The sequence below is a fragment of the Molothrus aeneus genome, chromosome 8 (genome assembly GCF_037042795.1).
Source record: "Molothrus aeneus isolate 106 chromosome 8, BPBGC_Maene_1.0, whole genome shotgun sequence".
NCBI classification, from domain to species: Eukaryota; Metazoa; Chordata; class Aves; order Passeriformes; family Icteridae; genus Molothrus; species Molothrus aeneus.
In genome coordinates this window covers 2,688,091-2,961,985 of record NC_089653.1, presented here as the reverse complement: position 1 = coordinate 2,961,985, position 273,895 = coordinate 2,688,091, and the positions used below count along the sequence as shown (strand labels likewise).

The window sequence follows — 273,895 nt, the reverse complement described above, 5'->3', positions numbered from 1 at the left end:
ATCTACACCTAAGTAGTAATGCCTGTCTGGAGAAGTACAAAGCATATTGATCCCATGAATTTTAGATTAAATGACCTTGAAGTCTAAGCTCAGAGTGCTGCTCTCCTACAGCCTCATGCTCCTGACTGCTTTCTTACATGTTTTGCCTCAGGACAAGGAGGAAGAAACCAGAACTAAACAAGAATATAAACATTTGAAGTGGGTCCTTCCTTGATGTTTCCTAATAGACACAATCTGCCTTTGTCTCCTGAGCTATAAATCCTGATGTAAACAGCACTGTTTTGTCTTCCATAGTCCAAAATGCTTTTATTCTCAAAACCTAACCAAAACATACTGTGCTGCCGTGTTATGGCTTTTAGATACAAAGGAGGCTGTGTTTAGAGTAAGTAACTTTGACAAAGTACAGACAAATACTGCCAAGTTACTGGAGTGAGAATCTCTGCTATACCTCCATTTTTCTTTGGCCACATCTCTTGAAAAACCCAAAGTTCAGTCTGTTCTATTCAGATTATAACCAGGCTTGCCTCTCTCCGTGGAACAAGTAGAGAAGATCTGTTAGCTTGTGCCGCTGACTCTGTTGTTGCTGTCTCTCCGCAGAGGTGACGGTGGTGTACCAGAACGGGCTGCCTGTGATTTCTGTCAGTCTCCCATCGCGGCGCGAGCGCTGCCAGTTCACCCTGAAGCCCATCTCAGACTCTGTCGGGGTGTTCTTGCAACAGCTGCGAGCAGAGGACAGAGGGATTGATCGGGTTGCAATCTACTCAGCAGGTACTCTTGTTTACAAACTGATTGATTTGCTTGCCTGCCAGCTGTCTGCATTCAGCCTTTTGCTTTTGGAGTACAAGTTCACTCTGGTGTGAACCTTCCTGACCTTCCTGAAAGAGCAGAAGGTACAAATGCTATTCCTAGAGTTAGAATATTGTGTAGTCAGGTGCTGCCAAGGAAATCAGTCCTAATGGAGACGTTTTCTGGTGAGTTCCCTACTATTTAGTAGGAAAGATGCAAGCTGTGCAACCTACAGAGAGTTTCAAATCGATTTATAAGGAGTTGGGTATGGAAGGTGGTACGTGGGAAACAGTATCCTCCTTTAGCAATGGGAACTCAGTCATGTTTCACCTTTCATTGTCCTGGCAAAAAGTATCATCCTTTACAAAGAATATTTACATTATTATTTGAAATAGCTAAGAATTTAAAGTTATTTTGTAAACTCAAATTCCATTTTGGCTTTAAGGGACTCTGCTCTTTGATTTTGGTCATATGGCAAAGCACATCAAGAGATCAAGTTCATCTGAAGACTTCACTATTTTTATTAAAGATTTTTATGTTTTTCTGTATTTTTGTACACTACTTTTATACTTTGGATGTACTATTTTTTCATAGTCCAATACTGTAAATTAAGAGATCCACCCTCTGGTTTTCTGTAAATAATATTTACATGATTATATTTACAAAGAATAGAAACCAAACAGCTGGACTTGGGATGGTGTTACATCATAGCCACAGCTGTTTGAGTTCTTTGTTCCTCCTGCTTAATGCATCATCTGTGTTTTTCTAACAGATGGCACACGTGTGGCCTCCTCCACAGGCATAGACCTGCTTCTGCTGGATGACTTCAAACTGATCATCAATGATGTCTCCTACCACGTCAGACCACCAAAGAGAGGTAGAGCAGCCTGCTTCTGCTCAGCACTGCGAGTACATCTCAGTATTCAGCTCCCTGCTTCACTGCAACATGCTTTATTAACTTGTTCAGGAGCATGGAGTGTTGTTTCTAAAGGGAAACCTCCTGGTTTCTAATCCTGCCCTTGGAGCCAAATTTAGAGATATCCAAGTAATCAGAATAATCACTAATGAAAAGCAGATATTTCATTCTGTTCAAAGCTAGTGCCCCCAGCCCTCAAGAGGAATAAACAAAGAAATAGAATTCCTTTTAATTTCTAAGTTTTTTCAAATTTTTTTAATAATTACTGGAAAGTAATTTAATTTAACTCATTCTGAAGGAATGCAGTACAAGATAGGAATTAGATTAAAACTTAGATTGTCTGGTTTGGAAGAATAAATTGTTGCTTCCCCTGGCAGCTAACATTGTTTCCATTTAAGTGTAGTACTTTGCAGATAATATTGCAGAATAAATATTGCAGATAAACCTCAAAACCTGTTAGTTACCAAACAGTGAAATAAAGGAGACCGTGCCCTTAGAAGAATCAGGTAGGAGGGGAAGGGAAAGCAACCTATTTTGAGTCAGTAAGAAAATCCATTTCAATAATATTATTTGAACATGTGTGATTTTCAAGATGTGAAAACATGCAAAGAAGCTTTTGAGACATTTCAGCATTACTGGGGGAGGCAGGAACTTAGTGTTTTTATCTGCCCTTTTTCTTCTGGGCAGCTTCACAGCCTTCATAAAACACCAGGTTCTTGCATGCCTGTAGTTACCTCTGAGGATTTAAATAAGAGGGACAGCTTGGGAAATGCTGTTTCTGTTTGGCTCTTGGCTCACAGATGTGGGGGGTTTTATTGTTCTGTTATTCTGGAATTGGGAGTGCAGGGTACTGGGTGAGATGGTCTTTCTCCCCTAAATGGGGGCTAGACTCACCTCTACTAGAGATGATTTTTTTCCCCATCTCATCAGAAGCACCTTGGCAGAAAGCTCTCTGCTAAGACTGGATATCTAAACCACTGGTACCACACACACAAAGAAGTTACTCTGTGTGCTGATAGGTGAGCTCTGGGATCACCAAGGCTACAGGAAAGTGTCTCCTAGTGTGCACTTGGCAAGGAGATTTCTATAGTTGGTGCTCAAATGAATGTGTCTGCAAATAGGCACTGAAATTAGTTCTGTCAAACTTTTCAGCTCTTGCTTTTGCATTTTTACAAGATCACCTTGTGTATTTGAGAATGGAAATGCCAGAATACTGTAATTTTAAATAAGTACTTCTTGATGTTCACCTCAGTAGGAACACATGAATTTTTCTTTGTAAGAGAACAGGAGCCTTTAACTAGAATGAAATTATGTATTTTGTGTGTGTTGGAACAGGCAACTGAGTCACTTTTTTCCCTTGAGCTGCTGGTGTTAAAACTTAAGCCGTCCGTAGCTTTTTGAGTTGGTAAAATCATATTTTGATAACTTTAGGTACAAGTCCAAGGATGCTACAAATATTAATTTTTTTATTTGGTTAACATCAAAATATTTTGCTTTAATTTCAAACTTCTTTTTTTTCCATGTGGACTGTAAAACAACACAATAGTCACAACTCCTTTAAGAACTGGTATCCTCCAGGAATCCTTTTTGATTTGCACTGCAAGGATAAAGGTGGTTTTGAGTCATGGCCCTGCTCTTGTTTCTAGATACTGTGTGGGAGAGCTTCACTCCTTTGCAGGCAGCACAGCAAGGGGTGTTACCCACAGAGCACTGGGAAACAATTCCTGGCACTGGCAGTGCTGCTGCTGAGGCTGTTGTGGGGTCCCTAGCCCACAATGTTCAGTTGCCATCACCAATAGCTCTGGTTGCTGGTGGTCTGTATTCTGAATTCTGCCTGTGCCTTGACAGCTGGTGTGATGGATCATAGCTAGTTTAGTTTGTTTGTCTTGTATATAAATATGAATCAGAAGCAGCTGTTGGATAATCTGGCTAGCTTTATAGGGCACCTCTCTTTTCCTTCTTCTTATCAAATTTTAGGAATTTCCAGTAGTAAAGCCCTTCTTTCAAGGGAATCACATTGTCTTAGAGTGCTGGAGCTGTTCCAAAGGCCTCTTTGTTGTGAAGATAGTTTTGTTCATTTCCAGTGCAGACTAATAGTGATTCCCCAAGGGCCCATGGGCAGCCCTGTGGGCACAGTGTGGTAAAGCAGCCTCTGTTTTTCCCTAGAGCTCTTAAGCCATGAAAATGCCACGACGCTGAATGATGTGAAGACGTTGGTTCAGCAGCTGTACACAGCCTTGAGCATCGAGGAGCACCAGCTGAACAAGGAGAAGGAGCTGATAGGGAGACTAGAGCAACTGAAGGAGCAGCTAGCACCTCTAGAAAAAGTAAGGAATTTCTCAGTGTCTTGTATTTATCTTCCAAATGCAGCCTGGATTTATTTCCAGGTTTTAATTGGGTCCCTGCCATGCTTCAAATAGTTTTAAGATCACTGAACCAAGTATTTACCAAACCATGTCTGCTTCTGGTTTCTGTGGAAATATTTTGTTTCCTTGCTTGAAGTAGTTGGAAATGAGCTTGTTAGTAAATAAAGGCTGGGGCTAATGCAACAGAACATCTCTGAACATAGAGAAATAAATACTTTCCTGAGGCATTCAGAGCATGCTCAGAGTAAATACAGGTGACAGCAAGATAGTGATGGAAAAGAAGCTGAGGTTTGTTTGTATAAGCATCATGCATAATCAAATCATGTTTCAAACAACTTAATGTTGCTATTAATATAAGGGACTGATTTTATACTATTATCTCTTAACAATATTAACATAATTACTTCTGAGACTGCAAGATGTATGTTTCTGCCTTCTGCAGGTGAGGATGGAGCTCAGCAGGAAAGCAGAGAAGAGGACAACCTTGGTGTTGTGGGGAGGCCTGGCCTACATGGCCACTCAGTTTGGGATTCTGGCCCGCCTCACCTGGTGGGAATACTCTTGGGACATTATGGAGCCAGTCACCTATTTCATCACCTATGGTAGTGCCATGGCAATGTATGCTTATTTCGTAATGACCCGCCAGGTAGGACTTGATGTGCTGATATTGCCACTTCAGTAGAAGACTTTCTCTGGGCTCTACTCCCTAGAAAAATAGCAAACTTGTGCCTGGTAGAAGCTGCTTTGCCCCTTCCTTATCCTGTTGGAACCCAGATGCCACTTGTTTAATTTGTGCTGGCCAGGGAGGTGGTGTGTGGCCATGGGGTGTTCTCATGGTGGTTCTGGCTGCTTGTCTTACCAGAAATGCTTTTCTAAAAGTGTTAGGTGACTGACTGACTGCTGTAGCCAAACAGATTCATCTGCTGGCAGATATGGTCAGTACAGACAGGTATGGCTGCCTGAGATACCTTCTGAGTGTCAAGGAAGCCCACCCCTGTCATGTGCCATGCTGGCCTTTTTAAGGAGCCCAAGGATCAGGCATCTTGTTGGAAATACCTTTTACAGATCTGGCCTCCCATCCAGATTAAGAATCCGTCTCTGGATCCTTGTAATTGTGACAGATTCTCTATGGATTTTCTAGTGCATGGTTTTTTGTCTCATCAGTTACTAATTCTCCCTAAATAATGAGGGAGTGCTCAAAGTGTCTCTGCTGTCAAGGGCCATCAGAACAGATGCTGCAGGTGTTCCAGCATGGTGTCCCAAGGGTCTGTCAGCTACATCATTTCAGGGACAGTATTTATAGCAGTTTTTCTCCCTCCTTTATTCCCCACAAACTTGTCAGTACAAAATGTTATTTGTTCTTGTCTCTGCATGGAAGGTTTCCCACACTAGGGACAGGAGGAAGGTGCTAGTAACTCATTGCTGCCGTGTAACAAATGAGTAGAGAAGCAAATGTCTGACTTTGCTGGGTCTGGCTGGGATGGAGTTAATGTTCTTCAGAGCAGCTGGTGTGGTGCAGTGTTTGGCACTTGTGACCAAGACAGCCTTGGTAACACAGCAGTGCTTTGGCTGTTGCTGAGCAGTGCTGGTACAGCATCAAGGCCTTCTGTGGTTTTTGTTCTTCCCTGCTCTGCCTCTTCCCATCCCTGGGAATAAAGGGTGGGTGAGGTGTTGTGAGGGAGCACATCTGGGACAGCTGCCCTGAACTGACCAAACTGATACTCCATGCCACATGATGTCACACTTTGCAATAAACTGGGAGGGAGTTTCTCCAAAGCAGCTGTTGCTCAGAGTCTGGCTGGGCATTGGTCTGCTGGCAGGAGGTGGTGAGTGATTGCTTTTGCATCACTCTTATGTTGTTGTGGGTTTTTTCCCTCAGTTATTAAACTGTCTTTAACTTTACACTTAAATATTTCTTGTTTTTTTCCTACTTTTGGATGCTCTTCTCTGTCCCAGCTGTGCAGCAGTGAGTGCTGGGTGGCAGGGGTCACCCACCACTGTGTGAGCTTGGACCAGGCTTGTGCCTCCTGTCAGGAACTGCTCATTCTCCCAAAAACACTGAGACATCCTGTGCTATGGCATCCTGCGCTGCCTCCCTGCTGTAGCTTTATTCCCATTTTCTCTCCTTTTTTTCTCTTTAGGAATATGTTTATCCAGATGCCAGAGACAGACAGTACTTACTATTTTTCCATAAAGGAGCCAAAAAGACAAGATTTGATCTAGAGAAATACAATCAACTCAAGGATGCAATTGCTCAGGTAACAACAATATTTCCAGAAACACAATAAAGAAATTACTGCTTGCCAGGTTTTCATTACTATTAATAGACACACCTCAAGCAAGAAGGAATGTATTTTAAGTTTTCAGCCCATTTTCCTGTCACAGCCCCACTGCAATCACTGAATTGGCTTTGATATTACCAGGAATAGAAGTGGAAGTGTAAATCAACATGAAACCCATATCAATCTTTAAGGGCCTTTCAGAAACTGCTGGTAAATCTTGAGTTGCTTCAGACTCTTTATGCCTCAGAGGAGCCTAATTCAAGATTTCTTTTCTTCTCAGCTCCTACACACCAGATGGATTTAGTGAGGAATGAAGTCTTGCATCCATTCAGTTCAGGTCTTCCTGACATAGCACTTCAGTGCAGTCCTGGAAAATAATGTTCAGGAAATGTAGCTGTATTGTTTAAATCAGTGGGGGCAGATTCCTCAGACTCTGGAGACAGACACTCTTGACAGATTATCCACATTGTGGGATCTGTTCAGCAAAGGATAGAGATGTTTCCTTGTGTTTCTCAGAGCCTTATTGCAGAAGGATGGTGTGAGCAGAAAAAGCAGAGTTACCACATTATTTTTCACTGCTCTCTATCATCCTTTATTCCCAGGCTCTGGAAAAGACAGCGTAAGATATCCAGGGCAAGACAAATTCTACCTCTGGAGAACAAACTGCATAAGGAAGGACCCAAAGGTCTTTCTGGGGTTTCTTATGCCATGTTGAATACAGATGCCATTGCATGGCCATATTTTCCTGAAGCTTTTCTTCTAGAATCAACCATCCCTAATAATCTAGTTGGGATGTTGGTTTTGTTGGGTTTTTGTTGGCTTGTTTTAAAAAATATTCCGGTGAATTTATGGGGATCCAAATCTCCCCTGCCTTATTCCTTTAAGTGGCTGTGTGCAGACAAGTTCAGAGAATGGTTTTTGTAAATATGAGCTTTCAACTTTTGGGCAAATTCCTGCTGGACAGGGAAAAAACAAGGAAATGTGGGAAAGCTTTTCTTTCCCTAAAGGGAAATGGTACTGGGGGAAGCTGGTTTGGGAGCTTGTGCTTTATAACATGTCTTTTACTTTTAGGCAGAATTGGACCTTAAGAGACTTCGAGACCCACTGCAAGTTCATCTGCCCATCCAGCAAATTTCTGAAAAGGACTGATCAGCAAAGAACCTCTGAACCCCGGCAAAAAACCTGTTCATAGCTCTTGCCTTTTTTAATTAAAGCATTGCAGGTGGAAGCTGGGACGTGGTGTGGGGGGTGGAGGGTTTTTACCTTTAATCAAGACAAAGGACTGTAAAGGGGGAAAATCTCTTAAATCTGAAGATGGGACTTTGTGGAATGTTAGTTCTGAAAAGGGCTTGGCAAATAGTCACATTTTAAAAACTGTCAGAGTGGCGATTGTGTACAAATACAGGATTGGGGGGGTTCATGAAGAGAATGTAATGCTGGGGTGTAGGGGTGTCTTCTTCCAGCTTTGCAGGGTCTGCCTCTTGATAAGACACCAGCAGCCTGCTTAGCTTTTTAAAGTTTCCTTTACCTGATTCCAATCTCTCTTTCTCTCTTGAAAAAAAACAAAAGGAGAAAAAAATAAATGAACAAAGAATCCAAGCCACCTGGAGCTCTGGCTGGTGATCAGAACTTGCACTCCACCACCATTAACACGCACACTTCTGGTCAGACCTGGTCTCTTTTATAAAGTTACTACAAGACTGCTTTCTACTGGAAAACCGTGAGCTTCCCCTTCCCAGCCCACCCCCTGTGCTCCACTGACTTCCTCCTTTGCTTATTTGTAGCACAGATTGGTTGTAGCCCAGTGAGAGAAGGAATGAGTTTTCTTCTGGTTATTTGATAATCGATGTTTTGGATTATTCCAGAATAACTCTTGAAATTTGCATCCCAATGCCCTTGAGCTCCTCCTAGAAACCCATGGCAGCATTGCATGAGCGGTTTTTTATATTCTGTCTTAAGGCAGGGAGGTTCCCCTCTTCCTACCCCCAATCTGAGAGCCACCTGGACTATGGAATTAGGGAGGCCTTAAAGGATTACAGAACTGTTGCCAGAATCATGACTCCTGCTTTAAAATGAACAGTTTTGGAACATGGAATAATGAAACTTGATACTTGACTGCTTGTGTAATGGGATAGAAGATTTCACATATTGTCAAAGCCTTTCCCTTGCCCAGAGGCTTTTTGAGAGCCTGGGGATCTTACAGTGCAAGAGCAGAACTGCTTTGGTTCTGTAGCACTTTCCCCTGATTGAGTAGCTTTAAGTGAACTTTGTGTCCACAGGTCAGAATTTCTTAGGAGTGGCTAATGACATCTCTTGTTCTTAGCTAAAAAGAAATGAAGGAAGGAAGGTCAACCCATTGCCCTCTCTCTCAGCCAAGGCTGGCTGCTTTCTAAGCAGATAAAACATCTCTTCACTCAAAGCAGGTCAGTCTGGTGTAGCACCCTGCTGATAAACGCTGTGGAGACAGGATGAAGGTGGGAAAAGGACACTAAGCTTTATATACAGAAAGACTGGCTGCTCCTTTTTGATGTTTCACTACTACTCCTCACTGTGTCATGGAAAGAGGCTTCTGGGGTTTTTTTGGAGAACCATGTTTTAAAAATATAGGAAAGAAATAATTCAGTATTAACTAGATGCCAGGTGCCTTGCAGATGTGGAAACACAGCTGGGATTGCTGCCTCTTCTCACTCAGTGGCATGTTGGACCGAATGGGTGCATGTTTCTAGTTTTGTTTTTTTTTCTTTCCTCCCCCTTCTCCTCTGTCTTTCCATTTAATTACATTGTGTGATTATTTTTTATCTGTTTTATCATGTTTGTGTGATGAGTTTTAAAAGGAAAAAAAGTGAACACAATCCTGTAGCTGAATCCTTGGTGTGTGTTTGGGATGAGGGAGGGAGCATGGAGAAAAGTCCTTCTTTAAAAAAAAAAAGAACAAAAAAAAACCTGAACATGTGTAAAATCCTGTATCATTTATGAAATATGTATAAAAGAGCAATGTACTTCTGGAACAATAAATAACTATTCAATTTTTGAATCAATGCTCTTGAATAATGTTATTTTCCCCAGCTGAGAAGAGAATATTCCCTGTGTGGCAGCTCTCTCCTGAGTTTCCTCCATTTCTTTTTGTTTAGGTTGTGTCTTCCTGACTGACCTTACCTCCCTGAGGCCGTGGTGGTGCAGATAATAACTTTCCTGAAGAAGCCTGGATGGAGATGTGGCTGCCAGGCCTGGCTGCCTAACACAGGGATCTCAGGAGCAGTTGAGGTGGTGAGGTAGAGATAGAGATATTTGGTCTAGAAAGATCTTCCTTTGTTTGGCCAGCATAGTAGCAGGATAAGAATATATATGGGCAGTAATGCCCAGCAACCCAGAAGAGGTACCTGTGGTGTCAGTGTATTTCTATATGCACTCAGGTGCTGTTTTGGAGAAAAACTGGAGTGTCAGACTTCAGTTCCTTTCTGTCTGGGCCCTTGAGGGGTTTATTTTGTCATGGTGACACGTGATTTGTTCATTAGCTTTGGGAATCAGCAGAGTGTGCTTTGTCCTGACTTTATGGATTATTAGGATGAGATGTTTGGTGCAGGTTTCCACTGTGCCCGTGGACTGCTTAAAACAATTAGCATCCATGATTAGCTAGTTTTTGAAAAAGCCAACTCTTGTGTTTTTCAAAGCTGGAGGGGAAGGGCTGGAAGCTGTTTGTTGTCACTTACCTTTAATCACTGCTGACAGGCCTCCTTCCTCCAAGCAGCCCTAGTCTGCTGCTGCTGCCACCCTTAGGTAAATTGTTTGGCTCAGTTGCATAAGAATTCTTCCCTTTTGGCATCCAGGAGAGCAGCAGACTTTGTGACATCTTAGCACCACCATTTCTATTTTGAAAACAAGAAGATACTGTCACAAAATTGTTCCTGCACACGAGTTAATCTTGTTCTAGAGATGGTGTGGGTTACAAAAGTAAGGAGAGTGGCTACACTTGTGCCCTGGAATCCACAAGCCTGCTCCAGTCTCAGTGCCTTGGAATGCTAACACTGAAGGGAAGGGCAGGGTTTGTTTGCTCTCCTGATCCCTATCTCAGCATCAGCACACACTCTTGCAGCAGCATTTCCCCTTTGGGAGCCAGGCAGGTGACAGGGTCCTGTCCCCCTGGCAGCACTTGCAGAGCAGGCAGTGCTGCCTGAATTTCAATGTGCCACTGCATTCCTCAGCCCTGGTGAGGGAGGAACAGCAGGGAGCATTGCAGTGCTCAGGTGCTGCTTTTTCCACTGATTTTGTCATTCTTTTGATTAACCTCTTCTGTGATAAATATATGGAAGTTGGGTTTCAAATAAATATATGGAAGTTTCATTTCAAATGAATGTGTGGAAGTTGAGTTTTTTATGGCTTTAGGTTAGATGTAGTGTTCTCTTGAGGGTCTGTGTTTTTAAGTATAGCAAGCCCAAAATTCTTAGTATCTAGGGTTTTAACACATGACCAGTTCAAAGTTTCCTGGAGAACAGCATTAAGTTCCCTTTGCCACACTCCTGAGGCTCTGCCTTGCAGGCCCCTCCAGGGAAGCTGTTCATGGCTCCTCTTTCCTGAAGAGCAAAGAAGAAACCCTTTTTCTTTGCCCCTGTATCCCTTCCTGCCTGGCAGGCAGCAGTGATGATCACCTTGCTGCAAGTTCTTGTGCTTCCATGTTGGCTTTAAGAGGGTTTGCATGAGGCTCTGAAGCTGCTCTTGGCTGCCAGACCATGGCACTTAGCCAGCCATGTGAAGCTGGCCAAGCTGCCCTGTCTTTGAGCCAGTGGACCAATTTCTTTGATATCCCCTGGGGTTTTTGTGTCTGTGGAGTTAGAAAAGCAAGCTTCTTTCCTCTGTGCCCCATTGTATGGCTTCATTTTCACAGAGGAAGGAGATTTTTATATCTTAAGTATTCTTCTACCTATCCCAAAAGATGCTAATTATTCTTTTTAAAAAACCCGTCAGGCTTAGTTTCTTTACTGGCATTTAAAAGGATGAAAAGTAAAATATCCAGTCATGAAAATTAGACTTGCAGTGTATCTAAGCCCTGAAGCAGGGAAGAACTGCCCTTAGGCTGTGCTGCTGTGGCTCTGAGGGCTCTTAAAAATCACTTCTACTTCTCTTTCTGCCCCTGACTAGTTTTGCAGTTTTTGTGTGCTGTCTATGCCATCTGAAAATGGAGGAGCATGGAAAATAGGACTTGGGTTTGTAGGACCTGTGGAAAAACACTCTCTCTCAAACACCAAGTTGTGCATCACAGTGCTCCACTAAGGGAAAGGAAACAACTGCTACTCTTAACTAGGAGTGATGTTACTGCTCTCTCAGTGTTGTGCTTGTGAGAAGTTTGCTCACATTTCACTCAGCTTGTGCTCCCTCCCTGATCTCCACAGCCCTTCCCACTGGCTCTGAGTGCTGGAACAAGTTGTTTACAGCAACCAGGCCTATCTCCAAGTCCTTGACTTCACTGCAATCCATCTCAGCTGCCTGTCAGGGCTTATTGTGAACGTGCATCGTCCAGTCAATCCCACACAAGGGAGCCTGTCCTGTGTGCCAGGCTCTCCTCCCTCCCTGCAGCAGGAAGTGCTGATTAGCTCTTCCTCCTGCTCCTTCTAGGCAGGCTGCAGGTTCCTGCACCCAGGGCTGTGCTTCACACACCTCCCAGGCATTGCTGTGTCCTGAGAGGTGGCTCTGACAAAACCCAGACCAGCATTTTTGTTCATGAGTCCACTGCAAACTGTACGAGGCTTTCCAGCCCAGCCAATGCTTTGAGGAATTTGAGTTCCTTGTGTGAGGATGGTAAAGCCCTGCAGAGATCTCTCTTCCACAAGAAGGGTGGTTGCCACCTGCAAAATGAGCATTTTTCCTGTGTTAAGAACAGATATGCACAGGCTTTGTAGCAGGTTTAGAAAATCCCTCTTGGGTACCAAAATAAAATCCTTGCCCTTTATTTTAATTTTGCCTTCCTTTTTCGTATCTTTTAAACAGTATTGGTGGCTTCTTTTAAAAGATTCTAACTTGAAGCTGATTCTTTTTGGGGTATTGGGTGCATCAGTCTTTGGGGTGCAAAAGTGGAGGTCAGGAACAACATATTTGCTGTAGAGTGCAGCTCCTACAAGAATGCCCTATTGGAATTGTGTCTCTCCCAGAGCATCTCCTTGCACAGAGGTTTTTTTCTTTGGGTTTTTTCCCTCCATTTATCCTCTCAGGACTGTTACAGCTCCTTGAGGGATAGATTGTTTGTGGGGGAATTGGAACTATGAGTATCACCCAAATTTACTTTCAAAGAGAAGCTGCTGATAGAAGAGTTGCCTCTGGTGTTTCTTCCCAAAAATGTTTAGAGGTAGTCTGGCTGTCTTCTCCAGCTTGAGACCACTTCCTTCAATTAGATGTTATGGTGATTTAGGATAGTGTCTTCTCTGGGAATGCTGGGGCATCTCCTGCTTTAATCCATTTTTGAGAACTTGATAGGGCCTATAGGTGACACCTTTGAGGCTCCAATTTGCCATGCTGCAGTTCATTTCTCTGTGTTAATTGTCAGCTGTCAGTCACTTCCATGTGCCTGTCCAAACCTTGTTGTAGCAGCTACAAAACAAAAGCAGCTGGTGAGGGATGGTTCAGGGAGCTGTACACACCTGTGACACAAACAGAGCATTCCATTCAGGCTTGTCAGTTTTATTTACCTGGCATCATGAGTACGAACCAGCCTCTCAATGAAAGGGGCAAAATAGAAAGTCCAGTGGCTTGCTGTATTATTCTCTGTTCAATTTTAGTTTCTCTTCTGGGAATTCACATAGTCACCTCTTGAGGGTTATCTGCCTTGATAGCTTTGTGTAGTGAATCTGTTCTCTTTTCCTGTTGTTGGAAAAACCTTTCTGGTACTGCACAGCTGTCAGCACAATAGAGCCACAAGAATTTCTACTTTTTTTTTTCCTTATGGGAGCAGTAACAGTAATTTATTCAGAGGTTTTTGTTGTTCCCTAGAGTCATTCACCACTGGAAGAAGACTCCTATGCTGGGGTGGAGTAGAGCAGCACATGGCACTTCACTCCCAGGAGCACACCCCAACAGAGAGGCCATTGAGAATTCTCTGTAATGTACAGTCCCTGCAAGACAGACAAGCACCCAACTCCCTGTCTTGTGCAAATTCATCATGTAAATAATGGAGAACTTTTTTCCTGCTGGGATTTGAAGCTTGGTGTCCTTTCTTAGGGCCAGCCTGCTGCAGAAATGCAGGATGCCAAGGGAATGGGGAATTCCCACACTTGCCTGATTGTGTGATTACTGCAGGCTCAGCTGTACTCATTGCTGATGGAGAGCTCTTGGGGTGGGGTGAGAGGGAAGACCTCTTTCTGGGCTTGCTGTAGTTAAGAACACATTTCAGTGTGCTGCATCTAGAGCTTGTGGCTGTCACCTGTGACTCAACCCAGTTTGGTTTGAGCTAGTCAGGAGAGGTTCTTAGCTACTCTGTTTTGCATCAAAACTAACTCCATAACGTTGGGATTGATTTATTTTTTCAAGACAAGAGATTTGTAAGAGCACTGCAGAAAAGTGTCTTTACTTGCCTTGCTTGATAATCTCACTGCAGTGGTCAGGTTGTGTGACCAGGAATGGCAAAGGCCTCTGTGTAGCCTAGGAACAGCTCATTTCCCTGGGGGACACCAGTCTTTCAGTTTGACTGATGTTCCCATTGTAGCTCTGCTCCAGGCACTCCTCTGCAATCTGTGCTAGGAAGGATCAGTGCTGCTCCTTTGGCCACTATTTCCTGCAGTTAAGGCTCCTCAGCTGGTGTTTTCTGCCTGGAGGCAGCCATGGAGTGGGACTTGTGGAAGGAGCACAGATAACAAGCACCCATCTGTGCTTCTTTTCCATCCCTTCGGGATGTCCGGGTGTCCCTGGTTAGAATTCTTCTCTGGATAAGATAGAGGAGGTGTCACTGCCACTGGGGCAGTCAGGGCAGAAAACAATAGCAGGTCAAGTCCAAAAAACAAGATTGATCAGTGAGTACATCCCTGCTGTCAGTCAGGGGCAGAGCTGCTCTGGGGAGGTCAAGGCTGGAGCTGTAGCCCACGTCCCTTCAGCTTCTTCCTCTGATAAACTTCCAGGAGAGTTGGAATCACACTTGCTCTGCTGGAAGCCTGGAGTCAGAAGCTCCACTGAGAGGAAGGCTGCAAGAGCCACAGCCTGTGCAAGGACTTTGAAGCCTCTGTCCCTTGAGTGGTGGCTCTTCCTTGGCTCAGTGGGATGTTCCAGTCCTTGTTTTTCTGTATTTACTTTGTGGTTCAGCTCCAGCCAGTGTCTTCAATGGGTGAGTAAAGAGGCATTGCCTTGTTTCTGTTTGCCATCTCTAAGGTTCATGGTGAGCCTTGGTATTAGGTGAAATTGGAAGGTGGGAGAAATATCCCTTTTGTTTGAAGGTGATGTGAAATTCCTTCCAGTTGGAAAGATCCTTCTGTTTCAGAGTGTGAAGGCTCCCATGCTGGGAGAACCTCTATTGCCAGGACACTGTGGGATTTTCCTCTCCCTTTGGAGGACAGACTCTATGAGTAGGCATTTTGCTACCTTTTCACCTGTTTCCTTGTCACAAATCTGAACTGAACTTAGTGCCATAATGTACTGCTGCTCCCTTTATTGCTTAGTTGTGCTGGAGCAGAGACCCCCAGTTACACAATGCACCCAGGATTAATCTCTGCAGCATGGGGCACTCACCAGTGCTTGCTGGAGCCTGATTTGTCACCTGATTTGTCACCCAGTCTAGCTGCTACCATGTCAGAGAACTAATGATAGCATCAAGCTTACAAATGGAAAAGCTTTTCTTTGTAGCTAGTGCTTGTCAGCCTCAATTGCTCTGGCCACACAAGAAGCATTGAGGAGGAAAAGAATTGAGACAAGAAAAATGAAAAGTAGTGAGCTGGAGACAGTTATTAATCTTGTGCAAACCCCCAAGCTTGTTGTTTGGGGAAGAAGAGGGGAGAGGCTGATCGGTCCCTTCTGTATTTTTGTGGAATTTTTTTTCTTAAAACTCAATTTAATTAATTCAAATGAAAAAACAGTGCTGCCAAAGACTGCTTGGTGTCTACAGGGAGGCTGGTGTGGGGCAGCACTGGCAGTCCAAAGGTGGCTGTGAGGATGTGCAGTGTTCCAAAGAGCACTGTCTGCTTTTTCTGCTTGTTTGCTTCCCCCTCACTCCTGCCAGAAGCTCTCAGGGGAATGAAAGATGTGAGGGAGTGCTACCTCAATTCTCCTGATGTGCCTTCTTCCAGCTCCCTCTGAGCTGCTGCATGTTCATCTCACTAAATGTTGCCTTTAAATTCTCTCCTGGATGTTTAGGAGACAATGTAATCTCCCTAGCTGAGCGTTCCCAGAGTCTGTCTCCAAAGGATATTTCATAATTACATGAAAGCTAATGAGAGTGTTGGTATTTTTAGTGCTGCCCAGCTGGGAAGCTGACAGGGCATTCCTGCTTCACCTCATTTGGCTTTTAACAGCATGAAAACCTTCTCATCTCAGTCAGTGACTCACCCTAAGGCCACACCAAATCCTCTTGTGGAAACTGAGGGAAGCCCAGAGGAAGCTCTGTTCCACCTTTTCCTTTTGGGAGAAGTCAAACCAGCTTTTGGAGGATGGGATTTACAGGGCAGGCAAGCAGAGGTGAAAAGGAGAGCTCAGGAGGGAATGCCTGGTGAATCCCATTAGACATTCCTGCTGCATTCCCCTCTCTGCTGCCCAGGAGAAGCAGGCTGGTTGTGGTGGCAGTGAATCAGCTCCTCTGCATGTCTTTGAATCGTGGCACTGGAGATTGCTCCATAACCCAGATCCACGCTCCTGTGCCAGCTCTGCAGCACTCCTGACTCTGGCAGCTGCTCCTGCCTTTTATGCTGGATTTGAGACCAAGCAAAATGTATCTGTGGCTGGGGAAGGCATGAGAGATGTTAGAATTGTGAGGTATTTTTACAAAGTAGCACATCTGTGGGACAGATATTTACAGAGGACACAGCTAAATAAGAGTGACTTGAAGTCTATTCTCTGAAGCACTTGTAGCTCCCACTTTAAAGTCAGTGAAATAAATCAAAATAATGAACCAGGATCATTTGTGTTTCTAATAGAAAGAGCACAGTATTCCTCCCTCACCCAAACTCCATCACACTATTGTCAAAACAGCACGGCTTTAGAACTTCAAAAGAAATGTGCTGTGGAAGGTTGAGGCTGTTGCAGTCCAAGATGCATTTTGTGAGAGTGATTGGCTTTATTAGCCTAATTTTAGGAAATAGTAATCAATTTTCCTTACTCGGGGCAGTATTAGCATTCCTTTGCTTAATGGGGAATTGCTTGTCATGGATAAGTTGTGCTTAATCAGGTATTAAATGTAAGGCAAAATGGAACCTCTGGACTTCCAGTGAGGAAGCTGCCAAATGAGGGTTAATTAGGAGGAGATTGAAAATTTAATGAACACTTAAATTCTTCATTTATGTTCTCCCTGTGGTACTCTCATATTTTAATTATTTGCAGAAGGTTCAGAAAGGCCTCTGGAAAGGGACACACTCCTTGAGCACTGCCAGGAAGTCCATGTGTTGATGTCTTGCCCCCACAAACACTCACTTCACTCACAAGCAGCTGATCTCCTGTGCAGAACAGGAGGGTTTGTGGGCTTGCAAGGAGCAGCTGTGTAGAGGGTTTAATGTGTTGCTCCCCAGAAGGTCCCAACTCAGACCTTCACACCCTCTAGATTGTAAGATAATGATTAAAAAGGTTTGGCAGCTCAGCTGTGAGGGCTGACACTGGCTGTGGGTGGGTTTTAAAAGAGGCTGCATAACTTGTTTGAGATGTAGGCATCTGGAAGAGTTACCAGTGACTTCAGGAGGGGTTTGCAAGTGCTCAGTTAGTCTTGACCAGAGGATTTTTGTCCTAGGCTAGATCCCAGGGGATATTTCCTCTGGCAAAATCATTACCTGGACCTCAGATTTGCTTGTATCTTGTTTTTTCCCTGTCAGCTAAACAGCAAGTCAGACTGTTGCAGAATGTTTTAAGAGCTCTGGTAATTCACTTGTTCCTCCAAGACCTTTAAGGCAAGCTGTCAGGATTTTCCACAAGGCAATGAGTTTGCTGGTATCACCTTTTCTCCCCAGGGCTGAGAACAGATCACAATGGTTCTGTTAAGTCAGGGACAGAGGAAGAAAAGCATTTTTGTAATTATCCATTGTTGTAGTGTGTTTTCATACCTTGTAATTCTTTGTAATAGTTTGTTTTTGTATCCCAGTATTTTTCCCAAATGGTTTATCCCAGACTGTACCCCTCCCTTTACCTGTGTAATCCCTTTCCTTTGCTGAGGTCATCCCCAACTCCCCACCCTGGCTCTCTGTCAATCTCTCAGCATCCCATCCCCTCCATCCAGAAGTTTCAGTCCAGGATGTTGAGTGATTGTCCAGAGGCCAGGGGTCAGCCCCCCAAGCCTTGCCCCATATGCTGTCCTAAATGTCCATTCCCCAGTACCCATCCCTTAGGGTCACTTACTGGTCAGTGAAATGTTCTCTACTTTAGGTTTCCACCTCCCTTCAAATGTAACCTTGGCACCTCTCCCGGGGCTCTCAGCAGGAGCCCCCTGAGGTGTAGGGGCTCCCTGGAGCTCTTGAAATGCACCTTGGATTAACCCCTGCTAAGAGTCAACCCTTTCATCTTCTGCTCTTGTTCCAGCATCTCCTCTGCTGCAGGTGATCAGCAGGGCTGTCCTTCTGTACCCCCAGGGATCAACCTGGCTGCCTTTGTACCCCCAGGGATCAGCCTGGCTGCCTTTGTATCCCAGGGATCAGCCTGGCTGCCCTCTGTACCCCAGGGATCAGCCTGGCTGCCCTCTGTACCCTCAGGGATCAGCCTGACTGCCCTCTGTACCCTCAGGGATCAGCCTGGCTGCCTTTGTACCCTCAGGGATCAGCCTGGCTGCCTTTGTACCCCAGGGATCAGCCTGGCTGCCCTCTGTACCCCAGGGATCAGCCTGGCTGCCCTCTGTCCTTCTGTACCCTCAGGGATCAGCCTGACTGCCCTCTGTACCCCCAGGAATCAGCCTGGCTGCCCTCTGTACCCTCAGGAATCAGCCTGGCTGCCTTTGTACCCCAGGGATCAGCCTGGCTGCCCTCTGTACCCCCAGGGATCAGCCTGGCTGCCCTCTGTACCCCCAGGGATCAGCCTGGCTGCCCTCTGTACCCCAGGGATCAGCCTGGCTGCCCTCTGTACCCTCAGGGATCAGCCTGGCTGCCTTTGTACCCCAGGGATCAGCCTGGCTGCCCTCTGTACCCCCAGGAATCAGCCTGGCTGCCTTTGTACCCCAGGGATCAGCCTGGCTGCCCTCTGTACCCCAGGGATCAGCCTGGCTGCCCTCTGTACCCTCAGGGATCAGCCTGACTGCCTTTGTACCCCAGGGATCAGCCTGGCTGCCTTTGTACCCTCAGGGATCAGCCTGGCTGCCTTTGTACCCTCAGGGATCAGCCTGGCTGCCTTTGTACCCCAGGGATCAGCCTGGCTGCCCTCTGTCCTTCTGTACCCTCAGGGATCAGCCTGGCTGCCCTCTGTACCCCCAGGGCACGGGAGAGTGTCCCCCTCCCCTGTTCACTGTCTCAGGGCTGGCTGGGGTTCCCTCAGTGGCACTCAGAGAGACCAGAACAATCCATCAACACCTCAGTTTGATTTCTACCAGCCTTGTTGATATCTATCTGTGTGTGTGTCCCAGCCCTGGACCCCTGCTCGGCCTACATCAGCCTGAACGAGCCCTGGAGGAACACGGAGCACCGCATCAACGCCTCTCACGGGCAGCCCACGTGCGACAGCGGCATCGACGGCGAGTGGTACCGCTTCACGGGCATGGCTGGTGACGCCATGCCCACCTTCTGCATCCCCGAGAACCACTGCGGCACGCACGCCCCCCTCTGGATGAACGGCAGCCACCCGCGCCCGGCCGACGGCATCGTGCGGCGCCAGGCCTGCGCCAGCTTCAGCGGCAACTGCTGCCTCTGGAACGCCAGCATCGAGGTCAAGGCCTGCCCGGGGGGGTACTTCGTGTACCACCTCAGCAAGCCCAGCGTCTGCTTCCACGCCTACTGCGGCCGTAAGTCACCGCTCTGAGCCCCCCTTGGTCCCTCCTTGGCTTCTCCAGGTGGTGGCCTGTCATATTGGAATTTGATACCAATATAGCCAGATGGAACGTGCCTGGGCTCGTCTGGCCCTTGCTGCTTGACCAAGGGCAGCAGCTGTGGTGGTTTCACCTCAGAGACACCTTTGGCTAAGCTGGATATTGCAGCTGGGCGCTCGGGACACGTCCAGGCATGCAGGAGCTCAGGTTTACCTCTGGTGGAGAAGCTTCGAGGCAAGGTGAAGGACAGGAGTCAGTTCTGATGGAGGGTTTGGATCCAGAGCTTTATTCCTGGCCCACAGGCCTCTGAATGCAGCCACAGCTTCAACAGAACAAAGGAACCCCATGGTTGCCATGTCTTTTAACCCCGGGGAGAGGGGGAGGAAAGGGGTAGGGATCCCACCAACCAGGTAAGGGGGTGAAGTCTCAGGGGACAAGTGACACCTGGATGGCCCAATGTCCCCAGGGCTGAGGGACATCTTTTGAACTTCGCCAATCACAGATGCCCTTGCTGGAATGCCGAGATTGACAGACAGCACTCAGCAGGGGGAAAGGGAGGGGAAGGGAGAGGGGATTGGCACACCTGGGGAAAGAACCGGGATAGCTGAGACAGGCTATGGCATCACTGCAACGCTGTCACATTCCAGCCGTTTTACTTGCTTTGTTCCTCTAGCAGGATTTTTCCACAGCTGACCTGGCCTCAGTGGTTTAATGCTCCCTGTGGGCCCTGTGGCTTGTCTTGGCACGCTACCAAAGTCAGAATTTGCATCTCTGCCTCGCAGTAATTAAACTTGATTGTTTCTCAGCAGCTTCAGCAGGTCAGCTTTCCCAGTGTGGGCCAGGTCTGGAACTGAGGGGCTGCACACAGGGTGGGAAGCTGAAGGGACAAATCCTGTGCTTTCCTTACATGCTCAGGGCTTTGTGCTGACCTTGTTCTTGTCGTGCCCTAGATTTTTATGACATCTGTGATGTGGTGGATTGCCAGGACTCCTGCCTGGACACTGGTGACTGCACGTGTTCCCCAGGTACAACACTTGGACCTGATGGCCAGACATGCCTTGGTAAGGGTGGAAATAAGCTGTGCCACTTGCTGATGCTTTTCTTCCCTTTGTTTCATTGCTCACATCTCAGTCCCTTGCCTTACAAAGCACTATAAAAAATGACATATCCGAGAGGACTTTTCCCCTTTGCTGCCTGCAACCAGCACTATGAGTCTCTGAATGGTTCCAAGATATGACATCCCATGACTGCATCCATTCTGGTGCCCCTGGAGCTCCATGTTTCTGAGGCTGGATTTGCTTTCTGCATGGTTCAGTAGCAGAATCTCTTTGCAAGATCATGGTGCAGGATTCTGTGGTGTCACTGTGGTACTCAGGAAGTGCTGTGCAGTCTGGCATTAGAGATTTCCTCTCACACGCTCTGTTGAATATCTCTCCTCCAAAAAATGTTTTGCTGGCTGCTGTAGGGCTGCACAACAAACTCCATCATACTTTCTGCCCTTATGGGGCATTGTCCAGGGCTTGAGGAGACCCAAAGAACTGTAAGTCCCACCACAGCGACAATGGCTTTAGACAGCATGACAAGAGGGTATTCAGGGAGCTGGCACTTGGTGGCAGAGACCAGCATGGCCAGGGGGGAGGTGAGAGCAGAGTGAGGAATGTGGGCTTTGGAGATTTGTGGGGGAATCCCCATGAAGCTCTGAGGAGAGAGAGTGGCTGTGATTGTGTGTGTGGTGCTGGGGCAGAGCACCTGGACTGAGAGGTCAGGAAAATGAGGGGACAAATCAAGGGGCTGGGAAGGGGTGGCTGTTGGGGAGCTGCAGAGCCACACTGATGGATAGGGAGAGGAGGGAGAAAAGGGTGTTGGGTGAGGAGGAATCTCATCTGTCCCTTGATTTGGTGGTGAAGCTGAAAGCAGAGTTGGTCCAGGAGGCTGTGTGGCAGGTCAGTCTGCTCCATAGGGGCTACACCAGACAAAGCAGGCATGGGTGGTTTCTTTCTTCACACACCTCATGTCTGTGAGCATCAGGGCAGGCCCCACAGCCATTCCAGTGTGTGGAAGGAGCAGCCTGGTCCTGCTGCAGAGTTACACTTGCTCCCAGTGATTCTGGGAAGGCTTTTGCTTAAGCAGCTCCACTTGTCTGCAGCCAAGTGGCTGACTGAGCTCTCTCAGATAATTAAAAGCATTTATTGGCTGCTTCTGTGCAAGCCTTCCATCACAGAAGTGCCCTTGACAAGCACTAGCACTCAGTGAATGTGTGGCAGGCTCAGAGGAGAGGATTTCCTGCAGCAGGGAGGCACACAGGAGTCCTGAGCCTGTCTGTGTGTGCTGCAGCTGCCTTCCTTCCTCCACGAGCAGGATTTCTGCCCTGCTGCTTCTCCTGGAGATCCCCAGGTGGCACAGCACCTCAGCTGGAATGCTCCCACTGCTTCACCTGCCTGCAGCCTCTCTTGTGTGGCGCCATGATCTTTCCAATAACTTTCTGTGGTGCTGAGTAATTGTGCAATCACATCTCTGAGAGCAACTGTGCCCTGCTTGTGGAGAAACCAAATAAATCCCTGTTTGTCTTTCCTAAACAGACAATGTGCTTCCTTTCCCAGCTGCCCCAAAGAGGGGGACTGAAGCTGCTGCAGTGATGCAGCAGAGCAGCTGTGGCTGTCCCATCCCTGGAAGTGTCCAAGGCCAGGCTGGACAGGGCTGAGAGCAACCTGGGATAGTGGCAGGGGATGGAACAAGATGAGCTTTAAGGTCCTTTCCAACCCAGACCATTCTGTGAAGGCTGAGCAGCTCTGTGCTTCTCCTCAGTACATTAGATGCTTTAAATCCCAGAGCAAGCAGCTGATCCTCAGTTACATTTTCATTTAGGGGTTAAATAAGGTCTTAGACTTCCTGTCACACACCCACCAACTCAGTGCATTGCCTTTGACTTCTTCAAGGCCTGGATCCATGTTCTACTAAGCCATGGTTAAAATCAGCTCAGCACTGTCCCAACCCAGTCTCAAGACAACCAGAAGTGTCCCAGAAGTGCTGCTTGTCACCAGTGGGGAAGAGCAGGGACAGAGATTTGTGTGTGCTGTAGAACTTGGAAGGACCAGTCAGGGAATTTCTGGGCCCAGCTCTTGACCAAGACAACCTCTAGGCCCTTCTAACGACATCTCCATGCCTTTGCCAGTAGCCCTTTCCCTCTTCACCTTCTGTTTTTAAGCAGCTTTAGATTTATTTTTAGAAGGGAAAGTGTGGAGCCTGTCACATGTGTGAAAAGCAGTCTGTGGGAGTCTCCTGGACATGTTTCCTGCCTCCCAAAGCAAGGCACCAGCCAAGCCTTTGGCTAAAAATACCCAATTCACATTGCTTGTGGAAGGAGACACCACCAGCAGCTGCCAGCTGTGGGTTCTGTGCATGTGTGGGACCACAGATACCTGAGAGAGCTCATCTCTGACCTGCCTGTTAAAATGGTACTTTGCTTTTTTCTTGGTTTTAAGCTTCTGACACCTAATAAATGCCAGCTTCTAAGCTGTTTTGATGAAACCCCATGTGAACCTTAATTGATAACCTCAGCATCCTGGCCTGCCTAAGAGAAATCATTCATTTTGTGGCTCAGCAAGAGCAATATCTGTTCCTTTCTCTCTGTTTGATTTACTTTTTGCACACAGAGATTAAATCAGTTTGAGGGATTAGAATCTCAGAGAACAAAGAAAAAAATAAAAGAAGGGCAGACAGACACAGAAGCCACTTTAGCTTTTAAAAGAATTAGGAGGAGTTTCCAGAGCTTTACCAAGAGATTCAAAAGCTACTGTCAGTGTTACTACTTGTAGTGGGATTATTCATTCCATTCCAGAGCTGGTTTTTTTTTCCAGATGAAAATGAGTGTGAGCAGAACAACGGGGGCTGCAGCGAGTTCTGCATTAACCTGAAGAATTCCTTCCGCTGCGAGTGCGGGGTCGGGCGCACGCTGGGCAGTGATGGGAAAACCTGTGAAGGTGAGGCTTCAGCTCCCACAGGCTGCTGGAAACTCTGCAAATCATTCCCTTGCAGCACTGGCTGTCTCTTGGCTCCTTGCACCTGGGATTAAATGTCACTGCTATCACCTCTGTGCTTGCCAGAGAGGTTGATACTAAAATATCCTTCTAAGCAAGCAGAGAGAAATCTCCTTGTTGTCCTTGCTGCCTCGTCCATTTCTGTTAGGATTTGCTTGTGTTTATCTCCATGGGGGAAAGGCAGCAGTGGATCTGGAAGATTGGTGTTCCAGGCAGAACTTGTTGGGATTTGATATCTGGAGATTTTGTGGGGGCAGATTTAGCAGCACTGGGTTTTGGCAGCTCACATTAGGTATGGGGTAATACCATGACATTAGACTAGAGCACGAGGATCACTTTAGCCTCCCAGGATAGAGATTGAGGAGAGGGGGTGCCAATCTGCAGACAGAAGTTAAATTTGGGATTAGGGCAACATTTTGATCTTTGGTGTCTGTGGGTTCTGCTGCTCCGTGCTCTCTGCCACTGTTCCTTCACAGTGGTGGCACAGCCAGGTTGAAAACCCTTGATAAATTTAGACTGGTGACTTAAAGACCAAATTGTGGGCCTGATGTGTTGTCACTAACAATGTACAAACATCCCTGAGCAGAAATAGGCAAACCCAGCAGAAATTGATGAGTGCCTGATGGTTTCTGTGGTGAGCTGTGGAAAAGCACTGTGCCCCCTCACAGCAAAGCTGCTGCGTGCTGTTCACAGACACTGTGGGGCCTCAGACAAGAAAAACAACTACACAGGTGCCTCACTTTTCAGCTACCCAAAAGAGCTAAATCTGCTCTCTGAGCTCTGCTGGTACATCCCTCATCCAGGCAGTGACACTTTCCTGGGAAATGCTGCTGTGCAGAGTGCCCTTAAGTTACTTGTCAAGGTGTGTGGGGGCAAAAATGCTCTGTGGGCTCTGTCCCTGCCACATCCAGCTCTGAGCTGCTGGGGCATCACATAAATGAGCTGTGCAATTTTTATTCCCAAGTGCTGCACTCTTCTGACAGGGCTGGAATAGTCTGTTTGGAAACTCATTTGTTTCTGCCATTCCCCAAGTTGCCTTTTAGGGCCTTTGATATATCATTTAATTTCCCTTCTGTACGAAGGATGGTGCCTTTCTTGAGTTTAACACTGCTGCTGGGGATTTTTACAATCTTGTTAGTGAGTTTTATTTCTGAAGATGTATCCTCAGCTTTGTGAGCTGGTAGAGAATGGGATGTGAGGTGTGAGCCACCTCACAGCTTGTTTCTAAAAAGAACCAATTCAGGAGATTCAGCTTGATTACAGGAGCTGCTGAGGCTGAGTAGGGTCTAATTTATCTCAAAATTTACATGATGCTTTACCCATTGCTTTGGCTGATATGGAGTTTGGGCTGTTATTTTCCATGCATTGTATAGAATTGAGTGTGGGATTTCCATTCTTTACATTTCAGTGAAAACCATACAGTGATTTCTAATGGCAGGCTCAGGGAGAAATATTTTATATTTATGATTTGCTTATCTCATGTTCTGTTATTTTACTGAGAACAGTAGTACTCATCTAGCATATTCATCCCAAAGGGTTAAAACAATCAAGCAGTTAAGGTTATTTGAAAGAAAAAAAATCATGATGCTAAAGTACAATTTAAAAAAGGGGTTTACACCTCATTTTCTGGGAGACAAACTGTTGCCTTTAATTGTAAAAGTACAATTAAAAAAGGAGTCTCCACCTCATTTTCTGGAAACAAGCTGTTGCCTTTGAGCTGTATTGTTCAGACTGTTGGCTGCTCAGGGGTCTGTTGGGGGCTGCAGGATGTGCTGATTTTCCTTTCTTTCTCAGAAATTGAAGGCTGTCACAATAACAATGGAGGCTGCAGCCATACCTGCATTGAAGTGGAAGGCACCTACCAGTGTGAATGCCCCAGGGGACTTGTTCTGGCAGAAGACAACCACACTTGCCAGGGTAGGTCAACAAAATCTCCCTGGCAGCCTCTGTCCCCCAAGAGAATGTCTGAAGGAACTTTTCTTTTTGTTTTTGCTGTCTTCTCTTAGTCTGTCCTTCCCAGCTGGGTTAATGGAGCTCTGTTACTAATGACAGACCTTCCAAAGGTGAGAGCCTGAAGATGTTGCTCTTCTCCCCAGGCAGAACAGCCACAGGGCCCAGCCTGAGTGCACCTTGCATCACATTAATTGTAGAACAGTGTTCCCTTATGACTAATACTGCTTGACATTGTGTTGGGAGTTTGTTTTTGTGAGCAGGACAGGACTGCTGGGGTACAATCCTTGAGCTTTTATTGCAGCATCAGCCTCATTACATGGTTGAGACAATAGAAAGATGGCAAAAGCTCATGTACAGCCAGAAGCAGCCAAAGATTTCTTTGTTACAGAACATTTTTAAACTTTCCAGCCAATAGCTAATAATAGCTAAAGCTCACAGACAATTGTTCTAGCCAATTACTAAAAGCACATGTACACCTGCTTCACACAGTGCTTACTTTTCTTCTTTCTATTAACAAGACACAATCATTCATTATTAAGCTTAAAACCTTCTACTACCTTGCTAAGCATATTTTCCTGCATTCTTAAGGTCTCTCTTAGCCAAACTAAAACTCAAGCTGTAGTTTAATGTCCTTGCTTGGTATATCAGGATAACTTTCTCTACTTTCAGCCTTTGCAGCTGCAGCTAGTTCTCTGTTCTTTCTGTTTCTTAGGCCTGCTTTTACAGCTTTCTGGAAATCTTCTTACCTCTGCTATTTCCCACAAACATCTCCTATTATACTGCTCTGTGCACACCCCTGACAAATTTATGCTGTTAGAGCTGACATTTTCCATGCTTCAAACTTCAGACTCTCAGCTAAAGCTGTCCAGTCCTTTCCAAGAACAGGGTTAAAGAGAGAGGCATGTTTTTTTCCAAGTGTGCCATTCCAGTGAGCATTCCTGTGCCTTGAAGCAGGGCACTAGCTTTGATATTAGGTACTCCTGCTGCCCCTTGGAAAAGTGCCCAGGATAGCATCCAAAATTTGACTGTTGCTTCTGCTGTGTAGAGGCCAGGGCAGCATTATCCTTGAAGAACTTTCCATCTGAACTTTCCCCAGGGAGGCCTTCATGCTGAGTCACTTGTGCCTATGGCATGCCCATGGAATAAACAAGCTCCCTGGTTTTTTTGCAAAGATTTCTTTTGCAAATACATCCAGGCTACCAGCAGTCTGGTATTGCCTGGTGTGCTCAGAGAACCTCCTGCAGTCTGATGTGCCACAGAGTGCCCAGACATCAGTGGGAGGGACAGATCAGGGCTTCATGGTGGCCAAAGGGGCAGGTATGCCTTAGAGAGGAAGTTGGAATGGTTCTGCTTGATGGATTGTCTGCTTTATAAGCTTTTCAGAAATGCAGGGCTCCCAAGGGTGAGCATTGCCCACTTGGGATCGAGCAGTGGGGGTTTCCAAGAGCTGTGATCACACTCACTGACTGAAGGTCTGATTGATATCAGACCTTGGGATGCTTTTCAGTCCTGGGCCCCTGAGGCAGCCCCAGCAGGGCTGGAAGTCCTGGATTTCCCAGCCAGGGTTTCTGCTGCTGCTGAGGCTTCTCCTGAGAGCAGCAGCACTGCTGGGAGCCAGGCTGGGATCAGGATACAGCATCTCATAAAGTGAAATTGCCTCTTCTTTTTGCATTCATCAGTTTATGTCCCCATACTGTGGCGTGCAATTCTGAGCAGAAATGGAGCTGTACCACACAATTTTTTGTGACATCTAATCAGGTTTATATTGGTACAATTAACAGTGCAGGGTAGGCACAGTAGCCTGAAGCAATTGGATCTGCAGCCTCTCCACCCTCCTCTGCACTGTCTCCATGTTCAGAACAAACATTAATAATCTTCCACAGAAATCACAGTCTACAGCTTGCAATTTTTCCATAAAGATACCAGCCAGCAAAATACTTGGAATTTTGCAGATCATCCTAGAATTTTGCAGCCCATCCTATTCCTAAAGAGTAGGGATGAAATGCTCTTCTCCCCCATCCCCTGCCCAAATTTTTGTGCAGGGCTGCAGGGTTTGTGTTTGTAGCAGTGGGTCAGGGCTCTCCAGTACCAGAGAGCCTGTTCTGCTGAGCAGCCTGTGCAGGGAGATAACCTCTGCTCCAAGCAGCAGCACTTTGAAAGGCCAAGGAAGGAGCCAGAGGCTGGAATATGGTGCCAATAACACCAGCAGGCAGGGAAATGAGCACTGGACTCACCACAGAAGCTTCCTCCCAGGGGCAGGTGCTCAGAGGCATTGGTGCAAAACAGAGCTTTAAGTGGAAATGAGGAGGCTTTCCCAGTTCTCACAGGTGCTCTGGGAAGTATGAGGTGAAGAACTAAAATGTTTCACTGGCACACACTGGGTGTTTTCTCAAATAGCCATGAGTTGGCTTGAGTCAAGAGGTTTCCTTCCCTTCTTTCTGTGTCCAGTGGTGGAAGGCACACAGCTCCTGCAGCTCTGAAGCACAGGGAAAATGGAATCTTTTCTTTCTCCCACTTTGTGCCAGTCAAAGACGTAGAAACAGAGAGATCCTGAACTAAATCAGTCCTGAACTTCAGAGAATTGCAGTTGGGATCCAAATCTCTTGCCCTGAATGTCACCTTTATAAAAGCAGCACATTTTCTTATTTATCAAGGTAGTGCTAGAACAGCGAGTCCTTAAATCCAGATGGAGCCAATCAGTTCTCCAAAGGATGTTCCTCTCTGCACTGTGCTGTGTTCTCCAAGTCCCTTTGTCTGCTCCTGAGCTGTGCCATTTGACATGCTCACTTATTCCCACTTGCCTTCTGCTGCCAGTGGAGGGAAGGTTAAGGTAATTTTTAGTTCTTTAAGCTTCTGTTCTAACCCAGCAGTGACATTATGGGAACATATTGCTTTGGGCACTCTGCATACATTTTAGCATATCACTTTGAAATTATCTTCTTCTAATCAAAAATCCTCCCTGCAGGTACTCAGAGGCTGTTGCAAATACCTGAGCTGGGACAGGGAAATTTTTAAAGGGGGTTGAAATGCCTGTTTTAGCAGTGTGCCTTATTTCAAATATCCAGAATCTTAAATTATATAATTAATGATTGAAATTAAGGGAAGGCAGGTCACAGGAATGTCAAGGATGGGACTGCAATTAATTTTGGCAAGAATCTCTGGACTGGTATATTTGCAAAAAGGTTTTGTCATGGGGTTTTAAAACATAATAAATGTAAATCCTGCAAAAGGTGTGTTTTTTCTGGCTGAAACCAGAATATATGCCACCAGTATGTTTGTCCTGTCTCCAACTGAACTGAATAATCCTAAGGAATGTATGTACAGCAACTACTTCTTTATTGAAGATTATTCTCTCTTCTTTCCTTTTTTATTTTGTCCAAGGTCTGTTTTCTCCTGCTTCTTATGTAATGAAATTTTCATTTAAAAAATTCACACGGAGGCCTGTATTAAAATTTAAAGGTTGGAAGGAAGTGGAATGAGTGAGCTAATTGGGTTTGTTTGTCAGAGCTGGGTTTATTGCTTATAAAAATATTATTATGGCATTTTGAGGTGCTTCCATTTTAGCTCAATATCTATATGGAATTACTCTGCCTTGTTTCAGCATGTTCTGGGTTTCATGTAAAATCTGATTAAGGGTCTTAAAAAATGGCTTTGCCTGGGCTGTTGTGAATTTGATACCCATATCTGGCAAAGGCTTTTCCCAGGACATCACAGTGCAAGAGATAGCAACCAAATCTGTGCTGAGTGTTAAGTGAAGCTGGAAAGCACAGCTGAGTTTTTGCTGCAAGTGCAGTGATTGTCTTCATTGTTTTCTGTTTTCTGCATTGCTGTGGCTGGGGAATTTGGGCCAGTGGCTGCTCTGGTTTGGTTGTGTAAGTGGGAATGCAAGTGGGTAGTTAGGTTACTGTGGTAGGATCATAATCATAAATGCTGTCTAGGATTCCCCTTTTATTCCCCCAATTATAACTGGTATAGCCCTTCCCAGCTCACTGGTAGGTTTGTAGCACAGACTCTTATTCTGGGCACTTCTCTTGCAGTTCCAGTGCTGTGCAAGTCCAGCTCTATTGAGGTGAACATCCCAAAGGACCTGGTTGGAGGCCTGGACCTTTCCCTCATCAACACTTCGTGCAAAGGCGTGTCCAATGGCACTCATGTCAACATCCATTTCTCCCTGAAGTCCTGTGGAACTGTTGTGGATGTATGTATACCTGCTGCCCAGTCTCTGGCATTTGGGGATTTGGCTGTGGCTCTCTTGGGGAACAAAGTAAGTGATGGTGCAGCTGATTTAGCTGCACCCTCAGAGCTGCCATGCAGCTGCCCTCAGAGTGGATCTGGGCTGGCAACCACAGTTAGAGAGCTTGTTCCATCCCCCTCCAGCATGGGTGCTGCTTTCTGCTCTCCTCCTGCTTCACAGGGTAGAAGGAACAAGTGTCCTGTCTGCTAAGACAGATTCTGGTCTCCTGATGATGTTTGAAGGGTTAAACTGGCAGCTGGTCAATGGCTGACCTTAGCAGAGGGGTAGCAGAAGTGTGGTGCATTGCAGCTGCCAGCAGCCCGAGGTCCTCAGTTGGTCTGTGAGGATGAGCAGCATCACTCTGGTTGTGGGCTGTAAATTCACAAGCTGGCCCTTCAGTGGCTCCTCTGAGTGTCAGCCCAGAGAGGGTCTTTCTCAGTGATCTCCCTTTTCTTTGCTGCAGGTAATCAATGACAAAATCATTGCCACCAACCTGGTGACCGGCTTGCCCAAGCAGACCCCGGGGAGCAACGGGGACATCATTGTGCGCACCAGCAAGCTGCTGATCCCGGTGACCTGCGAGTTCCCGCGCCGCTACACCATCTCCGAGGGCTACGTGCCCAACCTCAAGAACTCTCCCTTGGAAATCATGAGCCGCAGCCAGGGCATCTTCCCCTTCACCCTGGAGATCTTCAAGGACAAGGACTTTGATGAGCCCTACAGGGGTGACCTTCCCACCCTCAAGCTAAGGGACTCCCTGTACTTTGGGATTGAGCCCCTGGTGCACGTCAGTGGGCTGGAGACGCTGGTGGAGAGCTGCTTTGCCACTCCCACCTCCAAAATTGATGAGATCCTGAAGTACTACCTGATTCAAGATGGGTGAGTTCACTGTTCCTTCTCTTGCTGGCAATTTAGAGGGAATTGGCAGTGGGGCTGAGTTGTCTGTGTGATGCAGGAAACACTGTCCCCCTCTCCACAGCAGCCTGTCTGTCCTGCTCATAGCAATCACCAGCAGCCATCAAGCTGAAACCACTTCTCCCTCTCTCTCTCATTGGGAGAAACAGTGGGAGGCAGTGAAAGAGGTTCCTCTGAGTGCAGCCTTTACAGGATGTATTTCCCTGTCACTAGCCTTGTGGATAATTGAGTTGGCTCCTGTAGAAAAGATTCTCATTCCTGATGCCCTTTCTCTGCCAGCCACAGAGTGCCAAGCCAATGTGCAGAACCCCCATGTGCTGCTGCCAGGCAGCTGCTGCAGCAACTGGAGAAAGTTTCTTAATTTTCTCATAATGGCCTTATTACAGCATGAGCCAGAAGAGCCCATTCTAGTCCTGGTAGGAGCTGCAGGAGAATCCCTTGCTTTGCTCTCCCTGATGCCTGCCAGTGCAATAAACTTAGGGTCTTTCAGTTTTGCTGTCATTTTTTAGATGTTTGGGGTTAGTGATCGTTCCAGGATATGCTAAAAATACTTTTATGCAGATCTGTGGGTTCACTGTTGTAGTGGTTTTTGCACCAGAGGTTTGGGGAGCCTTGCTGTGGGCTCAGCTGTGCCTCCTGAGATGATCTCTTTTCAGACACTCCTTTGGGTGCTGAAATGACTGTGCCATGCTACAGCATTGCTGTGGAGTGTTTGCATCCAGCTGCTTAACCAGAGAGCTCTGAGGAAATATCATAGTTGTGAGGCAGTCTGCTGTCCTCTAGGGAGGGAAATCCAGCCAAAGGAATAGCTAAGACATACCCAAGAGTTGTAGCCTGAGAGTCAAGGGACTGTGCTTGTGTAAATCCTGAATGTTGCCTGCCAGAGCATTTAATGATGACAACAATCATGTCCTCAGCTGCCAGACTAAATCATCCACTGTTACAGCTGCTGCTGGCCAGTCCTGTGTGCTTGTCTTGTAGCAAAAGGGTCCTGCAATGTAAAGTACCCACAAATACTGTTTTCATTTCCTTCTGACAGAGGATTCAACATTAGCCTGCTCTCCCTCTCTCCTAGGCTGCAGTCCTTCTGTGCCCAACATTTCTGGGCTTTATGAGTAGATCTGTAATGGAAAAATTGATTTTATCAGCTCCCTGGCTTGGCTGTTCCCATGGACCCTTCACAGAGTCAAGGCCTCAAACATTCATTCCTTTCTCCCCATGAGTGAAAATGATGGGATTCAAAACAGCAGCCAAAACCTGAGCTGGATAGAGAAGGGAGAAGGCAGGAAATGTCATCTCTTGAATTCACACCAGCACTGGTTGGAGGATTTATGGCACCAGCAGTCCCTTGGTACCTGCAGAGGGCATTAAAACTTCACTGAAGGGAAAAGTGCTCCACTCTGCAGCCATCACTGCAGGCCCCAGTGATTCTAAATTAAATTAGCTGAATGCACTGCTAAGTTGTCCCTGCTCCACACACTTCTGTAATAACTCAGTTTCCTCCTAGAAATCCAGTTCAAAAGCCCATGGCAATAAAGATGGAATTTTTGGATCAGTTTATGTAGGATCAGGCCTGCAAGAGTTAACTGCATAATCCAAAGGGAAACACTGTTTATATTGGAGGGGATATACCTTGGATTGAGGAATGGGAAAATTCCCTCTGCTGCTCTCTTCCCTGTTAATTCCCTGCCTCTGAGAGCAAAGTGGAAGCAAGGCAGTGACCGATGGCACAGCTGATAAACACTGGAGCTCCCTGGGGCATCTGGAGCCAGGTCATGTCACTGCTGAGGTCAGGAGCTGTGCTCAGCAGAGCACAGGCTGGTTAAGGTAGTTCCATTGCAAAGCCCATCTTCTTATGCCTCAGGCTGCCCTGTTTGTTGGTCTATGAGGTGGATATTTCATTGTGCAAGCCTTCCTTTCAGCCTTGCAACCCTGAATAAGAGGCTCAGAGCACAGCTCCCACAGCACTGCCACTCTGCTCCCCAAACCTAAGCACATTATGCACAGGGATAGGGTGGTTTTCCCCATATCCTGACCAGGCCCACCCCTTTTCCATCCATACCTGTCTCTTCTCACCTCTCCAAAGTGGGCAGCAGGGTCTCTGGGGGTTTCCTAGCAGAGTGGGATATGGTCTGGCCCCACAAATGCAGAAGGAGTTGCCCTTGTGACTCATGAGGTTTCTGTGCTGGTTTTGTCTACGTATCTCTGACTCCTTTGTGGTGGACTTTCCCTCTCCCTAGCCCCAAACCAGTAGGTTTCCTTCCACCAGTGTGGAGAAGCTTTGGAGAGCCTGGGATTTAGGAGTCAGTTTGAGGCAGTGTCCAATAATCATCACAGTTTATATGCTCACAAATGAGAACGTAATTGTGACTTGACTTCATGGCCCTAGAGCTTGGCCACTCACCTATGAAAAGTCTTTAACTGTCATTCCTTACAAGCAGGTGCCTTGTTAAAAAGGAATTTTGACAACACAGAGATTGCCAAAGAGCAGTTCTGCCTTCCCTTCAGTGAAAGCAGAACTGCTCTTTTACAGCTGATCATGTCAAACATCAGCATTGCTGACAATGCCATGCACATTTCTCGTGTAAGGATGGGAGCTGAAGCTTGCTGCAAGAGCAAGGCTTTGAGCTACACCAGTACCTCTTGTCTCTTCCACCACTGCTTTATTGGTTTTTTTTTAATATCTTTCAAAGTCCACATTTTTGGAATGAACTTGCTAGAAAGGATGAGCTGCATTGCAATGCAATTCCACAGCAGCATCAGGGCCTCTCAAGATGCCCAAGGCTTTGCAATAATTATCAGTAATTATTGAGCCACCAGAACTTTTTGTCTGTCAAACTCTAAGTAGGCTGTAATGGTTTATAAATGCATTGCACCTGGAATGTAGCTTGTTATAAAAGCAGCTTATTTTCTTGCAGTTCTGTGACCTCTTTTACAATCATACATTGCTAGTGATGGAAAAACTGAAATTATAAATTTTTGGTGTAGTGAATTTGAGCTGTTTGACCAAATCCAGCAGGAAGAAAAAATGTAAATTATACTAAGCAAAGTAAATCTGGACTTTTGTTTTCATCATCTGTCATATTTTAGTAATGTGGGTGTAGGCTGCTTCATTTTAAGCATAATTTATGTGCATATCTATGTGTATAGAGTGAGAGCATGGCACATTCTGTAGTGTATAAGAGTGCAGGCTGTTGCACAGGGAGGTGAAATGAGGACAGACTTGCCTGCAGCTCACTGGCAGTCCCTCTCTGAGGGGACTGGGCCACGTCCTGCCAGCCCTCTGCTGCTGAGCTGTTCCCTGTCTGGAGATGCTATTAGCAATGCTGCTCTTTTCCCCCAGCACTCCCAACTTCTCTCCTGTGGCCAAAGAGGAAGTAGCAGAAATGGTAGCTGAGCCTGAGAGAACCAATCCCTCCTTTTCTTTCTCTGGTTAAGTAGGCTGGAATGTCTTTTCTCTTTCTTTTTTCCATTTCTGGGAAAGCCATTAAAGCCTATCCCTCTGCTCTCCTCAGCTGTGTTTCTGATGATTCTGTGAAGCAGTACACGTCAAAGGACCATCTTGCCAAGCACTTCCAGGTTCCTGTGTTCAAGTTTGTGGGCAAAGACAACAAGGTAAGCTCAAAACTCAACTCTTAGATATTTCATCAGCTCTGATATGACTGAGGAGCCTCAGCACCAAGTTGGAAAAGGGTGAATGGAATGGCTGGCCCAAGGCAGGTGCTGCTGTGCCTGTTCCAGCAGTTGCACCTGACAAAGGTACTTCAGGAGAGGTTGTTAAAAACAACTGAAATTAAAATATGAAGGACAGTTTTGAAACATCAAGCCACCACAGGCTAAAATCGTTGTTGCTTCCAGGGTGGTCTTGGTGGCCCCTTGTTTGCTGGGTGAGACAAATGTTCTCAGCCACCAGGCACATTTCACAGTGCCCTGTCTTTAAAACAACACAGGTTTTAGTTTGGGATCTCTTCAGCCTTGTGTCTTCTCTAGCTCTTGTGGGTACAGATGCCAGCACTCCAGACTGAAGGCCACCATGCTGCTTAATTCAATGTGAAACCAGGCTGTCTGTCTGAGGCAGCAGCTCTGTAGTGGGAAGACAGTGGAAGGATAATGCCATTTTCCTAATGCAAATAGCTTTCCTTTCTGTGTTGGAGGAAATTGGATCCTCCAGTCATTGTTATGCTCAGCCAACACTGCCTGCTCCAAAAGGTATAAAGCTGCTGTTCCAACTACTGGAGAGCCCCAGTAGGGTTAAAACAGATGAGATCTTCTAAAATTCAGAAATTTTCCTTGGCTTTCTGATTACCCCTGCTGCCTGCAGCCTGCATCCTCCCATCCTGCACAATGGATTCTGCTTCAAACCTCTGCAAGTCTTTGTGGCTGCTGCTTGCAGGGATCTTGCTTGCTCTCCTGGTCATTTACAGGGCAGGGAGCAGCAATCCTGTCACTGCCCGTGCTGTGCAAGGAGAAAAGGCAGCTGTCTCCTTGCTCTTTGCATTCTCCCTCTCCCCTCAACTTAGCCCCTCAGCACCCTGCATCTTCCTCCTTTTCCCCTTGGTTTCCTGGCTTTGTTTTTCCAGCTCACTTGAAATTCTCTTGCCCGTCTCCATCAATCCTTGCGAGGCTTCACGCATTCTTGACACGCAGCTCCTACCAGTCCATGTGAGCTCTTCCAAGCTGATTCCTGCCATTTTCATCCCTCCATCTGGAGGATCATTTCCCACCTTCTATTCCCTGTCTCCCCACTGTTGCCTCTGAGACCTCAGCCAGGCTCTCTGGAGAAGGCACACGAGGAAACAGACGGAGCGGCCGTTCTGGCTGCGGGCGGCGAGGCTGGACACGGGCCGTGTGCCAGGGGCACGCTGTGGCACACAGGCAGCAGTGCCAGTGGTCCCCAGGGCTGTGGCCTGACCCTGTGCTGTGTCCCCACCTCAGGAGGTGTTCCTGCACTGCCGCATCCTGGTGTGCGGGGCGCTGGACGAGACCTCGCGCTGTGCCCAGGGCTGCCGGAGACGCGTGCGCAGGTCGGCCGGGCAGCGGGAGGAGCAGCAGGACAAGGAACCTGTTCACGTGGCAAACCACCTCCTGACAGGGGGCCCCATCAGGATCGACTTTGAGGACTGACACCCACCCTCTGGAACAGCATCCCTGGCCTTCCTTAGCACTGCCTTCTCTTGTGGTTGTTTGAGAAACCAGAGGTATCTGTTAAAGCCCCGCTTTAACTCTGTGGTGATTATTTGTCAAGTGGTTTGGGCCCGTGAGGCAGCCCTTGGAGTGTGACCCAGACTGCAGAGCAGTTTGGTTTTATCTGCATTTCTCCCCAACAATCCTTTAGCTGAAGGGACCCTGTTTCTTTGCAGGCCGGAAGTGTTACCCAACTTTGCCTTTCCCTACATCCACCTACAGGCCCCAGGACTGTTTGTCCTTGACTAAACAAATGTTATCCAAGCCCTTCTTGCATCAGACAGTACAAATAGTATCATAGCTGAGTGTTTTTGCTGTGCAGCTCTGTGAGTGATGCTGAAGATTTCAGGTGACTGTTAATAAAAACATGTATAAAATATATCTCATCATGTGTAAGTTCCTTGGAGCAATGCAATTGTCATTACAGGCAGCTAAAGCTCAGATCTGTCACAGGCACATTTAAATGGGATTTTAAATAGCAAAAGGTATTTAATGAGATTTGATTTTTTTAGTGGCTTTTCATAATTGCATGAAGTTTGATAGTGTTTCCTCCTGTATTTAGTGTATCATTATTCTTCCCCCTCTTCTCCCACCACCAAAAATGCCTTTCCTAAGTGCTGTAGCACCTTGATTGTAAGAGAACCACCATTAAACATCTATAAACATCCCCCTCCCACGCGTGCTGCTGCCCAGTGTTTGTCTGGAAGTTGTGATGCATTGCCCTGGTTAGTGAGGCCATGGTTCCAACAGAGGATTAGAGGAATGCACATTAATTATTCATAGCCATCATTGGTGCTGTGGGCAGTTCTCAGGACAGGGCTGTCCCCAGTCAGCCTGGTGACAGGAGACACGGCAGCATTGTCTGAGTGGCCTTGGCAGGGGACACAATTACTGGTGATGGTGGTGGCATCGTGGCTGTCAGCAATCTTTTTGGGCTGTCAGGCTCCTTCTGAAGAAAATACAATGGATGTGATCAACTCAGGCTCCTCTGGGCTTCACTGGGCTGTGTGGTAAAGGATTAGGGTGTGGGGTGGAAGGGAGGAAGCACAGCCAGCAGTGAAGGACACCGTGGGACAGGCTGGAGGATGAGGGGAAGGATCCATCTGCACTGGTGGCAATGACTCTGCACTGCATCCCCAAGGTTTCCTACAAGAAGCTCCAGTGTGCAGCTCTGTCCTGCATGCTTGGAGGTCTGCTGGAAGCCCCCCAAGCTTCTTCACCTGTGTTCTGCTTTGCTTGGAGCAGCCAAATTGCTGCAAAAGCCAAAATTTGCTGCTGCTCTCAAATGGAAGGGGAATCCATTTGAAGGGACCATTTAGAAAGGAGTCACAAATCACCTCAAACATTTCAACCTATTTCACAGATTTATTTGTTCTGGCAAGTGAGATTCCGGTGAGGAATGAACTTTTAATGGCTGAGAGTTTAATAATTTTTTTAATAGCTTCATGGCTGCTTTTCCAATCTTGGAAATACATGTGTGTGTGTGTATTAAAATAAACAAAAATCTTTCTATGATGATAAGTAGGTATAAATGGAAAGATACTCTGTGTGTTATCCAACCATATGTGAAAGAAAAAGAAAGGAAAAAGGCTTCTCCTAGGATTGCTGTTCTGCTGATTCACATCTGCATTAGGACCACAGGGGCAGTTTCCCACTGTCACTTCTTTGTTCAGGCAGCCTCCACTAAATATATTTGTTTTGATAAAACAAGAGCTGGGAAATGAAATTAATTATCTGGTGCCTTCTGGAGAATCAACTGGTCTTGTTTGTTTATATAGAAGAGATGTAGGGGGAGTGATGGTGGGAGAAGTTCCTTGCCTGGCTTATTTCAGTTATTGTGCACATTATTTGATTCTTCCTGATGAATTCCTGTGAAGCAGCTTTTCCACTCTGCAGCTGAAAACAGTCCTGCCAATGCACAAAGTCAAGAGGAAGCCACAGGATGAACGAAGCAGACTCTTTGTGTCCAGAGCAGGGTGGAATTGAGGATGACCCAAGGTTCATGCAGCAACCTGGAGATTGCTGTGGTCAGCTGCTTCCATGGCTGCACATCAGTGGATAGCAGGAGTGGCACGGAGGGGAAGCAGTTTTTAGTTTGGTTGCAGGTTTCCTGGGTTCATGCTCTGGTTTGCTCCTGCACAGGATTATCTGCTGCTTTGCCAGAGTCACTGACACCACTTGAAGGTTCAAATATTTCCTCGTAGAGCTGCTGGTGTGGGGTTTTTCAGATTAGCACAGTGAAAAATGAACTGATTCAGTGGCTGGACTGCTTGCAGCAGACTCTAGGGTTTGGGATCAATGGTGGTCTGAAAGCAGGGAGAAGTGATGATTTATGTTAGTGACATCTCCAGCACATCAGAGTCTGGGTTCAGAGATTTTGTTCAGAACCCTTTGATTTCTCCAGTGTATGTCATCACCTACCAGCAGTTGCCTGGCTTTAACCTGATATCACTTGAACTGTAAGATAATTGAAGATATTTGCCATGCAGTTGGCTATGGAACCTAGACAATATGGATATTTTAACTTCTTTTTTGTCATTTAATCATTGGAGTAGGTTCACATTTAAACTGGCCACAGGCACTATTTCACCAGCAAAATACAAAGTTTGGGCAGTGTCTGGGATGAGGAATGTTTCCTTCCCATCCCTAGCCAAAAGCAGGTGTTTCTTAGCTGGATAATCAAGGTTGTCTGTCCAGCCTCATGCTCTGACAGAGCACTGAACCTTAGCAATGCAGAATTCCCTGTCCAGTGGCATCAGCCCAGCTAGGAAAAGCTCTCATTACATCTGAGCAGTGTTGAAGTCCTCTGTGATGGAAAACATCCCAGTACACCCCATGCAGTCACTTCCATTTTCCTGGTCTGGTACCAGGGGGCTCTTGTTGTTCCAGCCCACTTGGGGCCAGCTGAACATCTCATTGCTGTTCACTGTGAGGCAAAGATGACTGGCAGGAGCAGGAACAGGGCTTAAATAATTTATAGCTCCATGCATACATTTTAAACCCATTTAAACTGGAAGAAAAGCAACCAAGACAGACTCTTTCCATTCTTGTTAAATCACCCTTTTGCAGCCTTAACTTCTCTGTGGCAGATGGAAGAACACAACCATAAATATGTTTGCAGGAGCCGCTGAAATATTTACGTGGCGTGGCACGCACACACCCAGCAGCAACTTCCTTCCAACAAGAAACCCAGCTGAAAGCTCTCTGCCAATGTTCTGTGGAGGCAAAATGCCATGCACCACTTGAAATTCTGGTTTTGCATGCAACAAAAGCTCCCCATAACAGATGGGAGTATTAACCACATTTTAGAAGGAAGGATGTCTGAGGCTGCTGATAGCAGCCCCACAGAGGTAGCACATAAGTCCTGTCACCTGACAGATAAGGCTCCAGAATTTGGAATATCTCATCCAAGTCCACTGTGAGCCTCCTGTTTTGCTTGTGCTAGAGATGGAAATGGATATCCAGCCATTTTGTGTGAAAAGGGATCCTAAGGGCAAAGCTTTGTTAAATGCTATAGGAGAAAAGTAATTAAATAGATGTGGATGACACTGGCAGAAGAAAAGTGGCTTCCTCTCCTGAGACTGGGGTAGAGTGCTGTGATTTCACATCTGATAAATGCTGGGCTTTGGTCCTGAATATCAATTGGTACCACAAACACCTCAAGCCCTTCTCCTTAACTCATGCTTAAGAAATCTCCAGATGTCCTAAATCAGTTTAGGGTCCACCAAGTATTTAAATATGCAGGGTTGTCAGGGTATGTAATGACAGGATGGGAAGTGTCAGGGATGGGTGTGAGCAATGCACTGAAAGCAAATTTCCCCTCTTCAGTCTGTCACCAGGGGTACAAAAATGTACATTGCATATCCATGCACTGGGAATCTCACAGGGCTTGCAGAAACCTCCTGCCTTGCACTGCAAATTAGAGAGTTACAGGGTGGGGGGAGGTAATAGCATGTATTTAGGGTAAGTCCTGTGTTTATAAGCAGCACTGCATCCTGCTTGCCTTGGAGAGAACTGGCATGGGATCCTGTGGGCTTGGGAAGGAGCAGTGGGGCTGCCCTCTGTCCATGGGCTGGCTCTGCCCTGCCCCGAGGCTGCTCTGGATGCCTTGGCCTGGGTGCCCCTCCCGAGGGCTGACAGGAGCTGACAGGAGTCTCTGTGCTGCAGAGGGGCTCTGGCAGCAGCTCAGGTGCCCATCCCTAGGCTGACAGGAGTCTCTGTGCTGCAGAGGGGCTCTGGCAGCAGCTCAGGTGCCTGTCCCAAGGCTGACAGGAGTCTCTGTGCTGCAGAGGGGCTCTGGCAGCAGCTCAGGTGCCCATCCCTAGGCTGACAGGAGTCTCTGTGCTGCAGAGGGGCTCTGGCAGCAGCTCAGGTGCCCATTCTGAGGGCCGACAGGAGTCTCTGTGCTGCAGAGGGGCTCTGGCAGCAGCTCAGGTGCCCATCCCTAGGCTGACAGGAGTCTCTGTGCTGCAGAGGGGCTCTGGCAGCAGCTCAGGTGCCCATTCTGAGGGCTGACAGGAGTCTCTGTGCTGCAGAGAGGCTCTGGCAGCAGCTCAGGTGCCTGTCCCAAGGCTGACAGGAGTCTCTGTGCTGCAGAGGGGCTCTGGCAGCAGCTCAGGTGCCCATTCTGAGGGCCGACAGGAGTCTCTGTGCTGCAGAGAGGCTCTGGCAGCAGCTCAGGTGCCTGTCCCAAGGCTGACAGGAGTCTCTGTGCTGCAGAGGGGCTCTGGCAGCAGCTCAGGTGCCCATTCTGAGGGCTGACAGGAGTCTCTGTGCTGCAGAGGGGCTCTGGCAGCAGCTCAGGTGCCCGTTCTGAGGGCTGACAGGAGTCTCTGTGCTGCAGAGGGGCTCTGGCAGTGGCTCAGGTGCCCGTTCTGAGGGCTGACAGGAGTCTCTGTGCTGCAGAGGGGCTCTGGCAGCAGCTCAGGTGCCCGTTCTGAGGGCTGACAGGAGTCTCTGTGCTGCAGAGGGGCTCTGGCAGCAGCTCAGGTGTCCATCCCTAGGCTGACAGGAGTCTCTGTGCTGCAGAGGGGCTCTGGCAGTGGCTCAGGTGCCCGTTCTGAGGGCTGACAGGAGTCTCTGTGCTGCAGAGGGGCTCTGGCAGCAGCTCAGGTGCCCGTTCTGAGGGCTGACAGGAGTCTCTGTGCTGCAGAGGGGCTCTGGCAGCAGCTCAGGTGCCTGTCCCAAGGCTGACAGGAGTCTCTGTGCTGCAGAGGGGCTCTGGCAGCAGCTCAGGTGTCCATCCCTAGGCTGACAGGAGTCTCTGTGCTGCAGAGGGGCTCTGGCAGCAGCTCAGGTGCCTGTCCCAAGGCTGACAGGAGCTGACAGGAGTCTGTGCTGCAGAGGGCCTCACAGACACTGGCAGGCTGCTCTTGCTCACAGCTCATCGCGCTCCTCCTCGCTGCAAATGCAGGCGCTCCTCTGGCTGTTCATGAAGGGCCGGCAGCCCAGGGTCCAGACAGCGTTGAACACCGTGTCTGCCATGGATTCACAGGCTGTGGAGAAGGACAGGGTGGCCAGGTAAGGACAGGCAACTCCCAGCACCCCAGCCCCAGCCCTGCTCTGAGCTCTGTGGGGTTTGCCCTTGGAAGTGTGGGCTGTTGTCTTTTCTCTCTGGGAACTGGGTTTTTATAAATCCTGAGGTTCCTTTCTCTCTTCCTATCGATGCAGGGTGACTCCAGTGTAGGGAATAATGTGTTCTAACTCCATTTAGAAAGCTGAATAATTGCCTTATTAAGCTATACTATATTACACTAATACTATACTAAAACTGTATTAAAGAAATTCTATACTACAGAGATACTAAAGAAAAACCAGTGACAGTTTCCAGACAGTCATGACACACGTAGATCCAACTGGTCAAAGAATCAAAACAACCTTCAGCAGTGTCTAATTAACAAATCACTTCAGGTAAACAATCTCCATAACACATTCCACACATGCAAAACAACAAGAGCAGTGAATAGAGATAAGAATTTTTTTGTCTTCTCTCTGTGCTTCTCACTGCCTTCCCCAGGAAAAATCCTTGGGAAAAATTGTGCCTGCTGCTCTATGTGAAGAGAGCTGTGGCCACATCTTCTCCCCAGGGTGGCACTAATTTCTCTCCCCCCTAAACCCCTCCTTTATTACCTACTAGTTGATGGATCATCTGGGGCTCTGCAAACAGCACTGTTTACCAAACAGATTTCCCAGGAGCCCTCCACATTACTCCTTCTCCTCTGAATTTTGCCTACAGCCACTATTGACCAACCTTTCTGGGCTTTTTTGGGAGTTATGATGCCAGCTGCCAGCCAGCATGAAAAATCCTACAGCAGCTGGAGCAGCTGACTGCCTGACTACCAGCCCCTCCTCACCCAAAAAACAACCCTGAAAGTGCTTGTCAGTAAATAAATAGGTTAATAGTAAATCTTTAGGGTTTGTTTACTGGCACCAGCACTGATAGCTGTATGCATGGTGAAGCTGGGAAAGCCTTGCCTTTGGGACTGTTTTCTCTTATCTCAGCCTCTCCAAGCACCTCAGAGCTCCTGTTCCCTAGGAGGCTGCTGAGCTGGCAGGCACTGGAGAGGCTGTGGTGAGTCAGTGGGAAAAGCAAGGCTTTGGATGCCAGATAAGAGCTGGGATGGCTGTGAAGGAGGAGGAGGGCTGTGACAGGAGCTGCTCAGAGCAGCCCTGGGGACAGGATCTGCAGAGCCCAAGGCGAGGGGAGGATGGCTCAGAGGTTCACTGGTGTTACCTGTGCCTCCTACAGCAGCCAGGACAGAGGGAGGGAGGAATCCACTCCTGCCTGGCTCAGCCCAGGAGGGTGGGCTCTGCTCCACCTTAACCCCCTAGGATCTAGGCTTGCTTTGCTGCTGCAAGCAGAGAGCAAGAAGGAACATATGAAAAAGTGGAAAATCTGAAGAGATGGGAAGAAGTTGGCTGTGTGAGGAGCTGTTGATAAGGGTGACCATGAAAGATTGGCTGTGCTCAGCCTGTAGCACTTTTGTCTCAGTCCATGTCTTTGATTTCTCTTGCTGGCCTGGGCACTCTTTCCATGCATTTATATGTGACCAGGTAGGAAGCCATCTGCAGACATCTACTGGTGTCATGCAGGCTTCCTGTGTGTCCTATTCAGGCTGCACCTTTGGACAACAAATGCATATTTAAGGATACCCTAGAGCAGGGCATCAGCAGAGGTTACCAAACAAGCTCTTCTCAGACCTGCAGGCTGAGGCTTTTTAAATTAGGCAAAACCCGGGTGGCACTTGAGCTGCTGCCACATCCCTAGAGCTTCTTAGCACTTCTGAGCCATCCAGAGCTGCCTGCACTGGCTCAGCCACCCCCCAGCCTGGTGTGTCCCTGGTGCCATCACCATCTCTTATCTGTGACCAGATCCCTGTCCTTGGCTCTCTCTGTTTTGCTGGCCCCTGGCCATATACAGGTTTCAGTGTGTGTCTCACTGGCCCTGGAAGGCTTCTTGGTATCCCATGAAGGTGTTTGAATTGTTTGGGAGTGCATCCAACTAATTGGATAAATTAGTGGAAGAAGTGGAAGTGGAAACCCCACACTCCTAACTATCCTAGCTATCCTCTCAGCAGGCCTGGGAGGATGAATAGGACTCAACCAAACACAAATCCAAAAATCCTGCCCTTTTCTTCCATCTCCCACCTGGGCTGAATAGCAATCATTATCATCTACAACCCTAAACTCACCCTCCTCAACTTCTACCTAGACACTGTAATAACTGCAACCGTTTTCCTCACCCTAAACACAATCAAAGTCCTAAAGCTATCCACCCTAATAACTGCATGGACCAAAATCCCATCACTGAACACAATACTACTCCTAACCCTACTCTCTCTCATAGGACTCCCTCCCCTGACAGGATTCCTGCCCATGTTTGAATTGTTTGGGAGTGCATCCAATTACTTCCAGGGCTGTTTGTGGGGTTTTTCACACATTGTAATGTTTTCCAAATGCAAATAACCGTAGGTCTCCAGCCTTGGGCCAGAGGTGTGTGGCAGAGGGGGCAGATCTCTGTGCTCTCACCCACCTGTGACAAGTGCAGCACAGAGCTGCTGCTCCCCACTGCAGAGTTGTGGCAAGGAAAGGCTCCCTGCCCAGGGGATGTGAGGCAGGATCCTACCTTGCACCTTGGAGACGAAGCCCAGGCTGCGTTTGAGGTCGGAGCAGATGGAGTGCAGGCACCAGCGGAACTTAGCGTCGCAGCGGTACTTGTTGGCCCCACAGGTGTCATAGCAAACATCCAGCTGGTTACAGCACTTGGTCATGGCAGGGATCCCCAGGTCTAGCTGGGAAAGAGAAAAGAGGTGTCCCTTGGTTGGCTCCTGGCCTCGGGCTCACACAGCTGTGATGGGGTGAGCTGCTGCAGAGCCCAGCTGGCTCCTTCTCCAGAAGCTGTTCCTGAGAGCCAGGGCAGCAGGAGGAATGTGTGCTGCTCCTTCACCATCTAAACAAGGGTGAGGGAGCAGCCCAGTGGTGTCAGTGGTGCAGGCTCAGTGCAGGCTACATCACATTCTCTTCTCTCTGTGTCCCAGGGAATCAACATGTGGCAGAGAGGTGGGAAACAGCCCCTCCATGACCATTTTCTAGTTTGCATTTGTCAGACAGCTCCATGTCCTTGCCAACAGTGGCAAAGGCCCCTTTTTTCTTTTCCTCTTTTTCCCACAACCTGACAAGGTCCTGCTTTTTGCCTAATAAAAGTGCCATAAATATTTTAATGCCTTATTTCTCAGAGATGCACTTGAGGCCAAAGACAAACGCAGCATGGTCAGGGGAGTTCTGCTCCCTGTAAGCCTAGCTAATGACCCTGAGGGTGATAGGGCAGAAGACCTGTCTCCTGGAGAGACTGCATTTGTTAGCTTGTTATGAATTATTCCTCTTTTTGCCCTTCCTCATGTAAAATTTAGGAGATGAATTGTTCCTTTATTGCACTCGTGATTGCCTGGGTACAGAGAAGGCACCACAGAAATGCCCACAAGGTTTGCAGTGAAATAGAATTTCAGGAATTAAACCTAACATGAAAAATGAGCTGCAAAGAGAGGGGTTGTCAGAGCAGGAATCTGCCTAATTGCTGCAGATTCCTTGGGCAGCAATAATGCATGAGCTAAATAGGAATCCCTGCTCTGAGAGCCTCCTGGGAAGGCTTTTCCTGGTGATTCCAATGTGTTCATTAATTGCCTTTAAGATAACGAGCAGGAGCAGTATTAAAGCCTCTGGGTTTCATTCAGTGCTTGGCAGAGGCAAAAAGTGTGGGAAGAGGTGGGGGGCAGGTGTGGAGGATGCACTCAGGTGTTGCTGTGTGCACATAGGCTATTGTCAGCCACTGCACAGCCCAGCCCTGCCTTCTCCTTGCCCAGAATGATGAGCTGGTGATGTGCTGGAGAGCTGCATCCTGTGGGCTCGGTGGCTGGGACAGTACATACACTTTCAGGTACCTTGAGCCCCAGAAAATGGGAGCTACAGCCATTGGGTTCCTGCGGTTTGTAGTGAGGCCGTGGCATGGGAGCCTTCCCTGGGGAAGAAAAGACAGGACAAGGGTTAGGAAAGTTGATCTTCCCAAGACTGGACTCAAAAAGCAAGGAGTGACAGGCACTCCCCTTTGGTCTGCATCCCCAAACACTGCTAGCTCAGCAAGGGGGTTTCTTTCTATCCTCAGCTCATTCTTGGACTCTTGGTGTGCTGTGGATGTCCCCAAACTGTGCCAGACCTTGCATGTCTGATCTTGCTCTGAGCAGGTCTTGGTCCATTTTCTGCCCATGGTGATGCCCTGCCACGTTTTGCAAATCATTTCTGTTCCTTTAATCTTTGCACCTTCCTCAGTCTCCTTCTTAACATGCATAAAGGATCAAGAACTCCCTCTGTGAATAATTATTTACTCAATGCAGGAAGAATCCAGCTCACAGCCAGCTCTAGCAGTACCTTCCAGCAGCATTTAATCTGATTTTTGTAGGGGAGCCTGTTCAGTGCCCAACCACCCTCTGGGGAAGAACCTTTTCCTGATATCCAACCTCACTCTGCTCCAACACAGCTCCAGCCATTCCCTGGCTGCTGTCCCTGCTCTGGGAAAACATAAACTGAGGGAATGCTCCAAAAAAACTTGTGTGAGCTGAGCCTTCTGGAGCCAGTCACATCAAGGGTTAACTTTCTGCTTCCCTGAGCAGGGCTAGAGAATTTATACAGACATAAAATGGATCTAATTCAGCCCTTCAAGGCAGGGTTGGGTTCTTTTAAACTCCATTTCCACTTCTTGCTTCTTGTCAGCACCAGGAATTATTTAAGACACTTTCCCCGTTTTTCTGTTCAGGTACCTGAAATGCCAGTGGTTAATTCAGCCATAAATCTGCTGTGCCCTTGGGGAGGCCTTGCAGCCAAAAGCCTCAGAGAGACCCATGTAGGAGTGCTCCCAGCACGTCTCAATTAAACTTTGCCAGAGCTGTTTTGCTTAAATATATATACATATATATATATATATATATAGCAAATAACAGATTTGCTACCAAATAAATAACAAACTGAAATGCTGTCCAGCTGGGAGATGCCAACAGGCAATTTTCCCCTTCCAAAAGAACCTTGATGGTTTTTTGGAAGGGAGTGAGAACTGGGATTCAGAATTCAAATGTTCCTGAACTGATGCAGGAGGCAGAGGAAAGTTCAAAATCCGCTGTGGGTTTTGCAGGATGGAGTCAAATTTGAGTGTCTTGCTTGAAATATTGGTTGTAAAAATAGTGTAAAAAATGTAAAAGAATGTGAAAATAATATAAAAAAATAATTGATTGTAAAAACCAGGAACAGTTAATGGGTTAAAATGGCAAGTCTGAGTAGGAGTGAGACTTTTTGGGATGTGGAGATCACAGAATGGCTTGGGTTGGGTGGGACCTTTAAGATCATCCAGTTATCCAGTTCTACCTCCATTATCCAGTTCCCAGCCAAAAATAGCTGTGTTTCCAGATCTTCAATTCAGCTGAAGTCACAGCTATTATAAGAGAAATAGTATAATAGATTCTAGAAAGCTGTCCTGAGGAAAAAAACCCTTCATATAAATAAGGATTGTGCAGATCCACAAAACATCAAACTGCCTTCAGGATAATCCCTTGTAGGAAACCTGTCCCCTCCCCTCTGCAAAACAGAGCTTTAAAACTTATAAAGTGCCCCTTTGTACTCTTTCTCAGCTAGGTCAAGTCCAAGACACCACAATTAACCTCTCTCCCACATCTTGTTTTGTAGGTAACAGGAAACCAAAGCAAAACAGGAACATCAGGCATTCCTGTCTCTCTACAACCATTGACTCAGTGCTCCTGTTATCATTTATTGCTTGCCCATCCTTACAGACAAGAAGATATAGATTTCAGGCCACTGCCTTGTTGCCACAGCCCTAGAACTGAAGCTGAGTTTCCCTGATGCATTTTAATGCCCCCAGGCAGCTGTAGCTGTTCCAAGAGGCTGGAAAGCAGCCAGCTGGCTGGAGCAGCTGCTGGCAATGCAGGAGGTTCAGGCACTGCAGTGCTGGGACACTGGCAGGGGGAGCTGAGTGTATTTTTGGGTGAATGGGTGGTCCCAGGGCTCCTTGCACTTTTGGGTGGTCCATTGTTGTTTGTGTGCCCCCAGGCAGGGGCAGGCTTTGAGCAGAGGTGCCTGCACACATCCATCCCTGTTGGAGACAGGCTTTGGAGGCTCTTTTCCCACAGCCTGGAGGTTCCCCATCCTCTGAAGCCCTTCAGGACCAAGTGCTGAGCAGGGCAATGAAGTCTTGCCTGGCCAGGAGGAAGCTACAAGGGCTTCACTCCCAGCTCAGGCTCTTTGTTTCCCCTGAGATGCCCAGTGAGACTTTGTAAGCAGGAGGATATTTGCCAGTAAATGCTAGTGTAACCCTAATGTCCTGATTTAAGGGAGCCATCCATCAAGTTGGTTGTTTTCAGACCTCAGTAGCTGCTGAAAAATCAGGAGAGGCTTGCAGCTGGAACAGCCACGTGCTCAGCTGGAGATGGATGTGGCAATCACAGGTGAGTCCTGACCTTTACTGAGCCAAAATAAGCTATTTTTGGTATCTCTTGGCTGGAATGAAAGTAAGTAGAAGGAATCATTTTTGTTTCATGCCTAGGGAGGAAAAGCAATCAGGCCCTGATTCAGCACAAAGATGGCTTGTGTTCATCCTTCTGAGCAAGGACTGGATCTCACTGGTTTGGGAGCATCCCAGCATCCTCTCCTCGCCAGTTTGCAATGTCTGTGCCAGAGATTAGCAAGGACAAATGGTCCTGGAAGGGTCCAGCAAACCCCTTGGAGCCACGTGGGCAGCATTTCAGAAGTGTTCTCCTTCAGGCAGTGATTAATGAGCTGCTCAGCAGAGGGTGAGAACTGGGCTAACAATGGGCTTGTTTTCCTTTCTAGGTAAAACACTGCTCCTGTAAGGGTGTGAGCAGGGATCTGTGCTGCTCTCTGGAGATGCTTTCCACAAGGACAGGCAGGGAGAGCCCCCTGGATGTGTCCAAAAGCAGTAACTCCTGCATGGTGTGCTGAGCCTTGAGGCTTCCTGAAACCAGCTCTGAGTAGCAGCCTTGCCTCAGGCACACTGCAGTCCCAGCCCCATGCCAGGGCTTTCAGTCTCTGCATTAAGGAGGGCAAGGTCCTTTCTGCTCCGAGTTTGGAGCATGGTGGGGACCTTTAGGAGGCTGTCACACACATGGCCTGGGGCTGCCACACCGTCAGTGTGGGACAGGCTGCCTGATGGGAGGTCTGGGGGCCACCTGCTCCAGGCACTGGGGACACACATGGCCCTCCTGAGCTGCTGCAGAGAGAACTGAGGGACCAAGGCCACAGTGATGGGCTGGGGTACCTGGCTCCCTCAATCCCATGGGGCTGAGCTTCCTGCCTTGCTGCTCCCTGTTTGTTCTCAGTGTGGGGCCTGGGGAGCAGAGCTGGCAGGAGGGGGAGGACACATATATAGACATTAGATGGATGTTGGGGAGAGGTTTTTCACCCAGAGGGTGGTTGAACACTGGAAGCACTTCCAGGCTCATCAGAGAAGTGGTCCCATGGCTACCAGAGCTCCAGGAGTGTTTGGACAATGTTTTCAGGCCCAGGGTGTGACTCTTGGGGTATCCTGCACAGGGCTAGGAGTTGAACTCAATGATCCTGATGGGTCCCTTCCAACTCAGCCTGTTCTATGGTTCTGTGACATTATTTATGAAACAAAACAAAAACCAGCAACTTTGAGAGTGATTTTAACCTCCTCCCCTGGCAGGGAGCTGAGGTCCCAGCCCTGCAGCATCTCTTTGTCCCAGTGCCCTGGCTGCTGGCCTGGGAGGAGCAGGAGGCCCATGGGATCCAGACAGACTCAGTCAGTGGGGTCTCCCCAAAGCATTGAGTCTGTCTGTGAAAAACAATGCCCTGGGGAGGAGAGGGGTTGAAATCCCTCTGTGCTCACAAGCATCTTTCCCAGGTGGTCACTAGGGGTGTGGGGTGAAGCTGTGGGGCAAGGGGCTGACAGGCAGCTGGGCTGGGCAGGCTGAGGTGACAGGACAAGGTGTTGCTGTGGGACAGTTGTAGGAGGCTGAGGAGAGGTTACAATCTGTGGGAAACTCCTGGCTGGTTCCTAAGCAGGTCATTCCTGGTTCCAACAGGTACCCTGGTGATGGCCAGTGCTGCCTGTGGCCCTGTCACCCACACCCTGCAGCTCTGTGCACCCCAGCTCTGTCCCCTGCCCTGCCCTGCCCTCTCCGAGACGGGAGGTCCTGGGGCCTTCATCCTGCCCCCAGACAAACCAAACTAATCCTGTTTGGTAAACCACCACAAAGTGCAGTCCAAAGCTAGCAGGAGCTGCCTCCTTCTGCCTCGAGCACTAAAGGCTCCTCCCGGTGACGTCTGGTTTGTCCCGCTGTTATCTCCTCCTCCTGCAGCCCGCGGCAGTGGCCAGCTCACAGCTGCTGGATAAGGACGCTCCGAAGGTTGCTGAGATTAGGGCACAGCCTCCCCTCCCTGTGCTGTGCCAGGCTCCGGGCAGCGGGACAGCCCGGGTGTGTGTGTGCCCGGGTACCTGTGTGTGCCCGGGTACCTGTGTGTGCTCTGGTACCTGTGTGTGCCCTGGTACCTGTGTGCCCTGTGTGCCCTGGTACCGGTGTGCCCGGGTACCTGTGTACCCTTGTGTGCCCTGGTACCGGTGTGCCCGGGTGCCGGTATGCCCTGCCAGCCCGGGTACCCGTGTGTGCCCTGTGTGCCCTGGTACCGGTGTGCCCTGGCAGGAGCAGCCGCATCCTCCCTCCCCTGTGTCCTGCGCGCTCATTGCGGTGCCTTGCAGAGCTGGCTGCACTTGGGGAAGGAGCTTCGGTGTCCCTGTGCTGGCCCTGGCACAGAAGCTGTGACCCCGGGCACTGCCGGGGGCAGCTCCTCGGTAGGAGGAGCTGCTCGTGGCCGCAGGGAAGGAGAGGGAAGGAGAGAGGAGGCAGCAGCAGTGAGGTTCACTCACCATATCGGCAGCGGTACTGGCAGACACCGTTTTTCCCCCCGAGCAGTTCCAAGAAGGAGTCGAAGTAGCTGTTGACCGCTTCAAAGCCATCCCGGATGGTGTCGATGCCCCAGTCGGAATAGGATGGCGCTGCCTGCGAGTCCTGGTGCCCGGGGCTGTCGGGCGCTGCCTCCTCGGAGCCGTGGCCCGGGCGCAGGCTGAGGCACAGGAGCGCTGCCCCCAGCAGCAGCCGCATGCTCAGGGCCGGGGCAGAGGGGCAGCAGCGGCGGGGATGAGCTGCTCCGGGCAGGAGGCAGCGGCACCGCTCTGCCTGGACTTTAAACGCTGCCCGGGGAGCCGGCCTGAGGTCACGGCAGCCGGGGTGCAAAGTGCAGCGCCGAGATACGGAGCGGGTTCAGCTCCCTGAGCTGGGAGTTTGCACAATCCCGCCGGGACACGCTCGGTCCCCATGGCTGCAGCTCCCCCGGGGGACCCTCCCTCACCCCTGAGCGGGGTCTGTCCCCCCAGGGCCCTGCACTCCCTCCCCGGCCTGCTGGGGCATGAGGAGTACCTCTCTGTCCAAAATTTCTGCTGCTCAGGCAAGCTGAGGAGCACACCTTGCCTTTTCCCCAGGCCTCCTGGGCACATGGAGGGGAGGGATGAGAGCTTCACCCAGCCTGGCTGCTGGGTGTGCTGCTCCTAGCAAATCCCAAGGGCCCACAGAGCTTCTGAGGGGTTGATCCAGCAGCTTGGAGAAGTTTGGGACAAACACTACATTCAGGGCATGCCTTGGCATCACCTCCAGTTCCAGGATCAGTGTGGCAGGTGAGTATTGCCTTTGGTGTGGCTGATGCTATAGGGCTGGTTGTTACAGCTCCTGTGTAAGGTAAATTAAACCTGTAAAGGTTGTGACCAGGAGGAAAGGGTGGCACTGAGACCTGAGCCAGGGAAGGGGTTGTGGGCCAGCTGCAGCTCCTGGATCTGGAGTGGGACAGGCCTGCCTGGACCCAGGGGCCTGCTCAGCTGGTGGAGGGTTCAAAGCTGCTCATTATAAAGAAAGCAACCAAGTGAAAACCAACAGCAAAAGACAAATCAAACCACTCACGAAGAATTGAGAAGGGAAATGGTGTGGAAAGGTTGTGGCTGCTCTTAGGAAGCTTTTTAGATGTGCCCCAGCACAGCACTGCCTCTCAGGAGAGCTGGGCTGCAGGCATTTCAAACACAAATGCAAATTCTGGCATTTTATTGCTTTGCAGGAGATTGCAGTTTCTGAAGGGCCAGAGCTCCACAGTACTGCCTGTGTTTCTGCACATGGCCCTGGGTGAAGAGCTCCAGACATGAGATAAGGAGGAGGAACCTCAGCCAAGTCTTGGTTTCTTAGGTAAGTCAGAGAAGAGGGGAAGGGAGCACACAAGCTGGTTAGTGCCTCTGCTGTGCAATGGTGTGGAGCCAGAGGCAGCTGCTGCCTGCTTGTTCCATCTGTTCTGAGGCCCAGTCTGCCAGGGCTGACTTTTGGGTGAGGGGACATTTAGGAGTGCAGGAGCTCCCAGGGAACTTCAGACCAGCTTTGCCTTTGGGGAGATAAACCCAGATGCAGAGAACACTGGGAAAGGGCAGCTGGGAATCAGCAGATCCCTGCCTCGAGTAAGCCTTTTGTGACATCTGTGTCACCCCTGGCACGTGGCAGAGGGGGTGCTGGGGAAGTGAGGCCTTCCCTGCAGGGGCACTGGAGAGCGTGGGCTTCTCCTGCTGTTCAGACCATGCTGGGGACTGCTCTGTCAGTCGTGGGTGGAAATGGCCCCTGGAATTTGTTGTCACAGCCCCAGGGCAGGGCAAACTGGATCCAAGAGTCCCACGCTGTGTCCTGCAGTGAGTGGAGCCTTTGGTGTCTCTGCTGGTTCAGTCCCTGCCCTGCCTGACGCTCCAGTTCACAGTCCCAGTGCTCCCAGCCTTTGCCAACAGCCTGGCAGAAATTAATGTAAAAAAGAGCAAACCAGCTATTGGGGACTAGCTTGGAAATGTGTAAGAGCCTCTGGGTGTCTGTGCCTGGTGTCCTGTTTTATGCAGAGCCTTTTAGGGTTGTTCTGGAGGCAGTTCCAGAACACAGCTTTCTTTGTCATCCCCTGGTCCCTGCTGACTGATCCAAGGCGAAGAGAGAGGGAAAAAATGCTGGCAGGACTGCAGAGGAGGCAAAGCACAGGGAATGTGGCATGAGCAGGGCATGCAGCCTGGAGCTGGTGGCTCTGGAGCACTCAGGCTGTTTGCAAAATCAATTGGAATTGGGAAAGCCGAGCAGGGCGGGGAGGGAGCAACTGGCAGAGAGCAGAGCTTGAGTAAAGAGGAGTCAGAAACTTTCCTGTTAGTTTGTCACTGGTCTCGAAGTAAAGGTTGGTGAGTAAAAAGCAGTTTAACTGCTTTTCCAAAACGTGGCAGCCCCTTTGCCCTGCCCCGGGGATGAGCCGCTCTCCTTCCTTCCTTCTGCTTCCTTCCTTCCCTCCCCGAGCCAATCTCCTGAGAGCTTTTCAGTCCAGCTGCAAATATCTCGGTTGCACCCAGACTGCAAGATCTGAAGAGCAGGAAAAATGTAGGATTGGGTAAAAGTGACCTCCAGTTTTCCTTCGGGGCGTGGCTCAGCAGCTGCAGCAGCGAGGAGCTGTGGATGTGCACAGGGGGACCCCGCAGGTTCTCTGCCCTGCCTTTGACCCACTGCAGTCACAAAAACCCCTTCCCTGCGCCAGCTTTTCTCTCTCTGAAGATTTAAGGGGTGCAGATGCTTTTGGCCACGGTGGTGAACTCTGACAGCTGCTTCCTGAGCCTGGTGCTGACCTCGGGACAGGCGGCTCCTGCCTGCGTGCATTCATTCCTGCCTCCGTAATGCTTAAATATAGCGCGGCCGGGCCGCGGTGAGTCAGCGCTCCCGGGACACTGCGGGCTCCTGGCAGCGCCCCTGGGCTCCGAGGGAGAGGGGACTGCACCCGCCCTGTCCCTGTGTCCCTGTGGCAATGAGCCCCATCCCAGATGGAGCTGGAAAAGCCCTCTTGGCTCCGCATCAGGAGCCGGGCTGCAGCTCCTGTGCTGCATTCCTGTGCTGCAGCTCCTGTGCTGCATTCCTCCTTCCCTGCACCTCTGGCTGTGCCCGAGTCCTGCCCGTGCCGCTCTGCTGGGGGCGACATGGGATACAGGGACCGAGCTCCTTTTCCACCGGCTTTGGCTGGCTCGGGGAGCTGCTGGTGGGTGTTTATCGGGGGAAGAGGCAGCTGGTGGCTCGGGTTAGTGGGTGATCCGTGGCTGCTCCAAAGCCCAGATGAGTCACTGATGATGGGGAGGAGAGCTGCGGGCCGATGGTGAAATCCCCGAGTGCTCGGAGCCAGGTCAGAGTCCGGCAGCCGGGAGAGGGTGGGTGGGGTGGTTCAAGACCCCCTCCCTCAGGTGTGTGGGCAGGTCCAGCCCCTCTGGGAGGCCCTGGGCAGGTCTCTGGTGCTGCCTTCCCCCAGCTGTAGGAGAGGGTTCTGCCCCTGTGCTCAGGTGAGACCCCACCTGCAGAGCTGCCCCAGCACAGGAGGGACCTGGAGCTGCTGCAGAGAGTCCAGGGGAGGCACCAGGATGGGCAGAGGGATGGAGCAGCTCTGCTTGGAGAGCTGGGATTGTTCAGCCTAGAAAAGAGAAAACTGCAGAGACCTCAGAGCCCCTTCCAGTGTCTAAAGGGGCTCCAAGAGAGCTGGAGTGACAGGACAAGGGAGAAGGGCATCAAACTGACAGAGGGCAGAGATAGATGGGGATATTGGGAAGAAATTCTGCATTGTGAGGGTGGTGAGGCCCTGAGGAGGCTGCCCAGAAGAGCTGTGGCTGCCCCTGGATCCCTGGAAGTGTCCCAGGCTAGGCTGGACAAGGTCTGGGATAGTGGAAGGCATCCCTCCCCGTGGCAGGGAGTGGAACTGGATGACTGTTAAGTACCTTCCAACCCAAACCATTCTGGGACTCTATGATGCTGTCAGACCCTTTCCTTTCTCTTCATCTTCTCCTGCCCTGTGACATTGACAGGCCTTTTTCCCTATCTCTGACCTTACCCTGCCTGTTCAGCTGCAGCTGCTGGGGTCCTCAGCCTTGCTGGGCTCCTCCCATGCTGGTGACCCCCATGGTCACCCTTCAGCTGCAGCTGTGCCACCAGAGCCCCAGGGACCCAGCTGGGACGGTGGGAGGTCACTGGCTGGGGGGGGGACAGGGCTGATCCAGAGCCCTTCATTGCTCCCAGGCCTGTCTTAGCAGGGGCAGGGCAGCAGCTCAGCAGCACAGGGTGTCTGGGCATGGAACTCCAGCACCCTTCCAAAATCAAACAGTGCTGCTGCTCTTCAGGCTTATTGCAAATGTGGGCTCCCATCAGCTGTGCTGGGGCAGTGCCCTCCCTACCTGTGAGCCAAGAGCTCCATGGGCAGCACACAGGCTCCATTCCTCAGGAAAAGGATCCAGCCCCCTCAGCAGCCCCTGCTGTGCTTTCTGCAGGTTCCTGATGATGGGAATTAAGCACGAGCTCCACTGCTCTGCAGGGTGAAGCCCAGGGATGGCTGTGGTGCACAGACCCCAGAGGTTTAGGTCATGGAAGAGGCCAGCCTGACCTTCCCACCTGTGAGTTTATTGTGCTGTTGGGGTCTCTGGTGCTTTCTTCCCCTCCCTAGAACCATTCCAGGGTAAGTGGTTGTTTGATCTTCACAAAATAGATTTGCCACCCCTGAAAAGGGACCCTCAGCAGGTGACCCTGCTTTCAGCCCAGCTTTATGTGCCCTCCCCTCTTGCAGCCCTTTAGTGCTGTGTGCTCCCAGTGGAGACACAAAGTTTAGGGTTGAACAGAAATTTAGGGTAGGAGCAGCTCCTGCACCTGCCCAGTGAGATGGTGAAGGGAAACAGAGGAGCTTGGTTTCCACAAATGGTGATAAAATTCTGGTGATAAACCTCTGTGTGATCAGATTTATAGCAGCCACATAGGAGGACAGTTGGATGTGGAGGATTTCTCACTGCTAATGGCAGTGGCTTTTATTTTAAGCCTGTTCACTTTTTTTTTTTTTACATTAAAAATTTTATTACAAAAAAATGTAACAGTAAGGCAGTTGTCAGTCACTGTGAGCCCAGACAGTTTTCAATCATGTTTAATACAAAACTAGATTCACACAGGAGCCACACTGGGGATCCAAAAGCCCTCTGAGAAATGATGGGATAAGGCAGAAGCAGCAGCACCAGTGTAATCCCTTACACAGTCAATGTTGGAGGCATGGACACCACTGCAGTGGAGGGAGAGGAAACAGAGATTGTCTGCAGTTTAAAAATCTAAGCCAACCCTGTTGTCATAATCTGGAACATTCCTGATGTGTCCCAGCAGACTGGAGATTTAATTTTGAGAGATCTTTTTTTTCCTTTAACCAAGTAAAATTTTTCTACTGTCGAAAGTAGAAAATTCTTTCCTGAAGAATTATCTGTGAATGGTTCACTGCTTTAAAAAGTCGTGCAGCAGAACATTTGTACTCCCCAAGCAGTGCCTGGGACTGATGCTGTTTAACACTGGAGTACTCACTGGTATTGAGGTGAGGAACTGCTGAACAAAATTCTCCAACTCTGGTTTTTCTCATGCTTTGGTGACTGTTGAACAAAGATGGGACAGCAAGAGCAAATCAGGTGCTTTCCACACCAGTTCCTGATGGCAATACAAGGGATTTTGTTTTGTGCTCCTTTACTAGGTAGGACTGGCTTTCCTACAAGCATTTCTGGATGCCCCAAAGGCAGAATTCCCAACAGTTCCCACTGTTCATTGTCCCCTTTCACCTGCAGGGATGTGGTGGGAGGTACCTGCAGCCATGGTTACCTTTTTGGAGCTTAATAAACTAAGAGATGGGAAAGAGAAAAGAGAGAACCATGGATAGGAAGAGAGACAGATAAAACAGTGAGAAAACTCAGGTAGGCACAAATCTTATGGGTTTGGGGTTTTTTAAATTATTACAATTTAGTGCTCAAAGATCAGCTCTGCTAATGCAGTTCTGGGTGAATTTCAGATCAGCTCCTGCTCTTGGTGAATGAGCAGTGCAGATGTGAGGTGGGACTGTGCAGACTTTGTGTTCTCACTTTATGGGTGGACCTTGTTTCCAGCTGCCAAAGCCAGGCAAAGTTCAGGAAGGTGCAGGGCTAAGGAGGGGCAGATCTGTGGGTCCCACTGCTACCAGGCTCAGTAGAAATTGAACAATTATTTTCCAGCAAAGACCTTCTGAAAGTATGCAGTTCCTCCAACTATAGTACCTTAAACTGCATTCCCAGTAATCCAGAGGTATTTCTAGCACATTTAACAATAGGTTTTGTACATTTTGGCTCAACTGTCAAGATTTTATTGAGGCAGAAAATTCAATTAACCAAAATTGGAATTTTACCCTTGGTAAAGACTTCAGGCTGACCCCTAAATCAGTAAAATCATCATCATCCAGAAAATTGGACTGTTCAGGTAGAGGCAGGTGCAGCTTCCTTTGATTTTTGTCCTCATGCTAGTGAGATATTTGGATATTTTGCTAAAAATCCTCCTGTGGAAGGGAAAGGGTTGAGGAAAGTGAGCCTGCATCTAAAAAAGGTTCAGGACTATAAATAGGTTGAGGGTTTCTCCTGAAACCTCGAGAGCTGGGAGGAGGATGAGGGCAGGGAGCATTCTGTGAGGACTCTGTGTTACCTCAGCACCTGAAGTCTCAGAACCAGTTTGAAATTCCAGTGTCCTAAGGCACGACAATTTTGATTAATGAAGGTGGGAACATCCCCATCCCCACTGCCCGAGGAGCAGAGGGAAGAGCTGGCTGCCAGGACAGAACAAAAGCAGCATTTGTTCTTGAGGACAAACATTGCAGAAGAGGAGGGGAGATGGGCTGTGGGTGTTCCCAGGCTGCTCTGACACTGGGGAAGCATCCTGACTCTGCCTGTGGAACTGCTGTCATGTGGTCAAGATTCAGAGCCAAATTCTCCACACAGGCTGAGAAGGAAGACAAGTTTAAAAAGTGGGGCTTTTGTGGAAGTGGAAAACCAGGCTAAAACATGCTAATAGCCTGTTTTCCAGCAAAGAAAGCCTGCAGTGGTCAGGCACTCTAGGAAAGCAAAGAGTCAAGTGTGTGGGAATTGAGGAATAGGAAAGGGTTTCATTCAGCATTCCTTGGAGGGAGCCCCCCAGGCAATGATCCTGCCCTAAGCCTGGCAGGTGTGAGGAGGACTCCAGCCAACCCCTGGCTGCCCACACTGCTCAGAGGGATGATGGTGACAGGAACACCACACACAACACCACTGTAAGTTGTGGCCCTCATCTGTATTTATCTGTATTTTGTCCTTTTTTTTGTTTGTTTCAGTAACACTTGTCAGCCTCGGTATTTTCTGTCGATAAACCTTGGGGGGGATTTGGAGGGAACCAAAAGCACGTTTGTCCTGTCCACAGCTGAGCTGGGTGAACCTGTAGTGGAGTGTTTGTTAGTCAGTTGTAAACTGGCAGGAGGGTGCAGCTGCACACCCTGAGTGCTCGGGAGCCCGGGCTGCCTCATTCCAGCTCCGATAACGTGCACGGCCGGCGGAACTCCTGCCCCCGCTCGTGGAGCCACTTATTGGAGACTGCAAAGACACAAAGGGACTGCATCACTGCACAGCTCAGCTCCTCTGCTGCTCGACTAAACGTGCTCTAGGCCAGCTTCTGCTTAAGCACAGCGTTATTTTAATTCTCTAAAGGGTTTTCATCACACAATCGTTTGAGTTGAAAGGGGCTTTAAAAGACTTTCTCATTCCAACCCCACTGCCATGCATGAATCTGTGAAGTTAGTCTAACTAAAAAAACCAGCCAACCAAAAACCCTTCCAGTATAGCTGCAAAGCTACAAAAACTCTTAAAGTAGACATGGCTACAAAAACTCTTAAAGTAGAGATAGTATTCATTTCCTTTCTACACATAATGAAATATGCTACTATATAAAATATATTTAACACGTAGAGAGATATGAGGTAGAAAAAGTAAATTAAATATATTTCTTTACAAAGAATGTAATTTCTGAAGTCCAAAGGAAAAATAAAGCCAAGCCACCCCCCAGCAGAGCCCAGACTGAGGTCAGAGGCAGGTACTCACCCCATTTATTCCCCACTAGCACCGGGCAGGCCGCGTGCCGCGTGCTGTAATCGCCTTCTCCGCTCGGGAAGAGATTGTACCAGAACACAGCTGTACCCTGGGAATGGCAGGGGGGACACTCAGTGTGTGTGATACAGAGCACAGGGCTGTCAGAGACTGTACCAGAGCACAGCTGTACCCTGGGAATGGCAGGGACACTCAGCCCTGTGCTCTGTACCATACACACTAAGGCAAAGGTAGGTGCATTTCTGTTTCAGAGCCTCCTTTTAAACTGAAGGCTCTTTTCCATATTCTTATTCTTAGAAAAAAGTCTCCTTTAACTTATTGTATGTCTGTATAATTGGCCCTTAATTTTTTTTTTAAATCCTAAGCCATTTTCATTCAACTCCTGACCAGTTTAAGAAAGCCAAGATTATTTACTAAAGCTGAGCAGCAGGCCAGCAAAGGCAAACCTTGCATGAGGGGAAAAACTGACACGAGAATTTCCTACAGATGCCTCAAGACTAAGTCAACTCACAGATTTGAGTATTTTCAAGATGTGTTTTGAAGTATTTAAGTGTTTTGCGTTTGCATCCTCACATGGAATAGCAGGGCCCTTGGAATCACCAGCACAGCTCCAGTTTCTGCACTTATGGAAAATCACAGCACTGTTCTGACAGCACAGAGGTGCTTGCAGTTATTTTATAGGTTCATTTTCACACTCTGTTGTGTGTGGGTAGTGGGGAGGAGTGCATTTATCTGCTGGATGAAACCTGCTCACCTTTCTCGGCCAAACGCTGGCTCCCACTTCAGGGAAGACCGTGGCTCCCCCTGCTGACACATCACTCATCTGAACAGGTGGGGAAGGACAGGTGAGTTCAGGCTGAGAAAATCTCACTTTTTAGTGAAAGTGAAGTTCAATTTTGACATAAATCCCTTAAGAAGGCCAAACCCTCTCTGTTCCCAGTGCAGTCCCAGCCTTGTCCCTCCCACTCGAGTGTTAAGGCAGTGAACATGCTGTAAACACTGATGCAGATACAAAAATAAACAGGCAGGCAAAAAATTTAAGCTAATGCTCAAATTTGGGGGGAAAATCCTCCTTAAGACACATGGAAGAACCACAAAGTCTGGGTAAGAAGACCCCCCCATATGTATTACCCCAAAGTTAGTGACTGCTTCACTTGCAAGTCCCTTCAGTAAAAAAGAATGAAAGAAAAGCAGAATGAAATCATTCCATGGTATAGAATATGCAGTGACAGATGGCAGAAATGTATCACTTACATAAAACAACCAAGTAGCAATTCTGTTGCCTGTTCCCAATTCTTTAAAGGCATCTGGCTCATCTTTCTGTGAACAAAAGCAGGCAGATTCCATCAGCATTTCTTTTTGGTTGCTGAGAGCAGCCAATGACACACAGCTGCTGAGCCAGCAGCACAGAACAGACTCATGCAGAAGAATTAATCCAACCCCTCGATTTGGAAGGAGGGGAGGAATGCAATAGGAGTGAATCTATCAATTTAAATAAACCAGGCACTTTGAAATTCTGTAGGACAAGGAGGGAGGGCATTAAGCCCAGATTTCTAATGGGTAACAACAACTGTGCTGTCTGAGGCTGAGGCTATAAATCCTCCTCACAGCAAACTGAATTATTTAATTACACTCATCCCCCTTGTCCTTGGCAGCAGGCAGGGCAGCTCTCAGTGCCAGGGTCAGCTGGGACACCTCCTTGCCACACTCCACTCTGGATTCCAGCTGGGAAGCAGGGAGGAAGCCTCAGTGACAAGCCAGGCAACTAAGAAGTGTCCAGCACTCCACTTACAAGAATGAACCCCATTTTGATGAGTTTTGATACCAACTTCTCTCACACCTCTGTTTCTAAACCCACCCCCTATGATCACAGTTTGTGTGCACTGAAATTCCAGCAATTGTTACTCCTGGAAACAACCCCAGTGTTTCCAAACAAAACCTGTTAATCACTTGCAATGCCTTGGAGCAGGTGCTTACAGAGCAGAGATCCTGATTCAGAATTGGTGGCTGGGACTGGCAGGGTTAAGGTTAATCTGAAGGGGTTAAACCACACAGAATTATGCCCAGTAAATAACCAACTGAATTTCAGCAGTCTGCAATTTAAGCTGGAATAAAACAGGTGGGGAATTTAAATCCAATTTAAAAATTAAGGACAGTGAGATAAGACTTCTTCCAGTTGTCAGGAGTCTGCTGGCACTCAGCTTACAGGCAGCAACCTCCACAGCTTCAGCTGGTGGTTTAGAGGGCTTTCTCCATGGACATGGATTAGCAAAGTGGAAGAGCCACAAAATTTAATAGACATGGAAGAACAGAGAGTGTGCCCAGCCCAGAGGCCCAGGCTTCACCAGGTCTAGCTCTCCTCCAGCTCTTTACTTGCCCGTGCAAAGTCAAAGTGGGGCTCATACTGTCCTCCCACTCCATAATTTGCCACCTGAAAAAGAGAAACACAGGGCTTGTGAAGAAGAAAGAGTGAAGACAAAGCAGGACTTACCCTTCCAAAATCAAAATGAGGCTCATACTGGCCTCCTACGCCGTAGTTGGCTACCTACAGTGGGAGGAGAAGCACAGGATCTAGTAAATCAGTCTTTAGCCAGGCAAGAGTTTGGCTGTCAGCTACAGCCTTTGCAGAGATAAAGTTTAAACACCAAGCCCCAGGAAATGTCAAGCCTCTGTCAGCAGCAGGAGCACATCCAAGAGTGGCACTGCAGGATGCTCCAGGTAAGAATCTGCTGCTTCCCAGGGCAGAAAAGCATTTTTCTTCTACAGAAAACTTTTCAGCCTGTCTCTAAAACGGTGTCACAGTGCTTTTACATCATCACATTGAAGCCACTTTTTGACCTGAATTTGACTGTGTCAATAAAGAGGGTTCCCTGTCCTTCTTGCCAATTGGTTATAAAAAAAATAACATCAATTTTCCCCCAGATCCTTGGCCATTTTATCACCAGGAACCTTGACAGAGTGGCAAGGAGCAGGTTTCAGAAGTGCTTTGTGGGTGTCCTGCTTTCTAAGTCCTCGTGCTCTGCTCACAGTCAGGGAGGCAGCTGCTCATTTAAAGGCCCCAAGCCAACAAACAAAAGCATTTCTAAATTGCACTTTTACTCAAGTTACACATACAGCCAGGGTTTCCCACATCCCAGGGACACTGGACACTCTGGTGGCCTTCCCTGAATTAAACTTTTAACTGCCTCCAACAGCAGCAAAGTTTGACCCTGTGGCCATGAAACTCAGTTTATTTGACTAAATAAAAGGAAGTAGTTTCTAAAAGGAACTACACATCCAGAGTTTCAGTTATCACTGTTTCCTTCCAGCCCCAAAAGCCATTTCACACCGAACAGCTGCTCTGCAAAGACAACTTCTTCTCCCCCTCTGTAAATAAATGAGTTTTTTTGTGGCCACCTCACGTGAGCAAGCACAAGAGGTGCTGAAATGGTGACTGGCACCCAGCAGCAAGGCCAAGCTGGCACTTACCTGCAGCTCCTCTGCAGTGGAAACATCGAGCCCTGTGAGGTCCTGGATCCTGGTGTTGATGCGGGACACGACCGGGCTCTCGTAGCCCGAGAGCCACGCGCTGGGGGGGGACAGTTAGTGACAGCACAACACTTGCAGGCACTTGGAATGGGACATTGCTTTTGAGGACTTCTCAAGGGTTTGGTGGCATGACCAGAAGTATTTTCAGGGTGTTACAAAGCTCTGAATTTAATGAATGCATTTCCTTGAAAGACCAGTTCCAGCAGGGGTGTAAGGGAGCTCTGTAGCCAAGGGCCTGAATTCCCCCACTGGGCTGAAGGAAGTGTCACAAACAGTGCTTCAAGCTGATTTTTAAACCAGGCACACACAGTTTTGCTCTTACCCCGCTCCCAACAGCTCATTCAGCCCCTGGGGTGATCATTTTGAAGGAAGGTTTGGGACAGGAGCAGGTGAGTTACTGTTTCTGTCTGTGTAGCTGGAACTCAGCTCCCCACATGTCCCACACCTCCAGGCCAGGTCTCTGGGAGCTGCCCTTCCTCATCACTTCCCCCTGCAGTGCTACTAAAAATCATTCTGAAACAACCAAATCATGCATTAAGTGGAACAATTGCTGTCAGCACAGCCTATTATAACTCTGGTATTTAGCACATACTTCAGGTACACAATGATTTTTAAGGAGGGGGAACCCAAACTAACCCCCCCACACCTTTTTTCTTTAATGTGGAAGGTCAACCTCAGTTCCAAAAGCATCTTTCAGAATGTTTGTCTCCTACTGTGCATTAGAGTTTTTCCACAGCTGCTCATCTGATTCATCCCATGCCAGTCACTGCACACTGCACCTTCATTTTACCTGGCAGCCCCCTGCACTAATATGGGTGATAATATTGATGATTTGGGGCTTGTTGTCCTCCTTTTTTTTTTTTTTTGCAGGAAAATGGAGATAGGTATTTCTACCTTTTTTTCTAGCAGCTAACTCAGCTTTTGGGCTCAGCAATGCTTCCTGCTGGACACAAACCCCTGTGCCCAGAGCCCAGCTGGAAACTATCAGCAGCAGCATCCATGTATTTTTACTCAAATCAACCTTCACATCTATCCTAAATTAAGTTTTAAGATTTGCATTTCAAAAAAACCATAAATCCCCAAATACTTTGTCTGGGAGGAACAGTAGCATGAGACATGACACAAGGCACTGACACAGGTTACAGAATCTCTACGAGCGTTTCTTTTAAATGACAAATGAACTATGAGATAAAAGAAATCTGATTTCTCAGGACAGACATGCACAAACACATCCCCAGGCCCATCCACTGCTGAACACTTGTTAGTACAGGAGGTGTTACAACACAATTTCCTTTGGTTTCAGGTGGCAGAAGGATGCTAAGACATGGATATGAAGCATTCAGCAAACAAAAATCCCCAGAAGCAGCCATGCCACACAGCCATGGTGACCAGGTAATGCTCACAAGCAGCCCTAACCTCACATTTAAGGCACAAGAAGAGCCCCAACACACCCAGCAGCTTCACTGTAGGCCCTCTCTGCCTCTGTCCAGTCTGTTAATAAAGGAAAAAAACCCAAGAAACCCAAAGAAAGCAAAACCCAAGCATTCTTGCTCTGTTGGTTATTTAGATGGCAATGAATACTGCAGCCTTTCAGGAAGGAGAGTACTGTATGTATTTTAAAAATCAAATTAACTGCCTCCACATACAAAGAAAGCCTATGAAAGGTGGAGGAACAGGGAATTGAAACCATATTCCAAGTGCCAGCCTGTCTGCTGGGTGCTGAGCAAAACCACAGGGAGGCCTGCAGTGCTGCAGAGGTACAGGGGGATTTAACCCTGGAGGTGCCATGCAAGCTGCAGCCATGGCTTTGCCTGGCCTCAGAATATTCCAGCTGTCTCACATTCCCTCCTCTCTGCTCTCCCAGCTTGCTCCCTTGCTGATAAAGGTCTCTGCCTCATTCAAAACAATTTCTTCACCCAAAGTTGGCTTTTTTTTCCTGCCCTTGTCTATCAAAAAAAGAGAAAGACTCCCCTGGCCAGTGGTGCAGGAGATGCAACATTAACAGCCTTCAACATGCTCAGCAGTTTGTTTTCTTTTAATATTTACATACTTCCAGGTTCACTGCATTCTGTCCTATTTTTTGACCAGCTGTCACCTCTGAGTCCATGATGGACCCCAGCAAAAAAGGGACAATTCCTGGGAAGCCACAGGCAGGGCAGGCCAAGATATCCCTGATTTAGTTACAGAAGGATTTGGTATTTCCTTAAAAAGCACCACACAACCCCCCAGTTCCCTGACCACACAAGTTTGGTGTTTTGCTGACCCACTTGAACTGTTATAAAAAATTTAATGCTTCCATTAGTGTGCTGAATTCACACTGGGGGGGCTTTTAACAACTTTGATATGGATCACAAACAGTCAGGAATAATCATAGTGACTCATGGAATCGAGACATGGCTTGGCTGGGAGGGACCTTAAAGCTCATCCCATTGCACCCCTGCCATGACAGGGACCTTCCCCTGTCCCAGGCTGCTCCAAGCCCTGTCCAGCCTGGCCTTGGGCACTGCCAGGGATGGGGACAGCCACAACATGTCCCATGTTCCTCCTTCTTCTAATTCTGCACGAGGCACCTCAGAGATTTTGAATGGCAGAAGCTTCTACACAGAAATAATTTAAAGTCTAAGCAGTACATTAAGGAAAAACCAGAGAATTCTCTGGAGCTACTGAACACACAAGAGCACATCCCCCCCAGATCTCATCTCCTCAGCTGCACTGGTCAGTCTAGGAGAAGACATTACATCCCAACACTACTTCTGTGTAGGTCACTGGCCACAAAATACTGGGATTTGTGTTTAAAAGCCTTCTAAGCCACACTTGGTGTGCAGAAAAATACCAGCAGAGACACAACAGGGAGTGAGTAAAAGCTCAGCCTGGTATTTCTGAAGTGGAAACTTTTAGCATGACATGCTGCAAGCTCAGGCTGCCTGCTGGGAGGAGAGGGAAGGGGGAAAAGGGAGTTTTTCTCTGTAAAAGCAGTGTGTGAGTGGGTGGGTTTATCCTGGTGCTGCACACACTGGCAAGGTGCCTCCCTCCACAGAGCTGCCACGTCCCACCAAGGGAACAGTAGCTCTCTCAGAGGCAGGAATGCTGTAATTTAGGAGGGCATGTGCTGGGAAGGAATGTTTGGAGGAGGAAAGCAGTCATCTATTAAAAAAACGAAGCGAGCATTTTTTGGTTTTCAGGAGCAATGATTCATCTGGAATCTGAAGCAGCTCGAGCAGCTCCAAGGGAAAGAGGTTTCTGGCAGTGCAGGAGGGCAGCAGGAACAGCACAGGGCCTCCAAATCAGGCTGCTGGGGTGGCTTCTGCCTCCCACTGCAGATTTAGGTGTCAGGTTCCCTTGGGAATCCATACCCATCCTGCAAATCTGCACAGGGAGGAAAGCAAAGGCAGGGAGAAGCAGGAGCTGCACACCCCAAGGCTAAATCCTACCCTCAAAAAATGGCCTTCCCCAACTTCTTGGATGTGTCCCTACAATTTTAATTCCAGTTTCCAGTGAGATATTGAATTTAAAAATTTAGAGCTCAGTAAAATGTGATTTAATTCTGAGAGTTCCTTGGGTGCACTGGAAGGAAGTCCCACATTTTTGAGCACCAAACCTCATTAAGAATTTAAGGGTTCCATTCCCCAGGCCCTATCCTGTTTTTTTTTAATTGGCCTTTAATGTTGGGTGGTGCTTTGTACTATTTTTTCTGACCGTGGCATCTGCACTACCTCAGGGAATAACATTTCCTACTAATGAAAAATCACAACTCAAAATAAAAAGTTCTTTCACTAAGCCTCATCTATTTAAGTAGGGACCAATTATGCATCCCAATTTCCATCAGCAATCTGGTCACCTTCTCCAATTCCCATCATTAGCATAGCAAGTTTGACATGAGGGGATGTTCAAAAGGATGAAGGAGTTTCCTCAGTAAATACTCCAGACCTGTCTGGCACAGAGGACAAACCCCACAAGTGAATAAATTAAACCTGCCAAATATGCAGTGACAAATAACCAAGATAGAAGACATGGACAGACTTGAACATTAAACCAGAAATAAAAATTAAATGCAACACATGTCCAACAGGAAGATGAATGTTCCTAAAGCCCTTCCATGGGGTCAGTTTTAAGGAGCAAACATGTAAGAGCTTCCCAGACAATTTCCAGAGGATTCCCATTACCTGCACGTGCCAATGAGCACACAGACCCATGTGCTGCTAAGGTGTGAGGTATAAAAAAAAAGTTTTCAACTTGCCACTAGAGTGGCCTTAGGTGGCCTTAAGGCTCCAGTGGTTTTCCAGTTCTCCTGAGACTTATCATCATTCCTGAATCAGTCACCTTCCTGTGAGCCCACATTTGGAAGCACTTTTACCTTTCTGAAGCAATTCACAGCTAAATCAAAGCCCTTCAGCTCCAGGCCATTCCAAGTTCAGGGGTCTGTCAAAGCAGCTGGAAGAACCCTGAGTTTCTATTCTACCTTCCACCATTCCACCATGGAAATCCCTTAAAATCATCCCCTAGCTTTACTGGGCAGTGCTGCCAGGAACCCCAGCAGCTCCCAGCTCTGAGCAAGTGTGGGCACTGAGGAGCAGGGGTGAGCCAGGCAGGTGCCCCATTGCACTGGGTGCCAGCAGAGCCCCACACCCGTGTTTAGTGTGTTAGTCACAGCACACAAGCCATGCTCAGCCAGAGAGGGCACTTCCACCTTGGAATGCCACCACTGACAACTAATCCCTACTTCAGCAGCCCCCGTGCTTTGTTAGGTGACAGCTCAACTTGCTTGGGCCCCTCTCTTGGAAAGAAAGGCTGAAGAATAAGGAGAGTGACACAGAATCCTTGTGCTGAAGCAGCACAGCCCCAGGACACACTTCCTCAGACAAGGAATGCCTTCCCCTTACCTCTTAGAGACTCTGTAATGTGCTGTGGTCAGTTTCCCAGTCTCAGGGTCATGAACAGTAGCACGGCTCAGCTACAAAAAGAGAAAGGACAAGGCTTACCCACCTTGCAGGCTGCTTTTGGCCAAGCCCCAGGTGTTTGAAAGGTTCCGATTGGTCCGGATGCGATGCTCGCATATTGGCAATGGTTGGAAGGGCAACACAAGCTGCAGCTGCCATGTCCAAATCACAACAAATTGGTTGGAATAATTTGGTTAGATTGTCCTTTCACTTTTTTCCTCCCTTTATTATTTTTCTCCTTTTTTTTTAAATTTTTTTGTTTGTTTGTTTAAAATCAAGACTTTCTACAAGTAATTTATGATGCTGAGTTTCTCAAACAATTCCTCCTCACCCAGAAGCTTTAACTCCTCCCAGAATTTTGGCTCAGTGCTGATGGCCTGTGCAGCCAATCTTTAATTACCATGGCTAAAACCAAGGGAGGGCAAGCAGGGGCAGGTGGTTTCTTTCAGATCCAGCCAATTTTGGAAAGCACTGGCTAAATTCAGCTCTTGTAGTACTTAATGGACAAGCTGAAAAGAACCAGGAGCCCGGTGGAAGCGAGCCTGTGTTCTGCCAGGTTTGTGTCAGGCAGGAGGTAAAGGAGCTCAGCTGGGAGTGTGGGATTATCCTGGACAAGGAGATGTGTGTCTGTGTGCACAGCAAGGACCTGAAGCATTTCTTACACCCATTGAGGCATTTTGAGATCTGCTTCATTTTCCAAAGAAAGGGAAGACAATTCCTGGTTGTGAGAAGGAGCAAGGGGAAAGGAATGTATAGATTAAAAACAAAACCCAGATTTTACTGAAGGTTTTGTGGCATCTTGTATTTTTCACACTGACTGCAGAGACTCGCTTGAAAAAACAGACTTGAGAAGGCGACCAAAAGGGAAAGAACAAATCAAAACACACCCCCAGAACTTCCAGCTGAAGGAAAAGACTGAGAAACTCAGCAGCACCAGCCTGTTACAGATCTGCAGGGAATCACAAGGTGGACTGCAAGCTGTCTCTCCAGCCCAGCTGGTTTCCTGAGCATGAGCAGGACGTACACACTGAGGTTGGCAGGCCCACACCTGGGGCAGAGCTCTCTTACCTTTTGCTAATTCTGTAATGTGCCGTCTCCAAGGCTCCCGTTATGGGGTTTGAAATGGTGGCTCGCCTCAGCTGTGAAGCGAACCATCAGAAGTTGCATTACAAGCACAATCTGCAGCCCAGCACTCCGAGCACTCAGAAGCCTGGCCAGGGGACAATGCCACCACCCTGGCACCTGCCCTGCCCAGCAGGGCCACAGGGAACCAGGGCAGGCTCCAGCTTTACTAAATGAAAGGTTTCTTGTCTGGTTTTTTAAGGTTTTTTCCACAAGTGCTGTTTCCATGTCTGTAGTAAGAATGGTTGTCTGAATAAAGCAAACTACAGCAGCTTGGATTTCTTTTGTAGTGAAATGCTCTGGGAGCAGCACAGCAGTGTGGCATGGGGACAAGTGGTGCTTTGTTACACTGTCCTGTCCCTGCATGAGGGGTTTCACAGGTAGATTCAATCCAGGCAGCACCATAAGCCACAGGTGAATAAACCATTCCTTTTCAATCCTTCCTGTACCAAAAGCAGCACTGAGCTCCCACAAACTTCTGCTTCACCCATGGTCACATTTACACAAAGTGGGAACTCCTGCCTCAAGGCTTTCCTTTCCCTCTGCTGTGCTCCATTTACTTCATGCCTTCCCATCTGTGTTAATATTCCAACTCAGAACCTCACATGTGCCCTTTAGCTTGGTTCATGTATTGCCAGGCACTCTCCATCACTCATAACTGCAAAGGCTGGGATGCAGAGCCCAAATTTTGCAAAAGGCACAATGTCATGCCAACTCCCAAACAATCAGAAGCATTTCTCCACTGTTGAAATAAACCAACCAAGCCAAGGCCTCTCCATACCTACAAGAAAAGATACTGGGAGCTCCCAGCACACTGCTTCTGCTCTCCTCCCATGCAGACACATGAAAAAACAAGGCACAAACTACAATTCCAGTGAGACTGCAGAGCTGAATAAGGAGGCTTCATCCTGCCAGCAGGGCAGAAGGCTGGGCACACATCAGCACTCTCCTCCCACAGGATGGCAGCAGCAGGAAGGAGGAGATGACCTTTAGGTCTCCAAGAACAAAATCCTTTTGCTGCTGAGCTGTGCAAGGCCTCAGCCACAGGGAATAAGGGAGCAGTAACTGCATACAGATGCTCCTGCCATAAAGGTCTCCAAGTCTTTGCCATGAGCTGAGTGTTTGACAGGAAAACAGCGACCTCAGCAAGCTCAGAGCTTACAGTCACACACTGACAGTTTTCTACTCTGTCAAGTAGTGGTCTGGTCACATTCCACAGTGTGGATGCATCACTCTGCAGCAAAGGAGCTCCAACAGCTCCAGACCAGCAATGGAGGCTCTGATTTTCAGCCCTGCAGCAAAGCTGCCTGCCAGGGCAGCAGGAGGAGATGCCTCACGGGTATGTGGGGGGAAAAGCTTGCACTTCCTGCTTGCAGTTCAGAACATTACCTCAGAGACCTCAGAACAGAATCACTGAGGCTGGAGAAACCTTCATGATAATCAACTCCAGCCTCTGATCCGTGCCCACCTTGCCACATCCAGCCATTCCTTGGGCACCTGCAGGGATGGTGACCCTGCCACCTCCCTGGACAGCCCCTACCAGAGCCTGACAAACTCTTCAGTGAAGAGATTCTTCCCAGTGTCCAACACCTCAGCCTTCAGGGAGCTTTAAGATCCCTTTAGGCTCCCTGGGAGGCCAAGGACAGCCTCAGGCCCAGCTGCTCATTGTACAACCACAGCTCTTGGCCAAGCCAACAGCTTCTCCTGCACTGAATGCCCTTATTCCCCTGGTCTCCATCTGCTCAGCTCAGCTCAAAAGCTATTTAAGCCAAAAGCAAAGGAAAAAAGCAGGAAAATTACATTTCTATGAGTTAAAGTCTTTAGAATTGATGGAAATATAAATTAATTTAACTAACTACATCTTCAGTGTACATTTGAAGATGCAGAGTTGCACCAATTGGATACAGAACACAACTCCATCAGTTTGCTGTTTGTCCTGGACACTCCTGTTCTCTCAGACACTCGAGCTGCCCTGGATTATTCCTCTCTGAGAAACAACAACCTTTGCATCCAGTATCTCAGACAGGGTTCATGAGCCACCATCATCAATGAGAAGCCAAAACCCACCAACTATGTCCAGCTCTCTTAAAGCTCTTTTATCTGCAGGCAGCTTCCAAGCCTGGAGACGGTGATGGCCTCAAGTTTTAGCTTTTATATTCTTCAGATTCTGTGCTGCTTTAGTGTGTAGTTCTGAGCTTCATATGAGGGGATGGTGAGCTCTCTTCACAGAGTAGGGAGACAAAACAATTCCTTCTCTAGCTGGGGACCAAGGACAAGTGATCCAAATCTCAGGCCCAAGAGCATTATCAACAGTGGAATGAAGAGAGAAAAACAAGCAGGATGGGGCTTCATAACCTAAAGCTGTAATTAGACAATTAACTCCAATATGCAAATGGAGCAGAACTTATAAAAGTGTGAGACCCCGTGACCAGTCATCCATTTCTGTGACCATTTTGGTTCATCTTGGGTTCATTTTGTGACCATTTTGGTTCATCTTGGGTGCAGCCCTGGCTGGGCTCTTGTGCTGCCCAAGGTGGATCCATTGAGGATTTCCTTTTAATAAATCCCTGCTTTATTTTTTAACTCTCTGGCCTCTGTTCTAGCTCAGCCTTCTCAAGGCATCAACAGCAGCCAGTCTTACACCAAACTGGAGAATATAACCATTCTTTCTTGTCTATACAATAAGGTGGCATTCCAGGACCAGAGGAATGGCTGCCTTTCCCTTCCAGACTTAAAAAGAAGCAAAAGCAGAAAACCAAACACAGGTCAGGAATACTCCAGTCCACTCTTGCTGGAGGACATTCTCCACCTCATCCAAACCAGCAGAAACTGTGTCAGCTGGAAGAGCCTGACAATCCTGCACTGCTGGGACCTGGCTCCAGTCACCACAGAGAATTGCCAGCCTCCTTCAAGGGCTGCAAGGTGTGAGCTCACTGCACACCCCTGCCCTCCAGAGCAGCCAGCCACTCACACTCACACTCACAGCCAGCACACGAGTTATTGCAGGTTCCAGAGGCAGGGAAGGGGGAGCATTTACCCTGGGCTTGGCCAGCTCCTTCACGGTCTCGATCTCCTCGTCGGAGATGATGTCCAGGAAGCGAACGATGCGGGGCTTGTCCCACTCGTCCTCCTGCTTGACGGGGCCCAGGATGTACCTGGGGTTCCTGTTCCCGTCGTAGTAGCGGCAGAAGAGCCTCTTCTGTCTGCGGGGAGTCTGCAGGGAGCACAGCAAGGGCTCTCAGACAACTGCTGCTGCCACATTGCACAGAGAAAAGCAAGGCACAGTTCTTCCCAAGGATTTCTGAGATTCACATTCTCTGAACCTCAGAGAAAGAAAACACAATTCTTCTCACTTGCTGTGCCCATGCTGTGCCAAAGTAGAATGCAATGTGGAGATTGTTTACCCAAAGTGAGGATGTTTTGTTTCCTTGGCCTATCAGGGCCAGCTGTGTGTGTTTGTGTGGGGACTGTTGGGTGACAGTCATGGATTCAGAAGAGTGTGTGCAGGTGTGAGCAGAGTGAGTGCTTGGCAGATTCAGTTTAGATGAAATGTATATAGTGTAGTATAATTAAGTAATTAATTAGCCTTCTGAGATCAGTGGAGTCAGATGCATCATTCTCTCCTCTTTGATTTACAATAAACTGCCACAGGACATTGGTATCTCCAAGGGCAGAACACATCCTGGACACACAAACAATTCACTCTCCCCACCTCCTTATGTGACAGGTTAAGAAGATGATTTCAGTTTGAGGGGTCAGTGCTGTCTGCACTTTCATGTTGCTGTACAATACTTCAGCAAGAATTACTTTACACAACCCTACTAAGATAATTTCATCACTAAAAAAAACACCCCAGCTGATCCAGCTTCTCTGCCCATCTAGAATGAAAATATTCATTATAGTCTCACAGAGGTCTGGTGCTGTGCTAAAGAACTGACTGCAAACTACTCACACCACCCTATTTAATTCTGTCTGTAACTCTGGACTTCCAGCATCCTTATTCAATTAATTACACGGATGGAGCACTTCCAAGACAGCCAGCAGTGCCTGAGGCAGTGTTACTTTCTGTCTACTGAACAGGCCAAAGGGGGCAGAAATCCAACACAAGATCCTCAGCTCTGCACACTCATCCAGCTGCTCTAACAACTTCCTTGCTTGCACACCACACACAAATTCCTGACATTGTTTGGTTTCAAACATTTGAGAACAGTCTACTCCACTTTACCATTTTGAGCCCCTCCCCACGGCACAGCATTTCGTACTTCCTTCTCTCAGGCAGGTAATCCTTTTTCTTAACCTCAGTTTCCTTCTCCTGCTCTTCTGAATCCGTGCTGGACTTGTTTGCCTCTTTTTCTTTAGCCATGATGTACTCAAAGTATTTCATGTTCCCGTTTGCTCTTTGATGTTCAGGATCTATGGACAGAGAAACAGACGGGGATCACTGGCAGGGTTCCAGCCCCTGAGGAATCATCCAGAAGTGCTTATTCACAGAAAGCAAAAGGAAACAGATGCACACCACTGCTTCTCCAACCTCACTGCACATGGGGGTCCCACACTGAGCAAAAGGGTTTGGCCACTCCAGCCCACCCCACTTCAGAGGGAGAGACAAGGGAATGGGACAGGGAGAGAGCTGGCACAGCATGACTGACTGAAAACCTGAAAACAGCCTGGTGGGATTTAAGATTTCTGGTGACAAAGCTCTTTAACTTACAGAATTAGCTTCAGTTCTTTAATAAGTGGCTCTTGCTATGTTAGGGTTAGTTCTGAGCTTCCCAGAGCATCCATTACACAGTCAGTCAGTGGAGTATTCACAGGAGAATAAATGCTTTCATTTTTCATGAAGTGGACTCTTATCTCACTGTCCTGTATTCTGTATTTCTTGTTTTTAAAAGTGTTTCATCTTCACCATGCTGAATTTGTATTTAAACCATCTGCAGAGATGTCAGCATCACCAGTTTAGTTTCAATGTCATTAATTTTGGTTTTGCCTCTACCTAAGGGGAAGCAATCTCAACCCAGGAAAGCAAAATGTAGGGAGAGAAGCAGATTTCAGACAGGTAAAGGGACAGAAGTCAGGAAAACCCTTCAGTCCAAAGGATCAAATCCCCATCCAAAATGTAAAACCACACTTTACAAATGCATATAGGAGTCAGATCCCAGGCAAGGCTGCAGTGCCAGGACAAAGCCAGGCTGAGCTGTGTCCCTGTGCCCCTCACCCAGCTCCAGGAGGCGCCTGGTGAGTGCCATGGCCTTGGCCAGGTCCCCCTGCTGGTACACAGCATAGCTCAGGTAGTCCAGGATGTAGACTTTGTCTGCAGAGGACACTTCTCCCTCATCCAGCTGCTTCAGGGCTTGCTCCATCCACAGCTCTGTGTGGTAGTAGTCAGCCTCTGTGTAGGCAATCTTGCCCAGCTCAAAGCAATCTTCAGCTGTTAGGAAGGATTTGTGCTTCACACCTGGGTATTTTAGAGCAAAACAAAAGAGTTTACACAGGGTTCCAGACCTGTGCTCTGAGAAACATTTGAGTTATTTCTCATTCCTCACAGCAGGGTTTTATTTCTGTTCTCCCACAGCTCCCTTCTGCAGTAGCTGTTTGCTGGAAGTCTCTAAAGCCTGTAAATCCCTGGCACACAAGCACTCAGATGCAGCTTTCCACTGCCAGAATACCAGGGAACAGCTAAATGTCTCTACCACTAGTGAAAAATCAAATTAAACAAACCTTCCTTCCTCAAAACCCCAACCACTTCCAGCAAGAGCAAAAAAAAAAAAAAAAAAAAAGGCAAAAAAAAAAGAAGCCAAATTTGAAGTTTCAGAACTCTGTTTTCAAGGACATCACATTATCACTTTCAAAATGTTACTGAACCACGACTTGTTAGTGACAGCTTGGTGGGGGAGGAGAAGGAAAACATCAGGGAGTAAATTCCCAGCTGCTTGGGATTTTTTTTCAAGTCAGTCATTTTTAGAAACATTTTAAGTGACCTCTGAAAGATTAAAGCACTAGTAGGCAAATTACAGATTCCTATTTTTGCCTCTAGAAATACAGGCCCTATGAAAAACCAAGTTTTATCTTGTAAAAGGGAAACAGGACCTGCCAGTGTTTTCTAACAGCTAGAATTACATCCCTGATTACATCTTAACCCATTCTGAGTTTCTCACAGCAGCTCTGCAGTGCTCAGAGGGGGCAGCTGTCCTGCTGCCCATTCCTGTGATGGACAGCAACTGCAGCTTCCTGAGCCTGAACCTGCAAACCCTCCAAGGACACAATCATTTGGCAGTAGCTGAGATTCTGGACCAAAAGAAATTCCCTGGGAATGAAGAAAGGGAGCACAAACAAGTGACCACATAGGAAGTTCTCCTCTGGAGCTCTCCAGAGTCCAAGCTATTCTTTTTTATCCTCCAGAATTTCCAGGTTCTGCCAGTACAGTTGATTGCACACAGTCTGGACAGCTCACTGCTTCAAAAGCAGCAAAACCTCCCCTTGTATTTCTGTGCTGGTTGAAGAAAACAGCAATGAGCTGCTCACTGCATCAGGAGGAATCTGTAGCTCCTTGAGCAGGTCTTGAACCAAAGCCAAAAAGCAAGGTTATACATCATAACACATAAAGCCAATTACTCTTAATTTTATTAGGCATCTGACCACAATGAGCACTTGCAAAAACAAGATGGATTGTACAGAGCTGATTTTTTTGCCAGCTGGCACAGGACTATTTTTCAACAGAGGAAAACAAGGAAGACTCAGCAGAGAAAGTTTTCTGACAAAAAAGAGAAATTGTGTCTTCTCCTGCACAGAGCAGCCTATTAAAGATCAGCTCAGGCAATGCCACAGAGGCTCAAGTCTGTGCATGCAGCATCTTCTGCTCTTCAGTTTACACAATCCCTGAAGTTTAAGCTCAAAAATACTTGTTAAAATGCATTATGTTGTATAATAAAACCAGGCATCTGCCAGTGCAACACAAGGAAAAAAACCCCACCCAGGCAAGATTTTATTGCTATTGATTTTTATTAGAAACTATTAACACTAGATTATCTTACCATAACTAGAAGAAAGATGCAGATTTCAACCAAAAAAACCATTTTTTTTCATTAATTTTAGGCAGCTCAACCCCTTCCTAATGTTCCCTTCAGGCTGAGCAGTTAAACAAGGTGGAACAGAGCAAACAATTTGCAATCAGGACATTTAGGAAATGCAAATGGCTCTCACCTGGCAGGTTCCCCCTGGAGAGGGTGTCTGTGTCCAGGTTGTAGGTGTCCTGCAGCCTCAGGAGGGCCTTGGCTGCCCCAGTCTGATCCTCATCGTTGGGGAAGAACTGCCTCTGGATGGTCATGTTGGAGATAAAGCCTGGGAAAGGCAGGGAAACACTGCTCACCTCTGTCCTGGAACTGGGTGAGCTCCCTGCCCCAGGGAAAGCCAAAATCCACCTTCACACAGGCCTGACCTGAACTCACAGCACAGGCTGCACAGTTTGCATTTGGTTTGGGTTTTTGTAAGAAAGCAAAGGAGAAATCAAAAATAAACACTTTTTATTTACCCCACCCCTTCAGAAGGGCTTAAGACACACTGGTGCAGATTTCTGGCTGGCAGGTGCAGAGCCTTTTCTGTTGCCATATTCAGCCCCTCTCACAGCAACAGGGAAGCTGAGTGTGCTGAATCCTTATCAGAGACTAAGCCTTTTCTTTTTGAAAGCTCTGCTTTCTTATAATTCCTTCCTACAAACCTCCATCTGGTATTAATTAGCTGTTGAGACAGTCTCCCAGGTCCATTATAACCAGCCTGGCTTCCTTTTGCTAAGTGTCTTTCACAGTCAACTATTTCATGTCCTGCTCCTTGCTAAAGAGCTCCCACTCTTGCTGAAGAAAAGAGGCAGCAATTAAGTGTTTACTACACTAATTCAGATGAGTTCCACAAATGCTCAGTCTCAAAAGCAGATTTGCAAATCTAATCCAAGCCCTGACATGTGAAAGGCAACAGGCAAGCACCTGCAGTGAGCCAGTGATGCTGGATTGTGCTGCAGGCACACACACTCACCATCTGACATGTCCTTGAGCACCAGGCTCTCCAGCTCACCCCACTCTGTGTTGAGCCTTTTCATCAACTTGAATGCATTCACAGGATGGCCCAAAAACCCCTCTGGGTCTTTTGTGGCAGTAGCTGTCAGCTGATCCAACTTCTCTGCCCATCTAGAATGAAAATATTCATTAAAGTCTCACAGAGGTCTGGTGCTGTGCTAGAGAACTGATTGCAAACTACTCAAATGTCTTCACCAATAAAAAAGCCAACCAAAATTGCAAGCTTTGCATTATCTATACTTAGAGTTCTTCTAAAAGGAACAAGAAGGGCTACTTCCTTTTCCTTTATTAAATCTTCTTCCTCAGCTGCAGCCCAAGTCTTGTGTTGCTCTTGCAGCCCCGTTGGAACCCTGCTGGAGGAACTCCTTCCTACAAGCCCCAAAAGCACAGTGCCAGCACTTCCATTATGAGCTGCCATGCAGGACTAATCAAAAACAAAGCTTTACCCGCATTTGCAATCTTGCAATCATTCCCTTTTTCTCCCTAAGGCTTACAGAAAGGCAGTTCAATATTGGCTCTAATTGTTTATGTTTAGACACACATTACATCTGTGAGACACCCCTTGCCTCTCACCACAAAGCTCCTTTCCATGCTGAAAGCTTGGATGAAGCAACATCAGGAGATCTCACAGCCCCAAATGAGGAACCCAGACCCAGTTTCTGGTGCTGCAGCTCCAACTCAAACTTCTCTAAGTACCACAAGTCATTCACAACCCCAAGGTGCCCCAAAACAAGCACAGATGGAAAGGGGGAAAAGGAGAGGGGGAAAAGGAGAGGTAAGCAGCTGTACACCATGAAGAGGTGCAGGAGCACCCTGCAATGAGGCTAAGTTGATGTTGAGGGGCCCCACCCCACAGGGAATCCCAAAGTGCAGCAAGAAGGCAAACCCAGAGTGTGCAGCCTGGAGGGGGCTGTGCCCATCAGCTGGAGCTCCTGTTCCAGGACCTGCTTTGCCTGGCTGGGAGCTGCAGGCTGTACCTGGCAGGGAGGGGCTCACAGCTGTCACAGGTGCCTCTGCTGCCTCTCCCCACTGCCCCTGCCTGTTCTCCTGCACTCTGCCAGCCCCCGGGGGATTTCCAGCAGCCACAGCAGTGAGGGGCTCCCTCCAAACCACAGGAGCTGCTGGGGACCAGCTCCAGCTCAGAGCAAGGCCAAGACTGAAGGAACCAACTTCACCCTGTGCCTTCACATGGCTCAGGGTCAAACCCTGCCTGCATTTCCCACTGCAGGAGCAGCTGCCAGTATCCTCCAGGTGCCAACACACAACGCTGGCATTTTTTCCCAGTTTCTTTTTAAATGTCCATGACAGTTACTTAAACCCTCCTGACCTCCCAGGGAGCACCTCTGATAAAATGAAAACAGAGCTGCAACAATAAGCTGTGCTTACACACTCTGGGATGCCCTGGCACAATTCCTTGTTAATTTGTAGCTGTAAAGAATCTCCTTGTAACATTCCAAACCTGGCAGCAATTCCAGGCCTGTGTTTCAAGTGACAAAGAGGATCTTTCTTCCTGGGTGGTGGAACACCAGAAAGTAACACACAAAGGCCAAGATAAAATCCACTCCTCCATCTAGGACTGTTTCAACACCCTCAAGACAGATTTATGCATATTTGTGAAAGCAAGGAAAGCATCCTGTTCAGTGATAAAATATGTTTATTTCTAGCTGTGATAAAATCTGACACATTGGGCTCTGCTCCTCACATGGTCAGGTCTTTTCTTATTTATGCACCAAGCAGTGCTGAAAGGGAACAACTGACAACAAACACCCAGCAAAACCTGCTACTTTAAGCTTTGCCCCAGAGAAAAAATTCCACACATTTAATCAGCCTTAAGGAAGCACTTTTTGCATAAGGATGGACTCAAATGATTGACCATTAGCATTGTGACACCAGCTGCTTACTTTTTGATCTGCTCCAGCTTGCTTTCCTCTGCTTTAATGTAATCTTTGAGTGACACAACCAGATCTTTTTCTGTATTAATTAAGTCTGTCATATGACCTAGAAAAAAATGAGTGTGATGAGTCAAGGAGAACCACAAAATCCTGAGAATTAAAGGCATTTTCCTCTTTTCTACTTCCCCAAAAGTCCTTCTGCATTTGCTTAAACAACCCTGAAGGAGTATCTGAGCAAGGCCTTTTTTTTTTTTTGTTTTGAAGGAGAAAATCTCCTGCTGGACCAAGCTTGTTGCCATGGAAATTAATATAATACTGCATATTTATTATTAGAACTAATTTAGGATTCATTTGGAAAAGGAAATAGTTTGCCACAGAGTAATCTTTCATCCAAGCATACATAATGTAGAGCAAATAAAGAGAAAGCTACAGATATACACAAAGCCTTTGTGTTTGATACACACCACTAATCCAGGGCTTTATTTTTAAGGTTATATCCATGACTTCAAGGGCTCCCTGGCATTAATTAATAATTGCTTCACCTCCTGCAAGCAGGCAGCTGAAGTGGTTCAGCACAAAGGGGTGCAGTGCCCAGACATACTGCACCATGATGTGCCCTTGGCAGCTCACCACCCCCTTCCACACATGTGCAGCACCAAAATTCTGCTGCAATTCCAACACCCTTAGGAATAAATAGTGACTACAAAGCCTAGCCTGGCTCATTAGACCACCCTGAGCTTAAAGCTCATTTCTCCCCAAAGAAAAGCCAATAACATGGTAAGAACTAGGAAATGGGTTTAGTTCTGTACCAATTAGGGCCTTGGATGATTAACACATCCTTGCAGAATGAGCTTTGAGGGCTCTCAAGAAACTCTTTTGGCTACACCAAAGCAGTTCTCACCAATGGAAGTGAAGAAGTCCGTGTGGGCACAAGAGAAAGGCAGCAGAAATCCCAGGGCTAGGGCACACCAAACCTTCTTGAATGCCATTGCTCAACAGCTCTCACCTCACCACACACCTGTGAGAGAAACACAAAGAGGTGAAAAGCCCTGCTCACCAGAGAGTGAGTGCACCTTCAGAAGGGGCAGCAGAACCCTGGCAGCCTGAGCAGCTCCCACAGACTGAGTCCCTCCTGCTGACTTTTGTACCTGAGGAAAAACAATAGCCCAGGGACAAGGTGTTCACCAGCACTCTTCTTTTTGGCATCTAAGGCACGCTGCAGGTAGAGCTGCTTTGCAAAAAGCACTGAAAGAAACCATCAAGCACTGAAAAAAGCCCACAACACCAATTTAAAATAGTCATTATCGAGTTCATCCACTCAATGGGAAAAACAAGTTTCCTTTTTTCAGTCAGAAAGATGCCAGTGGAGCAGGTCTGAATGAAAACCCACATGAGCAGTCCAGAGAGGGAGTTCTGTGCACGCTCCTGCTGCCTCTGTGGAGCCAAGCTCCACACCTGACACAAAAGGCAGCTCTGTCTGTCCCTGGATGCTGGCTGAGCACTCACAGGCAGTGCTTTCTGCAGGGCCAGCTGCCAAGCTCAAGCCTTTCAGGATCCTGATCCCTTCAGCAGCCCAGCACTGCCTGGCTCCTGCATACTTTAGGAGTAATTATGCTGTCGTGGAATTCACAAAGTTTGCTTTTTTCCCCCCAAACAAAAGCTTAAACTCTCACGTATTGTAGCTGGTCAGAAAAAAAAATGAGCTCCAGTGCGTGGAGAAAATTGATTTACAGCTCTTCCAACAGCTCAACTAATGAAGAAAAAAAAAAAAAAAAAAACAAAGGAAAAAAGCAACAAGCTCAGCTCCAGGGTAGTTTGGCCTGTTTAGGGAAGAAAGCAGCATAACCTTAATCAAGCAAACAACAGGTGTGGTATTCACACCAAAAAATGTGCAAACATAACCAGGGAAGTTCAAAAGCTACACCCAAATAAAAACCATCCCAAGCACAGGTGCTGGTACCAACAGGAACACATCCCTGGCTCTGGAGTGCAGAATCTCTCCCACTGCACCTGAGGTCAGGAGGCAGCTCCCTCCTCTCCTGCCAGCCCCAGCACTGCAGCAGGGAGGCTCTGGGCTTTGGGTTTCCTCTGGGGCCTGCCTGCCTGCCTGGGGAGGGGGCAGGAGCAGCACAGCTCCACTGGCACCAAGAGCAACAGCAGGAAACACACACGAGCCCAGAAAAGCAGCACAGCCTCCAGCTCTTGTAAAGCACCCAAAATCTGCCAGACCACAGCTGAAGGGCTGATGCATTCTGGCACATTACAACTCGCCTTCTGCCTGGGAAAGTGAGAATTTGGACAGAGAAGGCTCCTGGAGTGCCTCTCTCCCCCTCACCAATGCTCCAAAGCAGCCCTGCTGTCCACAGCAGCCTTCCTCACCTCCTCCTCCCCACAGGCAGCCAGCAGGCTGTTTCAAACATACCTCACAAAAACCCACTGATGTCCACCTCCATTCTTACTGAAAACACCACTTGGCTCCTGTTTCACCCTGCAGAAAGCCAAGTGCCTCCTGCTCATTGAGCACTCGAGCCAACACATCTGTGAATCGGTGACAAAGCACAAACAGCTTTACTACATCGTAAATATTTGCCAATTTTATCAGCACTGGGAATGCACTGAGCTATTTGTTTACTGCACTCAGTGAAACACAAGAGAAGCTTCAGAAAGTTTCCTTTTTTGCTGTATTAATCAAGATGAAACTTTTTCAAACCACAAAGGAAAACCAATAAACCGAATCACCAAAAAGGTGAAGAAAACAATGTTTCCTCTCCACTACTCTCTTAGTGACAGTGTTCCATCCTGGTTTTCCTCTTCTCCAGCTGCCTTTGCAGCCTGCTCCAGCACCAGGCTTCTGCAAACACTGTTGCAACCTTTATTCCCACCTCCTTATCTCCACAGGCACACAGCAGGAGTGACTGCCACAGCCACAAAATGCAATGAGGGCAACTCCAAGGAGGTACAAACACAAAGTTTCTCACACTTAGGCACTAGAAGAGGCTGCCCAGAGGAATTGGATCTCCCACTCTTGGAGGAATTTCAGAAGGAGCAGAGCTTTCCAACCACTGCAGCGGGACCAGCCACAGGTTCCCAAATCAAAGAAAACACAGCTCAGTTCGTATAGACACTGGAAATCTCCCAGACTCACAGGCTGCCAAGTAAGTAGGCTTTAATTTCTTCCCATTGGTGACATGAAGTAAAACAAGATGAAAATCCTCTCTCCATTACTCCTGTCAGTCTCACCCTCCTCCTCAGCCATGTCCCACAAAAATGGCAATTGAGCATCTCGGGGAGGAGGGGATCTCTGCCCACACAGGGAAGTGGGAGTGCAGCTGACAGCTCCAACACAGGAGCTGCCTGCCTCCCCTGGGAACGAGCACTGACACAGCAAAACACCAGCAGGGGAAGGGGGGAACAGCACAGATACAAACACATGGATTGAAGGGAAACAAAGCAGCAAGCAGAGCAATGGCACTGCCAAGAGCAGCACATTCTCTGAGCACACAACAAATTTCAACACCACCATTTCAACTGATGTAACTTCGAGGGGTTTCTCTGGGGACTTCCCAGAGTTCAGCTCTGCTTTACAAGTAGAAAGGTGCAAGCAGGCAAGCGAAGAGAGCTGCAGAGTGACACATGACACAACCTCATCACAGTCAGGTCCCATGCTCAGGGACCAAAGGCTGAAGATGCTCATTAGCCAAATCTCCTTACTGCCAGCTCCAAGCTCCCAGGTGCTCACCAGGACTGAGAAAACAGGATAAAAAATGGAAACTGAGGGGCTACTTCAACATGGAATGGTTCTAACTCAATTCCAAACCAGCTTCTTTATTGAGGTGAGGAGTAACTGACCTGCTCAGGATGAAGGCCACTGCAGGGCCAGGAGACAAAACTCTATCACCAAGACCCCCAACTTTTGATTAGAAGATGGGTCCATTCTCACAATCCTTACTGGACCCCACTGTATGTAAAGATAATAATAAAACCCCTCGACCAGTTAAGCTGAGCTTAGGAGAAGATGGAGCCAGAAGTGATAGCTGCTCACTGCCCTAAACCTCTCCTGTCTCAAGGACAACCCAAGCTACAGCCTCATGACACAATGTGACCAAAAATACCGCTGAAAAGGAAAGAACTCTCCCAAAATAAGTACTAAGAACATTTAGCTGCCATCATTGCTTAAAGGTCTCACAGGACAGAGGCACCAGAATCCAGTTCCCAACTCCTCTAGCATGTTCAAAGGCTGTTTTAAAATGAAGATCCAAGCAGTGAGAGAAGAAAGATTTTCTACAATTGCTGCTACCAAAAGAACAGGGTGCACTTTAGGCATCCTTTAATGCCAAAGTTACAGTATTTTATATAAATGAAAAACATTTATATAGAAACATAATAAGTGATGAGAATCAATTTCAAAGTCAAGGACAGTGTTCTACCTATCCTTTACTCCCAAGCTGAAGACAACATTCATGGCTGAATACAGAGCAGTTGTATTTGTACAGAGTTGTGTTTGTACAGAGATTTATACACAGGGAACTGAAGTGAGTTTTGCCTTGGTTTCCTCCAGACTAAGGTGGAATGGACACAGCCCTCAGAGCCCACCTGTTTGAACTTCCCAGGCCAAGACAAGGAACACTGGGGATGGAATAGAGCAATTATTTTATTAGACACACCAGGCAGGAGGCTCTCCTTCTGCTCAAGGATTAGCTGAGCAAATACAGAGATATCTAGGAACATTTTCAGATATTAAAGTGATTGAGGGAGCTGGGGGTGCTCAGCCTGGAGAAAAGGAGACTCAGAAGTGACCTTGTCACTCTCTACAGCTCCCTGAAAGGTGTCTGTGCTCAGGGGGGGCTGGGCTCTTTCTCCAGCACTGACAGAACCAGAGGACACAGGCTTAACCTGCACCAAGGTTGGATATTAGGAATAAGTTTTTTACACAAAGGGTGATAAAGTTCTGGAATGGCTGCCCAGGGAGGTGGTGGAGTCACCACCCCTGGATGTGTTTAAAAACAGACTGGATGTGGCTCTGGGTGCCAGGGTTTAGTTGAGGTGTTGGGGCTGGGTTGGACTCAATGATCTTGGAGGTCTCTTGCAACCCAACCCAGAGATTCTGGGATTCTGTGAGTTCTAAAGAAAGCAGGACAATACCAATGACCACTTGGGTTCTTCCACTGAGTTTACTCTTTTAAAGAAAAAAGGATTGCCTTATCTGTATCAACCTCAGCATGAAGGCATGGCTTTCCTGCTATAAACCTCTGCTTATCCTCACTCCTCCCAAAGTGGAACTCACCACCTGTCATTTCAGTTTGCCAAACTGCACTGGGCACTTTGCAATCTATGTGCAAGCCCCAAAAATTACAGCTTTTAAGGCTAGATTTTAAAGCCTTTCATAATGGAACAGCATTTAAATCTGCACAGGTCAGAGAGCTGGCTCAGGGAGGAAAACAAAGAGAAAGAAAGTTAATGAGTACTGGTTGTGTCAGCACATACTTCAGAAGCAGTGCAGAATACTCCAGGTCAAATCAGTTGGCTCCAAGGCATTAAAAGGAATCCAGCAAAGGTCCGAGGAGCAGGGCAGTGGGACAGGGAACATCCCTGTCCCCAGAGGCCAGTCTGGTTCCCAGACAAGCCGGGAACTCATTACCTTGACTCTCCGCCCCTGGCAGAGCACCGTCTGCAGCCCGAACCAACAGCCCCTGGCGCTGTGGGGAGCTGCATGGATTCACTCGTGTAACCAAGTAAATAAATGCCTTTCATTCACTAAAACCTCGAGCGCTGAACTTTTACTGGTAAGTAAGTGAACACTTCAGCACTCTGCATTCGCCTCTTACTGAAGCCAGAAAAGAAGTGAAACTGAGCGCTGGGCGATCCCGAAGGATCTTCCCTATGGGAGCAGGCAGCTTTTCAGGCAAACTGGAAGATTTAGTTTAAATACACGTGACATTTTTGTTATATATAATTTAGTATTCGTATACTTATATATTTTCTTCTACTATTTATTATATTTTTATTATATTCTTCAGCATGCTGAAGGCTCCAGAGTTTCTCCTGCCAGTCAGGCTGGATCCTATCAAAACGGAACGGTATCACTTACTACAAAGGCAGATGCAAAATTCCACGTAGAGCAGCTGGCTGAGCCCAACCCAAAGCAGCGGCGAGGGAAACCAAGGCAAGCCGCGTTCCCCAGGGCGCAATCCCCGCGCACAGCTCACGCCGAGTAACTTTCCATCGCTCCCAGCCCCGAGCCGTGCGCTCGCAGCTCCCGCGGCCGCACGGGCAAGGCGCTCCAGCCGCGGGGCCACCGAGCGGGGCCGGAGCCCACCTGCGGCACCGGAGCCGACCCGGCCAAGGGGAGGACAACTCCCAGCTCCTAGAGGAGGAGGAGGAGGAGGAGAGGGAGGCGGCGGCTGTGTTTAGTCTGCCAGCCGCGGGGAAGCCGGCGCGCCGGCGCCCTCCCGCCCCCCTCCGGAGGCTGCCGGCTCCCGTTACGTAAGGGCCGGGAACCCCGGCCGGCAGCTCCGAGACACCGGCCCCTGGCCGCGGGGAAGGCGGGGGGCGGCGGAGAGCTGCCACGTATCGCCCCCTCCCACCACCGACCGCGCGGCAGCCGCCCAGCCCCACGGCTCCCTCCACCCGACCCACCCGTCCGGGCACCCTCACGGCCGGCGGGACGGGGCAGCCGGGCCTCACCTGAGCACGGGGGGCGGCTGGGCGGGGGCGGCACCGGAGCTCCGCGCTCTGCCTGGGGGCTTCACCCACTGAGCGCGCACGGCCCCGCCGCGCCTCTTATAGCCGCGCCTGGCCACGCCCCCTCAGGCCACGCCCCCCGGGCGGCGCGGCCCGCGCGCTACGTGAGCCCGGTCACAGCGGCGGGCACCACACCGCGCATGCGCCACCAGTACCGCCGCATCTCCACGTGGGTCCGCCCGGGCCGGGGACACCGCGCACGTGGGACCGCCCCGCCGGTACCGCCACCGGCCCGGGGACACCGCGCACGTGGGACCGCCCCGCCGGTACCGCCACCGGCCCGGGGACACCGCGCACGTGGGACCGCCCCGCCGGTACCGCCACCGGCCCGGGTGCTGCGAGCTGGGAACAAGCCCCCCGGAGAGGGAGCTCGGAAGCACGGAGCCGGAGCGGTGTTTTTGGAGTAAAACTTGCCACAAAAGGCCCAGAACACGGCCCCGCACCTTGCTGCCAGGGCAGCTGGGCTCAGCATCACGGAATCAATCAGGCTGGAAAAGAGTCCGGGATCATCGAGCCCAGCCTGGGCGGGCTGTGCTGCAGCGCTCCGAACCTTCTCAGGCACTTTAAAAAGCTGCTTGGGTGAGTTTTGCTCGGAGAGATCGATGGTGCCGGGCTCTTTGCTTTCTAGGGTTTCATAAATAAACTGGTTGTTTGTTCATTCCTGCAATTCAGTTGGAATCAGAGACATTCCCAAGCATTTTTCCCTCTTTATATGAGGGTTTCAAGGCAAGGATCACCTCCTCATTAGCATAGCCAGCCTTCCATCTTTGCCCTTTCAATTGGTGGTCACTCCCAGCTGGAAATCTTTCACAACAACAACAGAGAGCTAGCAAAGCCATAACAGGGCCAAAACCCCCCTCTAATACACATTTTTATCAGGGTGACTGCCCTAAAACCACCTCGTCCAGAAGAGGGACCTGGAGGCTGCAGCTGAGATTTCTCCCTGTACCAAGACTGTCACCTCAGCTCCCAGCCAAAGGGACTAAACCTCGGGTGTTCTGTTCCACAGATGTGTCCACACAGCTGACAGCAGAGCAGGAAGAAGGCCAGTTTTTAGTGGAACTATCCATCAAAAAATAAGCCTTCCCTTCCTCTCATTCTGGTCGCCTTCCAACAGAAATACAACTCCTACAACTAGCAGGAAACTCTGGAATGTTATCCAAGCTGAGGCATCCAGTTAAAGCCCCATTATCCAAAGAGTCCATAACATCTAGCCAGAGATTTAACAGCAGCTTCTAGAGATTTGGCAAAACCTCACACGCTGCAGAGGCACAGGCAGATTTCTTCAAGCGAGGTCTGCTGCTTTCTCATCCTCTTTTGCACTCTGCAGATATTTTTAGGAAGTGAGGCAGGCAGTGGGGGACACCAACAAGTCCATCAGCACGGGGCTGAAGGCTCCAGCTCGTTAGATTTGATTAATGAGGTTGCTGAGTCACATTTATATCAATCCACATTAGCTCAAAAGGCCCAGCTGATTAAAAGGTCCATCATATACACAATAGACACGATTCTAACTTCAGAGAAAAGCCAGATTTGGGTGGTTTGAATCTAAAATTTAATGTTAGAGGGGAAGGCTACTCATTAGCTTTCTCTTTAAAGAAGTGGTTTGTCTTTCCCTAAGCTTGTCCTAAAAAAGGATTTTTTTTTTCTTTCCAAAAAGTTCCTTGTGGCTTGACCACAAGTTTTTGATGTGAATTTGCTGGTTTCATGTATTTAAGGCAATTAACAGTTGTTTTACAAGGGCCAGCTGTTAGCAATTCTAATGCTTATTTCTGCTTATGGGGGGCAACTGGAGATGCACAAAACAGAAAGAAAAAGCAAGATTAGTAGTATAACCATTATTAGCCTGGAATTACATTTTCCAGCTGCTTTTATGGCTTGGAAAAACCTTTTACCAACTCTATACCCCAATATGAGTATTTTACAATAGAAAATTAAAGAAAAATAATATAGATTTTAGATATAACAGATTTAAGATTAGATATAATAAATTTAAGAAAAAGAATAATTTTAGCAACACAGGACCAAAGATTTACCTTGACTTTGTCCATGTAAGAGAGGATGTTCCTACTGCCTGTGTCCTTTTTGCCTGCTCCTTTGGTTTGCTCTTACTGCATCAGGAGAGTTTCTGGGATTCATTTCCTCAGGGGCCCTGCCAAAGCTGAAATTGGTAAGCTACACAAAGCTGTCAGAGACTCATTTTTGTGTCCAGGCCCTCACTCCCAGGATTGCTCCCAGCACGGGGGTACAATGTCTGCAAGGGACTGATATAAACAGTTTAGAGATGCAACTCACTCAGCTTGGAGCCCCAAAAATGCTTACAAAGAAACAACTCAAGTGCCAAACCAACAGCTGGCATTTGTGCTCCTTGAATTAAGTGAATAAATGACAAGCAAGCCTCTGTTTTGAAATCATCCCCCTTGCTGACATGCTGCAGAAATATCCAACAGGCCACCTGAGGTGTGAACCCTGGGGGAGGAGGCACAAGGGATCTCTCACAGGTTGCTTGGCTTGCCCCAGGTCAGGCCAACAGAAAGGCAGACTCTTATCTCATTTCTTATCTCCCTGAGGCACAGGGCTAGGTAGGCATGGTTGGGCTAATCCAGCCCGTGGGGGTTTGAGCTCACCTAACAAGGAGAGGCCAGAGCACTGCCCTGCCGTGGTGCCCTGGCTTGTAGTCCTTCCTGTGACAGGGAGCACTCACCAACACCTGGCTGCTCTGGGCTCAACCACCTGGAGAGGCTGGCCCCAGGTTTGATGGCCCAAGCATCTCCCCCAGCTGCTTCCCTCTAAAGCCAGCTCTTCTTGCAAGATCCATATCTGGGGGCACTTAGGGTCAATAAATCTGTTAGTTTGTTTTAACAGCAGGGTGGATACTTCCCTTAGAGATTATATTTCAATCCTTTATCTTATTAAGGGAAGATGTGTTTTGTCCATTAATCCAATTAAGCTCACTGGATTAATAAAGACTGGGCTTGCTCTGTTTCAGGAAGCATAAAAATAGCAGTCAAGCATAATTAAAGCTAAACTTGTAAGTAACTCTGGTAACAAGAGCACTATTTCCCTGGATATTCTGTTTATTATTTTTACAAGCTATGCTCTCAGATTACATGACGTGAATTCACGATTAGAACAGCTCAATTCATGACCAAAAAGCAACAGGCTGCCCTGAAAACATTTACTTTTTGTATGTTTATAAAATTCTCTTTGTGCTAAATATAGTCAGGTAGGCTCCAACCCAGAATAATGTTTTTAAGATTCGAGAGGAATATGTTGGATTGCAAAGCAATGAAAGTGATTTGTCATTATTCTGACTTGCCCTGGCACAGGCTGCTCTCTGATCAGAGCTGTTAAATCCAGCTGTGGGTATTTGGATGCTGGAGCACTGAACAGCTCCAGCCTTTGGATATATCCAGCTGTTGGAATCTGAAATGCAAGGAACAGGCTCTTTGAGCCTGTAAACCAAAGCTTAAAATTAAACACAGGATTTGATCTGAGACCTTGGAAAAACTTCCAAACTTAAGTGCTAAAAGCAAAAATGTAGATTTATAGTTTAAAACAAAAACACGTTAAGCTAAGTAAAAAAAAAAGTTTAGAGTTGTAAAGTTTAAGATATAAAAAAATAATTACAAAAATAAACAAAAAAAATTTAAATACAATATTATAAGTTTATATGCCATAACATAATTAACTAAAAAAGCTTACAATAAAACACAAATGCATAAAACAAAATATTTAAAGGTTAAGTAAAAAACATCAATATCCTAATTAACAATATTTTATCCTTATTAATGATATTTTATCCTTAAAAAGTCTTATAACTAAAAATCTTGTAACCTTCTAAACCATACCATAACAACATAAACGAAACTCACCCTTCCTACCTATATAAAAAATTTAATAAAATGAACTACATCATCAAAAATAACTCCAAAAGTCCCATCTCAAATTCCTTCCAAAATTCCCCAAAAATAAATGATCACAAATGGTGCCCCGTGTGATTTTTGGCATCTTTTCCTATCCGAGGACGTGTGGTCCTTTACTTTAAACAACGCTCCCGTGCTGGGGATACAAAACCCAGTAGAAGCTTGGGGCGAAGAAAAAAGGAAAAGGAGAAAAGAGAGAGAAAGTAAGGAACAGGAACACGCTCCAGCCCGGCCAGAACTACAATTCCCAGCGCTCCCGGTGCGGGAAGAGCGGCTGGAGCGCAGCGGAGGGGTCAACCGGGCTCTGCCGCTCACCGGGGCCAGCCGGGCTCTGCAGCTCACCGGGGCCAGCCGGGCTCCGCCGCTCACCGGGGTCAACCGGGCTCTGCTGCTCACCGGGGCCAACCGGGCTCTGCTGCTCACCGGGGCCAACCGGGCTCTGCTGCTCACCGGGGCCGGCCGGGCTCTGAGCTCACCGGGGCCAGCCGGGCTCCGCCGCTCACCGGGGCCGGCGCTGCTTCCGCGCCCGGCGCAGTAAGTGGGGAACGCGCGGGGAAGGGCGGCCCGACCCCGCTCCTGCCTCCTGGGGTTCGCCAAAACTCGGGAATCTCTGGGAGTTTTCATGGTCCCAGCCAAAGCCTGGCGCGGTGGTTGCTAGGGAGGAAGGGGTTAAACGCCTGTCGCGCTCAGGTCGGGGCACAAGCGCTTCCCTTCGTCCCAGCCGGGGACATCAGTGCCGCTCGTTCCGGTGCAAAGGCGGCGCTCCGGGTTCAGCGCCGGGAAGCTGGCACGGCGGGCTGTGCGAGACGCGGGGGTGGAGAGCGACACACACAGGGCTGTCACCCCACCCAAGCCTCTGTGACACGGGCTGGGTGGCACTCACCGTCCTCACGGGTGTCGGCACCAGCGTGCCCAGCTCCCACTGCTCCCAGTGGCTTCCCCAAGGCATTGTCCCGGTCAGCTGAGACGGTGGGAAAGGGGGATATGGCAAAGTCTCCACGTGCAAATAGGAACCTGTGCTGAGGCACCTCTCGGGCTGCCATCACTGCCCTGTGCTGAAGGAAGAGGTCTCAGTCTCTTCCTGGCACCTCTCGGACTGCCATCACTGCCCTGTGCTGAAGGAAGAGCTCAGACTCCTCCTGGAACCTCTCGGGCTGCCATCACTGCCCTGTGCTGAAGGAAGAGCTCTCAGACTCCTCCTGGCACCTCTCGGGCTGCCATCACTGCCCTGTGCTGAAGGAAGAGCTCTGAGACTCCTCCTGGCACCTCTCGGGCTGCCATCACTGCCCTGTGCTGAAGGAAGAGCTCTCAGACTCCTCCTGGCGCCTCTCGGGCTGTCATCACTGCCCTGTGCTGAAGGAAGAGCTCTCAGACTCCTCCTAGCACTGTCCGTGTGTCTGTAACAAAGCAAAGGGGACTTGCTCCATAAAGGGTTTTGTGTTCTATGGCTGCAGAGTGCAATGTTCTCAGTGACCACCAGGGATTGTGCACCACAGTTCACTTTTGTCTCGGGTCTCTGGCTATTTCCTGACATCCTGAAGCCGAGGTCAGGCTTTCAGCCTGGGCTGAAAACGTGCTGGGATTCTTTGGCACAAAAAGCGTTCGTAGGTGGAGAGGATCCCACTCAGCTGCAACTGCTGTCCCCTGTCTAGCTCAGGGAATTCTCTTCCACAGCTGATATTTTGTCTTTCACTCTCTCCTGGCATCAGTGCCTTTCCCACAGATCCACTGTGGGCTGCAATAGGATGTGTGGTTGGATCGAGGCCATTGCAACTGTGTAGGAAACCAGCAAAAGAGCAGCCACCTTGTCTGCCTTTTCCCCAGGGACACAGGGATTTGGGAGAGGAAGGTCTAATCTAGTCTTAGAAGCAAGTTCTGTAAGAGCTGTGTACACTCAGAGGTGGAAACAAACTGAGGTATCTTTAAGTAGTCTTAAAACTGGCCTGAAATGGAGTTTGAAGTGTGACTGAAATGATCATTTTAGAAAGCAGATTCTGCAGATGCTGTGAGAGGGAGATTTACCTGGTTATTGCACCTTTTAAATCAAACTTAACCTTGCAAGGCTGCTGCATTACATTTTATGCTCTTTTTTTAGGCAGAGACACCAGCTGTAAGTGTTGGTTATGGCTGCAGTGTATCAAGCACTGCACAGGAGAGTTTCCTCCCTTGCCTGCAGGTTGCACTCCACCTATGTGAGAAAAATGAGGTAAGTTCTCATCTGATTCCTGAGTACTGGGAGGCCAGAGCTTGGCACAAGCAGCCCTACCTCACCCTGACCCGGGGGTTAATCCTTTACCAGTTCAGCCATCACACAGAAATAAATGCTTTGTGAGCTCTGTGAAGTGTAACAGCCAAGGCCTCTGGGCTCCCTTCACCACTGGTAAGAACTGCTTCTCTCAGGCTGAAGCTCTGTTAATGATTGCCTGTCCTGCCTAGAGGGCTCCTACAATACCAGGAAGACTTGAAGTGGTGCTGCTCACCTCTTTTTAAATACTGCTCCAAACAGCCTGGAAGGAGAATATGCTGACACCCTTTTTCCAATGATTTTTTTTCCCTAACCCAGCTCCAGCCAGCTGTGCCCTAAAACATGGTTTTTACCCCTCACATCAGTGTGACAGGTACAACATAACACATGTAGCCTGATGGGAACCAGATTCAACAGCAGAAGTGCTCAGCAAAACAGCATTTGGAGCCATCCAAATGCACAGAATATTCCAAGCTGGGAGGGATTGGGGTGTGTAAAGGGAAGATCAAGGTTTCCTGCAGCCTTCACAGCAGACCTTTTGGATTGAGAGACTGGGTTACTGATCTTCTTGCATCTCCAAACTTGAGGGTACTCATGTGGTAGGGAAGAACTGCAGTATTTTCTGCCACACAAACTTCACTAGAGGCTGCAGTCCACCAAAGAGTAACTCAGCTGTCAAAACTCTCCAAGCACGTGGAATACCTGAAATCTGATCTGCCCATTCAGCCCCCCTGCTCTGTGCAAAATAAAGGCCTCCAAGTAAGAAATCATCTCAACACGATCTTCAATTCATCTTCCCAATCATTTTCTCACTGCAGATACTTAAATCAGTTAAAGGAAGATGACAGCCTTTGTAGACAAGCTCAGACCTCAGGAACTTTCTACCTCTTTCACAATCTCTCCCCCTTCCTGCAGAAAGTTGGGAAGAAATATTTGGTACCACAGCTCAGTGCAGCAGGTAAGAAAGAAATCAGTGCATCCAGAAAGAAACACCAGGTAGAACACACAGCTGAAATGAAACAGACACACACACATGGTATCAACCTGATCTGTTCTGAGGTGATCAATCAGGTTTAAACATTTGGGACTGTGCCTTTTGAAGAGAGAGCTGGCAGGAAAACAAACAAGGCTTTACTGACAAATGTCTTTTTGGTGTAATGTAGGAAAAGTTTTCTTTGAGAGAAAGCTATTGGCTGGTGCAGGACAAAACCAATGGACAGCAGCTTCCCAGGCATTGCAACATTGGGACCTTTAGCCTGACATGGTCTAAACTTCCTAGAGCTTAGGAGCAAAGCCAGATTTTAGTTTTCTACCTGTGTGGGATCACTTGTCTGGTCTCCTTTCACACATGGGCATTCTGCCTTGAGCCAAGATTGCCTGTGCCTTGAAGATCCAGAGAGCAAATCCGGAGATGTTTTTGCTTTCATCACAGCTTTCTCTCCCCCTTTCCCTGCTGTTCAGAGATGAGACAGGTTCTGGAGAAGCTGCAGGAGGCCGAGCAGTGGATGGAGAAGTCGGTGCTGATCGGATGTTCGGACGAGCACAGGCCGCACTTCGCGCTGGATTTAGGTTGGGATGACTCCTCTTCCTCTCCCACCCCTGCCAGCACCAGTCTGATGCACTGGGATGGAGGAGATCCCTAATCCTTGGGAGGACCTGTCCTGCCACTCACATTTGGGAATGCTTCCCCTGATGTGGTTCACTTCCACGGGAACTCCCAGAAACTGTATATTGGAACAGCACAGAGCATAGAATTGGAATAATAGCAATAATAGCTGAAATTTATGAGATCAAATTTTCTTTTTTTTCTTTTTTTTCCCCTTGAACAGGAGCCTTGGATAAATCAGTCATTGAGGCAGAACTGCAGGGATCATTTACTGACCTACGAAAGGCTCTCTTTGTCGTGGACAGGAAGGATTCTCCTTTGCTGGCTTCGGTATTGGACAGGGCTTTTTACTTTAGGGAGCTGTGATCTCTAACATCAACCATTCTCCTCATCTCCCACACTGTTTTATGATCTAATATTGTAGAAGTACCTACTGTACACTTTCAGGAACTCAGATACAGACACACTATAAATTACAACAGTTCTCCCAAATTTGTAGTCCCAAAAGGAAGATGCAAGGGAAAGAGAAACAGAAAAGTGACTTAAAAACGACTGCACTAATTTCTGCCATTTAGCTGAAATGTGCTAAATCACAGCAATCCCAGTTTGTCCTCAGCTCAACAACTATCAGGCAAACTGGGAATCACAAGCAAACTTACACATCTTCTCTGAGAGCTGCTCTTTTAAACCCTCTCCCTTACAAGCTGCTGCTCTGCAGATGCCCTGTGTTTGGAAGGCCTAAGAAAAGGCCTGTGTGTGAAAATCAGCTGTCCTGACCCATGAGGAGAAATAGCTCATGTTTCCTTTCCTGCTCTATAATGTTTGTGATGCCTGGGCTATTTTTCAAGATATTCAGGGCTGGAGACTCTTTAGAATAGTCCAGCTCCCAGTATAACTCCCATTATGTCCCAATAAACAACAGCCCTTGCCCACCTCCCCCAAACACTCAAATTTAGAAGCAGCAAACATGGATTACAGAATCCACTTTTCAAAGCACTGCCCATACTTCATTCACCTTTCTGAGGCTTCCAAAGATAATCAGAGTTTATCCCCATGACTGCACACAAAGCATTATTCAGGGGGACTGCTCTGAATTATTTCTTCCCCCTAGGTGTGTATATATATATATATATATAAATGAGGTTTGTGCTCCTCTGTGTTGGCAGGCCCAGTCTCTCCTGCAGTGGCACGAGTCCCACCAGTACTGCAGCAAAACTGGGCAGCCCACTGAGAAGAACCCAGCTGGCAGCAAACGTGTCTGCCACGCCAGTGGAGTCACTTATTACCCTCAGGTGAGCCCTGGCAGCACAGGACAGGGACACAGGGACACAGGGACACAGGGACAGGAGGGCAGCGCTGCTGGCTCACCCCTGGGGGGAGCAGGAAAAGGGATCTGTGCCTAGCTGGGTACTTTGTCTTTAGTGGTCAGCCAGCGACCCTCAACCAGCCAGGAAAAGCAAAAATTTGCACTTACTTGTTTTGTCTGAAGCCCTTGTTTTGCTTTGGGTGCATGTGGCAGGTGTCTCCAGTGGTCATCACCCTGGTGTCTGACGGGAGCCGCTGCCTCCTGGCCCGACAGCCCTCGTTTCCCCCGGGCATGTTCACAGCTCTGTCAGGCTTCTGTGACATGGGTGAGTGCTTCTGATCCAGCACAGTGGCCCTGGGCATGCAGGGTGTGGGGACATCTGCTGGGATAAATCACATGGGATTCCATTCTCTTCATGGAGGAAAAAGCCCCTTTTTTAGTCACACAACTTGTTTTTATACAATTTTACAGACCTCGTGTGTGACTCCAATTGGTAGTAGCTTTCTTGCTAATTACTTTATTGGTAATTTAAAAGTTGTTACCCTCACTCAAACCACCGGTGTGTATGTGCAGGAAAAGTTGTTTGTGAGAGATAGTTTTCATTTTTCTGTCCAAAGGTGTAAAAACAGTTCATACAAGTGTAAGTTGTCTTTCACCCAGGAATAGATTGTTATGCTAAGGAACTGCTCACACCAGAATTCCTTTCACATGGAAACTTGCAAAATGCTGGCTTTGACAAGGCCAGCCAGTGACCCCAGGAGAGCAGGCTTGATTCTATGAAGCCTTTCTTTATGATTTTTCTACCTTCCTGCAAGAGACATCAGCCATAATCTCTGTTCACAGAGGAGGATGGACACACAGTGAGCTGTGTCCCCATCCCCAGATGTGTTCAAGGCCAAGCTGGCTAAGCCTTTGAGCAGGTTGCTCTAGCAGGTGTCCATGCTGATATCAGGAGGTTGAAACTAAATGATCCTTAAAGTCCCTTTGTACCCAAACCAGTGTGTGATTCTGTGATAGCTGGGAAAAAAAAAAAACAAAACAAACCAACATTATATCTAAATAGATCAGTGTTTGCATGCAGACAGAATTCAAAATAGCTGTTATGTACCTGAAGGGAATGGAATTATAGGTGTCTAGCAGTTGTTCTAGTCCCTGATAGCAAGCATAGGCTTTAAACTTGCTGGGTTATAACCCCTGATCCTTTTAAAATCCATTTTGTGGCTCATGTGGTCTGGCTTAGATGGAAAACTACAGACCTCTCATTACAGGAGGGAAAATGGATTAAAATTGAATTTTCCACCATCTGTATGTAGATGGGGCCAAAAATGTCTGTGGTGTCTATCAGAGGTTGATGAATTTAATGGAGCATCCCGCCAGCAAGTGTTTCCAGGACAGCACAGCTGCAGCTCCTGCGGGTGGGAATGAGCGTGTCCTGCGTTTCCCTCTCCACGGTTCGCGGCCCTGGGGCCGGGCCGTCCTTGCCTAACTCCGGTCGGTTCTAGGTGAGAACGTGGAGGACGCAGTGCGGCGAGAAGTGGCCGAAGAGGTGGGGCTGGAGGTGGAGTCGCTCCGCTACTCGGCTTCGCAGCACTGGCCCTTCCCCAGCAGCTCCTTGATGATTGCCTGCCACGCCCTGGTGGGAGCGCAGCGGGCCGAGGTGAGCGCCTCGGGCTCCCCGAGCTATTCCACGGACCGCCTCAGGCAGCAAAGCCTCCTTCAGCCCACAGAATTTAGTTAGGAGAGCATCAAACCCTCCCTAAATGCAATTTTCCATTGGCTTTTTCGGCAAGTGCAGAAGAAACTTTGAAACAATCCCATCATCTCCTGTTGCAAGGTGCCAGATTTCACTCAGGTCACTGTATACACAAGCCCAGAGCCCAACACCCCTGGATTTTTCCCTCTGAACTTTGCAGAGGAGGTTCCTTCACATATTTGCCATAGAACACTCACATTCCACCACGTTAATTACTGTGCTCAGCCACTTTGCTTTGCCAAGACAGAGCAGGGTTGGTTTGTGGCTTCCCTAAGGAAGCCAGCACAACAAAGGACTGGTGGATAGAAATATCCTTCCCTGGGCTGGCATCAGTGCCTAATTCAGGCATGGATGTAGCACTCTGGGCATTCCAGAATGGGGTCTCTGTGGAGGCAAGGTACCACTGCCCACATCCAAAGCTGATTTGAGAAACTGGTGCCCTCTGAATTCTTTCCAGATCAGTCTGGACACCCTGGAGCTGGAGGAAGCCCGTTGGTTTGGCCTGGAGGAAATTGTGGAGGGTCTCAAGAGGGAGCCCAGCTCTTCCAAGCAAGATGATGGTAATTTTTTACCCTGGTTCCCTCCCAAACAGGCCATTGCTCACCAGCTGATCCGTGAGTGGCTTCAGCAGCAGACTGCCCAGAGAGCTTAGACATGGCTTCATCCACTCTGTGATTCCACCAGAACTGTCACAGCTCCACAGAAAAGCTTCCAAAGCTCCTGGAGGCAAGGGCTCTGTCACAGTGAGGACAGCACCACACTGATGGCACTCAGACACACTGACCTACAAAGGTCTCTGAGCTGATCTGACAGGCCCATGTACAGTGGATCACCTCTGAGATCCCGTGGTTTGAAGTAAATACAATAAAATTCTTAGTTCCAAAGCATCCAACTTGTTGTGACCAGCTGTCACTGACCCCATGGCACCAATGTCCCACTTTCATCCATTTCTTCTGTCTTGGGTGGACATTGAATGCACCCTTCTTCCCAGAACAAAAATAAAGGGAGAGTGGCACTTTCCAGTGTCTCTGTTTATATGGATCTGGGAGAGCTGTCAGAAACCAGAAGAAAAGCCACTGCCTGTTTGCTCTCCTTCTCTCTCTTCCCGTTCAATCTTCTGTTTTCATATAAAATACCCAATTTTTTTTTTTTTTTTTTTTGTAAATGTTAAATGGGCTTCTACATTTTCCCCATTGGTAAAACAGTTTCTTCTGTCCCAAGAAAGAGAGAACAGAGCTATCTGGTGGTGGAGAGGGGAAGAGCAAGACTGCACATAAGCATTTCAGAAGACCACAGTTAATGCAAAGGTGACAGGAACTGCTACAACAAGAACTGCACTCAGAACAGAGAAAAATCTTGAAAGGATCAGGGCCTCTTACCCTGAGGCCAAAGCCTGAGCCTTGCCTGGAGAGCTGGTCTGATTTCACTGATGAAATGGTGCCTCCTCTCTGGAGGGAGAACAACAAGGGAACCATCTGGACAAGGAAAGCTTAGTGAAAGAGACACTTGAGGGAAAGGATGTTTGATCTGCTGCTGACTCGGGCTGACAGTCCTTTCTGCCTGCTTGCTCAGAGCTCAGATGCCAAGACTGCAAAGCCAGGTGCTTGAAGGGGACAGGGAAGTGTCCCTGACTGCCACCACTGGGATTCACTGCAGGTGAGCAGTGGTAAAAATCTGCAGTCCTGACACCTGAGCAGCAAGTAAAAACATAAGTCTTTCACACCTTTGAGATACACTGTGCTTGCTTGGGTTACTTTTACTTCAGGAGGTTGGGAGGGGATTCCTTCAGACCATGGTGGCACGTACAAACACCCTTCCTGGTATTTTAGTTACCAGTGAGAGAAAAAGTCTTTTCAATCTACTCAAATAGGGAATTTTTTGGTAGAGCTAGAACAGCTACAAGATAATAATCACATCACATCTTTGGAAAAGCATTATATTTTAAACTGTTTTATCAAATCCTCAATGCAGACCCTTTTGACTTAGTTATGAAACAACATTGGTGGCCTCCATTCCTGATGTTAAACTAGCAGGAGTGATGATAGGTAGTACCCAGCCCTGAGCAGGACAGAAAAACAAGGTGAGGGACATTGTCCTCACTTGCATTTGCCTCAGAAATCTGTCTGAAGCCTGAAGAACACTCGCTGCAATCAAGACAGGACATGCTCCATAAAGGCAAGTGACCTAGAAAAAGGAACAGGCAATTCCTGACAGAGGCTTCCTCACCAAAACACAGCAGGGCTTTGCCATGGAAAAGGTACCAGGCAGGCAGAAGGGCACAGAGCAACAACATATTTCTCTCAAGAATGCATCCCTTAATTGAATCCTCTTTGGAAACACTTGGCTTGTATAAATCACTGAGAGCCCTCTGCTTTTAGGGATTTACAGCAAGAGCCAGCACTGAAAAGCTGCCAGCTGGGGCATTACAGCCCAAGTGCTCATAGGTATTACCAGTCAGCAGGATACACAATGATAGCACTCATCTGATGAATCAGATGTAACTCTTTGGCTAGCAGGTTGAGCATGGCACGTCACCCACCTCCCAAAAATAGCAGGGCATAAAACTCATGTTGCTACCTCCCAAAAATAGCAGGGCATAAAAACTCATGTTGATCTGTAACAGGTGCCAGCAAAGGATTGAAGTAAGCAAACCTCATGACACAACTTGTTTGATCTCTGACTGCCCATGATGCCTTGAGAAGGCTAAGCTAGAACAGAGGCCAGACAGAGTTAAAGAATAAAGCAGGGATTTATTAAAAGGATCTCCTCAATGGATGCACCTTGGGCAGCATGAGAGCCCAGCCAGGGCTGCACCCAGGATGAACCAAAATGGGCACAAAATGAACCAAAATGGTCACAAAATGGACACGGGGTCTCTCGCTTTGATCAGTTCTGCTCCATTTGCATATTGGAGTTCATTGTGCAGTCCCATCCTCCTTGTTTTTCTCTTTTCAATTCATCTTTGTTTATGCTCTTGGGCCTGAAATTTGGATCATTTGTCCTTGGTCCCAAGCTAGAGAAGGAATTGTTTTGTGAAGCTCAGAACTACACACCAAAGCAGTACAGAATCTGAAAAATATAAAAGCTAAAACTTATGGCATGACTCAGAAAAATCTTATCTGGAAACAGTGTGGGTAGAAAATTCACTCACCACATGCTCTCCCATCACCTGGGCTGCTCTGCTGCTGTGTGGAAAGGCCACGCTTTGCTATCCATCATTGTGGATGGCACAAGATCTGACTTGTATTACAGTTCTTACATGAAAAAATTGTTTTAACTTTAAACAAGCTCCGAGACACTGTGGACACACACTGAGCCTGATGTTTGGCCTGAGAGGACATAAGCACTCCATGGAACACCCTGACAACCTCACCTTGTAGAAGTCATTTGTCAGCAAACCTTTTTGAGGGGTCCACGAGCAGCTCACCTCTGGCAGCTGCAGCAGACAAGTTGTCAGAACAACCTGTAAACGCACAGGTACAATCCCTGTGTTCAGTCTCAGGCACTGCTTGAACAAACTCATCTGCCCCAGCCTTCAGCTCCCATCTAAATCTTGCTCACTTTTCAACCTAGCAGTAGATGGAAAGCTGATATAAGATCCACTGGTCCTTGTGCTCAGCTGTAGGTAGAATCCTTTAGGTTGTGCTCTTCAGTGTTTGCACCCATGGAAATACTGCAGAGGGACGCAGAAGATTTACTAGCATGTTAAAAAGAAGCTGAAAACCCACGAAGGATGACATTTGGGATAGGGACACAAGCAAATTCACACATCATATGACATGTGATGACATGACAGTTAAATATGGCTGCTGTGAGTATGCAGCATGGAGGACAGCTAGATTAAACTAGAATAGATTCCAAAACTATTTGGCCTTATAGCTGCAGCTAAGGTTAATAACCCTCACCAATTTATAAAAAGGGAAATCTGCTCTGAACTAATTTGGATCACTATCCCTGCAGCCATTGGGTATCGTGACTCCTTTTCCCAACAAACTACAAAGTTTGGCTTTCCTGGAAATCTCTCATGTTCTGCTTCCTACCTGTAACAGTGCTCAAGTGACCCGTGTGATCTCTCTGAATGAAGTGAGCTTTACCTTCACAACAGCTCTGCTCTTCACTTCCCAGCCTCGTGCCCTTGGGAATTTCCATCTGGGAGCATTGGCCTGCTGAGGGAGAGGCTCTGTTCCAAACATCCCCACTTTGCAGCAGTACCCCATGATGGGGTTCTCCTGCCTGGACCAATCCCTTTGCTCCTCAGCTCCAGCTGGAGCCCAGAAACCTGGCAGTTGTTAAGGAGCCCTTGCCATGGCACGGCCCCACCCAGCTGATTCCCAGCCTGGCAGCACAGTGGGCACCCATTCCCAGCCCTGGCCGTTGTTTCCATCCTGCTGTAAGGAGCCCAGTTGTTCCCAAGTGTTCCTGCAGCAATCCAGGCCCAGGTGTCTCTGGGGTTTGCAGGGGCTCTCTTGGGGGTACCTGGGGGTATCTGTGGGATTGGGGAGGGGGCCTGAGCTGTGGGGGGGGTCTCTGGGACTCCTGCTCTTTGTCCCTCGTATTCCCCATCCTTTTTCCTCTCACGTTTTGCACCCTTTTCTCACCTTTCTAGAGCTTTCCTGCTTCCTAAATGCCACCTTTTCACCATTATGCCATCTCCATTTTTCACTCTTCCTCCCTTTTTCTGCTGCCCTTTTTTTTCCCCAATTTCTGGGTCCCATTTTTTTCCTGCTTTTGTCTGCCCTTTCCCCCCCTTTTTTCTGCCTTTTTGCCCAATTTTTTGGCCCCTTTTTTTCTCCTGCCCTTTTTTGCTACCTTCATTTCCCACTCTTTTTCCCCCGCCTTTTCCCCCACTCCTTTTTGCTGCCATTTCCCCACACACACTTTATTTCTGCCATTTCTGTCACCCTCTATTTTCCACCTTTTTTTTTTGCTGTTCTTTTTGTTGCCTTTTTTTCGCCCTTTTTTTGCCCCTTAATATAAATCCATCAAATGATGGAATCAGTGGGGGTTTCTACCAATGTAAACTGTAAAAACTAAGGGACAATAAAGATTCCCTGTCATTTTAAACTTAAAGATGGTGAAAATTGAAGGTTTGCTCTCATTTCAAACTGATAAAATCCCATCACAAAGGGTGTTCCCTGATCTATTTCAGCAAGAAAATGGGGATTCCCCATGCATTGATAGCCCTTAAACAATGGCCAAGGCAGGGTTTCTTTCCACTGATACCCTCAACATTGCAGGTGAATGGGGATTCCCCCAGTTGAAACACAGACAATAAGGGAAAATTAACCAGTTAAACAACTCCAGAACACACTTTGACAGAAATCCATTGAAAGGGAACCCCACACCACTTGTGTGGTTCCCTAATTATTCCGTCAGGCTTCCTTCACTAAAAACACTCTCAGAATTAAAAGTGGAGATGCCTGGTGTGTTACCTCAAAGCATGGAAGAGGCAGCATGGAAATGCTTCTTCTTCCATGGCAAACTCTCCTGGGAGCACTCCCAGAGCCTTGCAGGGCTCCACTGTGAAGCTGCTGAACAAATGGAAATGGTTGGGATGAGCACAGCCCCAGAGAAATCCCAGCCCCACTGATGGAAAAGTCAGATTATCCAGCAGCAGCATCAGCTGGAGTGTTTGCAAAAGAGCAGCTTTGTTCTGAACCCCAGCTTAGGAGCTCTCCTCATGCACTAAGGGAGTCCTTCCATCTAATTTGACCTTTTCTATAACATAGGACACACAGCAGTTAAATGCAATCATTCATGTTCTTCAACTCAATCATTCTTTTTAAGTATCTAAACTTGATCTAGCTACTCATCAGTGGAGAATTTTATGTATTTCCAGTGTAAATTCCTTCCCTGGTCAAACACCAACCCCTCCCAAGGTTCAAGTACCTCTGTTTTCCACCACTAACTGCTCATTATCCTTGTCTCAATTAAAAAACCTCTGTTAACCCCATTTTTCCACCACACATTTGTCTGAGTCTCTCACCTCTCAGCAGTCCAAATTCCTTGAAATTCAGCAGAACCTTCTTCACACTTGCCAGCTCTTGCTGTCCATCTCTAATCCCTGTCCAACCTGCCAGTGCTCTCCCTGAACTGCTGCCAAAGTAAATCACACAACATCAGTGGAGGACAACTCATTAATTGCTGAATGAAAAGGAAATAAAGAGAAATTAAGAAGCTGATTTGGACCCAGCAGGACTGAACTGCTGGCGTCTGTGCATCAGGAATTTCTATGTATTTTATTTCAAATTTATCTTGTTGAAACTAAAGTTGTCATATTTAAAATAGATTTTTCATTCCACACAAAAGCAACATGCTGCATGCCTTCCAACCACATTTTCACTGAAAAAGAAAAAAACAAAACTGTTCAGCCTGGGCTCACATAAAGCTACTGCTGGCATGATACCAACACTCAGCAATAATGGAATTCATTCAGAAAATGACCAATGAACTTTCACTCCAAGAACTGATACTGCACTGAGAAAATTATGCATACCCTCAAAAAAATTCAGTAATCAAGTTGTATTTCTGTTTTTATTGAAGTAAATTTGAAAAATACTTCTGGCCAATATTTACACATTTGCTTCAATTACTCTTCAAATCCTTGTGCTTAATAAGGAACAGGCTCTTACAGAATTGTCACAAGTTCTTACAATGCAGCATCATGCTCTGGGCAAGGATTAAATGTCTGCCCAACATTTCACCAGCGTTCCCAAATCCCTGAGACTCTTCCTGCAATGTGGTATTTCCCCACCTCCCCCAAAGGCAGCAGCATTTTCAGAACAAGAACTGCTCCCCAGATTTTGAACCCACTCAGCAAGGTGGGTAAAAGGACATTTTAGAAATGTGGCAATTTGGATGACTGAATGGAAAAATGGAAGACAGGTGTTGTAATAAAAGAAAACCTCATTTGAGTCATGCATTCAACATCATTTTTCATTTTTCTGAAATTGTGTTAGCACTGGGAAAATCTCATTTCCATCCAAGACAGTGTGCAAACAGAAGCTTTTGCAGGTAAATTCCCTCTGCTGAAGTGACACATAATGAAGAGAATGCTCTAAATTGAAACCTTTGGCCTCTTCTTCCACATCCTGCTGTGTGTCTGTGCTTCACCTCCCCAGCAGCCACGTCCTGTCCAAAGCCTCTCCTGCCTTCTCAGCTGCCAGTGAGCTCTGTGCTCTCAGGTAAATTCAGCCCCAGGCTCTGTAAAATGTTCGAGGTGGGTCCTGCCAGGCCAGCCTGGGCACTGTAGGACTCGAGCAGGTTTGCCACCAGGTTCATGTCCACATCCAGGGCTGCCAGCTCAGCAGCCTCAGCTCCAGAACCAGGGCCAGCACTCTCACATGGGGCTGCTCCAACAGAACTTGCCTGCAGAGAGTACCAAGAGAAAGCTTTATCAAATTGCAGGAGCAGATTTCAGGGGAAAAAAAGGGTAAACCACAGGAGAAAAGAAACAACAATTGTGCAGCCAACAAAGTCCAGTACACTCCTGAGTCCTGACAGGCAGGAATTCAGACACCAAATGCTCATGCCAGCTGAAAATCACCACTGTCCATTACCCAGACTAGGTTCCAAGAGAAGGACACAAAGTGTTGCTGAGTCCTGGCTCAGCATCCTGTGGGAGAAAACTACTACAGGAGCTCAAAGTGAAGCTGCAGCTGCTTGCCCTACTACTAAAACCAGGGAAATGGAACTAAGCCTTGGAAAAGATGGGCAAATTCCAAGCTTAGGTAAGCTTTAGTTCATAAAAAACGTATCATGGTGCAGGTCCAGCACACTTGGCTTGCACGTGGGAAGGTTCCAATCCCATTGCTCAGAATGGCCACTTGCAGCACATTCCCTGCTTGCACATTTCTGCTGCAGATCAGAGCTCAAGGCACACTCACCCCTCTCTTGTGGCTGCTGAAGCTTTTCCCAACGTTGGTCTGTGCCAGCTCACGGTCCATGTCCCTCATGTACGCCTTGAGACTGCCCACGAGCTCCTCAGGAGACACCTTCTGCTCCTGCCTTTCATTCCCAGCATCCAGCTCTTGGCTGATCCTTCCATTTCTCCCTATGGAATGCAAGTCACAGGCATGAACCCAAACAATTCTCCCTCCCCTTCCTCTTCACAGCCAGGCTTCCTCAGGATGACTGTTGGTCACACAGAAATGCTGAGAGAACCAAAACAACTAAAACCTCTTGGCCATGCACACTTGGAACTCAATACGGCAAAGGGCCATTCCTGTATTTGAAATATATTAAAGGATATTAACCTAAGAATCTCAATAGTGTTGTCCAATTTTATTACCTTCAAGTAAGTATTCAATTTATGTCCCATTTATTAACTTCAAAGAAGTAGTCAAAGCCATCTTTTAAAAAAACCCCACAGAACCTCACCAGAACCTCCAGAAGTGACAAAAACACCACACACTTAAAAATTACACTTGCACAGGCCCAGATAGGTCATTGGTGTTATGTATGGATCTTGAAGAATATTGAATTCTAGAGGGGTGGAAATGAAATGCAAACCTGTGAAATCAGTTACACCTCACACAATCACATATGGTGGTTTTCCTCACTCAAGTGTATTTCTCCCCTTGCTTTAGATGAATCAATCAATCCCCACATCTCGCTTTTTCCTTTTCAATTTCCAAAATAAATTACTTTCAAAGGGGAACAAACTGCACATGTCCCCTTTAAAGACATTCATTCATTTCACACAGAGATAAGGATTCAAGCTCTGGCCCCTCCTTACTGCAACTCCTCACACAAGTTCAAGGGTTAAAATGTATTTTCCCAGGAATGTTTAAAGGCCACAGACACTGAAATAATCACAGACCTTGAAATAATCCTTCTCCTTCAAGCTCCTGAGGAATCTCTCCCACAGAGGACCGCTTAACACGTTTCTCTTGGCATCAGGAGCCACTTTACTGCTCTTGGAGCACAACATTTCAAAGCCATGAGCCTGCAGATAAAAGATGCAACAACAAGAGGTTCTCAAGGTGTGACAGACTTTGCTCACATTTTCCTGCACAAGCAGGCAACGTCCAGACAAGGACCCATTCCCTGGACATGCACGAAGCAAGTCCAAAATGCAGCAGAAATCATTAGCAGCTTCATGCCCAGCTCGTAGGCTCTGTACTGAGGATGAGATGGGGCGGGCAGGGTGTACCCACTGCGTCTGTCGGGAACAAACTGCTGCTGCACCAGCTGTGCATACAAACACCGAGTGAAAGTCACCTGAAACAGGCAGAGCAGAAACAAACACTCCCTGCAGCAGCGGGACTCTGCTGGGGACAGCCATCCAACTCCCTCCAGGCTCGCCAGAGTGGCTTTGAAGGCACCCCTAGTACAGGCAGTACCTGAGACTGCATTCAAAATATATCCTAGACAGATTTTTCTGAGAAATTGCTTTGCAGCCTTTACCAAGTTTGTTCCAATTTGAAATCCCCAACCAAATATAAACTTTAGTCATTCTAAATACATTAGGAAAAATCCTTGATATTCTGTAAAATCCCCATTGGAACTGCAACAAGTTTTGTCAGATACACCTTGTTTCCTTAACAACAATAATTGTTACACGTTTCTCTTCAACTAGAGAAGTGCTTCAGGAGAACCGGGATAGCCTGACTGCTTCAGAGCACCCACCACAGGCACTAAAAAGCAGCATTTCAGCTGCCACATGCGACCTCTGCTGGTTCCTGATCCTAAGAAAAGCCCTGAATGCAACGTTCTCAACTCACTCACTCTGTCCCCTCAAACAAAAGGAAAGTATGAGCCTGACACTCCAGGTACACACTTGCAATCCATTTGGGTGTTGTGTTCCAGCCCTTTTAAGAATCTTGGAGTAGGGGGAAAATAATTGAACAATTTTTTTGCTAATGACCAAATTAATGACCTCCATTTTAATCCACTGCCATTAGCAACCATCCATATCCAGGTGCAGGTGTCTGCTCATTATTTCACCTGGACCAGACAAAGCCTGTGTCCTTACAGAGACAGCAACACTCCAGCCCTGAGCATTCCCTACTCTGAGGGCAGCAAATCCTCTGCCCTAAACACTCCACAACATGGCAGAAATAAAAAAATCCAAGTAGTTCTGGCAGAGCTGGAAAGTTCAGGTGGATTCAGGAGTGCTCCTGAAGGGAGCAACAGTCAGGGACAGACAGCACTCTGGATTTTCAGAGGCAGCCACACCACTTGGCTAGAAGTACAAGAGAAAACTCCAGCTGCTACATGAAAGACCACTGGGTCCCCCTTGCCAACTGTACACAAGCTTTACTCACCCTGTTTTCACTGTTTTCAGGATTCAGCCACTTGGGCAGAAAATCAGCTGCTTCTATCAAGAGAAACTCTCCTCGTTTTCATCAATACTGGCCAAGGAGAAATTAGAAATTGAGCAGGAAAAGCCTTGCAGAGCACAACAACACACTTCTGAATCCACGTCTGCTGGGATTTTTTTAATTATTCATAAACCCATAGAAAGGCTTAGGTTAGAAGGGACCTTAAAGACCAGTACCTGGTTCCAACACCCTGGCCACAGCCAGGCACACTTTCCACTAGCCCGGGCTGCTCCAAGCCCCATCCCACCTGCCCTTGGACACTTCCAAGGTGTATGGGATGGGGAAACACCTCCAAGGATGGGCAATGGTAAGACAGGACCTTCAGAGCACAGGCACTGCCCCTTTTGGCAGCCCTCGCACAAAAGCAGCTCAGCAGCACCCGCCTTACCTGGCTGCCAGCCCCGGGAACTCCCTGGTGATCTCCCGGAGCAGGTACACAATGAACCACTCATCCTCCACGTTATCCCCGAACACCGTGGTGCCGCCCAAGTGCGCCGGGATCTCGCCTGCACGGGGCAGAGAGAGCAGAGGCGGCTCAGCAACGCCATGCCAGGAACAGATTGTCCACACAGGCTGCGGAGTCTCCCTCACTGCGGATATCCCAGACCCTGCTGACAGAATCTTGTGTCCTGTGCTCGGCCATGGCCCTGCTGCAGCAGGGAGGGGGCACCAGATGCCTCACTGGGGTAACCCGTGCTGTAAAACCGAGAGGCTGGGAAGCCGCCGGGTCCCCCTCACACACTCCCGGCTCCCCCTCACACGCTCTCGGTTCGAGCCCGCCGGGTCCCCCTCACACACTCCCGGTTCGAGCCCGCCGGGTCCCCCTCACACGCCGTCGGTTCCCGGCCGCCGGATCCCACTCACACGCCACAGTTCCCCCTCAGATGCTCCTGGTTTCAGGCCGCCGGGTGCCCCTCACACCCCCGCCCCCGGGTCCTCCTCACACGGCCCAGCTTCCCCTCACAGGCTGCCGGTTCTCGGCCGCCGGTTCCCCCTCACACTCTCCCGGTCCCCACTCACACTCGGCCGCCGGATCCCCCTCAAACGATCCCGGTTCCCCCGCAGACGCTCCTGGTTTCCGGCCGCCGGGTTCCCCTCACACCACCCCCCCAATTCCCCCTCAGACGCCCTCAATTCCCGGCCACCGGGGCATCCTCACACGGCCCAGCTCCCCTTCACACGCTGCCAGTTCCCTGCCGCCGGATTACCCTCAAAAGATCCCGGTTCCCGGCCGCCAGGTGTCCCTCACACTCTCCCGGTCCCCCCTCACAAGCTCCCGGTTCCCGGCCGCCGGATCCCCTTCAAACGATCCCCCCCACTTCCCTCTCAGACGCTCCTCGAGTCCGGCCGCAGGGTCCTCCTCACACTCTCCCGGTTCCCCCTCAAACGCTCCTGGTTCCCCCTCACACGCTCTCGGTTTCCCCTCACACCCCTCGGTCCCCCCTCACACGCCCTCGGGTCCCGGCCGCCGGGTCCCCCTCACACGCTCTCGGTTCCCGGCCGCCGTGTCCCCCTCCCAGTCCCCCCGCTCCGGGCGCTCCTCCCGCCGTGCCTCCCGGCCCGCTCCCGGCTCACCGCGGCCCGGCACGTAGCGCAGGCGGAACGGCTGCCGCTGCCACACGTAGGAGGCCAGGAGCGGGGCGAAGCGCACCAGGGCCAGCTCAGCGCCGGCCCCCGCAGCGCCTCCATCGCGCCGGGGCCCAAAGCGCTCCGCCCCCGTCCGAAACTCAGCAACCCTCAACCCTGACAGAATCCACCTCGACATAAATGAGTCTTAACAAAATTCAATAGAGTAATAAAACATAACATTATTCAGATCTGACTTTGCTTAATTCTTCCAACACTAAAATAATATTGAAATAAAACAACCGAACTAACAATCAATATCCTTAAAAGTTCTGGGTACTACAAAATGTACCTTCTTCTGCTCCTATTAATACCAAAAGGCACTGAAAATGTGAACAAAGTGTGGTTGAAATAACGGCATGATTGTTTTACTGGAGGGATTAGAAAAGTGTGACAATTGTTGACCCTCTGTAATTTAACATTGAGAAAAACTCATGGCAGCCACAAATTTTATGTAACCATAAATTTACTCAGACCTTTTAAAATGCAATTGTACCGAAAGAAACAACAATGTAGAATTTGGCAAACTGTCCAATAAACCGGGAGCTTCTCAAGATTGCATTTATTGTAATAGCACATGGTAAATGTTATCAGCATTTCTGTTAAAGGAATTCGATTGTGTTACGCTGCACGTAACAATAAGGCACTGGATTTACCGCTTTGAATCACTCCAATAACAATTCTCAGAGAAATCAGAGTTCACTAAAAATACAAGGTTAACTTTAAAGAAGCATTCCAACACATGTTTAGACATTCTAGGACACGGTGCGTGAGGCTTCAGTAACCAGGGGCAGTCAGAGCCCTTGCGGCAAATGCCGGGGGTTCGCCCCGCCGCAGGGTTGGGGAGCCACGGGGGCGAGGAGTGAGTTCTGCCGGGGCCAACGGAGGCGCCGTGACGCGACAGGCAAAGCGGAGCCCCGGAAGCGAGGAAAGCCCCGGCTGAGCCACGGGCAGCCGACGCGCCTGACTCTGTTCCGACACCCCCAGTGGTTTCCATTGCGTTCAGCAGAGAGAAAAAGATATGGGTTCAGATCCCTCCCTCCGGGCTCCCCGAGGCGGCAGAACGGTGAAGGAGCCGATCCCGGCGAAGGCAGCGGGGAGCGCCGGGGAGAGGGGACCACGGCGGGAGCGGGGAGCAAAACGACCGCCCCGGAGATGCGTTCCCGCCCGCTGATTGATCGATTCGGCCGGAAGCCATTACGCACGCCAAAAACGGGAATTTACGGCGGCAGCGGCGGCTCCACGTGTGTCAGCCTGGGACCGCAGCGGCGGCGGCACCCGGAGCCCGGCGAGGCGGCGGCGGAGCTCGGAGGCGGCTCCAGCCCAGGTGGGACCCAAGGTCGGTGCTGCCCCAGCTCGGGGCTCGCTGCGGGCGTAGGGGCCGCGGTGAGGGCCGGGGGGTTCTGGCGAGTTCCTGGTGGCGGCTTCCCACGTTCACAGGCAGGGAGCCGCAGCGGCCGTGCCGGCGCTCGGTGTGCCCGGGCTCCAAGGCGCCGGGGCAGGGAATGCGGGGCACAATGGTGAGCAGCCCGGGGCTGCTGCTTCTTGCCCCTCGGCAGGGGCGGGCTCCGAGCCGCAGCTGCCCCGGGCCAGCAGCAGGCGGCAGCTCGCAGGCGCTGTCAGCGCCTGGCCCGGCACGGAGCTGGGCTGCAGCGGCTGCAGAGCCACAGGGGCCGGGGCTGCGGGCACCGAGAGCTCCCGGAGGCTGCGCTTGTCTCCGCAGCTGCTGCCGCACCTCTGGGCAGCGGGGACAGCGCAGCCACAGCTGGCACCGCCCTCCTGAGCCCCCAGGGCCGGCACCAGCAGTGACCTCTCACCGTGTCCCTTTCAGGGTGCCAGCAGCGCGGCTGTGAAGCTGTTCCCGAGGCCGAGCTCCCAAAGGATCTGCCAGCAGCACTCCTGAAGTCCCCGGAGCAAGGTGCTGTTTGTTCCAGGCAGAGAGATGCCGGCTGTGAGCAGAAGGAGAGTGAAGTCTGCTCCATTCGTGGAGTTGCGAATGAGCTCCAGCATCCCCAGCAGGGACCAGCAGCCGCGGTTCCACACCTGCCTGGGGCCCAAGAAGACTCTTGGCATAAGCAGGAGGTTGTCACTTGTGAGTGTGCAGTGAGTGCAGATGTGGAGAATGGATTCTGCACCAGTGATGGGAGTGTGAGGGAGAGCCTGGCTCCCCAGGGCACATCAGCAACCAAGAATGAACACAAAAGGAACCTCAGAAGATTCCTGGGTGAGTGCAGGGCCACCCCTGTGGCCTCCAGGGTGGGGCCAGTGTCCCCTCCCAAGGGCAGGGCTGGCAGGTGTGTGGCTGTTTCCCGATGTCTGGAAGAGGCCTGGTGCTCTGCTGGGCCCCATCAGTGGCTGGAAGCAAGAGCCCCAGCTGCCCCCAAGGCTGTGCAGTTCTCCTGCTGCAGCCTGTGCCCACTGCTGTGTCCCTGGCTGTGGGCACAGCTGTGTCCCTGGCTGTGGCCAGGCTCTTGGCTCTCTGGCTGCCAGCTGAGTGAGGCCCACACTGGCTCAGGGCTCCCTGCTCTGCTCCCTGGCCATGGGCTGAGCAGATTGCAGGCCCGGCTCTGCTTCTGGCAGCCAGCAGCTCTTTCCTGCTGCAGGTGAATGGATCAGGGGCCATCCCGTGGGCACGGCGGTGCTGATTCTGCTGCTCCTGGTGCTGGTGCTGGCTTTGGGGGTGGCCTTGGCTGTGCTGGCAGGTAAGGGAGGGGCAGCAGCCTGGGCCCAGCCCCTCGGGGCAGAGCGGGCTCCCTGCTCCCTGCACAGGGCAATCCTCAGACCTTCTCCTCTTCCCCCTGCAGCACCACAGGTTCCAGTCACACCTGCCACCTCACAGTGTGTTCTGTGCTGTCCCTTTGACTGGGTTGGGTACAATGGGGTCTGCTACTACTTCTCAAGGGATTACAGCACCTGGGAGCAGGGTCAGGAGCGGTGCTCCGAGCTCGGGGCCTCCCTGGCCATTGCCAAGGATGAGGAGGCCATGGTGAGTGAGGGGCTGCGGGCGGTGTGGGGTGGCTGAGGGCAGCCTGGGGGTGCTCCTGGGCCGGGCTCGGTGCTCGTAGGGCCGGGGCTGCAGCCCTGGGCCGGGGCCTTGCAGGGAAGGAGCCCCGGCGTGCGGGGGGAGCCCCGGGCCCGTGTCCCCCCGAGGGGCCGGGGCAGCTCCCACTCCTCTCTCCTGGGCAGGATTTGCTCTTCCGCCTCTGCGGGAACGTCGATTTCTGGCTCGGGCTGCCCAGACAGGGCGAGCGCCTGCACTGGGGGGACGGCAGCAGCTACAGCTCCCGGTGAGTGCCGGGGAGCCGGGCAGGGCCTGGGGGCACAGGGGCACAAGGGCTGCCCCTGGCAGCCAGCGCTGCCTCTGCTCCTCCCTGCAGGGTTCCTGTCCTCGGCAATTCCCAGTGCGTGTACCTGGCTGAGAAGAGACTGAGGAGTGACAACTGCTCCAATGAGCGGCCGTATCTCTGCAGCAAGGCCCCAGCTCCCCTGTAACAGGGGCTGCAGAAAGGACCTTCTCCACACTGGGCAGTGCCAGCTTCACCTCTGAGCCCAGCACAGCGCTGTCCTTCCTCAGCTGCACCCTGTGCCTTGCCCTTCCTCTCAGGGTCACCTCAGTGCCTCTTCATGCCCAGTGCCAACGCTGGGCTGGGGCTGCAAAGGAAAAGTCTCTGCAATCCATCCTGCCACCAATGCTGCCTGCAGTGAGTGCATTGCCCTCATGACACAACAAGCTCCAGTGGGAAATCCAAATCGCCCTGGGCTCTTGGAAATCATCACAAACTGGCCTGAATGTGGCACTTGTGAACTGTCCTTGGAAGAGGAGGAAGAGCAGCTGACACATGCTGAGGAGGAATCTCACTTTCTGCATCAGGCACCTGACTGCAAAGAATGGTCTGTCTGTCTGTTGCAAAGGATCTAACTGTCCTCCTGTGGGAGGAATCCCAGGCTGAAACAAGACAAGGATTTCTCGCCAGGAGGGAGAAGCAGAGACATGACATGACTGTAACCCCCATCCCTCTGTGCCACTGTATGGTGTGGAGGTGATGGAATCGGGGTAAAAATGAAGCCCAGGAAGGTAAAGTGAACTGTCCTCCTGTGGGAGGAATCCCAGGCTAGAGCAAGACAAGGATTTCTCTCCCTGAGGGAGAAGCAGAGACATGACCTGACTGTAACCCCCGTCCCTCTGTGCCACCATGTGGTGTGGAGGGATGGAATCACGGTAAAGTGAAGCCCAGGAAGGACAGAACAGTGTGGGGAAGGTGCATTTTTAGGATTTGGTGTACATCTCATTCCCTTGCTCTGATTTGTTTGATAATAAATTCAATTAAATTTAATTTCCCCAGTCTGGGCGTGTTCTGCCCATGATGGGTGAGAGATCTCTGGCTGCCTTTCTTGAGAGCCCCGAGCCTTTCCTGCTGTGTTCTGTTGCCTGCCCAGGGGCAGGAGCAGAGGCACAGAGCGCTTTTGCTGGCCCTGGACACCTGGCCTGGCCCAGCCCAGCCCAAGAATCCCTGCCACCCTTCCCTGCACCATTACCCGGCCCCACGGCGGCTCCGGCTCCGCGGGCAGGCGGCTCCAGGAGTTCAGAGAGGGCAAAATGGGAGCGAGGGACAGGAGGCAGCTGGTGCCAGTGGGTGAAATGGCTTTGCTGGAGCTGGCAGGGAGAGGAGGAGGAGGGAGAAAGTGGTGCCAAGTAAAGGGGAGAGAAAGAGGGACAAGGTGCTGGGGATGGCCATGGGGTAGGTGGGCATTTCGCTTTCCAGCTCTGTGCGAGGAAAGGAAAATCTGTTAAATCCAACCAAGAAAAGAGGGAGAAATAGCAGGTGGTGGAAATCTCTGACAATTGGGATTCATTTGATCTGCCTGAAGTGCAAAAGCCAACAGTCTCCAAGCACCACCAGCGCTGTGATGGGCCTGGCCCTGCCCCTCCCCTGGCTGCAGCAGCCGCCTGTTGGGACAGGCCCTGTTCTCTAAAAGAGCTGCACTCAGGGACCATTGGGGCAGTGCTGGGTAAAAAGTGAGGAATGGGAAAGGGTGGGAAGTGTGAAGGGAATGAAACAGAATGGTATAAAAACAAATGGTAACAGAACTGCACCAGGAATGGCCACGGATCACTGTCACTAAGAGCTGCACTGAGGGACGGCCACCTCAGCTTAGGAGCTCTCCTCATGCACTAAGGGAGTCCTTCCATCTAATTTGACCTTTTCTATAGCACAGGCCACTCAGCAGTTAAATGCAATCATTCATGTTCTTCAACTCAATCATTCTTTTTAAGTATCTAAACTTGATCTAGCTACTCATCAGTGGAGAATTTTATGTATTTTCAGTGTAAATTCCTTCCCTGGTCAAACACCAACCCCTCCCAAGGTTCAAGTACCTCTGTTTTCCACCACTAACTGCTCATTATCCTTGTCTCAATTAAAAAACCTCTGTTAACCCCATTTTCCATCACACATTTGTCTGAGTCTCTCACCTCTCAGCAGTCCAAATTCCTTGAAATTCAGCAGAACCTTCTTCACACTTGCCAGCTCTTGCTGTCCATCTCTAATCCCTGTCCAACCTGCCAGTGCTCTCCCTGAACTGCTGCCAAAGTAAATCACACAACATCAGTGGAGGAAAACTCATTAATTGCTGAATGAAAAGGAAATAAAGAGAAATTAAGAAGCTGATTTGGACCCAGCAGGATTGCATTGCTGGCGTCTGTGCATCAAGAATTTCTATGTATTTTATTTCAAATTTATCTTGTTGAAACTAAAGTTGTCATATTTAAAATAGATTTTTCATTCCACACAAAAGCAACATGCTGCATGCCTTCCAACCACATTTTCACTGAAAAAAACAACCCCAAAACTGTTCAGCCTGGGCTCACATAAAGCTACTGCTGGCATGATACCAACACTCAGCAATAATGGAATTCATTCAGAAAATGACCAATGAACTTTCACTCCAAGAACTGATACTGCACTGAGAAAATTATGCATACCCTCAAAAAATTCAGTAATCAAGTTGTATTTCTGTTTTTATTGAAGTAAATTTGAAAAATACTTCTGGCCAATATTTACACATTTGCTTCAATTACTCTTCAAATCCTTGTGCTTAGTAAGGAACAGGCTCTTACAGAATTGTCACAAGTTCTTACAATGCAGCATCATGCTCTGGGCAAGGATTAAATGTCTGCCCAACATTTCACCAGCGTTCCCAAATCCCTGAGACTCTTCCTGCAATGTGGTATTTCCCCACCTCCCCCAAAGGCAGCAGCATTTTCAGAACAAGAACTGCTCCCCAGATTTTGAACCCACTCAGCAATGGGTAAAAGGACATTTTAGAAATGTGGCAATTTGGATGACTGAATGGAAAAATGGAAGACAGGTGTTGTAATAAAAGAAAACCTCATTTGAGTCATGCATTCAACATCATTTTTCATTTTTCTGAAATTGTGTTAGCACTGGGAAAATCTCATTTCCATCCAAGACAGTGTGCAAACAGAAGCTTTTGCAGGTAAATTCCCTCTGCTGAAGTGACACATAATGAACAGAATGCTCTAAATTGAAACCTTTGGCCTCTTCTTCCACATCCTGCTGTGTGTCTGTGCTTCACCTCCCCAGCAGCCACCTCCTGTCCAAAGCCTCTCCTGCCTTCTCAGCTGCCAGTGAGCTCTGTGCTCTCAGGTAAATTCAGCCCCAGGCTCTGTAAAATGTTCGAGGTGGGTCCTGCCAGGCCAGCCTGGGCACTGTAGGACTCGAGCAGGTTTGCCACCAGGTTCATGTCCACATCCAGGGCTGCCAGCTCAGCAGCCTCAGCTCCAGAACCAGGGCCAGCACTCTCACATGGGGCTGCTCCAACAGAACTTGCCTGCAGAGAGTACCAAGAGAAAGCTTTATCAAATTGCAGGAGCAGATTTCAGGGGAAAAAAAAGGGTAAATCACAGGAGAAAAGAAACAACAATTGTGCAGCCAACAAAGTCCAGTACACTCCTGAGTCCTGACAGGCAGGAATTCAGACACCAAATGCTCATGCCAGCTGAAAATCACCACTGTCCATTACCCAGACTAGGTTCCAAGAGAAGGACACAAAGTGTTGCTGAGTCCTGGCTCAGCATCCTGTGGGAGAAAACTACTACAGGAGCTCAAAGTGAAGCTGCAGCTGCTTGCCCTACTACTAAAACCAGGGAAATGGAACTAAGCCTTGGAAAAGATGGGCAAATTCCAAGCTTAGGTAAGCTTTAGTTCATAAAAAACGTATCATGGTGCAGGTCCAGCACACTTGGCTTGCACGTGGGAAGGTTCCAATCCCATTGCTCAGAATGGCCACTTGCAGCACATTCCCTGCTTGCACATTTCTGCTGCAGATCAGAGCTCAAGGCACACTCACCCCTCTCTTGTGGCTGCTGAAGCTTTTCCCAACGTTGGTCTGTGCCAGCTCACGGTCCATGTCCCTCATGTACGCCTTGAGACTGCCCACGAGCTCCTCAGGAGACACCTTCTGCTCCTGCCTTTCATTCCCAGCATCCAGCTCTTGGCTGATCCTTCCATTTCTCCCTATGGAATGCAAGTCACAGGCATGAACCCAAACAATTCTCCCTCTCCTTCCTCTTCACAGCCAGGCTTCCTCAGGATGACTGTTGGTCACACAGAAATGCTGAGAGAACCAAAACAACTAAAACCTCTTGGCCATGCACACTTGGAACTCAATACGGCAAAGGGCCATTCCTGTATTTCAAGTATATTAAAGGATATTAACCTAAGAATCTCAATAGTATTGTCCAATTTTATTACCTTCAAGTGAGTACTCAATTTATGTCCCATTTATTAACTTCAGAGAAGTAGTCAAAGCCATCTTTTAAAAAAACCCCACAGAACCTCACCAGAACCTCCAGAAGTGACAAAAACACCACACACTTAAAAATTACACTTGCACAGGCCCAGATAGGTCATTGGTGTTATGTATGGATCTTGAAGAATATTGAATTCTAGAGGGGTGGAAATGAAATGCAAACCTGTGAAATCAGTTACACCTCACACAATCACATATGGTGGTTTTCCTCACTCAAGTGTATTTCTCCCCTTGCTTTAGATGAATCAATCAATCCCCACATCTTGCTTTTTCCTTTTCAATTTCCAAAATAAATTACTTTCAAAGGAGAACAAACTGCACATGTCCCCTTTAAAGACATTCATTCATTTCACACAGAGATAAGGATTCAAGCTCTGGCCCCACTGCAACTCCTCACACAAGTTCAAGGGTTAAAATGTATTTTCCCAGGAATGTTTAAAGGCCACAGACACTGAAATAATCACAGACCTTGAAATAATCCTTCTCCTTCAAGCTCCTGAGGAATCTCTCCCACAGAGGACCGCTTAACACGTTTCTCTTGGCATCAGGAGCCACTTTACTGCTCTTGGAGCACAACATTTCAAAGCCATGAGCCTGCAGATAAAAGATGCAACAACAAGAGGTTCTCAAGGTGTGACAGACTTTGCTCACATTTTCCTGCACAAGCAGGCAACGTCCAGACAAGGACCCATTCCCTGGACATGCACGAAGCAAGTCCAAAATGCAGCAGAAATCATTAGCAGCTTCATGCCCAGCTCGTAGGCTCTGTACTGAGGATGAGATGGGGCGGGCAGGGTGTACCCACTGCGTCTGTCGGGAACAAACTGCTGCTGCACCAGCTGTGCATACAAACACCGAGTGAAAGTCACCTGAAACAGGCAGAGCAGAAACAAACACTCCCTGCAGCAGCGGGACTCTGCTGGGGACAGCCATCCAACTCCCTCCAGGCTCACCAGAGTGGCTTTGAAGGCACCCCTAGTACAGGCAGTACCTGAGACTACATGCAAAATATATCCTAGACAGATTTTTCTGAGAAATTGCTTTGCAGCCTTTACCAAGTTTGTTCCAATTTGAAATCCCCAAGCAAATATAAACTTTAGTCATTCTAAATACATTAGGAAAAATCCTTGATATTCTGTAAAATCCCCATTGGAACTGCAACAAGTTTTGTCAGATACACCTTGTTTCCTTAACAACAATAATTGTTACACGTTTCTCTTCAACTAGAGAAGTGCTTCAGGAGAACCGGGATAGCCTGACTGCTTCAGAGCACCCACCACAGGCACTAAAAAGCAGCATTTCAGCTGCCACATGCGACCTCTGCTGGTTCCTGATCCTAAGAAAAGCCCTGAATGCAACGTTCTCAACTCCCTCACTCTGTCCCCTCAAACAAAAGGAAAGTATGAGCCTGACACTCCAGGTACACACTTGCAATCCATTTGGGTGTTGTGTTCCAGCCCTTTTAAGAATCTTGGAGTAGGGGGAAAATAATTGAACAATTTTTTTGCTAATGACCAAATTAATGACCTCCATTTTAATCCACTGCCATCAGCAACCATCCATATCCAGGTGAAGGTGTCTGCTCATTATTTCACCTGGACCAGACAAAGCCTGTGTCCTTACAGAGACAGCAACACTCCAGCCCTGAGCATTCCCTACTCTGAGGGCAGCAAATCTGTTGTGAACGGCGGAAGAATTGCAGCACACAATATGCGTGAATCTTAAAGTTTATTGATAGCTCACACATTTTTATATTGGTGTTATGAAGCTTATACATATTGCAAAAGCTGAGCTCATTATTGGTTAAAGCACACTTAGATCAACCACACTTACTTCTATGCTCTAATGATTATTTTGTTTCTATGTTAACATTCTTATAGCTACTCTACCTAGGTTATCTTCATTTTCTGGCAAACGATTTTCTCTCCTATCTTCTTGTTGCAGCAAAGGTCACTATGACTTCTGTCAGTGATTGGACACTTATTACTTAATCTCTAGCTTGTTTCTTCTATCTTTATCTAACGGTATCACATCAAAGTGGCTTTTCTCAGCTAGCTAATTATCTAAAAAGCTCTCCACACAAATCCTCTGCCCTAAACACTCCACAACATGGTAGAAATAAAAAAATCCAAGTAGTTCTGGCAGAGCTGGAAAGTTCAGGTGGATACAGGAGTGCTCCTGAAGGGAGCAACAGTTAGGGACAGACAGCACTCTGGATTTTCAGAGGCAGCCACACCACTTGGCTAGAAGTACAAGAGAAAACTCCAGCTGCTACATGAAAGACCACTGGGTCCCCCTTGCCAACTGTACACAAGCTTTACTCACCCTGTTTTCACTGTTCTCAGGATTCAGCCACTTGGGCAGAAAATCAGCTGCTTCTATCAAGAGAAACTCTCCTCGTTTTCATCAATACTGGCCAAGGAGAAATTAGAAATTGAGCAGGAAAAGCCTTGCAGAGCACAACAACACACTTCTGAATCCACGTCTGCTGGGATTTTTTTTTAATTATTCATAAACCCATAGAAAGGCTTAGGTTAGAAGGGACCTTAAAGACCAGTACCTGGTTCCAACACCCTGGCCACAGCCAGGCACACTTTCCACTAGCCCGGGCTGCTCCAAGCCCCATCCCACCTGCCCTTGGACACTTCCAAGGTGTATGGGATGGGGAAACACCTCCAAGGCTGGGCAATGGTAAGACAGGACCTTCAGAGCACAGGCACTGCCCCTTTTGGCAGCCCTCGCACAAAAGCAGCTCAGCAGCACCCGCCTTACCTGGCTGCCAGCCCCGGGAACTCCCTGGTGATCTCCCGGAGCAGGTACACAATGAACCACTCATCCTCCACGTTATCCCCGAACACCGTGGTGCCGCCCAAGTGCGCCGGGATCTCGCCTGCACGGGGCAGAGAGAGCAGAGGCGGCTCAGCAACGCCATGCCAGGAACAGATTGTCCACACAGGCTGCGGAGTCTCCCTCACTGCGGATATCCCAGACCCTGCTGACAGAATCTTGTGTCCTGTGCTCGGCCATGGCCCTGCTGCAGCAGGGAGGGGGCACCAGATGCCTCACTGGGTTACCCCGTGCTGTGACACCGAGAGGCTGGGAAGCCGCCGGGTCCCCCTCACACACTCCCGGCTCCCCTTCACACACTCTCGGTTCGAGCCCGCCGGGTCCCCCTCACACGCCATCGGTTCCCGGCCGCCGGATCCCACTCACATGCCACAGTTCCCCCGCAGACCCTCCTGGTTTCAGGCCGCCGAATTCTCCTCACACCCCCGCCCCCGGGTCCTCCTCACACGGCCCAGCTCCCCCTCACACGCTGCCGGTTCCCGGCCGCCGGATTACCCTCAAAAGATCCCGGTTCCCGGCCGCCAGGTGTCCCTCACACTCTCCCGGTCCCCCCTCACACGATCCCGGCTCCCGCCCGCCGGATCCCCTTCAAACGATCCCCCCCCCACTTCCCTCTCAGACGCTCCTCGAGTACGGCCGCAGGGTCCTCCTCACACTCCCCCGGTTCCCCCTCAAACGCTCTCGGTTTCCCCTCACACCCTCCCGGTTCCCCCTCACACCCTCCTGGTTCCCGGCCGCCGTGTCCCCCTCCCAGTCCCCCCGCTCCGGGCGCTCCTCCCGCCGTGCCTCCCGGCCCGCTCCCGGCTCACCGCGGCCCGGCACGTAGCGCAGGCGGAACGGCTGCCGCTGCCACACGTAGGAGGCCAGGAGCGGGGCGAAGCGCACCAGGGCCAGCTCAGCGCAGCGCCGCAGCAGCGCCTCGCCGCCCGGGCCCGCCGCCGCGAACAGGCGGTAGCGCACCGCGTCCTCGGGCAGCGCCGGCCGCCGCAGCGCCTCCATCGCGCCGGGGCCCAAAGCGCTCCGCCCCTGGGGGGGAGCGGCGCGATGGAGGCGGCGGCGCTGCGCTCTCTGCCCGGAGCCGCTGCGCGTTCACGGGCAGGGACCAGAGCGGCTGGGCCGGCTGCGTTAAAATTTAGTGCCAGCCTTTCCTTGCTGGGCCAGGTGGCACTCCACTCAGGCACTGGAGTGCCACAAGCCTGCAGCCAGATTGCTTCTCCTTCAGCTTTAATTCAATGTTCTTTTAGCTTTGTTTAAGTGTTCTTAGAAATGCTCCAAGTGAAAGAAGAGAACAGAAATAGGTTGGAGCACCAACCTATCAATTACTAGCACAGTAATTGATATTTTACTCTTCCTCTTTTCCTTTTCAAAATATATGGAGATGAGAAAAACTTTTTAAGTCACTGGTTTGGGAAAAACACTCTCTTTTCCCTTTCTTTGGAAGAGATATGCAAGTCCTGAGACCCTGGGCCAATGCTCCCTGCATTTTATTGAGGTTTTTATAATTAAACAAGGGGCTGATAAGATTGACAAGGAAGATAAGACTCAGGAGCTCGCTGGGCAGCAGCCTCCAAACTCTTTGCAAGAGCAGTAGGGTGTGAAGGCTGCTTTCCAGTGTGAGATTAATCCATAATAACATGCTCAGTGAGATCAAATGTACGGCTTAGAAGCCACTTGTTATTTCCCGAAGTGCAGGAGCTGGAGGGTTTGACAAAGCCTGGGGAGAATGATGAAGAATATTCCTGTCAGATTTCTGCTTCTCTCCTTGTGCCAGCAAGGGAAACCCATCCTCGTTAAGGGTTTGTTCCTGTGTGACTCCTGTGGAGTTTTCCCAGCCGGGTTTTCTCTCCTGACAGCTCAAGTCTGGCCCCTTCAAGAGCAGAGCTCGCTGTGCCCCCAGGGCTTTGCTGCTGGGAGCACTGGGAGAGATCCTGGGACCACTGGGAGGGAACTGGGAGCACAGGGAATGCCAGAGGGAACTGGGAGGGAGAGTGGGAGCAGCGGGAGTGAGCGGGAAGGAGCCCTGGGAGGGATATCAGGAGCCCTGGGCAGGAACAGTGCTCCCAGTTCCTGCCCAGTGCTCTCCCCATCCCTGCTGGGGCTTGCCAGGAAGAGGGATACTGGCAGGGAACTGGGAGGGAGCTCCTCAGCACTCTGCAAGGGCAGCAGCCCCGGGGGGGACCAGTGAGGAGGGGGAAGTGCCCCCAGTCCCTCCCCAGAGCCCCCAGAATGGGGCATTACAAGGAGAAAAGGGATTGAAATGGAGGGGGAAAGCTTTTCTGTGATTGTGTTTGACCTGGGGGGATCCCCATTCACCTGTGATTTGAAGGGTCTCAACTGAAGGAAAACTCACCTTTTTCATCTTTTTGGCTGCCTCCCTTGGTGGCGCCTCCATTTCCCATGATTTTCATGTTTAAATGGAAGGAAGAACCCTTTATGGTGCTGTTTGAGTTGACAGAAAGAGCCCCATTTCCATCATCTTCAGGTTCAAACTGAGCAAACACGGCTGCCCCTGGTCTGAAAGGGCTTCCCTGGAGAGGAACCTCTTGGTGTGCCACTGTAAGAGTTCCATCGAGGGGCACCTCCATTTGAAGGGGCCTTCACAGGTGAAAAAGATGTCCAAAAGCCCCCAGAATGGTCTTTGTTGAGGGAAATTGAAGAGGGAAACTGCATTTCCCCTCATTTTAGGAGCCTAAATTGAGGAAAACCCCCCTTGATTCAGGATTAAACTGAGGGGAGACCCTCCTTTTGCATCATGTTATAGATACATATTATAGTATTAGCTTTTTGCAAATATTAAAATGGATTCTATATGTGCAGTGTTAAAATAACTTTGCTATAGAAATATAATTTTTATTTCTGTTGTTAACTAAAACCTAGAAGTAGCTGATACAAATAGGCTTGTGTTAAAATGCCTGCTTGGTTGGGATAATATCCAAAGAACATATGATGAAGACCTGCTACTAATAGACCAACTATCAGCACTCATCTTCTGTAAAAAGCCCAATAACTAAAAAAGAAAGATAAGAATAGACTAAAACTGTCGCAGACATCTTTCATCAAAAATCCTTTCTTAGGATTTTTCCTTGTGAGAAGCTGCAGTTTCAGCAACCAAAAGTAAACAATGGTTATCTGCTGCTGTGGAATGCAACAGGCAGACCTGTGATTGGTCTCCTGTGGATGTTTGGATTTCCTGACCACTCATGGCAGAGCTGGCTCTTGCTCTCTGTCTGAGACACAGATCTTTGTTATTCATTCTTTTCTATTCTTAGCTTAGCTAGCTTCTGAAGAAACCTTTTCCTTTCTATTTCTTTTTAGTATGGTCTTAATGGAGCATATATCATAAAATAATAAATCAAGCCTTCTGATCATGGAGTCAACATTCTCTTCTCTTCTTCATCCTGAAAACTCTTGTGACCACGGTCACATAAAACCACAACCAACAAATACACATGCTCCAAACCAGCAAACCTGAACAAGAGCCAAGCTAAACAGTTTTAAAAGCATGTAAATTAATTTTTTAAGTCTAAATCTAGAACAGATGATGGAAAGAAACAGTATTTTAAAAGTATTTCCAAAAACAGCATGTGCTCTTGGCCTAGTGCCAAGATGCACCTGACTGTAATTTTTCCTTTACTATATTTGTCTCCTATTGTCCTTTATTAAACTTTTAAATTTTACCAAGAAAATAAACCGTATTTTCCACAATCATTTAGGCATCTAAATCGAGAGGGAACCTCCGTTCTCCCCTTGATTCAGGGCTTTGAACTGGCGACAAGAGGGAGTTTGCCCTTGGTGTAATCCATGAAGCAATTGAAACAGAAGGGTGAGGATGAGCCGGCGCTGCCGGCTGGGCTCAGTTTCTCCCTGGGGAAGGCAAACGCCGCCAGGCACCGAGCGATGCCCCCGGCACCGCCTGCGCCGCGCCCGCCGGATCCGGCAGCGCTGGAAGCTCCATGGAGCAGCTCCGCGCCTGCTCCGCGCTCGGCGCTCCGAGCCCGGCACGGAGCGGGGGCTCCGGACACATCCCCGTGCTGGGGCAGAGCCGCTGCTCGGGCCGGGCATCCTTCATCCCCCTGGTGCCGCTGCCAGGGGCCGAGGGCACAATGCTGGTTCCGAGGCTGGAACCCCGCTGCTTTACCTCTCGTTCTCTTGCCATGATTTGTGTCATAATAAATTCAAAGAATTCTCCCCAATCGCGTCCCTTTATACCAGTGACCGGTGAGTGATCTCTCCCTGGCCTTTGCCGATCCTCGAGCCTTTCCTGCTGTGTTCTGTTGCCTGCCCAGGGGCAGGAGCAGAGGCACAGAGCGCTTTTGCTGGCCGCGGGCACACGGCCAGGCCCAGCCCCGAATCCCTGCGAGAATTCACTGTAACAACCCCCAGAAGCTCTCCCCACCCCCCACCCCGCCGCCCTCCAGCGGAGTTACGATTCCTTCTAACCAAGGGTTTTAAGGGAAACGAAAAAGAAAGGACCTGACCGGACGTGACCTCTCTCCTCCCCGCCTCCTCCCCGCCCCGCGTTGTTTCCCACACGCTGTTTGATCAAAACGGCAAAAACAACCCACACCCACATCGGTTTCACTGAGGCAGTGGAGGCTGCACCCGCTGAGTCTGGCCGGGCCCGGAGCGGCGGCAACGGGCGGCGCGTTCGGGACATTGCGGAGCGGAGGCACCCGGAGCCCGGCGAGGCGGCGGAGGAGCTCGGAGGCGGCTCCAGCCCAGGTGGGAGCCGCGGTCGGTGCTGCCCCAGCTCGGGGCTCGCTGCGGGCGGAGGGGCCGCGCTGAGGGCCGGGGGGTTCTGGCGAGTTCCTGGTGGCGGCTTCCCCCGTGTCCCCCCTGCGCTGGGATCGCCGAGGGAGCGGCTGCCCGCGCTCTCCTCCTTGCCCGGATGGCCGGGATGGAGCTGGTGCCGCGGCCGCGGCCCAGAGCTGAGCCACGGTGTTCCGCAGGGCCGACACCAGCAGTGACCTCGCATCATGTACACTTCGCTGTTTCATCACCGCTGGTGTAAAGCTGCTCCCGAGGCCGAGCTCCCAAAGGCTTTTTCAGCACTCCCGATGTCTCCAAAGCAAGGTACTGTTTGTTGCAGGCAGAGAGATGCTGCCTGTGAGCTGGACGAGAGTGAACTCTGCTCCATTCGTGCAGTTGCGAATGAGCCCCAGCATGGCCAGCAGGGACCAGCAGCCGCGGTTCCACACCTGCCTGGGGCCCAAGAAGCAACCTGGCATAATCAGGGGGATGCCACTCATGAGTGTGCAGTGAGTGCAGATGTGGAGAATGGATTCTGCACCAGTAATGGGAGTGTGAGGGAGCCCCTGGCTCCCCAGGGCATATCAGCAACCAAGAATGAACACAAAAGGAACCTCAGAAGATTTTTGTGTGAGTGCAGGGCCACCCCTGTGGTCTCTAGGGTGGGGACAGTGTCCCCTCCCAAGGGCAGGGCTGGCAGGTGTGTGGCTGTTTCCCAATGTCTGGAAGAGGCCTGGTGCTCTGCTGGGCCCCATAAGTGGCTGGAAGCAAGAGCCCCAGCTGCCCCCAAGGCTGTGCAGTTCTCCTGCTGCAGCCTGTGCCCACTGCTGTGTCCCTGCCTGTGGCCACAGCTGTGTCCCTGGCTGTGGCCAGGCTCTTGGCTCTCTGGCTGCCAGCTGAGTGAGGCCCACACTGGCTCAGGGCTCCCTGCTCTGCTCCCTGGCCATGGGCTGAGCAGATTGCAGGCCCGGCTCTGCTTCTGGCAGCCAGCAGCTCTTTCCTGCTCCAGGTGAATGGATCAGGGGCCATCCCGTGGGCACGGCGGTGCTGATTCTGCTGCTCCTGGTGCTGGTGCTGGCTTTGGGGGTGGCCTTGGCTGTGCTGGCAGGTAAGGGAGGGGCAGCAGGCTGGGCCCAGCCCCTCGGGGCAGAGCGGGCTCCCTGCTCCCTGCACAGGGCAATCCTCAGACCTTCTCCTCTTCCCCCTGCAGCACCACAGGTTCCAGTCACACCTGCGACTCCGCTTTCAGTTCTGGGCTGTCCCCGTGGCTGGGTTGGGTACATGGGGGTCTGCTACTACTTCTCAAGGGATTACAGCACCTGGGAGCAGGGTCAGGAACGGTGCTCCGAGCTCGGGGCCTCGCTGGCCATTGCCAAGGATGAGGAGGCCATGGTGAGTGAGGGGCTGCGGGCGGTGTGGGGTGGCTGAGGGCAGCCTGGGGGTGCTCCTGGGCCGGGCTCGGTGCTCGTAGGGCCGGGGCTGCAGCCCTGGGCCGGGGCCTTGCAGGGAAGGAGCCCCGGCGTGTGGGGAGAGCCCCGGGCCCGTGTCCCCCCGAGGGGCCGGGGCAGCTCCCACTCCTCTCTCCTGGGCAGGATTTGCTCTCCCGCGTCTGTGGGAACGTCGATTACTGGCTCGGGCAGCGCAGACGGGGCGAGCGCCTGCACTGGGGGGACGGCAGCAGCTACAGCTCCCGGTGAGTGCCGGGGAGCCGGGCAGGGCCTGGGGGCACAGGGGCACAAGGGCTGCCCCTGGCAGCCAGCGCTGCCTCTGCTCCTCCCTGCAGGGTTCCTGTCCTCGGCAATTCCCAGTGCGTGTACCTGGCTGACAAGAGATTGAGGAGTGACAACTGCTCCAATGAGCGGCCGTATCTCTGCAGCAAGGCCCCTGCTCCTAGGTAAAACTCTGGCCAGAACTGCACCAAATGTGCAATTGCCTGCGGATGAGACAAGGTTGGGACTCAGTTTGTGGTTGTTTCTTGTTCATGTCATAACTGTTTTTGTTTTGCTTTATTGTACATACTAGTCAATCCTACTTATTATATATATATATCTATAAAATAAGTTACTTATACATATATAATAACTATATATATATATTGTAGTATATACATTGTGTATAGACTAGATATACAATATATGCTAGTATATCTAGTAACTGTATTATTATATGTATTATAACATTTATACATATTACTTATTATAATATATAATTATTATACATATTACTTATATGTATATATAAGTTTATATATATATATGTTGTCATCGTATTGTGAAAGTTCTGTACCTTCTTGGTGATTTCTCATGGGCACCTCCTTGCAGCAATGACTCCTTTTTCCTCACAGCACAACCAACAAACTCCAGCTTTCTTCTCAACCAGCGAACCCTTTTGTAGCACTCATCTTCTTATTGGACACAGCTGTGGCCTATGAAGGGCAGGCCTGTTCCTAATCTTTGTTGTTTAGTACAGCTGCAACTCCTCGGGTATGAGACTGCCTTCTGCACTATTTTCTTACATTCTATCCCCCACAATTCCCCCTTTTAATTACTGAGTTGCAACATCTCTGGAAAGATATGTTTGACTAAGTTGATATTATAACATATTCCTATCTCACTTAGGACTAACCGCATACAAATGTTCAGGCAATGTCTCACAGTAGGAACATACATTTCTAAGTTCTGATTTAGTGTTGCTTTTCACAGTCTAGAACATCAACCTAAGGCTTTTCATAAACTAATGTGTTTGCTCTCTTTTGCAGGGCCCTTTGCAAAAGACAGTAAACCCAGTACAATCATCTTTTGTGTAATTTCCATTTAACTTTGGAGTGCGTCTGTGTGCTGACCTTGATTCATTACTCAAACTTACATTACGTATCATCAGAAACCCTTATACTTACACTTCTAGAATATTGACAATATCAATAGCTGGACAATTTTATAAGGCAACTTACAAGAATAAGTTAAAGGCTAATATATAGCCTAGTAACAAATCAACAGTTACATAATTTTATCAATAGCTATACAACTTGAAGAACATTGATCCAGTGTTTGTCGAGTGTACTTTATGTTTATGAATATAAACTTTTAGACTTATGCCTAATCAGAGATTAATAGCTGCAATTCAATTCACACAAACAAAATGAACTTTTCATCAGTAAATGAATACACCATACTGAATGATAGAGCTACTCTGTCCCCAGCTCCAACTGCTGTTTTAATAATTCTCTTCTTCCTTTTACAGTTCTTTGTTGTATTAGTTGGCCACTGCAAGCCTCTCTTGCCCTGCTCTGTTTTCCATGTAGATGAAACAATCTATTTTTCTCTCGATATGTTATTTCCCATTGTGTCCCCAGTGGCTCACCTGTGCTCCAGGCGTCGAAATCTGTCAGGTCCAGAGCAGGCAGCCTCCCCTGCTGCTCTCAGTGCTACCCTGGGCTCTATCTGCAGCTGCACCTCGCCCTACAGCCCAGCCCCAATCACATTGGGTTACTGTGGAGATGGCCACTATACAATTTTAGAGGGCTTCTCTTAATGCTGTCTTTGCAGCTCTGCCTCTGCCTCTCAGAGCTCCATGTTGCTTTTGTTCCAGTGCTCGTGTAGCAGCGACTTAGCAAACCTCCCCCTGTACTCCTCGGGGACCCTGCTATTGCAGAGGCACTGGCTGCTGCTGTGGCCATGCCATTTGCACTTCCATCACACCACTCCTGTGTCCTGCTGCACACACTGCCAGGCAGGGGGAACCCGGCACCGTCCTGGGTGCCCTCTGGACTGCAGCCATACCTTGGCAGGGGGCACAGGGCTTGCTCCAATGCACCAAAAAAGCAAAGTGTGTAGTATCCACTCCTCCTATCCAGCACCCTTCTTCTTGGGGGTGGTCTCTCATATGTTGTCCAGACTTCTAGGCTCTCAGGTCTGCCTGGCTATAATTCATCTGGATTTTTAGGCTCTCAGGCTCTTGGTCTCCCTGCTCAGCTCCTAGGCTCCAGGTCCACCTGGCTCCACCATCTTACTGCTCTTAGCTCTGTGGTCATCTTCCTGAATCACCTTGGGATCATGTCACTTAATATTTAAGTCCTTTTTCCCAAACCACCACAGGATCATGTCAAAATCACATCAGGGTCACCAACTGTTGTCATTGTATTGCAAAAGTTCCATATCTTCTCAGTGATTTCTCATGGGCATCTCCTTGCAGCAATGACCCCTTCCTCCTCACAGCACAACCAAAAAACTCCAGCTCTCTTCACAGCACAACCAACAAACTCCAGCTTTCTTCTCAACCAGCTAACACTTTTGTAGCACTCATCTTCTCATTGGACACAGCAATGGCTGTTTAAGGGCAGGCTTGTTCCTAAGCTTTGGTGATTAGTACAGCTGCAACTCCTCAGGTGTGAGACTGCCTTCTGCACTATTTTCTTACATTCTATCCCTTCACATATATATATATGTATATATATATATATATAAAAAACTAGTTATACATACTTGTTATTCCTATTCTCATATCTTTGCCCGAGAGCCCCTTAATTTCAGAATTATAATAATTTAGAGGGAGGGGGATTGCATTTCCCATTGCCAGGGAGGCTCCTGCCTTCCCTAGCAGACACCTGTCTTTCAAACCAAAACACCCCCATCGCTCTGTGCCACTGTGTGGGGAGAAGGGAGGGAGGGAATCAGGGATAAAGTGGAACCCAGGAAGGAGAAAGCACTGTGGGGAAGGTGCATTAATAAGATTTGTCATACTTCTCATTCCATTGTTCTGAGGTGTTTTTTTGGAAATTCTATTAATTTCCCCACTCCTGTTACACCCATGATGAGTAAGAGATCTCTGGCTGCCTTTCTTGAGGCCCCCAAGCCTTTCCTGCTGTGTTCTGTTGCCTGCCCAGGGGCAGGAGCAGAGGCACAGAGCGCTTTTGCTGGCCCCGGGCACCTGGCCTGGCCCAGCCCAAGAATGCCTGCGGGAATTCCCTGCACCATTACCCGGCCCCACGGCAGCTCCAGGAGTTCAGAGAGGGCAAAATGGAAGCAAGGTGCCAGTGGGTGAAATGGCTTTGCTGGATCTGCAGGGAGAGGAGGAGGGAGAAAGTGGTGCAAAGTGTTCTGGTTTAGGGCGATTTTGGGAGAAAAACCTCTAAAGGCAGTTCCTCTAGAAAGCAAATTCAAGCTGCCCCGCCTCCAGCTGGTTCAGGAAAAAGCTTTCCTTGGATAAAAGCAGAAAAAAACTGTTCATTTGACAGGCAAAGCATTCACCACAAAAAGTGATCAATATCAAACAATGGAACCTCTCACTGTGCGAAGAGATGACAAACTCAGAAAGTCCCCTCTGTGGGATGTAGCCCAGTCCCTTATCAGTCTCTTATCAGTCCCTCTGGTGCCAGGCCCCACACCTATTAGCCTGGTGGGTTATAGGTGTGAGTTCCCTGCGCTCTTCTGGTGTTCAGTCCAGGGCAGGTTTAAACAGGAACAGAGAAAAAGGAAAACCCACAGTACAGGGAACTTCTCTGCCTCAATGAGCTAAAAAATAATGAAAAGTAAAGAGAGCTCTGCCTCGCCACCTGTTCTGCAGACAGCTCCAGGAGCAGCAATGTGCAGGAGTGAGTGCAGTTTTTGGTAACAACCTGTGCCTTCTCCTCTGCCCCTTGGTTCTCAGAACCTGCCTGAAAGATGCAGAACTTATTTCTGGGCTAAACAACAAATGGGGATATGAGTGTCATAAAGTCACCCCAGGATGCTCCTGTAACCCCCAAAAATAAAACTATTAATCTTAACAAATTCCCACAGAAATTACCAAAAATATTAACTCATTTATAAAAATAAAACCTAGGAAAACATTTCCTCAAAATATAAAAATAGCCCATATAACAAGCAACTCACTATAATAACACCTAATATTAAAAGAAAATCTAAATAACCATAAAAAACCATCATTATAAAAAACTCCTATATCAGTTTTAACCCCTGAAACCCTACAAAACAAGTTACATGAAATTTGTTTTTATCTCAACTCACCTCAACTATAACATTAAATCAATTAAACCGGAGTATTAATTAAATTTTAAAAATCAATACTACTTCCATTATTATTAATAATATAACAACAAATATTAGTAATATCAAACATACCATCTTACAAAACAAAACCACCGTCAATTTTCTCTTACTAGTACATAAACATAATTATAAAAAATTTAAAAGATTGTATTACATAAACTTATCTAACCACTCAGTCTACCCACAAACATCTTCAAAAACGAAAAATTTAACTAATTAAATTAAAACAAACAATAAATCCTAGTTAAACAATTTATTAAAGAAAAAAACCCAACCTTTTACCTTAACTAAAAAAAAAGTTACAAAATAAATTTTCAAATATTAATTATTATAATAACAGTGTAAGTAATAGTATCCTATATACTTCACTGCATACAACAAATAAATAAGACCATCAAAGAAGTTTTTACAGGCCAAACAAGAAAGACGTGAGAAATTGATTTGTAGAGAATTCTCAAGACCTGACAAAGATCAGACAGCCTTGAACATCCGTTTGCAAACACTGAGATAAGGCTGCTGACTTAGGAAGGTCACAAAACAGAGATGACATTGTTGAGAGAGATTGTTTCAACAAGTTTCAAAATATGGCCTTGCAAAAAGACCAGGCACTTTAGAGAATTAGAACTGTGAAAAATGCACTGGAACAGGGCCACGTGAGGTAAAAATACAGGTGATGGGTGTTAGAAGTAATAGTAGTTGTGGAAAAAAGATTCACTTGTGTTAAAATTTTAGAAGTTTAGTAGTAATGAAATAGTAATAAAAATTAGGACAGTAAGAATTTGTACAATCAAAGTTAGGACAATAAAAAACCAAAGAATTAGGGACGTCCAGGTGCTTTTGCATTCTGCCACAAAAGCACACCTGGCTAACAAAGGATTAACCCTTAAATGCAACAGCCTATTGCATTTCATATATCTCATACATGAATCAAACATTCCTCTCAAACTAAGGGGGTTTCTGCTTAATTTCAACTCTCCCCCTCATCTTGTAAATTAATCATTTTGGTCCCTCAAAATCTGAGCTTTCCCAATTAGGAGGCAAGAGTTCTTCTCTTGGGATCTTGTAGCCAATCTTGCTGTTATCTCTATGCGAAGAATTTCTTGGTTATCTTATCCATTCCTTGAGCTAGTTACAAAAAGTATCTTACATCACATAGTTTCTATTTTAATATTATGCTATAGCCTAAAAACTATTTACCACACTACTTAAAAGAGATCAATACAGCACTACTTAAAAGAGACTAATACATCGTAACTTTCCAACATACAACATATAGTGTGAAAAATGCGTATTTTATGATTGGCTTTTCACAAATATAAAATTAATATTATATGTGTTATGTTAGAAAATAATGCTGTATTAATTGTCTTAAGTAGTGTGTTAAATATAGTTTTAGGTTATAACATAATGTTAAAACAGAAACTATGCTATGTAAGATACTTTTCTTCTAAAGAAAGGACTCCCACCAAAACAGCAGCCACAGGACACCCAAATCTTTCAGAGAAAGAGAATTTATTGCTCCATTATCGAGTTCTTCCTGCCTCACTCAGCCCTGAAGACTCAGTCAGGATTCAGAGGAAGAAGCTGACACTGCCCAGGCAGAATCCTGGGTTTGAATGGAATTTATACACCATGGATGAGGTGTATGAATATGAGGTGTATGAATATGCAACAGGCTGTGGCTTTTAAGGGTTCATCTTCTGTTAACGTGGGTCCTTTTTCGGGCTTATTTTGCCCAGAAAGAGGTACCCGGACTATTCATAACTCTTTGTTTCTATTGTCTCATATTGTCCTAATCCAAACTGTCCAAATTATTGTTACTCTAATTATATTCCTATTTTTGTAACCATTTTATTATCATTAAAGTTTTAAAAATTTTAAAAACAAGTGGTTGGCGTTTTTCACGTATGGAATTTATTTTAATATTTGCAAAGAGCCAATCAAATAATAGGCGATTTTCACAGTAGTATTGTGTGGCAAAAGTTTTCAGCTAATTGGCTGAAAAACATTTATAAGGTATTGTAAACAGGAAACAAGTTACCTTTTACTAGAATAACTTTGACTCTTCCATCTCTTAGCTCTCACTCTTCATCGAGACTGACGATAAAATCCAATCTTTTAAAACACCTCTGCGTTACCCGGTCAATACAAAAATAAAACCCCCGAGGTGCAGCCCCTGCCCCGCGTGCCGAGCCATCGCTGTGGCCCCGCTCGCTGCTCCCAGAGCCCCGCAGGGCCCCGGGCCCGGCTGCCGCGGCCTTGGCAGCGAGGCCGCTCCTCCATGCCCGGCCCGGGCCGAGCGCCACCGCCGCGCGGGCACCGAGCCCGCGCCACAGCGCCCCCTGCAGCCGCGGGGGAGGCACCGCACCCGCCCCTGCCGGCCGCGCCCGCAGCTGCAGCGAGGGGAAAGCGCGCGCGGCCGGGAGGGCGGGGCTGGGGCTGGGCCTGCTCGGGGCAGCGCCGCGCTGGGCCCGTGTGCGCTGGGGACACAGCGGGAAAGAGCTGCGGCTCTGTTCTCGTGTCTGGGCCCGAGAGACCCTCAGCTTCTGAATTATAATAATGCAGAGACAGGGGGATTGCATTTCCCATTGCCAGGGAGGCTCCTGCCTTCCTCAGCAGACACCTGTCCTTCAAACCAAAACACCCCCATCGCTCTGTGCCACTGTGTGGGGAGGAGGGAGGGAACCGGGGATAAAGTGAAGCCCAGGAAAGAGGAAGCACTGAGGGGAAGGTGCAATTTTAGGATTTGGTGTACTTCTCATTCCCTTGCTCTGATTTCTTTGATAATAAATTCAAGTAAAATTAATGTCCCCACTCTGGCCTTCTTATGCCTATGAAGGGTGAGAGATCTGTTGGTAAATGATGGAGAGCAGCTTCCCAAGCTCATCTCTCAGCTCCCTCGTCCCCCTGGAGTGGATCCCCTCTGAGCCCACAGATTTATGAGCATCCAAGCAGCTCAGCAGTTCTCTGACTGCCTCCTCCTGGATAACAGGGGGCCATTCTGCTCCCTGACACCATCCACCAGCCCAGGAGTTCACTTGTCCTGAGGACAAGCTGTGTTTCCACTAAGGCCTGAGGCAAAGAAGGCATTGAGCACCTCTGCCTTCTCCTCATCTGCAGTTACTAAGTTCCCTCCTGCATCCAAAACAGAACAAAAGCTGGTCCTTCCCTTCCTGTTACTATTAATATATTTGTAATCCTTTACAAAAGTTGCCAAATTAAGTTCAAACTGAGCTTTGGCCTCCCTAATTTTTTTCCTACGTTGCCCTAGCAGCCCCCTTAAATAGTTCCTGAGAAACCTGACCCTCCTTCCAAAGATGATACATCCTCCTTTTATTCCTAAGTTCCTTCAAAACCTCATTGCCCATCCAGGCTGGATGTTTTCCTCGTCATCTCCTCTTTGGGCACACAGGGACAGTCTGTTCCTGTGCCCTCAAGATCTCTGTTTTGAAGCATGTCAACTCTTCCTGAACTCCTCTGTGGCTGCTTCCCAAGGGACTCTGAATAAGTCTCCTCAATAGGCCCAAGTGTTCCCTCTGGAAGTCCAGTGTAAAAGTCTTATTGATGTTCCTCCTGATATCACCAGATATTGAGAATACTGCCATTACATGATCACCGTGCCCCAGGAGGCCTCCAAGCAGCACATCTCCATTTACAAACAATACCTAACAAAGATCCATCCCTGGAAGGGTCACTCACAAGCTGTGATTGTTGCGCCCTGATGGTGCTCACTCCATGAGTGCTTTGGACGCCGGCCTTGTCTGTTTCCTTCTTGTCTGCTCGGGCTCTCGCACAACATCTCTTTGTATTTATCACGACCCAGTCTGCGTTCCAGCTGCTCGGGCTCCCTGCCAAACGCGTTGTCGTGGCTGCGATCCCAAAATCCAGGCTCCCTCGCTGCTCCTCCGGGCGCTGTTTGGCCAGAAGGGCAAAATCCCTCCCACACCGGGATGGGCTTGGCCCTGCGGCGGCAGCGGCCGGGACCGGCGGCTCTGACCGGGAGCGCAGCGGCGGCGGCGGCCCCCGGAGCCCGGAGGCGGCTCCAGCCCAGGTGGGACCCGCGGTCGGGTGGGACCCGCTCGGTGCTGAGGGCGGGCTCGGGGCCGCTGCTCGGGCGGGAGGGGTCCGTGCCCGGCTCGGGGCTGGCACGGGATGAACTTGAACGTGCGTTGGAATTTAGTCCCAGCCTTTTCTTGCCTCCTCCGTTCTCCTCCCTTCTTTTCTCTTTTCCAATCTGAAGAGGCCTCAGCTGCCTCCCGTTTTCCTTCCTCTCTCACCTTCCAGGTCCTGTTTCCCAGACCTTGTTCTTTCCATATAAAACCCCTGATAACCCGTTTCCCACTTAAGGCTTTGTTGGATCCTTGTCTTTCTGCCTTCTGTGGGTGAAGGTCTGGCTTTGAGGAGCACACCCGGCTCCCTCTGCTCCAGAAAGCAGCCTTGCACTTATCCCAATCTCCTGCTGCTGAGGGCTTCCTCAGGCTCCTGCTGAAATGAGAAATATCCAGGAACCTTTCCCTTTCCTGAGATTAGAATGGTTTCTGCAATTCCTTCAGATATGAGCACGATGGTTAAAACTCCACTGTGCAAATGAAGGTTTTCCCCTTCTTTCCCCACTCCATGCTCCGTCCTCTCCCTTATTTTGTCATCTCAGCAACTGCTAAGGAAACCTTTCTCATCTTGTCAATTGGCAATGCAACTGCTCTCTAATTCAGTTTTAAATAGGATTTAAGTCAGGCTCTGTCCATGCTGTTGATTTGCATTTTGGATGAAGTTGTTGGTGCTCAGCAAGCTCTGTGCTGCTTTAAAGCCTTTCTCCAAGGCTCAAAGAATGACCCTGGCAGGGAGTGCAGGAGCGTTGTGCGCTCCTGGTTTAGAAATGGAGTGCATCAAAGCAGGTTCCTTGAAAAGCCATCTCGAGTCAGTGAAACCAAGGCACTGGAACTCCTTTGGGAAATGGTCCATTTAGGACAGAGCCACAGTGCCAGAAGCTGTTTGTCTGATGGTCAGGTCATGCTCTGGTCAGTGCAGGGCCAGCCCCTCAAGAAATGCATGAGCCAAACGCAGCAAGGAGAGGGAAAGACCCGAGCCGAGCTGAGAGAGCCGGAGAGGTGAAATGCCACAGATGTGCCTGGAGCATGGCCCTCCCCAGCAGCTTTTCTTACAGTTCAGTGTTCAAAAGGCTGAAAGCTGATGCTCAGGACTTTGGGATCTGGCTTGGAACTGCAGAGGGGATGAGCTCCCTTACAGGAACTCAGGCAGGGCAGTGCCACAAGCCTGCAGCCAGATTGCTTCTCCTTCAGCTTTAATTCTATGGGTGCTTTTCGTTTGTTTCTATTTTTGTCTGTTTGTTTGTTTTGTTCCGGGTTTTTTTAATTAGAGATGCTACAAGAAGAGAAACAAGAGAGCAGAAATAGGCTGGAGCACCACTGCCACAGTAATTGATATTTTACTCTTCCTCTTTTCCTTTTCGAAATATATGTAGTTACCATGAACTTTTAAACTCTGTGGTTTGGGAGAAGCACTATTTTTTCCCTTTCTTTGGAAGAGATATGCAAGTCCTCTTCCACGACCCTGGGCCAATGCTCCCTGCATTTTATTTATGTTTTTACAATTAAACAAGGGGCTGATAAGATTGACAAGGAAGATACAACTCAGGGGCTTGCCGGGCAGCAGCCTACAAACTGTTTGGGTGATGCAGAGAGCAGTAGGGTGTGAAGGCTGCTTTCCAGTGTGAGATTAATCCGTAATAACATGCTCAGTGAGATCAAATGTACGGCTTAGAAGCCACTTGTTATTTCCCGGAGCTGGAGGGTTTGACAGAGCCTGTGCCGCGCCCGCCGGATCCGGCAGCGCTGGAAGCTCCATGGAGCAGCTCCGCGCCTGCTCCGCGCTCGGCGCTCCGAGCCCGGCACGGAGCGGGGGCTCCGGACACATCCCCGTGCTGGGGCAGAGCCGCTGCTCGGGCCGGGCATCCTTCATCCCCCTGGTGCCGCTGCCAGGGGCCGAGGGCACAGTGCTGGTTCCGAGGCTGGAACCCCGCTGCTTTACCTCTCGTTCTCCTGCCATGATTTGTGTCATAATAAATTCAAAGAATTCCCCCAGTCGCGTCCCTTTATACCAGTGACCGGTGAGTGATCTCTCCCTGGCCTTTCCTGCTGTGTTCTGTTGCCTGCCCAGGGGCAGGAGCAGAGGCACAGAGCGCTTTTGCTGGCACCGGGCACCCGGCCTGGCCCAGCCCAGCCCCGAATCCCTGCCATGATTCCCTGTTGAGAGCCCCAGGAGCGGCTGCCCTGGGGCTGCGCTTCTTCTCCAGCTGCAACGGCGTGGGGCCCTTTTCCGTACAACGTTCCTTTTTTTCGGAAAAAGGAGCGATCTGACTTCTCCCCTCCTCCCCTCTCTTCCTCGCCCCCCGCTGCCCTCCCCGCACGCTGATTGCTCAAAACAGACAAAATCCCTCCCGCTCCAGACATTTTCTCTATCCTGTTGCGCCGTGCCCGCTGTCTCTGACCGGGAGCGGAGCGATAGCGGCACTCGGAGCCCAGCGAGGCGGCGGCGGAGCTCGGAAGCGGCTCCAGCCCAGGTGGGAGCCGCGGTCGGTGCTGCCCCAGCTCGGGGCTCGCTGCGGGCGGAGGGGCCGCGCTGAGGGCCGGGGGGTTCTGGCGAGTTCCCGGTGGCGGCTTCCCCCGTGTCCCCCCTGCGCTGGGATCGCCGAGGGAGCGGCTGTAAGAGTTCCATCGAGGGGGAGCCTCCATTTGAAGGGACCTTCACAGATGAAAAAGATGTCCAAAAGCCCCCAGAATGGTCTTCATTGAGGGAAATTGAGAACGAAACTGCATTTCCACTCAGTTTAGGAGGCTAAATTGAGGAAAAGTCCCTCTTGATTTGTCACTATACAAACAGCCGTGACCCGTTTCTTCATCCAGAAAGGCTCATCTTTATTGCACAGCTCATATTTTAGAGGATTATCAGCTGGCACCGTGCTAGATCTAATTGGCTCTCAATACTATGGAAGTTCATTGGTCAGGAAATGGCATTTTGCATTTCCACTAAACCTCTGTATTTTTGGTTAGTTTACATATGTATTCTTCACTGATTCTCATGGGACAGATTTTTTGGTTTTGAGAGTGTGAAGCTGTTTCTCTTTACAACAATAGATTGTTCTGCAGACTGATTCTCATTCCTCTGATTCTCTCTCATGGGAATTAACAGACTAGCTGTGAGCTGCACCCAGCCCAATCAGCAGGCCTAAACCATGATATTATAAGGTATTTCTTCTACAGCATTTCCAGCCATATGCAGGAATTCCCCTTTCTTTTTGTTTTTTTAAAAAAAGCTTATGTATTCTGATGTTTAAAACAGTTTGCTCCTGTGAGATTACTCTCTTTTTAAGGTTATTCCTACTTATATATTAGGTACAGGGTAAGAGACATGAAAGACAGGTTACAGTCAACAAAGTACTCCAATTTTGTATTCTCAAGTCCAATCATGTCACTGACAAAGGATCTTGCAGCATGGGAGAACAAAAAGATAATGTCCAATGTCTCTTAGGGAATGGAAATAAATGACCATGGTTCTAAAGTCCCTATAGCTGGAACTTAGGGGCTGTGCTGCCCAGGCAGGAGGAAGTCCAGCAGCTGGGAATGTTGATCTTGGCATCACTGAATGTCTTTCAGCTTCATCCCTGGAAGCCTGGAGCAGGGAATCGCTGAAGAGGGTTGGCAGAGCACAATATCAGGGTGGTAAACACTGTAGGACAGAAGGCCTCTGTTGCCAAGGGGCCTCTCCAAGTCTCCAGGCACAGCCACGTGCTGGCAGTCCTGCCTCTGTCCCTGTCCTGGCCACCAAGGCTGAGTGGGGACAAGGTCACCTCTCTTTTCCCTGGGCCTCGCTTTCCCAGAGGCCATCGATGCCTGAGCAGGTGACCCCTTTGAACCTGCTGATGATAAAACACATGCACACCTTCTCCCTCAGTCCAAAATCAGCCAGGCCTTGCCATTGCACACTCACCTGGAGATCCTCATGTGTGGGACTTGGCCCAGCTGTGACTCAGACTCAGCTGGATTTTACCCCAAAAGAGCCAGGCATTGGCTTCCAGCCCTGGGGATCATTTGTTTAATTCAGGGCCAGCCTGAGAGTTCCCCCATCAGCCTTTGGTGTTTTTATGTCAAGTTGCCCAAGTTCTGCTCCCCTCGTGCTTCCTTGTTTCCCCCATAGGGTTACAGTTCTAGAATGTTCCACCCTGAGTGTATCCATTGTTGCTTCCCCTTTGTTTGGGGTCTTTGGATCCTGCCCCTCTTATTGTGCACGGCTGCTCCAGGTTTGTTGTTTCTCACCCTTTATGAAAGTTCTTTCTGGGCAGCTCCATGGAACCTGCTCCTTTTCATTTCCACCACCCTCGCCTGAAGTCAGGGAACCAGAGAGGTTTGTCACAGCCACCCTCACTGTGACACTTACAGAAAAGCCTTTAAAATACTTTTTGTATAAATTTTGCATTACTCAGACATTCTTTATGAGTCAATTGCCCTTTCTTTTTGCTTTTAAAATAACATGCATGTCTCTTGCTATGGACATGAAGGGAACATCAAAACAAAACAAAACATGCAGTGAAACAAGAAACTGACAGTAATCAAGAATAAGTCAGATAATACACATAATTAATAACACTTGTGAAATTGGATGATTATTAATGTCTAAAACACTGCACCATCACCCAGAGCCTGCAGCAGCTGCCAAACCTCATTTCAGTGAGGACCTGGAGAGCCATTCCCAGGAAAGGTGTCCAAGCTCACTTTAAAAACAGATCCAGCTGTCCTATTGTTAGAGGGTCACATTGCCAAGGCCAAGAGCCTTGAGTACAGTTTTGAGGCGGAGAAAACATCTGGGCTTGTTGGCAATTTTCCAACCAGGCAGAGCCAGGGCCTGGCCAGAGCCCAGACCCTCACTGGGAGGGTCTCCCTCACATACCTTAAAAAGAAATCTCTCAATAATAGCAGCTATGAGATGCCCCAAACACAGCAAACTGCTGGAGTGCTCCTGTGAGAATAACTGGGGCTGTGTGTGATTGGCACAGAGCAGGAGCAGCCTTGCCCTCAGCAGGTCACAGCCCTGGCCCACAAGGATGGGTCACAAAAGGGTCGGGAAAGGCCACAGGACCTCAGCTCAGATGAGGCTTTTGACAGAGCCCAGAGATCTCATCCTGGAACTCTGAAAACACAGGAAAATCAGGAGACAGCCCTGGCTGAAGGCACAGCAACCCTGCTGGAACAAGAGAAGGGACTAAAGGCTGAGCAGGCAGCGCAGGGAACGGCTGCAGACAGCCTGTTCAAAGAGATGCATCTGCAGCTGGAGAGCAAACCAGAGAGATCCCATAGTGACACCATGTCTTGTGGATAGTCACACAAAGATAGCTCAAAGTTCATGAAAAGCCAGTCATGAGTAAGGTAATGGTGTCTTATGAGTAATGCCTGTTATCAAAATGAGTGAATTGACATGATGGAACCGATCCCTCAGCAGTGACTGTCTCAGGAATTGGAGACAATATTCCTCCAGCATTGCTGTACCCACAACAATGGAAGACTGAACAGCTTCCAGTGGATAACAGCCATAATGTAGAACAACCACCCTCTCTCCTGTGCTATCTGTGGAAGATAGAACAGAAGAGATCACAGTGAATGATCCTGTCAGGCAGTGCAGCACTGACACCTGTGCAAGCTGTGAGAGGATCAAGGGCCCAACAAGCTGTAGCTTCTCCTGTCCAAAAGCAGGTGCTTATCAGTGTTTCATCACAGCTGTTTCAGTGGGATCTGTCTTATCTCTAGAAGAAAAGAACTACATCTTGCAATGCAAACCGACATATTTAAACGAAATTACCTTAGGGCCTAAAATTAATTGCAGTGGAATTCAGTGTCACCTCAGTGGCATTAGAGGTACACTTAAAGGAACTTAAAGTTACATCTTTAATACTGAATAAAAAACTGATCTTAATAAAACTGGAATAGAACATGAAAAGGCTTAAAGTGGAGACTTAACCTTGACCTTGTCCAAACTCAGCAACACTCAAACCTGACAGAAATCCACCTCAACATAAATGACTGTCAACAAAATTAACTCAATAGAGTTATAAAACATAGTTTAACATTACTCAGACATAGCTTTGCTTAATCTTACCAACACTAAAATCACATTCAAATAAACCAGAACTGAACTAACAATCAATATCCTTAAAAGTTCTGGGTACTACAAAATGTACCTTATCCTGCTGCTAATAATACCAAAAGGCACTGAAAATGTGAACAAAGCGTGGTTGAAATAATGGCATGATGGATTTACTGGAGGCATTAGAAAAGTGTGACAAATATGGTGACCCTACGTAATTTAACACTGAGGAAAACTCATGGCAGCCACAAATTTTAAGGAACCATAAATTTACTAAGACTTTTTAAAGTGCAATTGTACCGAAAGACACAATAATGTAGAATTTGGCAAAGTGTCCAACAAACCGGGAGCTTCTCGAGTTTATATTTAGTGTAATAGCATATGGTAAATATTATCAGCATTTCTGTTAAAGAAATTCGATTGTGTTGTGCTGCACATGATAATAAGAACGAAGCACTGCATTTACCTCTTTGAGTCTCTCCGGTAACAATTCTCAGAGAAATCAGAGTTAGTGAAAAACACAAGGTTAACTTTAAAAAGGCATTTCAGCCCATGTTTAGGCATTCTAGGACACGGTGCGTGAGGCTTCAGTAACCAGGGGCAGTCAGAGCCCTTGCGGCAAATGCCGGGGGTTCGTCCCGCCGCAGGGTTGGGGAGCCACGGGCGGGGAGTGAGTTCTGCCGGGGCCATCCGGAGCTGCCGGGCAAAGCCGAGCCCCGGGAGCGGGGAAAGTCCCGGCGGCAGCGAGGGAAAAGCCGAGCTGGGCCCCGCACGGGGCTCGGGATGAGGCGGGGCGGCCCCGCGATTTTCCAATGTGCTCAGCCGAGCCAAAGGGTTCAGGTTCCCAAATCCGGGCCGGCAGCGCCAGAAAGGTGAAGGACCCGATCCCGGAGAAGGCAGAGGGGAGCGCTGGGGAGAGGGGCCGGGGCGGGGTTGGGGAGCAAAACGGGCGCGCCACGCTTGGTTGCGTTCCCGCATTTGATTGATGGAATCGCCTCAGATCTGCGGCGGCACCGGCCGTGCCCGCTGTCTCTGACCGGGAGCGGAGCGATAGCGGCACCCGGAGCCCGGCGAGGCGATGGCGGAGCTCGGAGGCGGCTCCAGCCCAGGTGGGAGCCGCGGTCGGTGCTGCCCCAGCTCGGGGCTCGCTGCGGGCGGAGGGGCCGCGCTGAGGGCCGGGGGGTTCTGGCGAGTTCCTGGTGGCGGCTTCCCCCGTGTCCCCCCTGCGCTGGGATCGCCGAGGGAGCGGCTGCCCGCGCTCTCCTCCTTGCCCGGATGGCCGGCATGGAGCCGGTGCCGCGGCAGCGCTGGCTCATCCCGGCTGCTCTCGCTGGCACGGAGGCGGCTGCTCCGTGCCCGGCACCGTTCCCGCCCGTGCGGCACCGGGCTCGGGGCCGCTGCTCGGGGGGGAGGTGTCCGTGCCCGGCTCGGGGCTGGCACGGGATGAACTTGAACGGGCCTCAGAGCCCAAAGCGCTGCAGGCGCCGAGTGCGGGCACAAAGCGCCGCATCCTGCCTGCTCCGGGGCCGAGGCTGCTCGGCGCTGCCCTCGGTACCGGGACCCGCTCCGTGTCCACAGGCAGGGAGCCGCAGCGGCCGTGCCGGCGCTCGGTGTGCCCGGGCTCCAAGGCGCCGGGGCAGGGAATGCGGGGCACAATGGTGAGCAGCCCGGGGCTGCTGCTTCTTGCCCCTCGGCAGGGGCGGGCTCCGAGCCGCAGCTGCCCCGGGCCAGCAGCAGGCGGCAGCTCGCAGGCGCTGTCAGCGCCCGGCCCGGCTCGGAGCTGGGCTGCAGCGGCTGCAGAGCCACAGGGGCCGGGGCTGCGGGCACCGAGAGCTCCCGGAGGCTGCGCTTGTCTCCGCAGCTGCTGCCGCACCTCTGGGCAGCGGGGACAGCGCAGCCACAGCTGGCACCGCCCTCCTGAGCCCCCAGGGCCGGCACCAGCAGTGACCTCTCCCCGTGTCCCTCTCAGGGTGCCATCAGCGCAGATGTAAAGCTGTTCCCGAGGCCGAGCTCCCAAAGGATCTGCCAGCACTCCTGATGTCTGGAGAGCAAGATGCTGTTAGTTCCAGGCAGAGAGATGCCGGCTGTGAGCAGGAGGAGAATGAACTCTGCTCCATCCCTGGAGCAGTGAAGGAGCCCCTAAAGAACAGATCAGCAACAGAGAATACACTCAGAAAATTCCTGGGTGAGTGCAGGGCCACCCCTGTGGCCTCTAGGCAGGGGACAGTGTCCCCTCCCAAGGGCAGGGCTGGCAGGTGTGTGGCTGTTTCCCGATGTCTGGCAGAGGCCTGGTGCTCTGCTGGGCCCCATCAGTGGCTGGAAGCAAGAGCCCCAGCTGCCCCCAAGGCTGTGCAGTTCTCCTGCTGCAGCCTGTGCCCACTGCTGTGTCCCTGGCTGTGGCCAGGCTCTTGGCTCTCTGGCTGCCAGCTGAGTGAGGCCCACACTGGCTCAGGGCTCCCTGCTCTGCTCCCTGGCCATGGGCTGAGCAGATTGCAGGCCCGGCTCTGCTTCTGGCAGCCAGCAGCTCTTTCCTGCTCCAGGTGAATGGATCAAGGGCCATCCCGTGGGCACGGCGGTGCTGATTCTGCTGCTCCTGGTGCTGGTGCTGGCTTTGGGGGTGGCCTTGGCTGTGCTGGCAGGTAAGGGAGGGGCAGCAGCCTGGGCCCAGCCCCTCGGGGCAGAGCGGGCTCCCTGCTCCCTGCACAGGGCAATCCTCAGACCTTCTCCTCTTCCCCCTGCAGCACCACAGGTTCCAGTCACACCTGCGACTCCGCTGTCGGTTCTGTGCTGTCCCTTTGACTGGGTTGGGTACAATGGGGTCTGCTACTACTTCTCAAGGGATTACAGCACCTGGGAGCAGGGTCAGGAACGGTGCTCCGAGCTCGGGGCCTCCCTGGCCATTGCCAAGGATGAGGAGGCCATGGTGAGTGAGGGGCTGTGGGCGGTGTGGGGTGGCTGAGGGCAGCCTGGGGGTGCTCCTGGGCCGGGCTCGGTGCTCGTAGGGCCGGGGCTGCAGCCCTGGGCCGGGGCCTTGCAGGGAAGGAGCCCCGGCGTGCGGGGGGAGCCCCGGGCCCGTGTCCCCCCGAGGGGCCGGGGCAGCTCCCACTCCTCTCTCCTGGGCAGGATTTGCTCTTCCGCCTCCGCGGGAACGTCGATTACTGGCTCGGGCTGCGCAGACGGGGCGAGCGCCTGCACTGGGGGGACGGCAGCAGCTACAGCTCCCGGTGAGTGCCGGGGAGCCGGGCAGGGCCTGGGGGCACAGGGGCTGCCCCTGGTATCTTGGTTTGGCAAGACAGATGTCTTTTAAGAATGGCAGGAGCCTTCACTGAAATGGAAAATGCAAACCCCCCTCCCTCTGAATTATTTTAATTTTGAAATTAAAATTAAAATATTAAAATATTCCTTAATATTAAAATATTAAATATTAAAATATTCCTACTCCCATATCTCCAGCAAAGATATGGGAGTAGGAATAAGACTTCTTGACTAGGAGGACTAAAAATAAACATGTAATCATAGGAACAAAAAAACCCCTACTGGCCAGGTCAAAATATTACCTGGCACCCTGTGTGTCAGCGTGTTGGCACCAGTCCCATTCAATAGTGCTTGCAGCCCTCCTGCAGGGACAGGTGTGCTTGTGTTGGATCAGTGATCATGTAGAAGGCTGGAGTTTTCCTCAGAAGGTCCAGTCATGTTGTAGATGGGCCTGGTCTTCCTAGGGGAATCCAGTGAAGACAGCTGCTCCTCTGGGAATGCAGTGGGCAAAGGCTGCTGTGGTGTTCCAAACCTCCGATTCTGTCCAGGTAGGAATGCTTGGCTCCTCCTCCTGGGCGGAGCATCTCCCCATGGAATGGGGTGATGGAATTTTATCAGCCATGCAGCGACATTCACTTGCCCATTAAGACAATATATGTCCTGGAGGGAGGATTGATTGTGGAGGAGATAAAGAAAACTGCCCAGTTAACAGAAGATAACTGCTCTTCCTCTAACAGATGGGAATAAAATACCCCTATTTCCAACCTAAGGCACCAGGCAGCCAGCACTGCCTCTGCTCCTCCCTGCAGGGTTCCCGTCTTTGACAATTTTGAGTGTGCGTACCTGGCTGAGAAGAGATTCAGGAGTGACAACTGCTCCAATGAGCGGCCGTATCTCTGCAGCAAGGCCCCAGCTCCCCCGTAACAGGGGCTGCAGAAAGGACCTTCTCCACACTGGGCAGTGCCAGCTTCACCTCTGAGCCCAGCACAGCGCTGTCCTTCCTCAGCTGCACCCTGTGCCTTGCACTTCCTCTCAGGGTCACCTCAGCGCCTCTTCATGCCCAGTGCCAACGCTGGGCTGGGGCTGCAAAGGAAAAGTCTCTGCAATCCATCCTGCCACCAATGCTGCCTGCAGTGAGTGCATTGCCCTCATTATATGTGAGAAACATGGGTCACTACTTACACTTTTTATAATAGTTTATTATGGGTTAATATTCCACCCTGGCATGCTTGTCTGCTTGCACAGGGTTAAATTAAATGATGTTTTCTATATACTGTTACATATTAGAGCTACATGCATATTTATACGAGTTTTTAAGAATCCAAACACAACTTTGAATCTACGTGCTCTTTTGCTTTTTTTAACTTGTGTCTTGTCTTCAGGCGACTTTGTACCTTAAACTAGTATATTCCATGTTTTTTTGGATTCTATCTTTTTTTATTTTCACTCCCTGAAAATGAGGGTCAATAAAGTCTTTTTTTTCCCATGCTTGTTTCTGTTATCTTGTCTTTCTGATAAGCAAGTCCTTGAATGTGGGAAATCAGTTAATTATTTGACACCATTTTCTGAGTTAGTTACGTGAAACAATCATTCCAACATTACGCAGTCTCTATTTTGCTATGGTCTAAGATAGTGTCTATTACACCACTATTTATAAAAGCTATAGGGTGCATAGATAAACTGACAGGTTATACTGTATCAGAAGCAGTAATTACAAATTGCACTATATCAGGATTTTTGTGATCCATAATCACTTGCAAAACAAAAGTTAATACATAAATGCAGAAGCCAATACCTATATTTGTTATTTATAATATTATACAGCAAGCTCAAATGGGAAATCCAATTCACCCTGGGCTCCTGGAAATCATCACAAACTGGCCTGAAGGTGACACTTCTGGACTGTCCTTGGAAGATGTAAGAAACCACCCTCACTTTTAAAATCTTAACGGTTTATTTAACCTTAGAAAAAATACAACAGACTGAATAAGGAAAAATTACAGCTCTGGGGGATCTCTGTGAGTGTCAGCCACTTGTTCATTTACAAAATGGATGCTCTGCCTTTTATACCCTCAGCCCCTCCCAAAGTTTTGCCAGTCAGCTCCTTCTCTGCCCTCCCCAGGTGGAGATCACTTCCTTACACCTTGATTGGAGCTCAGGTGTTGTCCTGTGGCCCCTCCTGGTAATGAGCCGGCCCTCCCCAAATGCCCCGAGGCTGCTGGGGCTGCTGCAAGGGGGAGGGAAAGGGGACTGTGGGGGGAGATATTACAGTGACAGCACTCTACAGCTACAGAACTTCTCCTGACATACACATAATATCTGTCTCTTAATTGTTTGTGAGCCAACCATCACAATATTAATGTATAAAAACCCCCCTACTTTTCCTATGAGTCATTTGGCTTGAAGAGTTAGCTGCCATTTTCAATTCTGATAATCTCTCAAAAAAATCTTAATGAGTGATACTAGAATCTGTTGATGAGGGTGAGGACAGTGGGAAGAGAAGGAAAAAATCTCAGGTTTTCCTTAGACAGACTTATTTGGGATGGACAAAATGGGATCACTGAGCTCTGGTGTGGCTTTTGGACCCCATCTACTGTGCCCATGGGGTTGCTACTCATAGCAGGTGTATCTTAGTGCTGAGTGCAGAGGCCAACTCAGTCTTGCCTTCTAGTCCCTGTTGTATTACAAGACAGCTGAGCAATGGCAGAGCTCTGGGGTGCCTTTCTTGCCCCCACCTTACCATGCCTATGGGATTGCTGCCCACAGCAGGGCTATGGAATCTTCTCAGTGGTGAACACAGGGGCCAACCTGGTCTTGCCCTCTATTTCTTGTTTCACTCTACTTGTTGGTCCTTGAGGAAACTGCCCATAAGGAAACCTGTTATGGTTTCCTCAACAGATGCTTGTAATTCTCATCTATTAAAACAGACAATTACATTAATAAACAATACAGTTCAGACTCCCTGCCCAAAGTGTTGGTTAATCTTCAGGCTGGCTGGAAGCTTGACTCCACTTTTCAGATGTCTTCAATCTTCCTTGGCTCTCTCCCACCTGGTCTGCATGTTACAGTCTGTTCTTTGGGTTCTCTCACCAGCCTTTAATTCTGTTGCCTTGAGTCCCTCTCGCTCTGTGGTTGGCACAGCCCATTCAGCTCTTAGGTAGAAGGATCCTTCCAAGCCAAAAGGATTTCTGAAGCAGTCCTTACCTGCAGCCCCTGGGTGCCTTCAGGCCATCCATCAAAATCCAAGAAGGAGTCACAGGCATCTGAGGTAAAATTAGGGTTCCACAAAAGTAAAATTTCTCTTTGTTTTTAACAGAGGCAGATTTTAATCTCTTAAGCCCAAATCTTCTCTGACATACAAAGGGACATAAAATACAGAAACCCTTTAGTTCCAACTTGAAACATTTGTTTTTTGGCAATTCTATTTGTTCATGAAGTGTTGCTGTATGAACACTACCGAAGCACACAAATACTGAGACTACTACTGCAAACTGCAGAAATTACCGAAATTCTCTTCTACTGGCAGCAAGAGTAAACATGTCTAAAGGTTTCTTTGTATGGAGAGTAGCTACAAGGAATGGTTTCAACATCAAAATCAACTGGAAAAAAATGATTTCAGGTGAAGTGTTAAAAATGAACACTGTGTTATAGATATATACTATAGTATTGGCTTTTTGCAACTATTAAAGTGGATTCTGTATGTGTGGTGTTAAAGTGACTTTGCTATAAAGATATAGTTTATATTTCTGTTGCTAACTAAAACTTAGAAATAGCTGATATAGATATGCATGTGATTAAATGCCTGCTTGGTTGAGATAATATCCAAGGAATATATGATGCCAGCTATCAGCATTCATCTTCTGAAGACAATGTGGACCCAGGCCCAAGAACTGAAGGTGATGATAAAATGGACTGAAACCACAACCAAGAAATGTGCATGCTCTAAAAAGCAGGACCTGAGCAGGTGTTCTGCAAAGCAGTTCTTGGGGCATGTAAACTAGTTTGGGGAAAAGTTTACATATGCACCAGGCTGATGCAATAGAAATGCTGTATAAAGCCTATTTCCAAACTAGCAGGTGTTGGGGAAAAGTTTACATATGCACCAGGCAGATACAGTAGAAATGCTGTACAAAGGGTGTTCCAAACCAGCAGGTGTGCTCTTGGCTGAGGGCCAAGACACATCCAGCTGTAACCTCTGCTTTGTTATCTTTGTCTCCTATTAAACTCCTTTATTAAACTCCTACATTTTACCAGAAGAGGCAACAGTGGGTTTTTTTCAGGTTATTTCAGGTATTTTCTGAGCCATATTTTCAAGATGATTCACAGAAACCAAACTGAGGGCAAGAGAGCATTCCAGTGAGTCATAGTTTGACATGGGAAGAATGTCAAACTTTAGAGAAGTGATAAAAATTGTTTCTGCTTAACTCAGAGTCTGTTGAACCACTAAGAACTGAACAGGCCTCTGTGAAAGACCCCGATAAAGACCAAAGGAACCGCGATCTTCCCCTTCCCCGTCGGGCCGGCAGTGAGGCGGCGCAGCCGGGCGGGCGCTGACACGGCCCGGGCTGGGCCCCTTCGCCCCAGCCCCGCAGCCGGGCAGGGAGAGGGCGAGGGCGGTGCTGCTGCGGGCAGGACGGAGCCGGCCTTGCTCTCATCTCGCTGCTTGCTGCACCCCCAGCCCGGCCCAGCCGAGCCCCGGGAGCAGCCCCAGGCCAGCATCGGGACTGTAGCCCAGAGAAGCGGCCCGCAGCCAGCGGGCAGGGGAAGGAGAAGCCGCCCCTGTCCCAGCCAGCGCAGCCCCGAGCGCTGCTGCTGCTGCTGCTGCTGCTGGGCTCTGCCGGGCGGAGCAGATCGGAGCCGCTCCCCAGCCGCAGCTCCGCGTCTCTAACGGGGTCAGGGCAAACACCCGCAGGCTCCAAGCATCATACAAACCCTGTCCGTGCTTCTGTCCTCCCTCGAGTGAGAGAAAAGAGCAAGGTACAAACGGGTAAAAGAACAACATGGAAACATCACGGTCGGTGAGGAGGAAGTTAAGTCCCAGATGGGAGGGATGAGGAGATGCCTTGATTTTAAAGCTGAAATCCCCTTATAAGCTATGGAGAAAAGACACTTTTTCTCTATAATGCATAAAACTATGGGGAGATGAAGGGTTCAAATTGATATCCAACAAAGGCCTCCACACTAAAGTAAGCAGATGTTAAAGGAGCTGTAATCCCATGAGAAGTTTGCACAGAGAAAGAGAGAAGAGTAATCCCATACTCCCAGGAGAAAATCTCTGTTCCCAGGGATAAAGATGATTTTAGAAATAAATAATAAGAACTTTTTCCTTTCATTAGCTCATCTTTAAAACAATACCCCATTAGTCAAAATGACCAATAAACAAGCTGTAGGAAGGATGTAGAAAATGAGAGAAGCTTCACGATAAATTTTCCCCAGGCAGCTGCAATTTGTGACCAAATTAGGAACCAGAAGAAAACTCTTTCCTTTTGTGGAGAAGTCTCCAGAACATTAACAAGAGGGACTTCCCTCCCTAAATAAACTGAAGAAAAATTTTTTAGAGGTAGTAAACTAACTGGAAAGTTTTGGTTTTGTTTCTTTACTTTGTCAGTAGAAAAGAAAAAGTTGTGGGAAGAGGAGAAGTTTTAGAAGTTCTCTAAAGGGTTTGCTTTAATTCTTGCTATTTTTTTTCTTTTAATTACTATTAATAAAATTTTCTTCATACCCTTTTAAAGTTTTAAGCCTGCTTTCACTTTCTCCTAATCCTATCTCACAGCAGGAAATGAGTGCACTAGTGATTGACCAGCACCAAAACCACAACACAGGGTACTGTAAGACTCGGCTTTTTCAGGGAGAGGAGGGAGGAGCAAAGCTTAGCAAAGCTTTGCCAACTTTGGGTCCTCTCACAGAGAATAAAACAAAAGTGACTACACTGTTATGAATGAGGTCCCTGTATGTCTAATTTAATAAACCACAAAATTAGAATTTAGCACCAATTTTAATTGAGCAGCAATTTTATATAAAATTATACAATTAGAAATAATCAAGCAGATGCAAAAAAAAAAAAATTGGCAGTGGTTTGGATAAAGTATAAGCAAAACAAATCAATTCGGGTATGGGGAGGGTTTTTTTCACCCTGCCTCATGTACAAAGGCAAAAGGACCCAAACACAACTTATACACTGTATGCTAATACATATTCATCAATATTTTCCTGTAAATCCCCTCCCATTTTTGATTCCTGCAATCTCTGTCACTGCACTGCACAGTCCATGCTCCGCCTGTTGCTAAGGGGTCTTTTGGCCTTTTGAGGGTCTCTTCAGAGGAAGGCTCACTGTCTTCCTCGCTGCCCTCTGAATATCCTGGCAGGTTGGGCATGTGCATTACCCTTTGTGTTATATAAGTAAGCATTATGTTCCAACTAAGTCTTATTATTTCATAGATAGGACTACTATTGCAGATTGCATATTTGGAATCATCCCAGCTTTGCTCATCCCAAGGCCAATTCTGTTTTAGGATATTGCTTATCTCAATACTCCATCCTGTATCCTATTTTCCCATGAACACCTGAAAACATCTGTTTCATGACACTATTTACATATCCTTTTCTTCTATTACTTTTCAAGAAATATTTTCTAAAATATCAGTACAGTTGCAATTAGTGCAGTTAGCACGAATCACATTCATTTATCACAATTTTCCCCATTTTCTCTTTTGATCATATTGGTTCATGCTTTTTATTAAAAGACTGAATTTCAGTATCTTCTACATCCCCAAAAATCCAGGTTTTCACATTCCCTCATTTCTCTTTTTGATCAAATTCGATATGTGCTATTTTCACTTACATAACGCAGGAGATAAAAAATGGTCTAGGCAACAATTCCAATGATGAGTCCAGCTAGCATAAACCACCAGACTTCCCCAAAGTGGATCCAACTTTTAACAGGTATAATTTGCTTTTGATCAATACTTTCCATTGTTATTTATTTTTAGACAGCATTTTGATGTGTTATATTTTTCACAAACTCCTCCTTTTTCAGCCATTAGGTAGTCCAAGGCCAATCTGCTCTGCTAGACTGTTACTAGCAGGTGCATGCTTTGTTGGGCAGCTGTTTTGTTCCAACTGACCTCAATCACCTTTTCCAGTCTTATCAACCAATTTAACATATAGTTTGATTCCCAGGATCTGTTTTGAGCCCAAATAGCCAGATCATAAAAGTTTATGATCCTTTCTGTGTGCCATTCATTTTCACTCCGTTTATAGCTGTCCCTAATCAAAAGGTTCAGGTTTGTCTTGATATTGCCCATGGCTTTATCAAGGGGGGTTTCTCTAGTGGATTTCCCTTGGACCACGGCAGGGTGCAGGAGGAGGGTGGGATAACTCCTAACCTACAGGTCCCTTTCCATCTCTGGGGTAACTGACTCCACAAATCCAATACAGCCCCTCAGGGGCCTTCCATGTTCACTTATATTGTCTGGTTGATTCCAACAGGGATCTATATTTTCTATGGAATGGTAAGGGCTAGCTCCAGAACTATTGTACCAGCACAGATTAATTTGACTGTCCCACTTGCAATCCTTTCTCTTTGTTGTTCTCCAATACCCATTGGTTTTGTTTGGCCACCAGGTCACAGTTCTATTACCTGAATTTACAATTAAGGTAGATTTACAGGGGTTATGTCCCACCTCTTTGGTATAGTTCTTGGTATAGTTCTTTCCTTCTCAAGTTATACAAACTGCTCCAATTACCTGGTGACTTAAAGTCCACCTTCCAGGCTGTTTTATTTACTCAGAAATTTGGGTGTAATTCCCTTTTTAAAAGTGTTCTGGAGCTAGACCTTCACCCCTCCATGGCCATCTTTGAGCCATCTGAGTGATTATAGCACAGGATGCTGTTCTGTGTGCACCCTCAGATACAGTGATTATACCAAAGGATGCCATTTCTGTGTGCACCCCTCAATACAGTGATTATAGCACAGGATGCCATTTCTGTGTGCACCCCTCAATACAGTGATTATAGCACAGGATGCTGTTCTGTGTGCCACCCTCAGATACAGTGATTATAGCACAGGATGCTTTTTCTGTGTAGCCCACCTGGGTGCAAGGATGATGGCACAGGATCCTTACAGTCTGGAGGCACAGCCCTATCGCTTTCCCTGGGTTTATTGACAGTTCTTTTTTTATTAAATAAAAGGAGCTTCGGAGATGTGCCAACCACAGGTAATCTTTTAACACTCTTTTCTATAAAACAATACTAAAACGATTTAGTTAAGCCATAAAAAAATTAAAATTGCTATAAGATCTAACTTACTGGTTGCTTTTTACTCTGACGTTGGAGATAAATCATCTTTTCCACCTGTAAACACACCTGCAATGCCCACCTACCTGTAGTGGAAACAAATCTATGGTGACTCATAAATTTCCTCCCCCCAAGAGCTGTCAGTGATAACACAACCATCTGTCACAGAATGGCACACTTGCTCTCTTGCCTGTTCATAGGCTATTACAGCTAAAACTCGTTGGTCTCTGTTTTCTATTAATTGAACAGCTGCATGAAAGGTTCTATCTCTAATACTTAAAGGTGTTCCTATAAAATCACTGATAAGGAATGCTATTGTAAGCTGGTCACGTAAGCGATTTAAGCAGGTTAAACAAAGCAGTTGATTTTCCCCTTGTTCTATTTTGGTTACTTTCCACCACGAGTTAAACTGTACAGACAATACAAGCCCATGGGGCACAGCCTGGGCCATGCCCAGCACACATCCAGTGGTGTGTTTCTTTCTGGGCCTCTGTTGATGGCATTAGTCCCTGATCCCAGTGTCTCAGGAGATGCTGAATTTGTTCCATATGGTGTTGTTTGCTCTCCAAACACAGCGGGGTTACTCGCCCCAGTGACTCCAGAATTGATGGCAACCTGGTGTTTGAGCAGCTTGCCTCAATTAGAGGTTAAAATTTAATGAAATTACCAAGTTTTCCATCTGTAGTCAAGCTGTTTGTATGTTCCAGCTGAGCTCACTACTGTGTCAGTGTGTTTACACTCTGGACACAACCCTGATGGTGGATAACCCCTGTGACAATGTTAATACCACCTCTCCTTACAATAGGTACATTCGATGCCTACAATTAGCAGCTTGTATAAATATTTCTAGTGGACATAAACTATACTTTTTAGCCAGCCTTTGGTACACATTGCACACTATCTCTTTGCTATAACACATAATTACCTTGACAAACAAAACAAATCACACATATCAAACACTCACCCACTTAGTTTGGCCAAACTACATAAAACACACATTCATTACTATAAAAAAATGAAATTATTTGCTTTTATCACTTCAAAATGTAATCCAAATCTTGGAATAATATGCTTCAACAAAATTTTGGCTACTGTTTGAGCTGTAGCCCGAGCTGCAGGGACTGCTTCTACCCACTGAGTCAATTGATAACTAATAGATATTTCCACCTGCCCACTCTGGGTAATTGGTAAAGTCAATCTGGATCCTTTTAAATGGCCTGTGTACTATATGGCAGCCCCCAGAGGGATGAGTCCTCCACACCTTTTTGTTCACTTTTTAACATGTGAGACGTCCCTGAGTAATTTGTTTTCTGATTTCTAATATTCCTATATACCCATAAAATTTTAGAAAATGATGACAAAGTGCTCTTGTTCCTCAGTGAATCTGTTGATGTCTGTCTGGCTAAGGGTTTTAGTCCTACCATCAGGGAGAATCTATTGCCCCCCTTCCAGTTTTTCCCCTAACTTCTTTATGGCTGCTAACTCTGCTAAGGAAAAAATATGGTGTTTTGTTCTGTGCTTCTGCTTTCCAAAAAGCCATAACGACACTGCTGTTTTCCCTCAAGGCAGAGATTTGCTTCATTGTCAGCCAGTTAGGGGAGGTTATCAAGACAGCCCCATATTTTACTATTGTTTTAACTATTTGTCCTCTATTCTTTTCCTGTGATCTTTTTTTATATCAATTTTTGTTTCCTTTTGTTTTTCTTCTATTTTCTTCTTTAATGCTACACTTCTTATATTTATATTTGGGTCGTTTCCATTTTCATCTTTCTCAAAACAAAGAAATTTTTTCTATTGAGGACAAATTTGATTGCTATAAGAATAAGGAGCTCGTCTACTGAATCCTTAATTTTTCTCTACCCAGCACATTTTCTATTTTTAACACACACACCTGTGAAGCTGCTGTGATTGTGACAGGCAGCACTAACACATGAATGTGCCACTAACACAGGGTCCATCTTGTCCCTGACCTACATCAAGTGATTGTCACAGGGCTCTGAGTTATTTGGAATTTGAGTCATTTTCTCATTGTTTCCTCTTGCATTTCTTGTTTTATCATCACTTGTTTCTGCATTGCTTGTTCCTTTCCTATTTCTTAATTTTGTTCCATGCAGTTTTATGGTTTTTGCCAGTTGCCAGGGGTATCATAATAAGCACAGTGAGAATAACCAATCCCTGGTGTATTAATCCTTCTCCTTGAATGTTCATAAGTCCCCTTTCTTTGCAAATCTTTCTAGAAGTGTGTACTACTCCAAAAGCATATTTCAAGTCCGTGTAAATGATCCCTTCCCAATCCTTTAACAGCAACACACAGAATAATGCAAGCCCAGGACAGGCTAAGGGGACCAGATTCCTTTCCTTCTAGTTTTTCTCCAATAATTATAGCATTCACAGATTTTCTTTTCCCATCTATCACTCAGGATGATCCTTCTACAAGTAATTTTTTTCCTCTTTGTAACTCCTGTTCTCTTAGATCTGGACACATTTTTTGTTTGTAGCTCTGTGACCTCTGTGCAGTCATGCATTAGTTCTTCCCCTGGGACCCCGTGGAGAAACTGATCTGGGCTTTTTATATTTGTCATTCTCAGCTCTAATTCAGGGGAGGTTGTGCTGTATTTCAGCACTAATGGACAGAATATTTAACTCTCCTATTTCACCAGAATACCATACAGTGTCACTAATCTGCAGATCTCCAGATTACAAATTTTCTTTCATGGACTGGCGGGGGGTTATCCTAATTCCTAGGACTATTATTAAATCCCTTTCTAACAAATTATTTCCAGCCTATGGTAATAACAATACGTCATTTACCCCAAATTTTTCATCTGATTCAATTTGTACTTTTTTAATCACGGGGACTGGGAACGGTTCTCTCCCAACTCCAATTACTGAGATGCATTCCTGACTTAATTTGCATCCTTGGGGTAACTTTCTTATGGTGGTCCTGGAGGCTCCTGTATCTACTAAAAATATTTCCTTATTGTGAGGACCAAGTCTTAATTTTATCAAGGGCTCTTTTGGTGCTTCAGTCCTCATTAAATACAGCCCCTGACACCCCTACTCCTCCTGAAACCTCTTTTCATCCTGCTTCCTTTTCCTGCAAAATTTTTGCAGGTGTCCCTTCTCATGGCAACAGAAACAGGTGGGTCCCGAGTCATTAGGGGTAGAATTTAGACTACCCTGATGTCTCGATGCTTTTGTGGATCCTTTGGTGTTAGTAGCCTTCTGTGTTTTTCTTGTTGTTTTAAAAACTTCTCTCTCCTCCTTTCCCTTCCTCTATGCTTGACCCTCATACACATACAATCTTTACACATGAACAGTTTCTGCACTTTTTCTACAAATTTTTGTAGCTCTTGCTCTAAATTTTCCAAGTCATCTAATATGTCCATCATGTCTCCTCAAGATCTAATATTGGGTTCATTTCTAAAAGCTAATGCAAACCTCTTAAAAATGTTGCAACAGTTAAAAGTTCACTACCATGCCCAGGGGACTGTCCTGGAGAATTGCTCCCCACCCTGTTCAGGAATCCCCTTGTTTCTGACTAACCCTGCGAGCCTACTTCCTGAGCACTCGCTCCTAGGTACAAGATGCCACCTCTCTTGCCCTAGTTTCTGGCAGGTAAATGTAATGAGTTAATGTCTTAGTTTGTTCATCAAGTTGCTAAAAGACTATAAGAAGGGGAAAAGCCAATAATAGAAAAAACTGCAAGATAGATGTAACCAACTAATATGTTGCAAGATGAAAATAACGGGCTAATATATTGCAAAATAAATGTCATAAGGCTTAAACCGCTAAATGTCAGAAGCTAGTATGTTGAAAGGCTAAATAAGCAATGTGTAACTATATGTAACTATGTGCCTATATATGGTAAAGGCTATTGTAAGACCTTGAGGAAGAGGACGGGAGCCTTCATCCAGACGACCACCAGAAGGCAGAATAAGACCCCCTAGCAACTCTCGGCGCAGACACAGAGAACACCGGAAGGTCACCCAACAACAACAGATGAAAAGGAGGACTGAACTGCGGAGTGGTGTGGGCCGAAAGCGGAGCGGTGACTCCCCAGCTACACCCAGCGCTCCCGGGTGGGTGCAAGCCTTTTGTTGGCTTCACTCAGTGTTGTAATTTGCCTATTATCGCTTGCTTTATCAATTAATAAATCACATTTTATTTGGACTCACTTGTCGGTGGTTGGTTACTCACCGCAACTTATAACAGTAAATAACCAGGAGTTCCAGGTACCTGGGAAATCCTCACTCACTCTTCTCACTCATGGTTTAATCCCCTCTAATACTTGCTCATCTCTTGTCAGCCACTTGCTCCTGCCTGATTCCACTCACCCTGATAAGCTCCTGCCTCTCACTGTTTCTGGCTTCAGCCTCCACAGTCCTCCTTTCTCACTTACTAAGCCCTTTTTTTATTACCTTTGCTAAAATTAAACCACACTCACTCACCCTTTAGGCATGCATGGCACAGCTGGGTCAGCTCATCCACTCACCCACCCCCTCACAGGAATTACAGAGCCTGGTCAAAACCCTTAACAGAACAAAACAGTCGCTTCCTTCCTTAGCCAGGAGGGCAGAACCGCCACCCTCGGCGGCCCCCACACGCTCTGTGACTAGGTCACATCTCAAACACTCACACAAACACAGAAATGCAGGTCAACGCTTGCTCTGTGACCAGGTCAGTCTCAAACACTCACACAAACACACAAACAGAGCTCCTCACTCTCTCTATGACGAGGTCACATCTCAAACACTCACACAAACACACACACAGAGGTGCCCACTCTCTCTGTGACCAGGTCACATCTCAAACACTCACACAAACACACACACAGAGGTGCCCACTCTCTCTGTGACCAGGTCACATCTCAAACACTCACACAAACACACAAACAAAGGTGCCCACTCTCTCTGTGACCAGGTCACATCTCAAACACTCACACAAACACACACACAGAGGTGCCCACTCTCTCTGTGACCAGGTCACATCTCAAACACTCACACAAACACACAAACAAAGGTGCCCACTCTCTCTGTGACCAGGTCACATCTCAAACACTCACACAAACACACACACAGAGGTGCCCACTCTCTCTGTGACCAGGTCACATCTCAAACACTCACACAAACACACAAACACCTCTCCTTAGCCGGCTGAGCCCCTTGCAGGACTGCGACTACCATGGCCCTTGGAGTGTGAGGTCACATCAAAAGCACCCTACACATACACACAAACACAAATGCAAGCACACACCTGCCTTCACCCCACCTCAGGATACTCACAGACTCCTTTTCTCATGAGGATTTTTGTGCACACCGAAGTTTTATGGGTGCTCTCACCTTTAGCTGGCACTCTTAAGGCAGCCCCTTTGCATGCTTCCTACCACGAGCTTCTTTTGCTTATGCTTTATCAAAATTGGAATTCCTTCTCCAAGTGACTCTGGTCTGACCTCGGGACCACCTAAAAACTGGTGTGGAGCCCCTTCCCAAGGCTAACCGTCCTTCCCAGGGCTGGAGTTCCTGAGTTTTGGCACCAAATTGTTATGAATGAGGTCCCTATATGTCTAATTTAATAAACCACAAAATTAGAATTTAGCACCAATTTTAATTGAGCAGCAATTTTATATAAAATTATACAATTAAAAATAATCAAGCAGATGCAAAAAAAAAAAAATTGGCAGTGGTTTGGATAAAGCATAAGCAAAATCAGTCGGGGTACAGGGAGGGTTTTTCTCATCCTGCCTCACGTACAAAGGACAAAAGGATCCAAACACAACTTATACACTGTATGCTAATACATATTCATCAATATTTTCCTGTAAATCCCCTCCCATTTTTGATTCCTGCAATCTCTGTCACTGCACTGCACAGTCCATGCTCTGCCTGTTGCTAAGGGGTCTTTTGGCCTTTTGGGGGTCTCTTCAGAGGAAGGCTCACTGTCTTCCTCACTGCCCTCTGAATATCCTGGCAGGTTGGGCATGTGCATTACCCTTTATGTTATGTAAGTAAGCATTATGTTCCAACTAAGCCTTATTATTTCATAGATAGGACTACTATTGCAGATTGCATATTTGGAATTGTCCCAGCTTTGCTCATTCCAAGACCGATTCTGTTTTAGGATATTGTTTATCTCAATACTCCATTGTGTATCCTACGTTCTCATGAACACCTGAAAACATCTGTTTCCTGACCCTAATTGCACATCCTTTTCCTCTACTGCTTTTTAACAAACATTTTCTAAAATATCGATACAGTTGCAGCTGAAAAGAGGGGAGAAATAGCAGGTGGTGGAAATCGCTGACAGTTGGGATTCATTTGATCTGCCTGAACTGCAAAGGCCAACAGATCCCGAGCACCACCAGAGTTGTCATGTGTCTTGCCCTGCCCTTGCCCTGGCTGCAGCTGCCTGGGCCCGTCGGGATCCCCAGGAGCAGCTTCCCGGGGGCTGCGGTTCTTCAGCGGCTTCACCGGTGTGGGGCTTTTTTCTTCCCCTGTCGGCCGCCCCTCCTCAGGCCCGCCGCGGTTGTCACCTCTCGGCGGCGATGGCATCTTGGGGCCGGCCCGGCAGATGCTCCGGGCCGATCTCATCTCCCAGAGGCCGGCCCGCCCGCCAGATATTCACAGGCGACTTTCTCCCCTCGCTCTCGACTTCCCAGACATTCCATGCGATCTCCTCTCCTGGCGGCCGGCCAGGGAGCCCCTCGCCGCTTTCCCCGCGCGCTGAATGGGCCAAAGCGGCGTCTCCCATTGCCCCGCTGTGCATAAATGCGGTGACAGCAGCAGCCCGCGCTGTGTCCGCCCGGGAGAGCAGCGGCGGCGGCACCGGAGCTTGGAGGCGGCTCCAGCCCAGGCGGGACCCGCGGTCGGTGCTGCCCCAGCTCGGGGCTCGCTGCGGGCGGAGGGGCCGCGCTGAGGGCCGGGGGGCTCTGGCGAGAAAGGACCTTCTCCACACTGGGCAGTGCCAGCTTCACCTCTGAGCCCAGCACAGCGCTGTCCTTCCTCAGCTGCAGCCTGTGCCTTGCCCTTCCTCTCAGGGTCACCTCAGTGCCTCTTCATGCCCAGTGCCAACGCTGGGCTGGGGCTGCAAAGGAAAAGTCTCTGCAATCCATCCTGCCACCAATGCTGCCTGCAGTGAGTGCATTGCCCTCATGACACAACAAGCTCCAGTGGGAAATCCAAATGGCTCTGGGCTCTTGGAAATCATCTCAAAGTAGCCTGAATGTGACACTTTTGGGCTGTCTTTGGAAGAGGAAGAGCAGCTGACACGTGCTGAGGAGGAATCCCACTTTTGGCATGAGGCACCTGACTGTGAAGAAGGGTCTGTCAGCTCCTGGCTCTTTGTCTGTGTCACCTTTAGAGGAGGACAGTCAGAGCTGCTGCCTTGGGGAAGGGAATTCGCTGTCAATGCCAGAACCCAGGCCAGAGCTGCTTCTCCTGCTGTGGGGTTGTGGGGTGAGCCTGTGCTTGTGAGAGCAGCCCCTGCAGGGGCACCTCACTGTCACCCCTCGATCCGGAGGGCCCTGTCCCCCCTGCTCGGGTGCCCGGGACCCTGAGCTCGCCTCTCCCTGCCCTGCTCAGACCCGGCTGCCGCTGCCCCCGCTGCCCCTCGGGTGCTGCTCCGAGCTTTCGCTGCTCCGGAGCTGCGAGGGATGGATTTGGAAAGAATTTTTAACTTTGATACAAAGTTCACACAGACCTGTACATCTGTATGCAAATATTGAGATCAAGTGGTTGACTTAGGAAAGCTATGGAATAGAGATGATATTGTTGAGAGAGAGATTGAGTTAGAAATATGTTTTAGTAAGTTTTAAAATATGGCTTTATAAAGAGTAGATATTTTAGAGAATTAGAACTATGAAAGATGCATTCTAATAGGACTATGTGAGGTACAAATAGAGGTGATTAGTGTTAGAAGTAATACTATTGTGTGGTAAAAGCTAATAGCTTGACAAATATTTGTAAGGTGTAGGAATTAGGAAACAAATTAGCTTTTAATAGAATAACGTTGAGTTTTATGTTTTATGCTTAATTCTTTATTGAGACTGATAGTTAAGCAAAATCTTTTAAAACACTTCTCAGTTACCCCATCTTTATAGAAACTAAAAAAACAACAAAACAGTAGTTTCATTATAAAAGACCCAATAATGCAACTATCTTTCAAGCAGTTAAAAATCCTCAAAATAATTTCTGTTTAGTGCTACTACAAAGAAACTAGACCCTAAAGAAATAATTCTTCTACAAAAAGAAAAAAAAAGACCAAACCCAAACAGTCAAGACTTCTACCTACATCATGAGCTCAACTCGAACAGAAGCCAATATTGTCTCCTATTACACAACATCAAGCAAGCTTTAAAAAACATAATCCAGCACAAAATATCCAAGCAATCCAAAGGCATTTATAAAAGCCTTAAAGATCTAATTCTTATAATATTTCAAAACAAAACCTAAAAATTTGCGTTCAAAAGTTCAATCTTAATTCCAAAAGCAGTTTCCAGCTATAAATAACACTTCTGTGTTCACCCTTCCTCCGAGCCCCAGTTAAACTGTACAATACTTTTACAATAAACCAAAACCATACAACTACTCATGCATTCCTTCCATACAAATGAGCTAATAATTAAGTTATTTAAACAAATTGCAAAGCTTTCCAGTTGCCCATTCCCGTGTGCAAAGCCCGCCGCGTCCCCAGCCGTGTCTCCGAGCCCTCCCTCCCTCCGGCCGCGCCCAGGGGCCCCGCAAGCCCGAGCGGAGCCGCGCTGCCCCCGGCGCTGCCCCGCGGCCCCGCCGCTCTCCCGGCCGCAGCCCCCGCTGCCATCCCCAGCCCGCCCGGGATCCTCCAGCCCTGCCCGGCCGGGAGCGAGGGCAGCTCTGCCGAGCAAAAGGAGCGAGGCTGCTCTGCCAGCGCTGCAAAACCCGAGCTCTGACTGCCGCCAAAGAGAGGAACGAGAGAAAAACCCGGGATTTGCCAACTCCTCCACAGGGAAATGAAGCAGGGCACGGACCCTGGTTCAGAGGAAGAGTTTAACCCGTTCCATCCCAGCCCCGTGAACACACAACGGGAACTGACTAATTGGGCTGACATTAGACCTAAACTCATGCAAGATAAAGATTTTAATTCAACACATAGAAAACTCCTTGCTGTGCCAGTTCGATATAAGGAAAATAATGCTAATCCTCGGTGGGAGCCTATAGCATATTATGATATTCAGAAATGAAGAAAAGCTTTTAAAGACAACAGCTTAAACTCCCAGTATTCAATAACGTGGTGAGAAGTGGATATGATTCTTATCACCTCACACCTTCAGCCTCCTGTAACATTTCATCTGTAATTTTAACAAACTCACAGTATATTCTGTGGGACTTGGAACAGCAAAAGCATCTTCACAGATCGATGGAGAGCTCTGCTTGAAGCCCTAAAGCCCAGCTAACAATCAGTCAATTAGCTAGAGATCCTCCAAACCATAAAGCTGAAGACCAAGCCGAATCCCTTTCTAGAGCAGGAATAAGAGATATTAAAAATGCAGCCAGAAGGACTCTTTTAACTGTACAACTGCAAGAACCCATGAAAACGCCGATTCTCTGATTCAACAAGCCACAACCAAACCTCATCTTGCCTTTTTAGATCACTTGGCACAAGCAGTTCAGAAGCAGTGTCCTAAGGAAACAGCACATCCTCACTGAATTAAAGCCTTGCCTTTTCTAATGCAAACAATAAATGTCAAAGGGTTCTGTTACCAGAGCAGCCACCAACAGTGCCACCAATGCTCTCAGCTTGTGGTAACTCCGCACTCCACAGCACATCGTGACCATACGAGCTCCCGCACTGGGTAACAACTTACAAAGTCCCAAGATTCGCGGGGAAATAAATTCCAAAGAGTTATTGAGGCTCAAACCAAAACTATTGAAGAAACCCTCACTGCTTTCCAGGTAGAGCCCATTAAAGAGCCATTTTTAACTGTAAAAAATAGTAATTTTTAAAAAGACTGTTCTGAAGCAGAGAAAAATACAAAAACACCTGATACTTACCTCAGTACAAAAAAAAAAGAGGCATTATACCGATCGCTGTGGCTCCAAATTTAACAGAACAGAGAAGCCTCTGTCGGGAACTTCAACAAGAGCTCACAGCGCCACCGTGACACAAAGCAAAGAACGGCGGCTCCATCGCAAACGAACAGAGCAGATGCGATTTGTAAAATCACCAGAAATCTCCCGAGCAACCCCGAATTATTACGCCCCGGGGCACGATGACAACTAACAGCTTCTACATTACCATACCTCTAAACAAACTTTTGTCATCAGTTTCTGCCCACAGGGGTCACTAGTACTTCACAACAGAGACAGGACATTTTCATTCTAAGCAGAGACAAAAACATCATTGTTAGATTTTCAGTTTTCCCAACTATTAGTTCAGTACATTGTAACCAAGAGCTGACAGCTTCAGCTCTTGCTTACAGCACTCCAGCAGCAATTCAACCCAAACCACTAAGAGCCATTACTGCTGCATTGCCAGTGACTGTAGCTAAGCAAGACATCCACGGAGAGCCTGTGCTTTTAACGAAGCAAACCGTGCACCAAGGCATAGCACTGAGAGCTTTAGCCCACACCTGGTGGCCTCTGGGTGGGAGGTGTCCCCAGCGAAGAGCCAGAGCCCCCTTGCAGTGTGAGCAGGGCAGTGGAGCAGGGAATGTCCCAGCCGTGCTGGCCACGGGCACGGAGGGCGCTGCGATTCCTCCTGTGCTGCAGCCCGGCCATTGAAATCTGAGAATCGGGGATAAAGTGGAGCCCAGGAAGGACAGAACAGTGTCAAGAAGGGGCATTTTTAGGATTTGGCAGCCTACTGATTCCCGTACTCTGATTTGTTTGATAATAAATTCAATTAAATTTGATTTCTCCAGTCTGGGCCTGTTCTGCCCATGATGGGTGAGAGATCTCTGGCTGCCTTTCCTGAGAGCCCCGAGCCTTTCCTGCTGTGTTCTGTTGCCTGCCCAGGGGCAGGAGCAGAGGCACAGAGAGCTTTTGCTGGGCCCGGGCACCTGGCCTGGCCCAGCCCAGCCCGAGAATCCCTGCGGGAATTCCCTGTTGAGAGCCCCAGGAGCGGCTTCCCCGGGGCTGCGCTTCTTCCCCAGCTTCTCCTGCCTGGGCGCTTTTTCTCACCGCGGGGGTTCCGGGACAGGAGCGGCGCCTCCGCCGCCTCGCTATCCTGCTCCCCGCTGGCTCCGCCGCTCTCCTCGCTGAGAGCAGCCGCTTTCCCACTCGTATGAAGGGCAAAACGGCCCAAAGCCCTTCCACACCGACGGCTTCTAAAGTGTGTGCAGCAGCGGCCGTGCCCGCTGTGTCTGCCCGAGAGCGGAGCGGTGGCGTCCGGCTCCCCGTTCGTGTCATTCCAGGGCGGACACGGCACCGGAGCTCGGAGGCGGCTCCAGCCCAGGCGGGACCCGCGGTCGGTGCTGCCCCAGCTCGGGGCTCGCTGCGGGCGGAGGGGCCGCGCTGAGGGCCGGGGCGTTCTGGCGAGAAAGGACCTTCTCCACACTGGGCAGTGCCAGCTTCACCTCTGAGCCCAGCACAGCGCTGTCCTTCCTCAGCTGCAGCCTGTGCCTTGCCCTTCCTCTCAGGGTCACCTCAGTGCCTCTTCATGCCCAGTGCCAACGCTGGGCTGGGGCTGCAAAGGAAAAGTCTCTGCAATCCATCCTGCCACCAATGCTGCCTGCAGTGAGTGCATTGCCCTCATGACACAACAAGCCCCAATGGGAAATCCAAATGGCTCTGGGCTCTTGGAAATCATCTCAAAGTAGCCTGAATGTGACACTTTTGGGCTGTCTTTGGAAGAGGAAGAACAGCTGACGTGCTGAGGAGGAATCCCACTTTTGGCATCAGGCACCTGACTGTGAAGAAGGGTCTGTCAGCTGCTGGCTCTTTGTCTGTGTCACCTTCAGAGGAGGACAGTCAGAGCTGCTGCCTTGGGGAAGGGAATTCGCTGCCAGCGCCATAACCCAGCCCAGAGCAGCTTCTCCTGCTGTGGGGTTGTGGGGTGAGCCTGTGCCTGTGAGAGCAGCCCCTGCAGGGGCACCTCACTGTCACCCCTCGGTCCGGAGGGCCCTGTCCCCCCTGCTCGGGTGCCCGGGACCCTGAGCTCGCCTCTCCCTGCCCTGCTCAGACCCGGCTGCCGCTGCCGCCAGCGCCCCTGCCGGCCGCGCCCGGAACTGCAGCGAGGGGAAAGCGCGCGCGGCCGGGAGAGGCGGGGCTGGGGCTGGGCCTGCTCGGGGCAGCGCCGCGCTGGGGCTTGTACGTTGTTATACTCTGGTTTTGCTTTGTTTTACTTTGAAACGGCCCTAATTTCTATTTTCATATGTTTGCCTGAGAGCCCCTTCATTTCAGAATTATAATAATTCGGAGGGAGGGGGATTGCATTTTCCATTGCCAGGGAGGCTCCTGCCTTCCTCAGCAGACACCTGTCCTTCAAACCAAAGCACCCCCATCGCTCTGTGCCACTGTGTGGGGAGGAGGGAGGGAACCGGGGATAAAGTGAAGCCCAGGAAAGAGGAAGCACTGAGGGGAAGGTGCAATTTTAGGATTTGGCGTACTTCTCATTCCCTTGCTCTGATTTGTTTGATAATAAATTCAATTAAAATTAATGTCCCCACTCCGGCCTTCTTATGCCTATGAAGGATGAAGGGTGAGAGATCTGTTGGTAAATGATGGAGAGCAGCTTCCCAAGCTCATCTCTCAGCTCCCTGATCCCCCTGGGGAGGATCCCCTCTGGGCCCACAGATTTATGAGCATCCAAGCAGCTCAGCAGTTCTCTGACTGCCTCCTCCTGGATCACAGGGGGCCCATTCTGCTCCCTGACACCATCCACCAGCCCAGGAGTTCATGTGTAATGAGGACAAGCTGTGTTTCCACTAAGGGCTGAGGCAAAGAAGGCATTGAGCACCTCTGCCTTCTCTTCATCTGCAGTTACTAAGTTCCCTCCTGCATCCAAAAGAGAACAAAAGCTGGTCCTTCCCTTCCTTTTACCATTATTATATCTGTAATCCTTTACAAAAGTTGCCAAATTAAGTTTAAGCTGAGCTTTTGCCTTTCATTATTTTTTCCTATGTACCCTAGCAGCCCCCTGAAATACTTCCTGAGAAACCTGACCCTCCTTCCAAAGCTGACACATCCTCCTTTTATTCCTGAGTTCCTTCAAAACCTCATTGCCCATCCAGGCTGGATGTTTTCCTCGTCAACTCCTCTTTGGGCACACAGGGACAGTCTGTTCCTGTGCCCTCAAGATCTCTGTCTTGATGCATGCCCACCTTTCCTGAACTCCTTTGTTTTTAAGAGCTGCTTCCCCAGGGACTTTTTGAATAAGTCTCCTCAATAGCCCAAAGTCTGCCCTTCAAAAATCTAATATAAAAACGTATTGATGTTCCTCCTGATATCACCAAATATAGAGAACATTGTAATTTCATGGTCACCGTGCCCCAGGAGGCCTCCAACCAGCACAGCTCCCACCACCCCGTCTCTATCCACAATTCTAACGATGTCCCTCCCCTGGAAGGCTCACTCACCAGCTGCGACTCCTGAGCTCTGGAAACATGCCCAGAATGCTGTGGATTTCGACAGGGCTAATTTCTGTTTTCTCAGGCTCCTTGCCAACTGCTCCTGTGCGCAATTGCCTTCAGCCTGGCTCTTTTTTCTGTTCTCGGGCTCCCTGAAAACTGGTCCTGTTTGCATCCACTCTTGACTCGCTCCCTCCCACAAAGCGCCATCGGCTGTTTGTCCGTGCTCTGGTTGTTCAAAACAGCCAAAAGCCACTCGGACCCCACAGCGGCTCCACCTTGCGGTGCCAGCGGCCGAGCCCGGAGTCTCTGACCGGGACCGGAGCGGCAGCGGCGCGTTCGGGACATTGCGGAGCGGAGGCGGCACCCGGAGCCCGGCGAGGCGGCGGCGGAGCTCGGAGGCGGCTCCAGCCCAGGTGGGAGCCGCGGTCGGTGCTGCCCCAGCTCGGGGCTCGCTGCGGGCGGAGGGGCCGCGCTGAGGGCCGGGGGGTTCTGGCGAGTTCCTGGTGGCGGCTTCCCCCGTGTCCCCCCTGCGCTGGGATCGCCGAGGGAGCGGCTGCCCGCGGTCACACAATCCCAGAATCACCGGGCTGGGTTGCAAGAGACCTCCAAGACCATCGAGTCCAGCCCAGCCCCAACACCTCAACTAAACCCTGGCACCCAGTGCCACATCCAGTCTGTTTTTAAACACATCCTGGGATGGTGACTCCACCACCTCCCCAGGCAGCCATTCCAGAACTTTATCACCTTTTGTGTAAAAAACTTATTCCTAATATCCAACCTATATTTCCCTTGGTGCAGGTTAAGACTGTCCCTCTGGTTCTGTCAGTGCTGGAGAAAGAGCCCAGCCCCAGCTGAGCACAGGCACCTTTCAGGAGCTGTAGAGAGTGACAAGGTCACCCCTGAGTCTCCTTTTCTCCAGGCTGAGCACCCCCAGCTCCCTCAGTGGTTGCTCACAGGGTTTGTGTTCCCAGCCCCTCTCCAGCCTCGTTGCACCCTCTGGACGGGCTCCAGCGTCCCAAGGTCCTTCCCAAGCTGAGGGGCCAGAGCTGGACACAGCACTCCAGGTGTGCCCTCAGCAGGGCCAGGTACAGGGGCAGAATGACCTCCCTGCTCCTGCTGGCCACACCATTCCTGATCCAGGCCAGGATCCCTTGGCCTTCTTGGCCACCAGGACACACTGCTGGCTCACGTTCAGCCGGCTGTCACCAGCACCCCCAGATCCCTTTCTGCCTGGGCACTGTCCAGCCACACCATCCCCAGCCCAGAGCATTGCAGGTGTTATTGTGGCCAAAATGCAGCACTGGGCACTTGGACTTATTAAGCTTCATCTTCCTGGACTCTGCCCATCTATCCAACCATTCCAGGTCTCCCTGCAGAGCCCTCCTACCTTCCCACAGATGGACACAGCTCCCAGCTCAGAGTCCTCTGCAGATTTACGAATGAAAGCCTCAATCCCCTCATCCATGGGGTCAGTGCAAACACTGAACAGAGCTGGCCCCAGCACAGAGCCCTGAGGGACACCCTTGGTGCCTGGCCCCAGCTGGATGCAGCACCCTCAGCACCACTCTCTGGCCCCTCCAGCCAGGTCTGAGCCCAGCACAGAGCGCTCCTGTCCCAGTCCAGGGCTGCAGCTTTTCCAGGAGGGAGCTGTGGGAGACAGTGCCAAAGGCCTTGCTGAAGCCCAAACAGACACATCCACAGCTTTTCCTGCACCCACCAGCAGGGTCACCTGGTCATGGAAGGAGACCAAGTTGGTCAAACATGACCTACCACTCCTAAACCCCTGCTGGCTGGCTCTGACACCCTGGCCATCCTGGAAGTGCTGCCTGATGAAATCAATATAAGCTGCTCCATGACCTTACTGGGCACTGAGGTCAGGCTAACCGGCCTGTAATTATCAAGATCCTCCTTCCCACCCTTGTTGTGGATGGGTGTCACGTTGGCCAGCTTCCAGCCATCTGGAACCTCCCCAGTGAGCCAGGGCTGTTGGTAAATGATGGAGAGCAGCTTCCCAAGCTCATCTCTCAGCTCCCTCGTCCCCCTGGGGAGGATCCCCTCTGGGCCCACAGATTTATGAGCATCCAAGCAGCTCAGCAGTTCTCTGACTGCCTCCTCCTGGATCACAGGGGGCCCATTCTGCTCCCTGACACCATCCACCAGCCCAGGAGTTCATGTGTAATGAGGACAAGCTGTGTTTCCACTAAGGGCTGAGGCAAAGAAGGCATTGAGCACCTCTGCCTTCTCCTCATCTGCAGTTACTAAGTTCCCTCCTGCATACAAAACAGAACAAAAGCTTCCTTTCCTTTTACCATTAATACATTTGTAAAAACAGTTTTTATTATCCTTTACAAAAGTTACCAAATTAAGTTCAAACTGAGCTTTGGCTTCCCTACATTTTTTTCTTTCCCTAATTTTTTTCCTACGTTGCCCTAGCAGCCCCGTTAAATACTTCCTGAGAAACCTGACCCTCCTTCCAAAGATGATACATCCTCCTTTTATTCCTAAGTTCTTTCAAAACCTCGTTCCCATCCAGGCTGGATGTTTTCCTCATTGACTTGTTTTTTGGAACACAGGGACAGTCTGTTCCTGTGCCCTCAAGCTCTGTTTTGAAGCATGCCCACATTTCCTGGACTCCTTTGTTTTTAAAGGGCTGCTTCCCAAGGGACTTTCTGAATAAGACTCCAAAATATGCCAAAGTCTGGTCTCCAGAAGTCTACTGTAAAAATTTTATTGATGATCCTCCCGATATCATCAAATATTGAGAACACTGTTATTTCATGGTCACCGTGCCCCAGGAGGCCTCCAAGCAGCACATCTCCCACCAGCCCATCCCTATTCATAAACAACAAATGTAGCAAAGTCCCTCTCCGCGAAAGCTCACTCACCAGCTGTGACTCGTGAGCCCTGGGAAAACATCCTGCATGTCTAGGATGTCCACCAGGATCACTCCCGCCTTATCTTCGCTCCCTGCCAACGCCTTCGCTGTGCAGGGAGTGTCCCCAAACCAGGCTCCCTCCCTCGCCCATCGCCGCACTCACATTGGCAGCTTCCCTGCGCGCTGTTTGGTCAGACCGGCCAAAATCCCTGCCACACCCACGTCGGCTCCAACCTACGGCGGCACCGGCCGTGCCCGATGGGTTTGGCCGGGAGCGGAGCGGCGGCGGCACCCGGAGCTCGGAGGCGACTCCAGCCCAGGTGGGACCTGCGGTCGGTGCTGCCCCAGCCCGGGGCTGCTGCTTCTTGCCCCTCGGCAGGGGCGGGCTCCGAGCCGCAGCTGCCCCGGGCCAGCAGCAGGCGGCAGCTCGCAGGCGCTGTCAGGGCCGGGCTCGGCACGGAGCTGGGCTGCAGCGGCTGCAGAGCCACAGGGGCCGGGGCTGCGGGCACCGAGAGCTCCCGGAGGCTGCGCTTGTCTCCGCAGCTGCTGCCGCACCTCTGGGCAGCGGGGACAGCGGAGCCACAGCTGCCACCGCCCTCCTGAGCCCCCAGGGCCGGCACCAGCAGTGACCTCTCCCCGTGTCTCTTTCAGGGTGCCATCAGCGTGGATGTAAAGCTGTTCCCGAGGCCGAGCTCCCAAAGGATCTGCCAGCACTCCTGATGTCTGGAGAGCAAGGTGCTGTTTGTTCCAGGCAGAGAGATGCCGGCTGTGAGCAGGAGGAGAATGAACTCTGCTCCATTCCTGGAGCTGTGAAGGAGCCCATGAAAAACAGATCAGCAACAGGGAATACACTCAGAAGATTCCTGGGTGAGTGCAGGACCACCCCTGTGGTCTCTAGGGGTGACACAGCTGTGTCCCTGCCTGTGACCAGGCTCTTGGCTCTCTGGCTGCCAGCTGAGTGAGGCCCACACTGGCTCAGGGCTCCCTGCTCTGCTCCCTGGCCATGGGCTGAGCAGATTGCAGGCCCGGCTCTGCTTCTGGCAGCCAGCAGCTCTTTCCTGCTCCAGGTGAATGGATCAGGGGCCATCCCGTGGGCACGGCGGTGCTGATTCTGCTGCTCCTGGTGCTGGTGCTGGCTTTGGGGGTGGCCTTGGCTGTGCTGGCAGGTAAGGGAGGGGCAGCAGCCTGGGCCCAGCCCCTCGGGGCAGAGCGGGCTCCCTGCTCCCTGCACAGGGCAATCCTCAGACCTTCTCCTCTTCCCCCTGCAGCACCACAGGTTCCAGTCACACCTGCACCTCCGCTGTCAGTTCTGGGCTGTCCCCATGGCTGGGTTGGGTACAAGGGGGTCTGCTACTACTTCTCCAGGGATTACAGCACCTGGGAGCAGGGTCAGGAACGGTGCTCCGAGCTCGGGGCCTCCCTGGCCATTGCCAAGGATGAGGAGGCCATGGTGAGTGAGGGGCTGCGGACGGTGTGGGGTGGCTGAGGGCAGCCTGGGGGTGCTCCTGGGCCGGGCTCGGTGCTCGTAGGGCCGGGGCTGCAGCCCTGGGCCGGGGCCTTGCAGGGAAGGAGCCCCGGCGTGCGGGGGGAGCCCCGGGCCCGTGTCCCCCCGAGGGGCCGGGGCAGCTCCCACTCCTCTCTCCTGGGCAGGATTTGCTCTTCTGCCTCCGCGGGAACGTCGATTACTGGCTCAGGCTGCGCAGACGGGGCGAGCGCCTGCACTGGGGGGACGGCAGCAGCTACAGCTCCCGGTGAGTGCCGGGGAGCCGGGCAGGGCCTGGGGGCACAGGGGCACAAGGGCTGCCCCTGGCAGCCAGCGCTGCCTCTGCTCCTCCCTGCAGGGTTCCCGTCTTTGACAATTCCCAGTGCGTGTACCTGGCTGACAAGAGATTGAGGAGTGACAACTGCTCCAATGAGCGGCCGTATCTCTGCAGCAAGGCCCAAGCTCCCCCATAACAGGGGCTGCAGAAAGGACCTTCTCCACACTGGGCAGTGCCAGCTTCACCTCTGAGCCCAGCACAGCGCTGTCCTTCCTCCGCTGCACCCTGTGCCTTGCAATTCCTCTCAGGGTCACCTCAGTGCCTCTTCATGCCCAGTGCCAACGCTGGGCTGGGGCTGCAAAGGAAAAGTCTCTGCAATCCATCCTGCCACCAATGCTGCCTGCAGTGACTGCATTGCCCTCATGACACAACAAGCTCCAATGGGAAATCCAAATTGCCCTGGGCTCTTGGAAATCATCTCCAAGTGGCCAGAATGGGACACTTTTGGACTGTCTTTGGAAGAGGAAGAACAGCTGACACATTCTGAGGTTGAATCCCATTTTCGGCATTAGGCACCTGGCTGTGAAGAAGGGTCTGCTGTCTGTCTGTCTGTCTGTCTGTCTGTGAAGGATCTGACTGTCCTCCTGTGGGAGGAGTCCCAGGCTGGAGCAGGACCAGGGTTTTTCTCCCTGAGGGAGAAGCAGTGACATGACCCATCCCTCTGTGCCACTGTGTGGGGAGGAGGGAGGGAGGGAACTGGGGACAAAGTGAAGCCCAGGAAGCAGAGAACAGTGTCAGGAACACTTTTTAGGGTTTGGTGTACATATTATTCTCTTGCTCTGATTTGTATGATAATAAATTCAATTAAATGTAATTTCCCCAGTCCGGGCCTGTTCTACCCATGATGGGTGAGAGATCTCTGGCTGCCTTTCTTGAGAGCCCTGAGCCTTTCCTGCTGTGTTCTGTTGTCTGCCCAGGGGCAGGAGCAGAGGCACAGAGCGCTTTTTCTCGCTCTGGGCACCTGGGGGGTGTGGAGAGCTTTGTGTACAGTTGGCTAGCTGAGAAAAGTCACGTCGACATAATACCGTTGGTTAAGCTCAAAGGAGACAAGTCTAGGATTCAGCAGTCAGTGTCTAACCACTGACAAGGACATTGTGCCCTTGGTGCAACAACAGGATAGAGGAGAGGATGTTTCTCCAAAAATATGAGGATAGTTTCAGCAGAATAACCACAAGAATGTAGAAGTAGTAACAAAATAACCATAAGAATATAGAAGTAGGCATGGTTGAGCGATAAGTAATTAACCAACAATGAGCTCAGCTTTGCAATATGTATGAGCTTCATGAACACCAATATAAATATGTGTGACAATCAATAAAGTTGGAGACTTGCTGATTACTCATATCGAGTGCTGCATTTCTTCCGCCGATTTTCCACCAATGGTGACCCCAACGTGATTCCTGTAATGGCAACCACGGCGGATTGGTGTAGGAGTTCGGGTCCTGTCGCAGCAAGGACGGCGAACAAGCACCGCTGAAAAAGGGAAGGTGCCGCACCCTGGGTGACCTCAACGGAGAGCCCGGCCGATACGTGCTGCCGAGACCTTGTGGGGCTGCAACAGCGCTGACGTTCTTACAATGGATAGAGAAAGGCAAGCAGCATATGATTTATTTACTTGCTTTTTACAAAAGCATCAGGTTAAGGGCATAGATTTGCAGAAAGAGCTTCCTGGGTTGTTAGCTTACAGGTATGAACAGAGAGTTTTTCAAAATCCTCATACAGTACATGAGTTAACGGAGTGGCGCAAATTTGGGGACAAGCTGTGGGAGGCAGCTATAGATGATGATAAAACTGCAAAAAATTGGGAAAGCTGTGGTGAGTCATGCATGATGAGTTATTACAGTATCAGGCAGAAAAGAAGGCTGCTCAGCAAGCTAGCGTGGCGCATGAAAAGGATAAGGGTTATGGGGACTGGTTTAATTGTCCATTACCCCCTGCCACATCTACAGTCATTTTGCCACCAACATCAGCTCCTGCTTCAAGCAGCAGCTCACCCCCAACAACATCAGCTCCTGCTTCAAGCAGCAGCTCACCCCCTGCATGTGCTACAACAGCACCGTCCACATGGCCTGTGTCAAACCCTCCATCTCCTCCTCCTGGTAATGAGCTGATCCCTGGGTCAGAGAGTGACCTAGCGGGGGCCATTGCACAGGAGCAAAGGGAGGCATGGGCAGCGGTAGCAAAAGATATCATGGATACGGGGGATGAGGAGGCTATAAAAGCAGCTATGGATGTTGCTTGTCCGGTGATATATTCACCCGTGGCAGGGGGCGGGTTTCAAGCAACAATAACTGCTCTAGACTGGAAGCTGTTGTCACAATTTACAGTCCACAGTCAGTCAATTTGCGGTAACCAGTGAGCCCACAAAACAAATGCTTGACTGTATCTGGGGGACTCAGGTTTTGCTGCCAGCTGATTGCAGAGGAATAGCGAAGCTTGTCTTCACTCAGCATCAGCAGCTCTTGTTTAATGCACACTGGCAGGCACTCTGTCGGGAATGTGTAGCAGTAGCACGGCAGCCAGGTGCCCCGTTACACGGGATAACCCCAGAGGAGTTAATGGGTCAAGGGTCCTTTCTTCGGACAGAAGCACAAGCGTTACTCGGTCCTGATAAGTGTCGGGAGGCAATGCGCCTGGTGCGGTTGGCTATAGACAGGATAAAAGAGCCAGGGGGGATTCCCTCTTATATGGGAATAAAGCAAGGAAGAGATGAGTCATTCGGATCTTTTATAGATAAGGCAGCCAATGCTATTGAGCGGGCAGGAGTCCCTAATTTCATGTAGGGTACTTTGTTAAAACAATGCGCACTCCAGAACAGTAATCAGGCTACAAAGAACGTATTAAATACCCTAGGAGCTCATTGGTCTATAGAAGAAGCTTTAGAACGATTGGCAAATGTGCCCGTAGGAAATCAAGCAGTGTTAGTAGATGCTATTAAGGAGTTATTAGTAGGATTACAAAAACAGGCAGCAGCCTCACAGAGTCAGGTGTTAGCTGCTCTTGCCCCCTACAAGCAGCAGCAACAAATGCTCCACGGGCTCCAGCTGCTGGCCGATTCAAATGTTACCGGTGTGAAGGCACAGGACACATGCGATGGGCCTGTCAAGCAGCCAGCGTCTGTCGCAGACATCTTTCATGAAAAATCCTTTCTTAGGATTTTTCCTTGTGACAAGCTGCAGTTCAGCAACCAAAGTAAACAATGGTTATCTGCTGCTGTGGAATGCAACAGGTGATTGGTCTCCTGTGGGTGTTTGGATTTCTTGACCACTCATGGCAGAGCTGGCTCTTGCTCTGTCTGAGACACAGATCCTTGTTATTCATTCTTTTCTATTCTTAGCTTAGCTAGCTGCTGAAGAAACTTTTCCTATCTATTGCTTTTTAGTATAGTCTTAATGTAACATATATCATAAAATAATAAATCAAGCCTTCTGATCATGGAGTCAACATTCTCGTCTCTTCTTCATCCTGAAAACCCTTGTGACCACAGTCACAATTGGTGACCCCCGACTGAGGAGGACAATCATCACTTGGTGAGACCACCAGAGGAGCATTGCTGCACTGGGTAAACCCTGAATGTGTGGCACTGATGGTTGCTTCACAAGTGACCACAGAAGTGGATTCTAGCCAGGAGCTGAAGAACTGAAGATCCGAATTTGGACAGAGTTCACAGCAAGGCTGACCATAAAGAGAACCTTCTGAAAAGCCTCCAGGAAGATGTTCGGAAAGCTCAGCAGAACCATGCAGATAGCCAGAGAGTCCTGGACACTGTCACAAGGTACTGTTGGTTTTTCCCCTCCTAAAGATGAGGCCATTCGCAGTTTGTGGCTGCTCATCTGGAGGACTCCTCCCCTAGAGGATGAGGTTCCATTCTCCCCTTCAGAGGAGAAACTTATTGCCCTCTGGCAAAAATGGGGTGAAGAGGACAGAATTCTCCTGTTGGAGGCAGATCTCTATGAGTTTTTTCGATGGGCAAAGCTCTTTGGTTTTTTTACGAATGTGCTATATGCCCTCGATATGTTTGTCTGGGAGTGTATGGGCTCCATTTTCCAATTCTTTTTATACCGGGGGTTCGGATGCCCCTCGATTTATCCAACCTTTTTGAAGCTCTTTCTAGTCTTGAAACGGAGAGCAGCTGTTTTTCCCTGGATTGCTAACTGCAAGGGCAAAGCCCCGTTCCCCCCAATTCCGGGGGAAGACCCTTTGGAGGGGGACGCTCTGCTGCTTTCCAGCCCCCCTGAACCACAGTGGGGGGGCGAAGTTTCGCCCGCAGCCAAAGTTTTTTTTACCGCGTCTTCGGAGCATGCTCAGACGGAGCCGTTTGTTCCCCCCTCCCGTTGCTCTCAGGGGGGATGGGAGTGGGCGGCGCCGCCCCGGCCAGCGCCGCAAGCACCACCCCGGCCAGCGCCACGGGCACCGCCCCAACCCGCCCCGCGGGTGCGGGCCGTTCCCCCCGCGGCCCGTCCCACGGCCGCCCCTCCGGCAGAGCCTGTGGGCGCTCCAGCCGCGGTTCCACCGGCTTCCCTGCCTGCATCTATCTCAGAGACACTGCTTCCCGCGGCTGCGCCGATGTTGCTGGGCAACAGCGATCCACCGCTCCCCCCGGCCGTCCCGCCGCCTTCTGCGACTGCGGTTCCGCGGCCGATGTCAGAGCCCAGCGCAGAAGAAGCTGCCGACCCCGTGCCGCCCCCGCCGCCCCCGCCGCCTCCCCAGGCGGCCCCGCTGCCTGCCCCTGCGGGGACTCTGTTCTCCATGTCCGCGTCAGAGGCTGCCTTGGAGCCGGCGGCAGCAGCAGAGGCGCCTCCTGCATCCAGCGTGACTTCCTCCCCGAGTTTTTCGGATTGTCCCGGGGCTGCCCCTACGGGGGGAGCTGGGACAGGGGAAGAGGGCGTCAGCCTGTCCTTCCGTGGAGGAGGCATGGCCCGACAGCTGGCTGTGGGCGCAGCGCGGCTGCCTGTTTTCAAGATCAGCATTCTTGGCGGGTTGGGGGGTGTTTGGTCCGGGTTTTCCCCTGGGGGATGCGAATCTCTCTGCCGCCCCTCGCGCGCCCCAGCGGCGAGGGGGAGGTGGGTCCCGAAAGTTCTGTCCCTGGTCCCCAGCCCAGAGTGGGTGGCGGTGGTGCCGTGAGGCAGATGGGAGGAACACCTGGTGCATTTGCATTGCAGAGGCAGAGGGCACAGCAGGAAGCGAGCATCGCTTGTCTGCTGTGGGGAAAGGACATCCCCAGACCCGAGACGAAGTTTCTCGGGACAGCTTCTGTCTTCCCATTGCCGGCATGCCTCGGTGATTTTGGGGAAAGGAAGCGTTTGGTCACCCCTTCTGCCATTGTACTGGCAAAAGGGTGCGGGTCTGTGCCAATGCAGAGCCTGCCTCGGGGGCTGGGCCTGGGCTGTCTGCCTTGGTTGCTTGGGCCAGGGCCACCTCCCGGCCTCCTGTTGGGTTTGGGGGCTTTGCTTCCCCCTTCTGGTCCTGGGCCACCTTTCAGTGGGCCAGGTCTGGGGTTCCTGATCCTTCCACATGGGCCAGGGCCCCCAAGGGCCTCTCTCTGGCTCCTCTGCTGCTGCTGCTGCTCTTTCCGACAAGACAAACAAAAAACAAAAACAAAAACAAAAACAAAAAAAAAATTTAAATTGAATAAAAAAGGGTGAAAGAGCTGGCAGCAGCTCAGAGGCATTGAGGAGCCAGGGATTGGCTTCAGCCCAAGTTGTTCAATGAAGGGCTGTGGCAAGACATTTCAGAAATTTTCTAATTTTCTCAAAATTGTTTGAAGACTGTCAATGGACTTTTGATAAATATTGATGGACCTTTTTCTGTAGCAAGCCTGTTTCAGGACCAAAAGAAACTTTCAGATATGGCAAAGAGGAACATCTTCAAGCCATGGACTTTTCCTGAAACTCAGCTGCTTGGACTTGAATTTTCTTTGCATTGTTTTTGCATTTTCTTATATTATAGAATTGTTTTAGTAATATGATAGAATTTTATGTTCTACAGGTGAAGAAATTCCCAGTGCATTCCACAGGAGCACTTGAGTGGAGTTTGATTGGCAACAGATAACCTGTCAAGTGTTTGTCTTTTTCTTCGGCATGAGTACAGCAGAGAAAATTACAAACACTTTTTCCTTTTAATTTAACTAAATAAAAAAAGGTGACATGTCGCAGACATCTTTCATGAAAAATCCTTTCTTAGGATTTTTCCTTGTGACAAGCTGCAGTTCAGCAACCAAAGTAAACAATGGTTATCTGCTGCTGTGGAATGCAACAGGTGATTGGTCTCCTGTGGGTGTTTGGATTTCTTGACCACTCATGGCAGAGCTGGCTCTTGCTCTGTCTGAGACACAGATCCTTGTTATTCATTCTTTTCTATTCTTAGCTTAGCTAGCTGCTGAAGAAACTTTTCCTATCTATTGCTTTTTAGTATAGTCTTAATGTAACATATATCATAAAATAATAAATCAAGCCTTCTGATCATGGAGTCAACATTCTCGTCTCTTCTTCATCCTGAAAACCCTTGTGACCACAGTCACAAGCGTCTGGTGTCACAATTGTCACTTGGATACCCACAACACCGGAGCCTGCTGACGCCGTTTGGGAAACGGGAAAGCCAGCGCGCCCACCAGCCGCCGTGCCCAGACACAAGTAGCTGCTGTCAACACCTCAGCCCAGCTTCCCTTCAACAGCCACCGCCGGGAGCCTCGGGCTGGACGTGGCAGCCGCAGCAGCAGTGACCTTGATGACCACCCAACCAGAAAAGGTTCCAACTGGAATAAAGGGACCAATCATCATTGATGGACAACCTATGGGGAGCTTTGCTCCTGGGACAATCATTGGCCACCATGATGGGATTATTTGTTTTAGCCGGGGTAATAGACGCTGATTATACGGGGGAAATTTGAGTTATGGTGCATACTCTTTTTCCACCTATACAAATCAAGAAAGGACAGAGGATAGCTCAATTGGTTCCTTTGGAACAAATGGCTAAAACTTTACACCCTCGTCAATCACAGTCGAGAGGGGAGCGAGGCTTTGGTTCCACTGGAGGACTCACTCTATTAACAATGAGCCTGAATGATCGACCAAAGCGCACTGTAATAATGGAGTATCGGGGTGGGAGGCAAACCTTGGAAGGATTATTGGATACTGGCGCGGACTCCAGCATTGTTAGTCCGGATTTCTGGCCCCACAACTGCTGGCCATTACAGCCAACCACAGTGACAGTTACCGGGGTTGGAGGCCAAACACTTGCAAGAAAATCACCCACGTTATCTGTAACTATTGATGGAAAAACTTTGTGGAGTGTTTTATCAAGTGTACCTTTGCCCCCTACTGTGCAGTGCCTCATTGGTCAGGACATTTTGGCTCAAATGGGAGTGGTGCTGACAAATGAGCACCCTTTGGGCTAATGGCCATTGCATGGACTTTCCCAATCCCATTATCTTGGACCACGGACGTTCCAGTGTGGGTTTAGCAGTGGCCATTAAAAAGGGAAAGTCTGGAACAAGTTCATACACTAGTACACGAACAGTATAACAAGGTCATTCACAGTTGTCAACAAGTCCATGGAATACCCCTATCTTTGTTATTAAAAAGCAGTGCCTGGGAACATCAGGGTGACGTGGCGAACTCATGCTGCTGTTTTCCTAATCTTCACCCTCTTAATAGACAGTACAGACGTTGCTGGAGGAGTGGAAGCCCATCAAGTATGGGCCCCACCTCAGCCCAAGGCTAACATCTGGGTCACCCTGGCAAACGTAACTAATCAGGAAGCTATTTGCCTGTCATTATCTTCTCCCAGTAATCCATTTACAACCTGTTTGGTTGGGTTACCAGCAGATCCCTGGCCATGCCCCTCACATGTACCCACCTGTAGGACCAACAATGCTAGGGCAAGTGTAGATAATTGGGACCAATGGGTTTCCTATTTTCCCATAGCACTGCAGGAACCCCAAGAATTGGAGCTGTTAGGTTCAGTGATGGCAGATGCATGTCTTAATTTCAACCACAGAAGCCAGCTGCCAGCCAAGAACCATTCCAATATTGTAACTTCCAGCATGGCTGTCTACCGTAATGCAACAGCCTGGTGCAATTATACCACAAAGAAAGAGTCAATTACATAAAATGAGCCCATTCAATTGCCAGCAGGATATTTCCTAATATGTGGGGACCGTGCTTGACCCGGTATCCCATCAATGCTGCACGGGGGAGCATTTCCTGCTGTGTTCTGTTGCCTGCCCAGGGGCAGGAGCAGAGGCACAGAGCGCTTGTGCATGCCCGGGCACCTGGCCTGGCCCAGCCCAGCCCAAGAATCCCTGCGAGAATTCCCTGTTGAGAGCCCCAGCAGCGGTTTCCCCGGGGCTGGGCTTCTTCTCCGGCCTCAGTGGCCTGGGGACTTTTGTCCTAGCACGGCTTTTGTGGGCACCGGAGCCTCGGTGCCCCCGCGGCGCGCCGCACGCTTTGCCGCCCCGCTCGCTCGCTGCTTTCGCTGCTGGTGGCGCTCGGGATCGCTGCCGTCAGCAACTGAGCAGAAACCCCGCCGGCACCGAGCCTGCCTCTGACGGGGAGCGGTGGCACCAGCGCCCGCGGAGCCGCACCGGTGGGTGTGCCGGGACCGGAGCGGCGGGCGGGTCACTGCGTTTGTCCCGTTCCGCAGCGGCGGCAGCACCCGGAGCCCGGCGAGGCGGCGGCACCGGAGCTCGGAGGCGGCTTCAGCCCAGGTGGGAGGCGCGGTCGGTGCTGCCCCAGCTCGGGGCTCGCTGCGGGCGGAGGGGCCGCGGTGAGGGCCGGGGGGGCACATGGGGGAATCCGGAACAAGGAACTCGCCCGTTTTGGTGGCACCGGGCACCTGGCCAGGCTCACTCCAAGAATCCCTGCTGTAATTCACTCTTGAGAGCCCCAGAAGCGGCTTCCCCGGGGCTGCGGTTCTCGACCAGCTTCAACAGAGTGAGGCGCTTTTCCCTAGCAAGGTTTTTGCAGGACAGAGTGACCTGACTGCTCTGCTGGCGTGGCTTCTGCTTCTAAATATGCCCCTGCCTCTGGCTCCCGAAGTGGCACCGGGAGTCACTTTGGTACAAGAAAGCAAAAGGGCTCCAGTGATTTCCATGAAGCGCCCTGCCTTTCGAATCCCGCTCGCTGCTCCCCTGTTCCCCACTCTTCACCCCGCCACGCTGCTTTCCCGCACGCAGAACGGTCAAAAGGGCCAAAAGCCGCTGCCCCATGGGCTCTGTGCTGAGGCACCAGCCCGAGTGCCCTGGAGCGTGAGCGCAGAGCGGCACCAGCCCGAGCGCCCGCGGAGTCCGGCCGGGATGGGAGGGGCGGCGGGCGGAGCGTTCGGGTCATTCCCCAGCGGCGGCGGCACCCGGAGCCCGGCGAGGCGGCGGAGGCGGAGCTCGGAGGCGGCTTCAGCCCAGGCGCGACCCGCGGTCGGTGCTGCCCCAGCGCCCGGAGGCTGCGCTTGTCTCCGCAGCTGCTGCCGCACCTCTGGGCAGCGGGGACAGCGCAGCCACAGCTGGCACCGCCCTCCTGAGCCCCCAGGGCCGGCACCAGCAGTGACCTCTCCCCGTGTCCCTTTCAGGGTGCCAGCAGCGCGGCTGTGACGCTGCTCCCGAGGCCGAGCTCCCAAAGGATCTGCCAGCACTCCTGATGTGTAAGGAGCAAGGTGCTGTTTGTTCTGGGCAGAGAGATGCTACCTGTGAGCAGGAGGAGGGAAATGAACTCTGCTTGATTCGTGGAGTTGCGAATGAGCCCCAGCATCACCAGCAGGGACCATCAGTCACGGATATACACTTGGCCTAGGGCAAAAGAAGCCTCCAGGCATCAGCAGGGGGATGCCACTTGTAAGTGTGCAGTGAGTGCAAATGAGGAGAATGGATTCTGCACCAGTGATGGGAGTGTGAGGGAGCCTCTGGCTCCCCAGGGCACATAAACAACCAAGAATGAACACAAAAGAAACCTCAGAAGATTCCTGGGTGAGTGCAGGGCCACTCCTGTGGCCTCCAGGGTGGGGACAGTGTCCCCTCCCAAGGACAGGGCTGGCAGGTGTGTGGCTGTTTCCCGATGTCTGGAAGAGGCCTGGTGCTCTGCTGGGCCCCATCAGTGGCTGGAAGCAAGAGCCCCAGCTGCCCCCAAGGCTGTGCAGTTCTCCTGCTGCAGCCTGTGCCCACTGCTGTGTCCCTGGCTGTGGCCACTGCTGTGTCCCTGGCTGTGGCCAGGCTCTTGGCTCTCTGGCTGCCAGCTGAGTGAGGCCCACACTGGCTCAGGGCTCCCTGCTCTGCTCCCTGGCCATGGGCTGGGCAGATTGCAGGGCCGGCTCTGCTTCTGGCAGCCAGCAGCTCTTTCCTGCTCCAGGTGAATGGATCAGGGGCCATCCCGTGGGCACGGCGGTGCTGATTCTGCTGCTCCTGGTGCTGGTGCTGGCTTTGGGGCTGGCCTTGGCTGTGCTGGCAGGTAAGGGAGGGGCAGCAGCCTGGGCCCAGCCCCTCGGGGCAGAGCGGGCTCCCTGCTCCCTGCACAGGGCAATCCTCAGACCTTCTCCTCTTCCCCCTGCAGCACCACAGGTTCCAGTCACACCTGTGACTCCGCTGTCAGTTCTGGGCTGTCCCCATGGCTGGGTTGGGTACAATGGGGTCTGCTACTATTTCTCACAGGATTACAGCACCTGGGAGCAGAGTCAGGAACGGTGCTCCGAGCTCGGGGCCTCCCTGGCCATTGCCAAGGATGAGGAGGCCATGGTGAGTGAGGGGCTGCGGGCGGTGTGGGGTGGCTGAGGGCAGCCTGGGGGTGCTCCTGGGCCGGGCTCGGTGCTCGTAGGGCCGGGGCTGCAGCCCCGGGCCGGGGCCTTGCAGGGAAGGAGCCCCGGCGTGCGGGGGGAGCCCCGGGCCCGTGTCCCCCCGAGGGGCCGGGGCACCTCCCACTCCTCTCTCCTGGGCAGGATTTGCTCTTCCGCCTCTGTGGGAACGTCGATTACTGGCTCGGGCTGCGCAGACGGGGCGAGCACCTGCACTGGGGGGACGGCAGCAGCTACAGCTCCCGGTGAGTGCCGGGGAGCCGGGCAGGGCCTGGGGGCACAGGGGCACAAGGGCTGCCCCTGGCAGCCAGCGCTGCCTCTGCTCCTCCCTGCAGGGTTCCTGTCCTCGGCAATTCCCAGTGCGTGTACTTGGCTGAGAAGACATTCAGGAGTGACAACTGCTCCAATGAGCGGCCGTATCTCTGCAGCAAGGCCCCAGCTCCCCTGTAACAGGGGCTGCAGAAAGGACCTTCTCCACACTGGGCAGTGCCAGCTTCACCTCTGAGCCCAGCACAGCGCTGTCCTTCCTCAGCTGCAGCCTGTGCCTTGCACTTCCTCTCAGGGTCACCTCAGTGCCTCTTCATGCCCAGTGCCAACGCTGGGCTGGGGCTGCAAAGGAAAAGTCTCTGCAATCCATCCTGCCACCGCTGCTGCCTGCAGTGAGTGCATTGCCCTCATGACACAACAAGCTCCAATGGGAAATCCAAATGGCTCTGGGCTCTTGGAAATCATCACAAAGTGGCTTGAAGGTGATACTTCTGGACTGTCTTTGGCAGAGTTAGAACAGCTGACATGTACTGAGGAGGAATCACACTTTGGGCATCTGGCACCTGACTGTGGAGAAGAGTCTGTCAGCTGCTGGTGCTCTCTCTCTCTCTCTCTTTTTCTCTCTCTCAGCATTGGAGGAGGACAGTCAGAGCTGCTGCTTGGGGAAGGGAATTTGCTGCCAGCGCCATAACCCAGGCCAGAGCAGCATCTTCTGCACTTGAGTGAGCCTGTGAGAGCAGCCCCTGCAGGGCCACCTCACTGTCACCCCTCGGTCCGGAGGGCCCTGTCCCCCCTGCTCGGGTGCCCGGGACCCTGAGCTCGCCTCTCCCTGCCCTGCTCAGACCCGGCTGCCGCTGCCGCCAGCGCCCCTGCCGGCCGCGCCCGGAACTGCAGCGAGGGGAAAGCGCGCGCGGCCGGGAGAGGAGGGGCTGGGGCTGGGCCTGCTCGGGGCAGCGCCGCGCTGGGGCTTGTACGTTGTTATACTCTGGTTTTGCTTTGTTTTACTTTGAAACGGCCCTAATTTCTATTTTCATATGTTTGCCTGAGAGCCCCTTCATTTCAGAATTATAATAATTCGGAGGGAGGGGGATTGCATTTTCCATTGCCAGGGAGGCTCCTGCCTTCCTCAGCAGATCCCTGTCCTTCAAACCAAAGCACCCCCATCGCTCTGTGCCACTGTGTGGGGAGGAGGGAGGGAACCGGGGATAAAGTGAAGCCCAGAAAAGAGGAAGCACTGTGGGGAAGGTGCAATTTTGGGATTTGGTGTACTTCTCATTCCCTTGGTCTGATTTGTTTGATAATAAATTCAAGTAAAAGTAATGTCCCCACTCCGGCCTTCTTATGCCCATGAAGGGTGAGAGATCTGTTGGTAAATGATGGAGAGCAGCTTCCCAAGCTCATCTCTCAGCTCCCTCGTCCCCCTGGGGTGGATCCCCTCTGGGCCCACAGATTTATGAGCATCCAAGCAGCTCAGCAGTTCTCTGACTGCCTCCTCCTGGATCACAGGGGGCCCATTCTGCTCCCTGACACCATCCACCAGCCCAGGAGTTCACTCATCCTGAGGACAAGCTGTGTTTCCACTAAGGGCTGAGGCAAAGAAGGCATTGAGCACCTCTGCCTTCTCCTCATCTGCAGTTACTAAGTTCCCTCCTGCATCCAAAACAGAACAAATCTGGTCCTTCCCTTCCTTTTACTATTAATATATTTGTAATCCTTTACAAAAGTTGCCAAATTAAGTTCAAACTGAGCTTTGGCCTCCCTAATTTTTTTCCTACATTGCCCTAGCAGCCCCCTTAAATACTTCCTGAGAAACCTGACCCTCCTTCCAAAGCTGATACATCCTCCTTTTATTTCTAAGTTCTTCCAAAACCTCATTGCCCATCCAGGCTGGATGTTTTCCTCGTCAACTCCTCTTTGGGCACACAGGGACAGTCTGCCCTCCTGAAGTCCAGTGGAAAAGTCCTGTTGACGTTCCTCCCGATATCCCCAAATATAGAGAACACTGTAATTTCATCATCACCGTGCCCCAGGAGGCCTCCAAGCAGCACATCTCCCACCAGCCCATCCCTATTCATAAACAGCAGATCTAGCAAAGTCCCTCTCCGAGAAAGCTCACTCACCAGCTGTGACTCTTGAGCCCTGGCAGCACGCCCGGAATGCCTTGGATGTCGAGCAGGCAAGCAGGATGTTTTCTTTTTTCCGACTGGTCTTGGCTCCCTGACAACGCGATTGTGAGGAGTGGGGCGCCGGGGCAGGGAATGCGGGGCACAATGGTGAGCAGCCCGGGGCTGCTGCTTCTTGCCCCTCGGCAGGGGCGGGCTCCGAGCCGCAGCTGCCCCGGGCCAGCAGCAGGCGGCAGCTCGCAGGCCGGGTGAGGGGGCGCCATGAGGCTGCCGGGCTGGCGGGGGGAAGAGGAGAGACACAGAGCGGTTTTGGTGGCAGCGGGCATCTGGCCAGGCTCACTCCAAGAATCCCTGCCGTAATTCACTGTTGAGAGCCCCAGAAGCGGCTTCCCGGGGCTGCAGTTGTCGACCAGCTTCAACAGAGTGGGGCCCTTTTTCTTATCAAGGTTTTTGCAGGACAGGAGTGACCTCACTGCTCTGCTGGTGTGACTCCTGCTAATAAATATGCCTCTGACTCCATTTATGGCGCCGTGAGTCACTGTGGTACAAGAAAAAAAAAACACTCGGGCAAATTTCACGACGCGCCCGGCCCGGCCTGCCGCTCCCCGCCCCGTCCGAACTCTTGTCACCGCCCTTCGGTGCTTCAAGGACGCTGATTTATCAAAACGGCCAAAAGCCGCTCAAACAGCACCCACCTGGGCAGCCAGTGGCCCAGGTCGAGTGCCCGGGGAGCTGAGGTGGCGGCACCCGGAGCCCAGCGAGGCGGCGGCGGAGCTCGGAGGCAGCTTCAGCCCAGGTGGGACCCGCGGTCGGTGCTGCCCCAGCTCGGGGGCCGCGGTGAGGGCCGGGCGGGGGGGGTTCTGGCGAGTTCCTTGTGCCGGCTTCCCCCGTGTTCACAGGTAGGGACAAACAGCGGCCGTGCCGGCGCTCGGTGTGCCGGGCTCCGAGGCGCCGGGGCAGGGAATGCGGGGCACAATGGTGAGCAGCCCGGGGCTGCTGCTTCTTGCCCCTCGGCAGGGGCGGGCTCCGAGCCGCAGCTGCCCCGGGCCAGCAGCAGGCGGCAGCTCGCAGGCCGGGTGAGGGGCCGCCAGGAGGCGGTCAGGCTCGGGGGGAATGGGAGAGGCACAGAGCGCTTTTGCTGGCCCCGGCCCCTGACCCTGGCCAGCCCAGCCCAAGAATCCCTGCCACCATTCCCTGCACCATTACCCGGCCCCACCGCGGCTCCGGCTCCGCGGACAGGCGTCTCCAGGAGTTCAGAGTGCGCAAAATGGGAGCGAGGGAGAGGAGGCAGCTGGTGCCAGTGGATGAAATGGCTTTGCTGCCCGCTGGCAGGGAGAGGAGGAGGAGGAGGGAGAAAGTGGTGCAAAGTAAAGAGGAGAGAAAGGGGGACAAGGCTGGAGCGGTGGCAGGCGGCTGGGATTGCCATGGGGCAGGCGAGCATTTTGCTTTCCAGCTCTGTGGGAAGAAAGAAAAGAACTGCGAAGTCCATTTACGAAAAGAGGGGAGAAACAGCAGGTGGCGGAAATCGATGACAATTGGGATTCATTTGATCTGCTTGAAGCAGAAAGTCTCCGCGGGGGGCGAGGGGGAGCTGCCGTCCCGAAAAATCCGCGCTAAGGAAAAGGGACCCAGAGCGGAGGGCCTGGAGGAGAGCGTTTATTAGAATGTGGGCGGTGTGTGAGGGCGCTGGCCTCCCCCACTGCCGCTGCACACAGGGCGCTTCCCTTCCACTGCCGCTGCACACGGCCCTCTCCCGCTGCACACGGCCCTTCCCTTCCACTGCCGCTGCACACGGCCCTCTCCCGCTGCACACGGCCCTTCCCTTCCACTGCCGCTGCACACGGCCCTTCCGGTCTTCGCTCCCGCCCCTCCCGTCGCTGCCTCCCCACGCGCTGGCGCTGGAATCGGCCGCAGCCCCTCCCACCCCGCCCTGGGCTCTGAGTTTTGGCGGAATGGGCGGGCAGGATTGTTCGTTTAGTTCCGGAGCTGCGGCGGGGCCTGGCGAGGCGATGGCGGAGCTCAGGGTCGGCTCCAGCCCAGGTGGGACCCGCGGTCGGTGCTGCCCCAGCTCGGGGCTCGTTGCGGGCGGAGGGGCCGCGGTGAGGGCCGGGAGGTTCTGACGAGTTCCTGGTGCCGGCTTATCCCGTGTTCACAGGCAGGGAGCCACAGCGGCCGTGCCGGCTGTGTTGGAATTTAGTCCCAGCCTTTTCTTGCCTCCTCCATTCTCCTCCCTTCTTTTCTCTTTTCCAATCTGAAGAGGCCTCAGCTGCCTCCCTGTTTCCTTTCTCTCTCACCTTCCAGGTCCTATTCCCCAGACCTTGTTCTTTCCATATAAAACCCTTGAAAACCCATTCCCCACTTAAAGCTTTGTTGGGTCCTTGTTTTTCTCCCTTCTGGATGCTGTGGGTGAAGGTCTGGCTTTGAGGAGCACACCCGGCTCCCTCTGCTCCAGAAAGCAGCCTTGCACTTATCCCAATCTCCTGCTGCTGAGGGCTTCCTCAGGCTCCTGCTGAAATGAGAAATATCCAGGAACCTTTTCCTTTCTTGAGATTAGAATGGTTTCTGCAATTCCTTCAGATATGAGCACGATGGTTAAAACTCCACTGTGCAAATGAAGGTTTTCCCCTCCATGCTTCGTCCTCTCCCTTACTTTGTCATCTCAGCAACTGCTAAGGAAACCTTTCTCATCTTGTCAATTGGCAATGCAACTGCTCTTTAATTCAGTTTTAAATAGGATTTAAGTCAGGCTCTGTCCATGCTGTTGATTTGAATTTTGGATGAAGTTGTTGGTGCTCAGCAAGCTCTGTGCTGCTTTAAAGCCTTTCTCCAAGGCTCAAAGAATGACCCTGGCAGGGAGTGCAGGAGCGCTGTGCGCTCCTGGTTTAGAAATGGAGTGCATCAAAGCAGGTTCCTTGAAAAGCCATCTCGAGTCAGTGAAACCAAGGCACTGGAACTCCTTTGGGAAATGGTCCATTTAGGACAGAGCCACAGTGCCAGAAGCTGTTTGTCTGATGGTCAGGTCATGCTCTGGTCAGTGCAGGGCCAGCCCCTCAAGAAATGCATGAGCCAAACGCAGCAAGGAGAGGGAAAGACCCGAGCCGAGCTGAGAGAGCTGGAGAGATGAAATGCCACAGATGTGCCTGGAGCATGGCCCTCCCCAGCAGCTTTTCTTACAGTTCAGTGTTCAAAAGGCTGAAAGCTGATGCTCAGGACTTTGGGATCTGGCTTGGAACTGCAGAGGGGATGAGCTCCCTTACAGGAACTCAGGCAGGGCAGTGCCACAAGCCTGCAGACAGATTGCTTCTCCTTCAGCTTTAATTCCATGGGCTTTTTCTGTTTGGTTGGTTTTTTAGGTGTTGGTTTGTGGGGTTTTTTTTTTGTTTTTTTTTGGTTGGTTGGTTGGTTGGTTTTTTTTTGTTTGTTTGGGTTTTTTGTTTGTTTTCCTTTTTTCTATTAAAGTATTCTTAGAGATGCTACAATTGAAAGAAGAGAACAGAAATAGGCTGGAGCACCACTGGCACAGTAATTGATACTTTACTGTTCCTCTTTTCCCTTTAGAAATATATGCAGATAACATGAACTTTTAAACTCTGTGGTTTGGGACAAACACTCTCTTTTCCCTCTCTTTGGAGGAGATATGCAAGTCCTGAGACCCTGGGCCAATGCTCCCTGCATTTTATTTATGTTTTTATAATTAAACAAGGGGCTGATAAGATTGACAAGGAAGATACAACTCAGGGGCTTGCCGGGCAGCAGCCTCCAAACTCTTTGGGTGATGCAGAGAGCAGTAGGGTGTGAAGGCTGCTTTCCAGTGTGAGATTAATCCATAATAACATGCTCAGTGAGATCAAAGGCACTGCTTAGAAGCCACTTGTTATTTCCCGAGGTGCAGGAGCTGGAGGGTTTGACAGAGCCTGGGCAGAATGATGAAGAATATTCCTGTCAGATTTCTGCTTCTCTCCTTGTGCCAGCAAGGGAAACCCATCCTCGTTAAGGGTTTGTTCCTGTGTGACTCCTGTGGAGTTTTCCCAGCCGGGTTTTCTCTCCTGACAGCTCAAGTCTCGCCTCTTCAAGAGCAGAGCTCGCTGTGCCCCCAGGGCTTTGCTGCTGGGAGCACTGGGAGAGATCCTGGGACCACTGGGAGGGAACTGGGAGCACAGGGAATGCCAGAGGGAACTGGGAGGGAGAGTGGGAGCAGCGGGAGTGAGCGGGAAGGAGCCCTGGGAGGGATATCAGGAGCCCTGGGCAGGAACAGTGCTCCCAGTTCCTGCCCAGTGCTCTCCCCATCCCTGCTGGGGCTTGCCAGGAAGAGGGATACTGGCAGGGAACTGGGAGGGAGCTCCTCAGCACTCTGCAAGGGCAGCAGCCCCAGGGGGGACCAGTGAGGAGGGGGAAGTGCCCCCAGTCCCTCCCCAGAGCCCCCAGAATGGGGCATTACAAGGAGAAAAGGGATTGAAATGGAGGGGGGAAAGCTTTTCTGTGATTGTGTTTGAACTGGGGGGGATCCCCATTCACCTGTGATTTGAAGGGTCTCAACTGAAGGAAAACTCACCTTTTTCATCTTTTTGGCTGCCTCCCTTGGTGGGCAGTCATTGCTTTCCATGATTTTCATGTTAAATGGAAGGAGGAACCCTTTATGGTGCTGTTTGAGTTGAGGGAAAGAGCCCCATTTCCATCATCTTCAGGTTCAAACTGAGCAAACACGGCTGCCCCTGGTCTGAAAGGGCTTCCCTGGAGAGGAACCTCTTGGTGTGCCACTGTAAGAGTTCCATCGAGGGGCACCTCCATTTGAAGGGACCTTCAGAGGTGAAAAAGATGTCCAAAAGCCCCCAGAATGGTCTTTGTTGAGGGAAATTGAAGTGGGAAGCTGCATTTCCCCTCATTTTAGGAGGCTAAATTGAGGCAAACCCCCTTCTGTGAGAATAACTGGGGCTGTGTGTGATTGGCACAGAGCAGGAGCAGCCTTGCCCTCAGCAGGTCACAGCCCTGGCCCACGAGGATGGGTCACAAAAGGGTCGGGAAAGGCCACAGGACCTCAGCTCAGATGAGGCTTTTGACAGAGCCCAGAGATCTCATCCTGGAACTCTGAAAACACAGGAAAATCAGGAGACAGCCCTGGCTGAAGGCACAGCAACCCTGCTGGAACAAGAGAAGGGACTAAAGGCTGAGCAGGCAGCGCAGGGAACGGCTGCAGACAGCCTGTTCAAAGAGATGCATCTGCAGCTGGAGAGCAAACCAGAGAGATCCCAAAGTGACACCATGTCTTGTGGATAGTCACACAAAGATAGCTCAAAGTTCATGAAAAGCCAGCTATGGATAAGGTAATGGTGTCTTATGAGTAATGCCTGTTATAAAAATGAGTGAATTGACATGATGGAACCGATCCATCAGCAGTGACTGTCTCAGGAATTGGAGACAATATTCCTCCAGCATTGCTGTACCCACAACAATGGAAGACTGAACAGCTTCCAGTGGATAACAGCCATAATGTAGAACAACCACCCTCTCTCCTGTGCTATCTGTGGAAGATAGAACAGAAGAGATCACAGTGAATGATCCTGTCAGGCAGTGCAGCACTGACACCTGTGCAGTCTGTGAGAGGATCAAGGGCCCAACAAGCTGTAGCTTCTCCTATCCAAAAGCAGGTGCTTATCAGTGTTTGATCACAGCTGTTTCAGTGGGATCTGTCTTATCTCTAGAAGGAAATAACTCCATCTTGCAATGCAAACCAACATATTTAAACAAAATTAACTTAGGGCCTAAAATTAATTGCAGTGGAATTCATTGTCACCTCAGTGGCATTAGAGGTACACTTAAAAAACTTAAACTTACATCTTTAATACTGAATACAAACTGATCCTAATGAAACTGGAATATAACATGAAATGGCTTCAAGTGGAGACTTAAACTCGACCTTGTCCAAACTCAGCAATACTCAAACCTGACAGAAATCCACCTTGACATAAATGACTCTCAACAAACTTAAGTCAATAGAGCAATAAATAACATTACTCAGATTTCATTTTGCTTAATCTTACCAAGACTAAAATCACATTCAAATAAACCAGAACTGAACTAACAATCAATATCCTTAAAAGTTCTGGGTCCTACAAAATGTAACTTATTCTGAATCTATTAATACCAAAAGGCAGTGGAAATGTGAACAAAGCATGGCTGATATAACGGCCTGATGGATATACTGGAGGGATTGGAAAAGTGTGACAAATATGGTGACCCTTTGTAATTTAATATTGAGGAAATTTCATGGTAGCCCCAAATTTTATGGAACCATAAATTTACTAAGACTTTTTAAAGCGTAATTGTACCAAAAGAAACAGCAGTGCAGAATTTGGCAAAGTGTCCAGCAATAACCGGGAGCTTCTCGAGTTTGTATTTAGTGTAATAGCATATGGTAAATGTTATCAGCATTTCTGTTAAAGAAATTCGATTGTGTTGTGCTGGACATGATAATAAGAACGAAGCATTGCATTTACCGCTTTGAATCTCTCCGGTAACAATTCTCAGAGAAATCAGAGTTAGTGAAAAACACAAGGTTAACTTTAAAAAGGCATTTCAGCCCATGTTTACGGCATTCTAGGACACGGTGCGTGAGGCTTCAGTAACCAGGGGCAGTCAGAGGCCTTGCGGCAAATGCCGGGGGTTCGCCCCGCCGCAGGGTTGGGGAGCCACGGGGGGGGAGTGAGTTCTGCCGGGGCCAACCGGAGCTGCCGGGCAAAGCCGAGCCCCGGGAGCGGGGAAAGTCCCGGCGGCAGCGAGGGAAAAGCCGAGCTGGGACCCGCACGGGGCTCGGGGTGAGGCGGGGGGGCCAAGATGGCCGCGGGCATCGCCCCGAGCCCCCGCCCTTGGGGGCGGTGCTTCCGCTCCGCCAATGGCTGCGCTCCCGGCCGCTGATTGGCCAGCTCGGCGGAGAGCTCGGCCGCGGCGGCCGCTTCGGCTCCAGTCAGTGCCATTGCGTGAGACCGCTCCGCACGGCAGCGCCCGCGGCGCGTTGGTCAAGCGCGGGCCGGAGCGGCGGCGGAGTTCAGAGGCGGCTCCAGCCCAGGTGTGACCCGCGTTCGATCGTGCCTCGCCGCGGGCGGAGGGGGCTTGGTGAATTCCTTGTGCTGGGTTCCCCCGTTGACAGGTGAGGAAAATGGAATTCACTCCTTAGTGTTTTTGAAAGGTCAATAATAATAATAATGGTTGTAATAGTTCTAGGATAAAAAGGGATAATATTTCCAGCGCTGGGTGCTCCTGGTCAGCAGTGAAAGAACCCACCGGGGTATACTGATAATATTCTGTTTATACTGTTACATCGCTGAGGTGCATGCATGTTCATGTATTTAAAGCATTATCCGGACATTCTTTTGAGCTTTCTTGTGTTTAGGGAACTCCTTTGTCTGACTTCTTCACACTCTTATCTGCATGACTTCCTGGGTGTCAGGTCAATGTATTTTATTTATTCTTGTGTCTGCATCCTGCAGTTTCACATCCTCTGATAAGATTTTAGTATTTTCTCCTTAATTTTAACGTGATAGTCTCTAATTGTCCTCCATTGCTCTGGTTTCTGTCACAGTTATTTTATCTCTTGGACAGGTTGGTGAGTGGATGGCCTTACACTGTTTTTAGTTACACAAAAGCGTTTTTCACATCTGATGTTTGCTAAGGTCTAAAATACAGTACATTGATCACACTAATATTTTCATAAGTGATACATAGATATTCATTACACTACTGTGTCCATGAGCAATACAGTGCATAGTTCAATGTATAGGTAATATTACAGTAGTATCCAGATAGAAAGAGTTAGAATTGATACTACACCTAAATCATTATAATCACCAACAACATGCACAGGCTCATACATAAATGTGAAAGCCAAAACTCCCAGGTCATTTTGTCCACAGGCAGGGAGCCGCAGCGGCCGTGCCGGCGCTCGGTGTGCCCGGGCTCCGAGGCGCCGGGGCAGGGAATGCGGGGCACAATGGTGAGCAGCCCGGGGCTGCTGCTTCTTGCCCCTCGGCAGGGGCGGGCTCCGAGCCGCAGCTGCCCCGGGCCAGCAGCAGGCGGCAGCTCGCAGGCGCTGTCAGCGCCCGGCCCGGCTCGGAGCTGGGCTGCAGCGGCTGCAGAGCCACAGGGGCCGGGGCTGCGGGCACCGAGAGCTCCCGGAGGCTGCGCTTGTCTCCGCAGCTGCTGCCGCACCTCTGGGCAGCGGGGACAGCGCAGCCACAGCTGGCACCGCCCTCCTGAGCCCCCAGGGCCGGCACCAGCAGTGACCTCTCACCGTGTCCCTTTCAGGGTGCCATCAGCGCGGATGTAAAGCTGTTCCCGAGGCCGAGCTCCCAAAGGATCTGCCAGCAGCACTCCTGATGGGTCAGGAGCAAGGTGCTGTGTGTTCCAGGCAGAGAGATTCCGGCTGTGAGGAGGAGGAGAATGAACTGTACTCCATTTGTGCAGTTGCCAATGAGCCCCAGCATTCCCAGCAGGGACCGGCAGCCGGAGTTATACACATGGCCTGGAGCACATGAAGCCTCTTGGCATCAGCAGGGGCTTTCCGCTTGTGAGCGCGAAGTGAGTGAAGGTGTGAAGAATGGATTTTGCACCAGTGATGGGAGTGTGAGAGAGCCCCTGGCTCCCCAGGGCACATCAGCAACCAAGAATGAACACAAAAGGAACCTCAGAAGATTCCTGGGTGAGTGCAGGGCCACCCCTGTGGCCTCTAGGCAGGGGACAGTGTCCCCTCCCAAGGGCAGAGCTGGCAGGTGTGTGGCTGTTTCCCGATGTCTGGCAGAGGCCTGGTGCTCTGCTGGGCCCCATCAGTGGCTGGAAGCAAGAGCCCCAGCTGCCCCCAAGGCTGTGCAGTTCTCCTGCTGCAGCCTGTGCCCACTGCTGTGTCCCTGGCTGTGGCCACTGCTGTGTCCCTGCCTGTGGCCAGGCTCTTGGCTCTCTGGCTGCCAGCTGAGTGAGGCCCACACTGGCTCAGGGCTCCCTGCTCTGCTCCCTGGCCATGGGCTGAGCAGATTGCAGGCCCGGCTCTGCTTCTGGCAGCCAGCAGCTCTTTCCTGCTGCAGGTGAATGGATCAGGGGCCATCCCGTGGGCACGGCGCTGCTGATTCTGCTGCTCCTGGTGCTGGTGCTGGCTTTGGGGGTGGCCGTGGCTGTGCTGGCAGGTAAGGGAGGGGCAGCAGGCTGGGCCCAGCCCCTCGGGGCAGAGCGGGCTCCCTGCTCCCTGCACAGGGCAATCCTCAGACCTTCTCCTCTTCCCCCTGCAGCACCACAGGTTCCAGTCACACCTGCGACTCCGCTGTCACTTCTGGGATGTCCCCGTGGCTGGGTTGGGTACAAGGGGGTCTGCTACTACTTCTCACAGGATTACGGCACCTGGGAGCAGGGTCAGGAACGGTGCTCCGAGCTCGGGGCCTCCCTGGCCATTGCCAAGGATGAGGAGGCCATGGTGAGTGAGGGGCTGCGGGCGGTGTGGGGTGGCTGAGGGCAGCCTGGGGGTGCTCCTGGGCCGGGCTCGGTGCTCGTAGGGCCGGGGCTGCAGCCCTGGGCCGGGGCCTTGCAGGGAAGGAGCCCCGGCGTGCGGGGGGAGCCCCGGGCCCGTGTCCCCCCGAGGGGCCGGGACAGCTCCCACTCCTCTCTCCTGGACAGATTTTGCTCTTCCGACTCCGCGGGAACGTCGATTTCTGGCTCGGGCTGCGCAGACGGGGCGAGCGCCTGCACTGGGGGGACGGCAGCAGCTACAGCTCCCGGTGAGTGCCGGGGAGCCGGGCAGGGCCTGGGGGCACAGGGGCACAAGGGCAGCCCCTGGCAGCCAGCGCTGCCTCTGCTCCTCCCTGCAGGGTTCCTGTCCTCGGCAATTCCCAGTGTGTGTACCTGGCTGACAAGAGATTGAGGAGTGACAACTGCTCCAATGAGCGGCCGTATCTCTGCAGCAAGGCCCCAGCTCCCCCGTAACAGGGGCTGCAGAAAGGACCTTCTCCACACTGGGCAGTGCCAGCTTCACCTCTGAGCCCAGCACAGCGCTGTCCTTCCTCAGCTGCACCCTGTGCCTTGCACTTCCTCTCAGGGTCACCTCAGCGCCTCTTCATGCCCAGTGCCAACGCTGGGCTGGGGCTGCAAAGGAAAAGTCTCTGCAATCCATCCTGCCACCAATGCTGCCTGCAGTGACTGCATTGCCCTCATGACACAACAAGCCCCAATGGGAAATCCAAATCGCCCTGGGCTCTTGGAAATCATCTCCAAGTGGCCAGAATGGGACACTTTTGGACTGTCTTTGGAAGAGGAAGAACAGCTGACACATGCTGAGGTGGAATCCCATTTTCGGCATCAGGCACCTGGCTGTGAAGAAGGGTCTGCTGTCTGTCTGTCTGTCTGTCTGTCTGTGAAGGATCTGACTGTCCTCCTGTGGGAGGAGTCCCAGGCTGGAGCAGGACCAGGGTTTTTCTCCCTGAGGGAGAAGCAGTGACATGACCCATCTCTCTCTGCCACTGTGTGGGGAGGAGGGACGGAGGGAACTGGGGAAAAAGTGAAGCCCAGGAAGCAGAGAACAGTGTCAGGAACACTTTTTAGGGTTTGGTGTACATATTACTTGCTTGCTCTGATTTGTATGATAATAAATTCAATGAAATGTAATTTCCCCAGTCTGGGCCTGTTCTGCCCATGATGGGTGAGAGATCTCTGGCTGCCTTTCTTGAGAGCCCCGAGCCTTTCCTGCTGTGTTCTGTTGTCTGCACAGGGGCAGGAGCAGAGGCACAGAGCGCTTTTTCTCGCTCTGGGCACCTGGGGGGTGTGGAGAGCTTTGTGGACAGTTGGCTCGCTGAGAAAAGTCACGTAGACATGATACCGCTGGTTAAGCTAGAAGGAGACAAGTCTAGGATTCAGCAGTCAGTGTCCAATGATGGGCAAGCACATTGTGCCCTTGGTGCAACAACAGGATAGAGGAGAGGATGTTTCTCCAAAAATATGAGGATAGTTTCAGCAGAATAACCACAAGAATGTAGAAGTAGTAACAAAATAACCATAAGAATATAGAAGTAGGCGTGGTTGAGCGATAAGTAATTAACCAACAATGAGCTCAGCTTTGCAATATGTATGAGCTTCATGAACACCGATATAAATATGTGTGACAATCAATAAAGTTGGAGACTTGCTGATTACTCATATCGAGTGCTGCATTTCTTCCGCCGATTTTCCACCAATGGTGACCCCAACGTGATTCCTGTAATGGCAACCACGGCGGATTGGTGTAGGAGTTCGGGTCCTGTCGCAGCAAGGACGGCGAACAAGCACCGCTGAAAAAGGGAAGGTGCCGCACCCTGGGTGACCTCAACGGAGAGCCCGGCCGATACGTGCTGCCGAGACCTTGTGGGGCTGCAACAGCGCTGACGTTCTTACAATGGATAGAGAAAGGCAAGCAGCATATGATTTATTTACTTGCTTTTTACAAAAGCATCAGGTTAAGGGCATAGATTTGCAGAAAGAGCTTCCTGGGTTGTTAGCTTACAGGTATGAACAGGGAGTTTTTCACAATCCTCATACAGTGCATGAGTTAACGGAGTGGCGTAAATTTGGGGACAAGCTGTGGGAGGCAGCTATAGATGATGATAAAACTGCAAAAACATTGTGAAAGCTGTGGTGAGTCGTGCATGATGAGTTATTACAGTATCAGGCAGAAAAGAAGGCTGCTCAGCAAGCTAGCGTGGCGCATGAAAAGGATAAGGGTTATGGGGACTGGTTTAATTGTCCATTACCCCCTGCCACATCTACAGTCATTTTGGCACCAACATCAGCTCCTGCTTCAAGCAGCAGCTCACCCCCAACAACATCAGCTCCTGCTTCAAGCAGCAGCTCACCCCCTGCGTGTGCTACAACAGCACCGTCCGCACGGCCTGTGTCAAACCCTCCATCTCCTCCTCCTGGTAATGAGCTGATCCCTGGGTCAGAGAGTGACCTAGCGGGGGCCATTGCACGGGAGCAAAGGGAGGCATGGGCAGCGGTAGCAAAAGATATCATGGATACAGGGGATGAGGAGGCTATAAAAGCAGCTATGGATGTTGCTTGTCCGGTGATATATTCACCCGTGGCAGGGGGCGGGTTTCAAGCAACAATAACTGCTCTAGACTGGAAGCTGTTGTCACAATTTACAGTCCACAGTCAGTCAATTTGCGGTAACCAGTGAGCCCACAAAACAAATGCTTGACTGTATCTGGGGGACTCAGGTTTTGCTGCCGGCTGATTGCAGAGGAATAGCGAAGCTTGTCTTCACTCAGCATCAGCAGCTCTTGTTTAATGCACACTGGCAGGCACTCTGTCGGGAATGTGTAGCAGTAGCACGGCAGCCAGGTGTCCCGTTACACGGGATAACCCCAGAGGAGTTAATGGGTCAAGGGTCCTTTCTTCGGACAGAAGCACAAGCGTTACTCGGTCCTGATAAGTGTCGGGAGGCAATGCGCCTGGTGCGGTTGGCTATAGATAGGATAAAAGAGCCAGGGGGGATTCCTTCTTATATGGGAATAAAGCAAGGAAGAGATGAGTCATTCAGATCTTTTATAGATAAGGCAGCCAATGCTATTGAGCGGGCAGGAGTCCCTGATTTCATGTAGGGTACTTTGTTAAAACAATGTGCACTCCAGAACAGTAATCAGGCTACAAAGAACGTATTAAATACCCTAGGAGCTAATTGGTCTATAGAAGAAGCTTTAGAACGATTGGCAAATGTGCCCGTAGGAAATCAAGCAGTGTTAGTAGATGCTATTAAGGAGTTATTAGTAGGATTACAAAAACAGGCAGCAGCCTCACAGAGTCAGGTGTTAGCTGCTCTTGCCCCCTACAAGCAGCGGCAACAAATGCTCCACGGGCTCCAGCTGCTGGCCGATTCAAATGTTACCGGTGTGAAGGCACAGGACACATGCGATGGGCCTGTCAAGCAGCCAGCGTCTGGTGTCACAATTATCACTTGGATACCCACAACACCGGGGCCTGCCAACGCCGTTTGGGAAACGGGAAAGCCAGCGCGCCCACCAGCCGCCGTGCCCAGACACAAGTAGCTGCTGTCAACACCTCAGCCCAGCTTCCCTTCAACAGCCACCGCCAGGAGCCTCGGGCTGGACGTGGCAGCCGCAGCAGCAGTGACCTTGATGACCACCCAACCAGAAAAGGTTCCAACTGGAATAAAGGGACCAATCATCATTGATGGACAACCTATGGGGAGCTTTGCTTCTGGGACGATCATCGGCCACCATGATGGGATTATTTGTTTTATCCGGGGTAATAGACACTGATTATACGGGGGAAATTTGAGTTATGGTGCATACTCTTTTTCTGCCAATACAAATCAAGAAAGGACAGAGGATATCTCAATTGGTTCCTTTGGAACAAATGGCTAAAACTTTACCCCCTCGTCAATCACAGTCGAGAGGGGAGCGAGGCTTTGGTTCCACTGGAGGACTCACTCTATTAACAATGAGCCTGAATGATCGACCAAAGCACACTGTAATAATGGAGTATCGGGGTGGGAGGCAAACCTTGGAAGGATTATTGGATACTGGCGCGGACTCCAGCATTGTTAGTCCGGATTTCTGGCCCCCCAACTGGCCATTACAGCCAACCACAGTGACAGTTACCGGGGTTGGAGGCCAAACAGTTGCAAGAAAATCACCCACGTTATCTGTAACTATTGATGGAAAAACTTTGTGGAGTGTTTTATCAAGTGTACCTTTGCCCCCTACTGTGCAGTGCCTCATTGGTCGGGACATTTTGGCTCAACTGGGAGTGGTGCTGACAAATGAGCACCCTTTGGGCTAATGGCCATTGCATGGACTTTCCCAATCCCATTAACCTGGACCACGGATGTTCCAGTGTGGGTTCAGCAGTGGCCGTTAAAAAGGGAAAGTCTGGAACAAGTTCATACACTAGTACATGAACAATATAAACAAGGTCATTCACAGTTGTCAACAAGTCCATGGAATACCCCTATCTTTGTTATTAAAAAGCAGTGCCTGGGAAGATCAGGGTGACGTGGCAAACTCATGCTGCTGTTTTCCTAATCTTCACCCTCTTAATAGACAGTACAGACGTTGCTGGAGGCGTGGAAGCCCATCAAGTATGGGCCCCGCCTCAGCCCAAGGCTAACATCTGGGTCACCCTGGCAAACGTAACTAATCAGGAAGCTATTTGCCTGTCATTATCTTCTCCCAGTAATCCATTTACAACCTGTTTGGTTGGGTTACCAGCAGATCCCTGGCCATGCCCCTCACATGTACCCACCTGTAGGACAAACAATGCTAGGGCAAGTGTAGATAATTGGGACCAATGGGTTTCCTATTTTCCCATAGCACCGCAGGAACACCAAGAATTAGAGTTTTAGGTTCAGTGATGGCAGATGCATGTCTTAATTTCAACCACAGAAGCCAGCTGCCAGCCAAGAACCATTCCAATATTGTAACTTCCAGCATGGCTGTCTACCGTAATGCAACAGCCTGGTGCAATTATACCACAAAGAAAGAGTCAATTACATAAAATGAGCCCATTCAATTGCCAGCAGGATATTTCCTAATATGTGGGGACCGTGCTTGGCCCGGTATCCCATCAATGCTGCACGGGGGAGCATTTCCTGCTGTGTTCTGTTGCCTGCTCAGGGGCAGGAGCAGAGGCACAGAGCGCTTGTGCATGCCCGGGCACCTGGCCTGGCCCAGCCCAGCCCAAGAATCCCTGCGAGAATTCCCTGTTGAGAGCCCCAGCAGCGGTTTCCCCGGGGCTGGGCTTCTTCTCCGGCCTCAGTGGCCTGGGGACTTTTGTCCTAGCACGGCTTTTGTGGGCACCGGAGCCTCGGTGCCCCCGCGGCGCGCCGCACGCTTTGCCGCCCCGCTCGCTCGCTGCTTTCGCTGGTGGTGGCGCTCGGGATCGCTGCCGTCAGCAACTGAGCAGAAACCCCGCCGGCACCGAGCCTGCCTCTGACGGGGAGCGGTGGCACCAGCGCCCGCGGAGCCGCACCGGTGGGTGTGCCGGGACCGGAGCGGCGGGCGGGTCACTGCGTTTGTCCCGTTCCGCAGCGGCGGCAGCACCCGGAGCCCGGCGAGGCGGCGGCACCGGAGCTCGGAGGCGGCTTCAGCCCAGGTGGGACCCGCGGTCGGTGCTGCCCCAGCTCGGGGCTCGCTGCGGGCGGAGAGGCCGCGGTGAGGGCCGGGGGGGCACATGGGGGAATCCGGCACAAGCAACTTGCCCGTTTTGGTGGCACCGGGCACGTGGCCAGGCTCACTCCAAGAATCCCTGCTGTAATTCACTCTTGAGAGCCCCAGAAGCGGCTTCCCCGGGGCTGCGGTTCTCGACCAGCTTCAACAGAGTGAGGCGCTTTTCCCTAGCAAGGTTTTTGCAGGACAGAGTGACCTGACTGCTCTGCTGGCGTGGCTTCTGCTTCTAAATATGCCCCTGCCTCTGGCTCCCGAAGTGGCACCGGGAGTCACTTTGGTACAAGAAAGCAAAAGGGCTCCAGTGATTTCCATGAAGCGCCCTGCCTTTCGAACCCCGCTCGCTGCTCCCCTGTTCCCCACTCTTCACCCCGCCTCACTGCTTTCCCGCACGCAGATCGGTCAAAAGGGCCAAAAGCCGCTGCCCCATGGGCTCTGTGCTGAGGCACCAGCCCGAGTGCCCTGGAGCGTGAGCGCAGAGCGGCACCAGCCCGAGCGCCCGCGGAGTCCGGCCGGGATGGGAGGGGCGGCGGGCGGAGCGTTCGGGTCATTCCCCAGCGGCGGCGGCACCCGGAGCCCGGCGAGGCGGCGGCGGAGCTCGGAGGCGGCTCCAGGCCAGCCGCGCCCCGCGGTCGGTGCTGCCCCAGCGCCCGGAGGCTGCGCTTGTCTCCGCAGCTGCTGCCGCACCTCTGGGCAGCGGGGACAGCGCAGCCACAGCTGGCACCGCCCTCCTGAGCCCCCAGGGCCGGCACCAGCAGTGACCTCTCCCCGTGTCCCTTTCAGGGTGCCATCAGCGCGGCTGTGAAGCTGTTCCCGAGGCCGAGCTCCCAAAGGATCTGCCAGCACTCCTGATGTGTAAGGAGCAAGGTGCTGTTTGTTCTAGGCAGAGAGATGCTACCTGTGAGCAGGAGGAGGGAAATGAACTCTGCTTGATCCGTGGAGTTGCGAATGAGCCCCAGCATCACCAGCAGGGACCATCAGTCACGGATATACACTTGGCCTAGGGCAAAAGAAGCCTCCAGGCATCAGCAGGGGGATGCCACTTGTAAGTGTGCAGTGAGTGCAAATGTGGAGAATGGATTCTGCACCAGTGATGGGAGTGTGAGGGAGCCCCTGGCTCCCCACAGCACATCAGGAACCGAGAATGAACACAAAAGGAACCTCAGAAGATTCCTGGGTGAGTGCAGGGCCACCCCTGTGGTCTCTAGGCAGGGGACAGTGTCCCCTCCCAAGGACAGGGCTGGCAGGTGTGTGGCTGTTTCCCGATGTCTGGAAGAGGCCTGGTGCTCTGCTGGGCCCCATCAGTGGCTGGAAGCAAGAGCCCCAGCTGCCCCCAAGGCTGTGCAGTTCTCCTGCTGCAGCCTGTGCCCACTGCTGTGTCCCTGGCTGTGGCCACTGCTGTGTCCCTGCCTGTGGCCAGGCTCTTGGCTCTCTGGCTGCCAGCTGAGTGAGGCCCACACTGGCTCAGGGCTCCCTGCTCTGCTCCCTGGCCATGGGCTGAGCAGATTGCAGGCCCGGCTCTGCTTCTGGCAGCCAGCAGCTCTTTCCTGCTCCAGGTGAATGGATCAGGGGCCATCCCGTGGGCACGGCGCTGCTGATTCTGCTGCTCCTGGTGCTGGTGCTGGCTTTGGGGGTGGCCGTGGCTGTGCTGGCAGGTAAGGGAGGGGCAGCAGCCTGGGCCCAGCCCCTCGGGGCAGAGCGGGCTCCCTGCTCCCTGCACAGGGGAATCCTCAGACCTTCTCCTCTTCCCCCTGCAGCACCACAGGTTCCAGTCACACCTGCGACTCCTCTGTCGAATCTGGGCTGTCCCCATGGCTGGGTTGGGTACAATGGGGTCTGCTACTACTTCTCCAGGGATCACAGCACCTGGGAGCAGGGTCAGGAACGGTGCTCCGAGCTCGGGGCCTCGCTGACCATTGCCAAGGATGAGGAGGCCATGGTGAGTGAGTGGCTGCGGGCGGTGTGGGGTGGCTGAGGGCAGCCTGGGGGTGCTCCTGGGCCGGGCTCGGTGCTCGTAGGGCCGGGGCTGCAGCCCTGGGCCGGGGCCTTGCAGGGAAGGAGCCCCGGCGTGCGGGGGGAGCCCCGGGCCCGTGTCCCCCTGAGGGGCCGGGGCAGCTCCCACTCCTCTCTCCTGGGCAGGATTTGCTCTTCCGCCTCCGCGGGAACGTCGATTTCTGCCTCGGGCTGCGCAGACGGGGCGAGCGCCTGCACTGGGGGGACGGCAGCAGCTACAGCTCCCGGTGAGTGCCGGGGAGCCGGGCAGGGCCTGGGGGCACAGGGGCACAAGGGCAGCCCCTGGCAGCCAGCGCTGCCTCTGCTCCTCCCTGCAGGGTTCCTGTCCTCGGCAATTCCCAGTGCGTGTACCTGGCTGACCGGAATAGATTCAGGAGTGACAACTGCTCCAATGAGCGGCCGTATCTCTGCAGCAAGGCCCCAGCTCCCCTGTAACAGGGGCTGCAGAAAGGAGCTTCTCCACACTGGGCAGTGCCAGCTTCACCTCTGAGCCCAGCACAGCGCTGTCCTTCCTCAGCTGCAGCCTGTGCCTTGCACTTCCTCTCAGGGTCACCTCAGTGCCTCTTCATGCCCAGTGCCAACGCTGGGCTGGGGCTGCAAAGGAAAAGTCTCTGCAATCCATCCTGCCACCAATGCTGCCTGCAGTGACTGCATTGCCCTCATGACACAACAAGCCCCAATGGGAAATCCAAATCACCCTGGGCTCTTGGAAATCATCTCCAAGTGGCCAGAATGGGACACTTTTGGACTGTCTTTGGCAGAGTTAGAACAGCTGACACGTGCTGAGGTGGAATCCCTATTTCGGCAACAGGCACCTGGCTGTGAAGAAGGGTCTGCTGTCTGTCTGTCTGTCTGTCTGTCTGTGAAGGATCTGACTGTCCTCCTGTGGGAGGAGTCCCAGGCTGGAGCAGGACCAGGGTTTTTCTCCCTGAGGGAGAAGCAGTGACATGACCCATCCCTCTGTGCCACTGTGTGGGGAGGAGGGAGGGAGGGAACTGGGGACATAGTGAAGCCAAGGAAGCAGAGAACAGTGTGGGGAAGGTGCATTTTTAGGATTTGGTGTACATCTTATTCTCTTCCTCTGATTTGTATGATAATAAATTTAATTAAATATAATTCCCCTAGTCTGGGCCTGTTCTGCCCATGATGGGTGAGAGATCTCTGGCTGCCTTTCTTGAGAGCCCCGAGCCTTTCCTGCTGTGTTCTGTTGTCTGCACAGGGGCAGCAGGAGAGGCCAGAGCGCTTTTGCTGGGCCCGGGCACCTGGCCTGGCCCAGCCCAGCCCGAGAATCCCTGCGGGAATTCCCTGTTGAGAGCCCCAGGAGCGGCTTCCCCGGGGCTGCGCTTCTTCCCCAGCTCCAACAGAGCGGGGCCCTTTTTCTTCGCACGCTTTTTTCGGGACAGCAACGTCGCTGCCCCCACGACGCGCTCCTCGCTTTGCCGCCCCGCTCGCTGCTCCCCTACTGCTCGGCATCGCTGCCGCACGCTGATGAGGCAAAACCCTCCCAGAGCGAGAGCGAGCCCCGAGCTGCGGCGGCAGCAGCCCGAGTGCCCTGGGAGCGTGAGCGCAGAGCGGCAGCAGCCCGAGTGCGGGCACAAAGCGCCGCATCCTACCTGCTCCGGGGCCGAGGCTTCTCGGCGCTGCCCTCGGTACCGGGACCCGCTCCGTGTCCACAGGCAGGGAGCCGCAGCGGCCGTGCCGGCGCTCGGTGTGCCCGGGCTCCAAGGCGCCGGGGCAGGGAATGCGGGGCACAATGGTGAGCAGCCCGGGGCTGCTGCTTCTTGCCCCTCGGCAGGGGCGGGCTCCGAGCCGCAGCTGCCCCGGGCCAGCAGCAGGCGGCAGCTCGCAGGCCGGGTGAGGGGGCGCCATGAGGCGGCCGGGCCGGGAGGGAAGAGGAGAGACACAGAGCGCTTTTGGTGGCACCTCTGGGCACCTGGCCAGGGTCACTCCAAGAATCCCTGCCGTGAGTCACTGCTGAGAGCCCCAGAAGCGGCTTTCCTGGGTCTGCCGTTCTCGACCTGCGCCAATAGCACAGAGCCGTTTTCCTTATCAAGGTTTTTGCAGGACAGGACTGACCTGACTGCTCTGGTGGCGTGACTCCTAAATATGCCTCTGACTCCCAATATAGCGCCGTTGAGTCACTTTGGTACAAGAAAACACAACCACTCGGGTGGTTCTCAGGACGTGCGCGGCCGGGCCCTGCCGCTCCCCGCCCCGCTCGCGGCTCCCGTCCGGGCTCTCGTCACCGCCCCTCGGTGCTTCCCGCACGCTGATTTGTCAAATCGGCCAAAAGCCGTCCAAGCACCGCCCTCGGCAGCCAATGGCCCAGGTCGAGCGGCCGGAGAGCTGAGGTGGCGGCACGTGAAGCGGAGCGGTGGCGGCGGAGCTCGGAGGCAGCTTCAGCCCAGGTGGGACCCGCGGTCGGTGCTGCCCCAGCTCGGGGCTCGCTGCGGGCGGAGGGGCCGCGGTGAGGGCCGGGGGGGACATGGGGGAAGCCGGCACAAGCAACTTGCCCGTTTTGGTGGCACCGGGCACCTCCTGGCCAGGCTCACTCCAAGAATCCCTGCTGTAATTCACTCTTGAGAGCCCCAGAAGCGGCTTCCCCGGGGCTGCGGTTCTCGACCAGCTTCAACAGAGTGGGGCTCTTTCCCCTAGCAAGGTTTTTGCAGGACAGAGTGACCTGACTGCTCTGCTGGCGTGGCTTCTGCTTCTGAATATGCCCCTGCCTCTGGCTCCCGAAGTGGCACCGGGAGTCACTTTGGTACAAGAAAGCAAAAGGGCTCCAGTGATTTCCATGAAGCGCCCTGCCTTTCGAACCCCGCTCGCTGCTCCTCTGTTCCCCACTCTTCACCCCGCCTCACTGCTTTCCCGCACGCAGATCGGTCAAAAGGGCCAAAAGCCGCTGCCCCATGGGCTCTGTGCTGAGGCACCAGCCCGAGTGCCCTGGAGCGTGAGCGCAGAGCGGCACCAGCCCGAGCGCCCGCGGAGTCCGGCCGGGATGGGAGGGGCGGCGGGCGGAGCGTTCGGGTCATTCCCCAGCGGCGGCGGCACCCGGAGCCCGGCGAGGCGGCGGCGGAGCTCGGAGGCGGCTCCAGGCCAGCCGCGACCCGCGGTCGGTGCTGCCCCAGCTCGCGGAGGCTGCGCTTGTCTCCGCAGCTGCTGCCGCACCTCTGGGCAGCGGGGACAGCGCAGCCACAGCTGGCACCGCCCTCCTGAGCCCCCAGGGCCGGCACCAGCAGTGACCTCTCCCCGTGTCCCTTTCAGGGTGCCATCAGCGCGGCTGTGAAGCTGTTCCCGTGGCCGAGCTCCCAAAGGATCTGCCAGCAGCACTCCTGATGTCTCCAAAGCAAGGTACTGTTTGTTGCAGGCAGAGAGATGCTGCCTGTGAGCTGGACGAGAGTGAACTCTGCTCCATTTGTGGAGTTGCGAATGAGCCCCAGCATCCCCAGCAGGGACCAGCAGCCGCGGTTCCACACCTGCCTGGGGTCCAAGAAGCCTCTTGGCATCAGCAGGGGGATGCCACTTGTGAGCGTGCAGTGAGTGCAGATGTGGAGAATGGATTCTGCACCAGTGATGGGAGTGTGAGGGAGCCTCTGGCTCCCCAGGGCACATCAGCAACCAAGAATGAACACAAAAGAAACCTCAGAAGATTCCTGGGTGAGTGCAGGGCCACTCCTGTGGCCTCCAGGGAGGGGACAGTGTCCCCTCCCAAGGACAGGGTTGGCAGGTGTGTGGCTGTTTCCCGATGTCTGGAAGAGGCCTGGTGCTCTGCTGGGCCCCATCAGTGGCTGGAAGCAAGAGCCCCAGCTGCCCCCAAGGCTGTGCAGTTCTCCTGCTGCAGCCTGTGCCCACGGCTGTGTCCCTGCCTGTGGCCACAGCTGTGTCCCTGCCTGTGGCCAGGCTCTTGGCTCTCTGGCTGCCAGCTGAGTGAGGCCCACACTGGCTCAGGGCTCCCTGCTCTGCTCCCTGGCCATGGGCTGAGCAGATTGCAGGCCCGGCTCTGCTTCTGGCAGCCAGCAGCTCTTTCCTGCTGCAGGTGAATGGATCAGGGGCCATCCCGTGGGCACGGCGCTGCTGATTCTGCTGCTCCTGGTGCTGGTGCTGGCTTTGGGGGTGGCCTTGGCTGTGCTGGCAGGTAAGGGAGGGGCAGCAGCCTGGGCCCAGCCCCTCGGGGCAGAGCGGGATCCCTGCTCCCTGCACAGGGCAATCCTCAGACCTTCTCCTCTTCCCCCTGCAGCACCACAGGTTCCAGTCACACCTGCGACTCCGCTGTCAGTTCTGGGCTGTCCCCATGGCTGGGTTGGCTACAATGGGGTCTGCTACTACTTCTCACAGGATTACAGCACCTGGGAGCAGGGTCAGGAACGGTGCTCCGAGCTCGGGGCCTCCCTGGCCATTGCCAAGGATGAGGAAATGGTGAGTGAGGGGCTGCGGGCGGTGTGGGGTGGCTGAGGGCAGCCTGGGGGTGCTCCTGGGCCGGGCTCGGTGCTCGTAGGGCCGGGGCTGCAGCCCTGGGCTGGGGCCTTGCAGGGAAGGAGCCCCGGCGTGCGGGGGGAGCCCCGGGCCCGTGTCCCCCTGAGGGGCCGGGGCAGCTCCCACTCCTCTCTCCTGGGCAGGATTTGCTCTTCCGCCTCCGCGGGAACGTCGATTTCTGGCTCGGGCTGCGCAGACGGGGCGAGCGCCTGCACTGGGGGGACGGCAGCAGCTACAGCTCCCGGTGAGTGCCGGGGAGCCGGGCAGGGCCTGGGGGCACAGGGGCACAAGGGCTGCCCCTGGCAGCCAGCGCTGCCTCTGCTCCTCCCTGCAGGGTTCCTGTCTTTGACAATTTCGAGTGTGTTTACCTGGCTGACGAGAGATTGAGGAGTGAAAACTGCTCCAATGAGCGGCCGTATCTCTGCAGCAAGGCCCCTGCTCCCCTGTAACAGGGGCTGCAGAAAGGAGCTTCTCCACACTGGGCAGTGCCAGCTTCACCTCTGAGCCCAGCACAGCGCTGTCCTTCCTCAGCTGCAGCCTGTGCCTTGCACTTCCTCTCAGGGTCACCTCAGTGCCTCTTCATGCCCAGTGCCAACGCTGGGCTGGGGCTGCAAAGGAAAATCTCTGCCATCCATCCTGCCACCAATGCTGCCTGCAGTGACTGCATTGCCCTCATGACACAACAAGCTCCAATGGGAAATCCAAATCGCCCTGGGCTCTTGGAAATCATCACAAAGTGGCTTGAAGGTGATACTTCTGGACTGTCCTTGGCAGAGTTAGAACAGCTGACACGTTCTGAGGAGGAATCGCACTTTTGTCATCTGGCACTTGACTGTGGAGAAGAGTCTGTCAGCTGCTGGTGCTCTCTCTCTCTGTCTCTTTTTCTCTCTCTCAGCATTGGAGGAGGACAGTCAGAGCTGCTGCTTGGGGAAGGGAATTCGCTGTCAATGCCAGAACCCAGCCCAGAGCTGCTTCTCCTGCTGTGGGGTTGTGGGGTGAGCCTGTGCTTGTGAGAGCAGCCCCTGCAGGGGCACCTCACTGTCACCCCTCGGTCCGGAGGGCCCTGTCCCCCCTGCTCGGGTGCCCGGGACCCTGAGCTCGCCTCTCCCTGCCCTGCTCAGACCCGGCTGCCGCTGCCGCCAGCGCCCCTGCCGGCCGCGCCCGGAACTGCAGCGAGGGGAAAGCGCGCGCGGCCGGGAGAGGCGGGGCTGGGGCTGGGCCTGCTCGGGGCAGCGCCGCGCTGGGGCTTGTACGTTGTTATACTCTGGTTTTGCTTTGTTTTACTTTGAAATGGCCGTAATTTCTATTTTCATATGTTTGCCTGAGAGCACCTTAATTTCAGAATTATAATAATTCGGAGGGAGGGGGATTGCATTTTCCATTGCCAGGGAGGCTCCTGCCTTCCTCAGCAGATCCCTGTCCTTCAAACCAAAGCACCCCCATCGCTCTGTGCCACTGTGTGGGGAGGAGGGAGGGAACCGGGGATAAAGTGAAGCCCAGAAAAGAGGAAGCACTGAGGGGAAGGTGCAATTTTAGGATTTGGCATACTTCTCATTCCCTTGCTCTGATTTCTTTGATAATATATTCAAGTAAAAGTAATGTCCACACTCCGGCCTTCTTATGCCTATGAAGGTTGAGAGATCTGTTGGTAAATGATGGAGAGCAGCTTCCCAAGCTCATCTCTCAGCTCCCTCATCCCCCTGGGGTGGATCCCCTCTGGGCCCACAGATTTATGAGCATCCAAGCAGCTCAGCAGTTCTCTGACTGCCTCCTCCTGGATCACAGGGGGCCCATTCTGCTCCCTGACACCATCCACCAGCCCAGGAGTTCACTTGTCCTGAGGACAAGCTGTGTTTCCACTAAGGGCTGAGGCAAAGAAGGCATTGAGCACCTCTGCCTTCTCCTCATCTGCAGTTACTAAGTTCCCTCCTGCATCCAAAAGAGAACAAAAGCTGGTCCTTCCCTTCCTGTTACTATTAATATATTTGTAATCCTTTACAAACGTTGCCAAATTAAGTTCAAACTGAGCTTTGGCCTCCCTAATTTTTTTCCTACGTTGCCCGAGCAGCCCCCTTAAATACCTCCTGAGAAACCTGACCCTCCTTCCAAAGCTGATACATCCTCCTTTTATTTCTAAATTCTTCCAAAACCTCATTGCCCATCCAGGCTGGATGTTTTCCTCGTCAGCTCCTCTCTGGGCACACAGGGACAGTCTGTTCCTGTGCCCTCAAGATCTCTGTTTTGAAGCATGTCAACTCTTCCTGAACTCCTTTGTTTCTAAGGGCTGCTTCCCAAGGAACTCTGAATAAGTCTCCTAAACAGGCCAAAGTCTGCCCTCCTGAAGTCCAGTGGAAAGCCCTCTTGACGTTCCTCCCGATATCCCCAAATATAGAGAACACTGTAATTTCATCATCACCGTGCCCCAGGAGGCCTCCAAGCAGCACATCTCCCACCAGCCCATCCCTATTCATAAACAGCAGATCTAGCAAAGTCCCTCTCCGGGAAAGCTCACTCACCAGCTGTGACTCGTGAGCCCTGGCAGCACGCCCGGAATGCCTTGGATCTCGACTAGGCAAGCAGGATGTTTTCTTTTTTCCGACTGCTCCTGGCTCCCTGACAACGCGATTGTGAGGAGTGGGGCGCCGGGGCAGGGAATGTGGGGCACAATGGTGAGCAGCCCGGGGCTGCTGCTTCTTGCCCCACGGCAGGGGCGGGCTCCGAGCCGCAGCTGCCCCGGGCCAGCAGCAGGCGGCAGCTCGCAGGCCGGGTGAGGGGGCGCCATGAGGCTGCCGGGCTGGCGGGGGGAAGAGGAGAGACACAGAGCGGTTTTGGTGGCAGCGGGCATCTGGCCAGGCTCACTCCAAGAATCCCTGCCGTAATTCACTGTTGAGAGCCCCAGAAGCGGCTTCCCGGGGCTGCAGTTGTCGACCAGCTTCAACAGAGTGGCACCCTTATTCTTAGCAAGGTTTTTGCAGGACAGGAGTGACCTAACTGCTCTGCTGGCGTGACTCCTGCCTATAAATATGCCTCTGACTCCCAATATGGCGCCGTGAGTCACTTTGGAACAAGAAAACAAAACCACTCGGGTGATTTGCATGACGCGCCCGGCCCGGCCCTGCCCTGCCGCTCCCGCCCCCGCTCCCGTCCAGGCTCTCGTCACCGCTCCTCAGTGCTTTCCTGACGCTGATTTGTCAAATCGGCCAAAAGCCGCTCAAACAGCGCCCTCGGCAGCCAGCGGCGCCGGCCCGAGTGCCTGGAGAGCGGAGGTGGCGGCACCCGGAGCGGTGAGGCGGCGGCGGAGCTCGGAGTGAGCTTCAGCCCAGGTGGGAGCCGCGGTCGGTGCTGCCCCAGCTCGGGGGCCGCGGTGAGGGCCGGGGGGGTTCTGGCGATTTCCTGGTGCCGGTTTCCCTCGCGTTCCCAGGCAGGTACAAACAGCGGCCGTTCCGGCGCTCGCTGTGCCCGGGCTCCGAGGCACCGGGGCAGGGAATGCGGGGCACAATGGTGAGCAGCACGGGGCTGCTGCTTCTTGCCCCTCGGCAGGGGCGGGCTCCGAGCCGCAGCTGCCCCGGGCCAGCAGCAGGCGGCAGCTCGCAGGCCGGGTGAGGGGGCGTCATGAGGCGTCCGGGCCGGCGGGGAGAGGGACAGAGTGGTTTTGGTGGCACCGAGCACCTGGCCCAGCCCAGGTCACTCCGAGAATCCCTGCCGTAATTCACTATTGAGAGCCCCAGAAGCAGCTTCCTCGGGGCTGCTGTTCTCGACCAGCGCCAACAACATGGGGCTCTTTTCCTAGCAAGGTTTTTGCAGGACAGGAGTGACCTGAGTGCTCCCCTCGCGCGGCTTCTGCTTCTGAAAATGTCCCTGCTTCTGGCTTTCAATATGGCTCGGGAGTCACTTCGTTACGAGAAACCCAAACCACTGTTGGGTGATTTCCACGACGCGCCTGCCCTTCCCCCTCCCGCCCGCTGCTGCCGAGCAAGTGTGGCGCCCGGTGATTGGTCAAAAGGACCAAAAGCGCTTCCACACCGCCCTCGGCGCCAGCTCGAGTGCCCAGAGAGCTGAGGCAGTGGCGATGCGGCGAGGGAGCTCCGAGGCAGCTGCTCCGTGCCCGGGACAGTTCCCGCCCGTGCGGCACCGGACTCGGGGCCGCTGCTAGGAGGAGAGGTGTTTGGGGCTGGCACAGGCCGAACTTGAACGTGCCTCAGAGCCCAAAGCGCTGCAGGCGCCGAGTGCGGGCACAAAGCGCCGCATCCTGCCTGCTCCGGGGCCGAGGCTTCTCGGCGCTGCCCTCTGTGCCAGGACCCGCTCCGTGTCCACAGGCAGGGAGCCGCAGCGGCCATGCCGGCGCTCGGTGTGCCCGGGCTCCAAGGCGCCGGGGCAGGGAATGCGGGGCACAATGGTGAGCAGCCCGGGGCTGCTGCTTCTTGCCCCTCGGCAGGGGCGGGCTCCGAGCCGCAGCTGCCCCGGGCCAGCAGCAGGCGGCAGCTCGCAGGCCGGGTGAGGGGGCGCCATGAGGCTGCCGGGCTGGGGGGGAAGAGGAGAGACACAGAGCGGTTTTGGTGGCACCGGGCACCGACCCTGGCCCAGCGCAGCCCAAGAATCCCTGCTACCATTCCCTGCACCATTACCCGGCTCCACCGCGGCTCCGGCTCCGCGGACAGGCGTCTCCAGGAGTTCAGAATGGGCAAAATGGGAGCGGGGGAGAGGAGGCAGCTGGTGCCAGTGGGTGAAATGGCTTTGCTGGAGCTGGCAGGGAGAGGAGGAGGAGGGAGAAAGTGGCGCCACGTAAAGGGGAGAGAAAGGGGGACAAGGCTGGAGCGGTGGCAGGCGGCTGGGATTGCCATGGGGCAGGCGAGCATTTTGCTTTCCAGCTCTGTGGGAAGAAAGAAAAGAACTGCGAAGTCCATTTACGAAAAGAGGGGAGAAATAGCAGGTGGTGGAAATCGATGACAATTGGGATTCATTTGATCTGCTTGAAGCAGAAAGGCTCCGCTGGGAGCGAGGGGGGGCTGCCGTCCACAAAAACCCGCGCTAGGGAAAAGGAAATGGAGGAGAATATTTTTGGAATGTGGGCGGTGTGTGAGGGCGCTGGCCTCCCCGACTGCCGCTGCACGCGGCTCTTCCCTTCCACTGCCGCTGCACACGGCCCTCTCCCGCTGCACACGGCCCTTCCCTTCCCTTCCCTTCCCTTCCACTGCCGCTGCACAAGGCTCTTCCGGCTTCCGCTCCCGCCCCTCCCGTCGCTGCCTCCCCACGCGCTGGCGCTGGAATCGGCCGCAGCCCCTCCCACCCCGCCCTGGGCTCTGAGTTTTGGCGGAATGGGCGGGCAGGATTGTTCGTTTAGTTCCGGAGCTGCGGCGGGGCCTGGCGAGGCGATGGCGGAGCTCAGGGTCGGCTCCAGCCCAGGTGGGACCCGCGGTCGGTGCTGCCCCAGCTCGGGGCTCGTTGCGGGCGGAGGGGCCGCGGTGAGGGCCGGGAGGTTCTGACGAGTTCCTGGTGCCGGCTTATCCCTTGTTCACAGGCAGGGAGCCACAGCGGCCGTGCCGGCTGTGTTGGAATTTAGTCCCAGCCTTTTCTTGCCTCCTCCATTCACCTCCCTTCTTTTCTCTTTTCCAATCTGAAGAGGCCTCCGCTGCCTCCCTGTTTCCTTTCTCTCTCACCTTCCAGGTCCTATTCCCCAGACCTTGTTCTTTCCATATAAAACCCTTGAAAACCCATTCCCCACTTAAAGCTTTGTTGGGTCCTTGTTTTTCTCCCTTCTGGCTGCTGTGGGTGAAGGTCTGGCTTTGAGGAGCACACCCGGCTCCCTCTGCTCCAGAAAGCAGCCTTGCACTTATCCCAATCTCCTGCTGCTGAGGGCTTCCTCAGGCTCCTGCTGAAATGAGAAATATCCAGGAACCTTTTCCTTTCTTGAGATTAGAATGGTTTCTGCAATTCCTTCAGATATGAGCACGATGGTTAAAACTCCACTGTGCAAATGAAGGTTTTCCCCTCCATGCTTCGTCCTCTCCCTTACTTTGTCATCTCAGCAACTGCTAAGGAAACCTTTCTCATCTTGTCAATTGGCAATGCAACTGCTCTTTAATTCAGTTTTTAAATAGGATTTAAGTCAGGCTCTGTCCATGCTGTTGATTTGAATTTTGGATGAAGTTGTTGGTGCTCAGCAAGCTCTGTGCTGCTTTAAAGCCTTTCTCCAAGGCTCAAAGAATGACCCTGGCAGGGAGTGCAGGAGCGTTGTGCGCTCCTGGTTTAGAAATGGAGTGCATCAAAGCAGGTTCCTTGAAAAGCCATCTCGAGTCAGTGAAACCAAGGCACTGGAACTCCTTTGGGAAATGATCCATTTAGGACAGAGCCACAGTGCCAGAAGCTGTTTGTCTGATGGTCAGGTCATGCTCTGGTCAGTGCAGGGCCAGCCCCTCAAGAAATGCATGAGCCAAACGCAGCAAGGAGAGGGAAAGACCCGAGCCGAGCTGAGAGAGCTGGAGAGATGAAATGCCACAGATGTGCCTGGAGCATGGCCCTCCCCAGCAGCTTTTCTTACAGTTCAGTGTTCAAAAGGCTGAAAGCTGATGCTCAGGACTTTGGGATCTGGCTTGGAACTGCAGAGGGGATGAGCTCCCTTACAGGAACTCAGGCAGGGCAGTGCCACAAGCCTGCAGCCAGATTGCTTCTCCTTCAGCTTTAATTCCATGGGGGTTTTTCTGTTTGGTTGGTTTTTTAGGTGTTGGTTTGTGGGGGTTTTTTTTTTGTTTTGTTTTTTTGTTTGGTTGGTTGGTTGGTTTTTTGTTTGTTTGTTTGGGTTTTTTGTTTGTTTTCCTTTTTTCTATTAAAGTATTCTTAGAGATGCTACAATTGAAAGAAGAGAACAGAAATAGGCTGGAGCACCACTGGCACAGTAATTGATACTTTACTGTTCCTCTTTTCCCTTTAGAAATATATGCAGATAACATGAACTTTTAAACTCTGTGGTCTGGGACAAACACTCTCTTTTCCCTCACTTTGGAGGAGATATGCAAGTCCTGAGACCCTGGGCCAATGCTCCCTGCATTTTATTTATGTTTTTATAATTAAACAAGGGGCTGATAAGATTGACAAGGAAGATACAACTCAGGAGCTCGCTGGGCAGCAGCCTCCAAACTCTTTGCAAAGTCCAGTAGGGTGTGAAGGCTGCTTTCCAGTGTGAGATTAATGCATAATAACATGCTCAGTGAGATCAAAGGCACTGCTTAGAAGCCACTTGTTATTTCCCGAGGTGCAGGAGCTGGAGGGTTTGACAGAGCCTGGGCAGAATGATGAAGAATATTCCTGTCAGATTTCTGCTTCTCTCCTTGTGCCAGCAAGGGAAACCCATCCTCGTGAAGGGTTTGTTCCTGTGTGACTCCTGTGGAGTTTTCCGAGCCGGGTTTTCTCTCCTGACAGCTCAAGTCTCGCCTCTTCAAGAGCAGAGCTCGCTGTGCCCCCAGGGCTTTGCTGCTGGGAGCAGTGGGAGAGATCCTGGGACCACTGGGAGGGAACTGGGAGCACAGGGAATGCCAGAGGGAACTGGGAGGGAGAGTGGGAGCAGCGGGAGTGAGCGGGAAGGAGCCCTGGGAGGGATATCAGGAGCCCTGGGCAGGAACAGTGCTCCCAGTTCCTGCCCAGTGCTCTCCCCATCCCTGCTGGGGCTTGCCAGGTAGAGGGATACTGGCAGGGAACTGGGAGGGAGCTCCTCAGCACTCTGCAAGGGCAGCAGCCCCAGGGGGGACCAGTGAGGAGGGGGAAGTGCCCCCAGTCCCTCCCCAGAGCCCCCAGAATGGGGCATTACAAGGAGAAAAGGGATTGAAATGGAGGGGGGAAAGCTTTTCTGTGATTGTGTTTGAACTGGGGGGATCCCCATTCACCTGTGATTTGAAGGGTCTCAACTGAAGGAAAACTCGCCGTTTTCATTATTTTTAGTGCCTCTCTTGTTGGGCAATCACCATTTCCCATGATTTTAATGTTTAAATGGAAGGAGGAACCCTTTATGGTGCTGTTTGAGTTGAGGGAAAGAGCCCCATTTCCATCATCTTCAGGTTCACACTGAGCCAACACGGCTGCCCCTGGTCTGAAAGGGCTTCCCTGGAGAGGAACCTCTTGGTGTGCCACTGTAAGAGTTCCATCGAGGGGCACCTCCATTTGAAGGGACCTTCACAGGTGAAAAAGATGTCCAAAAGCCCCCAGAATGGTCTTGGTTGAGGGAAATTGAAGTGGGAAGCTGCATTTCCCCTCTTTTTGGGAGGCTAAATTGAGGCAAACCCCCTTCTGTGAGAATAACTGGGGCTGTGTGTGATTGGCACAGAGCAGGAGCAGCCTTGCCCTCAGCAGGTCACAGCCCTGGCCCACGAGGATGGGTCACAAAAGGGTCGGGAAAGGCCACAGGACCTCAGCTCAGATGAGGCTTTTGACAGAGCCCAGAGATCTCATCCTGGAACTCTGAAAACACAGGAAAATCAGGAGACAGCCCTGGCTGAAGGCACAGCAACCCTGCTGGAACAAGAGAAGGGACTAAAGGCTGAGCAGGCAGCGCAGGGAACGGCTGCAGACAGCCTGTTCAAAGAGATGCATCTGCAGCTGGAGAGCAAACCAGAGAGATCCCAAAGTGACACCATGTCTTGTGGATAGTCACACAAAGATAGCTCAAAGTTCATGAAAAGCCAGCTATGGATAAGGTAATGGTGTCTTATGAGTAATGCCTGTTATAAAAATGAGTGAATTGACATGATGGAACCGATCCATCAGCAGTGACTGTCTCAGGAATTGGAGACAATATTCCTCCAGCATTGCTGTACCCACAACAATGGAAGACTGAACAGCTTCCAGTGGATAACAGCCATAATGTAGAACAACCACCCTCTCTCCTGTGCTATCTGTGGAAGATAGAACAGAAGAGATCACAGTGAATGATCCTGTCAGGCAGTGCAGCACTGACACCTGTGCAGTCTGTGAGAGGATCAAGGGGCCAACAAGCTGTAGCTTCTCCTATCCAAAAGCAGGTGCTTATCAGTGTTTCATCACAGCTGTTTCAGTGGGATCTCTCTTATCTCTAGAGGAAAAGAACTACATCTTACAATGTAAAGAAACATATTTAAACGAAATCAACTTAGGGCCTAAAATTAATTGTAGTGGAATTCAGTGCCACCTCAGTGGCATTAGAGGTACACTTAAAGGAACTTAAAGTTACATCTTTAATACTGAATAAAAACTGGTCCTAATAAAACTGGAATAGAACATGAAAAGGCTTAAAGTGGAGACGTAAACTCGACCTTGTCCAAACTCAGCAATACTCAAACCTGACAGAAATCCACCTCAACATAAATGACTGTCAACAAAATTAACTCAATACAGTTATAAAACATAGTTTAACATTACTCAGATTTCACTTTGCTTAATCTTACCATGACTAAAATCATATTCAAATAAAACAGAACTGAACTAAAAATCAATATCCTTAAAAGTTCTGGGTCCTACAAAATGTAACGTATTCTGCTGCTATTAATACCAAAAGGCACTGAAAATGTGAACCAAGCATGGCTGATATAACGGCCTGATGGATTTACTGGAGGGATTAGGAAAGTGTGACAAATATGGTGACCCTGTGTAATTTAACATTGAGAAAAACTCATGGTAGCCCCAAATTTTAAGGAGCCATACATTTACTAAGACTTTTTAAAGCGCAATTGTACCGAAAGAAACAATAATGTAGAATTTGGCAAAGTGTGCAACAAACCGGGAGCTTCTCGAGTTTATATTTAGTGTAAGAGCATATGGTAAATGTTATCAGCATTTCTGTTAAAGAAATTCGATTGTGTTGTGCTGGACATGATAATAATAATAATGAAGCACTTCATTTACCGCTTTGAATCTCTCCAGTAACAATTCTCAGAGAAATCAGAGTTAGTGAAAAACACAAGGTTAACTTTAAAAAGGCATTTCAGCCCATGTTTAGGCATTCTAGGACACGGTGCATGAGGCTTCAGTAACCAGGGGCAGTCAGAGCCCTTGCGGCAAATGCCGGGGGTTCGCCCCGCCGCAGGGTTGGGGAGCCACGGGCGGGGAGTGAGTTCTGCCGGGGCCAACCGGAGCCGCCGGGCAAAGCCGAGCCCCGGGAGCGGGGAAAGTCCCGGCGGCAGCGAGGCAAAAGCCGAGCTGGGACCCGCACGGGGCTCGGGATGAGGCGGGGGCCGGGGGTGGGGGGGGCGGGGCAAAATGGCCTCGGGCATCGCCCCGAGCCCCCGCCCTTGGGGGCGGTGCTTCCCCTCCGCCATGGCTGCGCTCCCGGCCGCTGATTAGGCAGGTGGGCGGAGAGCTCGGCCGCGGCGGCCGCTTCCGCTCCAATCAGTGCCATTGCGTGAGACCGCTCCGCACGGCAGCGCCCGCGGCGTGTTGGTCAAGCGCGGGTCGGAGCGGCGGCGAGCGGCGCGTTCGTGTCATGCCGGAGCCCGGAGAGGCAGCGGTGGCGGAGCTCAGAGGCGGCTCCAGCCCAGGTGTGACCCGCGCTCGATCGTGCCTCGCCCCCGGCGGACGGGGCTGCGGTGCGGGGGACGGTGGGGGGGGGTGGGGGAGGAGTGGTGTGTGTGTGTGTGGGCGGGGGGTTTGGTGAATTCCTTGTGCTGGGTTCCCCCCTTGACAGATGAGGAAAATGGAATTCACTCCTTAGTGTTTTTGAAATAATAATAATGGTTGTAATAGTTCTAGAATAAAAAGGGATAAAATTTCCAGCACTAGGTGCTCCCGGTCAGCAGTGAAAGAACCCACCCGGGTACACTGATAACGTTCTGTTTATACTGTTACATCGCTGAGGTGCATGCATATTCATGTATTTAAAGCATTATCCGAACATTTTTTTGAGCTTTCTTGTCTTTAGGGAACTCCTTTGTCTGACTTCTTCACACTCTTATCTGCATGACTTCCTGGCTGTCAGGTCAATGTATTTTATTTATTCTTCTGTCTGCGTCCTCCGGTTTCACATCCTCTGATAAGATTTTAGTATTTTCTCCTTAATTTTAACGTGGTAGTCTCTAATTGTCCTCCATTGCTCTGGTTTCGGTAACAGTTATTTTATCTCTTGGACAGGTTGGTGAGTGGATGGCCTTACACTGTTTTTAGTTACACAAAAGCGTTTTTTCACATCTGATGTTTACTAAGGTCTAAAATACAGTACATTCATCACTCTCTTATTTTCATAAGTGATACATAGATATTCATTACACGACTATGTCTATGAGTAATACAGTGCATACTTAAACGTATAGATTATATTACACTGGTATCCAGACAGAAAGAGTTAGAATTGATACTATACCTAAATCATTATAATCACCAACAACATGCACAGGCTCATACATAAATGTGAAAGCCAAAACTCCCAGGTCATTTTTCCCACAGGCAGGGAGCCGCAGCGGCCGTGCCGGCGCTCGGTGTGCCCGGGCTCCGAGGCGCCGGGGCAGGGAATGCGGGGCACAATGGTGAGCAGCCCGGGGCTGCTGCTTCTTGCCCCTCGGCAGGGGCGGGCTCCGAGCCGCAGCTGCCCCGGGCCAGCAGCAGGCGGCAGCTCGCAGGCGCTGTCAGCGCCCGGCCCGGCTCGGAGCTGGGCTGCAGCGGCTGCAGAGCCACAGGGGCCGGGGCTGCGGGCACCGAGAGCTCCCGGAGGCTGCGCTTGTCTCCGCAGCTGCTGCCGCACCTCTGGGCAGTGGGGACAGCGCAGCCACAGCTGGCACCGCCCTCCTGAGCCCCCAGGGCCGGCACCAGCAGTGACCTCTCACCGTGTCCCTTTCAGGGTGCCATCAGCGCGGCTGTGAAGCTGTTCCCGAGGCCGAGCTCCCAAAGGATCTGCCAGCAGCACTCCTGAAGTCCCCGGAACAAGGTGCTGTTTCTTCCAGGCAGAGAGATGCGGCCTGTGAGCAGGAGGAGAATGAACTGTACTCCATGCGTGAAGTTGCGAATGAGCCCCAGCATCCCCAGCAGGGACCAGCAGCCGCGGTTCCACACCTGCCTGGGGCCCAAGAAGCCACCTGGCATAAGCAGGGGGATGCCACTTGTGAGCATTCAGTGAGTGCAGATGTGGAGAATGGATTCTGCACCAGTGATGGGAGTGTGAGGGAGCCCCTGGCTCCCCACAGCACATCAGGAACCGAGAATGAACACAAAAGGAACCTCAGAAGATTCCTGGGTGAGTGCAGGGCCAGCCCTGTGCCCTCTAGGCAGGGGCCAGTGTCCCCTCCCAAGGGCAGGGCTGGCAGGTGTGTGGCTGTTTCCCGATGTCTGGAAGAGGCCTGGTGCTCTGCTGGGCCCCATCAGTGGCTGGAAGCAAGAGCCCCAGCTGCCCCCAAGGCTGTGCAGTTCTCCTGCTGCAGCCTGTGCCCACTGCTGTGTCCCTGCCTGTGGCCACAGCTGTGTCCCTGGCTGTGGCCAGGCTCTTGGCTCTCTGGCTGCCAGCTGAGTGAGGCCCACACTGGCTCAGGGCTCCCTGCTCTGCTCCCTGGCCATGGGCTGAGCAGATTGCAGGCCCGGCTCTGCTTCTGGCAGCCAGCAGCTCTTTCCTGCTCCAGGTGAATGGATCAGGGGCCATCCTGTGGGCACGGCAGTGCTGATTCTGCTGCTCCTGGTGCTGGTGCTGGCTTTGGGGGTGGCCTTGGCTGTGCTGGCAGGTAAGGGAGGGGCAGCAGCCTGGGCCCAGCCCCTCGGGGCAGAGCGGGCTCCCTGCTCCCTGCACAGGGCAATCCTCAGACCTTCTCCTCTTCCCCCTGCAGCACCACAGGTTCCAGTCACACCTGTGACTCCGCTGTCGAATCTGGGCTGTCCCCGTGGCTGGGTTGGGTACAATGGGGTCTGCTACTACTTCTCCAGGGATCACAGCACCTGGGAGCAGGGTCAGGAACGGTGCTCCGAGCTTGGGGCCTCCCTGGCCATTGCCAAGGATGAGGAGGCCATGGTGAGTGAGGGGCTGTGGGCGGTGTGGGGTGGCTGAGGGCAGCCTGGGGGTGCTCCTGGGCCGGGCTCGGTGCTCGTAGGGCCGGGGCTGCAGTCCTGGGCCGGGGCCTTGCAGGGAAGGAGCCCCGGCATGCGGGGGGAGCCCCGGGCCCGTGTCCCCCCGAGGGGCCGGGGCAGCTCCCACTCCTCTCTCCTGGGCAGGATTTGCTCTTCCGCCTCCGCGGGAACGTCGATTACTGGCTCGGGCTGCGCAGACGGGGCGAGCACCTGCACTGGGGGGACGGCAGCAGCTACAGCTCCCGGTGAGTGCCGGGGAGCCGGGCAGGGCCTGGGGGCACAGGGGCACAAGGGCTGCCCCTGGCAGCCAGCGCTGCCTCTGCTCCTCCCTGCAGGGTTCCTGTCCTCGGCAATTCCCAGTGTGTGTACCTGGCTGACCGGAATAGATTCAGGAGTGACAACTGCTCCAATGAGCGGCCGTATCTCTGCAGCAAGGCCCCAGCTCCCCCGTAACAGGGGCTGCAGAAAGGACCTTCTCCACACTGGGCAGTGCCAGCTTCACCTCTGAGCCCAGCACAGCGCTGTCCTTCCTCAGCTGCAGCCTGTGCCTTGCACTTCCTCTCAGGGTCACCTCAGTGCCTCTTCATGCCCAGTGCCAACGCTGGGCTGGGGCTGCAAAGGAAAAGTCTCTGCAATCCATCCTGCCACCAATCCTGCCTGCAGTGACTGCATTGCCCTCATGACACAACAAGCCCCAATGGGAAATCCAAATCACCCTGGGCTCTTGGAAATCATCTCCAAGTGGCCAGAATGGGACACTTTTGGACTGTCTTTGGCAGAGTTAGAACAGCTGACACGTGCTGAGGTGGAATCCCTATTTCGGCAACAGGCACCTGGCTGTGAAGAAGGGTCTGCTGTCTGTCTGTCTGTCTGTCTGTGAAGGATCTGACTGTCCTCCTGTGGGAGGAGTCCCAGGCTGGAGCAGGACCAGGGTTTTTCTCCCTGAGGGAGAAGCAGTGACATGACCCATCCCTCTGTGCCACTGTGTGGGGAGGAGGGAGGGAGGGAACTGGGGACATAGTGAAGCCAAGGAAGCAGAGAACAGTGTGGGGAAGGTGCATTTTTAGGATTTGGTGTACATCTTATTCTCTTCCTCTGATTTGTATGATAATAAATTTAATTAAATATAATTCCCCTAGTCTGGGCCTGTTCTGCCCATGATGGGTGAGAGATCTCTGGCTGCCTTTCTTGAGAGCCCCGAGCCTTTCCTGCTGTGTTCTGTTGTCTGCACAGGGGCAGCAGGAGAGGCCAGAGCGCTTTTGCTGGGCCCGGGCACCTGGCCTGGCCCAGCCCAGCCCGAGAATCCCTGCGGGAATTCCCTGTTGAGAGCCCCAGGAGCGGCTTCCCCGGGGCTGCGCTTCTTCCCCAGCTCCAACAGAGCGGGGCCCTTTTTCTTCGCACGCTTTTTTCGGGACAACAACGTCGCTGCCCCCGCGACGCCCTCCTCACTTTGCCGCCCCGCTCGCTGCTCCCCTGCTGCTCGGCATCGCTGCCGCACGCTGATGAGGCAAAACCCTTCCAGAGCGAGAGAGAGCCCCGAGCTGCGGCGGCAGCAGCCCGAGTGCCCTGGGAGCGTGAGCGCAGAGCGGCAGCAGCCCGAGTGCCCTGGGAGCGTGAGCGCAGAGCGGCAGCAGCCCGAGTGCCCTGGCAGCGTGAGCGCAGAGCGGCAGCAGCCCGAGTGCGGGCACAAAGCGCCGCATCCTGCCTGCTCCGGGGCCGAGCCTTCTCGGCGCTGCCCTCAGTAGCGGGACCCGCTCCGTGTCCACAGGCAGGGAGCCGCAGCGACCGTGCCGGCGCTCGGTGTGCCCGGGCTCCAAGGCGCCGGGGCAGGGAATGCGGGGCACAATGGTGAGCAGCCCGGGGCTGCTGCTTCTTGCCCCTCGGCAGGGGCGGGCTCCGAGCCGCAGCTGCCCCGGGCCAGCAGCAGGCGGCAGCTCGCAGGCCGGGTGAGGGGGCGCCATGAGGCGGCCGGGGCCGGGGGGGAAGAGGAGAGGGACAGAGCGCTTTTGGTGGCACCTCTGGGCAGCTGGCCAGGGTCACTCCAAGAATCCCTGCCGTGAGTCACTGCTGAGAGCCCCAGAAGCGGCTTTCCTGGGTCTGCCGTTCTCGACCTGCGCCAATAGCACAGAGCCGTTTTCCTTATCAAGGTTTTTGCAGGACAGGACTGACCTGACTGCTCTGGTGGCGTGACTCCTAAATATGCCTCTGACTCCATTTATGGCGCCGTGAGTCACTTTGGTGGAAGAAAACACAAAACCACTCGGGTGGTTCTCAGGACGTGCGCGGCCGGGCCCTGCCGCTCCCCGCCCCGCTCGCGGCTCCCGTCCGGGCTCTCGTCACCGCCCCTCGGTGCTTCCCGCACGCTGATTTGTCAAATCGGCCAAAAGCCGTCCAAGCACCGCCCTCGGCAGCCAATGGCCCAGGTCGAGCGGCCGGAGAGCTGAGGTGGCGGCACGTGAAGCGGAGCGGTGGCGGCGGAGCTCGGAGGCAGCTTCAGCCCAGGTGGGAGCCGCGGTCGGTGCCGCCCCAGCTCGGGGGCCGCGGTGAGGGCCGGGGGGCTCTGGCGAGTTCCTGGTGGCGGCTTTCCCCGTGTCCCCCCTGCGCATAGACAGTAACCCCCATGCCTCTCTGCCGCTGTGTGGGGAGGAGGGAGGGAGGGAACTGGGGGCTAAGTAAAGCCCAAGAAAGAGAGAACAGTGTGGGGGGGGTGCATTTTTAGGATTTGGCATCCTACTGATTCCCTTGCTCTGATTTGTTTGATAATAAATTCAATTAAATTTAATTTCCCCAGTCCGGGCCTGTTCTACCCATGATGGATGAGAGATCCCTGTCTGCCTTTCTTGAGAGCCCCGAGCCTTTCCTGCTGTGTTCTGTTGCCTGCTCAGGGGCAGGAGCAGAGGCACAGAGCGCTTGTGCATGCCCGGGCACCTGGCCTGGCCCAGCCTAAGCCAAGAATCCCTGCGAGAATTCCCTGTTGAGAGCCCCAGGAGCGGTTTCCCCGGGGCTGCGCTTCTTCTCCGGCCTCAGTGGCCTGGGGACTTTTGTCCTAGCACGGCTTTTGTGGGCACCGGAGCCTCGGTGCCCCCGCGGCGCGCCGCACGCTTTGCCGCCCCGCTCGCTCGCTGCTTTCCCTGCTGGTGGCGCTCGGGATCGCTGCCGTCAGCAACTGAGCAGAAACCCCGCCGGCACCGAGCCTGCCTCTGACGGGGAGCGGTGGCACCAGCGCCCGCGGAGCCGCACCGGTGGGTGTGCCGGGACCGGAGCGGCGGGCGGGTCACTGCGTTTGTCCCGTTCCGCAGCGGCGGCAGCACCCGGAGCCCGGCGAGGCGGCGGCGGCGGAGCTCGGAGGCGGCTCCACCCAGGCGCGACCCGCGGTCGGTGCTGCCCCAGCTCGCGGAGGCTGCGCTTGTCTCCGCAGCTGCTGCCGCAGCTCTGGGCAGCGGGGACAGCGCAGCCACAGCTGGCACCGCCCTCCTGAGCCCCCAGGGCCGGCACCAGCAGTGACCTCTCTCACCGTGTCTCTTTCAGGGTGCCATCAGCGCGGCTGTGACGCTGCTCCCGAGGCCGAGCTCCCAGAGGCTTTTTCAGCACCCCTGAAGTCCCCGGAGCAAGGTGTAGTTTGTTCCAGGCAGAGAGATGCCAGATGTGAGCAGGAGGAGAGTGAATTCTGTTCCAGTCGAGCAGTTGCGAATGAGCCTCAGCATTGCCAGCAGGGACCAGCAGCCGGGGATTCCACACCTGCCTGGGGCCCAAGAAACCACCAGGCATCAGCAGGGGGATGTCACTTGTGAGCGTGCAGTGAGTGCAGATGTGGAGAATGGATTCTGCAGCAGTGATGGGAGTGTGAGGGAGCCTCTGGCTCCCCACAGCACATCAGCAAGCAAGAATGAACACAAAAGGAACCTCAGAAGATTCCTGGGTGAGTGCAGGGCCACCCCTGTGGTCTCCAGGGTGGGGACAGTGTCCCCTCCCAAGGGCAGGGCTGGCAGGTGTGTGGCTGTTTCCCGATGTCTGGAAGAGGCCTGGTGCTCTGCTGGGCCCCATCAGTGGCTGGAAGCAAGAGCCCCAGCTGCCCCCAAGGCTGTGCAGTTCTCCTGCTGCAGCCTGTGGCCACAGCTGTGTCCCTGCCTGTGGCCACAGCTGTGTCCCTGGCTGTGGCCAGGCTCTTGGCTCTCTGGCTGCCAGCTGAGTGAGGCCCACACTGGCTCAGGGCTCCCTGCTCTGCTCCCTGGCCATGGGCTGAGCAGATTGCAGGCCTGGCTCTGCTTCTGGCAGCCAGCAGCTCTTTCCTGCTCCAGGTGAATGGATCAGGGGCCATCCCGTGGGCACGGCGGTGCTGATTCTGCTGCTCCTGGTGCTGGTGCTGGCTTTGGGGGTGGCCGTGGCTGTGCTGGCAGGTAAGGGAGGGGCAACAGCCTGGGCCCAGCCCCTCGGGGCAGAGCGGGCTCCCTGCTCCCTACACAGGGCAATCCTCAGACCTTCTCCTCTTCCCCCTGCAGCACCACAGGTTCCAGTCACACCTGCGACTCCTCTGTCATCTCTGGGCTGTCCCCGTGGCTGGGTTGGCTACAATGGGGTCTGCTACTACTTCTCCAGGGATTACAGCACCTGGGAGCAGGGTCAGGAACGGTGCTCCGAGCTCGGGGCCTCCCTGGCCATTGCCAAGGATGAGGAGGCCATGGTGAGTGAGGGGCTGCGGGCGGTGTGGGGTGGCTGAGGGCAGCCTGGGGGTGCTCCTGGGCCGGGCTCGGTGCTCGTAGGGCTGGGGCTGCAGCCCTGGGCCGGGGCCTTGCAGGGAAGGAGCCCCGGCGTGCGGGGGGAGCCCCGGGCCCGTGTCCCCCCGAGGGGCCGGGGCAGCTCCCACTCCTCTCTCCTGGGCAGGATTTGCTCTTCCGCCTCCGCGGGAACGTCGATTACTGGCTCGGGCTGCGCAGACGGGGCGAGCACCTGCACTGGGGGGACGGCAGCAGCTACAGCTCCCGGTGAGTGCCGGGGAGCCGGGCAGGGCCTGGGGGCACAGGGGCACAAGGGCTGCCCCTGGCAGCCAGCGCTGCCTCTGCTCCTCCCTGCAGGGTTCCTGTCCTCGGCAATTCCCAGTGCGTGTACCTGGCTGACCGGAATAGATTCAGGAGTGACAACTGCTCCAATGAGCGGCCGTATCTCTGCAGCAAGGCCCCAGCTCCCCCGTAACAGGGGCTGCAGAAAGGACCTTCTCCACACTGGGCAGTGCCAGCTTCACCTCTGAGCCCAGCACAGTGCTGTCCTTCCTCAGCTGCACCCTGTGCCTTGCACTTCCTCTCAGGGTCACCTCAGTGCCTCTTCATGCCCAGTGCCAACGCTGGGCTGGGGCTGCAAAGGAAAAGTCTCTGCAATCCATCCTGCCACCAATGCTGCCTGCAGTGACTGCATTGCCCTCATTATGTGTGAGAAACATGGATTTCTATTTAAAATTTTTCTGTAAGTTTATTAAGAGATAAAATCCCACATATTGGGTGCTTGTGTCTTTGCACACAGTTAACTTAAACTATGTTCTTTATATACTATTACATTATAGGCCTATATGCATATTCATAATAATTTATACATATTGAAACATTCATTTGAGTTAATATGTTCTTTTGCTTGGTTTTAACCTTTTACTTGTCTTCCTGCCATCTTCTCGATTAAATGAATATATTTTATTTTTTCTTTTCGTTCTGTCTTGTATTTTCACTCCCTGATATCAATAGTCAATAAATTCTTTTGTTCGGTGCCCTGGTTTTTGTTTCTGTTATCTTGTCTTTCAGATAGGATAGTCCCTGAATTTGGGAAGTCACTTAATTATTTACCCCGTTTTCTGAGTTAGTTACATGAGAAAATCATTCCAACATTTCACAGTCTCTGTTATGCCATGGTCTAACATAGTGTCTATTAAAACACTATTTTTAAAAGCTATAGGGTGCATAGTAAAACTGACAGGTTATACTGTATCAAAAGCAGTAATTGCAATTTGTACTGTATCGGGATTTTTGTGATCAATAATTACTTGCAAAACAACAGTTAATACATAAATGCAGAAGCCAATACCTATATTTGTTATTTATAATATTATACAACAAGCTCAAATGGGAAATCCAAATCACCCTGGGCTCCTGGAAATCATCACAAACTGGCCTGAAGGTGACACTTCTGGACTGTGCTTGGAAAGTGTGAGAAACTACCCTCACTCTTAAAATTTTAAAGGTTTATTAAATCTTAACAACAAAAGATACTACAATGGACTGTATAAGGAAAAATTACAGCGCTGGGAGTCTCTGGGACTGTCAGCCACATACTCGTTTACAAAATGGATGCTCTGCCTTTTATACCCTCAGCCCCTCCCAAAGTTTTGTCAGTCAGCTCCTTCTCTGCCCTCCCCAGGTGGAGATCACTTCCTTACACCTTGATTGGAGCTCAGGTGTTGTCCTGTGGCCCCTCCTGGTAATGAGCCGGCCCTCCCCAAATGCCCTGACAGTTTGCCAGTCCCTGTTCCCTGCTTGGCTGCAGACTGGGAGGATAAATGCTGGGATGAGCATCTCACCTCTCCGAGCATCCAGACCCCATCGAGCCCCTGGACCTAAACCAGCCCAAAGCCTGTCTTACCTTTTGCTGCTCTCAGGAGGGAAAAGCAAAGCAGGCACAAGCATCCCCAAGCTGCCTGTGGATCCATGGTGGGCTCCAGGAGCCGGGAGGGAGGCAGGGAAGGGAGGCGGGTGGGAGAGGGGGACCCCACAGCAAAAGTGCCGAGATCAGCAGTGCCGGGCGATGGGGCCCGACCTTCTCCCAAGAAAAGGCAAATAATTAAACCTTTGTACCAACCCCCAGCAGCCACGGAGGGTTTGGAAATCAGCTGAGGTTCGCCAAAGGCCGGCGGGAGGGGAGGAAAGCTGGGAGAAAAAGAGCAGCCAGAAGCATTGAGGGGAGGAGGAATTGCCTGTTTGTCCTGATATGGGACGGGGATGCTCAGAAAGCTGCTCTGTCTTTTGGAGATCTCTCCCTTCCCATCACAGGATAGAAGACAGTTCCTTTCAAAAGAAAAGACCCAGAAGGGGGAAGGGGGAAAGAGCTTTTCCATCCTTTTAGCTGGAGACTGGGATTTGCAGCCTGGAGGTTCAAGTTACTTAAAGGGCCAGGCTGGAGTGGACGGGGAGCATGGCTTCCCCCAGAAAGACACGGGAAAGGGCTTGGGAAATCCATCTCTAAACCCCTCTGCCCAGCAACCATACAGTATTTTTATTAGTGCATGAACCTTCTGATTGCTGAGTTTAATTGTTTCCTAAAGACACCGCAGTAAGGGGTGGTGATGCAGCTCGGGGTCCTGGGAAGGCTTTGTGCTAAAAAGACTGGGGGAGTGGAAGAGGGGGGCACTTCACGTGTCATTCTGGAAGTGTGATCTTACAATGGCACATAAAGAGGCTCCTCGCAAGGGAAGCCCTTTAAAACCAGGGACAGCAGTGTTTGCCCTCAATTTTAACCTTGAGATGATGAAAATGGAGCTCTTTCCCTTGATTCAAACCCATGGAACAGCACCCTAAAGGTATTCTGCTTCCATTTAAACATGAAAATAATGGAAAACTGTGATTCCCAGCCAACTGAAACACTGAAAATCATGACACTGTGTTTTCCTTCAACTGAGACCCTTCAAATCATAGGTGAAGGGGGATCCTCCACAATTCAAACTCAGACAATTACGGAAAAGGTGTTGCTTCCCTCAGTTTAATCCCCTTTTGTCCTTGTAACCTCCCTTTTTTGGGGACACTGGGGAGGGACTGGGGGCACTTCCCCCTCCTCACTGGTCACACCCGGGACTGCTGCACACCCCTTAGAGGGTGGGGGGAAGCTCCATTTAGTGCCGGGAAGGAGCGGGGGAAGCTCTGGGGGGGAGAATCCTGTTGGGAAGCCGGGGTTTGGGCCGACTGCGGTGTCCGAGCTCCGGGGAGGTGCCGGGGAGCTGGGAGAGCCGGCCCATGGCCATGAGTGAGGAATGCACGGGGAACGAAATGAAATGGAACAGAATGAAGTGCAATAGAAGAGTGAAAATTGCAATGCAAGATGTTTTCCATTCCCATCTGTATGGCAGATTACCTTTGTCAAGTGGGCAGTTTGCCTGATCTCTCTCTTTGAGTGACCACATTCACACCTCCCTCGGGAGGGGACATCTGCTGATAACAGCTATTGAATGTCCCTGCATGGCTGATAAGAACTGTAACATTCCATTGGGAGATGCTCTGCCCAGAGGGAGGAGCCAAGCATTGCTACCCAGATATAATCCAGAGGTTTTGAGACACCAGCACGGCTTTCTCCACGGGATTCCCCAGAGGAACAGCAGCTGTCTCTCCTTCCACTGGATCTTCAGAGGCAGAATCCATCCTTCTCTACAGGACCCTCTGCTCCAGCAGAACCACCCCTGACACTGCAGGAGGGCTGCAGCCACATTTCCAATGGGACTGCCACCAACACCCTGACCCACAGGGTGTCAGGCTGGGTTCTGACTCTGGCACTGTTGTTCTACTGCACTGCGTTGTTAATTTTATCTTTTTTTTTTTTTCTTCCCTATTAAAGAATTCTTATTCCTGCTCCCATATTTTCGCCTGAGAGCCCCTTAATTTAAAATGTATAACAATTCGGAGTGGTGGGGAGGGTTCACATTCTCCATTTCAGGGGAGGCTCCTGCTTTCCTTAGCAGACTCCTGTCTTTACAAACCAAGACAAAGAGCCGTGCCTAGGGAGGGTCTCCGTGTCACTGAAAGAGCTGCACCGAGGGACCATCGTGGCGTTGAAAGAACGGCATGGGAAAGGCTGGCAGGTGTGAAGGGAATAAAACACAGAGAATGGTGTCAAGTGTCACAAAGGTCCTGCACCAGCAGTGGCTTCTGCCCCATGTCACTGAAAGAGCCGCACCGAGGGACCATCGGGGTGGCGGTGGCACTGAAAGAGCGGCATGGGAAAGGCTGGCATTACACAGAGAATTGTGTAAAGTGTCACCAAGGTTCTGCACCAGCCCTGGTTGCTGCCCCGTGTCATTGAAAGAGTTTCCAGCCCTGATGGATCCGGCGGGCGCGGCACAGGCAGTGCCTGGAGCTTTTGCCATCCCCAGGGATAAACTGAGCCCAGCCCAGCAGCAACTTCCGCACTGGCCCGAGGGATGGGGGCTACAGTCCAATCTCTTAGAGATCAGGACCAGCATTTTGGTCTTTTTACCATTTTAGGGGGCTGAGGGTTTTTCTTCTCTCTCAGCAGCTCCTTGTCCTTTCCCCTGTGGGCAGCAGCCCCGTGTGCTGGTTTTCCTTCGTCTGGAGACAAACCCCTGCTGTCCCCAGCCCCGGGGTCCCCTCCCCAGGGTGACTCTCCCCCCCCCGGTCGCTGTCGGGCTGTGGCGGGGGCAGGAAGCTCCGGCCCCGCCGCCAGCTCGCACCACACCGGGCCGGCAGCAGCGGGCAGAGATGCTTTGGCTTCCTGTCCCCTCCCCCGTGTCCCCAGCCCAGTGCCACCACCCCCGTGTCCCCATCCTGTGTCCCCTGGGCTCTGCTGTCGCATGGAGGACGAGGACGGCTACGTGATCTTAGAGCGAGGGGACAAGCGGGGCTCTGCGGGGAGATGCCCACCCCGGCAGGGTGCAGGTACTGGGGGTCGTGTCCGCTGGGCCCCCCGATCTTTGGGGGAGAGGAACTGAAGTGGGGCGGGTGCAGGCTGAAGGCACCCAGGAGTCACCAAGAGCTGCCCAGGGTGGGGAAACTGAGGCACGGCTCGAGGGAGGCGGGTCTGGGGGGCTTTTCTTGGTGCTGTGGTTGTCTGCTGTCCCATCCCCCTGAGCTGTGACCCCAAAAGATGGAGTAGAGGGGGTTTTTGGGGTCACCCAGCTCCTCGTTCCCCTGGGCAGGGGGGTCTCACTGAGTTGCTTTGCCCCAGGACTTCCTGCCTTGGGGTCTGGAGGTTTCAGGGAGGCAACGGGTGCTCCTGAGCCCACTCTTTTTCCCACATCACTTCCCCAACAGCAGGATCTGGCTATCAAGGATTCCAGAGGGTCCCCGCAGCATCCCCCTGCTGTCCCCGCCGCCTCCTCATGGCCCTGACGTGCGGCCTGGCGCTGTCCCTCGTGCTCTGCCGTGAGTCTGCGGGATGGCAGAGGGCTCTGGGCACCTCTTCCCACCCCACCCCCGATTTCCCTGACCGGGCTCGGCATCCCCCTCTCGCAGTCTCCTGGTGTGTGGCACAGCAGTGGCAGCCCAAGGGGACCGCAGCTTACGAGAACGCCTCGCTGGGAGCTGCCCATTCGGACTGCGACAGCATCCTCAGGGAGAGGCGGAGGGTCCTGTGCCCGCCCCGAGGTAACACAACCCCCGGGGGGCTCCTTAGGGCCTCCCCCCGATAAAGAGAGGCCGGAGATGCCCTCTGGTGCCGTGGCGCTGCCTCAGCCGCCGGGACCCGCCCGTGTGCCCGCAGAGAGCGAGGGGTGCCGGCTGTGCGCCGTGGGCTGGAGGCTGCTCGGGGCCAAGTGCTACTGGATTTCTGACGGGATGAACCCTTGGAACAGGAGCCGGGAGGACTGCAGGGATCGGGGCTCCGAGCTGCTGATGCCCTGGGATCAGGATGAGCTGGTGAAGGGAATGATGGGGATGCTGGATGCGGCTGTACCCAGGGGGCTGGTGCTGCCGGAGGGGCTGGAGGGTGAGGGGCTTCCCAAAATCCTGAACTCGGCCCACCCATGGAAGGGTGAGGGGCTTCCCAAAATCCTGAACTCGGCCCACCCATGGAAGGGTGAGGGGCTTCCCAAAATCCTGAACTCGGCCCACCCATGGAAGGGTGAGGGGCTTCCCAAAATCCTGAACTCGGCCCACCCATGGAAGGGTGAGGGGCTTCCCAAAATCTTGAACTCAGCCCCCCCTCTGTGTCCAAGCCCCCCCGGGTGCCTGTGGCAGAGTGAGAGGGACACGGGTGGGGTTCAGATCCGGGCTGAGGACAGAGCCAGTTTTGGGGTGACCAAAACAGCGCCATCACTTCTCCTTTCCCGGGCCAGGAATTCCTAAATGAAAGCCTGCAGAATCCCACCCGGCACTTCTGGATCGGCCTCTCCGTGCCTGTGGCCGGGACGGGCTGGACGTGGGAGAACGGCTCCGACCTCGACCAGGAGCAGTGAGCGCCGGGGGGGAGCACTGGGGGTCGGGAGGGCACCCCATTGTCCCCAAGGGCACCCCATTGTCCCCGAGGGCACCCCATTGTCCCCAAGGGCACCCCATTGTCCCCCAGGACACCCCATTGTCCCCGAGGGACCCCCAGGGGGTGACACGGGTTCCTTCCTGCCACCCGCAGGTTGCAGCTGGAGCTCGGGAAGGTGCCTGGATCCTGTGGAACGCTCAAGGGGAATGGGATCAGCCCTCAGAGCTGCGACACGACGCTGCAGTGGATCTGCCAGAAAGAATCTATCGAGATCTGAGCCTCCGTTGCACCCCAAAACCAGCGTTAATGCAGGAAAAATACCAATTCCCGCGGAGCCAGCATCCCCCGGGGATGTGCAGAGCCGCAGCCCGTGAAAGTCTCCTCGAGGTGGGCGATGTAGGAGAGAAATCGACCTAAAAAACCGAATAAAACCTTAAAATAACTCGGGGAATTGCACTTTTGGGGCGAACATTGGGAAGAGGGAGGGAGAAACGTGGCATTTCAAGGGGTGTTTTGGTGCCGGGATGATCCAAGATTCAGCCGGAGGGGCGGAACTTGAGGCTGATGGTCTGCAGTGTCCCTGCCCATGTCCCCTGTGCTCCCCGCCGTGTCCCCGCCGTGTCCCCCGTGTCGGGGCCACTCTAGGGACGGCCCCCGGGAGTCCAAGGCCAGCCACAGCCTTGGTCTGGGAGCAATCCTCGGATATTCCAAATTTTAGGAGGAGTTATCCCCCCTTCAGCACCCGCAGCCTCTGAGCCAGTGCTGGCCTGCGCAGAGGACCAAGGACAAACAAACAGCGATTAATTAGCTTAATAAACGGCTCCTAATTAGCGGGGAGGAGAAGTGAGGCCCCAGGGCTTCTGTCTGAGGCGGTGCCGCTCCACGCACAGGGCTGGGAAAGCCAGGCCGTGAGCTCTGCAAAACGCTAAGTCCGTTTTCAGATACATCTGGAAATTTATCAGTTGATCAAAATGTATCAATTGATCAAATTTCTCAATTTCATGGATCCCTTAAAATCCCTTAAATCTTAATAAATTTAACCCCAGACTATCACCGTTCCCCCGAGCTCTGACTCCATCCTCACCTTGGCACCTCCAGCCTCTCACTTGAAGATACCAAACGCCCCCCCAAAAAATCCTTCCAAAATTCCAGAACCTGTCCAAAAGTTAATTAAATATTCTTTTCCAGACCCCTCTGGGGGCCCAAACCCGAGGATTTTCCCACCTGGTGCCCTCCCTGGAGCCCAGTCCCAAGGGATGTTACGTGGGACAACACTGCTGCTTTGCTTTTGGGGTGGGGATCCCCAGTTTGAGGAGTTTTTTTGGGGATTCCCACTTTTTTCCAGAGGGTCTCCCTACTTTTGGGGCTTTCCCCCCACCTTTTGGAGAGGTCCCCACATTCGGAGGGGGATTCCCTCCATTCCATTTGTTCCATTTCATGGATTAATTCCTGACCTTTTATGCCTCTTCCAGCGGCAATTTATCGACCCTCATCCTTCAGACAATCAGGACGAGCACTGTGATCTTTTCTTTTTTCCATTTTAGGGGGCAGAGGGTTATTTTTCCCCTCTCGCGGTAGCTCCCTGTCCTTTCCCCCGTGGGCAGCAGCCCCGCGTGCTGGTTTTCCATTGCCTGGAGAGGAAACCAGACCAGAGGAGACAAATCCCCGCTGTCCCCGGTCCCTCCCCGGTGTGAGTCCCGGTCGGGCTGGGGCAGGAAGCTCTGGCCCACACCGGCCAGTCCCAGCGAGCAGAGACACTCTGGCTTCCTGTCGCCTCCCCCGTGTCCCCAAGGCAGCGCCACCGCCCCCGTGTCCCCGAGGGCTGTTAGAGCGAGGGGACAAGCGGGGCTCTGCGGGTGCAGGGACCGGGGGGTCGTGTCCCCTGCACCCCCCCCACCCCCCGATATTTGGGGGTGCGGGCGTGGCCGGAGATTGGGTGGGGGTCGCAAAGGGGAGCCCAGGTGGCACTGGGAGGGTTGGGGGTCACAGAAGGGTTTGGAGAGGGATGGGGACATGGCTGGGGACCCTGCGGGCAGGAAGCTGGGAGAGGGGGGGTTGTTATTATAATTATTATTATCATCATAATTACTATTATAATTATTAGAATTATTATTAAATAAATAAACAAATAATAATAGAAACCAGCGATTCATTATAATAATTATTATAACATTTAATAATATAGATATTAATATTAACGTTAATCAATATTTAATATTAATATAGTTATTAATATACCATTGATACATTGATATAGTATAATATATTAATATATTACTAATATCTCAAAATATATTAAAATATGAATATAAATAGAATTAATATTAATACAACATTAGATAATATTATTTATTTATTTATATAAACGTGAATATTAATATAAATATGAATAAATATGAATATAAATATGAATAAATAGAAATATAAATACAAATATAAATACACATGTAAATATACATGTAAATATACATGTAAATATAGTAATAACAACAACAACAACAACAACAATAACAAACCACTTCTAGATGCCTTGAGAAGCTACGTGGAACAGCAGCTAGACAGAGTTAAAGAATAAAGTTGGGATTTATTAAAAGTCCTCAATGGATACACCTCGGGCAGCACAAGAACCCGGGAGCCATGAAGGTGTATTGGAGTTGTACCAGCACCTCCACGGGATTTACAACAGGTCGGGAAGGTTACAACTGCCTGGGGCAGTGGCTGCTCCCCCAGGTGAATGCTTGGCCTCTCCTGGGACCCATCCCAGGGTGATTCCTGAGGGGGAAGGAGCACAGGGTGGGGAAGTGAATGCGGGAATCCAGGCAGGAGGGGGGATGTCGTGATGTCTTATTATTAATTCTAATTATAATAATATTATTATTAATAATAATTATTATTATTATCGTTCCTATTTTCCAGATTGTGTACTGCATTAGTGTGTGACCCTGAACTTCATACAGTGTCACCAAGTTCTCCTCACAGCTCAGTCACACAATCCTTTTCCAGCCCCAGAACCAAGGACACTGCTGCAGCTTCAGGCCCAAAAAGTGTAAAAAACAGGGAACTGAGGAGAGCAAACTGGGAGCATCACCTGGAGCTGTGATTGGACAATGAACCCCAAGATGGAAATGGACCAGAAATTTTATAAAAGTCTGAAAACTCATGACATGCTGTCCATCCTGGCTGGGCTCTTGTACTGCCCAAGGTGCATCCATTGAGGACTTTTAATAAATCTCTACTTTATTCTTTAACTCTGTCTAGCTGCTGTTCCACGTAGGAACAGCAAGGCCTCAGTTGCTGTACTGTTGCTATTATTATTATCATCATCATCATCATTATTTTGTAACATTAACATTAACAACAAAACAACAATAACAACAATAACAATATGACAGTAATAATAATAATAACAACACCCCTCTCCATCTCAAAGTCACCTCCCTCCAACCCAAATCCACCCCCTCCAGGCCCCCCTCCCTGGGCACTCCCAGATGATCCCAGGGATCCTGGGGCAGTCTCTGGGTGGGTTCCATGGGGATTCCTGGATCCTGGAAGATCCCCATGGGACCCTCTCTAGGACCCCCCAGGAAATTCCAGGGCCCCCCTTTGGACCTTTCAGGACCTCTGAAACCCCTGGGACCCCCATGGTGCCCCCTCCCCAGACCTTTCTGGGACATCCTGGGATGCCTTAGGACTTTCCAGGATCCTCCCAGGAAGCCCAGGGATGTTGAAGGATTGCTCCCAGACAAAAAGAGGGACAGCTCTGGCTGGCCTTGGCCTCCCAGGCTGTCCCCAAGGCATTTTGAGTGACACCCTTCCCAGAAAAGAGCCATCCTTCACAGACAGGCAGCCCGGGCTCAAAGTGGGATTTGGCCGAAGCAAGGGAGAGGAAGAAACAGGGGTTTGTTCCATCCAGAGAGTAGTTATAATTCCCCCTACCATTTCTTTGTGGAGAGAGGAAAAAGCCTTCCTTTTTTCCAAATTTGACTGCTCTCAGACTTGCCTTTTGCATCAGAGCATGACCTGCTTGGTTCTGCTGGATTGGTCTCCATGACAGTTCCTCTCCCATAAACACGTAACAACGCACAGGGTAATGCCAACACCCCAGAGGATCTTGGAGCATTGCAAAACCATGAATCATCAAGATTTTTCTCTCTCCAGCCCCGTCCCAAGCCGTCCATTAAAGGAGGTGTGGGAGTTTTAGCATGGGAAGGGCAGCTCCCTTCTGTGGCACAGCCTCAGCACCAATCCTGCCACCTGTGAGGAGAAGCCAAGCTGCTCTGATATCTTTAAAATCCATCTGAATAGTGAGAAAACCAGTTCCTACCTGCGCTGTGTGTCAGACCAAATTAAAGTGGGAATGGGTTCAAGGGCCAACCTGCACCCATTTGCTCTTGTGCCACCACTGTCCCCTCACTCAAATGGCTCCTGTCCCTCCCTGGTGTGGCTTTTCCTCTCCACCCAGATGTTCATAGCAAGATATTCCCTTCTACCTGTGCTTTTTAGCCACCATAAACACACCAAACTCTTTGTTTCCTTGCTGCTAATCTGTGAAGATTAGCGGTGATGCCCCCGAAGAGGGGAACAAACAAGATTTCCTCTCACCCCCTCGAGGGCAAGATGTCACTTAGAATGCATAAATGTGGGTTTTAAGGCCATTTTTTCGGCCATTTTGAAGGCTGGGGTCACTGGAGTTTGCAGAGGTTTTTGTAGAGGGAAATCCCAGCTCCTCTGGGGTTCTCTTGGGCAGATGATTTCTGTCTTGGCAAGGATGTAGGAAGAACAACTTTGTGAGACTGGTATCGGGTCACTAACAGACCTGTTTGTTCCTTTTTTCTGCTAAAAAGAGCATCTGATGTCTTGGCACAGCTCTAAAAACCATGCCAGGAGGGCAGTGTGCTCGAGATGAAAGCAGTGTCCGCAGGTGTCACCTTGTGGGAGGTGACAGCTCGGGTGGCACGGTGACAGCAGACAAACAGCCACCACCTGTAACACAGCAAATTCCAAATGCCAGGAGCTGATGCTGGCTGCTGTGTCTGCTTCAAAAGAGTGTAGAAAATTTTAAGAGTGTTAAGATTTTAAGAGCTGAATAGTAATAAAATGGTTATAAAAATAGCAATATAATTAAATAGAAGTTAATAATAAAAATTTGGACAATTAGGATTAGGACAGTACGAGACAATAAAAACAAAGAGTTATGGACAGTCCAGGTACCTCTTTCTGGGCAAAATAAGCCCCAAAAAGGCCCCACGTTAACAGAGGATTAACCCTTAAAAGCAACAGCCTGTTGCATATTCATACACCTCATCCATGGTGCATAAATTCCATTCAAACCCAGGATTCTGTCTGGGCAGTGTCAGCTTCTTCCTCTGAATCCTGACTGAGTCTTCAGGGCTGAGTGAGGCAGGAAGAACTCGATAATGGAGCAATAAATTCTCTTTCTCTGAAAGATTTGGGTGTCCTGTGGCTGCTACCTCACTGTGAGTCCTTTCTTTAAAAAAACTATCTTACATAGCATAGTTTCTATTTTAACATTTTGTCATAACCTAAAACTATATTTAACACACCACTTAAGAGAATTAATACGTCATAGCTTTCTAACATAACACATACAATATTCATTTGAATATTTGCGAAAATCCAATCATAAAATAGCATTTTTCACACTGTGCCAGGGTATCTCTACCCTTTCAGTGAAGGATTTCTTCCTAATATCCCACCTAACCATTCCCTCTTGTCCCAAATCCCTCTCCAGCTCGCCTGGAGCCTGTTCAGGCACTGGCAGGGGCTCTAAGATCTCAACTCCCTGGTGACTTCTCTTCTCCAGGTGGACATCCTGAGCTCTCCCAGGCCAGAAACAAAGCAGAGAGGCTCCATCCCTAGATAATTAATAACCAGGACGGGTTTACAAACTGTTTGTTGTCGTTTGTTTCTGGGGTGGCTTTTTTTTTTCTGTTTTTTTTTTGTATTTTAACAAAAAATTTGAGGTTTTTTGGTATTTTAACAAAAAATTCCGTCCGTAATGTTTTACCACCTCTCTCCAGGTGAGGGCGCTGCTCTCCCGCCGCCGCCGGAGGGGGCGTGGCTTGTAATCATGGGGCGTGGCCTCAACACGATGTGGGCGTGACCTCCCCGCGCGGTGGGCGTGGCCATCGGGGCGGGGCCGGCCCGGGCCGGGACCCCGCGGGGAGCGGGAGGAGGAGGAGCGGGGAGGAAGAAAAGAAGGGCGGACGGAGCGAAGGAGCTGGCGGCCGCAGGAGCGATGGTGAGTGGGGGCTGCGGGGCCGGTGCGGGCCGGGGAGCGGTGTCCCGGTGCGGCCTGTGAGGCGGCGAGGCCCGGGCCTCGTCCGGTGCGGCTGAGGGGTCCCGGACGCGCCTCAGGGGATGCCTGGCCCAGGGTTTGTGGTCAGGTCCTCACTTTGTCCGCCATCCGGGGCCCATACCCTTCCCCTGAGCCTAAATATATCCTTTTATCCACACACTGCTTTTCCACAATTACCTGGTTTCGGGGCAGAGAGGATTGGGAAGGGTGTTTTCGCCTTTCTGGGTTAATTTCCCCTGGGTGGGGCACAGTGATGTTTTCCTCGTGATTTTGCTGAAGGTGCCGATCTGGCTGAGAGAAATCGTGTCTGCTGATTGATTGTTGTTTTTTTAGAGACGCTGTTTGCTAATTGGCTGGTATTTTTTTAGCTGGAAGCAAACTTCGGGCTTGCTTGGAATATAGCCCACACTGGCACGGCATGAATCTCGCAATTCCTCAAACCTGGAAGGGCCATTACTTATCTTGATTGTTTGGTTGGGTTTTTTTTTCCCCTGTCAGCAAGGGGAATTGAAATCACAGCTGCTGAGTGATCAATGAAGCAGCATTATCTTTGTCCCACTCCTTTGTCCCGCTTGGTTCTGGCATTCCCAAGCTCCAAGTGCTGCTGGAGCAGCCATGGGACAGCGCCCAGAGCCCAGCACAGCTTGTGTTGGAGTTGCTTTCAGCTGCCAAAATTTGGCACTGGGTAAATCCTTGGCTGCTTGTCCAGACTGGCCTGGGGCTGCTGGGGCCCTGCTGTGTGCTCAGGCTGCTCTCACCCCAGCCCCTTCTGTGCCAAAGCTTTGTGGAGGAAATTGCTGCTTATTGCACCTGAAAGACCTGCTCAGGTCGGCTCTTTTATTCACCGGATTGGGCAGTAGCTATGGCACGGGATTCCTGGCTGCTGGAAAGCTTAGGAAGTTTGCTTTGTACTCCGGGAAGGAGGAGAAACACTGACAGACAACATTTTCCCTGAGCTGTGGTTTCACTCTGGCATCCTTCCTGTGACCTTAGCAAAAGGCAGTGCAAAGCACTGGAAATTTTCTTACCTAGACGGGGTAAAATCTTTGTTTTTCCATGTTCTGCTCACGTCCAGCCTCTTTCTTTCTTACCTAGACAGGGTAAAATCATTCTTTTTCCGGGTTCTGCTCATGTCCAGCCTCTTTCTGTCTTACCTAGACAGGGTAAAATCTTTGTTTTTCCATGTTCTGCTCACGTCCAGCCTACTCAGAGTTTCTCACACTCTTCCTACCCTGAGAAGTTGTGTCTGAGTGAGCAGGGGAGGGTTTGCTGAGGTGCTGTCTCGCTCACTTCCTGCCTGGGGTTTCTCCAGCAGTGCTGGGTGCTGTGGAGATAACCCCAATCCCAGCGTTTATTGTGTGTGGTGTGGCAGCAATCACAGCCTGGCTGTGATTCCTGTGCCCCTTTCTCAGGAAGGATTTTGGGGTTCTGCTCGTCTCTTTTTTTCCCAATACACGACTTTGCCAATAAAAAGATGTTTCCATCTTCTCCTGCTCCTGCTGATTCCACCACAGAGCTGCTGAGAAGGAGCTGGGGGTGCTGAGGCCATGCCCTGAGCCCCAGCAGGGGATGGGGGGGACTCTGCCCCTGTGCTCAGCTGAGACCCCACCTGCAGAGCTGCCCCAGCACAGGAGGGACCTGGAGCTGCTGCACAGAGCCCAGGGGAGGCACCAGGGTGATCAAAGGGATGGAGCAGCTCTGCTGGGAGGGATGGGATTGTTGAGCCTGGAGAAGAGAGGATTTGGGGTGACCAAATTGTGGTCTTCCAGTGCATGAAGGGCTGACAAGATAGAGGGAGGCTATTTGCAACAGACAAGGGGGAATGGCTCCAGCTGACAGAATGTCAGGTTTAGGTTAGATATGAGGAAATAATTTTGCCCAGTGAGGGTGGTGAGACCCTGGCACAGGGAACCCAGAGAAGCTGTGGCTGCTCCATCCCTGGAAGTGTCCCAGGCCAGGCTGGAGGAGTTTGGAGCCACCTGGGACAGTGTCAAGTGTCCCTGCCCATGGCAGGGGGATGGAATGACATGATCTTCCAGGTCTCTTCCAAATGGGTCTGTGATTTTGCTATTCTGTTACTCTTATTTTTTGCATCCCAGGCCTAGTGCATGCTTTAGTCCTACTCTTAGAGCATGAGCTGAGATTCAGGATTCTACCTATTTAGGATTCTCCTGAGATTTAGGATTCTACAATTGATGTAGCAGCAGGTGTCCTGGTCTATTTGCTGTGGTGACTGTGATACAGTTTTCTGTGTTAAGAAAAAGTTATATTTCCTAGAAATCTGGATGTAGAAGTGCCTCAGAATCCTTTGTGTTCTGTCTCCTTTGCCTCTCTTTGCTCATCGGGATTTATCCATGCCATATCAGGAAGGGCATGTGATAGACATTGCAGGGCTCAAAGGGCTCTGTGTGTGGGTGTTGATAAGATAATTTTTGAGGATCCTGCCCTATGGTTGGACCTGCCCAGGAGCAGGGCCCTTCATGTAGAATAGCAGCATTCAGATTGTGCTGATACTGGGGGCTTTGTCCCAGGCTTGCATAACCCTGCTGGGGAGCTGTGCCAGGGCTCCCTGCTGCCTTTGTTCATGGATGCCTGCTCCCAGAACAATTGCCATGCTGGCCTCTGCTTCCAGACAGCTCCTAACAAGGCCTCAGTGCTGGGGGTACCTCTTGGTGGCACCCAGGTGCTCACTAAATATTTCCAGGAAATGCCCATTTTATTCTCTGGGATGTCTGAGGCGTGGAGGAATGAAATGTGTCTAGATGAGCCCCACATGCAGGAAGCTGGGCATTTCTTTTACCCTAATTATTGGGGGTGGCAGCAGAGGATGTTTCCTTGCACATTCTTGGAGCTGGTGACCCACAGAGATCCATGGTGAGCTCACCACTGGGTGGATCCTGTCTCTCGTGAGGTCTGTGCTGCCTGGAGTGTTTGCAGAACCTTCTATAAATTGGTTTGCCTAAGGGAGCAATGTGAACATGACACCTTGTGTGTATTTTGGGTTAAATGAAATTTGAATTTGATTTTTGGAGTCCTTTGGGCTCCTGTAAAATTGTACTTTTTTTTGAGCCACCAATCAGTCTTTTCCTATTTTGTTTTGGTAGTTTTACATTCCATCTCTGCAATGGAAGCTAGAATGCTGCTGTACTTACTCTGCCTTGCTGCCTTGTTTGTTTTTGTGCTGAAGCTATAATTAGCCATTGTTTGGCCCCTCCCCTGGAGCTCTCAGGGCTGGTGGTACAGTATGTGTACATTCATTTTGCAGATGCTGTACGTGGCAAACCTCCCCCCCAGATGCTGTCATTCTAGAAAGAGAAAAAGTTTCAGTATGGCAGTGGTGGAAACAAATGCAATGCAGATGAAACTGGTGGTATTGGGGAGCTGTGGTAAATGAGTGTGGCCTGAATGTGTTTTTAATTTCACTTCAGCCCATACTTTCAAAAGCTTGCGATTTTTGATTTCTGCGCCATCACGCATCCGGTGTCGCTCTGTCTGCCCACATCCTTTGGTCCTGCTGGGCAGCACGTGGCCCAAACCTGGAGCTGTAATTAGGAGCTGACTAACAAATATTCCCTGCCTGCTGCTTATGCAAAGGTGTTTGTCAGGCTGGGGCTGGCAGGGAGGGCTGGAGGAGCAGAGTCATTACCGGGGTGCGAACCAAAACACCGCAGGCACAGGCAGCAACCAGCGCTCTCTGAGGAGGCTGGGCTGCTCTTGCTCAATGCCATGGCTGCCTCTCCAGCAGCAATTGGGCAGGATGGTGGCTCTGAGGCTGGGCTGCTCTTGCTCAATGCCATGGCTGCCTCTCCAGCAGGAATTGGGCAGGATCGTGGCTCTGAGGCTGGGCTGCTGTTGCTCAGTCCCATTGCAGGCTCTCCAGCAGGAATTGGGCAGGATGGTGGCTCTGAGGCTGGGCTGCTCTTGCTCAATGCCATGGCTGCCTCTCCAGCAGGAATTGGGCAGGATGGTGGCTCTGAGGCCGGGCTGCTGTTGCTCAGTCCCATTGCAGGCTCTCCAGCAGGAATTGGGCAGGATGGTGGCTCTGAGGCTGGGCTGCTCTTGCTCAATGCCATGGCTGCCTCTCCAGCAGGAATTGGGCAGGATGGTGGCTCTGAGGCTGGGCTGCTGTTGCTCAGTCCCATTGCAGGCTCTCTGGCAAGAATTGGGCAGGATGGTGGCTCTGAGGCTGGGCTGCTGTTCTTTAATCCCCTGGCTGCCTCTCCAGCAGGAATTGGGCAGGATGGTGGCTCCCAGTCCAGGCTGGTTACTCCAGTCAGATTTGTGGCCAGCACACATGCAGGCAGCGAGGTGTCAGAGAAGGCAGGGCTAATTGGAGTCTTCCTTCCACTTAGGAGCAGAATAAATAAATGAGGCTGCTGTGTCCTTGCTGGCTTGGTGTGGTTTGTTTTCAGTCAGGAAGCTTCTCCTGGTTAGAACTTGTTGTGTTGGAGCAGAGCCCTTAATTACAGTGGCAGCCCTGGTGTTCTGCCTGCTCCCATAATCGGAGCTGACCTGACTCGGGCTCTTGGAGCCTTCTCCCTTGGCCTGGATTGACTGTGTGACAGCCACCTCCTGCCTCTCAGCTCTGGGGACGTGAGGGAAGCTGGTGGCAGACACAGATGTTCAGGTTAAGGTGTGTGGGGAAGTGGTCAGAGGGTCCCTACTTTGGGAATACGTGTGGATTCAGGTGAAAGCTGAGGATGTGGTATAAACGGACAGAGAGTAGGTTTAGATTGGATATTAGGAAGAAGTTTTTCCTTGAGAAGGTGGAGACACAGGGTGCCCAGTGAAGCTGTGGCTGCCCCACTGGGTCCAAGGCCAGGCTGGGTGGGGCTTGGAGCCACCTGGGACAGTGGAAGGTGTCCCTTCTAAGAACTAAACTGTCCCTTCCAAGAACTGAACTGTGTATCTAGGATCTACAGCACTGATTTAGAAAGTTTAGATCATCTACCACTCCAAAAAATGGGTGGAATAATTTGATTACTTTGAAAGGCAAATAGAATGGATCCCTGGAAGTGTCCCAGGCCAGGCTGGGTGGGGCTTGGAGCCACCTGGGATAGTGGAAGGTGTCCCTGGATCCCTGGAAATGTCCCAGGCCAGGCTGGGTGGGGCTTGGAGCCACCTGGGATAGTGGAAGGTGTCCCTGCCCATGGCAGGGGTTTGGAACAAGATGAGCTTTAAGGTCTTTTCTGGCCTGAGCCTTTCTGTGATTCTTTGATCTTAGCACTTCCTCCCTGCACAGTCAGCCTCATGGTACTGCATAACATAAGCTTGCTTTAAAAGCTACTTTTATTCTGTGGCCCCATTTTAAACCCACTTTAAATGTTCTTCTGGAGGAAGAAAGATTTTTAGCAGCTGAACCTTCCTCCTGTTTTTCCCACAGGTAAGCTCAAACAGTGTTTCAATTTCCACAGAAGGCACTTGTAATGAAAGCCTGAGGTTCTCCAGTTTATTACCATTCTGTTTCTCAGTTTTGTTTTGTTTTGTTTTGTTTTTTTTTTAGCTTTTTTTTGTGTCCCACAGCTCGCAGCTGAGGAAATGCTGTTCTGGCAGAAATGCAAAATGTGCTCTCATTAGCTTTGGCCTTCCTCCCCCCTCCCTTTTCCATCATCTGGGACAGAAGAGCATTACTGCAGTTAATTTGTGCTCTTTTGTAGTGGCATAAGTGCTATCCCTGGAACCAGCTCAGCTAGCTAATGACTTTTAGAAACAAAGTACTAAGGATGTATTCCTAATCTGTGCAGCTAAAAATTCAATATGTAAACTGCTTAGGTAGCTGAGTGCATTAATATCAGTACAAATGAGCACTGCAAGTCCTAATGATAGCAATTAGTATTTTATCTGATACCTGGGTCTGTTTTACTGCTCTAAGAATAAAATCAAATCCTCCAGTGGAGGCTTTTTTTTTTCTCCCTGCACTTTAGTGTGCTCATAAGTCAGGTTTTTAAACTGCTTCTGAAATAATCCTGTGGCTTGTGAAGCTTTTATGTGGAGAAGGTTCTCTTACAGAAATAAAAGCAGCTTATCTACTCTCTTCTAATGGGAAGGGAAACCTTTATTTTTTGATGCCTTCACAAATAAGCAGTTTATTGTCTTCCATGAAATTCTGTCCTGTAGACAGGTTTTAAATCAGGTCAGCCTGTTCCCTTTAGCCCAGCTGGGGAAGCAGGAAGAGTTCATTCACTCTGAGCAGCACCTCCAGGGCTGCAGGGCAGGGGATTCTGATGGCTGGGCTACCCAGAGGCTGAGTATTCCCCTTTATTGCCCTGTAAAACGAGCAAGTGCTGTGGCACTGCAATCTTAGAGAATCCCAGAATGGTTTGGGTTCTTGGGACCTTGGAAATCATCCAGTGCCAGCCACCTTCTACTGGACCAGCTTGTTCTGAGCCCCATCCAGCCTGGGCTTGGACACTGCCAGGGATCCAGGGGCAGCCCACAGGCAAGGATTCCTTCCTGACATCCATCCCTCTGTCCGTGGGGAGCTGCACACCCTGGTCCTGTCATTCTGCTCCTGTAAAAAGTCACTCTGTCTCTTTTTTTATAAGCTCCCTTTTAACCCAGTGGGTTCCTGGGTGTAATAAAGACAAATTTGAGTGCAGCCTTCTAAATGTCCTTTGGGATTAAATGTAAAGGTCTCTCGTGTCTTGCTGGATACTTTCAGGGGAAGGAGCATTTGGGAAAAACTGAGCCAGGGAGATGAGAAGTTGTAATTCACTGCTAACTCCTCTTCCATGCCAATTTTCACTGGGTTTTTAAATCCCAGTTTTTATATCCTCCTAAATGGATCAACCTCATCCTTCACACTCATCTAAGTATGAAATGAGTGAAGAAGGAAAGGGAGAAATATAGAGAAAACTTTATCTGGTCAAACTGTACTGCTGGTGGATTGATTTCAGATTGGGTTTTTTAAAGCAAGAAAGGGGAAGAAATTCTTCAATGTCTCATGAACATAGTGAAAATCTCCTCTCATTTGTTCACAATTTGGATATACCATTGAGTTCCTGTATGTAATTTCTCAGGGGTTTTAGTGACAACAAAATGTGCAGAGAGCTGGGATCTTCTGTCCAGAGCTTTCTCCAAGAGTGAGGTCAATCTCTTGCCAGATTTATTTATTTTGGCTCGGCCATTGACTGGAGTGACTTCTGTCAAGAAGGTCATGTTCCATTTTGACTCGAGGCTGTGTCCTCCATCTTCAGGGAAAAAGAAAAAGGGCACAGCCCACTTTATATTTGATGCTGCAGCATTTTCTTGCCATGAGTTGAGAACAGCTATTGAGGCAGCAGCCCATTAGTGGCTCCATTTCCATCCTTTAAGTGCAGCTCCAAACCAGAATGATGTCCTGGAATTTCATCCTAGGCCAAGAACCAAAGTCATGGCTGCTGGTTAAACGCTCATTTCCAGGGCTTTGCCAGTGAAGATTGTGCAAACTCGCTGAAACTTAAGTAGCACCTCCGGTGAGCTGGAAAAGGTGGCTCTTGTGCAGTTCTGGGGTTAAATCGCCTTTGTGCTGAGTGGCTCGGAGGACGGGGCGTTCATTAATGGGACTTTGCCTAATTGCAGCGGTTTGTGTGGCCGCCTTGTTTTGGAGGCTGAAGCGGCTCTGCTGTGTTTTTAAATTGCCCTTTGCCGAGTGAATAGGTGCTAATTTGCCTTCTCAGAGCTCAGTGCTGCCTGCTTTTGCCCAATTCAGTCCCTGTCCCTTCAGCCTGTGCTGACCCTCCTCTGTTAAGGGTAAACGCTGATAATTCTGTTTTAAAGTTTATTTATTTACTTATTGATTAATAATTAATTAATTATTATTTTATTTAATGGTAAAACTTAGTATTTAAGCAGCCCAAACATAATTTTAATTAATTTCAAACTCTGCCATGTTATATGCATTTTACTGCTTTTCCAATGTAGTGAGTGTTCATCACTGTTGCTTTTTGATAAGGAAACCTGCCTTCCTCCTTTGGTTATTAGAAAAACACTTGGCTTTTTAAAAATACTCTTAGTAGCCTCTCCAGTTGTATTGGAATGACACATTACCCCCTAAAAAAAATAAATTAAATTATGCTTCTGTTGCTGGCTTGACCCAGAAGTGAGACCTGTGAAGGATCCTGAGAAGGGAAGTTTTTAATTTAGTGCTTGTTGAAAAAACTGCTCTATTCCCAAGTGAAATCCTACAGCACAGGAATCAAGGATTTATTCCTTCCAAAGTTTAGTTACAAATGTTTTGAAAAGCCCCACGTATTTTCCCTGTGGTTTGGTTGAAAAGCCCCACTTATTTTCCCTGTTGTTTGGAGGGTGAAGCTCTCAAATGCTGGAGATCTCCCCAGTTAAACTGAGCTGGTTAAAAGGGAAGAGGGATTTGAGCAGGGCTCTGTTCTTGCTTCTTCTTCTTCCCTCTAGAAACCCTTTCCCAGAGGATTGGATGGAAGACCTTGTTCAGAGGGAAATGTCCTTTCTCTCCTGTGCACATGCAGTTTTTGTGAGGCTCTTGAAGAGCATCTGGTTTGAAGCTATTGATTAGGAATTTGGGCTGTGTCCCGACTGTAATTCCTGCTTTGACGCTGTAATTGTGCTTGCATCACCATTTTCTGGGGGTTATTTTGGCAGCAGCAGCGTTTTCCTCTCCCATTCCCCCTCGATGTGTAACATGCTAATTAGATCTTTAAATTAAGGACTTGCTGAGTGCTTCCATCTTCATTGAAAATCCAGCCCGAGGTACTTAATAGACCTGTTTTGGGGGTGCCTTCACTCACCACCTGAGAATCCTTGGAAAAAAATTATCACAGTTCCTTCTTTGGGCAGTGGTAAGATCTGGTGGTGGTTCTTGGGACTGTGCAGAGAACCTTGCATTCCTCATCTGCTCTTGGTGCTTCTCTCTCAGTGTTTGGAAGGTTTGTGCTTTTATCTGTGACTCTTGAGTGGAAGGGAATAAAAACTATCTCCTCCCTCTGCTTTTTATGTCACAGATCCTTCAATGAGGTCCACAGCTCACAAATGGCCTTAGGCAGCTCAGATACCAAAATCCTGATTCCTCACAGAGTGGGACAAATGCCTCTTCCTCTTCATCTCAAATCTCACATGGGCAGACTGCTTGACTTTATAGATCTGTTCTCTAAATTTGTACCACAAACAGTGGTCCAAAATACAACTTGCAAAAAATGAAACCCTCACTGACAAAATTGCAATTTTCAGAAATAAACAGCTAAAAGCACACTTGCTTAAAATTATATCTAGAAAGAACTAAACAGTGTATCTAGGATCCATAGCACTGATTTAGAAAGCTCAGATCATCTACCACTCCAAAAAATGGCTGGAATAATTTGATTTCTTTGAAAGGCAAATAGAATATTTCCTTACTTGAAGAAAAAGGAGAAGATGCCCAGTTATTTTGAAATGTATCTCTAGGACACACACTTCTGGAACTCAAACTAATTTTTGTGGCAATTAAGGAAAGCATGGGGTCTGCATACCAGAAAGCCCCTTTCAAATCTCAGTTGGCTTTTTGATGCCCTATTTGTTTTCATTTGTGTTTTCCTTGACTTTGCACAGGATGCCATTACTCCCTACAAGGAGATCCTGCAGATGTACTGGGAGAAGGTGACAGGATTTGTGAATGCCCGCTGTGATGGGCTGGAGCCCTGGCAGCTCATTGGGCTGACTTTTTCTTCCACCCTTGCAAGTGTGTGGCTGCATGGCTTCCTCTGCCAGCCTGAGAGTAAGTATTGGACATTTTCTTACCTTTGCAGGGAGGGGAGGTGATCCTGAGCTGTTCCTGGGCAGTGGAAGGAAGGAGGGTGGAACAAGGCCAAACTCTCATTAAAACAGACTGTGAAAAGTGGATGCTTTATGATTGGCTTTTCACAAATATTCAAATGAATGTTATATGTGTTGTGTTAGAAAGTGATGCTGTATTCATTCTCTTAAGTAGTGTGTTAAATACAGTTTTAGGTTATAAAATAATGTTAGAATAGAAACTATTCTATGGTACTTTCTAAACTATTCTAAGGTACTTTTTTTTTAAAGAGAGGACTCATACCAAGATAGCAGCCACAGGACACCTGAATCTCTCAGAGAAAGAGAATTTATTGCTCCATTATCGAGTTCTTCCTGCCTCACTCAGCCAGGAGGACCTGTCAGGATTCAGAGGAAAAAGCTGGCACTGCCCAGACAGAATCCTGGGTTTGAATGGAATTTATGCATCATGGATGAGGTGTATGAATATGCAATAGGCTGTTGCTTTTAAGGGTTAATCCTCTGTTAACGTGGGTCCTTTTTGGGGCTTATTTTGCCCAGAAAGAGGTACCTGGACTGTCCATAACTCTTTGTTTTTATTGTCTCATATTGTCCAAATTATTATTACTCTAATCATATTGCTATTTTTATAACCATGTTATTACTATTCAACTTTTAAAATTCTAAAAACAAGTGATTGGCGTTTTTCACAAGACTTTCTGCTGTCACCTAATATTTACCAGATTGTTCAGAATTAAGGTCAAGGCCTGCCTGGTAAATGAAGCTCTCCCCCATTCTGTCAGAGGGTGCATGGAATGTTCTTCTGTCTCCTTCCCTTTCCCTTCCCTCCCTTTTTCCTTTGGCTAAGCCCTGTGCTTGTCACAACACACTCTTCTTGCCCAAACCCTGGGGGGATTTATGGAGAGCTGGGTTCCTGAGAACTTACTCACTGCTGCACAGTGTCTGGATCACCCTGGCTGTTTCCCTTCCTGCTGGGGAGGAGATGTGGTCTTGATGCCATCTTGGGGGCACATTTCATCCTCAAAATGTTCAAGAAACAACTGCATGTGATAGTGTGAAGAAATTTTCTTCTTGTAATTTTTTTTAAAATACATTTCCGGAGTACCTTCCTGTTTTGAGTGGTTTCTGGTACTGGCAGCTCTTCAGTGGAGCTGAGTTCTGCAGAACCTGCAGCTTTCTCTGGCTGTGTGATGGCCTGAAGTCACTGCCATGCCCTCTGAGGTGCATTTCAGTTCCCACAGGCCTTGAGGTTGCACTCTGGTGGCAGCTTGTTAAAAACAGCCAAGTTTTTAACCTGATTCTCCTTCTGTGTCTCTGTCTCTGAATTAGCCCTTTCTCTTTCTGAAGCAGTGGGAATGTCTATAAGGAACAAATTGCTATGAACCTTCTGTTCAGGACCATTATCTCCCTAGCTAGTATTTGTACTGTTGCACAATGTATTTTGTTTAAGTATGGAGTGGCTCTTAACTTCTGACAGTCTAATCAGATCTTCTTCCAGGAGTTTGCAGTCTTTTTTCTTGCTGTGCAATTTATTGATGGAACAGAGTGCACACTGAGATGTGCAGCAGAAATGTCATTTCCAGGGCACTAACAAGTATTTACTACAGAATGTGCCAATTAGTGTCCTTGGTAGCTTTCCAAATTGTATCTATGAAGTGAAATGTATATGAACTGTAGATAAAATTGCAAAGTCTTCATATGGTTGATTTTTAAACTTTATTTGGTTATTTTTTGGTTTGTCCTGTAACTGCTGGTGTGCAGGTAGGACTGAGAAGGCATTTTTGGTGGTTGTAAAGCATCTGTGTCATCCAGATTTCATTCCTGCCTTTGGAGCTTCCCGAGGAGTTTTCCAGTGCTTGTCATCAGTGGCTTCTCTCATTTGAGTCTCTGTGCTGTGGTGGAATTTCTGCTCCTCCCTCTGTCCATCCCCTTGCCCTGAGTCACCTCCCAGTGCATCAAACGGGGCAAATCCATTGGCACAAATGTCCCTGTTCCCTCCTTTGGCCTGGGAGCCTGTTCCACACTGCTCAGTGGTTTTGTTTTTAAGTAACTATTCTGCTTTGAAGAGGCAGGAAATGCTAATAATTCCTTACCTTTAGCAAACCCTGAAATCCCTCTTTTTCCTGTAAAATTCCACACGTGGGTGTGAATTCCCATGTAAGAAACAAATAACTGATTCCTGCAGTCCAGATGTTTCCATGGCATGGTCCATCCATGAAAACCTTGCTCTTGGATCCACTCATCTGTCTCACCCTGTGTTATTTCAGCTTGGATCAGGAATGCTGAGCCTGGATCATGAGCTGCATCAGAAGTTTCTATTTTGGTTTTTTTTTTGTTTCTTAAGTTCCTTTCTGCTTTTTGTCTTTCAGGTTTGACATCCCGAACTAAAAAACAATTCTTTAAACTGCTGAGAAAAATGCCATTTGTTGGGGCTATAGTAAGTATTTGAACAAGTATTATAGGACTATTCCAGGTCCTTTTTTCACCTCTTTTGGAGAATATCCAGTTCAGTGCATCTTTGTTGTCATGCACAGTGATCCTAATGACCCAGGACATACATCTGGAATGTCTTCTGCTGCCTCTGGTCTAATGACAGATAGAATTTCTACCCAATCTTTGTCATAGCATCACTCCCACAATAAGGGGGTTCCAGCTCTTTTTAATTTTTGAGCTATTTATATTAACCAAGATTGAGTGAATTCTCCAGTAACGTTTCCTTGTTTTTAGATTTTAAGAAAATTATTTTAATTCTGGAAGAAGGTTCAGGATTGAACTGGAATTATTCTTCTGAAGCAGTGTGGAATGGGAGGCAGCAATTGTGACATTGACAGCAATTCCACATTGTTGTGCAATGTGTATTTATTTTAATCAAGCCAACTGGCCATGATTTGTTCAAGGCTCAGATAACTATTAGCAAAAGTTAGCAGCAGGATATCAGCACTTTGTGTAATCATTAAAATGACCCAGGACCTTTAGTGTTTGGGAGTTGGTGTTTGGTTTTTGTTTGTTTGGGTTTTTGCTTTGTTTTGGGGTTTTTTTGGGGGGATTTTGTGGGGTATTTTTGTTGTTGTTGTTTTGGGGGTTTTTTTTCGGTGGTGTTTTTTGTTTTGTTGTTTTCTTTTTTTTTTCCCTCATAAAAACTTGAAACCACAAGTGTCAGCATGTTTTAGCAGGTTAAGGACTGGGGCTGAAGAAATGCACAGCTGGGTTTATTTCACCTCGTAAACCACGGTATCGCACTCGATTGCACTTCCTGCTGCTTGCTGGGCTGGTGTATTTACACCTTGATTCCAGGGTTCACATCTCTTCCAGGCAACTTTATCCAAAGAGTAGCACAGAGAAATTGTATTTGTGGGGTTCCCAGATGAAGGGAGCAATGATGGGTCTGACTCCATGCTCTCAGAAGGCTAATTTATTATTTTATGATACTATATTATATTAAAGAATACTAAACTATACTAAAGAATATAGAAGGCTAAAAAGATAACAATGAAAACTTGTGACTCTTTCCAGAGTCCTGACACAGCTTGGCACTGATTGGCCAATAAGCCAAAACAGTTCACATGAAACAATCTCCAAACACATTCCACATATGAGCACAACACAGGAGAAGCAAATGAGATAAGAATTTGTTTTCCTTTTTCTCTGAGGCTTCTCTGCTTCCCAGGAGAAAATCCTGGGATTTTTCAGATTTTTCAGCAAATGTGACTGTGACACAGAGGATTTTTTTTCTTTTCCTGTAGAGACAGAAGGAGTTTCTCCCACATTCCCTCTGGAAGGGACTAAATCCCCTCCCTGACCTGCTAAGTGCCCCAGCTTTCACCTCCTAACCTGAGTAGTCCTTGATCACGCAAATTCTCTGCTTGTTCCTTGCCTGTCTGTTAGAAAAGGACACTTTATACAATCCCTGTTGTGTCCAGACTTCCCTTCCCAGGGCTGGCCCTGCTCCCCTGTACCAGAGCACTCCTGCTGTGTCATATCTGTGTCCTCTTCCTGCTCGTTCCTAGGTTGATACCTGATAACTTATCAGGTGCTCACAAGAGGCCTTGGCTTTGAGGCATTCCAATGTCCAAAAGTCACTATCCCAGCACCTGTGTTGCCTGGAAGAAGGATCTTGATTTTGGAATGTGTTGGGAGAAGTCTGGGGTTTCCTGAGTGCAGGGTGTGGGTGGGAAGAAAGAAAATCTTGATTGATTCTTTAGTGAGATTTCTTTATTATGTCTCCATTTTTGTGAGTTTCTAAACCCTGTGTGTGAGGGTAGAGGAGGCAAAGTACAAACCAATGCTCCTGAAGACCACTACAAATTAAAAACTGTGACTTGAAAAGGTTTGCTGGATAAAAATGCAGGTTTTTTCCTTGAGATTTATTTTCTCAAACACTAAGGAAAGGGATCAAAGCTCCCAGTGGAGCAGTTCCTGTCTGCTCCATCAGCACCACAGTTACAGGCAGCAGGTCCTGTCCTGCACACACTCAACAATTATTCAGAATTTGACCAGTGCCATAGTTTGATAGGCTTTTTTCTTGCTTTTTAGATTCAAAAGAAGATTGATGAAGCCTTGAATGATGTCACTTCCAGTTTATCCTTCCTGAAAGATGAAAGGGAATATATCAAAGCACTGCCAGAACAAGGCATGAGCCAGCCTGAAGTGCTGCAGAAGATGAAAGAGTACAGCTCAAAAGGTGAGTCTGTACTGCAGCAGACACCACACATGACACTTCCTCTCTTAAATGAATCTCAGGGACTCCTACTCATGATTTCAGCTTAAATATTTTGTCCCCTTGCAAGTTGTTGTCTGTTTTTCTTCTGGATGTGACTGAGATTCATGAATTTTAATGCTTTACATTGAAATTCTGTTCCTTCTACCAGAATTCTAGGCAGATGGGAGAGCTGAGGAGAGGAGAAATATGGAGGAAGTTCTCTTTTTGGATTGCATTTCTGAGCAGCTGCCTTGATGTTTGGTTTTACCAGAAATGTGAAGCCACAGAAAATACTCACAATCAAAAAAAAAAAAAAAAGCAATTTCCAAGTAGGATTGTTAGGGAATTTCCAAGACTGTGACCTCAGTTAAGAGAGACAATGGTTTGTGCCTTTAAAAAGCCTTTTAAGGAAGAGTGATGATGATGTTCTCCTGGCTTGAGCCCACCCAAGCAGTGTCTGACACTTCATCTGAGTTGCCTCTCTCATGTAAACATGTTCCCCCTGATCTGTGTGCCTCTTACTCCTAATGAGCAAATCTGGGTGACTTCCTGTTCAGGGGAGAAGATACAACTGCCCTGCTCCTGTCCCAAATTTGAGGAATGCCTTGAATTTTCTGCTAGAACAGTGCATCTGCTCCAAATTCAGAAACACACAATTTCATTATGCAGTATCCTGGAACAACTTCCTTCTTTTCTACTGCTGTGTATTGCTAATGTTGTTTCTGTCTGTGTTTTCTCTTAAATTTTTATTTCCTTCCTTCACTGGGTTCATTTTTTTTTTCCTAAAGTCCTCCCCCCCCATTTTTGCCCCCCACCCCTTTGGAAGTTGCCTGGAAGTCCCAGTTTAGGTGAAATTTAATTGAGGTGCCAGCACTGTGGATTTTAGCACTACAAACTTGGCTTTTCCATCTCTTCCCAGCTTACTGTGGTGGTGGGTGCTCTTTGAAAGTGGCTTTAATTGAGTGTCCAGTTGGTTGAACAGCAGTTTGGGGAGACTGCTGGGGATTAAGTGGATTATTTATTAATATAACTGCTTGCTCCAGCTACATGTTGGTTATGTGCTGACTCTTCAGTCATCATTGACTTGCTGTTTGCTAACTTCACACAGTGCCAGGGGCTCAGCTTCACACACAGCTCTCCCTGGGCCACAAAACTCAGGGAAGTCTCAAAAGCCGAGTCCTGCTCTGTGGAACTGAGGGGGTTTTCCATGTGCTTTTCCACCCTGGTTGGGAATGGCTGAGTTTGTGAGCAGTGTGCCTTTCCCTGTCTTGCAGGAGATGTACGCTGGCAGGATGGCAAAGTCTCAGGGACTGTGTACAGTGGTGAAGAGAAACTCACCCACCTGCTGGTCAAGGTAAGGTGCAAGCAGGCCAACTTTGCATCTTCAGGGTGACCAGAGGCCCCTCAGAGCTGTTCCAGCATCCCAGAGTAAATAGGGAAGATCTAAAACTTAAGTCTGGGAAGGGGAATTAGTGGCAATTTGGGCACTGTGACTCTAGCCAGGTAACTGTCCCTGTGAGAGCACCTTATAGAGATAACTGGGATCTAATCAGATGAGGTGTTGAGTGAGAAAACAATTAGTAATTACAGGTGAACTGGAAACTGCTACTGGAACAGCTTTCACTGTTTTGAGCTTTTACTGTTTTGAGCAAAACGAAACTTTTCACTGTTTGGAGCAAAACTAAACTCCTCTTGGTTTGAGCAAAAGAGAAGTTTTGGGAAATGGTTTTTTGAGCAGTGGAGCACTGAATCACTGTCACAGTGTCCAAGTGCAGTGGAGCACTTAGACAATGGAGCACTGGCATGCTTCAGTGGTGTTTCTGTGATGTCTGTTTACCTGCTCAGGAACTCCTCCCTTTGAGAAGGCTGGAAAATAACCTAAACAGCCTCAAGGTTTGTTTTCAAGTACATCTCCTTCCAGAGTTGTTTTGCTAGAAAGGGAAGTCTGGCCCTCTTGTTCCTGGGAACAGTTTTTGTAGCAGGCTCTGTTTGGTGGTTCCTATTGCTCTTTTCTTCCTCATGTTGACATTTTCTGTTCCACTTTTGGAGAAACAAAGCTCAGAGCAGCCTTTCTGGAGGGGCCTCGGCTTGGATCACTTTGTGGAAACATTCCCTTTGTTTGTGCTGATTATTCACTGGTTTGTTTTGCTGTATTTTATTTAACATTCCTGCAGTTGCTTTTTGATCTGGACTGCAGGAGGCTGGGGCTGGCCTGTTCCAGCCTTTTATCCTCTGAGTCCACAGTTGTGGAATGAGCAGAAATACTGGTTTCCACAGCCACTTTCCTTGTGGTGTGGGTGGGCATTTGTGCTTTACTGCCTGCTCCAGAACCCCCTCTTAACAGTAAACTTGAGAACAAGTTCTGCTAAGTCACTTTTTTTCCTGATTTGTGTAAAGCAATTGCAGGATGTGTTCTTTAAAAACAGCAAAATTATTAGATCTGTTCTTACAACAAGAGATACTGCTGTGCTGTAGAATCCACTGCAGGGGTCTGAATGCCTTAGAAAAACATTTATTTTTTTTCTTTATTTTACTCCTCAGCTTCCCAGCTTGTGGCATTTACTTGCAGGAGCAGTTAAGTCATGTAATATTTTTAGGGCAAAATGCAGCTAATTTGCTTCTAGAGTGCACATGGGGAGTTCTTAAAGCCTCAGCTGCAAGTCTTAACTTTTCTCTCTTTGTTTTCTGAAGGTGTATGAAGAGTTTGCCTGGAGTAATCCTCTCCATCCAGATATATTCCCTGGTCTGAGGAAGATGGAAGCAGAGGTAGTGAGGATTGCCTGCACGCTCTTCCATGGGGGCCCCAAATCTTGTGGTGCTGTAAGTAACCTGTCTTTGCCTCCTGAACATTTTTGTGTATTTTTTGCTTTGATAAGTGCAAATGCACCTTGTGCTCTCCAGATGAGCATGAGGGTAAGCTCATTCTGGTGTATTCCATGCCAGCTCTGTGGAGGTTGCTTAATTCCTCTTCTTGAGACAGACAATTTCACTCAGAGAAACAGTTTTCTAAACTGTTGACCATTTACTTCAGCTTTTTTTCCCCCCCCTCTTAAGTGACACAGGCTTGATGGCAGTTGGAAAGGAGAACTGGTGTAATGCAGCCTGGCTGGGTGTCAGTGGGGAGCTGTGAACAGAGAAGTGTCACTCTGAGAGGCTCCCCTCAGTTTTACTCTCTGAGCTGGAGATGTGTGAGCCTGCCAGATTGCTGAGCTCCAGGGCAAGGCCAGCTGGCTGCCTGGCTACCCACCAACAAGCAGGCATGGCATGGATTGTCAGCTGTCCAGCTGGAAAGCTGCATTTCCAGGCTCATGTGGCCTTCCTGTGCTAACCAGTTGTACAGTCTTGATAAAATTCCCAGCAAGAGTCCAAATGTGTGTTCTGAAGCTGACGGAGGGCAGTGTTGACACAAGAGTTTATGAGCTGAACTGGCCTTGAGTGGGCTCTCCCTGTCAGCTGGAGGGTTGCTTGTGGTGAGAAGTTGAGTACTGGAGTAGCTTTGTTCAAGGTGTAGTTGGGATCAGACTCCCAGTGGGATTGAAGATGAGCTCAGCTGTGTGGGAGTGCAAGATGTGATTGTGTTGAGAGGAGGAGGTGACACCCTCTGACCTGACTTTTCTTCTCAGGACTGTGTTCCTTGTACCACCTTTAGTTTGTGAAAAATGCCAGTCACTTGTTTTTAGAATTTTAAAAGTTGAATAGTAATAAAATGGTTATAAAAATAGCAATATAATTAGAGTAATAAAAATTTGGACAATTAAGATTTAGGACAATATGAGACAATAAAAACAAAGAGTTATAGACAGTCCAGGTGCCTTTTCTGGGCAAAATAAGCCCCAAAAAGGACCCATGTTAACAGAGGATTAACCCTTAAAAGCAACAGCCTGTTGCATATTCATACACCTCATCCATGATGCATAAATTCCATTCAAACCCAGGATTCTGTCTGGGCAGTGTCAGCTTCTTCCTCTGAATCCTGATAGGTCCTCCTGGCTGAGTGAGGCAGGAAGAACTCGATAATGGAGCAATAAATTCTCTTTCTCTGAAAGATTTGGGTGTCCTGTGGCTGCTATCTCATTCCTTTCTTAAAAAAATATCCCACATACATAGTTTCTATTTTAACCTTATGTTATAACCTAAAACTATATTTAACACACTACTTAAGAAAATTTATACAGCATCACTTTCTAACACAACACATATAATATTCATTTGAATATTTGTGAAAAGCCAATCATAAAATATGCATTTTTCACAAGCTTTAGAGGAGGAACGTGTGTCTTTGCTTACAAAAACCATTTCACCTCACCTCAGCTGCTTCCTGGCTTGCAGAGCTGAGATTATCCCTGGAGTGGGGCAAGGCTGGGGATGCAGCTGCTGGGACTGGTTTCTGTCAGCAGTTGGGACATCAGCTGGCCCAGCAGGCAGAGAGCTTTGTGCCCCTGGTGGGTGCTTGGGGAACTTTGCTTGCTGAAGCCTGCACGGGGAACCTTGGGGTTTTGTTATGTTAAACACGATGCAAAGGTGTCAGCCTTGGCCTTGGGTGCTCTCCCCCTGAAATGGAAAAGTGGGATTGCCTAAGAGAAGGTGAGAGCTGGTAAAAAACTGCACAGCCCAAGTGAGACCTGCATGAATATACTCTGGGGAATCCTGCTTTTCCTTCTGTGCTCTCACTTCTGAGGATGGTGCCACACAGCAAAGAAAGGGCACAGCCTGCTCTGGGGTTCTGTCCCAGCTGCTTGAACAGCCCCATTGGCAGTATTTTAAGATACTTTATTATATTAAAGAATGCTATAGTAAAATATACTAAAGAATACAGAAAGGATACTTAGAATGCTAAAAGATAATAATGAAAACTTGTGACTCTTTCCAGAGTCCCAGCACAGCTTGGCCCCAGCAGAATCCAATGAAACAATCTCCAAACACATTCCACATGAGCACAACACAGGAGAAGCAAATGAGATAAGAATTTGTTTTCCTTTTTCTCTGAGGCTTCTCAGGAGAAAAATCCTGGGGCAAGGGATTTTTCAGAAAATATGGCTGTGACCTCCAGAATTGCTGATCACTGATGGAGAGATGTGGGTGGGTATATGGAGGTCACATGCTCTTTAAGTAGCTGGGCTCAAAGACTTCTCTTCTTTTCTTTTCTTCTCCCCAGAACTGAATTAACATTTCAGAATAATTTCTGGAGGCTTGGACAGTTGCAAACTCAATTAAAAAGAGGATTTTTTTTCAAACTGATTATTTGCTTTCTGTCTTGGGAAAGCCCTGCTGCAGCTGCTGCCTCAGTGCTGCAGTTACACTTCTAGAACTGGTGAGACTGTAAAGCAGAGAGGTTTTAATGCCAAACCAGGAGAGGTGCAATGCTCTGAGTTATCTTTATTTTTAAACTAATCTGTTCAAGAGGGTCTGCTGGCTCATTCTACTGAGAAGGCCTCTGGGTTTACTTGATTAAACTTTTGCAGTGTTGAAATTTAGAACAGCTGCTTTTTTCCCCCCTAAACTCCCTCCCTGCCACCTCTGAGAGGCAGAGTGTTGTAGTGCCTGGTCCTTGTCCACTGGATTTCCTAACCTGATTTAGAAGCAGGGACTGCTTGGCCAATTTGTTGGTGGTCCCTGAAGGCAGTGGAACTTGCTGGTGTTTCTGGAGAGGGTGTCTGCATCTGTGCTGCATGGAAAGCTCCAAAAAGTTTCTGTCTGGACTTCTCAGTGAGGCAGTTTCACTTCCTTTGTGCTTGATTTCCATAGCACATTGCAGAACAGCATTTTGTGGCAGTAACACTGCTGCTCAGCCTGGGAGAAGCTGCCCAGTGACACATCCATGCTGTTCCCAAGCTTTTCAGCAGCCTGGGATCTCTGTGTGGTCCTGCCCTCTGTCATGTGGACATTTCCCTCAGTGGGATCTCTGGGGAGCTTCCTCTTTGAATCTTTTTGGTGTGTTTCATAAAACACTGTCTTATTTACACTTCTGAACATTAAATCAGACAAGCAGCTTGTGTTATTTTGCCTTTAGCTGAGCCATGTGGGCTGTAACTCTCCTTTGTTGACATGGGCATAAAAGCTCTAACAGTGCCCTGGTGGTTGGGGAGGTTCAGCATGCCTTTGTCTTAAATTTGCTCTGGGAGATGCTTCAAGTTTTTAAGCAGTTTTAAAAGTAATCATTTTCAGCAATGGATGGATGTTTCCTATTTCTCACTAATTACTACTATTGTTCTTACTTTAATTGTGTTCTGCAAGAGCAGAGACAGGGATCAGTGAGTAGGGGCGCCTGGAAGATTCTAATCACATTCCTGCAATGATTTGGAAGGACTAATTAAGCTCAGCACATAGAAGAGGAACAGGGGAGTTTGTTCTTGTCTCATGTGTTCATGTTCACAAGGTGCTTTGTTTTTGCAGTATTAGCTGTGTGGATTTCCCCTGTAATTTGGGGAGAAATCAGCACTTTTATGCAAGCTGCAGTATTTTTGTTTTTAAGTAGCTTTTTGAACTTTATAAAGAAAGGGCAGCTTTGAAGTGTAGGGAAAAATTCTCTGTGTGTGTGAGACATGTGAATATTTGATGTGGATCTCTCTGGGAATTCTTCTTCCACTTACCCTACAGCTGAGGACAGGAGAGAGAAGGCAAAATCACCAGATGCAAGCCTAAGCTTCCTGTAGAAACCCATTTTGTCTCTTCTCCCTGAATTCTGTGGCTTCCAAACTTTGGCTGCACATTTGAAGTAGGAAGATGTGAGTGATATGTCTTGAGGGGGGCTTAAACTGTGCAGAACTGTCAGATTTTGTCTGTAATGATGAGCAGGTCACCTTGAGAGATACAAGTTGTGGAATTTACAACCTGCAGGTTTCCAGGGGTTTTATGGGAGGCTGCCACAATGTTATGACCATGCAGAGGATTGTGGTGTGGTTTTTACTCTGTTATATAAATTGTTGTTTGCTTTTTTTTTTTTTTTTAATTCAGGGGGTGGTTCAGCTCAGTGAAACTCCTGGTTAGCTTTGTCTCCAGGGTCTGAATGGACGTGTTTTTAGGTGAAATTGGAAGCAAAACTTCAGAGACCATGAACCAAAGTGGTTCTTTAATGTCTGACAGTTTGGCAGTGACACGGCCAAAGGAATCCTTGGAATAGGGATCGTATCTCTTATTGCTGTTGTAATGTTGAGGTTCCAGAGCACTGGGATTTGGAGGGAGGGAGCAATGGAAGTGATACACTGAGTTTGGAAAGCAGGAGGGATATTTATTCCCTCTGCTCTCTCCTCTCCCCTCCCATTCGCAAAACAACAAATAAATCAAGGACACAAAATGTCTGTTTACTTTCCTTTTTCCTCCACACTTTGCCTTGCCTTTGAAGATAGTGCAGGGCTGCAGAGCTGCCTAAACAATGCCTTTTTCCAGCTCCTTTTCCCATGGCACGGAAAAGCCTGTGGGCTTCATTGAGGGAGAGGAGAATGTGTGTGAGCCCTGGGCGGGTGCTGAATCACCGCGCCTTGGCCGGGCGCCTCAGGCACTGGGGAAGTTGGATCCTGTGACAGTGATTCAGGCTCTGGCTGCAGCAGAACGAGTTTGCTGTCAGTGGCTGAGCTGACAAAGCCTCCTGTAAAGGAGCAGCCTCCATGCACAGGTATCATCCATGTGGAGCACAAGAGGATTTTGGTGTTGCAGCTGTGCTGGGCTGAAGGTGCTGTTCCAGACTCAAGCACTTCGCCGTGCTGGAGACTCAGGATGTGCTGATTGTGGGCCAATTTAGAAAGCTGAGCTGGCTGAAATTCAGCTTTTTTGGGTGGATTTTCAGCTGTCTGAACAAGCTTTCTGTGTGGTCATCTGCCAGTCTGGGTGTCTGGGAGAAGATTCATCCTGGATGCTCTTCCTTACCCTGCACGTGACTGGCTGCTGACAAGTGTTGGCTCTGACCTACCAAAAACTGTGTGTGGCTCAGCATTCCCATGCAGGGGATAAAGGCAGACTTTGAGGAAAGGCTTGTTACATATGAAGGCAAGATGTTGGTGTTTTGGTGTTAGGATTGAAATGGGAATAAGACTGTACAGAGGCTGCTTTTTCAAGAGCAGGTTATCTAGGTGAGCATAGGGAATGCTGCCCAACAAGGAGCAGGTGTTCAGTAACATTAATCCCAAGATCCCCACGTCCTTCCTAGCAAAGTTTTCACAATCATTATCCTAAGCAGTGTTGCAAGGATAGGTGCAAGTATGCAATAATCCCATTCCTCTTCTCTCACCCAGTAGGAAGGCAGTCTCTCACCAGCTGGTTTTATTTTTTCCCCAAAGGTAATCACAACCTGACAGATCTTTATTCATAAAGGGTGTTGAGAAGTGAGTGGCACAGCCCATAAAACACTTCAAACATTGTTCCTGCTGCCATCCATTTGCTCCACAATTAATGCAGAGATGTCTTTATCCAGTGAGAAGCTCTTTTAGGTTTTATCTCTGACAGCTGTTGCTTTTAAACTTCCCCCAAAAAGCAGGAATTGTCTGTGGTGTGACAGTTGCTTCTACACTGCCTGTGGCAGCAGCTGCTGCTGGCTTGGATTGTGGCAGGAACAAATCCTGGCAGGCTCTGAACTTTGTTCCTTATCTCTGTACTTCATGTTTAGTCATTGTCACACAGTCACACTTGGCATTTCCAGGGTTTGCAGCCATGTCAGCAGGGGAAAACCTAAGGAAAACCTAAATGTCATAAGGCATACAAATGTGATTGGCTCCTTTTTATGTTTATTTTTGAGGGGGAGGAGGTTAAAAGGGGAAGTTGCAGTTGGTTCAGGAGGTCTGAGGAGCAAAATTAGCCCCCCCATAAGCAGTATAAGTAAATTTTGATTCCTCATTTATGTGAACCTCTGTATAACTGTCCCAGCTATTCCATATCCTCAGTTTTTGGCTCCCCCAATAAGTCGGTCCTTCAGGCTGCTTGAAAAACCAACCTCACATTTTCCCAGGTTAAAATTTTACTGGGGAAGGTTGTACCCAGTGTCCCCTGCATGCCAGAACTCATAGAAGCTGACCTACAAGGGACCTTCCACTTGAGGAATTCCTTCCTGTGAAGTGTTTAATTTGTGTATTTGCAGCAGCTCTTGAGTTAAGTATGCAATAGTAAACCTGTGTGTGCCTTCCTCTCCTCCACCTCCTGATGCAAACCCTGTGGTCAGGGTGAAGAGGGTTGGGACAGCAGCTTTAGTGGGTGGTGTGGGTACTGACTGCACTGGCTGGGGAGAGGAATGCACAAATTCCTCCTGGTGTAAAATTCCTTGTGTCCCTGAGGGCTTAGAAGCTCTGGTGTTGAGCAGAGCTAGGCTGGTCTCAGCAGAGGAGGTGGGAGAGTTCCAAGTCCTGCAGCATTCCAGGTTCTGGGAGGGTTTTGTAGCTGAGGAGTGCTGCCAACCCTGAGCTGACTCTGTGCCTCAGTGTGGCACTGCTCCAGACCTAATAAACCCTGCTGGACTGCAGCTGACTTAACACAGAGTCAACTTTGTTTCTGTGTACGTGGCATAATTAATCTGTAATGCAGATAAACAATCCCCAGGTAATCAAGAGCTTAAGTACCAGGAGTTTTATGAGGTGAGGTGACTGTGCAATGTGGTTCCCTCCTGCTGGGCTCTGGAATTCTATACTTTTTGTTTGTTTTCCCTTTCCCTCATCCCATTTAAACGGAGGATTCAGCATTTAAATGTGCATTTTCAAGCTGAGTGTCAGAAAGCTGCCTCCTGCTGTTCAGTGGCTTCTGCTGCCCTTTAAGCCCTGAGTTGTCCTGTGCACTTTGAAGCAGAGTCAAGAAATGCTGTTCTGCATCCTCTTTTTGCTTTTCCCTCCTGCAACACCCATTGTTACTTTTCCTGTTTACTTCTTTTCTGGTGACAGATGACATCTGGGGGCACTGAGAGCATCCTGATGGCCTGCAAGGCATACAGAGACCTGGCTTATGAGAGAGGCATCAAGCAGCCAGAAATGTGAGTGGTGCCACCACAGCTTTTTCCTTTGGGGGGCTTGTGGGATTTACTCTCCCCTTGAGCTGAGATGGTGCTGGACCTCAATAATCCTTCCTTTCATAGCTCATAGCCATCTCTTCCTTGTCCATCTCTGTCTGCAGGAGAGAAACCTGGGTGAAAAGAAGAGTTCAAAAGCACAGAAATTTTAAAGCAAGCGGCCTGGGGGGCACAGATGTTGCTGGGGCAGCTGTATTTTGGCAATACCTGTCTGCTGCTCCAGACAGCCTGCTTGGATCAGCTCTGCTCTCCAGCAGAGATTGTCAGGCCCTTTGAAGTATTCAAGGGTTTTGATTTATTCACATCAAAGAAGGCTTAGTGTGAAAACTCTGAGGCTTGAGAGTTGGGCTGGTTGGAGCTCAAATGAGGAATTGTGCTAATCATTACACTGCTAATAGAGGATTTGCTGTCTCTAATGTGCTGTCTCTTTTCTTGATGGTGCATGGGAAATATTCCTCTGGTTAATTGCTTTGAGGGGAAAATGTTAAAGGAAACAAAACACTGGTGGTTCTTTTCTTCCCTCTCTAGCATTTAAGGTTCTGATAATGATGTGAGGCCTCAGAAAACAGGGTTAATTGAGGCTGTTCAGCCACTGCCACTGGAGATGGGAGACAGCAAATGTTGCATTCATTTGATCTGTTCCTTCTACAGGTTGGTCCCAGTGAGTGCCCACGCTGCCTTTGACAAGGCAGCACACTACTTTGGGATGAAGCTGATCCAAATACCTCTGACCAAGGCTATGGAAGTGGATGTTCAGGTATCACTTTAGTCTCTCTCTGTGAGGAAATTAACATTGCACAGCTGCTAGGCAAGAAATCTGCCTGTCCAGGTATCGAGTCAGTGGATAAAGAGGCAGGAATGCTTTGTGGAAACAAAACCAGCATGAGTAAGTGTCATTGCAGATGGAGTTGTATTTGAAATAACTGGATGTTATCCCTTTGTCCTGTGGGCTTCATTTAGACTCAGGTAATTTATGTATTTCTTAAATAGCCCCAGATTTCAGAGAAAGGTGAACAAAAATATGATGGCATTTCCCAGTGGATGAGTGGTTGTAGCTCATTGCTTTCCTCTCTGTACTCTTGTATGCCTTGAACTCTGCATGTTCTCACTCTTTATCTTTTTTGGCAGGATGGCACTTGGTAAAATGGAATGTGAGCATCTTCTCTCTTTAAATCTTCAGGCAATGAGGAGAGCCATCTCAAGGAACACAGCCATGCTGGTCTGTTCTGCTCCCCAGTTCCCACATGGAATTATGGACCCCATTGAAGAGGTGGCAGAGGTAGGGTACCCCTACCTGTAAGAACCTGTGTGTTGTAGCAGTAAAACCAGCACAAGAAGGGTGGAGGGGTTCCAGGATGCTGAGCAGTGAATTTGGTGGGGGGATCCCACTGGCTGGAAAGGTATTACTGTCCTCAAATGAGCTGTTTGCCAGCAGCAGGGTATGTAGGATGCAGTTGGGACTGAGGGGGAGTGTGTCACTGTGAGACCAACCAGAAGTGCTCATTCTTTGCTACCTGAAAGGAAAGAACACCTAAATGGCTCACCTGGTGAAAAGGCTTTGATTTATGGCCTGCTGGTTGTAGCAAAATTGCTGCTGAGGGAGAAGGAGTCAAAGGGCTGGGATCTTATTTTCTGAACACACCTCTTGATTTCTTTCCTCTCTGTGCTCCAGTTATTTATTTTGTATGTGACCAGCCAGGGCCTCTGACATTCTGTTCATTTGGCTCACACCCTTTTATTTTATTGTGCATACTCTTTTCAGACAATGTTGTCACATTCCTTGTGGCATTTTAGTAGCTTGCTGTGTTTGCCAATTGTTTTTCTTGTGTGTGGAAGGCAGGAGAAGGCATCTCACAAACAGCCAGCCCTTCCACATCTCCTGTCCTCCACAACTTGAGAGTGGTGTGATGTTCTCAAAGGGTTCAGTGAACCTTTGACTGTGAAATACCAAATATGTTTTGGTGACTGGAGTTTGGCTGCTCCAGCCACATCATTTTGATCTCTTGTTCCCACACAGCTTGCAGTGAAGTACAAAATCCCCTTCCACGTGGATGCCTGCCTGGGTGGATTCCTCATTGCTTTCATGGACAAGGCAGGGTTCCCCCTCAAGCGTCCCTTTGACTTCCGTGTGGAAGGTGTGACCAGCATTTCTGCTGACACCCACAAGGTGAGGACAAGGGTCTTCCAGGGCTTTCAGTTTTGAGCTGTGATTCCTGTTTGCCATCCTGGCCTTCAGGCATTTCTTCCCCAGTGTGTGGAGGAGCACTGAGGTGCAGGGATAGGGGCTGCTCTGTTCATGTGCTTTGTGCAATGTGCCAAAGTCCCCACCTTATCAACCAGAGCAGAGCACTGAGTGACACATCCAGTCATTCCATGAACACCTCCAGGCATGGAGACTCCACCACCTTCCTGGGCAGCCCCTTCAACCCTGACAGCCCCTTTTTCCCCTTCCACAAAGAAACTTCTCCTGATTTCCAACCTTAACCTCCCCTGGCACAACTTGAAGCTGTTTCCTCTTGTCCTGTCACTTGTTTTCTCTGAGCAGAACCTGACCCCCCCTGGCTGTCCCCTCCTGGCAGGGAGTTGTGCAGAGCCACAAGATCCCCCCTGAACCTCCTTTGCTCCAGGCTGAGCCCCTTTCCAGCTCCCTCAGCCCCTCCTGGGGCTCCAGCTCCGTTCCCTTCCCTGGACACGCTCCAGCCCCTCCAGGGCTCTCTGGCTGGGAGGGCCCAGAACTGGACACAGCCCTCAAGGGCCCCCAGCACAGAGGGACAATCACTGCCCTGATCCTGCTGGTCACACTATTCCTGATCCAGGCCAGGTGCCATTGCCACATGGGCACATGGTGGCTCATGTACAGCCACTGTCACCAGCACCCCAAGGGCCTTTCCAGTTTTCCAGCCCCTCTGCTCCAGCCTGGAGCTGCAGGGGCTTGCTGTGACCCAAGGACAGGACCTTGCACTTTGCCTTGCTGAACCTCTGCCCATGGATCCAACCTGTCCCAAGCCCTCTGCAGAGCCTTCTGCTCTCCAGCACATCAGTAAATGGGATCTTGGTGAGGACCTGGATGCGTTCCTGTGCCCTCTTGCTGCTTTCTAACCCTTTCTGTGCCCCTTGCAGTATGGCTACGCTCCCAAGGGCTCCTCGGTGGTGCTCTACAGTGACAAGGAGTACAGGAAGTACCAGTTCTTCGTAGCCCCTGACTGGCAAGGAGGAATTTATGCCTCCCCCTCTGTGGCAGGCTCCAGGCCTGGTGGGATCATAGCTGCATGTTGGGCAACCCTGCTGCACATTGGAGAGTCGGGCTACGTTGAGGCCACGAAGAGGATCATTAAAACAGCTCGTTTCCTGGAGTCAGAGTAAGGGTTTGGATCCTGCTGGACCCCTCCTCCCAAACTGCTTTTGGTTTGTTTTTCCCTGATACCTGCTGGGCAGTTCTAGGAGAACATTTATTTGTGCCTAGATAGCTGAGGGGTGCAGGCACCTTCACGCAGCTTGGCTTTGAGACTTCCTTTTGCCTCAACCATGGCTGAAGGGGAATCTGGAGGGAGGATGAAAGAAGGGTTGTACTTCTCCTTGTTGGGGTGCTTGGGTGGCTATGTAAGAGAAGCTGATTTTCTGTCTTCCCTTTTCTGTCTTCTCTCTTTTCAATTGTTTCCTGGGTTTACTTGACTTTAGGGTGTGTAATGACCCAGGTCCTCTGGCAAGCCCCAATGGCATGGGCTGGGTGTATGATTTTTGGGTGGGAATGTGCTGCCATCTCTTCCCTCTTGTAGCTTTTCCTTTAAGGCTCCAGCTGGGTGGACAGAATGGCTGAATACTGTAACATTGATCAGTCATTTCTTTTCTCCTCTTTCTTTTCAAGGCTGAGAAAAATCGACAGCATCTTCATTTTTGGGAAGCCAGAGGTGTCTGTCCTGTCCATTGGCTCGGACACTTTTGACATCTATCGATTATCTAATTTTTTAGCTGCAAAAGGATGGAACTTGAATGTCCTACAGTTTCCACCAAGGTGAGTGTGTGGAGACCAGGGAGTGATGTATTTAGCAAGATGCTCAACTTCAGGCCATGTAGCTCTCGTGATTTGCTGAGTACTGTTGTCCATAGCTGATAAATTGTGTGTAGAATTTTCCTCTGCACAGCAGGAATCATTTTTGTAATTGCCATTACACAGCAGTGAAGATAAAGTAATAGTAATTTTAATGAGCCTGGCAGAGGACTTTCTATTTACCTCTGTCTAATACAAGCAGAAAAATGTAAATAACCAAGGCTCTATCTGATGTTTAGTTAACTGAGGCTTTGTAGATTGATTTATTGATTTTTGCTGTCTTCCTCCTGCCCGCTGAAGGTGAAGGAAATCAAAACAACAGTCAATGGTTGATCATTTTCAATGTAAAATTAATCTTTGTCAGAGACTTTCCTTAAGTGGGAAATTGGGCTTTTGTGGGCGGAAGGGGCCAGTGCTCCCAGATGCAGCTGCACTGAAAAAAATTGTGAGTGACCATGTGAAGCAAAGTCCAGAGAGTCTGAGGTGATAGCTCAGAGGTGGGTGCTTCCTTCTGGTGATGGGTTAGAAGCTGAGGAGGAAGGAGAGGGAAATGATGGCAGGGGTCCCTGTGCTTGCAGGCAGCTGCATTTTTCTCACCAGAGGTACCTGGAATGAGGTGAGAAACTTTAACCTAATTGTGAAGTCAGGAAGGAAGGAAGAAGGAGCTGGTTGTAGCAAGCATTTTGCAGGGATTCTCCTTAGTGGGAATGCTGATTCAAGGAGATACCCAGTTATCACTGGCCACAGAAGGGCTCAGCTGCTGTTGGGGGCTCAGAAAAGATGGAGCTGTATGTACTGGAGGTGGTTAATGTGTGCCCTCTGCCCTGCCTGCCCAGCATCCATCTCTGCATCACGCAGCTGCACACCAAGCCCGGCGTGGCTGAGCAGTTCCTGAAGGACGTCAGGGACAGCATCCAAGACATCATGAAGGACCTCAATGCCAAGACCACAGGCATGGTGAGGAGGCCAGCACACAGTGAGGAGGGGGTGTTTGGGCTGAGGGTGTTTCTCCTGTGTAACAGCCTCTCTTCTCTGCTTAGGGAGCCATCTATGGAATGGCGCAGTCCGTCCCAGACAGGAGCCTGGTGGCAGAGATTTCCCAGGCCTACCTGGATGGCCTCTACAGCACGGATGTTCTCAGCACTGAAAAGCACATGAACGGCTCTCCCAGCCACCACTGACTGTAGTGCAACAATCTGTGCCTTGCCAGCCAGCACTGGGGTGGTTCCAAAGGTTTCCTAGGGAAAGAGATTGCAGTTCCTTTGTTCCTACAATTGCAGGTCTGAGGGTGGCTTGATCTGGAAGAATTCCTTCCCTGTCTTAGTCTCTTCTGAAATCTGCATTGTTTTCATGCCCAATTTCAGTTTTAGGGCTTTTCCTCCCTCCCCCCTGCCTGTTTTCATCATGGCTGTTGATGGTGAATTGAATGTCCATTCCACAGCTCCAAATTCCTCAGGTATCCTGCGTGTCCCTTCATTCCATGTTGTTTCTCCTCCTCAGACCTGGTATTCAGCCAGTGTCCAGCCAAGTGTTAAATTTGAGTTCTCACATTGTGTTCCACGGCTCCAATCTTCCTGGAAGCTAATGGCAGACAGTAAATTGGAAATTTTGTTTTCTCTTGAGTATTGCTGTAAGCTGCTGCATTTAACAGACCTTGCTGGGAGCCTTATATCTGTGTAATGCAGAACTGCTAAATTGGCAGAGGGAAGGTAGTCATGGCCTCCCTTTGAAATATGAGTGAGACTGCAATCAATATCTGCTGAGGGGGAGAAAAAAACAACACAAACTCCTTTTCTGGAATCTCTTGAACAACAGCAGAAGTAGAAACCAAGCAGGTGGCATAGGGACAGGACCTGGAAGGTACTGAAAGCCCCAGGTACACTGTGGCTGTTCTGCTCCCCTGCCTCTTGTAGAAGACATGCATTGACCACCCAGGAGTGCTGTTTTCCCTTGCACAAATCTGGAGGGAGGTGCAAAGCTCATTTCACTGTTCAGAACTTGAAGGTTTTACACTGTCCCCTCAGGATGCTGTAGCAGAGCCAGCCAGCCCTGGCCCCTGTCACAGCCAGGGACGTTGTGTGCAGAGGGTTTTTTTATCCACGGTCTTTTAGTATCAAAAGGTGACTTTTGTATTAGCAGTAATCTCAGCTCTTTGCACTGATTCTTTTAAGGCACATTCTCAAAAGGGCATTCACCATTGTGCCTTGATGCTTCTCTGGCTTTTTTTTTATGGCAGGCCAGGGAGGGTTGGAGGGTTCAGCTGTTTGACCGTGACCTTGGTTGTGGTCGTTTCTTTATGGTACTAATTCTGAATACAAACCTCAAAGGCAGGCTGGCCTCAGAGGAAGAAGCACCCTTGCCTGTTAGGTAGGATAGTAGTTGTAATGAGCCAAGTCCCTTCACAGTATTACAAAGATGCTGGGAGAAACAGGGGAAAGGATGCAGCAAGTCAGAGCTGTTCCAGCCTTGGGCACGTGGCTCAGCCCTTTGTATTTTTTCCTGCTGTTTTTAGGATGAGAGGGTTTTCCCAGCACAGCCTTGTGGCCTCAAGGACAAGCCAGAATCTCTCAAGTAGCCTTGGAGTTACTCCTGCAGGGCTTTCCCATGTTTCCTCTCAGCTTTTTGCATGGAGCAGAGTTTCCCAGGCAGAATCCCACATGTGGGTGAAGACTTCATGCTGTGTCTACACAGTCCTGTGCGGGGCATCTGAAGGCATCTCTCTGCTCCAGCCTGTTAGCCTGAAGCTGGCCCTGGCTGCAGCACAGGAATTTAAAGGAATGAGAAGGTCACTGACCAGCTCTTGCACAAACCAGCCCAGGCACTGTGGGAAGGATCCTGGCTTTCCAACAGCTTTATTCCCTGTGCTAGGAGACACAAGCATTTTGGCCATCTGCCCTGAGCTTGATGACTTCATGCAAGTCTCTGAGCCCTTTTGAAATCATTGAATTGCCTGAGAGTCTCTTGATGGTGATATCAGCTCTGGCAGTTTGTATTGGACCTATTTATTCTCTCAAGGTCTTGCCAATGTGACCATTACTGTATCTCTGAGTTTGGAGACAGTCTTCAGTGTCTGGCTACTGTGATGGTTCTCTTTGGAACCGAGATTTAACAGAACAAAAAAAAAAAAAAAAGGGAGGTACTCTTTTTGTTTCTGCTTTAAAAGAAAGAAGGGGTGGATTGGGGTGGGCTGAAGGAGAGCAAAACTCCCTTCTCTTCCTTCCCTGGTTGCATTTTCCTCCCAGGAAGTAGGTGGATCTAACCAGATCAGTGCTCCATTTCACACTTTTGGATGTATTTGAAGATGTTATTTGTAAGTCAATGTATTCTATTCTGGGCTTTGCTCATTAATAATATTTGTGGGTTTAATTGTTCCATGTGTATTTGTCCTATACTGTAAATGTAATCCTGTGGTCAGGAGTAGGCCACTGTAATTCCCTGGTGTGTAGTTTTTATTCATCCTTGTCACCTAACATGTAATCTGCATCCACTTTATCATGCCAAATGGTCCTGGAAAAAGAGATTTCCAGGCTGTGTGGTTGTTTTAAAGACAAAAAAGAGAAGAATTTGATGAACTGGATTATGATCTGAAACTGGACGGTACTTTTAGACCTGGAGGGATCCTTGCCACTGTGAATTCCTGCAGGATTTCCTGCTTTTCCAAGCGGGACACTCAATTTGTTGCTTGTACAAAGCACTCCCAAGGGATTCACCTGTTTTTAGGTACTAGAATGAAGAATATCCAATGGGATGGACCAAGAAGAGATGTGTGTCTTCATGCCATGGATTTCATCTGCACTTTTCTGATGACTTGGGGGAGAGGGGAGTGGAAGGGTTGCGTACAACACAATAATACCTTGCCCAATAAATCCACAAGGACTTTTTAATGGACAAATGAGATGAGTTGATCTGATGGCAGTTTTCTGCTTTGCTCTGATTTGCCCCTGGTTGAACTGGAGGCTGAAATAGCTGGAGAGCTGGTGAAAATGGCCCTGGTTTGTATTAAAATGGTGCATTTAGCTATTTAGGCTCACTGAGCTCTTATTTTCCTGCTTCAGTGCTTGTTTGAATGAATGTGAACCTGGAATTTGCTCATGCACAGCCTGGTCTGTGGCAGGGAGGATGGTTTATGAATCTTACTAACTCTGCCTGAGGGCTGCTCTGTCCTTCTGTCAAAATGAAGGTGGTGTCCGTGTCTGCATCTTGTGTGTGATGTTCAAGGATGCTGGAAGTTAAGAGCTATCGATTTTCTATTAATACTTTGTAGAACTTAAAAGGGTTTAAAAAAGAGAAGAAAAAAAGACTTGAACTGGGTGTTTGTAGTGTTTTTCCCCAGACTGTGGTGCTGAAATCAAATGCTGTTTTGGTTTCACATGAAATTGTTCATTTTATCAGTGAAGATCCTGCACCACCAAATCCACCCACAACCCCATTTTGGGAAGTATTCCATCCTAAGCAGCCCTTGCCCTGGTGCCATGCAGCTTTTGTGCCTTTTGGTTGTCCTTTCCCTGTATTTGTGCCTTGGCTGTGATTTTACACAAGCAGTTTTTACCTGCCCTGGCTTTGATCCTCTCTGTCTTTCAGACCCCAGTCACTCTGATGTGAAGGCACCTGCCATTTATGTGTGAAGGTTTTTTGTGGCAGCAGCGCCTTCTTTAGAGCAGTCAGGGAAACCTGTTGGTGTCATTTGGTCAGTGAGGCCTCTCTGCAAAGAGCCACCAGGTTCAATGAGATGTTTATTGTAAACATTTTCAGTTGGTATCCCAGGAAAGGCTGGCTCCAGTTGGGGTCAGACCACGTGCCTGATGTAATACTGCTGGAGAGGAGCTACAGCAATGACAAACTGCACAGCACCTTGCTGCTTGGACACAGACAAGCCAAAGGGGTCATAAAATGAGTTTTAAGCACATTCCACGAGGTAAGGAGCAACAACAGGGGCAGGATGGGGGCAGGCTCTGGACAGATTTACTGGTGTAACTTGACTCTGGAGGGACATCGACCTGTTGGACCTGTACCAGGGGAAGTACCAGGATGATCAGAGGGGATGGAGCACCTCTGCTATGAGGAAAGGCTGAGAGAATTGGGATTGTTCAGCCCAGAGAAAAGAAGCTTAGGGGTGACCTCATTGCAGCCTTCCAGTGCCTGAAGGAACCGACAAGAAACACGGAGAAGGATTTTCTACAAGAGCACGTAGTAACAGGACAAGGGGAAATGATTCACACAGAATAGGTTTAGATGGGGTATTGGAAAGAAATTCTTCCCTATGAGAGTGGTGAGGCCCTGGCACAGGGTGCCCAGAGAAGCTGTGGCTGCCCCTGGATTTCTGGCAGTGTCCAAGGCTGGGTTGGATGGGGCTTGGAGCAGCCTGGGATGGTGGGAGGTGTCCCTGGCCATGGCACGGGGTGGAATGAAGTGATCTTTAAGGTCCCATCCAACCCAAACCATCCCGTGACTCTGTGATATGACTGTGATATCACAGAGGCTCAGATAAGAGGCTCAGCAGCTGGGGCTGTGGGATCACATGGCTAAGGAAGGGTTTGAGGATGGAATGTGCAAGATCAGAGGTGGATACATGCACCCTGAGCAGTGCCTCCATCCATCTGAGCTGCGCTGGAAGGGCTGCCGAGGTGTCAGGCTGTCTGGATCCAGGATCTAGCTTGGAAGTGGGAAAAGGCTTTGGGTGCAGGACACAGTGGCACAGTGGGGTTTTGGCTGGTGGATCTCTGCTCAGGAGAGGGAAGCTGCCACCTGCTCGATGAAGCTGGCCAGGTTGATGTCTCGCTCCGACAAACCCCCGCAGTCGTGGGTGCTCAAGGTGATGTGAACCTAAGGCAGACAGACAGGCCCAGAGTTGTGGACAGAAACAGCAGGGCTGCTTCCCTCAGTGCTGCATCTGACGAGGCAGTAGCTCCAAACTTGTTAGCAAAATTCCCTGCGCTGGCAGAGGCGCTCTGGCACTTTGCCTGGTTTTTCTCCTCTCTGCAGCTCATGCTGGCCACAAGCTGTCACTGCCACCCCTGCCTTGGTCACAGCAGCCACCTGTGCCCATTTTCAACTCACTCTTTTTCACAGAAGCTTTTCCTGTGGCTGCTGCTTGATACAGATTTTAATAAGCAATGCTGGTGCCAGCCTTTGGCAGCTACTGCTCAGCTGGACGGGATAAAAGGAGGAGGAAAGGATCTGTAGTAGCTGAAGGCTGGCTGTGATATGGGAATAGCATCTGAGGGAAAAGGTCCTGCTGATGAGAACAGCACTTGCTGCTCCTGTTTTATCCCTCAGAAGAGGGAGCTGCTCCCTGAAGTGATCTGCTTTGTCCTCACCATCGTGTTCCTTACCTTGTTGTACACATTGAACCACTCAGGATGGTGATCCAGTTTTTCTGCCTGTAGAGCCACTCTGGTCATGAAGCCAAAGGCCTGCAGGGTAAGAAGGAAAGTTAATTCAGAACCATTTACCCTGCAACATACTGGTTTTCACTCCCATTATTAACAACTTTACACGCCCTGTGGCTTCATAACCCAACCAAATGCAAGGCCTGGGCTATTCTGGGAGTTTTCTGTGGGTTCTTCTCTTCCTGAGGAGTGTTTCCCAGACAAACTGTGCTGGGTTGAGCCCTTTGGTGTCTTGGGGAGATTATTTTGCTCAGCCATTCCATTTCAGGAGAGACACAGAGGGCTTTCTTTGGCTGAGCTTTGCAGAGGGGACTCCCAGTGTGCAGAACTCTGTGCCCCTGATGTTCATACCCGGTTGAAGTCCTTGAAGTGGAACTCTTTGAAGATGGCATCTCTGCCTTCCACCTCGTTCCACCCCACAGCTCTCAGGTTTGGCAGCAGCTGCTCCCTCTCCTCTGTGCTCAGCCTGTGGGCTTTGCCTGCCTGGAAAGGGAAGAGGAGCAGGTCAGTGTGGCAGAAAAGGGATGAAGCAGATGCTGAGAGCAATGAGGTATCCATGGATTGTGGAGTTGCAGCTGCAGAGTGGGTGGGAGGGATGGAATATCAGTGTCCTCTGCCCCCTGCCTGGAGTACATCCTGCATCTACCAACAAAGTCCAGCTGGCCCCTTCTGTCCTCTCACCTGCAACACCTCCCACAGTGCCTGAGGTACTAAAAAATGATACCTGAGTGAAGTTAAACTCCAAAATACATTTTCTTTTACATATAATCTTCAGGGGAAAAAAGAAAAACAATCAACAGCTTAAAAAGCAGAAGCTCTTGTGATAATTTCTAGATCTGAGAGTTGCTTTAGGGTTCCTGAAGTAGGAGGGCCTTTTTCCCTCTCTTTCTTTCCCTCTCTTTCCCTCTCTTTCTTTCCCTCTCTCTTCCTCTCTCTTTCCCTCTCTCTTCCTCTCTCTTTATTGGGAGCTTGCTTTTGAGGAGAAAGAAGTGCTGTGGATCAGAGATGAGTCACACTAAGCTGCAGTTCAGCTCCTTTTTCCCCCTCTCCTTTATATTACAATAGATTTTAAGAGGCTGTTTCAGCCTGTGAGGAACAAAGGGCAGAGGGAGGGATTGTGGTTGAGCTCTGCCTTGGGCAGAGCTGCTGGTACTTATTTTTTAAGGGGTGGTAGTGGGGGAGCAGCACTCCTCAGGCTTTGAGGAGTGTTTATAGGCAGAGATGAAACTAAAATGAAGCTCTTGGGGATGGGGGCTGCCTGAGCCAGCTCTGCTCTGGCTCAGTGGGAAGGCAGGAGTGAGTGCAAAGGGGCACTGCTCTCTGAAATGTCATGTTCTGGCAATTAAAATTCTTTCACAGAATCACAGATTGTTCTGAGTTGGAAGGGACCCACAAGGATCATCAAACTCCAGCTCCTGGCCCTGCACAGGACAGCCCCAAGAATCTCACCATGTGCCTGAGAGCATTGTCCAAACACTCCTTGAGCCCTGGCAGGTTTGGGTGAGTTGATCTTTCCAGCTGGTGATGATAAAGAGCTCCTTGTAATTTATTTTCCTTTGTGTGCTGTAGAGCCAAGTGTGGCAAGTTGGATATGAGTCCTGAGAAATCTGGCTCAATGTTTTGGTGGGTATTTGATCAGCAGCCCCTTGAGAGGCTTTGCTTGGGCAAAGCTCAGATATGGCGTTGGGCAAGTGAGGCAAATCATCCTCTCCTGTGCTTTCCCTGCTCACAGGCTGCACAAAACCAAAGGACCAGCTGTGAAACTGATGGTTTTGTGGGTGGCTCTTGCATGTTTGGGGAAGACTGGAATGATGACACCCCATTCCCGTGGCTGTGTGGGTGCCTGCCTACCTGTGTATCCCTGCATGGAATGGAGAGTGCCAGTGTCACTGGGGCTGGGATGCTTCCTGTCCAGCTGCAGGAGTTTTGGGGAGGGTGTTCCTTGCCTCTGCATATTTTGGATGACCCCCTGGCAGCCCTGGCTCTGTCACCCCCTCCCCACCCCCCAAATGTCAACGCTGTGCTGGCAGGGAAGGCAGTGAGCAAACAGGACTGAGCTCAATAAACCCGGAGCCGTTGCCCTTCCCTGCTGATGGTGAGATAAGCCGGGCACAGGTAGCTTAGCAACTGGATAAGGTGGGGACAGAGGATGGCTCTGCTGGCAGGGAGCCACCCGCGGGGGCTCTGAAGGGAGCAGGACAAGGGCTGCACCAGGATTTGGGATCAGGGGCTGAAACTTCTCCATATCAGTGCTAAAAAGAGGAAAGGTAAAAGCTGGAGGGCTGTAGCTTGGAGCAGAGGGGCATGGATGCAGGGGGCTGGGTTCCAAACCAGCCTTCCCCGGGCACAGCAACAAAGGGACTTGGTGTAATTGTTCTTTTTCTCTGTCGTGACCCTGTGGGAGGATGGCCCCCGGGGCTTTTTCCAGCCCAGCTCCTCCCAGCACCGGCGGGAGGCACGGCCAGGCTGAGGTTTGGCACCCAGAGCACCCAGAGCCAACTCCTCTGGCTGTGTCAGAGGGCAAATCCTCTGCCTGGAGCACCCCCTGCCTCCATCCTGCTCCAATCCATCCCTCTCCACCCCAGGACATGGGCCAGCCTGCTGCTTTTGTCAGGATGGCATGTCAATGCTTTCATGTGCTCTCACTCCTTAAAAACACACTCTTCTCGTTAGGGAAATGAAATTATTTTGTTTTCCTCTGCTGGTTCTCAACTGCCAAAAAGCTGGGATTTTAATTTTTGGGGTTTTTTTTTTTTTTGCCAGCAGGAAACCAAGTAGATGCATTGTTCAACTGAGGGAAAGGAATCAGCAAGGGAAATTGGGAGAATCTGAACCCTCTTTGCTCTAAAATCTTCCCTTTTAAAGAACCATGGAATGGTTTGGGTGGGAAGGGACCTTAAAGATCATCCAGTTAATGGGCAGGGACACCTTCCACTACCCCAGGTGGCTCCAAGCCATGTCCAAGCTGCCCTTGGGCCCTCTTTGCTTTAAAATCTTCCCTTTTATCAAATCGTGGAGTGGTTTGGGTGGGAAGGGACCTTAAATCCCATCCAGTTCTGCCTCCTGCCATGGCAGGGACACCTTCCGCTATCCCAAGTGGCTCCAAGCCCTGTCCAACCTGGCCCTGGGCACTTCCAGGGATCCAGGGGCAGCCACAGCTTCTCTGGGCACCGTGTGCCAGGGCCTGCCCACCCTCGCAGGGAACAATTTGTCCCCAATGAAAGGTAGAATTTCCACCTAGGAGAAGGCACACGGGGCAGCCCTGGAATGCTGTATTCCACGAGGCTCTTTAGCTGCGGTGGAAAAGCCGATTTCCAGCCGGCCCGGGCGTGTTGTGGGGCTGTGCAGATGGAGCACACGCGGGGGTCGTCCTTGCCCTACAGAATGTGAGGAGGGGGTCATTCCTGGCGGATCCTTTCCCTCCCCCTTCGAAGAGCCTGGAGAGCGAGCGCTGCCTTTGCAAAAGCAGCAGGAGCCGGCGGAGCTGCCGCGTTACTGATTAACCACAGCGCTCGCTCCTTTCCCCTTCCTCCTGCCTCCCCTCGCACCCTCCAGCTGCCGCTGGCGCATTTCTGCCTCGGCCAAGGCACAGCGAACAGCCGGCTTGCCCAGCAGCCACTCACCATGGTTCTCGGTGCCCGCGGGGTGATGCTGGACGCTCCGTGCCCGCCGGGGGACGGCCGCTCCCGCCGCGCCGGATCCCGCCGGGTCCGCGGCTCCTCCGGGCCGCCGGAGGCGTGGCGAGGCCACCGGGTCCACCCCCAGCCCTGGCCACCTGCCTGTGGGGCCTCACGGCCACCGGGGCACCGCCGGAACGGGGGCTCTGGGAGCCCTGCACCACAAAGCCGCGATGGGTTTTGCCCCCGCTCCTGCGGGTCGCTCCCTTCATGTGAAAAATGTAAATTTTATGATTGGCTTTTTGCAAATATTCAAATGAATTATACATTTTATATGTATAAATTAATAAATATATACATATACACACACACATTTGCACATATTGTATATATATACACACATATATATACACATAGAATATATGTATATACATATATATATGTGTATATATATGTATATGCATATTTTATATGTGTATATATCTGTATATACATATATTCTATGTGTATGTATATGCATATATTCTATGTGTATATATCTGTATATGCATATATTCTATGTGTATATATATGTATATGCATATTTTATGTGTATATATCTGTATATGCATATATTCTATGTGTATTTATGTATATGCATATATTATATGTGTATATATCTGTATATGCATATATTCTATGTGTATTTATGTATATGCATATATTATATGTGTATATATCTGTATATGCATATATTATACGTGTATTTATGTATATGCATATTTTATATGTGTATACAAATATTATATGTATATATATATGTATATGCATATATTATATGCGTATATATCTGTATATGCATATATTATGTGTATATATATGTATATGCATATATTATACGTGTATATCTGTATATGCATATATTATATGCGTCTACATATATTATATGTGTATATATATGTGTATAAATATATTATATGTATACATAGACATATACATATTATATGTGTTATGTTTGAAAGTTATGCTGTATTCATTCTCTTAAGTAGTGTGTTAAATATAGTTTTAGGTTATAACATAAGGTTAAAATAGAAACTGTGCTATGTAAGATATTTTTTTAAAGAAAGGACTCACGCCAAGATAGCAGCCACAGGGCACCCGAATCTTTCAGAGAAAGAGAATTTATTGCTCCATTATCGAGTTCTTCCCACCTCCCTCAGCCCTGAAAACTCAGTCAGGATTCAGAGGAAGA

The 273,895-nt window shown here is 50.3% G+C and overlaps 17 protein-coding genes and 3 long non-coding RNA genes across 44 annotated transcripts in view; 15 read left to right on the top strand and 5 right to left on the bottom strand.

Moving 5' to 3' along the window:
• MCU (mitochondrial calcium uniporter) overlaps positions 1-9,384 on the top strand; it is an 88,543-nt gene extending 79,159 nt beyond the window's left edge. Inside the window, exons 3-8 of the mRNA XM_066554315.1 lie at positions 598-768; positions 1,559-1,663; positions 3,869-4,029; positions 4,511-4,714; positions 6,210-6,326; positions 7,426-9,384. Coding sequence (XP_066410412.1) covers positions 598-768; positions 1,559-1,663; positions 3,869-4,029; positions 4,511-4,714; positions 6,210-6,326; positions 7,426-7,542 — 875 coding nt within the window. The 3' untranslated portion in view covers positions 7,543-9,384. The remainder of the gene's footprint in view (positions 1-597; positions 769-1,558; positions 1,664-3,868; positions 4,030-4,510; positions 4,715-6,209; positions 6,327-7,425) is intronic.
• Positions 9,385-14,648: 5,264 nt separating this feature from the next.
• Positions 14,649-36,135, top strand: OIT3 (oncoprotein induced transcript 3). Its single transcript, XM_066554894.1, has 9 exons — positions 14,649-14,652; positions 19,066-19,440; positions 20,415-20,525; positions 23,322-23,444; positions 25,296-25,418; positions 29,492-29,652; positions 30,152-30,567; positions 34,119-34,218; positions 35,539-36,135. Exons 1-9 carry the CDS (start codon positions 14,649-14,651, stop codon positions 35,725-35,727), a joined length of 1,602 nt encoding a protein of 533 aa, XP_066410991.1. The 3' UTR covers positions 35,728-36,135.
• A 5,028-nt stretch (positions 36,136-41,163) lies between these two features.
• PLA2G12B (phospholipase A2 group XIIB) lies at positions 41,164-50,483 on the bottom strand. Its single transcript, XM_066554316.1, has 4 exons — positions 50,249-50,483; positions 45,213-45,301; positions 43,913-44,078; positions 41,164-41,282 (listed from the first exon to the last, which is right to left on the bottom strand). The coding sequence occupies exons 1-4, from the start codon at positions 50,481-50,483 to the stop codon at positions 41,164-41,166; spliced, it is 609 nt and encodes a 202-aa protein (XP_066410413.1).
• On the top strand, positions 48,049-54,843 carry LOC136559259 (uncharacterized). Its single transcript, XR_010783993.1, has 3 exons — positions 48,049-48,134; positions 51,484-51,608; positions 54,728-54,843. It is a non-coding gene; the product is annotated as an uncharacterized lncRNA (long non-coding RNA).
• A 377-nt stretch (positions 54,844-55,220) lies between these two features.
• Positions 55,221-84,686, bottom strand: P4HA1 (prolyl 4-hydroxylase subunit alpha 1). Of its 5 annotated transcripts, none has more exons than XM_066554312.1 (15): positions 84,581-84,686; positions 78,798-78,914; positions 77,906-78,002; positions 75,964-76,115; positions 75,139-75,276; positions 73,154-73,393; positions 72,164-72,351; positions 70,976-71,152; positions 67,885-67,955; positions 61,820-61,919; positions 60,843-60,896; positions 59,606-59,671; positions 59,106-59,174; positions 58,346-58,442; positions 55,221-57,841 (listed from the first exon to the last, which is right to left on the bottom strand). In XM_066554312.1, exons 2-15 carry the CDS (start codon positions 78,883-78,885, stop codon positions 57,771-57,773), a joined length of 1,608 nt encoding a protein of 535 aa, XP_066410409.1. In that variant the 5' UTR covers positions 78,886-78,914; positions 84,581-84,686; the 3' UTR covers positions 55,221-57,770. The 5 variants fall into 5 exon arrangements, with proteins under 5 accessions (XP_066410409.1, XP_066410407.1, XP_066410408.1 ...); XM_066554310.1 differs by lacking the exon at positions 67,885-67,955 and adding an exon at positions 66,760-66,830; XM_066554311.1 differs by lacking the exons at positions 67,885-67,955; positions 84,581-84,686 and adding exons at positions 66,760-66,830; positions 83,985-84,069.
• Positions 59,946-68,209, top strand: LOC136559258 (uncharacterized). Its single transcript, XR_010783992.1, has 2 exons — positions 59,946-63,271; positions 67,640-68,209. It is a non-coding gene; the product is annotated as an uncharacterized lncRNA (long non-coding RNA).
• A 4,312-nt stretch (positions 84,687-88,998) lies between the features above and the next one.
• NUDT13 (nudix hydrolase 13) lies at positions 88,999-96,491 on the top strand. Of its 3 annotated transcripts, none has more exons than XM_066554301.1 (9): positions 88,999-89,097; positions 90,659-90,769; positions 91,627-91,766; positions 92,270-92,377; positions 92,638-92,744; positions 93,581-93,706; positions 93,934-94,045; positions 95,223-95,377; positions 96,066-96,491. In XM_066554301.1, exons 2-9 carry the CDS (start codon positions 90,687-90,689, stop codon positions 96,123-96,125), a joined length of 891 nt encoding a protein of 296 aa, XP_066410398.1. In that variant the 5' UTR covers positions 88,999-89,097; positions 90,659-90,686; the 3' UTR covers positions 96,126-96,491. The 3 variants fall into 3 exon arrangements, with proteins under 3 accessions (XP_066410398.1, XP_066410397.1, XP_066410399.1); XM_066554300.1 differs by having other exon boundaries at positions 95,931-96,491; XM_066554302.1 differs by lacking the exons at positions 88,999-89,097; positions 91,627-91,766 and having other exon boundaries at positions 90,673-90,769; positions 95,931-96,491.
• Positions 96,492-101,980: 5,489 nt separating this feature from the next.
• LOC136559248 (uncharacterized) lies at positions 101,981-106,481 on the bottom strand. The gene is made up of 4 exons (XR_010783990.1): positions 106,187-106,481; positions 104,295-104,420; positions 103,360-103,526; positions 101,981-102,841 (listed from the first exon to the last, which is right to left on the bottom strand). It is a non-coding gene; the product is annotated as an uncharacterized lncRNA (long non-coding RNA).
• Positions 106,482-108,579: 2,098 nt separating this feature from the next.
• On the top strand, positions 108,580-111,758 carry LOC136559582 (C-type lectin domain family 2 member D-related protein-like). The gene is made up of 6 exons (XM_066554889.1): positions 108,580-108,751; positions 109,256-109,648; positions 110,028-110,126; positions 110,229-110,410; positions 110,611-110,711; positions 110,802-111,758. The coding sequence occupies exons 1-6, from the start codon at positions 108,580-108,582 to the stop codon at positions 110,914-110,916; spliced, it is 1,062 nt and encodes a 353-aa protein (XP_066410986.1). The 3' UTR covers positions 110,917-111,758.
• A 1,367-nt stretch (positions 111,759-113,125) lies between these two features.
• Positions 113,126-119,103, bottom strand: LOC136559581 (protein ecdysoneless homolog). Its single transcript, XM_066554888.1, is given in 9 exon segments — positions 113,126-114,276; positions 114,790-114,962; positions 115,722-115,852; positions 115,999-116,126; positions 116,917-116,932; positions 117,533-117,656; positions 117,659-117,669; positions 118,030-118,147; positions 118,914-119,103. Coding segments are annotated over 9 exon segments (1,104 nt in total). The 3' UTR covers positions 113,126-114,063.
• A 3,543-nt stretch (positions 119,104-122,646) lies between these two features.
• Positions 122,647-125,892, top strand: LOC136559488 (C-type lectin domain family 2 member B-like). 3 transcript variants are annotated; one of them, XM_066554737.1, is made up of 8 exons: positions 122,647-122,826; positions 123,054-123,177; positions 123,863-123,961; positions 124,064-124,245; positions 124,446-124,546; positions 124,637-124,802; positions 125,198-125,336; positions 125,612-125,892. In XM_066554737.1, exons 2-6 carry the CDS (start codon positions 123,081-123,083, stop codon positions 124,749-124,751), a joined length of 594 nt encoding a protein of 197 aa, XP_066410834.1. In that variant the 5' UTR covers positions 122,647-122,826; positions 123,054-123,080; the 3' UTR covers positions 124,752-124,802; positions 125,198-125,336; positions 125,612-125,892. The 3 variants fall into 3 exon arrangements, with proteins under 3 accessions (XP_066410834.1, XP_066410833.1, XP_066410835.1); XM_066554736.1 differs by having other exon boundaries at positions 125,198-125,892; XM_066554738.1 differs by lacking the exons at positions 125,198-125,336; positions 125,612-125,892 and having other exon boundaries at positions 124,662-124,750.
• A 6,945-nt stretch (positions 125,893-132,837) lies between these two features.
• On the top strand, positions 132,838-143,796 carry LOC136559549 (C-type lectin domain family 2 member B-like). Of its 8 annotated transcripts, none has more exons than XR_010784018.1 (7): positions 140,032-140,164; positions 141,025-141,240; positions 141,596-141,694; positions 141,797-141,978; positions 142,179-142,279; positions 142,775-142,858; positions 143,048-143,232. XR_010784018.1 is itself a non-coding variant. In XM_066554837.1 (6 exons), exons 2-6 carry the CDS (start codon positions 141,093-141,095, stop codon positions 143,232-143,234), a joined length of 645 nt encoding a protein of 214 aa, XP_066410934.1. In that variant the 5' UTR covers positions 132,838-132,951; positions 141,025-141,092; the 3' UTR covers positions 143,235-143,796. The 8 variants fall into 8 exon arrangements, 6 of the variants coding, with proteins under 6 accessions (XP_066410934.1, XP_066410935.1, XP_066410937.1 ...); XR_010784019.1 differs by having other exon boundaries at positions 143,120-143,221; XM_066554837.1 differs by lacking the exons at positions 140,032-140,164; positions 142,775-142,858 and adding an exon at positions 132,838-132,951 and having other exon boundaries at positions 143,120-143,796.
• A 20,665-nt stretch (positions 143,797-164,461) lies between these two features.
• On the top strand, positions 164,462-170,188 carry LOC136559550 (C-type lectin domain family 2 member B-like). The gene is made up of 6 exons (XM_066554843.1): positions 164,462-164,564; positions 167,678-167,893; positions 168,094-168,192; positions 168,295-168,476; positions 168,677-168,777; positions 168,868-170,188. Exons 2-6 carry the CDS (start codon positions 167,746-167,748, stop codon positions 168,980-168,982), a joined length of 645 nt encoding a protein of 214 aa, XP_066410940.1. The 5' UTR covers positions 164,462-164,564; positions 167,678-167,745; the 3' UTR covers positions 168,983-170,188.
• On the top strand, positions 167,325-193,174 carry LOC136559548 (C-type lectin domain family 2 member B-like). 5 transcript variants are annotated; one of them, XM_066554834.1, is made up of 6 exons: positions 167,325-167,346; positions 190,311-190,704; positions 191,084-191,182; positions 191,285-191,466; positions 191,667-191,767; positions 191,858-193,174. In XM_066554834.1, exons 2-6 carry the CDS (start codon positions 190,446-190,448, stop codon positions 191,970-191,972), a joined length of 756 nt encoding a protein of 251 aa, XP_066410931.1. In that variant the 5' UTR covers positions 167,325-167,346; positions 190,311-190,445; the 3' UTR covers positions 191,973-193,174. The 5 variants fall into 5 exon arrangements, with proteins under 5 accessions (XP_066410931.1, XP_066410932.1, XP_066410927.1 ...); XM_066554830.1 differs by lacking the exon at positions 167,325-167,346 and adding an exon at positions 182,672-182,808; XM_066554831.1 differs by lacking the exon at positions 167,325-167,346 and adding an exon at positions 183,925-184,052.
• On the top strand, positions 173,413-200,332 carry LOC136559580 (killer cell lectin-like receptor subfamily G member 2). The gene is made up of 9 exons (XM_066554887.1): positions 173,413-173,658; positions 176,502-176,590; positions 176,845-176,903; positions 177,365-177,553; positions 178,411-178,482; positions 179,184-179,282; positions 198,961-199,142; positions 199,343-199,443; positions 199,534-200,332. Exons 1-9 carry the CDS (start codon positions 173,413-173,415, stop codon positions 199,649-199,651), a joined length of 1,155 nt encoding a protein of 384 aa, XP_066410984.1. The 3' UTR covers positions 199,652-200,332.
• Positions 200,333-201,540: 1,208 nt separating this feature from the next.
• On the top strand, positions 201,541-205,288 carry LOC136559567 (C-type lectin domain family 2 member D-like). Of its 2 annotated transcripts, XM_066554868.1 has the most exons (6): positions 201,541-201,624; positions 202,481-202,567; positions 203,253-203,351; positions 203,454-203,632; positions 203,833-203,933; positions 204,024-205,288. In XM_066554868.1, the coding sequence occupies exons 2-6, from the start codon at positions 202,552-202,554 to the stop codon at positions 204,136-204,138; spliced, it is 510 nt and encodes a 169-aa protein (XP_066410965.1). In that variant the 5' UTR covers positions 201,541-201,624; positions 202,481-202,551; the 3' UTR covers positions 204,139-205,288. The 2 variants fall into 2 exon arrangements, with proteins under 2 accessions (XP_066410965.1, XP_066410966.1); XM_066554869.1 differs by lacking the exon at positions 201,541-201,624 and having other exon boundaries at positions 202,465-202,567.
• Positions 205,289-208,994: 3,706 nt separating this feature from the next.
• LOC136559547 (C-type lectin domain family 2 member L-like) lies at positions 208,995-217,821 on the top strand. Of its 3 annotated transcripts, none has more exons than XM_066554826.1 (6): positions 208,995-209,092; positions 215,481-215,873; positions 216,253-216,351; positions 216,454-216,635; positions 216,836-216,936; positions 217,052-217,821. In XM_066554826.1, the coding sequence occupies exons 1-6, from the start codon at positions 209,005-209,007 to the stop codon at positions 217,197-217,199; spliced, it is 1,011 nt and encodes a 336-aa protein (XP_066410923.1). In that variant the 5' UTR covers positions 208,995-209,004; the 3' UTR covers positions 217,200-217,821. The 3 variants fall into 3 exon arrangements, with proteins under 3 accessions (XP_066410923.1, XP_066410924.1, XP_066410926.1); XM_066554827.1 differs by having other exon boundaries at positions 217,027-217,821; XM_066554829.1 differs by lacking the exon at positions 208,995-209,092 and adding an exon at positions 214,086-214,188.
• A 1,307-nt stretch (positions 217,822-219,128) lies between these two features.
• On the top strand, positions 219,129-222,450 carry LOC136559531 (C-type lectin domain family 2 member D-like). Of its 3 annotated transcripts, none has more exons than XM_066554800.1 (6): positions 219,129-219,193; positions 220,220-220,610; positions 220,990-221,088; positions 221,191-221,372; positions 221,573-221,673; positions 221,764-222,450. In XM_066554800.1, the coding sequence occupies exons 2-6, from the start codon at positions 220,328-220,330 to the stop codon at positions 221,879-221,881; spliced, it is 783 nt and encodes a 260-aa protein (XP_066410897.1). In that variant the 5' UTR covers positions 219,129-219,193; positions 220,220-220,327; the 3' UTR covers positions 221,882-222,450. The 3 variants fall into 3 exon arrangements, with proteins under 3 accessions (XP_066410897.1, XP_066410896.1, XP_066410898.1); XM_066554799.1 differs by lacking the exon at positions 219,129-219,193 and adding an exon at positions 219,878-219,933; XM_066554801.1 differs by lacking the exon at positions 219,129-219,193 and having other exon boundaries at positions 220,144-220,610.
• Positions 222,451-234,040: 11,590 nt separating this feature from the next.
• On the top strand, positions 234,041-266,964 carry SGPL1 (sphingosine-1-phosphate lyase 1). Its single transcript, XM_066555078.1, has 14 exons — positions 234,041-234,128; positions 243,726-243,891; positions 246,299-246,366; positions 248,463-248,610; positions 249,903-249,982; positions 251,320-251,448; positions 258,486-258,574; positions 259,262-259,367; positions 259,791-259,889; positions 260,628-260,777; positions 261,731-261,969; positions 262,476-262,622; positions 263,495-263,615; positions 263,699-266,964. Exons 1-14 carry the CDS (start codon positions 234,126-234,128, stop codon positions 263,837-263,839), a joined length of 1,686 nt encoding a protein of 561 aa, XP_066411175.1. The 5' UTR covers positions 234,041-234,125; the 3' UTR covers positions 263,840-266,964.
• A 410-nt stretch (positions 266,965-267,374) lies between these two features.
• PCBD1 (pterin-4 alpha-carbinolamine dehydratase 1) lies at positions 267,375-272,860 on the bottom strand. The gene is made up of 4 exons (XM_066555079.1): positions 272,671-272,860; positions 269,399-269,530; positions 268,991-269,071; positions 267,375-268,481 (listed from the first exon to the last, which is right to left on the bottom strand). Exons 1-4 carry the CDS (start codon positions 272,671-272,673, stop codon positions 268,383-268,385), a joined length of 315 nt encoding a protein of 104 aa, XP_066411176.1. The 5' UTR covers positions 272,674-272,860; the 3' UTR covers positions 267,375-268,382.
• Positions 272,861-273,895: the final 1,035 nt, after the last annotated feature.

Bases quoted from the DNA above. Each gene is read 5' to 3' on its own strand.
- LOC136559582 (XM_066554889.1), top strand. From the start codon at position 108,580: ATGCGTTCCCGCCCGCTGATTGATCGATTCGGCCGGAAGCCATTACGC. The intron at 108,752-109,255 runs GTGGGACCCAAG...TGTCCCTTTCAG, and splicing joins CGGAGGCGGCTCCAGCCCAG to GGTGCCAGCAGCGCGGCTGT. The intron at 109,649-110,027 runs GTGAGTGCAGGG...TTCCTGCTGCAG, and splicing joins GAACCTCAGAAGATTCCTGG to GTGAATGGATCAGGGGCCAT.
- LOC136559488 (XM_066554737.1), top strand. From the start codon at position 123,081: ATGTACACTTCGCTGTTTCATCACCGCTGGTGTAAAGCTGCTCCCGAG. The intron at 124,246-124,445 runs GTGAGTGAGGGG...TCTCCTGGGCAG, and splicing joins CCAAGGATGAGGAGGCCATG to GATTTGCTCTCCCGCGTCTG. The intron at 124,547-124,636 runs GTGAGTGCCGGG...TCCTCCCTGCAG, and splicing joins GGCAGCAGCTACAGCTCCCG to GGTTCCTGTCCTCGGCAATT.
- LOC136559531 (XM_066554800.1), top strand. From the start codon at position 220,328: ATGCCAGATGTGAGCAGGAGGAGAGTGAATTCTGTTCCAGTCGAGCAG. The intron at 221,373-221,572 runs GTGAGTGAGGGG...TCTCCTGGGCAG, and splicing joins CCAAGGATGAGGAGGCCATG to GATTTGCTCTTCCGCCTCCG. The intron at 221,674-221,763 runs GTGAGTGCCGGG...TCCTCCCTGCAG, and splicing joins GGCAGCAGCTACAGCTCCCG to GGTTCCTGTCCTCGGCAATT.
- LOC136559550 (XM_066554843.1), top strand. From the start codon at position 167,746: ATGTCTGGAGAGCAAGGTGCTGTTTGTTCCAGGCAGAGAGATGCCGGC. The intron at 168,477-168,676 runs GTGAGTGAGGGG...TCTCCTGGGCAG, and splicing joins CCAAGGATGAGGAGGCCATG to GATTTGCTCTTCTGCCTCCG. The intron at 168,778-168,867 runs GTGAGTGCCGGG...TCCTCCCTGCAG, and splicing joins GGCAGCAGCTACAGCTCCCG to GGTTCCCGTCTTTGACAATT.
- LOC136559549 (XM_066554836.1), top strand. From the start codon at position 140,134: ATGGCGGAGCTCGGAGGCGGCTCCAGCCCAG. The intron at 141,979-142,178 runs GTGAGTGAGGGG...TCTCCTGGGCAG, and splicing joins CCAAGGATGAGGAGGCCATG to GATTTGCTCTTCCGCCTCCG. The intron at 142,280-143,119 runs GTGAGTGCCGGG...TCCTCCCTGCAG, and splicing joins GGCAGCAGCTACAGCTCCCG to GGTTCCCGTCTTTGACAATT.
- SGPL1 (XM_066555078.1), top strand. The intron at 246,367-248,462 runs GTAAGTATTTGA...CTTGCTTTTTAG, and splicing joins TGCCATTTGTTGGGGCTATA to ATTCAAAAGAAGATTGATGA. The intron at 251,449-258,485 runs GTAAGTAACCTG...TTCTGGTGACAG, and splicing joins GCCCCAAATCTTGTGGTGCT to ATGACATCTGGGGGCACTGA.
- P4HA1 (XM_066554312.1), bottom strand. From the start codon at position 78,885: ATGGCATTCAAGAAGGTTTGGTGTGCCCTAGCCCTGGGATTTCTGCTG. The intron at 78,003-78,797 runs GTGAGAACTGCT...ATTTTTTTCTAG, and splicing joins GGACTTCTTCACTTCCATTG to GTCATATGACAGACTTAATT. The intron at 75,277-75,963 runs GTGAGTGTGTGT...TGCCTTTCCCAG, and splicing joins GCTCAAGGACATGTCAGATG to GCTTTATCTCCAACATGACC.
- NUDT13 (XM_066554300.1), top strand. From the start codon at position 90,687: ATGGCTGCAGTGTATCAAGCACTGCACAGGAGAGTTTCCTCCCTTGCC. The intron at 92,745-93,580 runs GTATTGGACAGG...CTGTGTTGGCAG, and splicing joins ATTCTCCTTTGCTGGCTTCG to GCCCAGTCTCTCCTGCAGTG. The intron at 93,707-93,933 runs GTGAGCCCTGGC...TGCATGTGGCAG, and splicing joins GAGTCACTTATTACCCTCAG to GTGTCTCCAGTGGTCATCAC.
- LOC136559580 (XM_066554887.1), top strand. From the start codon at position 173,413: ATGTTGCTGGGCAACAGCGATCCACCGCTCCCCCCGGCCGTCCCGCCG. The intron at 179,283-198,960 runs GTAAGGGAGGGG...TTCCCCCTGCAG, and splicing joins GGCCTTGGCTGTGCTGGCAG to CACCACAGGTTCCAGTCACA. The intron at 199,143-199,342 runs GTGAGTGAGTGG...TCTCCTGGGCAG, and splicing joins CCAAGGATGAGGAGGCCATG to GATTTGCTCTTCCGCCTCCG.
- LOC136559567 (XM_066554868.1), top strand. The intron at 203,352-203,453 runs GTAAGGGAGGGG...TTCCCCCTGCAG, and splicing joins GGCCTTGGCTGTGCTGGCAG to CACCACAGGTTCCAGTCACA. The intron at 203,934-204,023 runs GTGAGTGCCGGG...TCCTCCCTGCAG, and splicing joins GGCAGCAGCTACAGCTCCCG to GGTTCCTGTCTTTGACAATT.
- OIT3 (XM_066554894.1), top strand. The intron at 19,441-20,414 runs GTAAGTCACCGC...GTCGTGCCCTAG, and splicing joins CTTCCACGCCTACTGCGGCC to ATTTTTATGACATCTGTGAT. The intron at 30,568-34,118 runs GTGAGTTCACTG...TGCTCTCCTCAG, and splicing joins TACTACCTGATTCAAGATGG to CTGTGTTTCTGATGATTCTG.
- PLA2G12B (XM_066554316.1), bottom strand. From the start codon at position 50,483: ATGCGGCTGCTGCTGGGGGCAGCGCTCCTGTGCCTCAGCCTGCGCCCG. The intron at 45,302-50,248 runs GTGAGTGAACCT...TTTCTTCCCCAG, and splicing joins CCAGTACCGCTGCCGATATG to GGAAGGCTCCCATGCCACGG. The intron at 44,079-45,212 runs GTATGTACTGTC...TCTCTTTCCCAG, and splicing joins GGCTCAAGGTACCTGAAAGT to CTAGACCTGGGGATCCCTGC.
- PCBD1 (XM_066555079.1), bottom strand. The intron at 269,072-269,398 runs GTATGAACATCA...CTTACCCTGCAG, and splicing joins ACTTCAAGGACTTCAACCGG to GCCTTTGGCTTCATGACCAG. The intron at 268,482-268,990 runs GTAAGGAACACG...TGTCTGCCTTAG, and splicing joins GGTTCAATGTGTACAACAAG to GTTCACATCACCTTGAGCAC.
- LOC136559547 (XM_066554826.1), top strand. From the start codon at position 209,005: ATGGGCGGGCAGGATTGTTCGTTTAGTTCCGGAGCTGCGGCGGGGCCT. The intron at 216,636-216,835 runs GTGAGTGAGGGG...TCTCCTGGGCAG, and splicing joins CCAAGGATGAGGAGGCCATG to GATTTGCTCTTCCGCCTCCG. The intron at 216,937-217,051 runs GTGAGTGCCGGG...GGCAATTCCCAG, and splicing joins GGCAGCAGCTACAGCTCCCG to TGTGTGTACCTGGCTGACCG.
- LOC136559548 (XM_066554834.1), top strand. From the start codon at position 190,446: ATGAACTGTACTCCATTTGTGCAGTTGCCAATGAGCCCCAGCATTCCC. The intron at 191,183-191,284 runs GTAAGGGAGGGG...TTCCCCCTGCAG, and splicing joins GGCCGTGGCTGTGCTGGCAG to CACCACAGGTTCCAGTCACA. The intron at 191,467-191,666 runs GTGAGTGAGGGG...TCTCCTGGACAG, and splicing joins CCAAGGATGAGGAGGCCATG to ATTTTGCTCTTCCGACTCCG.